General features: G+C 45.1%; 2 protein-coding genes across 3 annotated transcripts; both read right to left on the reverse strand.

Moving 5' to 3' along the window:
- Nucleotides 1-30,887: 30,887 nt before the first annotated feature.
- Nucleotides 30,888-165,100, reverse strand: CERS5 (ceramide synthase 5). 2 transcript variants are annotated; one of them, XM_068267276.1, is made up of 11 exons: nucleotides 164,791-165,100; nucleotides 104,779-104,884; nucleotides 82,861-82,991; nucleotides 81,431-81,488; nucleotides 56,180-56,230; nucleotides 55,060-55,152; nucleotides 48,144-48,272; nucleotides 44,979-45,085; nucleotides 42,328-42,484; nucleotides 42,072-42,101; nucleotides 30,888-31,606 (listed from the first exon to the last, which is right to left on the reverse strand). In XM_068267276.1, the coding sequence occupies exons 1-11, from the start codon at nucleotides 164,961-164,963 to the stop codon at nucleotides 31,460-31,462; spliced, it is 1,182 nt and encodes a 393-aa protein (XP_068123377.1). In that variant the 5' UTR covers nucleotides 164,964-165,100; the 3' UTR covers nucleotides 30,888-31,459. The 2 variants fall into 2 exon arrangements, with proteins under 2 accessions (XP_068123377.1, XP_068123376.1); XM_068267275.1 differs by lacking the exon at nucleotides 42,072-42,101 and having other exon boundaries at nucleotides 164,791-165,090.
- Nucleotides 165,101-204,832: 39,732 nt separating this feature from the next.
- COX14 (cytochrome c oxidase assembly factor COX14) lies at nucleotides 204,833-212,001 on the reverse strand. Its single transcript, XM_068267277.1, has 2 exons — nucleotides 211,918-212,001; nucleotides 204,833-205,203 (listed from the first exon to the last, which is right to left on the reverse strand). Exon 2 carries the CDS (start codon nucleotides 205,194-205,196, stop codon nucleotides 205,020-205,022), a length of 177 nt encoding a protein of 58 aa, XP_068123378.1. The 5' UTR covers nucleotides 205,197-205,203; nucleotides 211,918-212,001; the 3' UTR covers nucleotides 204,833-205,019.
- Between the last annotated feature and the right edge of the window lie 17,390 nt (nucleotides 212,002-229,391).

Below are 229,391 nucleotides of genomic sequence, written 5' to 3' on the forward strand. Positions count from 1 at the left end.
GATTTTCAGGGGGGGGGGGGGGGGGGGGGGTTGGGGGATTCCTGAAAGGTCTCCCTCAGCCACGCACAATACAGTAATAAAATATGGTGGGACATCATGCTGGGTACACATAATGCAATTTCCCATCTGACTGACAACAGAATTGGGAAGGAGTAGTTTGGATACAGATAATGACAGCTGACATTGCTAATGAGGGTGCACTCCCACAGCAGGGCACAGGGCTGTGCTCATACCTGACGCTGTTAAGTTCCCCAGAGCTGAGGGGGGGATTCTTGGCAGCTGTAATTCCCACCCTTCCCCCCTGGAATTTGCCTATCCTAAGGGTCCTTTTTCACTATCAGCATTTTGTGCTTTTCCTGGTGTAAGAGCACCACAATAACTCTGCGCTTCCACTGTGATCAGGCAGGTGTGTAATCACCAAAATGGGGGGGGAAGGCCCTTGGGGAGATTTGTGAATAGTGTGCCTTGGGGAGGTATTCCTTTAATATGAGTACATCCCCAGGCTGGCAAGCATTACGGAGGCTGGGTACCAACGACACTGCTGGGGGCACTTCAAACCACCACAACTGTGGGTCTCCTTTTAAAGTCTGTTATGGAACAAGCAGAAGTTAACCTGATGAGTTAAGTTTTACAATTGAGAAACAGCCTGGCTATTGTAGTTCTGAGCAGGGCAGAGGCGAGAGAAGCTCCAGCCTTAGGGTGCATTGTAGAAGGCACAACTCGCTCAACTATCATACCCTCAATTGTGTTTGAAGCAGAGAGAAATAAGAAAAGGAGATACATGGCAGTGACTAAGGTGTTGGGGGCCCTGGGGCACCTCTTATTCTAATAGCAATCCGTGTGTGACAACTGGGGTGGGAGGGAAGGAGGGGCGCACTTTGGTGTCTCAGCCTTGGGTGCTGGAGGACCTTGTCCCAGCTCTGGTTCTGAGATCCTCCTGCAAAACAAATCTGTTAAGGCACCCATCAATGCTTGATCACCTTAAAGAGAATCTGTACTCTGAAATTCTTACAATAAAAAGCATACCATTCTATTCATTATGTGCTCCTGGTCCCCTCTGTGCTGTTTCTGCCATTCTCTGCTGCAAACCTGGCTTGTAATTGCCAGTTTTAGGCAGTGTTTACAAACAAACTAACCAGCTTCTAATAGGCTCAGCTAAGCAGAGTGTGTTAGTCACACAGAGCCTGCAGGGGGTGTGTACAGCTTCTAGCTAATCACAAGCAGCCCTGCACATTCCAGTCTGACTGCCTCAGCCTGACTGTGCCGACTATAGAGAGAAGATTAGATCATATAACAGAGATAACACAGCTACTGTGCAATTAGGAAAAGCTGCAGTAAGCCAGACCACATTAGAAAAGGCATAGGAACTTATAGCATAGAAGAAATAAAGATAAACAATTTGTTACAGAGTCTCTTTAAACTGCTTTTAATGGTCAACCATATGCTGCCTAAAATATTTTAATCAGAGGGAAAGAGTTTTTACTTTGCTGAAAATGTAAAAAATAAAAGGTGAAGATGGGACTAAATCAAACATGGGCATAAACAATATTTGAAAAAAAATGCAAAAAGTATTTTTATTCAGAAAAACAGAGAATAATCATCAGTGTATCTAAAAGTAAGGCCCAGTGCACACCAAAACCGCTAGCAGATCCGCAATACGCTAGCGGTTTTGGGAGCTGATTTCAGAGCGATTCAAGGTATGTTTAGAGAGGTTTTCTAAACATACCTAGCGGTTTTGGGTGCGTTTTTTGTGTAGCAGATTACACATATTGTTACAGTAAAAGCTGTTACAGAACAGCTACTGTAACAAAAATGCCTGGCAAACCGCTCTGAACTAGCGTTTTTCAGAGCGGTTTGCGGTTTTCCTATACTTTACATTGAGGATGAAACGCTTCCGAAAACCGCAAACGCGCAGCAGGAGGCGTGTTTGCGGCTTGGCAAAAACCGCAAACCGCCGGTGTGCACCATCCCATTGCAATACATTAGACAAGCGTTTTTAGAGGCGGATGCGGCCGGCGGATCGCTCCAAAAACCGCTCGGTGTGCACTGGGCCTAAGAAAGAAATGAATTGGCTGTTTGTGGGAATATTAGCATTATGCAATCCACACAGTGTGAATCCAGACCACTTAAGTTGTGTGTGTAACCTGCAATGGACATGGCAAATCCATGCTAATACAAAGCCTGCATGGAGCGAGGTAAGGGTTTGTTCACACTACAAGAGCTTTTCTGAGCACTTCAGGATTTTAAAAGCTCTTGTTAATGTAATCCTATGTGGGTGTTCATACTGGAGCAATGTGATTTTGTAAAAATCCCCCATAGCATTGCATTAGCAAGAGCTTAATCTCTGGTGTTGTGGGAAACATGAAACAATTGTTCTTGCTCTTTGCAACTAATTGCATGTGCAGGAAATGGAAAATACCTGGGTTACATAAAAACTACTGTGTGAAAAAACAGATAATCTAGGATAGAAAGTAATGGAACTTGGTTAATTTCTGAAATGTATAGCTGGCAAAATTAAAAAGCTCAGAAAACAATTACAGCAAAAGTTTATTTTTTGTGTGTGCAAGTTTGTGACAGTGGAATTATATTGTGCATGAGCGCCACCTGGTGTTTGTACACACAAATCCCTTTCCAAGACCATATGACAAAAATGGATGTTGGGAAATTTTTTTTTTTTACTGTTCCAGGCCAAGACTGCAAAGGCTCTCATCCTCCCTATTCCTTTATCAGCAGCACATGAAAGCTGTAACAGCAGTGATTGGGGGTGGCTCCTCCCTCCATTCATCACTTTGGATACATCACATGTACTACAAAAATGTGTTATTGTAAAGAAAAGGCCTGTGAGGGAACAAGTGATGGCCAGGCTCCAGCAGACAGCGGCCCTGTTCTTTCATTGCTGGGTAATTGCATCGCCTTCATTACTTGGATAAACATAAGCAGCTGATCCATTTGTTTTCTGTCAGGAACAGAAGATTGTGTCTTTATTCAGTTTTCCTCATTATTTCATTCATGGCCTGAAAAGCTATTGCTTTCAAGACAGTCATTCATTTATGTTTGTAACTAGTTTACAGCTCCCTCATGGCCTGATTAACCTGCAGGTCACTCTGTATATGCTATTATCTGTAGTAGTGAATAGGGAGGGGCTTTTGAATTCCACGCAATTAAAATTTCCAATCGGAAATGGGCTTACCACAGAAAGATATTTTTAAAAAGGGGTGTGGCCATCTTAATTTTAACCCAATCACAGAACTCTGGCGTATTCGACCAGTCAGAGAATGCAACTTTTTTTCTGCTGTAATTTTAGACCAATCACAAGAGTAATTTTAGACCAATCACAAGACTGATTCTACTGAGTGTTTTTGAGTCTTCTGATTGGCCTGCTAGCTGCGTGTAATAAAAAATGTTTTTGCAAATCAGCCCAGCAGGGCCTGAAAAATCCTCCTGCGAGCTCGGGCTTACCGCCAGAGCGGTTAAAGCGGACCTGAATTCAGAATGTCCTCTCTGCTCTATAAGATATGCACAGCATAATAACCTTTAAGAAAAACATTTCTTTGTTACAGCTGATACAAATTATACAATAAATCTGCACTCATTCCTGATTTATGGAAGTACTCATATTAACATCCTATGTTTTCCTTCTGTCCTGTGCACAAGTTCAGGTCCACTTTAACAAAATGACTTTTCTCAGTAAGCAGATATTGGAAATCCACAGAATCTGTATTTTCAGCAATTGGAATTTCTGTGGAATCAGAAATCTGCATTTCTGACCATTCCTAGTGGTAAAGTAACAGCCCAGAGTCTCGGTCTTATTTTCTTGCCCTTTGCACTGTGGAAATGGTTGTGTTCTGCCCTTTAACCACTTCCCGACCGCCCACTACACAGGGGCGGCGGGGAAGTGGAGCCCTGCAGGACGGCCTCACCCACAGAGGCGGCGGTCCATTTAAGGGCATGGGCGGAGCGATCGCGTCATCCGTGACGCGATCCTCCGCCGGCGCCTGTCACCGTTCGCTCGCCGCAACATCCCGCCGGCTATACGGAAGCGCCGGCGGGATGTTAACCCCGCGATCGCCGCATACAAAGTGTATAATACACTTTGTAATGTTTACAAAGTGTATTATACATGCTGCCTCCTGCCCTGGTGGTCCCAGTGTCCGAGGGACCACCAGGGCAGGCTGCAGCCACCCTAGTCTGCACCCAAGCACACTGATTTCTCCCCCCCCTGCCCCAGATCGCCCACAGCACCCATCAGACCCCCCCCCTGCCCACCCCCCAGACCCCTGTTTGCACCCAATCACCCCCCTAATCACCCATCAATCACTCCCTGTCACTATCTGTCAACGCTATTTTTTTTTTATCCCCCCCCCCTGCTCCCTGCCCCCTCCTGATCACCCCCCACCCCTCAGATTCTCCCCAGACCCCCCCCCCCCAGACCACCCCCCCCTGTTTACTGTATGCATCTATCCCCCTGATCACCTGTCAATCACCTGTCAATCACCTGTCAATCACCCGTCAATCACCCATCAATCACCCGTCAATCACCCCCTGTCACTGCCACCCATCAATCAGCCCCTAACCTGCCCCTTGCGGGCAATCTGATCACCCCCCCACACCAATAGATCGCCCACAGATCCGACATCAGATCACCTCCCAAATCCATTGTTTACATCTATTCTCTCCTCTAAACACCCACTAATTACCCATCAATCACCCATCAATCACCCCCTATCACCACTTGTCACTTTTACCTATCAGATCAGACCCTAATCTGCCCCTTGCGGGCACCCAATCACCCGCCCACACGCTCAGATTGCCCTCTGACCCCCCCTTATCAATTCACCAGTGCATTAATTACATCTGTTCTTCCCTGTAATAACCCACTGATCACCTGTCAATCACCTGCCAATCACCTATCACCCATCAATCACCCCCTGTCACCCCCTGTCACTGCCACCCATCAATCAGCCCCTAACCTGCCCCTTGCGGGCAATCTGATCACCCACCCACACCATTAGATCGCCCGCAAACCCGCCGTCAGATTACCTCCCAAATGTATCGTTTACATCTGTTATCTTCTCTAAACACCCACTAATTACCCATCAATCACCCCCTATCACCACCTGTCACTGTTACCTATCAGATCAGACCCTAATCTGCCCCTTGCGGGCACCCAATCACCCGCCCACACGCTCAGATTGCCCTCTGACCCCCCCTTATCAATTCGCCAGTGCATTAATTACATCTGTCCTTCCCTGTAATAACCCACTGATCACCTGTCAATCACCTGCCAATCACCTATCACCCATCAATCACCCCCTGTCACTGCCACCCAACAATCAGCCCCTAACCTGCCCCTTGCGGGCAATCTGATCACCCACCCACACCAATAGATCGCCCGCAGATCCGACATCAGATCACCACCCAAGCGCAGTGTTTCCATCTATTCTCTCCTCTAAACACCCACTAATTACCCATCAATCACTCCCTATCACCACCTGTCACTGTTACCTATCAGATCAGACCCTAATCTGCCCCTTGCGGGCACCCAATCGCCCGCCTACACGCTCAGATTGCCCTCAGACCCCCCCTTATCAATTCGCCAGTGCAATATTTACATCTGTTCTCCCCTGTAATAACCCACTGATTACCTGTCAATCACCTATCAATCACCCATCAATCACCCCCTGTCACTGCCACCCATCAATCACCCCCTGTCACTGCCACCCATCAATCACCCCCTGTCACTGCCACCCATCAATCAGCCCCTAACCTGCCCCTTGCGGGCAAACTGATCACCCACCCACACCAATAGATCGCCCGCAGATCCGACATCAGATCACCACCCAAGCGCAGTGTTTCCATCTATTCTCTACCCTAAACACCCACTAATTACCCATCAATCACCCCCTGTCACTGCTACCTATCAGATTAGACCCCTATCTGCCCCTAGGGCACTCAATCACCCGCCCACACCCTCAGAATGCCCTCAGACCCCAGCCCTGATCACCTCGCCAGTGCATTGCTTGCATCCATTCCCCCCTCTAATCACACCTTGAGACACCCATCAATCACCTCCTGTCACCCCCTAGCACACCTACCCATCAGATCAGGCCCCAATTTGCCCCGTGTGGGCTCCTGATCACTCGGCCAAACCCTCAGACCCCCTTCCGATCACCTCCCCAGTGCATGGATTGCATCTATTTTCCCCTCTAACCACCCCCTGAGACACCCATCAATCACCTCCTGTCACCCCCCTAGCACTCCTATCCATCAGATCAGGCCTAATACAACCTGTCATCTAAAAGGCCACCCTGCTTATGACCGGTTCCACAAAATTCGCCCCCTCATAGACCACCTGTCATCAAAATTTGCAGATGCTTATACCCCTGAACAGTCATTTTGAGACATTTGGTTTCCAGACTACTCACGGTTTTGGGCCTGTAAAATGCCAGGGCGGTATAGGAACCCCACAAGTGACCCCATTTTAGAAAAAAAAGACACCCCAAGGTATTATGTTAGGTGTATGACGAGTTCATAGAAGATTTAATTTTTTGTCAAAAGTTAGCGGAAATTAATTTTTATTGGTTTTTTTTCACAAAGTGTCATTTTTCACTAACTTGTGACAAAAAATAAAATCTTCTATGAACTCGCCATACACCTAACGGAATACCTTGGGGTGTCTTCTTTCTAAAATGGGGTCACTTGTGGGGTTCCTATACTGCCCTGGCATTTTAGGGGCCCTAAACCGCGAGGAGTAGTCTAGAAAACAAATGCTTCAAAATGACCTGTGAATAGGACGTTGGGCCCCTTAGCGCACCTAGGCTGCAAAAAAGTGTCACACATGTGGTACCGCCGTACTCAGGAAAAGTAGTATAATGTGTTTTGGGGTGTATTTTTACACATACCCATGCTGGGTGGGAGAAATTTCTATGTAAATGGACAATTGTGTGTAAAAAAATCAAACAATTGTCATTTACAGAGATATTTCTCCCACTTAGCATGGGTATGTGTAAAAATACACCCCAAAACGCATTATACTACTTCTCCTGAGTACAGCGGTACCACATGTGTGGCACTTTTTTACACCCTAAGTACGCTAAGGGGCCCAAAGTCCAATGAGTACCTTTAGGATTTCACAGGTCATTTTGCGACATTTGGTTTCAAGACTACTCCTCACGGTTTAGGGCCCCTAAAATGCCAGGGCAGTATAGGAACCCCACAAATGACCCCATTCTAGAAAGAAGACACCCAAAGGTATTCCGTACGGAGTATGGTGAGTTCATAGAAGATTTTATTTTTTGTCACAAGTTAGCGGAAAATGACACTTTGTGAAAAAAAACTATTAAAATCAATTTCCGCTAACTTGTGACAAAAAAATAAAAACTTCTATGAACTCACCATACTCCTAACGGAATACCTTGGGGTGTCTTCTTTCTAAAATGGGGTCATTAGTGGGGTTCCTATACTGCCCTGGCATTTTAGGGGCCCTAAACCGTGAGGAGTAGTCTTGAAACAAAAATGACCTGTGAAATCCTAAAGGTACTCATTGGACTTTGGGCCCCTTAGTGCAGTTAGGGTGCAAAAAAGTGCCACACATGTGGTATCGCCGTACTCGGGAGAAGTAGTACAATGTGTTTTGGGGTGTATTTTTACACATACCCATGCTGGGTGGGAGAAATACCTCTGTAAATGACAATCTTTTGATTTTTTTTACACACAATTGTCCATTTACAGAGGTATTTCTCCCACCCAGCATGGGTATGTGTAAAAATACACCCCAAAACACATTGTACTACTTCTCCCGAGTATGGCGATACCACATGTGTGGCACTTTTTTGCACCCTAACTGCGCTAAAGGGCCCAAAGTCCAATGAGTACCTTTAGGATTTCACAGGTCATTTTGCGACATTTGGTTTCAAGACTACTCCTCACGGTTTAGGGCCCCTAAAATGCCAGGGCAGTATAGGAACCCCACAAATGACCCCATTTTAGAAAGAAGACACCCCAAGGTATTCCGTTAGGAGTATGGTGAGTTCATAGAAGATTTTATTTTTTGTCAAAAGTTAGCGGAAATTGATTTTAATTGTGTTTTTTCACAAAGTGTCATTTTCCGCTAACTTGTGACAAAAAATAAAATCTTCTATGAACTCGCCATACTACTAACGGAATACCTTGGGGTGTCTTCTTTCTAAAATGGGGTCATTTGTGGGGTTCCTATACTGCCCTGGCATTTTAGGGGCCCTAAACCGTGAGGAGTAGTCTTGAAACGAAATTTCTCAAAATGACCTGTGAAATCCTAAAGGTACTCATTGGACTTTGGGCCCTTTAGCGCAGTTAGGGTGCAAAAAAGTGCCACACATGTGGTATCGCCGTACTCAGGAGAAGTAGTATAATGTGTTTTGTGGTGTATTTTTACACATACCCATGCTGAGTGGGAGAAATATCTCTGTAAATGGACAATTGTGTGTAAAAAAAATTAACAAATTGTCATTTACAGAGATATTTCTCCCACCCAGCATGGGTATGTGTAAAAATACACCCCAAAACACATTATACTACTTCTCCTGAGTACGGCAATACCACATGTGTGGCACTTTTTTGCAGCCTAACTGCGCTAAGGGGTCCAAAGTCCAATGAGCACCTTTAGGCTTTACAGGGGTGCTTACAATTTAGCACCCCCCAAAATGTCAGGACAGTAAACACACCCCACAATTGATCCCATTTTGGAAAGTAGACCCTTCAAGGTATTCAGAGAGGGGCATGGTGAGTCCGTGGCAGATTTCATTTTTTTTTGTCGCAAGTTAGAAGAAATGGAAACTTTTTTTTTTTTTTTTTTTCCTCACAAAGTGTCATTTTCCGCTTACTTGTGACAAAAAATAATATCTTCTATGAACTCACTATGCCTCTCAGTGAATACTTTGGGATGTCTTCTTTCCAAAATGGGGTCATTTGGGGGGTATTTATACTATCCTGGAATTCTAGCCCCTCATGAAACATGACAGGGGGTCAGAAAAGTCAGAGATGCTTGAAAATGGGAAAATTCACTTTTGGCACCATAGTTTGTAAACGCTATAACTTTTACCCAAACCAATAAATATACACTGAATGGTTTTTTTTTTTATCAAAAACATGTTTGTCCACATTTTTCGCGCTGCATGTATACAGAAATTTTACTTTATTTGAAAACTGTCAGCACAGAAAGTTAAAAAAATCATTTTTTTGCCAAAATTCATGTCTTTTTTGATGAATATAATAAAAAGTAAAAATCGCAGGAGCAATCAAATAGCATCAAAAGAAAGCTTTATTAGTGACAAGAAAAGGAGCCAAAATTCATTTAGGTGGTAGGTTGTATGAGCGAGCAATAAACCGTGAAAGCTGCAGTGGTCTGAATGGAAAAAAAGTGGCCGGTCCTTAAGGGGGGTAAAGCCCTAGGTCCTCAAGTGGTTAATCATTTCTGGTCACTTCTCTGAAGTTGCCCATACATGCGTTTTAACAGATCAGTACAACTTAACACCCAAATTAATTTACCTCCATTTCTTCCCACTAATCTAGCATTCTTTTGGTGGTGTCTCATTGCTGCTGCAATTGCTTTTTTTTTTTATTAAAAAAATTGTAATTTTCTATAAAAAAAATAAAATCAGACATGCACTGTAAGAAACTGCTTACCACCCACTGCAGCTTGTCAGCCCATTACATACATATTTTAGTGGCTGGTAGTAGGTGAGAGTCCTTACACTTTACTGATCACTAGATGCCTGCAACTAGAATCTCACCATCACTGCTTGACATTAGAAGCTGTCTATCTGCCTAACCCTAGAACTAGGGTTGCTCAAATCCAGATCCAGGAGACACTCGGATAGTTTCTATCCGGATATCTCCCAGTAAACCTGTGCGGGTTGGGCAAGCTTACCTGTCTGATGTCCTCTTTGTCTGTCCCTGGCACCTCCTACGATGCGTTCCACGCGGCGGCCACGTGACTACAAACACTTCCGCCTTCCGGGTTGGAGGAAGGGTTTGTAGTCACGTGATGCGTGTGGACCGCATCGTAGGAGGTGCCAGGGACAGACTAAGAAGATGTCTGAGAAGTAAGCTTGACCCTCCCCCCCTCCCGCTCGCATAGGTTTACTGGGAGATATCCAGATAGCAACTATCTGGGTGCCTCCCGGATCTGGATTTGAGCAGCCCTACCTAGAACATGTCTGGTGGTACAAATCCTGCTTGGCTTTTCCTGAGAATATTGTGCTGGGTGAGAAAGGTAAGGACTTTCTTAGGCTCAGTGCACACCAAAACCGCTAATTGATCCTCAAAACGCTAGAGGTTTTTGAAGTAATTTTCTCAGCGACTCTAGGCATGTTTAGAGAGGTTTCCTAAACATGCCTAGCGGTTTCTGGAGCAGATTATATACAGTGGAGGAAATAAATATTTGACCCCTCACTGATTTTGTAAGTTTGTCCAATGACAAAGAAATGAAATCTCTCAGAACAGTATCATTTCAATGGTAGGTTTATTTTAACAGTGGCAGATAGCACATCAAAAGGAAAATCGAAAAAATAACCTTAACTTCTTGCCGACCGCGTCACGCCAGTAGGCGTGGCCGCGGCGGCAGCCCCAGGACTGCCTAACGCCAATTGGCGTAAAGTCCTGGGGCTCTGTTTTGCAGGAGATCGCGCGCAGGCTGCGCGCGCATCTCCTGCTTGGGGGGCGGAGCTCCGCCCCGCCTTCAGTCTCCGAGCGGCTATTGCCGCTCGGGAGACCGGTAGACGGCGTGATCGCCGTCTATTTACTTTGTGCAGCGCTGCGATCAGCAGCAGCGCTGCACTGGGGTCAGCCGTGTGACACGGCTGTCCCCATGGGGGACAAGAGAGCGATCGGCTCTCATAGGCAGAAGCCTATGACAGCCGATCGCCATATTTGGCCGGCTGTGAGGAGGGAGGGAAGGGAGTTAAAGAAACAGGGTTTTTTTTAAAAAAAACAACAAACAATAATATTTATTAAAAAAAAAATAAACATGGGGGGAGCGATCAGACCCCACCAACAGAGAGCTCTGTTGGTGGGGAGAAAAGGGGGGGGAATCACTTGTGTGCTGAGTTATGCGGCCCTGCAGCTTGGCCTTAAAGCTGCAGTGGCCATTTTAGCTAAAAAATGCCTGGTCACTAGGGGGGTTTAGCCCTGCAGTCCTCAAGAGGTTAAATAAAAGATAGCAACTGATTTGCATTTCATTGAGTGAAATAAGTTTTTGAACCCCTACCAACCATTAAGAGTTCTGGCTCCCACAGAGTGGTTAGACACTTCTACTCAATTAGTCACCCTCATTAAGGACACCTGTCTTAACTAGTCATCTGTATAAAAGACACCTGTCCACAGAATCAATCAATCAAGCAAGCAGACTCCAAACTCTCCAACATGGGAAAGACCAAAGAGCTGTCCAAGGATGTCAGAGACAAAATTGTAGACCTGCACAAGGCTGGAATGGGCTACAAAACCATTAGCAAGAAGCTGGGAGAGAAGGTGACAACTGTTGGTGCAATTGTTCGAAAATGGAAGGAGCACAAAATGACCATCAATCGACCTCGCTCTGGGGCTCCACGCAAGATCTCACCTCGTGGGGTGTCAATGGTTCTGAGAAAGGTGAAAAAGCATCCTAGAACTACATGGGAGGAGTTAGTGAATGACCTCAAATTAGCAGGGACCACAGTCACCAAGAAAACCATTGGAAACACATTACACCGCAATGGATTAAAATCCTGCAGGGCTCGCAAGGTCCCCCTGCTCAAGAAGGCACATGTGCAGGCCCGTCTGAAGTTTGCCAATGAACACCTGAATGATTCTGTGAGTGACTGGGAGAAGGTGCTGTGGTCTGATGAGACCAAAATAGAGCTCTTTGGCATTAACTCAACTCGCTGTGTTTGGAGGAAGAAAAATGCTGCCTATGACCCCCAAAACACCGTCCCCACCGTCAAGCATGGGGGTGGAAACATTTTGCTTTGGGGGTGTTTTTCTGCTAAGGGCACAGGACAACTTAATCGCATTAACGGGAAAATGGACGGAGCCATGTATCGTGAAATCTTGAACGACAACCTCCTTCCCTCTGCCAGGAAACTGAAAATGGGTCATGGATGGGTGTTACAGCACTACAATGACCCAAAACATACAGCAAAGGCAACAAAAGAGTGGCTCAAGAAGAAGCACATTAACCACTTGCCGACCGCGCACTCATACCGCGCGTCGGCAAAGTGTCAGCTGCAGGACCAGCGATGCAGTACTGCGTCGCCAGCTGCAGGCTGATTAATCAGGAAGCAGCCGCTCGCGCGAGCGGCTGCTTCCTGTCAAATCACGGCGGGGGGCTCCGTGAATAGCCTGCGGGCCACCGATGGCGGCTCGCAGGCTAAATGTAAACACAAGCGGAAATAATCCGCTTTGTTTACATTTGTACGGCGCTGCTGCGCAGCAGCGCCGTAAGGCAGATCGGCGATCCCCGGCCAATCAGCGGCCGGGGATCGCCGCCATGTGACAGGGGACGTCCTGTCACTGGCTGCACAGGACGGATAGCGTCCTGTGCAGCCTCGATCACCGGGGGGGCAGCAGGTAGGAGAGGGAGGGGGGAATTTCGCCGCGGAGGGGGGCTTTGAGGTGCCCCCCCAGCCAGCCACACGCAGGCAGAAGATATCAGACCCCCCCTGCACATCATCCCCATAGTGGGGAAAAAAGGGGGGCGATCTGATCTCTCTGCCTGCACCCTGATCTGTGCTGGGGGCTGTAGAGCCCACCCAGCACAGATCACTAAAAACAGCGCTGGTCCTTGGGGGGGGGGGGGGGGGGGGGGGTAAAGGGTGGGTCATCAAGTGGTTAAGGTCATGGAGTGGCCTAGTCAGTCTCCGGACCTTAATCCAATAGAAAACCTATGGCAGGAGCTCAAGCTCAGAGTTGCACAAAGACAGCCTCGAAACCTTAGGGATTTAGAGATGATCTGAAAAGAGGAGTGGACCAACATTCCTCCTAAAATGTGTGCAAACTTGGTCATCAATTACAAGAAACGTTTGACCTCTGTGCTTGCAAACAAGGGTTTTTCCACTAAGTATTAAGTCTTTTATTGTTAGAGGGTTCAAAAACTTATTTCACTCAATGTAATGCAAATCAGTTGCTATCTTTTATTTAAGGTTATTTTTTCGATTTTCCTTTTGATGTGCTATCTGCCACTGTTAAAATAAACCTACCATTGAAATGATACTGTTCTAAGACTTTTCATTTCTTTGTCATTGGACAAACTTACAAAATCAGTGAGGGGGTCAAATAATTATTTCCTCCACTGTATATATGGTTTTCAGAGCAGTTTGCCCTTTTCCTATACTTAACATTGAGGCAGAAATGCTTCTGCAAACCGCAAAAGTGCTGCAGGACCCACATTTGTGGTTTGCTAAAAACCTTCAAAAACCACTCGGTGTGCACCAGGCCTAATTCAAAATGCTGCTGGACAGTTTTCCCAGTGTGCTGCTCATACAGATCCCTCTGTATTTGGCTAGGTCTTAGCGATCTTCACTCTTGTAAATGGGAGTTGTAAGACCTTCATTTCAGTTTCCAGGCAGGGGCACCTCTAGCCATTTTGTCACTCCTGGCGAGAAAACCTGTGACGCACACCGCCCCCATAAAAATAATTGTAATGCAGCAGCGTTTCACCAGGAAATAACCGTAATGCGGTAATGTTTCACCAGAAAATAATTGTAGTGTGGCAGTGTTTCACCAGAAATTAAACTTATTGCGGCAGTGTTTCACCAGAAAATATATGTAAGGAAATGGGCACATAGGGAGGCACAGGGGTCAGAAAAAGGCATGAGGGCCAGAAGGAGGCACAAAAGGATTGAATGAGGCACACAGGGGGGACAGAGAGGCATAAAGTGGGGCAGGAGGCGGCAAAATAGGGACAGATTGAAAAAGGACAAAAGGAGGCACAGGGGGACTGAAAGAGGCACACGGGACAGAAGGAGGCATAATGGGGGGACAGAAAAAAAGCACCTGGGGGGCAGAAGTATGCAGAAAGGGGGACAGAAGATGGCAAAGAGGGATGTAAGGAGGCAGAGGGGGGACATAAAGAGCCACAGGGGCACAGAAGGCAAAAAGGGGCACAGAGAGATATAGGAAGGCACAGGGGACAGAGGTGGCACATGGAGACAGGAGGCACAAAGTGATACAGAAAGAGGCACAGGACAGAGGGAGGCAGAGTGGGACTGAAGGTCGTGCAGAGGTAGCACAAGAGGACAAATAAAGGTGAAGGAGGCATTGAAGAAGGCAGAGGTGGCACAGGGGGACTGAATGAGGCACAAAGGGAGACAGAAGGACAAACAGGGCGTCAGACATGGCACAAGGGACTGGAGGAGGCACAAGGAGACAGGAGGCAAAAAGGGGGGAAGAAGGATGCACAAGGCACAGAGGTGGCAGCTGCCTGCAATTTATGCTAAGCAGATGCAGCAGAAGCAAGTAATAGAACACCTGTGGGGGTGGGGCTTAGTTAGGGGCATGGTTTAATCTAGCAACATGGCGCCCCCAGGACCAATGGCAATCCAGGCAATGGCCTGTACTGCCTATGCCTAGAGGTGCCCCTGCTTCCAGGAAAGTACTCAGCAGACAGTGCCAGATTGAATTGTTTACATATTGCAGCTTATATTTCTGAGAAGCCATATTTGATTATTTTGCATTAGATTTTGTCTGTACCACTTTTTTTTTTCTATCACTGTCTACCCAGTACTAACAAATATAATTTGGGCCAATGCCAAGATTGCCAGAATTATTTACAAAACAATCTCAGATTGGGTAACAAATTGAGTTTTGTGGGCTCACCCACCCTCTGACTTATTCACATTGTATTTAAGACTATTTTCTACTGACCATCTTTACCACTACAGTGTTTCAAGTGTTTCTCCATAGCTTAGTACACTGCATTTCTTTTCTGAATGAAATACTAAGGCACACCACTAGATGGCGCCATGTATTCATAGTTTGAGATGTTTTTCCATGCATGTACCCATGTGGTGGGAGATGATAGAAATTCCCCAAATTTCAGAGAAGGAGAAAATATTTAGGCTACTACAGAAGAATCCCCTTATAGTAACTCCAAGGGACCTGGCCACATAGTTTATACTATAGCACAAGTGTTACTGCATCAGGGTTGGTTATAGTAAATTCAGTCCCCAGGTCCTGGCCATGCACCTGTATGAATATACAACCTATATCAGAGTTTACTATAAAAAGATTTTTCTGTATAGTATGTCAATGCCAAATCAAGAGGCACTACTAATGCCAGTGAAATCTTCATTTCAGTCATGTGCTACATGTAGAAGTTTGCTCTGAATTTAGAACTCAATAAGAGCTCGTTCACACCTAGGGTGTTTTGTGCATTTTTTTCAGCACCAGCGATTTTAAAAACTCACCCTAAAAACGGTTGGGCAATGAATCCCTATGGGATAGTTCATATCAGTGCGACTTGTCAGCTTTCCGCTCAGCAAAGTGCTACATGTTACATATTACATTTTTAGGGCTGGTGCACACCGAGCGGCTTTTTCAGCGTTTTCAGATCCGCTTGCGGCTGCGGATCCGCTTGGTCAATGTATCTCAATGGGGTGGTGCACACCAGAGCGGGAGGCGTATTGCAGAAAAGCATACTCCCGGGGTGAGGCATTTTTTGGATTGCGGAGGAGTTTCTGCCTCAATGTTAAGTATAGGAAAAACGCAAACCACTCTGAAAAACGCCAGTTCAGAGCGGTTTTGCAGGTGTTTTTGTTACAGTAGCTGTTCAGTAACAGCTTTACTGTAACAATACATGAAATCTACTACACCAAAAACGCTTCACAAAACCGCAAAATGCTAGCTGAAACGCTACAGAAAAATAAGAAAAAGCGTTTCAAAATCTGCTAGCATTTTGTGGATCTGTTAGCGGGTTTTGGTGTGCACTAGGCCTTAGAGTGATTTTGCTACAATGGAAGGTATAGGAAAACTCAAACCGCTCACAAAATTGTTTTGTGTGGCGATTGCATTCGCCCTTTTAAGAATAAATCTAATTTTTGAATTCACTAAGGTCAGTGTTCTCCCCAGAATTGTTCTCCAGCTGGGTGGCATGACAAAGTAGCCGGGTGGGGCGAGATGAGAGAATGCAGGGCTAGTGCTTCTCTGCACAACTCTGCTTAAAACAGAGGAGGTGGTGAGCCGATGACAGCCGAGTGGAGCACCCGGCTAAAACAGCCTGGGGAGAATACTGAAGGGGTTATAGATTTGACTGTTTATCGATGAAATGTTCAATAAATCTATAACACCTTAGTGCATTGAAAATTTGATTTTACTCATGAGGTAAATTACCAAATGTTTGATAAAACTTAGTGAATTGAGGCCATTGTATTTATTATTTTCCAGGTCAAATAGTTCACTTCCTGATTTGCGTCAGGAAGTAAAAAAAATAAACAAATCGCTTTGAAAAGCGCTGTACACAATTATAGCGTGCAGGTAAGCGCCCTGGGAAGAAGGGGGGGGGAGGGAATTACTAACAAAATCGCAAACCGCTGGCAATTTCGATTTTAGATATGAACAAAGCCTTAGTGGTGCCTGTTAACTTCCTTGCTGGTCTAATTCTCAGCACGGGGGATCGAATGTTACAAGCAGCTAGCAAAGTGCTAGCTGCATGTAACAAAAAAAAATATTATGCAAATCGGCCCAGCGGGGCCTGAGAAATCCTCCTGCGCAGGTTACCCCGAGCTGAGCTCGGGATAACTGGCAAGGAGGTTAATCACAGAATACCCAGATAGCTCATGGTGACCCAGAATCACTAGGAAAGTATAAAGTGCTATAATACCAAGAAGCCCTCTACTAAAGAGTAGGGTTTAATATAATTTATCTTCTTAACACAAGTATTTGCAATAATTCAACTTAAAGGGACACTTACGTCAAACAAAAAAATGAGTTTTACTCACCTAGGGCTTCCAATAGCCCTCTGCAGCTGTCCGGTACCCTCGCCGTCTCCCTCCGATCCGATCCTCCTGGCCCCGCTGGCAGCCACTTCTTGTTTCGATGACAGGAGCTGACAGGCTGGGGACGCGAGTAATTCTTCGCGTTCCCAGACACATTAGCACCCTCTATGCTGCTATATGGTATATGATATGCTATAGCAGCTTAGATGGCGCTATTGTGGCCAGGAACGTGAAGAATCACTCGTGTCCCCAGCCTGTCAGCTCCTGTCACCGAAACAGGAAGTGGCTGCTGGCGGGGCCAGGAGGATCGGAGGGAGACGGCGAGGGAACCGGACAGCTGCAGGGGGCTATTGGAAGCCCCAGGTGAGCTCCACCTTCAGTCTCCCAGCGGCGATTGCAGCTCAGAGACGGTTAGACAGCAAAACTGCCGTCTAGTATGTACAGCGCTGCGATCTAAAGCAGCGCTGTACTGGGGACAGCTGTGTGACAAGACAACCGATTGCTAGGATTGGCTGGCTGTGGGAGGGAGGGAAGGGTAAAACAATAAAAAAAAAAAAAACACAATTAGAAAAATAAAGAGCTAAATATTGATATAAAAAAATAAACATTGGGGGAGCAATCAGACCCTAACACAAAAAGCTCTGTTGTTGGGGGGAATCACTTGTGTGCCGAGTTGTGCGGCCCTGCAGCGAGCCTTTAACCTCTAGCTGACCGCGTCACGCCGATGGGCGTGGCAGCCCCAGGATCGCTTGAACGGCGATCGTCGTAAAGTCCTGGGGCTCTGTTTTGCAGGAGATTGCGTGCATCTCCTGCTCTTCAGTCTCCGAGCGGCGATTGCAGCGCTGTACCAGTAATTAGCCGGCAATTACGCTGTCTAACAGTCTCCCGAGCGGCAGTCTACAGCAGCGCTGTACTGGGGACAGCCGTGCGACAGTGCCGTCCGCTCCTGAGCCACAGATGTGATCGGCTGTCATAAGCTGAAGCCTATGACAGCTAATCACGGGGACTGGCTGGCGGGGGGAGGCAAAGGGTATACAATAGATGAAAAAAAAAAACCCCACACACTTTATTTAAAAAAAACAAACATACATACATCTGGGGGCGATTAGCCCCCACCAACAGAGCTCTGTTGGTGGGGGCAAATCACTAGTGTGCTGTGTCCTGTGGCCCTGCAGCTTGGCCTTAAAGCTGCAGTGGCCAATTTAATGAAAAAGTGCCTGGTCTTTAGGGCGGTTTAACACTGCAGTCAACCTCCTTGCCGGTTATCCCGAGCTCAGCTCGGGGTAACCTGCCGCGGAGGATTCCTCAGGCCCTGCTGGGCCGATTTGCATAATTTTTTTTTTTGTTACACGCAGCTAGCACTTTGCTAGCTGCGTGTAACTTACGATCGCCGCCGCTCCGCGCCGATTCACCGCAACCCGCCGCATCAGAGGGTGCCCCCCCCCCGAGACCCGTGCGCTGCCTGGCCAATCAGTGCCAGGCAGCGTCGAGGGGTGGTTCGGGACTCCCTCTGACGTCACGACGTCGATGACGTCATGGCGACGGGGGAAGCCCTCATGGAAATCCCGTTCATAACGGGATTTCCGGATGGGTATATGCGCCTGCGGCGATCGGCGCATTCGGGGGGACGCCGCAGGGAGGGGGGAAGCATGTAGCTAGCGCTAGGCTAGCTACATGCTAAACAAAAAAGAATAATGCAAAAAAAACACCCTCCCTGCCGTGCGCAGCAAATTTTTATAACGGCAGGGAGGTTATTAAAGAAAACCTGAACTGAAAATTAAGTCAAAATAAGCATACACAAGTCATACTTACCTTCCATGTAGTCTACTCCTCAGTGTCTTTCTCCTGTCCCGGGTCCTGTTTGTTCACTGTGATCAAGGGAATTTTCCGTCCTCCATTTTGAAAATGGTCAGTACCCATAACAGCTTTCTGGTCAGCACACAATTAAACTGTAACATTGCCCACTTGAGCCATAGGGAAACATGGACATTACCTGGTACATCAGTTTTCCTCTCAGCTATAACTGACAGCAACTGATATTTTACTGACAGCAACTGATATATTTCAGATCTGACAAAATAGTGTCAGAACTGGAAGGGATCACCATAAGAAGAAAACTGTGAGCTTCTAAGAGGAACTGATGGCAAGGTAACTATGTAATGTTCATTTGAAGTTACCTCATGAGTTTATTTTAAATATTTTTACTCAGTACAGGTTCTCTTTATAAGTGGTTAAGCCACAGACTAATCCCTAAATATTTAGTGTCAAAATAGTAAATATATTCTGCTAATTGGAGAAAAGAGCTTATTTAACCTGCTGGTGGTGATTGTGGAGGAAAGTCAGGCTTGAATGGTTCGAGGAAGATTTAATCTTGTCAGTATTCATAGAAAGCTGTAATGGGATGATCTGTAAATCCTGGAAGACACAGATTCCAAGAGAACAAAGACCAGAAGAACATATTGTCCGATCAACAAGATGCTGCAAGCTGTAGCGCCATCTCATCAGCAGTAATGATGTGGTTTTTTGTGACTGCCCTTTGCCTTAAAAAAAAAAAAATCAACTATTATGCATGCATGCATAGGATTACTATAGTCAGGTATAGTCCGTTATGCAGGAAGCTTAAACTGAAAATTAAGTCAAAATAAACATACAAACGTCATACGTACCTCCTGTGTAGTCTACTCACTCTCTTTATCCTCTCCCGCGTCCTGTTTGTCTACTGTGATTGATGGAATTCTCCGTCCTACATTTTAAAAATGACTATTACCCCATAACAGCTTCCTGGTCAGCACACTTAAACTAATATATCCCACTCGAGCCAAAGAGAACCATGGACTAATACTACCTTGCACATGAGATGTACGTTACAGCAGCTTATATATTTCAGTTCTGACACAATCTTGTCAGAACTAGAACGGATCGTTGTTAAGCACAATCTACACGATACAATTCTTTGTGCGATTTGATTACAAATCTATTTACAAGCCGATTAAATCTAACATGTCCGATCGAGATTCAATTCGATATGCCATTGCAAAACAATGGCAAATCGAATTGAATGGAATCCTGATTGGACGTGTAGGATTTAATTGGATCGTAAATAGAATCTTAATCGAATCACAAAGGGCTGGTGCACACCGAGCGGCTTTTTGGGCGTTTTCAGATCCGCTTGCGGCTGCGGATCTGCTTGGTCAATGTATCTCAATGGGGTGGTGCACACCAGAGCGGCAGGCGTTTTGCAGAAACGAAAAATGCCTGGGTGAGGCATTTTTTGGATTGCGGATGCGTTTCTGCCTCAATGTTAAGTATAGGAAAAACGCAAACCGCTCTGAAAAACGGCACTTCAGAGCGGTTTTGCAGGCGTTTTTGTTACAGAAGCTGTTCAGTAACAGCTTTACTGTAACAATATATGAAATCTACTATACTGAAAACCGCAGCAGCAATCCGCTAGCAAAACGCCTCATAAAAATAAAAAAAAGCGTTTAAAAATCTGCTAGCGTTTTGCGGATCTGCTAGCGGGTTTTGGTGTGCACCAGCCCAAAAAGAATCGTATCGTGTAGATGGGGCTTTCGAAGAAAATGGTGAGCTTCTGAGAGGTATCATCCTGATTTAAAACTTCTTGCTTTTACTGATGGCTAACACGGTACAATACCCTACTGCCACTACTGAAGTCAGTATGTAATAAGTTATTTGCAGGTGCACATCATGTGTTTAATTTAAATCATTTTACTTGGTTCAGGTTCACTCCAAGGCTGGGAACACACTTGTCAGTTTTCTGTGCGCATTTTGCTGCACATCATGTGTGTCTGTATGAGGGAACATGCAGCCCTTTTTTTTTTTTTTTTTTTTTTTTTTTTTTTTTTTTACAGACGCTAATGTAATTGTTAGGAAAAAAAAATGCACACAGTGCTGCACTGCTTGTCAGGTTTATTTCTGCATGGGAAAATCACACTCAAGTGTGCACTAGTTCATTGCTTGACATTGGTTCTCAGTTTTTAGTGTGCATTATCTGTACAGGAACAAAGGCAAGTTGTGCTCCCTGTAGAGGTTTCCAATCCACCACAACCACTCTGCTGCCAGCTGGGGCCCTCTTCACCTTGGCAGCCACATTGCACAGGCACCAGGGAGCTTGCGCCCTGCACTGTTCCCTAGCAGCGCTTTTCACCTGTACAATGCAGCCAAGCTCGTACATAGAGCAATTCATATGGAATATTGCTTAGATAGTCCCAGCCAAGAGTGTGTAGAGGAATAGGAAGATTGACTGTAGGCAGCCACATGGGTAACTTTCTTCCAATGTGCTCCATCTCACTATCACTCATATGCTTCCTCCTTCAAATTCAGAAGGAAGTTCCATGGGAGTGATGTGGAACGCAAGTGAATGCAAGTGGAGCGTATCTGCTATAAGTGGCGACATAGCCACGTTCACCCCACCTCTGACGCAGCCTGCAATTTGTACTTTGTATTTCGATTACGAGCAGCAGAGCTACGCATAGCTACGCATAGCTCAACTCTACTGAGCACAGCAACAAGACACACAAAAGTACTACTTCAGCAAGGTCTCTCCCAGGCAAAGATCTTAAAGCGGACCAAAACCAAACATTTTTCTTTAATTCAAAATATTTAGTTGCACCACTCTGACACATACAAAGATCAACACTCCTTCAAGCCTATGAGCATTTCAGTGCATGCTTTTCACCCTCCTCTTTGCATAACTAGGGTTATACAGGTGGCAGCCATTAGCAATGCCTCCTTTGCTGGACACCATCTACTCCACCAGTTTGCTGGATTTTTTGCCGGCAATATGAAAGGAAGGGAGGGGTTCCTCCAATAAATGTAAAATATTTTATATTTGTCATGCAGCTGAAAAAAGGCTGCTATTTTTTATTATAATTTAGAAAATAGATTTTATTTCTGAAATCTTGTATTTTTAGTTTGGGTCCACTTTAAAGTAGACTCGGAATTTCAAGATGTGCGGTTGAAAAAGCAAAAAGTAACAGGCAATGTTGAGGACCACGGATGAAGTCAAGTAAACAGTGTGACAGATGAAGACCGATCAAGCTTGCTTCTCTTCAATATCGGTAGACATCCAGAGAAACCATCAACTCAGCAGATGGGATCCGCAAGTTTCTCCCAGTTCTGTTTGAAGATGCCTAACTAAAACATGCCTTCAAGGAAGAATTGCTACATAAAAGCCATACCTTCAGCATAAAATAAAGCCAAGCAACTTACCTAAAAATATCTTCAACATACAGTGATTTGCAAAAGTATTCAACCCCCTTGAAGTTTTCCACATTTTGTCATATTACTGCCACAAACCTGAACCAATTTTATTGGAATTCCATGTGAAAGACCAATACAAAGTGGTGTACACGTGAGAAGTGGTACAAATATTTGTAAAAAATGTTTGGAATCATGTATAACTGCAAAGTGGGGTGTGCGTAATTATTCAGCCCCCTGAGTCAATACTTTGTAGAACCACCTTTTGCTGCAATTACAGTTGCCAATCTTTTAGGGTATGTCTCTACCAGCTTTGCACATCTAGAGACTGAAATCCTTGCCCATTCTTCTTTGCAAAACAGCTCCAGCTCAGTCAGATTAGATGGACAGCGTTTGTGAACAGCGGTTTTCAGATTTTGCCACAGATTCTCGATTGGATTTAGATCTGGACTTTGACTGGGCCATTCTAACACATGGATATGTTTTGTTTTAAACCATTCCATTGTTGCCCTGCCTTTATGCTTAGGGTCGTTGTTCTGCTGGAAGGTGAACCTCTGCCCCAGTCTCAAGTCTTTTGCAGACTCCAAGAGGTTTTCTTCCAAGATTGCCCTGTATTTGGCTCCATACATCTTCCCATCAACTCTGACCAGCTTCCCTGTCCCTGCTGAAGAGAAGCACCCCCAGAGCATGATGCTTACACCACCATATTGGACAGTGGGGATGGTGTGTTCTGAATGATGTGCAGTGCTAGTTTTCCGCCACACATAGCGTTTTGCATTTTGGCCAGAATTTTCCATTTTGGTCTCATCTGACCAGAGCACCTTCTTCAACATGTTTGCTGTGTCCCCCACATGGCTTGTGGCAAACTGCAAATGGTATTTCCTAATCTTTTCTGTTCAATATTGCTTTCTTCTTGCCACTCTTCCATAAAGGCCAACTTTGTGCATGAATAATAGTTGTCCTGTGGACAGATTCCCCCGCCTGAGCTGTAGATCTCTGCAGCTCATCCAGAGTCACCATGGGCCTCTTGACTGCATTTCTGATCAGCGCTCTTTTTGTTCGGCCTTTGAGTTTAGGTGGACGGCCTTGTCTTGGTCGGTTTACAGTTGTGCCATACTCCTTCCATTTCTGAATGATCGCTTGAACAGTGCTCCGTGGGATGTTCAAGGCCTTGGAAATTTTTGTAGCCTAAGCCTGCTTTAAATCTCTCAATAACTTTATCCCTGACCTGTCTGGTGTGTTCTTTGGACTTCATGGTGTTGTTGCTCCCAATATTCTCTTAGACAACCTCTGAGGCCGTCACAGAGCAACTGTATTTGTACTGACAGATTACATACAGGTTCACTCTATTTAGTCATTAGCACTCATCAGGCAATGTCTATGGGCAAATGACTGCACTCAGATCAAAGGGGCCGAATAATTATGCACACACCACTTTGCAGTTATTGATTTGTAAAAAATGTTTGGAATCATGTATGATTTTCGTTCCACTTCTGACATGTACACCACTTTGAATTGGTCTTTCACGTGGAATTCCAATAAAATTGATTCATGTTTGTGGCAGTAATGTGACAAAATGTGGAAAACTTCAAGGGGGCCGAATACTTTTGCAAGCCACTGTAAAAACAAAGTCAGGCAACTTACCTATGCATGAAAACATAAACGGGGGTGCAGAAAAATGGTACCAGGCACTCTAGACTGATGGCTCAAAAACTGAACTATTTAGTTGTAGCAGAAGGCAGTTTATTCCAAGGCTGTAGAGTCAATACCAAAATCGTCCGAATCCAACTCAGACTCATCAGTTTATGAAACCACTGATTCCAGATACCCCAAATTGCTCTGACTCCTTAGTCTAATACTTACCAGGGCTGTAGAGTTGGTACAAAAAGAATCCAATTCAGACTACCCACTTTATGAAACCATAGACCTCCAGGTACCCAAAAACTGCTCCGACTCCTCGGCCCTGGTTTATTCACTAAAGGGCTAGAGAGCTGCACAGTAAAGAGAGGGACATTTAAAAAAAAATCCTTCTCAGTCTGTGATAAAGGACAACCGAGGTGACATTAGACAGACGTGTATGTACAGTGCCAAGCACACAAATAACTAGGCTGTGTTCCTTTTTTTTTTTCTTTCTCTGCCTGAAAAAGTTAAAGATCATGTATGCAAGTGACAGTTTCTGCCCGGGTCGGACTGGGTCACTGATAAGTGATTACAGCCATAAAACACTTTTGTGTCAATAAATGGCTTCTGAGAGCAGAAAAGAGATTAAAAAAGGGTTAATAATTCATAGATTTGAGCTCTGACATAATTCAATAAAGGCATCATTCAGCTGAGACAATGAAACAGTAAAAACTAGATTTAAATATAAAATAAAACTGTGGGATATCTAAAAAGTCATTTTTAGGAGGAGGATATATACAATTGTGTTTCTCATCCATTTATTTTCAACTCAGATGTCCTTAAAGACACAATAGCATATTTATGATGTGTAATTTAGGTAAAGAGCATATTCTATCTAGATAATACTAGTTTGTTTTCTTCCTATTTATACAAATGTTAACTTCTCCAATTTGCCAGTTATTGTAAAGCCAAATGGATGCAGAGTAAATTAAAATTTATCATATGACTTTGAATTCAAAATAGCTGTTCAGTGCTGTCAGTGTAGCGATACAGTATTCAAAAATGTGAGTTTTGGTGAGTCATTCACCATTTCATCCTCTAGGTGGCGAACTGCATGCATTTTCTTTATGATGAATGAACGTGAGCAGGATGTGACCTCTAGTGGCCAAACGTGATAATGCAGCTGTGTATTCATCAGCATCTGTGCACATTGCAATCTACTGTATTTCTATACACATGGAAATATTTTCTAGTTTACCACAATCAGTGTGAATCCAGTTCTGTGGGATCATTTCTCCAAATAATTTCTAATTTTCACTGTTCAGCAATTATTATAAATAGGCCACTTCACATTCACAATCAGCTTCAAGGTCATTTAAAAAGATTTTTTTCAAAAGATTAATTGACATGAAACTTAACATGAGAGAAGAAGTTCCTCCTGAGTATAAGGGATTCCAGACAAGTTCCGAGGGTAGAACAAAAGCCAGCCATAGGTGGGGAGGGAGCATATAGAGCTGCATGGGACACAGGAAGATGGCTGCCGAAATGAGACGACAGTAAAGCCTGGACCTCTAGTGAGTGCAGAGCTACAAGGACAGGAAGATGGCTGCCAGGAATGTGGAGAGGCAACCATAGATACAAGCAGGCTTCCAATGCACACTAAGCATCACATACACAAGGGGAGGCAAGGGGGAGACATGGGGGGGGTCAGCTTATAGTAAAGTCACAGATTAGATTTAGGCGATAGTTGGGGGATCAGCCTACAAGTTATGCACGGTAAACCAATTTATATATGGGGGGGGGGGGGGGGTGGAGGGAGGGGGGAGAGAGAAGATGTCTACCGATTATATATGTAAGCTCAGCCTCATTACTCTGAAATGGTTGGTGCCACTGATCCCAAGGGCGACAGTTCAGGAGCAGAGTGCTGTACAGACACCTTGGCCTGTTATAGCAGAGCAACAGGTCTCTTGCTATGGGGAAGGAGGGAGGGAAATTGGGCTATTTCACTTACCTTTCAGCAAACAGGACTACTACATTCTGATATGACCCAGGCAAGGTTCACAAATCTTTGCCACCTGACAACAAATCAGGGCTGTGGAGTCGGAGTCGTGCAATTTTGGGTGCCTGGAGTCGGAGTCGGGAAAAAATGCACCGACTCCGACTCCTAATGAATTTGTAACTGTAATTAAAATAGAAAATATGATAAAATGCTCTATTTCTCAGATAATAGTCATTAAAAATAATGTATATATACAGTATATATACAGTAATAGCTGTGCTTAGTCCACAAAAATGAAATAAACCAATTAAAATTAGTTACTTGTGCTGCTTCAATAAAGCAGTCCCCGTATTTTTAAGGTCAGATATACATATCTGATTGTGACTGTATATATGACGTGTACACAGGAATCTCTTATATATACTAAATAACATCTATGCTGTAAGAATAAAGCCTGACGTGTAGCTGTGTCACTAATAGAGATGGTCAATGAGATGGAAATAATTCTGCACTGATGCTGATTTATGCAAATGTATGCACTCCCTTTGCTGATGAAATCAAATAATTTGATATGTTGTTAAAATTTGGTTTGATGACTACAAATTAAAGGGTACCTGAGATGGATGAAAAGTAACGTTTTATACATACCTGGGGCTTCCTCCAGCCCCCTTCAGGCTAATCAGTCCCTCGCTGTCCTCCTCCACCACCTGGATCTTCTGCTATGAGTCCTGGTAATTCAGCCAGTCAGCGCTGTCTGGCCGCATGCCGCTCCCACAGCCAGGAACATTCTGCACCTGCGCAATAGTGCTGCACAGGTGTAGTATGCTCCTGGCGGCGGAGTGTGTGCATGCGCACTACGCCTGACTGGCTCAAGTACCTGGACTCATAGCAGAAGATCCAGGTGGTGGAGGAGGACAACGAGGGACTGATTATCCTGAAGGCGGCTGGAGGAAGCCCCAGGTATGTATAAAACTTTAATTTCATCTGTCTCAGGTTTACTTTGTTACACAGTAGTACTATACTCTACATATGCACTCCCCACAGAGCTGCAGGGAATCCACTGAGAATGCTGTGCACATTGAACACAGAGGTGTTGTCTGTCACCCATAAACCTTGTTCAGATTGTGCATGAAGAATGTGTAATAGAGGAAGAATCTCCTCATTCCCCTGCAGAGTACCGGCACATCATTCTTACATGTACCCACACTTACATTGCCTAGGGCCTGATAGATGTTCTTTGTTCCGATTTGTACCTTTTACAAGTACTCTTACCAAGGACTAGTTTTAGTCTAAAGGGAATAAATATAGTAGTCTACATATCCTTCTCACTTCAGTTGTCTTGTAAAATTCCTAAGCGTTGGCAGTTAAGAGACGAATTTCATGTTACATACTTTTAATCAACAAAATTGTAATATGCAAATTAGAGGAGTCGGAGTCGGTGGAATCCTAAACCGAGGAGTCGGAGTCGGTGGATTTTTGGACCGACTCCACAGCCCTGCAACAAATAAAAACATCTAGGTCAATTTTGCTGGATTTTTTAGTTTTCCAGATTCAGGGAAACCTTAGGTAACCAATCCCAGTGTCCTCCGCAGGCTCTTTAAGCTAGGTGCTCCACCTGGCTGTCATCGGCTCGCCACCTCATCCTCCTCCTATGCTGTAAGCAGAGCTGCACCGGCCCTGCATTCCCCAGTCGCACCCCACCCAGCTACTTTTTCATGCCACCCGGCTGGGAAAACAAAATAAATAAATAAAAAAAAAAATCAGTGCATCTTTTTAGCGTACCCCAAATGATGAATGTGATTTTGTAATAAGTTTCCTATTCATTCAACTTTAAACTGTCAAGGATGGAAACTGCAGCAAGCGAAGAGGACAGCAGAGTAAAAGTGGACAGAATCACTACACAAATTATACTCGGGGTAACAGGATACTGTACTATAGGTAATCAATGCTATACAAATACATCCGATTTTATGCAAATGTATACAATTTCTTTGTGCAAATATATTCAGCTTAGAAATGGACCAATCAAGTCCCACCCGGGTTTAAATTGATTGGTCCGTTTTCAAGCTGCATATATTTGCATAAAAATGTGCATAAATTCTGAAGTATTTGCATATCAATATATCAAACATTTTCAAAGCGCTATAGCCAAAATTGCATATATTGCCATCAGAGTGCGCTCCACCCTAGGTTTGGCAAACCGTATAAAAAATTCTTATATTAAAAGTCCAGCGCACATCCATGCATATCACACCATAGAAAGTTCATTAGTGCTGTATGGGTTTTATCCTCCCTGGCAGTAACTTGGGCTAGCTGCCGCAGGGGATCACATGGCCCCGGGAGGTTTTTTTTTTTTTTTAATAAAAATGGTTGTATTTTGTTAAAGGGACTCCGAGCTCTGATTAAAAATAAAATTTGAACTTACCCGGGGCTTTCTCCATCCCAGCCCTGGTCGGGACGTCCCACGCCGGCCTCCTGGCTCTTCTCCCGGCGGCTGTCCGCATAGCGCGTACAGGCCGGTCCCCCGGGCGACACTGGCGAGTGTCGGGGCTTCTCCTTCCCTATACGTCACGAATGACGTCACACGCCGGCCGCCGCGCGTCATGACGGCGGCCGGTGTGACAGCACGGCGCATGCGCGATTAAACCGTCATGACGCGCGGTGGCCGGCGTGTGACGTCATTCGTGACGTATAGGGAAGGAGAAGCCCCGACACTCGCCAGTGTCGCCCGGGGGACCGGCCTGTACGCGCTATGCGGACAGCCGCCGGGAGAAGAGCCAGGAGGCCAGCGTGGGACATCCCGACCAGGGCTGGGATGGAGAAAGCCCCGGGTAAGTTCAAATTTTATTTTTAATCAGAGCTCGGAGTCCCTTTAAGCTAGCACTTGGCTAGCTAAAGATGTGGCCCAAGTCTCTTCGGTCCCCACCGACCCGTTATACGTACCCCCCAGGGATCCCGCGATTGTGCAGCCTACCAATCAGCTCCAGGCTTCGCTATGGGGAGGATCGGGACTGCGCATGACGTCATGTCCGATCGTCGCCATAGCGACGAGTGAAGCTCATTGGTGAAGCTGCAGCTCTCGCAGGATCGCGGACGGGTAAATATTGCCAGCGGCGATCGGGGGGTCAGAGAGAGGGGGTCAGAGGGGGGCTTGGGGCACATAGTTAGCTAGCCAAGTGCTAGCTAACAAATAAAAAAAAAACATTTAAAAAAAGAAAAAAACCCTCCTGTGGATGCATGTGCTTAAAAACAAGAAGAGAATAGAGAGCCCAATATGGTGCAGTATTGTCAGGTAAAATGAAGAGTTCAATACAATTTTATGTATATATACTCACAAACACGGGATATCCATAGGCAACCACTTTAAATGCAGGTGGGGAGCATTAGGACCTGACCCCACTCAGGTTAAGAAGTCTCTCTCTGTAGATAGTAGATGGGGATGCACCCCTCCACCCAGGGTGGACTAGAAGATCAGCAAAAACTCGGTATACAGAGGCGCCAGAGTAGAGTAAAACGTTTTAAAAAACGCTTTTGTAAGAGGGAGGTGAGTCCACCTTATCATCCCCCTCTCCTTTTATGTTGTTTTTAAAACATTTTACTCTACTCTGGCGCCTCTGTATACCGAGTTTTTGCTGATCTTCTGCGGATGCAGCCACTGAAACTGCGTACCACCAGGAGTGTTAACTACCATCTGTATGCAGATGACACCCAGATCTACCTCCACACCCCTGACATATCCACCACTACCATGGACAAGGTCTCCTCCTGCCTATCAGCCATCTCCTCCTGGATGTCCGCTAGGTTCCTGAAACCTAGACAAAACTGAATTTATGATCTTCCCACCCCGGCCATCCCTGAACATCCCAGATGTGCATGTCACTGTTAACCACACTACCATTCGCCCTACCACTCAAGCCCGCTGTCTGGGAGTCACCCTGGACTCCGCACTCTCCTTCACTCCCCACATCCAAAACCTTGCAAAGTCCTGCAACTTCCACCTTCGTAACATCTGCAAGATCGGCCCTTTCTTGACCTCTGCCACCACCAAACTCCTCATCCATGCCCTCGTATTTTCCCGCCTTGACTACTGCAATGCCCTTCTGTCTGGTCTCCCTATGACCCGAATAGCCCCGCTGCTGTCCATCATGAATGCGGCAGCCAGAATTATCCACTCCTCCTATCGCTCCACCACGGCAGCTTCCCTCCGTGAATCCCTCCACTGGCTTCCTATGCAGTCCAGAATCAGATTCAAGGAACTGTGTCTGACCTACAAATCTGTCCACAAAACCTGTCCAACCTACATTTCCGATCTTACTCAGAGGTACACACCTAGCCGCTCCTCCAATGAACTTTTCCTGATTGCCACCTGCATCACCCAGTCCCGTGCACTCCTCCAGGATTTCTCAATAGCTGCTCCAACACTATGGAACTCCCTACCTCCACCCATTAGGGCAGCCCCCCTCCAACATCTTCAAGAAGGCCCTCAAAACTCACCTTTTCACTCTGGCCTACCCCCCCCCCCCCCTCACAATTGCTCTAAACCCGCAGCTGAACTATGGTCCCCTACCTTTCGTGTCCCTACCTCTCCTTCTAGATTGTTAGCCTTTGGAGCAGGGTCCTCCTCCTTTTGTGTCCTACCTGATCATGCACCTCCATTACTGTGCACCCATGCTATGCATTTGAGCAAACTCAAATTGCCTAATCTCCATGCTCCCATCCAGTGACTGACTAAGCATTACCTTGTACTCATACTGTGCTGCGTGATCTGGTTCTTTTTGTATTCCTGTATTGTCATATTGCTGTATGTCACCCCTACATATAGTCTGTAACCTAAACTAATGTCCAGCGCTGCGTAATAGGTTGGCGCCTTATAAATACAATAAATAAACAATAGTTCTTAAAGCTTCTTTCATCACCAACATACATATAAAGATATCCTCCACCATAAGCACCCTTCTGTGATAAGACCTGTGATATCAATGATCATCCCTATACTGTACGGAGTATACATTCCTCTGCAGCTGTCACAACGGAGGAAGAACACTTCCGAGCTTAGTAACACTTCTGAGTTCTGGTGAATAATTGAGAATTCGGGTGTCTCCAGCTTTTTTGGGAATTTTTGAATTTTTATTTTTCTCACTTTTTTTTCACAGACGGAAGTAAACAATGATATCAAATATGACATTAAGGCGCACACTTCGGAGATTCCACACACAGCTTGTGATTGGTCGCCACCCTTGTACCTGGCACAACTGCGTGAAAGCTCTGGGCCACATCCCACCCTCTGCCGAGGACCAGTGTACAGCGATTGCCAAACAGCGGGCTGCATCGGTCCAAAACCCACAATCCTCGCCACAGCCTGTGCAAATGGCAGCCTCTGTTGCAGAGCGGATGAATGGAGCAAAGGGCGTTCAGCACATAGTCTATGAATGATGCAGATCTCCCAGATCAGACAGGGTTAGGGCAGCCAGTGCATATCAATCCAGATCCAACGTAGCAAAGTGTCCCGTACTGGCTGGCATTGTATGGGGCTGCCGTCCAGGGCGGGATGTGCCTCACCCTCCAGGGGTGGCTTCAGTTCACGACTGGCATACGTGAGGAATGACTTCGGATAAGTCTCATGATGTCTTTTACAAAAAAGGTGACATATGATGAAGTTTCTGGAGAGTCCGCTGGGCTATTCGTCCGCCCACTGGCCGTTTGCAGCATGGCCATTCACCCTGTTTGCCCCATTACTGGATGGGTTGTGGATTCCTTTGGTGTTTACTGCCGTTTCCTCCTCTTCGGAGCTGCTTTCTATGTCGCTGCGCTCATCTTTCAGTACCTGCAAGAAGGAAACAAAGCGATTATAGGTGGAGCTTTATACATGGCCATTACAAGTCAGCATAAGGGATTATTAGTAAGTTATTAGTCTTCACAGTGTACAAGTTAATTGCTTCTACAAACCGGAGTGCCACTTTGCTCATAAGAATAGACTTGTGTTCTACAGAAGCTCCCGGCTGCACTGTAGCACAGTAAACCTGATAACAGCACATCATTTATGCTAGCACTGCTCTCTGCAAGACAACTGAGGAGAGAGGGTGCGGGTCCGAGAGAGAGGAGACTGATCAGCACTGAAATGGCATGTGATGGGATACGCTGGCATTGCAATAAAGCTGTGCACTGAAGGAGGTTTGTGCAGGTGTATGGAACAGGACAACCATGCTGAAAACACACAGATAACAAGCCCAGCATACATTACTGAGCAGCATCCCAACAACCCAACGTTTATTCCATCTCCAATATCCTCTTATAGGTCAAATACTTGCCATGTATTTCTGGGCATTTCAGCTGTAAAGCCAGTCATACATGGGGGGACCGAGATAAAAAAGTGAGGGTTTTCAGGTCTACAATCAATAATACAGTGATGAAGCGTAACTTACAGTCAACGATTAATAAAGAAATATGACAAAATCGGTAAAAGTCCACGTCACGTCGATATACACCGATTGGCCTCATTCATGTTTTGCAGTCTATACAAGAACCGCTTCCTCAGAGGCAAGCAATTTGAGTTCAAAGGATGTGACATGAGGTTAAGATCATCATCAGAAAGTGTAACAGTTGTTTTTGTCTTACTAAAATGGTCTAAACCATTTTCTTCATTGAAAGTAAGCTTACAGTTACCTTCCTTTTAAGCAGTTTTTAGGCATCTCCAGTCACTAGCTCACTCAGAAATGTTAGATTTTATGGTATTTAAAATCGATATCTTTCTTTTCGAGAAGTGACCATACCTGTACCTCAAAAGCCAAGTGGGGACAGTATTGCCTCACATGTGATTACACTGGTTGCATCTTAGGCAACCAGAAGAGTGTGAGTACCCTTTCTTTAATTACTGGTACTTACACTAACTTAAAGGACAACAGAGGTGACATGTGACATGATGAGATAGACATTTCTATATACAGTGCCAAGCACACAAATAACTATGTTGTGTTCCTTTTTTTCCTTCTTGGCCTGAAAGACTTAAACATCAGGTATGCAAGTGATCGTTTCTGCCGGGTTTGGACCGGGTCAGACTATAGCATAATCCTCACTGATAAGTAATTACAGTCACAAAATACTTTCCTGTCAGTAAGTGGCTTCTGAGAGCAGGAAAGAGATAAATCGATAAGTCAATAATTCATAGATTTCAGCTCTGGCATACTTCAATAAAAGTGTCATTGAGCAGAGACAGTGAAAACTAGATTTAAATATGAAATAAAACTGGGGGATATCTAAAAAAGTAGTTTTAGGAGAAGGAGGATAGATGCAATTGTTTTTCTCATCAGTTTATGTTCACCTCAGATGTCCTTTAATACCAAAATACTACACCAGACTGGGCTCCTACTTTTTTGTTTCCACATATCAAGTGAGATGGGACTGCTCTACTGTGGCCACCCAGCATACAGCATGCTGCTAAGAGCACAGTGATCTGATAAGGAGCACTTTAATTAAACCAGCGTTTATGCAACTTACAGAACAGACTACACATGAAAACACAAGATGCAGTAGCCTGGATGACATCTTGCTGGAAATCATGCAAAGTAAAGGTGCCAATACACATCTCTATCACTCGGCATGTTAAGTCAGATGCTGAGCACCTAAGAAAGTTATTGCCATTGTTTAATACTGAGAATATGTGGCCTTCCCACCATAGTGGTCATCAGCCGTACGACCCGAAATACGCTTTGTGGAAAGGTGACAAACTTCAATCTCTGTAAACCTGGCCATACACACATCGATTTTACCAGTCGAATCTCAGCAGATTTAATCACTTTGATCAAACCTGCCAGAAATCTATTGCACAACATGTCACATTGATCAGAATTATGATTTATTTTTACTGAAAGCGATTGAAATTAGCGATCAGATGAAAAATCTAGATGGATTGGGGGAGGAGCAGAAGTAGCTTGATGGCCCATAGCTGCTGATCACTGGAGTTTAAATATGGAGGTGTTGAGTGGTAGGGAAACAATCCCTCCGATAATATTTAGTTTGGAGAGAGACTGATTAATGTGTTACCATTCAGTCCAAAGTGGGCAATTTCGAATGGGTATGGCCAGCTTCACTCAGAGTACCAATAATTGGAAAAGTCACGCTGCAAGCGCCAGCGTCACAGCAAAAACCGCAAAGCACAGCACACTGCAAGAAGCCAACTACTTTTGCAGCATTGCAATCAGGGCTGTGGAGTCGGTACAAAAATCGTCCAATTCTTAATTTTATGAAACCACCGACCCCAGGTACCCAAAACTGCTCCGACTCCACAGCCCAGATTGTAATACCACTACAAGAGCATTCAATAAAACAGGCCAGGCATCTTTGTGCACATCTAGCTCATTCCGATGAAGATGGGGAGCAGTTTGGACAGCTCCATCTCACCACAACATGAAAAAACTAAGGGAGCCTGCCAGCCATATTGTTTCAATATGTGCAGTGCACAAAACCATGAGCATTGCTAATTAAAGGACCACCATCACAAAAAAGTAGGCAGTTAAAATGTGACAGAACCGACAGGTTCTGGGCCAGTCCATCTCCTCATGGGGGATTTTCAGGGTTTTCTTTGTTTTCACCAGCATTTCCAGAACAGCACTTCAACTGCCAAAATAGTAAGATACCAGCCAGCCTCCTAAATCACTTGCACATTATTTTGTCAGTTAGATTTTGCAAATGCTGTTCAGTAAATGCTATTGAAAACAAACAAAACCCTGAGAAACCCCCATGAGGAGATGGACTGGCCCAAAACCAGTCGGTTCTGTCAGATTTTAACTGCTTACCTTTTTTTTTTTTTTTTTTTTGCGATAGTGGTCCTTTAATACAAATATATGTGCATGGGGGAGTCTGAATAAGTCATAATCACACCTGGCTTGAAGTATTTAAAGCAAACACTTAATTGTTTTCCCATATTGCAGACCTGGCTCGTAAGGCCAAAAACAGAGCAACATTTTGTCTATTAAACATTCATAAATTAAACATGCATACTCCTTTCCAATAATAATTAAGGCGGTTCCTTAGAGATCATTGCCTAGAACACAATGAAATGAACAAGCCAATATCTGTTAAACCTCCTCATCACAATGTATGTAGTAGTAATGACAACAGAGAGACAAAAGAGCTTCCAAAGAAATATGGGTGGATTGCACAACGCAGATGTTTTTACGCTTACTAATAAGATGCGTGTGACAACACCAGCCAATAGCACACATCCTGCAGGCCTTTCTCACTTCCAGGCACACAAGGACTGCTCACCATGTGGAGCCCATGCCTCTGACTGCATAAACAAACAGAAAACCCAACCAGCAAGACTTTCAGGAAGTACAGGAAGGTAGTCTAGGCAACAGAGCACATCTCAGAGTATGCAACAGTAACAAGAATCACTCTACTACCATCCAGACAGCAGGGCCAAATCACAAAGGCTTTCCTGTCATGTCTGACATGTAACCTAACCAGCAGCTAAATATACAGTAAAAGTTCCAACCAATATACTCCTATAAAAGGGCTACAAAATGCAGCCCTTTTGATTATTTAGGAATTGATTAAAGTTTTCTTTATGAAACTGTGTGTAGCTGGAGACACCTGAAGTTGAAGAAATATATAAGGATATATCAAGCAATATACACTGCAAAACCTTGCAGGTAACCTACCTTGTGGATGCCTCAGTCAGGAATAAAGGGAATATGGAGATGAGGATAAGATTCAAATAGTTTTTCATTTTTGCACTTAACACGTTTCATGGCAAGAGCTCCTTCCTCAGGTCAGTAACCGTGCCTCCTACTGGTGAGCATGTGAGCGTCGGCCGCCGTTAGGCTCACAGACTCCAGTCGGCGGCGCAGCTCTTGCTGTGAAATGTGTTGTCAATTGGAAAAATTAAAAGCCATTTGAATCTTATCCTAATCTCCATATTCCCTTCATTCCTGACTGAGGCATCCACAAGGTAGTGTACCGGCAAGGTTTCACAGTGTATATTGCTTGATATATCCTTATATATTTCTTCCACATCAGGTGCCTCCAACTACACACAATGCCTCGTATACCCCTATCTTAAGGGGGATTAGTCTGGGAAGAATTCCTAGAACAAAAATCCTTTTTAGTAGCAGCGACCACAATTACGCTTTCCAAGTGCCGAGTGGGGCAGTAATTTTCCCATATGCGATAATGAGTGGTTTCCTCAAGCAGCAACCAACCCTTGTGAGTATATCTATCACTACCTACTCTATTTATCCTGGCGATTTAACGATATTGCGCCACATTGGGCTCCCAGTCTGCTGTTTTCTCCACAAGTAGTCTTTGTGAAACTGGAGGTCTACAGTGCACTTGACTAATGATCGGGTACACACGATACAATTTTTATGACAGATCTGACAGATTTACAGTCAGATCGACTATTTCCAACAGGTCCGATCTGATTTGCCGCTCACTTCTATGGAAAAATCGATCGAAAATCAGATCAGACCTGTTGGAAATAATCGATCCAACAGTAATTCTGCCAGAAAACTGTATTGTGTGTACCCTAGCATAAGACAAGCCAGGATCGTCTCCTGATTCTATGCTGACTGCAGACCAGTCTGTGGGGGTGCAAAGGAAATGGCACAGTCTACACTAATACACTGCAGCAGAGGTGCCAGCACTTTTTCAGTCATTGATAATGATCCAGCAGGTAGAATCTACTTACAGATGTAAGCCACAACTGATTGCATATCATAGAGTCCTCCTCGGTGAGGCAAACAGAACAGTGCTTGACCAAACAGAGTCACAATATCATGCTTACAATATCACGCTCAGTGCCAGTCAAACATGTATGTAATCAGCAGCAAGCACATAATTGCTTCTAGATGTATGGCTCCCCACTTAGCAACATCATAATCCTCTACTGTACACTGCTGTGCAAAACGTCAGGACAGCGTATCGCACCAAGCTCATTCATGAGTATGATGCGTATATCTCTGAGGAGGGTGTGGCATACACCCAGAAGTCCTTTGTTATCTACGATCTACCCAATGGGCGCCCCTGAACTACAGTAATTGCACAAACTAATTCCCATGCTTAATTAATTACACCGAAACTCAGACTTGCACAAACATTTTTTTGGTTTTATTGGCCGCCATCCATTATGACAGCTTTTTTTAATTGAGCTTGATGTGATTCAAGAAACATGCTAAAGTGAACACAAATCGCTTACAAAATAAGACCTCATTCCATGTGTTTGCACTGAATTATCAATGCATATCATATGAAAGCCCATAAAAGTGATCCAAGATTTACGCACCCCTCTATCAAGCTGAAGCAAAGCTATATCAACTGACATAAAACTGGGTGATGCAATGTCAGAGAAAGTTTATGAATTTTGAAGGGACTGAACCCCAAAACCAGTTAAAGTGAACCAGGCACCATTTTTGGCACTCAAGGATTCTCAATGGCACATTAAAAATGCAATAAGAGTAAAATACACCTGCACACCAAAATGTATGTTGCATAAAGTATTTGTATTAAATATAAATAATCAAAAAGATTAACAATCACATGTAACAACAATATTGCACAAGCTGAGACAAACACTCAATATAGACAGTTTGTCTCAGCTTGTGCAATACTTTTTGTAACATACATTTTGGTGTGCAGGTGTATTTTACTCTTAAAGTGAACCGAGCATCATTTTTAACACCCAGGGCAGCTCTATACCAAATAAAAAATGCATTCTAAAAACGTGGTTTATTATTAAAAAAAACTTTAATTTTACCTCATTTTTTTACATCTAAGAGTTAAATTAGCCACTTTGTCCGACCGCAAAGGACCTGCGGTCCCTGAGCAGGAGATGGTGAAAACAGATAAGAAATTGCCTCTTTAGACTTAATTGACCACAAACAAACCCCCATTGTACTTCAAACAGAAAACATCAGTTACAGTTGAAGAATGTCACACCTAGCCTGGACAACAGCAGTTGTAAAACAGCAGGGGTTGAGCTTCTGAACAATGTCAGCCCTTGCAGCTATTTGAAGCCAAGAGCTGCTTGGATCCCTTTAATGTGTTGTAGGGGCTATTAGCCTTATTTATCATACCTAGCACCCAGTTACACTAATGGCATATGCTTGATTGTGGGTGTGCATACCATATTCTTACACAACATTAAAAATGCAAGCCAACAATGTGCCTCGTAAAAAAAGCTTACATTTAACCTTTTACATATAAAACTTAGAGGTTTTATTAGTCTACTTCAGCTGGTCTGCCTGACCACAGAGGTTTTATTGCACACATTAGCAAGAAGTACACAATACCCTTAATCAGCATAGGGGGTGGGTAATTAGGACAACTGCTTCAAAGAGTTTATCTACGAGGAAGGTGTGAAGATGGCATATTTGAATTCTGCGAATAAGGGCAGCTAAAGAGAGGTGGTGGGGGGGGGGGGGGGGGGGGAGGGGGAGGGGGTTTGAACACAGCAGCTCCTATAGTTATTAGAAACCAGGAAAAATTCCAGGGGCAAAAAAGCGAGCTTGGCTCCCTTTAACCAAGGACTAAAGTATAGTACTTGTTTCCAATATGGTACTAAGTAAACAAAACAATTTAATACTTTGTGACTCCGCATTATTGTGCCAATTGACTGCTTATCGCTAAGTGAATTGCATGGATTCCATACAGATGCAGGGGCAGCTGGATTCGCCACCGCTGAACAGAATGATAAAACTTGTCAGCACACAACAGTATGGTAGATGAACACAAGGATAGCTGGATTGCACAAGCGTGTTGCTGAAAGGCCTTCCTCACATAGAAACGTGCTTGAAATAAAAGAACCCTTTCCTTGTTAAGGTTTTGTGATATGGAGCTCCATTTCCATGCAACCATTTTATCAGCCTAGCAGACGCCAAATATGAGCACTGCACTTAGCTGTTAAACCACTGAATTTAACCAGCAACAATTCAAGCCCAACTAAATCGAGTCAAGAAAATTCTAATCGCAATTAGGAGGATAAGTAAATATAAACCGTGTACAAAAGCAATACCGGTTTCATGCACTAAGCGCTCGTTCACACACAGGGCGCTTTGCTTTTTTTTTTTTTTTTTTAAGCACCGGCGATAAAAAAAAACAAAAAAAAACGCCCTAAAATCGCTTGTGCAATGATTCCTTATGGGATAGTTCATATCAGTGCGTTTCATCAGCTTTCCGCTCAGCAAAGCACTGCCTGTACCATTTTTAGGGCGATTTTGCTACAATGAAAGGTATGGGAATAACGCAAAACACTCACAAAATCGTTTTGTACAGCGATTGCGTTCATGCTTTTAAGAATAAATACATTGTATTTATTCTTTTCGGGGTCAAAGAGTTCACTTCCTGACTTGCGTCAGTAAGTGATCAAACAAATGCGCCAGAAAGTGAAGAAAAGCGCTTTACCAAAAATTGAAGCGCGCAGGTAAGCGCTGGGAGATGAAAAAAAAAAAAAAAGCTCACAAAATCGACAATCGCTGCCGTCAGCGATTTCTATTTTAGATGTGAGCAAAGCCTAAATGTACTTGATAATGCAGTACAGCTTTCCTCCTCTTTTCTCTGGATACAGCTGCTGCGTGGATTAGTCAGGTGTCACCACGTGACACCCAAATTAGGGAGAGTTATAGATGCTACACTACATTCCCCAGAATAACTGTATTACAGTAAAAACCATGACTGACTTTGCAGGAAGTAGGTGAGAGCAACTGCAAGATTTCAGCTCTGCTAACAGGAAACAGGCAGGATATGTCTTTAAAAGGGAACCAGAGATGAACGATTCACACAAAATAAACATATCAGTTGATAGCTTGTAAAGAATAAATGCTCTACCCGATAATTTTGCCACTCTGGTGTGCCTTTTTGAGTGCTTTTTATCCATTATTGCTCCAGGAAATATCAAATATGGCCGCCGGCTCATATCCCTTTCTGCTTCCAGGTTATGAGGTGTTCTGGATGTGCTGTCTAGGCTATATGAGACAATAGACAAGCAGGGCTGCAGCTGCAGCATTTCTTCTGTGTTCTTTCAACTTCATATTCTGGTATGCTGTGTGGCTGCCTGTAGGAAGTGTCTCTCATAGTAATGAAACTGCATACAGTAGATAATAATGATGGCTGGCTGCACAGACAGAGCACACAGATCACACAGCCACACTTGTCTGTTAGACAGAGATCTTTCCTGCAGCAGCAGCCCCTCCCATGTCATCAGAGCTCTCAGTATGTAAAGCAGGACATCTGATCCAGGAGGGGGGGGGGGGGGGAAGGCTTGGGCTTGAAAAGACACCACAAAAGAGTGACTCAGCTATAATGATTCCAGGTCAAACCTCGACTGAATAGTCAGGGGATTCTTACCACAGTTGATAACAGATAGATTAGACTGAGAAGAATAAAACTAAAAGCAGGGCAGGTGTTTACTGTCATGTTCCCACTGATAAATGTAATAAAATACATGAGGGTGCTTCCTCTCTGGTTCTCTTTAAAGTACACCTGAACTAAAACAATAATGATTGCCTGACAGGCCTGCTGACCTCTTTGGCTGCAGTAGTGTCTGAATCACACACCTGAAACAATCATGTGGCTAATCCAGTCAGAAACATGTGACTGGCATGCTTGTTCAAGATCTAGAGCTGTAAGTATCAGAGGCAGAGGATCAGCAGGATTGCCAGGCAACTGGTATTGTTTGAATAGGTGTCCTTTAAGCCTGGGTGGATAGGTGCACATCCGCAGCAAGCACAGCTTCACAAATTTTTCGTTTAAAGTGGACCCAAATTAAAAATACAAGATTTCAGAAATAAAATCTATTTTCTAAATTATAATAATAAATAGCAGCCTTTTTGTGGTTGCATGATGACAAATATAAAATATTTTACATTTATTGTAGGAACTCCTCCCTTCCTTTCAAATTGCCGGACAAAATCCGGCAAACTGTGGTGTCCAGCAATGGAGGAATTGCTAATGGCTGCCCCCAGTATAACCCTAGTTATTAAAAGAGAAGGCTGAAAAGCATGCACTGAAATGCAAAGAGGTTCGAAGGAGTGTTTATTTATCTTTGTATGTGTCAGAGTGGTGCAACTAAATATGTTTAATTAAAAAAAATGTTTAGTTTGGGTCCGCTTTAAGAATTCATCAATTCTAAAGTTAATACTGATGATTTACAATGGTCAACATGATTGCTTTCTCTTGTTCAATATTAGGTAAATTAACCACTTCAGGACCTCAGGCCTATACCCCCCTAGTGACCAGGCCATTTTTCACAATACAGGGCTGTGAAGCTTTGTCAGCGTGCTGGGCAGCCCTACAACGAAGCACACAAATTAATTTTACCTCCATTTGTTGTCCTTAGTAGGACACTCTTTTGGAGGACTGATCACTGCTGCGATCTTTTTTTTTTTTCGTTAAAAATAGGAGGCTTTTCCCTCCCTTCTTCCTGTGCCGTTCTAAATCGCCATAGGACGGCGATCGGCTCTCTTCCTCGCCTCACATAGGCATCAGCCTACGAGAGGCCAAGCATTACGAGAAACTCTGAGGGACAGCCGAGCATCCCCTGTACAGTGCTGCAAGACATTGCAGCGCTGTACAAACGTAAACAAAGGGAATTTCTTTCCCCTTCCGGCTGAAAACAGTCTGCTAGCCACGATTGCCGCTAGCAGGCTGATCATAGAGCTGAGCTCCATGAAACAACAGGGAACGATCACGCATGCGCGAGTGCATTCCCTGGTTAACTGCAGCCCCAGGACTTGACGCCAATCTGCTTTAGGTGGCCCTGGAGCTGCCGCCGCATTCACGGCCATTGTGTTGCAGTCGTTAGGTAGTTAAGATCTAGAATCAGTAAAAGAAAAGAAAATAAGCATATAAAGATAATTTCCCTGTCTAAACGGATAACCTATGAATATTTTTAAATTCAACAATTGGCACAATGGCAGCCATTTTGTGCACTGAACCTGGGTAGCTTTCTAACTCACAACAGCAATTTGCTACTAAATGCTACAAAATGCTACTACAAATAACAGACAGGCACACTATAGATTACGGAATTCATAAAGAAAAGGCACATTTTTCTGCAAGATACTATGTGATGCTTGTTGTTAATAAGTTGGCAAGCATTAGAGAACAGGAGATGAGGTGATGAAGTGAGATGGCCCAGAGTCATCATGAATTGTGTTATCTGGCCATGCAGCTCAGTCTCATGGATCTGGGTTCTGCTAGCAGATGATGGCAGCAGTGAGCATGCAGGAGAGTAGAGGAGCAACAGGCAGGAAGAAGGAGTAAAAAACGTTGGAAGCAGCACAGAGAAAACTTACAGGCAAAGGGTGACACTTTCCAGTTCCAACCTGACACAGAGAAAAAGGAGGGAGAGAAAGAGTGAGGCAGGGAGTGCAAAGACAGAAGACTCCCATAACAAAGTCACCTGGTCAGGACAGAATGCAGGTAAATGAGGAATGCCATCATTAGATCTGGACACGTGAGGGAAGACGGCAGAGAAACATTCCTCATTGACTTACCCTCATATTCCCACAAGTAAGACAAGGATTGGAGAGAGAGAGGCCTGACACCTACCTTTCCCTTGGTCAGAGATCTGTAGGCTATTCGTATGATGAGACAGGACCAGATGACGTGGAGAACTTGCAATATTGACAGGAGACCATTAAAAAGCCACCAGGATGGGTACGGACCAATCAGCTCCCAGCTCTCAAAATATGTTGTATTCAAGATCCTGCAAGGAGTAAAATTCATTACTTCACATACAGCCCACACTCCTCTGCAAGTATACCAGGCCAGAAAATCACATACAAGAAAAACAAACATTTTCAATTGTGCTTTCACCTTATTATATATCTCTGTATTGCCAACTGGAAACTACACTGGCTTCTTGTCTAGTTTATTTGCTTTGGAGTGTACAAGTTATCAAATTGCTGTTTTATGCATATTTTAGATAAAATGTTTATACATTTTAACAAGTACTTCGAGTTCCTCCTTATGGGGGTTATTTTATTATACGGATGTAAAAGTCCAACTTCAGGAATTTATTTCTGTGCAGTCTCATGACCGGCTAATCCAAATCAACAGGAAGTTCAGATAAATGGCCCAGTTTTGAGCTGCATTAAACTTGCATGCAACAATAAGTATTTACATCTAATTAAAGTAAATGGGAACAGTCACCTACAAAAAAAAAAAAGTCAAGATACTTACCTAAGGAGAGGGAAGGCTGTGGGTCCTAATGAGCCTTCCCTTTCCTCTCCCGGTGCAGCTCAGGATACTCCGTTTGAATCCCCCGCCGCGGGGGACTTCGGGAGCAGAGTCCTCCTGAAGACAGGTGGCTGCATTCTGCGGTTGAGGTCGCTCTCTCATGCGCAGTATGGAGTGGTCCGTCTTGCACTCGTGCTCCCGAAGACTTCCGGAAGCCTCCTTTCGGCGGCAGAGATAGCAGCATTTGACCAAATTGGTAGAATGCTGCTACGGGGGATCCTGAGCGGGAACGGCACCGGGAGAGGAAAGAGAAGGCTCTATAGGACCCAGAGCCTTCCCTCTCCTAAAGGGGCCCATACACTCAGCCGATTTTCTGGCCGATCGATCGATCCATCGATTGCAAATCGGTTGGCCAATCGACCGATCGATGGCCGATTTCGATCGATTTTGATGGATTTCCATCGAACTGGCAGGGTGCAAAATTTAGGTCGATCTGATGAGATTGCTTTTCAGTTTGCATTGGCCTTAATGGAAATCTGATGGCAAAAAAATGCCATCAGATCGAATTTCAATAGATTTCAAACTGAAATCTATTGGAATTCTATCCTGGTAAAAAATGTTCTAAAAACGCATCAGATAGATCATCAGATGCATTTCTTATCTATCTGCTGCCAATCTGACGAGTGTATGGGCACCCTAGGCAAGTATCTGACTTTTTTTGAAGGCAACAGTTCCCATTTACTTTAACAATCTCTAATTGGGAAGAGCTAGAACCCCTGACATGATCATTTATTACTCACTGCCTCATCTAACCCCTGTGTCTACTCCTCACTGTCTCCACCCCACTAGCCTCTAGATTGTAATCTCACATCAAATGAACATCTATCAGTACGGGTGATGTTTTCCAACTACTAATCAATTGTGTGTATCTGTACTTGTCTCACTGGTTGTCCCGACTGTATAGTATGCTGAACTGCCCATGTAGGTATGCTCCCCATTGCTGTAGGTTTTGCTTGTTGTACAGCACTTTTTATCCAATCTTACCAAATCTATGTGGTAGAAGAGTAAACTGAGTGAATATATTGAATGGATACTATAGGCAGTCCCTTATATTACATAGAAATGGTGAGACTGGATGAAAAAGATTGCATCATTAGTGGCTCACCCTGAGCAGGTGATCAAAACAGAATTTACACTTACCTGGGGCTTCCTCCAGCCCACCGTAGGCCGCGAGCTCCCCCAGCGTCCTCCTGGCTCCTTCCCTGGTCCCGGCCCTGGCTCCGGTTACAGGACGACTTCGGCCTGAAGTCGTCAGGTCTGCTTCCAGCTTCCGTGGATTGTGGCATTACACCGGCTGGACACGTGTCAATATGCTGGCCAGCGTGAGAATCCTGTGCATGCGCAGCTCTCTAAGATTGAACCGCGCACGAGCAGGACTTTAAGCAGAACTCTTGCAGAGGATGTAATTTATGTTCATTTGTGGCCGCTTATTTCTACAAGGGCAAAAGTTTAAATCATCCCTGCCACACAGTCTCGCCCCCTTTGTGCTGCTGTGCCTGCTCACTCTGCAAGCAAAGCCTTCAGGAGCCAACCCCATGATTGCGGTGAGCCAATCACAGCAATCCCTGAGCACCCTTAAGGGTCCAGAGCTGTCCTGTCGAAAGTAGTTAATAATATGTCCAGTACTGAGCAGCTGTAGGCTGTATTTATGCTTTAGAAACTCTGCACTACATTTAATATGTGTAAGAAAAGAGCCAAATAAAAAGCTGCCTAGCTTGACATGTGACCAGGCCAAAAGTTTGATGATTTACACTTAAATGACCATACTTCCCCTTCCTGACTTGTATTTTCTAGCATGGGTGCCAGGCAGCGCACCACTGCTTAGGCCTGGGCACATCACAAGCTCTGAGCAGCAGCAGGGCGGAGCAAATGCACACAAATCAGCAAATCTCAGCATAAAATATCCTAGATTCATAAGCTGATAATAATAAATACAAAACAAAAAGCAGACTGTTTCTCACCATGTGGGAAAGATGACAAGTCGTGTGATGACAAACATCAGTCCAAACAACATGAAGAAGGTGTCACATAACCGCTGGTACTTTGCATAGTTGGCCATTTTTGCTGTCTTAAAGAGAAAGACAGTGTGATTTAGTTAGAACATATACAGGACACCTCATTTTATACTAGAATAAGATGGGCAAGATAATGTAATAATTATCTTCATGTAACCTAATTTACTAAAATCCATGAAACTAATTAAAACTTGAGTGTGAAGGGGGGTGCAACCATTTACAAACCTACATAAGCAGCAACAGCTGGGATTCACATACAACCAGGTCTGTCTGTGTGTCCCAGGGCTCATTGTTGGATTAATTAGTTGCCTGACCTGTTCAGGACCAAACAAAGCTCACATTCTTGTGCATGCGCAGTAAGGAGCATCCAGCTTTCAGGAGCACACGGGCTCCCGAAGATTCCTGAAGCGTCCTGCAGCAGTGGAAGTGAGCAGTCTCTGACCCATCAGTCTTAACCTCTTGACGACCAGCTAACGCCGATCGGCGTAAACTAGTCGTCTGCGGGTTACCATGGAAACTTTCCATGTCAGTTCACGGAGGGTGTCTCCGTGAACAGCTGGAGAGCCGCCGATCGCGGCTCGCCGGCAAAATGTAAACACGCGGGGAAGAAATCCCCGCTGTTTACATCATACGGCGCTGCTGTAGGGCCGGCAGATCGGCGATCCCCGGCCTCTGATTGGCCGGGGATCGCCGGCATCTGATAGGCGGAAGCCTATCCTTCAATGCGCAGGACGGAACTCCGTCCTGCGCATTACGGAGGGAGGGAGGTAAGGAGGCAGAGGGCGGAAATGGCTGCGGAGGGGGGCTTTGAGGAGCCCCCCCGCAAAACGCAGATGGCCGGCGGCGATCAGACCCCCCCCCTGCAGGACATCCCCCTAGTGGGGAAAAAGGGGGGGGGGGGGGGGGGAGTTTGATCGCCCTGGCATAATACTGATCTGTGCTGCGCGCTGGAGAGCCCACGCAGCACAGATCAGGCAAATCACCCCTGGTCGGCAAGTGGTTAGGTTTACATTCTGACTCCTCGATTATTTCTTTGATTTTATATTAACCTCCTTAGCGGTATGCCCGACACTGTCAGGCATACCGCTTCCTGGCCCCAGGAGTCCCCCATGTAAAATTAATGTGATCCAATGGCTGAAACCCCTTTAGCTAGCACTAGGATAGCTAGTACAAGTCCCAGGAACCCCCCGATCCCCGTATTAATACATCCCCCCCCTGGATCCAGCAATTGCGCAGCCTTCCTGCACAGCTTCGGTCTCTCTATGGAGAGGATCGGATTTGCGCATGACGTCGGCGACGTCATGTGCGATCCTTCCCATAGAGAAGACTGGAGCTGTACGGGGAGGCTGCGCCGGTAATGTATTAATGGGGGAGCGGCGGAGATCGGGGGGTGCCAGGCATTTATACTAGCTAGCCTAGTGCTAGCTATAGGGGTTTCAGCCATTGAAGCTCGGGGGGGGGGGGGCACTGGCGGGCACAAATTAGAAAAACCTAAGTGGCGTAACGCTCAGGAGGTTAAATAAAACCATATACAATCATATACTAATTTACATTACACAAACACAACAGGGGATTAAGGTTAGGCACACTAACCGTTTGATTGCGGCTGAACGGAGGGTTCCAGCCGACCGGCAAGGAACGCATTCATCTCTGGTTGGGGGGGGGGGGGGGTGTTAAGGTTAGGCACCACCAGGGGGGGTCTTAGGGTTAGGCACCACCAGAGGGGGAGGGGTTAAGGTTAGGCACCACCAGGGGGGGTCTTAGGGTCAAGCACCACAGGAGGGGGAGGGGTTAGGGTTAGGCACCACCGGGGGCTCTTAGGTTTAGGAACCACCAGGGGTCTCATAAGGTTACTGGTGCTGGTTTTACCAAACGTAAAAATAGGGGTTACAGTGGGGAACAGTAGAATATCCGTATTTAAAAATGCATTATGCAGCATACCTTTTGCACCCATTAAGCAATAACTTCTATATAATTTATATGACGCCCTTTTTGACATGAGCTTTTATTATATGCATACATTATGAAAATCTATTGTAAAATTGACTAATTAAATCTTGCAGTAAGAGCATTTCACTGGTCCATATTCAAGCTGCATAGATTTGCAGTGACATCAGCATATAAATTATTTTCATATTTCAAGTAAAGTAGAAAGTTGGCAGTGAGCCAAAACTTTGTACTTAACACCTTTTAGGCGCCCATGGCAAAGAAATATGGGGACACAAAAATGCCTATAGATCTCGGCTGCAGATGGAAGTAGTTCCATATTAAGAAGCTTTTAGATGTCCGTGGCATATGGATGCGAAAACACAGAACACCTCTAGACTTTGTCGGAAGTCATATTAGGGTTAATGTATGAGTAATATACATCTATCCGACAGTGTTTCTATGACAAACTGGAAGATGGGAGTGTGAAAGTTTTCTGCCAGTAAGACTTGTTCAGGTGTTGAAAAATAAGGATCAAGGATTCCAATCCTGTTTAGCAAACTACTCCTACAGTAACCAGAAGTTTCTGGACAAGCTCATGGGAGCCATACTGTAAGCTGTGAGTTTTGTAAATTCTCACTTTTTAAGTTGAAAAACTACGATATTAAAATATAACACAATATAACAGTAACGTGTAAAAGCAGAAATACAGGGTACATGCAATTTCTGCTAACAGTGGATACGTTTTACACTGAAATGATTTTTTAGATGATGGCAGCACCAAGGTGTCAAGTACTGTCATCTTAGCAAAGTCTTCAGACAGGTCATGTTACATGCTTATAGGACAACTGAGAGGGATATGGAGGCTGCCATATTTATTTCCTTTTAAGCAATACCAATTGCCTGGCTGTTCTGGAAAAACAATTTCAATAAAAAGTACAGTAACATATGGCGCGGAGGGATATTTGTTTTATTGATTAAAAAATAAAAATCAAGCTAGGCAGCTACTGAAGCAACACGTTATGTAAGCGGACATAAATTGCCAATTTCCTGATGAGGCAGAGGCCTCCACAAAAATCAGGAAATATCAGAGGATACTTTGAGATAAACTTTACAATAAGGATAATTGGGAAAGCACAGGAGGGAAGGCAGTGTTTTCCTCTATATAACAAACTCTGGCCTCACCTCCAGCAGGAAATCAGAAGCATCATGCAGGACCAGGACCAGCGTCCCCACACGCACCATGTTATTCACATAGGAAAACGAGATCAGACCAACTGTGGCCAAATGGTGGATGAACATGATTAGAAAATCCTGGAAGAAAAAAACAAAAAAAGAATGAATTACATAGACAAACAACACCATATTCTTATTAGGAATTGGGCTGAAGGTGACCAAACACTTCAACCTGTGGTAGATCAGAAAAGTGTTACCCCTTTTAACCTCTTTGCATGGTTAGATATTAGGCTATTCAGCCTTAATCTTGTCTGATGTTGATCTCACCACTGCAGCTGCTAGCTTTGTACTAGCGATGATCGTAAAGTTCTAATTTGGCTTACTGAAAATTTTGCAATCAAGATTATATGTAATTACGATTTCTAAACAGGGCTGTGAAGTCAGAGTTGAGGAGTCAGAGCAATTTGGGGTACCTGTCAGAGTCGGTGGTTTCAATAAACTGAGGAGTCGGATGATTTTTGAATCAAATCCACAGCCTTTGTAAAAATTAGACTAAGGAGTCGGAGCAATTTTGGGTACCTGGAGTCGGAAGTTTCATAAACTGGGGAGATGGATCATTTTTTTTTACCGACTCCACATCCTTGTTTCTAAATTATACGGATTTTGTATAATCTATTTGTATATTTCACATATATTTGCAAAATTATGACTGCGGCCGTCGTACACAGTTTCATTTATAATCTGCAAAAACATGTTTGCAACAGCACATGTGGAAAAAATAAAGAGAAACAAACATGTTTGCGCACACCAGAAACAAGTGAGAAGAGACCTTGTAATTTTTTAGAAGATTGATTTGATTCCATGAATAAAGAATGGTACCAAAACATCCACCAGTTTGGTGAAGAACAATGCCTTTTCCAGCATTATAAAGCAAGCATGCCATAAGGTCAAAGTAATAACTAAATGGCTCGGGAAAAAACATTGAAATTTTGGGTCCATGGCCAGGAAACTCCCCAGACCTTTTCCAATTGACAACTTGTGGGCAATTCTCACAAGACAGTGGACAAACAAAAACCCACAAATTTTGATAAACTCCAAACATGGATTATGAGAGAATGGATGCGGTCAGTCAGGATTTGGCCCAGAAGTTGATTGACAGCATGCCAGGGCAAATTGCAGAAATCTTAAAAAGAAGGGCCACCACTGAAAAAAATTGTCAATAAGAGTCATCAAAACTGATGAAATGCTTGCCGTTATACTTCAATACACCTCAGAAACAACTCACAAAAATATCTGAAAACACTGAAAGAGAACCCGAGGTGTGTTTAAAGACTTATCTGCATACAGAGGCTGGATTTGCCTATACAGCCCAGCCTCTGTTGCTATCCCAAACCCCACTAAGGTCCCCCTGCACTCTGCAATCCCTCATAAATCACAGCCGTGCTGTGAGGCTGTGTTTACATCTGTAGTGTCAGTCTCAGCTGCTCCCCCGCCTCCTGCATAGCTCCGGTCCCTGCCCCCGTCCCTTCCCTCCAATCAGCAGGGAGGAAAGGGATGCAGGCGGGGACTGGAGTTCTGCAGGAGGCGGGGAGAGCAGCAGACTGACACTATAGAGATAAACATAGCCAGCTCTGACAAGCTGTTTGTCAGCAGCGTGGCTGTGATTTATGAGGGATTGCAGAGTGCAGGGGGACCTTAGGGGGGTTTGGGATAGCAACAGAGGCTGGGCTGTATAGGCAGATCCAGTAGCTGTATGCAGATAATATTCTTCAAACCCACCTCGGGTTCTCTTGAAGCAGCAAAGTTTGTGATAACCAGTGTCTGTGACATTCTCAAAACTTTTGGCCATGACTGTACTATTTACAGTGATGTTTAATACGGGCCTTTATTATATAAGGGTGTTCTCCTTTATGGTGTTTGGTGGAGTTCATATTGCCACTGTTGAGGCCTATTTGACTGCTTCCAGGCCAGTCCTCCACTTGATCGGCAACTTTTTTGCTTGCTAATTAAGTTCCTTATTTCATATCCACTACTTTATTATTGCATTTTTTTTTTGCACAGTGGTTGGTGATATATAACTTTTTGTGAGGTCCACATCATATCTGCAGCTGATGCTACTGCAAAAAAACAAACAAAAAAAACCCCTTTGATTTTGTAGTTTTTCTTTAGTATGATAGTGCTATATGATCTTTTTCGTTTTTAGTCACTCTGGCTGGAGCATAAATGTGTAATGAGGGCTAGTTTACACTAGGGGCCTGATTCCCTAAACCGTGATAACTCATATCACAGCCATTTTCGCACGATTTTATGCAAATTGCAAATGCTGCAGTGAGAATTATCCCATAAAGATACATTAGTCCTAGTGCTTTGCTGAACACTGACGATCAGCAAAGCACTGAAAAGCTCCCGAGTCTGAACCATCCTCAACAGTGCTAATGACTTCAGCAATGACATTAATTTTCAGTGTCTTCACCCTTCATTAGAGAGTCAGATTTGCCAGTGCAGAGTGATGTGATCGGTTCCCCATGTGTTGCTGTAATATAACACTATGCTTTGGCATTGTGAAAGATGTACATTTCTGCAGCAGTGACAGGCTGGTCACACATCACACCATATGACTGTACAATCTGTCCAGTGTTACCAGTATCTATGTCATCAGACCAGGAAGAGTTTGGCATGGTTGTGATACTCTATAGGAAGTGGTTACAATGTACAATTACACAGAATGTAATTACATCCCTCCCTGGCGTTCAGTTTCTGCTGGACTTCCGTGCAAAAACTGCTTCAATTAATTTTACATTAACACTTACCCATATGTGTCAAGCAAGGGTCTAGTATACATTGATAGAATAAAAGTTTCAAAGTTAAAATCATGCCAAAAAATACATTTAATTCAAGTTTTCCTTTCTGTCTGGCCACCATTACTCTTCAAATATTTGGCAAAAAACATGCAGTTTGCCACACGCCTTTTTTTTGCATTGTAACTCACTCGTGTGCAAATTTTTGCATTCAGGTTTCCAGAGCATGCAAAAATTTGCTTACTAAAATTTGCTGGGTTCCCCGGGCTGGCGGCTGCGAGTGGAGTTGCAGCGTGGGACACGTCGGCTGCAAGGGGCTGAAAGAAGCTCCGGGTAACTATATAAGGGGGCAGCAGTATTTTGCTGGTGACTCCTTTAAATATTTAAAGTTAAGCCTGGCATCTTTACTGCTGGCAAAGTGAATCGCTGTAGAATGTCATTAGGGATAAAGACTTTTATGTGGTTTCAGTGTTGTATTCTACTGAATTGGCGGTTAAAAACAGAAAAAAAAAAATACTTGGCAGGGCTGTTGAGTTGGAGTGAGAGTCATGTTTGGGTACCTGGAGTCGGAAGATACATAAACTGAAAAGTTGGATGATTTTTGTACCCATCCAAAGTGCTGCAAGGGCTGTAGAGTCGGAACAATTTTGGGTACCTGGAGGCGATAGTTTCATAAACTGAGGAATCGGAGATGGAGTTAGAGGATTTCTGTACTGACACCACAGCCCTGCCAGGCAAGCAACATGCTTGGCTTAAAAGTAAATAAAACAATAATTTGAAGGTTTCCTCTTTTATGCATAGTATTGACATAGATAGCAAGACACAAACCTTCAGCAAAAATTGGATATGGACAAAATTTACAAGCAAACCACACTGTGGTAAACCAGTCTGTTTCTTACAGTGTACCAGAGATGAAGCACCCTCATGTATTTTACCATATATATCAGTGGGAACATTAGAGAAAAAACCTACCCTGCTCTGTTTCACTCTTCACTGCTCAGCCTGCCTGTTATCAGCCCTGATAAAATGCCAGACTGAGCATTCAGTCTGGCTTTGCTCAGGAATCATTATAGCCGAGTCTGTCTTCTCTGATGTCTTTTCAAGCCCAAGCGTGCCCCCTTCTAGCTCTGCTATAATGACTTAGCTATAATGATTACCGAGCAAAGCCAGACTGAATGCTCACTCAGGGATTTTATCAGGGCTAGTAACAAGCAGGCTGAACAGTGAAGGATGAAAAAGAGAGCAGGGTAGGGGTTTTCTCTAATGTTCCCACTGATATATATGGTAAAATACATGAGGGTGCTTCGACTCTGGTTCACTTTAAAGGATAACTGTAGTGAGAGGATTGTGGAGGCTGCTATATTTATATCATTTTAAATAATACCGGTTGCCTGGCAGTGCTGTTCATCTATTTGTCTGCAGTAGTGTCTGAATCACCCCAGAAACAAGCATGCAGCAAATCTTGTCAGATAGATCTGACAATGTCAGAAACACGTGATATGCTGCATGCTTGTTCAGGGTCTATGGCTACAAGTATAAAAGGCAGAGGGTCCGCTGGACAGCCAGGCAATGTGCATTGTGTAAAAGGAAATAAATATGGCAGCCTCCATATCCCTCCCAAGTCAGTTGTCTTTTAAAGTGAACCCAAGGTGAGGGTAATATGGTGGCTGTCATATTTATATCCTTTTGAACAGTACCAGTTGCCTGGCAGTCCTGCTGATCTTCTGGCATCAGTAGAGTCACAACCCTGAAACAAGCATGCGGCTAATCTAGTCAGACTTCAGTCAGAGCACCTGATCTGGATGCTTGTTCAGGGTGTATGGCTAAAAGTATTCGAGACAGAGGATCAGGGGGACAGTCAGGCAACTTACATTGTTTAAATAAAATAAATATGACAGCCTTCATATCCCTCTCCTCTCAGGTTCCCTTTAGGGAGGTCACGTTTGCTTGAAGAATGCCTTAAAGGTTTGCCTTAATTAGCATGGCACTGGGGGAGGAAAGAAACACACACTTCTTTAGGAGTTAATCACAGTCTCTCTTGACATTATAAAGGAGACTTCACAGCTGGTTAGGTAGCAATAACTTTATCTTACAATAACTTATCCAATACAAGTTATTTATAGGAGCATCATTACTGGTCTTTAGCTAGAAAACGCATCAGGAAGAATTACAAACCATTTTAATTAGATATGGTTTGATGTCAACTATGTGAGACAAGAAAGTAAAAACACTTCCTATTAACTCTGATGAGTACAGGAAATTCCTGCACAGAACAGCTCAGACTATCTGCATCTAACACAAACCAGGACTTGCATAGCATAACTGCATACAGCATGGCCAGGACATGCAGTCACTGTGTACTAAACAAAACCTCTGACCGGCTTCCAATCTATGACAACACAAGTGTCAATGTTGTGGGCATTTCCTGCTCTCCTCCATTACATTACAGGCCTCATTCAGAAGCAACAAAAATGTGCTTTCAGAATTATACTGCAAAAATGTTCCCCCTCAGAGAGCAAAAATCCAAATGCAGCCTTTTCTGCTTCCCAAAAGCTGTGATACAAATAACATCAGGGTGGGTGAGCCATGCCTTTGTGGTGACTGACAGCCCTCTCATTGGTTACTAGGTGCGTGTGGCTGGGGCAGAGATTTAAGGACAACACCACACCACGGTATCGCCACATCTCTGCCAGCGACAAGTGAGCTGATCAAATGCAAGAGGAATGGGGCAGTGTGAGCGAGCAGCAAGGGGTTGCACTCAATGTTGGACACTGTAATTCCCCCCAAAATTGCACTAACAATTGGCTTTAAAGGGCAACTTAAAGGACAACAGTAGTGAGAGGGATATGGATGTTGCCAAATGTATTTTATCTTAAACTATACCAGTTGCCTGGTTGTGCTTCTGATCTATCTGGCTACAATAGTGTCTGAATCACACCAGAAACAAGCATGCAGCTAATCTTGTCAGATCTGATAATAATGTCAGAAACACCTGATGTGCTGCATGCTTGTTCAGGGCCTATGGCTAAAAGTATAAAGCGCAATCTACGCGATACGATTCTTTGTAAGACTCGATTACGTTTCTATTTACGATCCAATTATATCCGACATGTCCGATCGGGATTAGATCCGATTTAATTCGCCACTGAAAAACAATGGCAAATCGAATTGAATCCTGATCGGACATGTCTGATTTAATCGGATCATAAATAGAATCGTAATCGAATCGTACTAAGAATCGTATCGTGTAGATGGGGCTTTAGAGCGAGATGATCAGTAGGACAGCCAGGAAACTGGTATTGCTTAAAAGGAAATAAACATGGTAGCCTTCACATACCTCTCGCTACAGTAGTCCTTTAAGTGAATTTTGTTTGTTATTTGTGGCACAATTTGGCTGCGTTTGCGATTTGTATTAAGTTTGTACACACATGCTGGGTCCATGAGCTGGCTTCAGGAGTATCACCCCATCCCATAGCACGTAATGTCATCATTTCTGTGCAAGGGGCGGGACTATGCGCCGGAAACTGGCATAGGAACCTGGCATAGAAGTGAAAACTTTATTCAAAATACACAAAGTGCACACACAATTACTTTTTAACAGTGATTCAAAAGCAATTTTGCAGCGCTCCTATACTTTGTATTGGAGAGCAACTGCTCCAAAAAAGCTGCAGAGCTCGCGATTGCTCTAACCACAATAGTTACTGTGGGATTGAGGCTATTTACTTCCATTAGCCTTACGCTCTTGGAATTAACAGCAATCACCTGCGATTACAAAAAGTGTGGATAAAAGCGCCATAATGGGTCATAGCGTTTAATCTACTTTTTTTTTTTTTGATGCAACTTGATTATTGAATCAAACGTGATAGATTAAAAATATCCCACAATGAATGACCTATGCAAGTGAATTTTCCACACATGCCTATGGTGGATCCATCAGGCAGCATTTCAATGCAATTAGTTTAGAATTATTCTAGGACAAGGCTAGTGGGCTGTAACATGTGACAAGCAGTAACGGTCAGTAATCACAAATCCTCACATGGGGTGTTCTAGTAGAGGGGATGTGCTGTGACGTTTCACCGTGTTCACATCATACATACAACGCAGAGAAGATGGGAAGGAGATCTTACCTTGCGTTTGATATCTGTAAACTGGGAGAACATTAAAGACCAGTAAAAGGCCAACTCCTGAATATAATAGTAATACATGCCCAACGTGAGCGTCTAAAGAAAAGAAAAAAGAAACACATGATTAGTATCTAGCCTACTGTTTACCAGGACAGTCTTACCCAACCAATACATTTACAAAGGGGATCATGTGACCACTATCATTTAATTGTATTTATAAAGCGACAACATTTTACGCAGCACTGGACAATAAACACATACAATGATACAAAGGATGACAGACAGAACAAGGGTATACAACATAGGACAAAGCTATATAAGGCAAACATTTTGGGCTGGTTAGGTAGGTCCAGTAATACAAGTACGAGGCTGTCATAGGAAAGCACACAATCATGTAGAATGCACTAGGGAAGGGAGGACCCTGCCAGAGGCTTACAATCTAAATCTAAGGGGGACCACTACCAGGTTGTACCTCCTTGCATAGGATTACTTACATAGGAGGTACAACCTGGTAGTGGTCCCACTTAGATTGTTCTGTCCTCAGCTCCAGGCATCTGTAGAAATATACAATGTGTGACCAATTCTGATATAGTAAACTACTTTTCCCGGTCCCTTGGAGTTTACTATAAAGGGATTCTGATAGACAGATAGATAGATAGAAGCCTTCATATACCTCTCACTTCAGGCAACTTAAGTGAGATGAATGTGGAGGTAGCCATTGTTTAAGTCTAGGGATCGTTCCCACGCTCAGATCGTTCCCACGCCGCCATCCTCAGTTGCCCACAGCTTCGGGAACCGGGTCCCGTAACTGCCGTCAGTCTACGTACGAGTAGCGAAACCCTCTACTTATCTCTCCAGCAGCTGCTGGAGAGATATGCAAAGAGCGCACTTCTCCTGCATAGACGGCAGCGACGGGACCCGGTTCCCGAAGCTGCGGGCAACGGAGGATGGCGGCGTGGGAACAATCTGAGCGGATGGGGCTAGAGGAAGCCCCCGGTATGTATAAATATTTTATAATATTTCAGCTCTGGTACACTATAAGAGTCAAAGTCTCCAGGAGATTTCTTCCAAATTGATATGCAATTCCCATCTTCTAAAACAATATTAAACATATCAACCATACCTGATAGGGGTAATTGTACCAGCATTGTCGTGTATCCCAAAACCATGGCGTCTGCAATACAAAAAAACAAGAATTACATTGGAAATATAAGCGGCGCACCAACCATTTTACATGCAGAAAGTAAACAATCACTACAGTTAGCAGTGAGCTCAGCTCGTGGTCCAACAAAAATGTCTGCTTCCATAGAGTTTGCAAGAAATGGTATTTTATCAATAGAATGTAAATGATAAAAAAGGGAGGTGGGTCTCCCAGTATAAGTAACACTTTGCCTGTGAATGAAGATGGCCAAAAAGAGGCCACATTTTCTGGTTTGCACCTCTCCACAGCAATCTGTACAATGTGCACAATGCACCCTTATGCCCACTTTCTGTGCATACTGCCCACTCCCCCTGCAGAGGGACTGCTGCCCCCCATCTGTGATCTTTAGGCAACTTTCACATGGGAGGCTAACGGCAGTGAATTCACCGTCAGTCAGCTGCTCTTGTGCACCGGCCAAGCGCTTGCATGTAAATATTTCTCACAGGGATGCATTGTTCCCCTCCTGCCAGAAGCTGCTACCTTGTCGCTGGACTTTAGCTGCAGAATGTGACCGTACAGTGCTCACACACCGCTTCCTTACCCACAGTATTAAAGGAGCGCATTTGTAAAAATAAATAAATAAATGTAAAATATATAACATATAAAATTTACATTTCTCCTAGAGAAAAATGCACTATAACTATTTTCCTATGTTGCTGTGACTTACGGTAAGTAGTAAAAAGCTGAAAGATCTGACACATTTTGGATTAGTCCATCTCAAAAAATGTAGGCCAACCTCCTTAATAAGTTGCAAACTATTCTGACAGTTGGACTGAGGCAACTGCAGATCTGTAAGTGCTTTTTAAAATAAACAAATGATAATCCTCCATTAGGAGATGGACTAGTCCAAAACATCAGATTTGTTAGATTTCCACAACTTACAGCATCTTAGGGAAAAAAGTAATTTATAGTGCATTGTACTCTGAGATGAATGTACAGTTAGTTATATTTATTTTCATTTTACATTTTTTGTGACAATTGTCCTTTAACCTGCCTGACGGTATAATTCATTACATTTTAGGGTCTAAAAAGTGGTACAAAGTTTTCATATGCTTTTCACACTAGGGGCGTTTTCCGCCTTTTTTCAAGCGCAGGCGATTTTCAAAAATCGCCCTCAAACCTCTTGTGCAAGGATTCCCTATGAGAGAGTTCACAGCTGAGCTGAGCATTTTGAGGGTTTTTTGCTATAATGGAAGGTACAGGAAAAAACGCTCACAAAAATCGCTTTCAGCAGTGACTGCAAGAGTTTTTAAGAATAAATACAATGTATATTTTCCAGGTCAAAGAGTTCACTTCCTGACTTGCGTCAGGGAGTGAATTACAAAATTGCTCTGAAAAAGAACTTAGAAAAGGGCTTTTTACAAAAACACAGTGCACAGTGGAGCGCTGGGAGGGGGAAAAAAACAAAAAACAGTGCATAAAAACGCAAAACATTTGCGATTTTAGGTGTGAATGGGTCCTTAGACCCCAAAAGGAGGAAAAATACATACTGCAGAAAGATCTGCAGCAGACCCTGAACAGGCTCGCCTCCCTGGGACTACCGCTTCCAATAACATTTTTCTTTTACTCCGAGCCTGACACGTGGTTACCGCCAAAAGGTTAAACACATGCGTAGCTTAACCACTTGAGGACCGCCCCCAGCCGATGGGCGGCGGCAAAGTCCGGGCCCAAACGACCGCAATACGCCCATCGGCGGGGGCGGCTGCGTGGGTGGCTATGCGGCGATCGCGTCATTCGTGACGCGATCAGCCGCCGGGGACTGGCTCCGCCCACCGCTCGTAGTAACCCGCCGGCCGTTCGGAAGCGCCGGCGGGTTACTAGCACCCGGATCGCCGCATGGAAATAGTATAATAGGCTTTGTAATGTATACAAAGCCTATTATACTGGCTGCCTCCTGCCCTGGTGGTCCCAGTGTCCGAGGGACCACCAGGGCAGGCTGCAGCCACCCTAGTCTGCACCCAAGCACACTGATTTCCCCCCCCCTGCCCCCTGATCACCCACAGCACCCCTCAGAGCCCCCCCTGCCCACCCCCCAGACCACTGTTTGCACCCAGTCACCCCCCTAATCACCCATCAATCACTCCCTGTCACAATCTGTCAACGCTATTTTTTTTTTATCCCCCCCCCCCTGCCCACTGCCCCCTCCTGATCACCCCCCCACCCCTCAGATTCTCCCCAGACCCCCCCCCCAGACCCTTCCCCCCGTGTACTGTATGTATCTATCCCCCCTGATCACCTGTCAATCACCCGTCAATCACCCGTCAATCACCCGTCAATCACCAGTCAATCACCCCCTGTCTCTGCTACCCATCAATCAGCCCCTAACCTGCCCCTTGCGGGCAATCTGATCACCCACCCACACCAATAGATCGCCCGCAGATCCGACATCAGATCACCTCCCAAATCCATTGTTTACATCTATTCTCTCCTCTAAACACCCACTAATTACCCATCAATCACCTATCAATCACCACCTGTCACTGTTACCCATCAGATTAGACCCTAATCTACCCCTTGCGGGCACCCAATCACCCGCCCACACGCTCAGATTGCCCTCAGACCCCCCTTTATCAATTCGCCAGTGCAATATTTACATCTGTTATTCCCTGTAATAACCCACTGATCTCCTGTCAATCACCTATCAATCACCCACTGTCACTGCCACCCATCAATCACCCCCTGTCACTGCCACCCATCAATCAGCCCCTAACCTGCCCCTTGCGGGCAATCTGATCACCCACCCACACCAATAGATCGCCCGCAGATCCGACATCAGATCACCTCCCAAATCCATTGTTTACATCTATTCTCTCCTCTAAACACCCACTAATTACCCATAAATCACCCCCTATCACCACCTGTCACGGTTACCCATCAGATTAGACCCTAATCTGCCCCTTGCGGGCACCCAATCACCCGCCCACACCTCAGAACGTCCTCAGACCCCAGCCCTGATCACCTCGCTAGTGCATTGCTTGCATCTATTTCCCCCCTCTAATCACACCTTGAGACACCCATCAATCACCTCCTGTCACCCCCTAGCACACCTACCCATCAGATCAGGCCCTAATTTGCCCCGTGTGGGCTCCTGATCACTCGGCCAAACCCTCAGGTCCCCCTCAGACCCCCTTCCGATCACCTCCCCAGTGCATTGATTGCATCTATTTTCCCCTCTAACCGCCCCCTGAGACACCCATCAATCACCTCCTGTCACCCCCTAGCACTCCTATCCATCAGATCAGGCCCAAAACATCCTGTCATCTAAGAGGCCACCCTGCTTATGACCGGTTCCACAAAATTTGCCCCCTCATAGACCACCTGTCATCAAAATTTGCAGATGCTTATACCCCTGATCAGTCATTTTGAGAAATTTGGTTTCCAGACTACTCACAGTTTTGGGCCCGTAAAATGCCAGGGCAGTATAGGAACCCCACAAGTGACCCCATTTTAGAAAGAAGACACCCCAAGGTATTCTGTTAGGTGTATGATGAGTTCATAGAAGATTTTATTTTTTGTCACAAGTTAGCGGAAATTGATATGTATTTTTTTTTTTTCACAAAGTGTCATTTTCCGCTAACTTGTGACAAAAAAAAAAATCTTCTATGAACTCACCATACTCCTAACAGAATACCTTGGGGTGTCTTCTTTCTAAAATGGGGTCACTTGTGGGGTTCCTATACTGCCCTGGCATTTAAGGGGCCCTAAACCGTGAGCAGTAGTCTAGAATCCAAAGGCCTCAAAATGACCTGTGAATAGGACGTTAGGACCCTTAGCGCACCTAGGTTGCAAAAAAGTGTCACACATGTGGTATCGCCGTACTCAGAAGAAGTAGTATATTGTGTTTTGGGGTGTATTTTTACACATACCCATGCTGGGTGGGAGAAATCTCTCTGTAAAAGGACAATTGTGTGTAAAAAAAAAATCAAACAATTGTCATTTACAGAGATATTTCTCCCACCCAGCATGGGTATGTGTAAAAATACACCCCAAAACACATTATACTACTTCTTCTGAGTACGGCGGTACCACATGTGTGGCACTTTTTTGCACCCTAAGTGCGCTAAGAGGCCCAAAGTCCAATGAGTACCTTTAGGATTTCACAGGTCATTTTGCGACATTTGGTTTCAAGACTACTCCTCACGGTTTAGGGCCCCTAAAATGCCAGGGCAGTATAGGAACCCCACAAATGACCCCATTTTAGAAAGAAGACACCCCAAGGTATTCCGTTAGGAGTATGGTGAGTTCATAGAAGATTTTATTTTTTGTCATAAGTTAGCGGAAAATGACACTTTGTGAAAAAAAACAATTAAAATCAATTTCCGCTAACTTGTGACAAAAAAAAAAAATCTTCTATGAACTCACCATCCTCCTAACGGAATACCTTGGGGTGTCTTCTTTCTAAAATGGGGTAATTTGTGGGGTTCCTATACTGTCCTGGCATTTTAGGGGCCCTAAACCGCGAGGAGTAGTCTTGAAACGAAATTTCTCAAAATGACCTGTGAAATCCTAAAGGTACTCATTGAACTTTGGGCCCCTTAGCGCAGTTAGGGTGCAAAAAAGTGCCACACATGTGGTATCGCCGTACTCAGGAGAAGTAGTATAATGTGTTTTGGGGTGTATTTTTCCACATACCCATGCTGAGTGGCAGAAATATCTCTATAAATAGACAATTGTGTGTAAAAAAAATAAAACAATTGTCATTTATGGAGATATTTCTCCCACCCAGCATGGGTATGTGTAAAAATACACCCCAAAACACATTATACTACTCCTGAGTACGGCAAAACCACATGTGTGGCACTTTTTTGCAGCCTAACTGCGCTAAGGGGCCAAAAGTCCAATGAGCATCTTTAGGCTTTACAGGGGTGCTTACAATTAGGCACCCCCTAAAATGCCAGGACAGTGAACACACCCCACAAATGACCCCATTTTGGAAAGTAGACACTTCAAGGTATTCAGAGAGGAGCATAGTGAGTCCGTGGCAGATTTCATTTTTTTTTGTTGCAAGTTAGAAGAAATGGAAACTTTTTTTTTTTTCTTTTTTTTGTCAGAAAGTGTCATTTTCCGCTAACTTGTGACAAAAAATAAAATCTTCTATGAACTCACCATGCCTCTCACTGAATACTTTGGGATGTCTTCTTTCCAAAATGGGGTCATTTGGGGGGTATTTGTACTATCCTGGAATTTTAGCCCCTCATGAAACCTGACAGGTGCGCAGAAAAGTCAGAGATGCTTGAAAATGGGAAAATTCACTTTTGGCACCATAGTTTGTAAACGCTATAACTTTTACCCAAACCAATAAATATACACTGAATGGGTTTTTTTTTATCAAAAACATGTTTGTCCACATTTTTCGCGCTGCATGTATACAGAAATTTTACTTTATTTGAAAAATGTCAGCACAGAAAGTTAAAAAAATCATTTTTTTGCCAAAATTCATGTCTTTTTTGATGAATATAATAAAAAGTAAAACTCGCAGCAGCAATCAAATAGCATCAAAAGAAAGCTGTATTAGTGACAAGAAAAGGAGGTAAAATTCATTTAGGTGGTAGGTTGTATGACCGAGCATTAAACCGTGAAAGCTGCAGTGGTCTGAATGGAGAAAAAGGCTCTGGTCCTTAAGGGGCGAAAAGACTGTGGTCCTGAAGTGGTTAAAGGGGTTTTGTGGATCTTTAAAAAAAAAAAAAAAAAAAAAAAAAAAAATGACACTTACCTGGGGCTTTTATCGGCCCCCTGCAGCCGTCATGTCCCGTGTCGTCCTCCTACGATCCTCCGTTCCCCACCGCCGGTCCCTGACAAATCCTCTGATGATACTGCGGCTGCTCGCCCGTGGCCATGCGCGTCCTCGCTCCCATGCATGTCTCCGGGAGCTTACTGCGCAGGCGCAGTAACAAGAAAACCTTGTACTGCGCCTGCACAGTAAGCTCCCGGAGACACGAGCGGGAGCGAGCACTTTTTGTCTAGTTACACAAATAATTGGACCGGGAGCAGCGGTGGGGAACGGAGAATCGTAGGAGGACGGCGCGGGACATGACAGCTGCAGGGGGCCGATAGTAGCCCCAGGTAAGTGTCAGTTTTTGTAAAGATTCACAGAATCCCTTTAATGGAGTTATCAGGCAAAAATAGCCCAAGTGGGCTTTACTCACCTGGGGCTTTCTCCAGTCCCTTGCAGCCGACTGTCCCACCACAACCACTCCGCTCCCCGCCGCTGTCCCGATCTCCGATGTCCGTATTTAGGCCAAACCGCGGGGTCGGCCTTACTGCGGCTGCGCGAAGCGCCGCTGTCAATCACGGCCACGTGAGCTGCAGCGAACTGTGCCTGAATATGGACACCGGAGACAGAGGCAGGGAGCGGAGCAGTCGGCTGCAAGGGGCTGGAAAAAGCCCCAGGTGAGTAAAGCCCATTTGGACCATTTTTGCCTGATAACGCCTTTAAGTTAAGGTCAGGCAAACCAATTTGTCAGTTAACAGACATTTTCAAGGAGACTAATTATACAAAATGTAACATTCATGGAAACGAAGTAACAGTAGAATGGGAATTTGTGAGAGAGATGACACATGTCTGACAAATGTGCCATTACAAACTCTCCCTCCTGGAGAAACTAGATACAAAACACTGCAGCTCAGACCAGCCAAGGCAAGCTCCCACAGTGACAATGTCAGGCAAGCTCCCACAGTGACAATGTCAGGCAAGCTCCCACAGTGACAATATCAGGCAAGCTCCCACAGTGACAATATCAGGCAAGCTCCCACAGTGACAATATCAGGCAAGCTCCCACAGTGACAATATCAGGCAAGCACCCACAGTGACAATATCAGGCAAGCACCCACAGTGACAATATCAGGCAAGCACCCACAGTGACAATATCAGGCAAGCTCCCACAGTGACAATGTCAGGCAAGCTCCCACAGTGACAATGTCAGGCAAGCTCCCACAGTGACAATGTCAGGCAAGCTCCCACAGTGACAATATCAGGCAAGCTCCCACAGTGACAATATCAGGCAAGCTCCCACAGTGACAATGTCAGGCAAGCTCCCACAGTGACAATGTCAGGCAAGCTCCCACAGTGACAATATCAGGCAAGCTCCCACAGTGACAATATCAGGCAAGCTCCCACAGTGACAATATCAGGCAAGCTCCCACAGTGACAATATCAGGCAAGCACCCACAGTGACAATATCAGGCAAGCTCCCACAGTGACAATATCAGGCAAGCTCCCACAGTGACAATATCAGGCAAGCACCCACAGTGACAATATCAGGCAAGCACCCACAGTGACAATATCAGGCAAGCTCCCACAGTGACAATGTCAGGCAAGCTCCCACAGTGACAATATCAGGCAAGCTCCCACAGTGACAATGTCAAGCAAGCTCCCACAGTGACAATATCAGGCAAGCACCCACAGTGACAATATAAGGCAAGCTCCCACAGTGACAAGGTCAAGCAAGCTCCCACAGTGACAATATCAGGCAAGCTCCCACAGTGACAATATCAGGCAAGCTCCCACAGTGACAATATCAGGCAAGCTCCCACAGTGACAATATCAGGCAAGCTCCCACAGTGACAATATCAGGCAAGCTCCCACAGTGACAATATCAGGCAAGCACCCACAGTGCCAATATCAGGCAAGCACCCACAGTGACAATATCAGGCAAGCTCCCACAGTGACAATATCAGGCAAGCTCCCACAGTGACAATATCAGGCAAGCTCCCACAGTGACAATGTCAGGCAAGCTCCCACAGTGACAATGTCAGGCAAGCTCCCACAGTGACAATATCACTCATGTGAAAAGGACAATCTGAACATGCTTTCCCTCCATAAAGAATCTGCTCTAGGAGGTCAGATGACTTCATAATCTATCAGTTTTGTCACATGCACTTCACAGATGCAAGGCCTGTTCACACAATTTATTTATTTATTTTATGTATTTATTTAAGTATTATAGCGCCGACATATTACGCAGCGCTGCACAGAGTATATTGTCTTGTCACTAACTGTCCCTCAGAGGCGCTCACAATCTAGTCCCTACCATAGTCATATGTATGTATCGTGTAGTGCATGTATGGTCTAGGGCCAATTTGGGGGGGGGGGGGGGGGGAAGCCAATTAACTGATCTGTATGTTTTTGGGATGTGGTAGAAAACAGAGTGCCTGGAGGAAACCCACGCAGATACGGGGAGAACATACAAACTGCTTGCAGATGTTGACCTGGCTGGGATTCGAACCGGGAACCCAGCGCTTGCAAGGCGAGAGCGCTAACCACTGTGCCACCGTGCTGCCCAATGGGGAAATGTATCAAGAAATACTGTACAACAAAATCTGGGACCAACTGAGTATTGTTCATGTACGACTGAGTAACAGATTTTACTGTTTCTGTCACACCCAACATCTACTCAACATTTATGTTAACTTTGGCAATGGCTTTGCAATGGAAATTTAGATGGAATGTGCAAACATTAACAAATGAGGTAGGAAACCCCTTTCTCAGCAGTAAGAATCATTACTTGGGATGTACTGAGGTTAAAGGGGAACTGAAGAGAGAGGTATATGGAGGCTGTCATGTTTATTTCCATTTAAGCAATCCCAGTTGCCTGGCAGCCCTGCTGATCCTCTGCCTCTAATACTATTAGCCATAGCCCCTGAACAAGCATTCACCAGATCAGGTGTTTCAGTGGTTCAGACTTTAAAGTCAGATCTGACAAGACTAGCTGCATGCTTGTTTCTGGTTTTATTCAGATACTACTGCAGAGAAATAGACCAGCAGGGCTGCCAGGCAACTGGTATTGATTAAAAGGAAATAAACATGACAGCCTCCATATATCTCTCTCTTCAGTTCCCCTTTAAAGCACTGTGAAAATTAGGTCTGATTTGTTGAAGTACAACATAGGGGGCAACTTATAAATGGGTCAGACCAACATTTCTGACTTGTAGCCTGTAAAATGTAGGTCCTACTCTCATACTTAACTCTTCTTGTAACCCCATTAACCCCACAGAGCCGTTCTGCCAGTAACTGGGGATATTACTGTGCAGCGGGTGTCCTCTCAGTTGCTAAACTCGCGCGTCCTGTTACTAAATGCACACACAGCGCATATAGTAGCCAGCTTCTAACCTGCCCCGATCGCAGTGTCCTTCCTTCTCTCCCCTGCAGATAGAGGTAGCCTGCCCCGATCGCAGTGTCCTTCCTCCTCTTCTCCCCTGCAGATAGAGGTAGCCTGCCCCGATCGCAGTGTCCTTCCTCCTCTCCCCTGCAGATAGAGGTAGCCTGCCCTGATCGCAGTGTCCTTCCTTCTCTCCCCTGCAGATAGAGGTAGCCTGCCCCGATCGCAGTGTCCTTCCTCCTCTTCTCCCCTGCAGATAGAGGTAGCCTGCCCCGATCGCAGTGTCCTTCCTCCTCTCCCCTGCAGATAGAGGTAGTCTGTCCCGATCACAGCATCCCTCCTCCTCTCCCCTGCAGATAGAGTTAGCCTGCCCCGATCGCAGCATCCCTCCTCTTCTCCCCTGCAGATAGAGGTAGCCTGCCCCGATCGCAGCATCCCTCCTCCTCTCCCCTGCAGATAGAGGGAGCCTGACCAGATTGCTGCTTCCCTCATCCTCCCCCTGTAGATAGAGGTAGCCTGACCCGATCGCTGCTTCCCTCGTCTTCCCCCTGCAGATAGAGGTAACCTGACCCGATCACTGCTTCCCTCGTCTTCCCCCTGCAAATAGAGGTAGCCTGACCCGATCGCTGCTTCCCTCGTCCTCTCCCCCTGTGGATAGAGTTAACCTAACCCGATGGCTGCTTCCCTCGTCCTCTCCCCTGTGGATAGAGGTAGCCTGACCTAATGGCTGCTTCCCTCGTCCTCTCCCCTGTGGATAGAGGTAGCCTGACCCGATCGCTGCTTCCCTCGTCTTCCCCCTGCAGATAGAGGTAGCCTGACCCGATGGCTGCTTCCCTTGTACTCCCCCCTGTGGATAGAGGTAGCATGCCTTGATCGCTGCTTCCCTCGTCTTCCCCCTGCACATAGAGGTAGCCTGACCCGATCGCCGCTTCCCTCGTTCTCTCCCCTGCAGATAGAGGTAACCTGACCCGATCGCCGCTTCCCTTGTCCTCTCCCCCTGCAGGTAGAGGTAACCTGACCTGATCGCCGCTTCCCTCGTCCTCTCCCCTGCAGGTAGAGGTAGCCTGTCCCGATCGCCGTTTCCCTCGTTCTCTCCCCTGCAGATAGAGGTAGCCTGTCCCGATCGCTGCTTCCCTCGTCCTCTCCCCCTGTGGATAGAGGTAACCTAACCCGATGGCTGCTTCACTCGTCCTCTCCCCCTGCAGATAGAGGTAGCCTGTCCCGATCGCTGCTTCCCTCGTCCTCTCCCAATATGGATAGAGGTAACCTAACCCGATGGCTGCTTCCCTCGTCCTCTCCCCTGTGGATAGAGGTAGCCTGACCCGATCGCGGCTTCCCCTGTCCTCTCCCCTGCAGATAGAGGTAGCCTGTCCCGATCGCTGCTTCCCTCGTTCTCTCCCCTCGAGTGAGAGGTAGCCTGACCCGATCGCTGCTCCCTTTTCTCCACCGGCTGCAGTGTTGCAATGTGGTGTCACCTCTGCCGGCAAACTGAAGTGCCAAAAACAATGCTCCCACGTCCAATGTTTTCCACATCACATTAGAGTGCAATGTCTTCCTCTGCTCTGAAGTGCAGATAGCACTGTTCTCTATGCACTGCGATTTCCTATGAACCCTCCTGGTCTCCATCTGATAGCGTCCTTGCAGAGAGAAGCCTAGCAGGAGAAGCTGATGCATGACTGTGTCAATTTTCACAAGCATTTGTGCAGATTGAAAATGGACTGATCCAATATTGCAGTGAAATTAGAATGGTCCATTTTCTATCTGCATCACTTTGCACAATCCATGAACTTGGAATACTTGCATCTCATTGACCATCCTCAATCTCCATCTGGGCTGCGTTTTTTTTAGCTGCAGAAGCGTTATTATAAAAACAAAAACATATTCTAGCTATGCTATTACACAACATAATTAAAACTGTGCCTGGAGGTGTGTTTTAATGAACACACACCTAAACTTACAGATTAGGCTTGATAAGAGATACCACGAAACACATTCACATGCAGATAGAAATCAGTTTCCCAGGACCAAATATTCATACATTGGGATGGTTCCATTGCTTTCACAACTGCCAGCTACATACATTAACTTCACAGCAGGCAACCAGAGGTTCTTCCTTGTATTTATATGGAACAGAGATGCTTTAATCACATCTCATCCAATCCCCAGACTGGCTCTGCATCCCAATACTCTCTATCACTCTACACTGTGTGCAGGACAGAAGGAAATACTTTACAAATATCCAACAAGTATGCACAGGCCATTCCCAGTGTTTACTTCTACATTATGTACAAAAACTAGGTTTCACATCTGGTTGTAGTTTAAAGCCCAACTTCAAATAGAATAACTAGCTTTGGATAGCTTGCGAAAGGGTTAGATCGGGGCTACACAAATCCCAGGAAACAGGTTGCAAAAAAAGTTTTTATTTACTTGTTAATGGAGCTACCGCAGCGCCTAAAAATGTCCTGCTGGCGCTAACTGGACAGATTGGCACCTTAATTTGACCAACCCTGGGTTAGACTCTATGGGGCTCTTTTTCTTCCTTCCCTTTCTGTTCCTGAGACCACCACAGCTTTAATATGAACCCTGGGTGTCATGGGGACAGTAATAAAATCCTAAATGTGGCCACAAACGATACAATTCTTTGGATGATCAAGTGATCAGAAACAATTGTCCAGACTCACAAATAGCAGAATAGCTGCTATCCAATTTGATCAGATTAATGGAATCGAATTGAAAACCAGATCAATGTTACGATCAAAATGAAGAATTGATTGTCCAAAGAATCATATTGTTAATGGCCATCTTAATCGTTATTCTAATTCTTTATTTTACACGCACACAACCCCCCCCCCCCCAAAAAAAAACAGTCTACTTATTGGAAATAATAATCAATCAAAATAAGGGAAATGAAGTCACATAGTTAAAGGGCAACTGAAGTGAGAAGAACATCGGGGCTGCCATATTTATTTCCTTTTAAACAATACCAGTTGCCTGGCAGCCCTGCTGATCTATTTGGCTGCAGTAGTGTCTGAATCGCACCAGAAACCAGCATGCAGCTAATCTTGTCAGATCCGACAATAAAGGTCAGAAACACCTGATCGGCTGCATGCTTGTTCAGGGTCTATGGCAAAAAGTATTAGAGGCAGAGGACCAGCAGGACAGCCAGGCAACTGCTATTGCTTAGAAGGAAATAAATATGGCAGCCTCCATATCCCTCTTTCTTCAGTTGTCCTTTTTCACACCATGTAAAATAATCCAAACGCACTAGCACACATTAACACACTACCCATTCAACTCAATGGGCATGTTAACAGCATTTCCTGTTCAGGAAATGCTGTTGAAAACAAAGAAAACCTTGAGAATCCACCATAAAGAGATGGACTGTCAGCTCTGTCAGATTTTAACTGCCTACTTTTTTCGTGATAGTGGCCCTTTAAGATATCTCCACCACTAGAAATTGTGTCTGTAGACTGTTTACTTACCGTCACAACGAGCTATGAATAGTGTATATGGCCTTTCAATGCAAATCCTCAGCAATGGTGGGGAAGAGGAGTAGCAAGTACATCTCTGCATCTCCACTGCTGTGAGAGGCTCATTAAAAGTATGAATGTACTGTATACATTTAATTACACCTGATAAACTGTATATATATATATGTGTGCTTCAAACAGTCTTTACATACTGTAGGTCTCCATGAGGTATGCATATCTTTATGGGTACAAGCACTGCAGGCAATCCCTAATTAGATTCCTCAGCCATTACCAGTATTTATAAAACTTCCTGATGACAGGTCACAGAAATCCAGATCAAATGAGTAGAGAATGTGGACTGGGGCACAAGAACACAATTCTTAACATTTTTACCACTGAATCTTTTAATGGGAACATCCAAGCCTTTACATATGGGGTGAAAGTAAAAAACAAAAAAAAACGAAACACTGGAACGTTTTAAACTAAATTTCACACTATGACAAAGTAAATTCCAGAGAAAAGCTGCAGTCACCTGATTGCTGGGACTGACTGCTCTCCCTAGATTCCAAGTATGTGTCTACTGTGGGCATTACTACTTTGTGCCCAGTTAAAGCCCATAACCCAGCAAGCAAGGTTGGCTCGTGCCCCCAGAAGCTGGTGCAGCTAGGAGAGCCTGCCAAAAGCCAGCCACTGCAGGTGGGAGAGCCTGCCAAAAGCCAGCCACTGCAGGTGGGAGAGCCTGCCAAAAGCCAGCCACTGCAGATGGGAGAGCCTGCCAAAAGCCAGCCACTGCAGGTGGGAGAGCCTGCCAAAAGCCAGCCACTGCAGGTGGGAGAGCCTGCCAAAAGCCAGCCACTGCAGGTGGGAGAGCCTGCCAAAAGCCAGCCACTGCAGGTGGGAGAGCCTGCCAAAAGCCAGCCACTGCAGGTGGGAGAGCCTGCCAAAAGCCAGGCACTGCAGGTGGGAGAGCCTGCCAAAAGCCAGCCACTGCAGGTGGGAGAGCCTGCCAAAAGCCAGCCACTGCAGGTGGGAGAGCCTGCCAAAAGCCAGCCACTGCAGGTGGGAGAGCCTGCCAAAAGCCAGCCACTGCAGGTGGGAGAGCCTGCCAAAAGCCAGCCACTGCAGATGGGAGAGCCTGCCAAAAGCCAGCCACTGCAGGTGGGAGAGCCTGCCAAAAGCCAGCCACTGCAGGTGGGAGAGCCTGCCAAAAGCCAGCCACTGCAGGTGGGAGAGCCTGCCAAAAGCCAGCCACTGCAGGTGGGAGAGCCTGCCAAAAGCCAGCCACTGCAGGTGGGAGAGCCTGCCAAAAGCCAGCCACTGCAGGTGGGAGAGCCTGCCAAAAGCCAGCCACTGCAGGTGGGAGAGCCTGCCAAAAGCCAGCCACTGCAGGTGGGAGAGCCTGCCAAAAGCCAGCCACTGCAGGTGGGAGAGCCTGCCAAAAGCCAGCCACTGCAGGTGGGAGAGCCTGCTAAAAGCCAGCCACTGCAGATGGGAGAGCCTGCTAAAAGCCAGCCACTGCAGATGGGAGAGCCTGCTAAAAGCCAGCCACTGCAGATGGGAGAGCCTGCCAAAAGCCAGCCACTGCAGGTGGGAGAGCCTGCCAAAAGCCAGCCACTGCAGGTGGGAGAGCCTGCCAAAAGCCAGCCACTGCAGGTGGGAGAGCCTGCCAAAAGCCAGCCACTGCAGGTGGGAGAGCCTGCCAAAAGCCAGCCACTGCAGGTGGGAGAGCCTGCCAAAAGCCAGCCACTGCAGATGGGAGAGCCTGCTAAAAGCCAGCCACTGCAGATGGGAGAGCCTGCTAAAAGCCAGCCACTGCAGATGGGAGAGCCTGCTAAAAGCCAGCCACTGCAGATGGGAGAGCCTGCCAAAAGCCAGCCACTGCAGGTGGGAGAGCCTGCCAAAAGCCAGCCACTGCAGGTGGGAGAGCCTGCCAAAAGCCAGCCACTGCAGGTGGGAGAGCCTGCCAAAAGCCAGCCACTGCAGGTGGGAGAGAGCCTGCCAAAAGCCAGCCACTGCAGGTGGGAGAGAGCCTGCCAAAAGTCAGCCACTGCAGGTGGGAGAGAGCCTGCCAAAAGTCAGCCACTGCAGGTGGGAGAGAGCCTGCCAAAAGTCAGCCACTGCAGGTGGGAGAGCCTGCCAAAAGCCAGCCACTGCAGGTGGGAGAGCCTGCCAAAAGCCAGCCACTGCAGGTGGGAGAGCCTGCCAAAAGCCAGCCACTGCAGGTGGGAGAGCCTGCCAAAAGCCAGCCACTGCAGGTGGGAGAGCCTGCCAAAAGCCAGCCACTGCAGGTGGGAGAGCCTGCCAAAAGCCAGCCACTGCAGGTGGGAGAGCCTGCCAAAAGCCAGCCACTGCAGGTGGGAGAGCCTGCCAAAAGCCAGCCACTGCAGGTGGGAGAGCCTGCCAAAAGCCAGCCACTGCAGGTGGGAGAGCCTGCCAAAAGCCAGCCACTGCAGGTGGGAGAGCCTGCTAAAAGCCAGCCACTGCAGATGGGAGAGCCTGCTAAAAGCCAGCCACTGCAGATGGGAGAGCCTGCCAAAAGCCAGGCACTGCAGGTGGGAGAGCCTGCCAAAAGCCAGCCACTGCAGATGGGAGAGCCTGCCAAAAGCCAGCCACTGCAGGTGGGAGAGCCTGCCAAAAGCCAGCCACTGCAGGTGGGAGAGCCTGCCAAAAGCCAGCCACTGCAGGTGGGAGAGCCTGCCAAAAGCCAGCCACTGCAGGTGGGAGAGCCTGCCAAAAGCCAGCCACTGCAGGTGGGAGAGCCTGCCAAAAGCCAGCCACTGCAGGTGGGAGAGCCTGCCAAAAGCCAGCCACTGCAGGTGGGAGAGCCTGCCAAAAGCCAGCCACTGCAGGTGGGAGAGCCTGCCAAAAGCCAGCCACTGCAGGTGGGAGAGCCTGCCAAAAGCCAGCCACTGCAGGTGGGAGAGCCTGCCAAAAGCCAGCCACTGCAGGTGGGAGAGCCTGCTAAAAGCCAGCCACTGCAGATGGGAGAGCCTGCTAAAAGCCAGCCACTGCAGATGGGAGAGCCTGCCAAAAGCCAGCCACTGCAGGTGGGAGAGCCTGCCAAAAGCCAGCCACTGCAGGTGGGAGAGCCTGCCAAAAGCCAGCCACTGCAGGTGGGAGAGCCTGCCAAAAAGCCAGCCACTGCAGGTGGGAGAGCCTGCCAAAAAGCCAGCCACTGCAGGTGGGAGAGCCTGCCAAAAGCCAGGCACTGCAGGTGGGAGAGCCTGCCAAAAGCCAGCCACTGCAGATGGGAGAGCCTGCCAAAAGCCAGCCACTGCAGGTGGGAGAGCCTGCCAAAAGCCAGCTACTGCAGGTGGGAGAGCCTGCCAAAAGCCAGCCACTGCAGGTGGGAGAGCCTGCCAAAAGCCAGCCACTGCAGATGGGAGAGCCTGCCAAAAGCATATGTGACTGTGCAGAGGGGGTTAACTCAGAGTACTTGCACATCACTCATATGTACCCACAGTTACATTGCGTAGGGCCTGGTAGATGTTCTTTGTTCCTGTCTGTACCTTCTACAAGTACTCTTACCAAGGACTAGTTTTAGGCCTCGTTCACATCTATGCAGCGCAGATGGCCGTGCGATTGGAACGCAACACGTACGATCGCACACCATCTGCCCTGCTACCCGCTGCACTGCTGATCCCATTCATTGACAGTGAATGGGTCAGCTCTGCGCTTGCGGGCAGAATGCATGCAGCAGTACTCAAGCGCATTGTACTGCTGCGTGGCGCAATTGATGTGAATGGCAGAAGGGCTGTCTATACCCTTCTGCCGTTCTTGCATGTTACCACGTCACACGCGCTTCCAAAAGCGCACGGAATTGCGTATGATGTGAACGAGGCCTAAGTCTATGACTAAAAGTATTAGAGGCAGAAGATCAGCTGGATAGCCAGGTAACTGGTATTGTTAACTGGCTATCCAGGGAATAAATATGGCAGCCTCTATATCCCTCTCAGTTCAGTTGTCTTAAAATTCCTAAGCGTTGGCATTTAAGAGATGCATTTTATGTTGCATACTTTCAATGAACAAGATTATATGCAAATTAGAGGAGTCGGAGTCTAAGTCGGTGGAATCCTAACCTGAGGAGGAGTGGGAGGATTTTTGTACCGACTCCACAGCCCAGATTCTTTTCTCTTTCATGTAACGCAGCTTGCTACAGAAGAATCAGGATACAGTACTATAATATAAACACACTAGCCTTTCTGATCTCTGAATTTCTACACACCCTCCTAGCAGGACTAGCAGAACTAGTTAATATTTGATGACATTTAGGGGTGGCATTAGAATGACAACATTGCTAGATTAGCAGGCAGGAAGCATCTGCACTTTGAACTTGGCAAGGGATAATGCTGCGAAAAAACTGTATCTCCTCTATTCCGGCTGGCTATTTTGCCAGCAAGGGAATTACACATTGTTTAGCTTATTTTAATCAAACTCTGCAAAAGTTGCCAAATTCCATGGACTGTCAAAACACAGACTTCATTTCTGAATACACTGGGGAGTTGGGATGGGGGGGGGGGAGAAATCCCTCGCTAGACTTCACAGCTGAACTCAATATGAAGCTTTCAACAACTCTTACTGTGTCTTTAGAGTATTTAATAATAAAAAGATCAATCCATTACATGTTGGCTACTTATGAACACCTTTCTGGGGCTCGGGCATGAAGAGGAGTACAAAGAAAACTAAGGCAAGACTGGAGCAGGAGCCCAGAGCAAACTATCAGGTTTCGGTCACCAAACCGAGATTGTACTTATACAGTGGTGTGAAAAACTATTTGCCCCCTTCCTGATTTCTTATTCTTTTGCATGTTTGTCACACTTAAATGTTTCTGCTCATCAAAAACCGTTAACTATTAATTAGTCAAAGATAACATAATTGAACACAAAATGCAGTTTTAAATGATGGTTTTTATTATTTAGTGAGAAAAATAACTCAAAACCTACATGGCCCTGTGTGAAAAAGAAATTGCCCCTGAACCTAATAACTGGTTGGGCCACCCTTCGCAGCAATAACTGCAATCAAGCGTTTGCAATAACTTGCAACGAGTCTTTTACAGAGCTCTGAAGGAATTTTGGCCCACTCATCTTTGCAGAATTGTTGTAATTCAGCTTTATTTGAGGGTTTTCTAGCATGAATCGCATTTTTAAGGTCATGCCACAACATCTCAATAGGATTCAGGTCAGGACTTTGATTAGGCCACTCCAAAGTCTTCATTTTGTTTTTCTTCAGCCATTCAGAGGTGGATTTGCTGGTGTGTTTTGGGTCACTGTCCTGCTGCAGCACCCAAGATCGCTTCAGCTTGAGTTGACAAACAGATGGCTGGACATTCTCCTTCAGGAATTTTTGGTAGACAGTAGAATTCATGGTTCCATCCATCACAGCAAGCCTTCCAGGTCCTGAAGCAGCAAAACAACCCCAGACCATCACACTACCACCACCATATTTTACTGTTGGTATGACGATCTTTTGCTGAAATGCTGTGTTACTTCTACGCCTGATGTAACGGGACACGCACCTTCCAAAAAGTTCAACTTTTGTCTCGTCGGTCCACAAGGTATTTTCCCAAAAGTGTTGGCAATCAGTGAGATGGTTTTTTTAGCAAAATTGAGATGAGCCTTAACGTTCTTTTTGCTTAAAAGTGGTTTGCGCCTTGGATACCTGCCATGCAGACCGTTTTTGCCCAGTCTCTTTCTTATGGTGGAGTCATGAACAATGACCTTAATTGAGGCAAGTGAGGCCTGCAGTTCTTTAGATGTTGTCCTGGGGTCCTTTGTGGCCTCTTACATGTTTTCTCTGCACTCTTGGGGTAATTTTGGTCGGCCAGCCACTCCTGGGAAGGTTCATCACTGTTCTATGTTTTTGCCATTTGTGGATAATGGCTCTCACTGTGGTTCGCTGGTGTCCCAAAGCTTTAGAAATGGCTTTTTAACCTTTACCAGACTGATAGATCTTAATTACAGTACTTTGTTCTCATTTGTTCCTGAATTTCTTTGGATCTTGGCATGATGTCTAGCTTTTGAGGTGCTTTTGGTCTACTGCTCTGTGTCAGATAGCTCCTATTTAAGTGATTTCTTGATTGAAACAGGTGTGGCAGTAATCAGGCCTGGGGGTGACTACAGAAATTGAACTCAGGTGTGATAAACCATAGTTAAGTTATTTTTTAACAAAGGGGGCAATCACTTTTTCACACAGGGCCATGTAGATTTGGAGGTTTTTTTTCTCACTAAATAATAAAAACCATCATGTAAAACTGCATTTTGTGTTCAATTATGTTATCTTTGACTAATAGTTAACAGTTTTTGATGAGCAGAAACATTTAAGTGTGACAAACATGCAAAAGAATAAGAAATCAGGAAGGGGGCAAATAGTTTTTCACACCACTGTATGTGGCTCTGAAAAACTGCCTCACTTTTACTCCCGTTTTCATTGCACAGATACTGATAAAGCTACTCCAAATGTCTATTGCTCTCTGTACCTAGTTTGGTCAGTTGGATTTGCTCATATATTTTTATATTTAATACGTAAAAGGGTAGTCCAGAAAGTAAGGCCCATTTACTTTTAACTGCCTCACAAGGAAATCTGTATAATTTAATTTGCTTCTGGCAGGCTGTGCTTGAATGATACAACCATGATGTATTGACTATTGATTTCATATGAACCCGTCCTTCTGTATGAGCTTACTATGAGCTTTGAAACTCATGCAACTGAAACCCTCATGTGCCTTATGTTGCTATATAGAAATTGCATCTGTCAGGTCTTTTCTCTCCTGCACCGCTTGTCACCTGACTGAAGAAAGCTAGTAGCTGCTTGTTCATTAGCACTGACATGAAGCACCCACCCCACAAATCACTTCAACCCATAGGTGAGGAGTGTGATGCTACTACAGTACAAAAAGTGCATTGTAAGCCTTGTAAAAAGAATATCATAAATGCTTAAATAAAGGAGGTGATTAAGTGGAGTAATAATCAGAAGATAGGGTGTCTAAAATAAAATATACAAAAGGTTTCCTTAAAGAGAACCAGAGACGAAGCACCCTCATGTATTTTATTACATTTATCAGTGGGAACATGACAGTAAACACCTACCCTGCTTTTAGTTTTATTCTTCTCAGTCTAATCTATCTTATCAACTGTGATAAGAATCCACCGACTATTCAGTCGAGGTTTGACCTGGAATCATTATAGCTGAGTCACTCTTTTGTGAAGTCTTTTCAAGCCCAAGCCTTCCCCCTCCTGGCTCAAATTTCATGCTTTACATACTGAGAGCTGTGATGATATGGGAGGGGCTGATGCTGCAGGAAAAATCTCTGTCTAAGGGCTGGTTCAGACGGACGCTTGCGGAGCGTTTACCGCAAGCGTTCGGACCGTCGCGGTAAACGCTCCCATTCAAGTGAATGAGAGCGTTTACACCAAGCTTTTGCGCGCTTTTACCCGAACGCGGCGTTCGGGTCCCGATTTTCGCGAGCGTTCGGGCTGCCCCTGGAAGCAACATGTAGCTTCCAGGGAGCGGCCAACCGCGACGGCTAATGTTCCCCTACGGGAAAAAAAAACCGCAACAGCATCACGACGCGACCGAAGGCTACTGAAAGCCTGACCGCTCAGCCGCCGCAACGCCCCCAGACGCGACGCTACGCAGACGTCCGTCTGAACCAGCCCTAATGCTGGATACACACGGTGCGTTCGTGCACTCGATTCGTTTATTTCCAACATGTCCGATTTGGATTTCGATGGATCGTTAGGTCGATTCGCATGCAAAGTATGCCGAATCGACCTAACGATCCATCGAAATCCAAATCGGGCATGTTGGAAATAAACGAATCGACGGGAAAATCGAGTGCACGAACGCACCGTGTGTATCCAGCATAACAGACAAGTGTGGCTGTGTGATCTGTGTGCTCTGTGTGTGCAGCCTGTCATTATTATCTACTGTATGCAGTTTCATTACTATGAGAGACACTTCCTACAGGCAGCCACAAAGCATACCAGAATATGAAGTTGAAAGCACACAGATGAAAGCCTACAGCAGCCCTTCTTGTCTATAGTCTCATATAGCCTATACAGCACATCCAGAACACCTCATAACCTGGAACAGAAGGAATATGAGCCGGCAGCCATATTGGATATTTCCTGGAGGAGTAATGGATAAAAAGCACTCAAAAAGGCACACCAGAGTGGCGAAATTATCGGGTAGAGCATTTATTCTTTACAAGCTATCAACTGATATGTTTATTTTGTGTGAATCGTTCATCTCTGGTTCCCTTTAACGAAAGAGGATGGTGGTGGGGGTTAGGGGTGTTTGAAAGAGAGAAAGCCCACTGGTATTTATTATTGTGCAAATTCTAATAACTAAAAAGCAGACGTGAACGGTTATAAACATGAAAAGAGAAAACAAAAAACTTCATTCAGGCCTAGTTCACATTATAAAATTGCTAGCGCAATCGCTAAGTGCTTTGGTGAGCGCTTTTCAAAGCAATTTTCCAGGCGATTTTTTTTTTGATTAGCGTTTTTCTCCAGCGCTTTTGGTTGGCGTTTAGCTTAGGATTTTCCTATACCTTGCATTAAAGCGCAAATGCTCAGGTAATGGTACAGGACCCATGTTTGCGATTGCAAGGAAAGCTCATTGCTCATGTGAGCTTACATGTAAGGTCATTGCTCAAGCACTTTTATAACGCTTTTTAAAATCACCAGTTCACAGTTCATTGATCATCTCTACCTAGTACATTGAGAAGTCAAAAGTTGTCACACATCCTGGTTTACCCCCTCACCTGACTATAGTGCACAGCAGAAGACTTGACTGCACATTCTCTACACAAAAGGGTAGGGAAAGAGAAAGTGACGCAAACCTGAAACTACCTGAATAAGGAGGTTGCCAACATTACTTCCTTTATAAAGGAATAAAAAAAAACCCCACCAATTTACACTTAACACTTGCGTCAAGCATGCCACCAGTGAAGTCAACGGTTACGGAAGAGCTGTGGTTTCCTAGAAGGTGTCTCACACATTGCTGAGCCTCCTTGGATTAGATTTACTTTAGATAATAAAGTATGGCAAAACCAGTAAAAAAAGGGGCCACCTTCAAAGTGAAACTCCTGACAAAATGTGAATACCTGTTGTACCCGTGTACCAGTAAAGTTAAATGAAAATATTTATGTGCCTTGTTCCTCTGTTCTCTTGTACATTCCTGTTATAGCTGCTGTGTTTCTACACTTCCTATTTTGACATGACAGTGGCAATCGAATACAGAGAATTTTTCCCTTCTGTCCTCACAGCATGACCTGCAGAAATACTAAGTAACACCAAGCATTTAAAGAGGAACTCCAGTGAAAATAATGTAGTAAAAAAAGCGCTTCATTTTTTACCATAATTATGTATAAATGATTTAGTCAGTGTTTGCTCATTGTAAAATCTTTCCTCTCCCCGATTTACATTCTGACATTACATGGTGACATTTTTACTGTGGGCAGGTTATGTAGCTGCTCCTAGCTGTTTTGGCTGTTAGAGACAGCTGTAAACAGCTAATTCCTGTCTGTGAACATTGTTACATTGTGGCAGTTTGCCCAGAGTACCGCGGTACTCAGAGCTTCTTGTGGGAGGGGTTTCAGCACAAAATCAGTCATACAGCTCCCACTGATGGTCTGTTTGTTAAAAGCATTATATTTCTCATGTAAAAGGTGGTATCAGCTACTGATTGGGATAAAGTTCAATTCTAGGTTGGAGTTTCTCTTTAAGAGCCGCCAGTTAATTGGAAGTGTAGTCATGTGACAGAGCAATGAGGGCTGAAGGCAGTATGGACCCCTCCCAGTGTAGGGGAATTATGGGGTCATCGGGGCTATTAAAATCTATTTTCTAACCGAGAAGAAACAGGGACACCTGTTGCGCTATAGCTGCAGTATAGCAGCCGAGCAATGCGTCTGCACAGTGTCCGTTCACAGGCTTGGTTTCTTATTGCTGCTTGTCACCCTTTTGGAAAGATTCCCCCAACTACTATCTGTCACCAGGGCCGGAGCCACCATAGGATAAAAATGGGCAATTGCCCCAGGGCCCCAGAGCCTGTAGGGGCCCCCAAAGTGTCCCTCCCCCATCTTAACTGTTGCTCCCCAGGGACTATACAGAGTCTGTTGAGTTGGGAGGTGATTGGGGGAGGGTCAGCAGCCAGCTCAGGGGCCCAGGAGGGAAATTTGGCTGCAACAAAGGGCCTCTAATGACGCTTTTTGGTCGGGGCGTGTCTGTCGGGGGACCCCCAGGCTAATTTTGCCCTAGGGCCCAATTGTTACTTGAACCGGCCGTCTGTCACCAGTGACGAAAATATCGGAAATCAATTGCAGACTAAAGCCTTGGACCCACTAGAGCGCTTTTTGAGCTCCAATAGCTGGCGCTTTCAAAAACTCTTTTGCTGATGTAAGTCTATGGTATTAATCTCACTGAAGCTACTGCGATTAGGGCTAATCACAATCGCAGGACATGCAGCATTTTGTGAAGTTTGGTCTTCAATACAAAGTATAACTAGCTGGAAAACACACCGGTAAACGCTTACACAAAGCAATAGCAATTGAGATAGCGCTTTGCGATTTGTAGTTGGCCTCTGGCCTAAAGGCCCATACACACGTCGGATTTGCGCGGACAGGTCGTTTGAACGTTCCGTCGTTCGCACGTTTCCGCATGAAATCCGGCGTGTGTACAGACTATCGTTCGGGAGATAAGACTGGTTACCAGCGATCCGCCCGGCGGATCGTTGGTAACCAGTCTTATCTCCCGAACGATAGTCTGTACACACGCCGGATTTCATGCGGAAACGTGCGAACGACGGAACGTTCAAACGACCCGTCGTTCGCGCAAATCCGACGTGTGTATGGGCCTTAAGACAGCAAGAGAAAAACCTAAAAGCAATCCAAACCCTTTACCACACTACTAAAATGTTATGTTTGCTGTGGTATTCGCCTTTTAAAAGACCGCTATCGGGAAAATTGTAAAATACGTGTAAATGTATACAAATAAAACGTAGGTTTCTTTCAGAGTAAAATGAGCAATAAATTACTTTTCTGCTATGTTGCACTCACTTACAGTAATAAGGCTGCATTTCCACTTGTGCGGTGCGGAATCGCCGGGAAATCACCGCAGACGAAATCGCATGCGGATGCGATTTTGCATGCGTTTTTACCGCGATTTCGCATGCTATTCCGCATGGGGTGGTAGGTGGGCGATTTTAACCATGTCACTGCCTGTGTAAATTAACATTACCTCCTATGCGAAATCGCGGGGAAAAATGCATGCCAAAACCGCATTCGATTTCCCTATTAGATACATTGTATGCGATTCGCTTAGCGGCGTGCGGGGAGCGAATTCTGACGGCTCTGCCGTGCAGATTTTCCCCGCACACAAAAACGCTCCGCACAACGCACAAGTGGAAATAGGCCCATCCACTTGTATTGGCTGTGCGAATCTGCATGCGGACAACGCATGCTTTCGCTATAGTGGAAATGAGCCCTAAGTATTAGAAATCTCACAGATCCAACAGGTTTTGGACTAGCCCATCTTCTCATGGGGGATTCTCAGCAAGGCTTTAATTCTTTGTAAAGACATTCCCTGAAAAGGATTTATACACTGATGCTGGCCAGCCTCCCTGCTCACTTTTTTGGCAGTTGGACAAAGCAACTGCCATTCACTAAGTGCTTTTGAAAATAAACAAAACCTTGAGAATCCCCTATGAGGAGATAGGCTAGTCCAAAACCTGTCGATTCTGTCAGATTTCTACTACGGGCTATAAGTGATAGCAATATAGGAGAAAAGTAATTTATGGCTCATTGTGTTCTGGAAGAAACATACTTATTTGTATGTGTTTACATGTATTTGAAATTTTATGATTTGCCATAGTGGTCCTTTATAGATAGCGTTAACTAACCATCACCAGTAAGTCCACAGTGATAACAAAAAAAAATATAGATCCTCAAAATGGGCAGAAACTGCAATAAAGACTAGAGACTCTCTTAGGCCAGGTTCACACTTAGCAGAATCGCATGAGTTTTCCCCATAGCACATAGTGGAAAATAGGGGCGATTCTGCTAAGCGTGACCCTGGCCTTAGCCTTTTCTACCGCAAAAGTTTTTTTGTCTAGCGCTTTCTTTCTTTATTCAACAAAGAGTAGCATTTAATTTTCAAAAGAGACCCTATAGCTACAGTGCACAATCAACAAATGGTCATTTCAACATAAAAGTAAATAATCATTGGTGAAAATGCTTAGAAGACTGTTACTTCCTTGTTATGAAATCGGAGGCATACAGAGTTTGTACAACCCACAATGCAGTGCTCAGTGCCTGACAAGCTGTCCAGAGAAAATGTGGAAGCAGGGGAGTATGTTTTTGGCAGGCAGCGGCTATGCTGGGTGTGTAGTTACACAAGATCAGTTTGTTTGCTTCAATGGCACAGAATGAGAGTAAATACTGCAATACAACAGCATGCTCCAGCATCTCATGTCACCTACGTAAACGTGCAAAGAATTTTGATGTACGCAGGAGTCACAAGCCAATAAGAATACATTTACAGTGAAAGCAAGAATAAGGCCGTTTCAGCATCAACTGAAGAAAATAAATGAATACAGGACTTACTCACCGACCAGAGAAACCATATTCCATAGGAAAAAATATATAAGTAAAATATAAACCTCCACCTAAAAGGAAAGAAAATAGTGATATTAGCCACAGTTGGGCAAGCTGTAGAATTGTAACTTTGGGAATAGAGAGACATCACAACTGTTTATTGTCACTATTTTTCAGAAAAGAAAAATATAAAAAGTATACAATATTTACAATTGATTACTTTATACAATACGTAAAGGAAGAACACAGGGCAACAAACTGATGCTTGTGTCTATGGTAGCAACACAACGCTTCTCAATATATAAAACAGTGGGAAAAACCAGCAAACCTAAGCTTTTTTTTTCCGTGCTGGAAAGAACTCTTTGGATGTAAACCAGATCACTGATTTACATAGGCTGTCAGATTCAATGCATGTCTGCGGAAAAATAAATAAATAAAAAAAAAAAAAAAATCAAGCTGACAGTGTGAAGGAGTCCTAGCTCTAGAACTCATATGCTGGTGCAGTGCCATAATGATTTGTCCAATCATCAGGATTTATTAATAAACATAGTCTCCGTTTAACAAAACGAGATGGGCACTGTAGGTGCTTTCTTATCCTGAATCAGACCATAAGACAAAACATACAAGGGATGCCAAGCAAATTAGCACAGCTGGTTAATAGCCCAGATCTACTTTGGACTATAGGGTTGATTGGCTTGCCAAACCCATGACCTGCCATAGACTGCTACTACCTGCAGTGAGGGGGGTTATGCAAATGTCTTAAAGTGAAGCAGAGGTGAGAGCGATATGGAGGCTGCCATATTTATTTCCTTTTAAGCAATACCAGTTGCCTGGCTATCCTGTTGATCCTCTGCCCCTAACACCTTTAGCCATAAACCATGAACAAGCATGCAGCAGATCAGGCGTTTCTGACATTACTCAGATCTGACAAGATTAGCTGCATGCTTGTTTCTGGTGTTATTCAGATACTACTGCAGCCAAACAGACCAGCAGGGCTGCCAGGCAACTGGAATTGTTTAAAAGGAAATACATATGGCAGCCTCCATATCCTTCTCACCTCAGCTTCACTTAAAGTTAAGCCCCGTACACATGCTTGATTAAAGTCTGCTGAGGTGGCAGGTAAACCACTTCAGCCAATAAGTCGCCGTGTGCAGAGGAGCCCCAGATCGCCCAGCAATCCGCCTGGTGGATCAACTTCGCCAAGTGGCGGACCCTGCCCACCGCCTCCTCGCAGTACAACAAGGTGGGCTGTCGGCTGTACAGCCTACTCTGTACAGCCTCAGCCAAGTGGTGTCGCCCGAAGGATCGGGTTCTGATCCCAGTCGGGCGACATCAATCCAGTGAAGGCAACAATGACCAAAAAAAAACCCAGATGTGCTGAAAGTTACAATATACAAATACCTCATTAAAAAGACCAGCGCATAGTCATACAGTCCTACTTACATGCTCTCAGAAAATTTTGTTACTAAGCTCGGCTTATCCTGATTCCGCCTTTGTCTGAACCACCTCTGGATCTTGCGTGCCTCCCAGTCCAACTGTTTTGACAGCCCCTCGAGGTGCTTTCCATCTGGACACTAAACAACACATAATGAAAGATTTCAAACAATACATATTAACCACCTCACAGTCATAGAATTTAAAGAGGAACTGCCGCGAAAATCTTAAAATTTAAAACACATACAAATAAGAACTATATTTCTCCCAGAGTAAAATGAGCCATAAATTACTTCTCTATGTTGCTGTCACTTACAGTAGGTAGAACAAATCTGACATTACCGACAGGTTTTGGGCTAGTCCATCTCTCCATAGGGGATCCTCAGCATGGCCTAGTCTTTATAAAGATACTCCCTGAAAAAAAGATTAAAACAAAGATGTTGGCCAGCCTCCCTGCTCGCTGTACACTATTTTGGCAGTTGGACGGAGCAACTGCCATTCACTAAGTGCTTTTAAAAATAAAGAAAACCCTGAGAACCCCCCTATGAGAAGATGGGCTAGGCCAAAATCTGTCGGTAATGACAGATTTCTCCATCTTATTGTAAGTGACAGGAACATAGGAGAAAAGTAATTTATGGCTCATTTTACTCTGGGAGAAATGTACTTCTTATTTGTATGTGTTTTGAATTTTAAGATTTTCACGACAGTTCCTCTTTATACACCACCTTTATAACAACCCTGAACAAGAGAATCCCATATGGGCAGCATGGTGGTGTAGTGGATAGCACCCTCGCCTTTCAGCGCTGGGTCCCTGGTTCACATCGCAGCCAGGGCACTATCTGGATGGGGTCTCCCCGTGTCTGTGTGGGTTTCCTCTTCCCACATCCCAAAAACATACAGAGAAGCTAATTGTCTTCCTCTAAAATTTGCCCAAGACAACGCTGGAAATAGGATTAGATTGTGAGCTCCTCTGAGGGACAGCTAGTGACAACACTTTATACTGTGTAAAGCACTGCAGAAGATGTCAGCACTGTATAAATACCACGGAGGGTAGGAAACTCAGACCTTTCTAGCTTCAACATTGTACACAGCTTGGGTTCAGTGATGGTGAATTCAACTTCAGGAATGAAATTTCAACTGTTGTGAAACATTCATTCTTTCACCTAAGAAATATTGCAAAAATTAAGCACCTCATTATTTCAGAGGATCTTCTAATCCTTGTTTACGCCATCATATCACAGCTGGACTATTGCAATGCTCTCAATGTAGGCCTTCCAAATAAAGACCTACACTGCCTGCAGGAAGTACAGAATGCTGCCGCAAGACTTAACAAGCCAACCCTGCCATTGCCACATAACACTAATCTTTGGCTCACTACACTGGATACCCATAAAATGGAGAATCCTTTTCAAAAGTGGCATGCTAAACATTGAAATCCCTCTACGGTGGCTGGATGGTGTAATGGTTAAGGGCTCTGCCTCTGACACAGGAGACCAGGGTTCGAATCTCAGCTCTGCCTGTTCAGTAAGCCAGTCAGTAAGTTCAGTAGGAGACCTTAGGCAAGTCTCCCTAACACTGCTACTGCCTATAGAGCGCATCCTAGTGGCTGCAGCTCTGGCGCTTTGAGTCTGCCAGGAGAAAAGCGCGATATAAAATGTAATTTGTCTTGTCTTGTATACAAGCTAGGCCCCAGACATCTTAAAGTGGTATAAAACCCAGCATTTCTTCTTTGCTCTAAAAGAATATTTACAGCGTATAATACACTACCACAATTTTGTTTTAGCAGAACAGCATTCAAAGGGTTAAAACACAGGACTAAAGGTGCCCATACATCTAGCGATGTACGGGCAGATTTGACGAAGAGACAAATCTCTCTTATTGAATCTGATAAGAGAGATATGTCAGCTGCCCATACACCACAGGCCGATTCCCGATCAATTTCAAGATGAAATCGATCCGGAATCGGTCTTTTGTGCCACATCCGCCACTGTGCCTTACCTCCCTAATGTATACATTACCTCTCCGCGTCCTCCTCTGGCTTCCGGGATTCCATCTACATACATACATACATACATACATACATACATACATGCGCACCTCAAGTGGTCTCCTAGTAAGGGCGCGCGCCCTCACTAGGAGACCACACGGGGCGCGTGTGTATGCAGAAAGATCCGTATTCGAACTGGTGATAACATTTTGTGTTTACTTAATTGTAGCAGAGAGGAATGTAAACATTCCCTGACTGTGCAGAAACTTCTTCTAATGTGTCCAGAACTGATACACTGCTCAGAAATAATTACTGGGTACATTACAATATAAATACACCCGTTATAAATAAAATGCAATGGCAGCTTTCAGAGCAAATAAAAAAACTGTACTTTGGGAACTTGTAATGTCTAAATTAATAATAATATTTGTGCACAAAAGCAAATATGATAACTGTATGGGATATAAAAAGTAGGAGAACATTTTTATTGAATATTATGTCAGAGTTTAATACCTCTAAGGATTTGTTGAAACGGTGTCACATCTTCCACAACTTCAGATCAAAAGGATCTAATAACAGGCGCATGCACGGCGCGACCGAGATGGCCGCTTGAGAGAGGAGCTCCAGCCCACGCCGCCATAGCCCGAGCCGCCGTACGCTTCCACTCCGCAATTATAAAGCGGCTCCCACCGGGATCCCCACCGGAACATCCCCTGCAGCAGATGCCACCAAAAGCGCCGCTCAAATCCATCCCACAGAGCGGCAAGATGGACCGTTACCTCCGCCCTGCAGGCCTCCAAGATGGCGCCGACAACGTGAGTCACACAGACCCTCCTCCCAGCCCAGAAACTCAGGCTGTCATGCCCGCAGACACCACTCCGATCACAGCCTCAATGCTGGAATCAGCTCTAGACAGGCACTATCGTGCCATGCATGAATCACTGCAGCAGCTTATGATCACAGCGCTGCAGGACATAAAAACTGATCTGGCAGGGCTGGGAGACCGCACTAATGTCTTGGAGGGGAAGGTAGACACCCTAGCACATAAACAAGCTGATCTTGAGGAAGAACAGCAGATTATTCTATCAGACCTCAAATCGCTCCGCACAGCCCAAGAAGACTCTGAGAACAGAGAAAGACGACAAAACCTGAGAATAAAGGGAGTCTCCATGACCATAAAACCTGACCAAATTGTACCACATCTTACTGAATTCTTTAAATCTGTGGCCCCAGATATCCCCGATGAACTATGGAGACTTGACAGAGCTCATAGATCGCTGAGTGAACGCCCATCATCTGCTCAGAGACCTAAGGACATCATCACCAGGCTCCATTATTATGAAGCTAAAGAGGCCGTGCTTCAAGCTCTCAGGAAATCCCCCTCAATCACTTTCAAAGGAGACGATATCCATGTTTATAATGACTTATCTTTAATAACTTTGGCAAAAAGGAGGGCTTTCAAACCCATCACACAACTACTTAGAGACTCCCACATTCCATACAAATGGGGATTTCCCTTCCGCCTCATAGTGATCAGAAACGGAATGACCTTTTCCATTTCAGATTTTGATAACGCTCCTATGTTCCTTAGGCAACTGGGCCTGAAGATGCCCCCGCCTCTACCAAACCCAAACAGATCACCTACTATCTCTTCTCCGCCGAGAAAAGTGCGTCATATCGCAGAATGGGCTAGAACGCCCGTTAGAAGCCTCACCTATCAACAAGGGTCAAAAGACATGGAAGCTCAGTCGACCTGATCAATATGACTGCCCCTATTTAGGGTCCAATTACCTTTGATCCTCTCATAAGACACTTAGATAATTGTTCCATATCTTTTGCTTGATCTCCGCTAATTATAGCCTAAAAACCTGCCTCCTCACTAAACACCTCTCCCCTTCCCCCCAACTCATGTTCTCAGATGTTATAGTACACAGTTTATAAATTCTCTCTCTTATTATTGATCCCGGGATAAAATGTCAGTATGCCGGCTCCAGGCTCTCGAGCGCTTACTTTGGGGTGCCAGCATCTGCCTCCGGAGAATCATGCCCAGGCAGTCCAGGCTTCTTGAAGGTCTGAACTTCTCTGGGATGACCTCACTCAGACAACCGATTTTGGTTGCCACAAATTGTAGCCTCATTTTTTGCAGAGGCTCTAAATCCTCTAATGCTGTTAAGATGTTATTTGTTTTTATGTGCTTGTTATACTTGTTTTGTCCTAGGAATACGATATATATACTTCCCCCTAATTCCCCCTGGATACAGTGTTCGACCTCTCGCCCCTTAAGTAACCATTTCAATCCAAAGGGCTATGGTTAAGCTTCTAACATTGAATGCAAAGGGTCTAAATATACCCCAGAAGAGACAATACCTCCTCCGAGACCTTAAAGGGACTCCGAGCAGTGCAGAAACTATGGAAAGATGCATATCATTTTAAAGCTCTCTTTCTCCTCTTTCCAATGATATATAAATCACAGCCCTACGCCTTTTAGTTTTCGCTATTTTTGCGATTGAAATTGCCGCGGCCACGATTTCAATCGCGAAAATAAAGAAAACTAACTACGGCAACGATTTAGGTGTCGCCAGAAAGAGGAGAATGAGAGCTTTAAAATGATATCCATCTTTCCATAGTTACATTGTATTACACAGGCCGACTTTTTCTGCTGAATGGAGCTGCTGACACTGGGGAAAGTGTCGTCCTGTGTAATACAATATAACTATGGCTTGATGGATATCATTTTAAAGCTCTCTTTCTCCTCTTTCTGGCGACACCTAAATCGTCGCTCTACGCCTTTTAGTTTTCTTTATTTTCGCGATTGAAATCGTGGCCGCGGCAATTTCAATCGCGGAAATAGCGAAAACTAAAAGGCGTAGGGCGGTGATTTATATATCATTGGAAAGAGGAGAAAGAGAGCTTTAAAATGATATGCATCTTTCCATAGTTTCTGCACTGCTCGGAGTCCCTTTAAGAGAATGGACATAGATATTGCTATGCTCCAAGAGACCCGCCTCCGGGAAGGTGACTCAATCCGATTAGGAAATAGACTCTACTCTGGGTTATATCTAGCTTCAGGACCAAATAAAAAAGCAGGGGTTGCAATCATACATAAAAACTCCCTCCCACTGCAAATAAACAAGACTATAAAAGACCCTAAAGGACACTACCTAATCCTAACAGGTACGCTGGCTGGAAAGCCAATCACCCTGGCCAATGTTTATGTTCCTAATCACCAACAAGCGCCCTTCCTCTCCCTTTTTTTAACAAAACTCCATAAAATTGCCACGGGCACTCTCCTATTGGGAGGTGATTTCAACTTAACATTCTCTTCCTCCAAGGATCGTAGCTCCCCCACCTCAACATCCTCAGCTGCCACACATAATCGCAACTCTCGCGAGTTCAGAAGGTTAATGAGAAAGTATAGACTACTTGATATATGGAGAATTAACAACCCCACTTCAACGGAATATACTTTCTACTCCCCCCCTCACGCTTCACACTCAAGATTAGATTACTTTTTCTCTGAAGCTACCCTAATCCCTTTGATAAAAAAGTCTGAAATTCATCCGGTAGCATGGTCGGATCACCATAGTGTATCCTTGGACCTAGAATGGCTACACAAACCGCATAAGCCTCTTCACTGGAGACTGAATGAGACTCTCCTCCAGGACAAATCTTTTACCTCTGAACTCGCTAGAGACCTGCAATCATTTTTCCAAACTAACACTGACTCAGTTTCATCCTACGGCATTCTATGGGAATCACACAAGGCCTATATCAGGGGCCTTTTTATAGCAGAGGGATCCAGAAAAAAGAAACTATCCTCCCAAAAACTAACATCACTTCACACAGCCCTATCCGCAGCTCAAAACACGTATAAATCCAACCCAACCCAAAACCACTTTCTCCAAGTACAACAACTTAAACAAAATATTCGCTCCCTACAATCCGCCCAAATTGAAAAAAGCCTCCGCTGGACCAAGCAACTTTTCTATGAGAGAGGGAACAAACCACACACAATTCTAGCCAGAAAACTAAACCCTAAAAACTCCCAACATTTAATCTACTCCATGAAAGATTCAACAGGTCACATACAGTATAACCCTCAAACAATTGCCCAAATTTTTACGGACTATTACGAACAGTTATACAATTTACCCGATCACAACAAAGACCCCACCTTTTTATCCCAAGTTGACTCCTTCTTGGCTCCTCTAAACTTACCCTTGCTCACTGACCCTCAACGTGCCATACTTAACTCCCCTATAACCACAACAGAACTAGCTGAGGTCATTAAATCACTTCCCTCCTCTAAATCCCCAGGACCCGACGGACTACCCTACTCTTACTATAAAAAATTCCAACATATCTTACTCCCCCACCTAGCCTCCTTAGCCTCTAAAATAATGGAAGGACATATTCCCCCCCCCCCCCCTCGATGCTAGCTTCCCTCCTCACGGTAATCCCTAAGGATGGAAAAGACCCCCAGCTACCCCAAAGCTACAGACCAATATCCCTACTAAACTCTGATCTAAAGATAATAACTAAAGCCCTCGCCAACCGTTTAAACCCAATACTCACAACTTTAATAAACAATGACCAGGTAGGCTTCATCCTGGGGCGCCAAGCTGGAGACAACACCAGGAAAGCAATAGACCTTATTTCAATAATGAATAGAGGAGGAAAACCCTCACTTCTCTTAAGTTTAGACGCGGAAAAAGCCTTTGATCGGCTCTCCTGGCCTTTTCTCTTCAAAGTGCTCCAGCATCAAGGTTTTACTGGACCTTTTATCACTCTTTTAAAATTCCTATACTCCTCCCCCACATCCAAGGTTAAACTACCCTCTGCTTCACCCTTGCCATTTAACATAAAAAATGGAACTAGGCAGGGCTGCCCCCTATCTCCCCTTCTATTCGCAATAAGCATCGAGCCCTTAGCCAGTGCCATCAGACTCAACAAAAACATCCTAGGAATAAAACACGGAGGCTATGAACATAAAATCTCGCTATTTGCCGATGACATCTTACTTTCCCTAGCCAACCCTACAACTTCTCTCCCAGCTCTACACTCTACAATATCCACATATGAAAAAATATCTGGGTTCAAACTGAACAAAGACAAAACAGAAGCTTTACCAATTAAAATTCCCCCAGGGATATTACTTGCTCTAAAATCCCATTACCCTTACAACTGGAGGACCCAAACCTTAAAATATTTAGGGATTAACTTAACCACCTCATATTCTTCTATATACAAACACAATTTCCCATCTTTGATTCAGAAAATCCTTCAAGATCTACATAAATGGACAGCTTACAAAATTTCGTGGATAGGGAGAATATACTCATTGAAAATGAATATACTACCACGTATACTGTATCTATTTGAGACCCTCCCAGTCCAGGTCCCCTCAGTTCAACTGTCCAAGTTACAATCTGCCTTCCTCAAATTTGTTTGGAATCACAAGCGCCCAAGAGTCTCAAAAGAGGTCCTTCTTTCCTCTAGGGAACAAGGAGGCCTGGGCCTACCTCACCTAAAATACTATTATCAGGCAGCACATCTACGACAGCTAACTGAATGGACTGACTACAGAGTTTTCTCCAAATGGGCAATAATAGAAGCTACGGAAGTCTCTCCACTATCTTTAGCTTCTTTCATATGGGTTGATAATCCCCCAAAACTACTACACTAATCCCAACCATTCCCTTTACCCTCAAAATATGGAAAACTACTGCGCAAAACGCAAGACTAAAATCTCATCCATCCCCCCTATTCCCCATATTAGGAAACTCTTTTTTTCCCCCCGGGAACCGATCCTACTTTTATTGCCCGATGGTACCAACTGGGTTTCTTCAACCTCAGGAACTGGGTAGATCCGGCTTCTGACAAACTACTTACACCATCTGCCATTCAGGAAAAAAAAATCTCTCCTACCCAACACTCTTCGAATTAAACCAAATCTACCACTTCTTGCAGAGCCTCACCAAGGGATCATCCTCCCTATCCTCATACACGGCTTATGAAAGGTTATGTATGCATAGGGGACATCAAAAAGGCCTAATCTCCCAAATATACTCCCTACTACAAACAAAATCAGGCTCTATGGATGTTTCCCATCCTTATATGAAAAAATGGGAAAATGCCCTATCAACTACCATAGACAAGGCAGACTGGGAAGATATTTGGGAGAATGCTAAACACTCCTCTATTTGTACTCAAATTAAAGAAAACATATATAAAATATTGTTTAGATGGTATCGGACCCCCGAAGTCCTCTCTAAAATATACCCCCAGGTTCCTGACATATGCTGGAGAGGATGTTCTCTTACAGGCTCCCTGGAACACATTTTCTGGTCCTGTCCGGTAATTGTCCCATTATGGGAAGAAGTCCAACAACTGATTCTGTCAATCCTAGATGTTTCAATCCCAGTAGATCCAATCATTATGTTGTTGGGAAAGCCCACCCCTGGCGTGAGCAAATTCGCCAAACGACTGATTAATCATATATTAACTGCAACTAGGCTTTCGATTGCCTCAGCCTGGAAAAGTATAGCTCCTCCTAACATATCAGAAGTTAAAATTAAAATCAACTGGATCAAATCCATGGAACAAATGACGGCAACACTCAGAGGCACGGAGGAACTCTACCATAAAGTCTGGGGACCATGGTTACTCAACTCACCAGACTATATGCCTCCTTAATCTTTCCAGACAAGTTCCCCCCTCCTCTATAAATCATGGGAAATAGACCCCTTGCATCAACTCTCTTTAGTGACCTTCTTCCCTTACATATAATACTTTGGGCTGAGATGGACGAACACTGTATACCAGTATTCTCTCTTCCTCCCCCCCCCCCCCCCTCACCCTTCCCTCTCCTCCCCCAGATCCTACTTCTCTCCCAATACCAACTTCTTTAGTCTCTTCTTAACCTACCTAAGAACTTGCTAAACAATAAGTGAACCCAAATCCACTCTAGCCCTATACCCACAGGATATTTCAACTACAAAAGATGTCTCATCCTCAGAACATATTCACTTACAGGATAAGACACTCTTCACTCTCGGACGAAAATCCAACTTACTTTCAGATCTACATCTGGACATTGATTCCTCAGGAACACTCCCTTTTGCTTTTTCTCATAATTTTTTTTCTTTTTCTTTCTCTTTTCTCTTATTCAGAAAATATGTTGGAGTCTGACAAGCTCAGACTGAAGAAGTTGTTATATAACTGCTTGATAAATACGAATGTCCTCTGTCGGACAACCTGTACTGTACCAACTGATCTATGTCTATGGCTAATTACCAATAATTGTTAATAAAAATAGAGTTACAAAAAAAAAAAAAGGATCTAATAACTTGACCAGCCCCAGAGTCCAACTAAAAACCTTTGGAGACAGAGCTTTCTGTCATGCCCAATACCCTTTGGAATGCCTTGCCAAACTTAACGCTGTATTCACAGTGGGATGTAGCGTTTCAATGCAACGTTAGAGTCGCAACGTGTCTGCGTTAAGGGGTAACGCACTGCAAGCAGCGAGTTACCACAACGCAACATTTTTTTTAACAAGACTAATGTCCCACTGTGAACGGCCCATAGGATTAGCATTGCAGTGCGGTAAGCTGCGTTATAAGACTTTATAGGGTAATGAGCTGGTGTAATTTGAGCTGACAGCTGTCAGCCGACTTTTCCAAATTCTGAGCCAATATGTAAACACAGGAGCTTAACACTTTCTGTGCTCCCAGGATAACAGGAAGTAACCACGCTGCAGAATCTCAGTAGCAGTTCTGTAAGCTGTACCAAAGAATTTTTTTTTTTGTAAAGGTTATGCATCTCATCTCAGAGCAGAATGCAGGAGGTGGGGGAGCGATGGGGAATGGGCGGAGATGCACAACTGGGCAGAGCTTCCCAGTGACAGATGGGGAAGGGACGTTAGAATACCTCCCATGTGGACGTTTTGCAGGAGTGTCTATCCTGCAAGAGACATCCCTACCCCTTAAGATTGCCAACAAGCTACACGTTGACAATTTTAGAGGATAACAGCGGGGCACAAGGGTGGGCAGAGAGCGGCACAGTGGACACAGAGGCAGGTCATGGACTGGGGACATGCCTCTGTGTCCCATCTGCCTCCTCTGCGCCACCTCGGGTACACTTTAAGGAAAAAAGGTGCTTGTGGTTACTGGCAACTACTTTTCCTGAACTCCATTACACCCACAAAAGACTTGACAAAACAAGTTTATAGAATTACTATTTAAAATGCCTATTTTATAGTACCCAGATACATTTGTTCTAAGCAGATAACTCCAGGCAATATATGTTCTCAGTAAATCTGCACCTGTAGAAACACAGGAAGTGCCGCCTTTGTCAGCAAAATCAGCATTCTGGTCCTGTGATAGATCACTGGGCTGTGGCTGATAAAAGCTCTTTTGGGGAGATCTGGAAGGCGCACACAGATTTTATGTGGAAATCGATTGAAAATCTAGGTGTAATGTGTGGCAGGAATCGAGCTGATAGATCCCTTTCTGACCAGATTATGATCTGAGAAGGATCTATCTGTTGGCCATATTGACCAGTGTATGTAGACACACATACAATTTTCACAACAGGCAACCTTCTATTAAAGGGGCACTATGGTGAAAAATTGTAAAATTTAAAATATGTGCAAACAGTATGTTTTTTCCGGAGTAAAATGAGCTCTAAATTACTTTTCTCCTATGTTGCTGTCACTTACAGTAGGTAGTGAAAATCTGACAGAAACAACAGGTTTTGGACTATCCATCTCTTCACAGGAGATTCTCAGCAAGGCTTTTATTCTGTATAAAGATATTCCATAAAAATGATTTAAATAATGATGCTGGCCAGCTTCCCTGCTGGCTACACAGTTTTTTTGGCAGTTGGACGGAGCAAATCCCCCATGAAGAGATGGACTAGTCCAAAAACGCCCAACCTCCCCCAACTGTTTGCACGCTTTTTATTTTTATTTTTTTGCAGTTGGGCAGAGCAACTGCCATTCACTAAGTGCTTTTGAAAATAAAGAAATCCCTGAGAATCCCCCCTTAAAGAGAATCTGTACTCTGAAATTCTTACAATAAAAAGCATACCATTCTATTCATTATGTGCTCCTGGTCCCCTCTGTGCTGTTTCTGCCATTCTCTGCTGCAAACCTGGCTTGTAATTGCCAGTTTTAGGCAGTGTTTACAAACAAACTAACCAGCTTCTAATAGGCTCAGCTAAGCAGAGTGTGTTAGTCACACAGAGCCTGCAGGGGGTGTGTACAGCTTCTAGCTAATCACAAGCAGCCCTGCACATTCCAGTCTGACTGCCTCAGCCTGACTGTGCCGACTATAGAGAGAAGATTAGATCATATAACAGAGATAACACAGCTACTGTGCAATTAGGAAAAGCTGCAGTAAGCCAGACCACATTAGAAAAGGCATAGGAACTTATAGCATAGAAGAAATAAAGATAAACAATTTGTTACAGAGTCTCTTTAAGGAGCTGGGATAATCCAAAACCTGTCAGTTCTGTCAGATTTCTGCTGCCTACTGTAAGTGACAGCAACATAGAAGAAAAGTAATTTATAGCTCATTGTACTCTGGAAAAAAACATACTTATCTGTATAGGTTTGCGAATATTTAAAAATTTTTTTGCCATAGTGCCTCTATAAATATTTCTGGCGTACTATCATGTTAGGGCCATTTTCCACTGCTGCAGAGTCCACAGAGTTCCCCTGCAAGCAATTAGAGCAGGGAAACTCTTCCTGTTGCGCCAAGAGCTTGGCCATCCAAATTCCACAGCATGCTACAATTTACTGCAGCAAACACCTGAATCCCTATAGAAGTGCATGGCAGGGCTACAGGGAATCAGATCTGTACTCGCATCTCTGCAAGTGCCGATGTGTGTCCTGCAAGTCTCACGCAGGCCCAGTGGAAACCAGCCCTTATGCTAGGAACACACGTTTCCTTTTTGTGGTAGAATCTTTCCGATTGATGCCTTCGATAAATTCCATCATATCCGATTCTCCGCTCGATTGCTTTCCGCTCGATTTCTCATAGAAGTGAATGGAAAAAAAGATAAGAAAAATGAGCGGAAGATAAGAGAATAGAGCAGAGAATAGAATGGTAAATCGATCGCGCAGAGAACTGACTGTAAAAAAGTATCGCGTGTTCCCAGCATTAGACATATTGAACTACTTTACAGCAGGGGCACTTCAACAAGTCCTGTAAGGAATCACTTTGGATTTCTGACTTTTGCATAACTAGGATTCCTGCTGGCAGAAGATGACAGCTGATCGATTTTGTTTCTCAGAGATGCCCTTTAAACTGTAAGATAAATATGTTCAAAGTGCAGTGTGATAAACTCTCTCTTAATCCCATGATTTGTTATCTCTGTGCCCTATGGCACCATTCATTTCACACAGCGTATATGTCTGGTCTGCAGAATGTAGTGTTGTAAACAAATCGCCTGCTGGAGTCTGTACCCTGCAACCTGGCAACCTACTGCCAGCACTGCAAGGGATGGAAGGCATCCAAGCAATACCTGTGAAGACCATTGTCTCCAGGGTGTTGCCTCAGATCCCATTTAGTCTGGAGTAGAGTATTTTTTTTAACGCAACTGAACAGTACTTTATTGTTTTATCACAAGTGGAATGAGGAGTGGCTGCACCAGAACTTTGCACGAGGCTTATCAGATTATGGACGTGCCGATGAACTAACCAACAACTTGTGTAATTAAACAGCCTGTTGATCATCAGCAGGTTTCACATGTGTTTAGCCCAGTGTATAGTTCTGGTTCAGCCTCTTCTAATTCCCCCTCTTAGGGCTCAGACACACTACAAGTGCTTTTCTGAGCGCTTTTTGCCCATCAGAGCTTTCTGAGAGCTTTTTAACCTGCTGAGCGGTCTGGACGAGCTCAGCTCGTCCAACACCGCCAGAGGCTGCCGCTCAGGCCCTGCTGGGCCGATTTTCGTAAAATAAAAAGCAGCACACGCAGCCGGCACTTTGCCAGCCGCGTGTGCTGCCTGATCGCCGCCGCAAGCAGCGGCGAAAGAGGGTCCCCCCAGCCGCCTGAGCCCAGCGTAGCCGGAACAAAAAGTTCCGGCCAGCGCTAAGGGCTGGATCGGAGGCGGCTGACGTCAGGACGTCGGCTGACGTCGATGACGTCACTCCGCTCGTCGCTATGGCGACGATCTAAGCAAAACAAGGAAGGCCGCTCATTGCGGCCTTCCTTGTTTATTCTGGGCGCCGGAGGCGATCAGAAGAACGCCTCCGGAGCGCCCTCTAGTGGGCTTTCATGCAGCCAACTTTCAGTTGGCTGCATGAAATAGTTTTTTTTTATTTAAAAAAAACCCTCCCGCAGCCACCCTGGCGATTTAATCAGAACGCCAGGGTGGTTAAAAAACGCTCCCATTGACTTACTGTATATACTCGCGTATAAGCCTAATTTTTCAGCAATAAACCTGTACTGGGAGAACATCTGGCTACTGTAGAGGGGGCTATATTGGGGAGGAGACTTATACACAAGTCAATCACTTTTTTCCTGGTTTCTGAGGGAAAAAGTGGGTATCTCAGCTTATACACAGGTCAGCTTATATGTGAGTATATACTGTACATTAAAATCGCAGTAATATCTTGTGATTTTACCGCAATCTTTTTTTCCCATGATTTTAATGTAAATCAATGGGAACGAATTTTAAAAAGCTCTCTGAAAGCTCTGATGGCCAAAAAACCGCTTAGGGCTCTTTCACATCAGACAACGCGAACAGGAGCCGTTCTCCTGCACGCGTTGTCTGCCTGCGGCGTGTCGTCGGGTATCTGCGGTGCGACGCAATCAGCGGCGGTAGCTGGTAATTAAACCCGACGGAAAACGCCGGCTCGCGGGTGCGTTGGAGGAAAAACTGCGTCCGGGTGCGTCGGAACCGCAACGCATCGAAACGCAGCGTCGAGTGTGAAAGGTAAAATGAAAGTCTATGGACTTTCATCTTACCTTGGTTAACGCAAACGGCTTCCGTTTGCGTTAACGCAGAAAGTCTGCCCTAATGTGAAAGAGCCCTTATAGTGTGCCTGAGCCCTTAGAGAAAATATTTTCGAATGGGTCTTGGTGGAGATATATGACAGTGCCCATTCTCCTCCTGCTTTAGGCTCATCACAGCACCACTGGAGGTATGAGAGGACAAGAAAGTGTCATTAGGTTTCATGCTCAAACGCATAGGTCTCCACCACAGGGAGAGCAAATGAGTCAGACCTGTTCCAACACAGCTGTATACTTCTGCTGCACAAAGGTTAATAGGAATTTAACCACTTTACCTCCCGCGGTACGGATTTTTCCGTCCCTTTTTCCACTCTGTCACCACCAAGGGATGGAGAAATCCGTACCTGACGCCGCTCCCGCCGCTGTCCGCGCTCCCGTTTGCTCGTCCACGCGCCCCCACCCTCGTGCACGCCGCCGCCCGCCCGGAGATCAATGAACGGGAAAAACCTTTCCCGTTCGTTGATCGCAGCCCCCCGCAATCATCAGCTACTTCTACGAGAAGCAGTGCGATCATTGTGGAAAAAAAGTTGCCCAGCCTCCCTGAACTTCCTGCAAGCGTACTTCCTGTACGCTTGCAGGTCGCATAAACAAAAACTCACTGTGGCCAAATCGTAAAACTACACCCTAAAGCATTTTTTCATATACAAATACATTAAACATTAAAAATTCTCTCATTACCTCCCACACTCCCCAATTTATTTTTTTTGTAATTTAAAAATATATATATATATATACAATTAAAAAAAAAAATACATAAATAGTTACCTTAGGGACTGAACTTTTTAAATATTTATGTCAAGAGGGTATAACACTGTTACCTTATAAACTATGGGCTTGTAATTAGGGATGGACGCAAAACTGAAAAAAATGCACCTTTATTTCCAAATAAAATATTGGCACCAAACATTGTGATAGGGACATAATTTAAACGGTTTTATAACTGGGACAAATGGGCAAATAAATGTCATGGGTTTTAATTACAGTAGCATGCATTATTTAGCATCCCATTAAAACACATTTAGAATAAAATAATTCTTGGCATTATGTCCCACCTAAAGAAAGCCTAATTGGTGGCGAAAAAAAACAAGACATAGTTCATTTCATTGTGAGAAGTAATGATAAAGTTATAGACGAATTAATGGAAGGAGCGCTGAAAGGTGAAAATTGCTCTGGTGCTCAAGGGGTAAAACCCCTCAGTGGTGAAGTGGTTAAAGAAGCATGTTCCTGGCCCTGATCACCTTCTCACTGCCCAGAGGAAAAAGCAAGGCAGTCTACCAGCACCTAGGTACCCCTGCCCTCAAATTGCTCCTTAAAGAGAATCTGTATTGTTAAAAATCGCACAAAAGTAAACATACCAGTGCGTTAGGGGACATCTCCTATTCCCTTCTGTCACAATTTCGCTGCTCCCCGCCGCATTAAAAGTAGTCAAAAACAGTTTTAAAAAGTTTGTTTATAAACAAACAAAATGGCCACCAAAACCGGAAGTAGGTTGATGTACAGTATGTCCACACAGAAAATACATCCATACACAAGCAGGCTGTATACAGCCTTCCTTTTGAACCTCAAGAGATCATTTGTGTTTACCTTCTGTCCCCCTGCAGCTCTCATCCACTGAATACTAGTGACAGGCTGATCATTTTTTCCTGCAGACAGCTCTGCCCGGTGTCTGTAATTCCTCAGTATGTGACAGCCCAGCTCCTTTCACAGCCTAACACAGGACGATTTATCAAGCTTGTAAAAGGCAGCTCTCTTCTCTCACTGACAAGAGAGCAGAGGCTGCGTAATGTAAATAGCACACACAGGAGTGTGTATAGAGGGGGCATGGGGGGAGGGGCGTGCATAACAGATCAACAACACTGAAGAATTGGCAGCCTTCCAGACACCGGGCGACAAATCCGACAGGGGAAAGATACGTTGATTTATTACAGAGATGGTGATAGTAGAAAGTGCTGCAGTAAGCCAGATCACATTAGAATAGGTTTAGGAACTTGTAGGATAGTAGAAAAAAAGATGAAATTTTTGTTACAGAGTTTTTTTTAAAGAGACCCTGTACTAAAAAAAAAAAAAATCCCGTGTTGCATTTCATAGTGGAAAAGAGCCCTAAAGGGGGCTTAGATGCTTTCCTTGCATTGAAAGACATCCATGGCTATAAATACTAGATAGGCCCAGTGGCGATGATCCAGGGATTTTATCTGATTGCCATCTGGGGTTGGGAAGGAATTTTTTCCCTTTTGGGGCTAATTGAACCATGCCTTGTAAGGGTTTTTCACCTTCCTCTGGATCAACAGGGATATGTGAGGGAGCACGCTGGTGTTGTACTTTGTTCTCTGGTTGAACTCGATGGACGTATGTCTTTATTCAACCCAAATTACTATGCAACTTACTATGTAAGTGATGTGCTCAAGCATCCAAATCGTTTAGCCCTGCCAAGCACGGCTACAGAGATTCGGGTACATGGTGCAGAAAAAAAATTGAAGCATGCCATCCTGAATCATAATGACAAGCAATGTGGATGGCAAGCATTTGCCTTAAAGAGTAACTGTTAGCCCCCAAATTGAAATTTAAAACACTATTGCAATGTTTTATTTATTATATAAGTGAGCCAAAAAGCCAATGTACAAGTTAAAAATCAATCTAATTTTGTTACTATCTAACCTTTTCCCCCAGCTCCGGACGCAAGCCACATATCAGATACTGTAGCATGCAGAGCATGCCTATGTCTGGCCGACCCCCCTCTCCCCCCCCAGGACCAGGTGCCAATATATTCTCCCCACCGCAGCTGACCGCTCTGACACGGAGAGAGAGCGGCAGCACTTCCAGAGCAGCACCGCAGAGCAGCCAGCGCCGTGCATCTCTCTCACATGTGATTCTCTCACATGTGACTCGGCGGCGGCTGCTCTGCGGTGCTGCTCTGGAAGTGCTGCCGCTCTCTCTCCGTGTCAGAGCGGTCAGCTGCGGTGGGGAGAATATATTGGCACCTGGTCCTGGGGGGGAGAGGGGGGTCGGCCAGACATAGGCATGCTCTGCATGCTACAGTATCTGATATGCGGCTTGCGTCCGGAGCTGGGGGAAAAGGTTAGATAGTAACAAAATTAGATTGATTTTTAACTTGTACATTGGCTTTTTGGCTCACTTATATAATAAATAAAACATTGCAATAGTGTTTTAAATTTCAATTTGGGGGCTAACAGTTACTCTTTAATAGGCAGCGTTTCCCTGTGCGACTCGCCTGTGGGTGAAACGCTGCAGATTCAGCCCTTGTGGAAATAGGTCCTTGCTCTTGCTGAATCAATGGATGAAATGGCTGCTGGGAAAAAAACCAAAACATTTCAGACAGATTTTGTGTCTGGAATGAGGCAGAACGTTTTCCCAGTTGTGGTGGTCTGGCTCTATTATAGCGCCACTCTCCAGGTAGATTAACCACCTGAGCGGTCTGGACGAGCTCAGCTCGTCCAACACCGCCGGAGGCTGCCGCTCAGGCCCTGCTGGGCCGATTTACATCAAATAAAAAGCAGCACACGCAGCCGGCACTTTGCCAGCCGCGTGTGCTGCCTGATCGCCGCCGCTCTGCGGCGATCCGCCGCGAGCAGCGGCGAAAGAGGGTCCCCCCAGCCGCCTGAGCCCAGCGTAGCCGGAACAAAAAGTTCCGGCCAGCGCTAAGGGCTGGATCGGAGGCGGCTGACGTCAGGACGTCGGCTGACGTCGATGACGTCACTCCGCTCGTCGCTATGGCGACGATATAAGCAAAACAAGGAAGGCCGCTCATTGCGGCCTTCCTTGTTTATTCTGGGCGCCGGAGGCGATCGGAAGATCGCCTCCGGAGCGCCCTCTAGTGGGCTTTCATGCAGCCAACTTTCAGTTGGCTGCATGAAATAGTTTTTTTTTTATTTAAAAAAAACCCTCCCGCAGCCACCCTGGCGATTTAATCAGAACGCCAAGGTGGTTAAGGAGCAGAGCATCTCTGTCGTAATAAACCTGTTGTATTCTGCTCATTTCACTTTCTTTGTCCTGTGATAGCCGTTTCCATGTTTGAGTATTTGTAGCATCAAAAGTACTATATCAATAACTACATACGCAGTAGCAAGAACTTCCCAAAGTACTGTATGCTTATAAGCCTAATTTTTCAACACAAAAAATGTGCTGAAAAGTTACTCCTTTGGCTTATAAGCGAGTCAGTGGAGCAGGTTTTGTTAGTGGCTCCCTGCTCCCCATCCCCTCTGAAACATGATGTGCAGAGTGCGCTGCTCAGGACTATTTTGTGCTAATAATTGCCTGACTCCACCATCACCTTAACCACTTGCCGACCGCCTTAAGCCGATGGGCGGCAGCAAGGGCTGGGCCCAAACGACCGCAATACGCCCATCGGCGGCGGGGAGCATGGTTATGCGGCGATCGCGTGACGCGATCTGCCGCTGGCGCTCTTACCCGCCGTACGGAAGTGGTGGCGGGAAATTAACTCCTTGATCGCCGCATACAAATGTATAATACGCTTTGTAATGTATACAAAGCGTATTATACAGGCTGCCTCCTGCCCTGGTAGTCACAGTGATCGAGGGACCACCAGGGCAGGCTGCAGCCCTCCATGTCTGCACCCAAACACACTGATTGTGCCCCCCAGGCCTCTGATCGCCCACAGCACCCCTCAGACCCCCCCCCCCAGACCCCTGTTTGCACCCAATCACCCCCCTAATCACCCATTAATTACTCCCTGTCACTATCAGTGCTATTTTATAGATTAGGTTCTAAACTGCCCCCTGGGGGCTCCTGATCACCCCCACACCCTCAGATCCTCCCCAGACCCCCCCCCCCCCAGACCCACTCCCGTGTACTGTATACATCTATCCTCCCCTGTACTCACCCATTGATCACCTGTCAATCACCCATCAATCACCCCCTGTCACTGCCACCCATCAGATCAGACCCTAACCTGCCTCTTACGGGCACCCAATTACCCACCCACACCATCAGCTCGCCCGCAGACCCACCCTCAGATCACCTCCAAAGTGCATTGTTTACATCTGTTCTCCCCTCTAAATCACCCACTGATCACCCATCAATCACCCCCTGTCACTGCTAACCATCAGATCAGACACTAATGTGCCCCTTGGGCACCCAATTACCCGCCCACACCCTCAGAACGCCCTCAGACCTCCCCCCCTGTGTACTGTATACATCCATTCTCCCCTGTAATCACCCACTAATCACCTGTCCATCACCCATAAATCACCACCTGTCACTGCCACCCATCAGATCAGACCCTAACCTGCCTCTTGCGGGCATCTGATCACCCACCCACACCGTCAGATCGCCCGCAGACCCACCCTCAGATAACCTCAAAAGTGCATTGTTTACATCTGTTCTCCCCTCTAAATCGCCCAATCACCCCGTCACCACCTTTCACTGCTACCCATCAGATCAGAGCCTAATCTGCCCCTTGGGTACCCAATCACCGGCCCACACCCTCAGAACGCCCTCAGACCCCCCCCCCCCCCCGTATACATCTATTCTCCCCTGTAAAATCACCCACTGATCACCTGTCAATCACCCATCAATCACCCCCTGTCACTGCCACCCATCAGATCAGATCCTAACCTGCCCCTTGGGCAACCAAACACCCGCCCAAACCCTCAGAATGCCCTCAGATCCCAGCCCTGATCACCTCGCCAGTGCATTGCTTGCATCTATTCTCCCCTCTAATCACACCCTGATCGCCTACCAATCACCCCGTCACTGCTACCCATCAGATCAGACCCCAAACTGCCCCCTGTGGGAACCCAAACACCCGCCCACACCCTCAGACCCCGCCTGAACACCTCTCCAGTGCATTATTTACACCTGTTCTCCCCTCTAATCACCCCCTGAGACACCCATTAATCACCTCCTGTCACCCCCCTAGCACTCCTATCCATCAGATCAGGCCCTAATCTGCCCCCTGCGGGCATCTGATCACCCGGCCAAACCCTCACCCGCCCCACCGCAGTGACCCCATTTTAGAAAGAAGACACCCCAAGGTATTCCGTTAGGTGTATGATGAGTTCATAGAAGATTTTATTTTTTGTCACAAGTTAGTGGAAAATGACACTGTGAAAAAAAAAACAATAAAAATCAATTTATGCTAACGTGTGACAAAAAATAAAATCTTCTATGAACTCACCATACACCTAACGGAATACCTTGGGGTGTATTCTTTCTAAAATGGGGTCACTTGTGGGGTTCCTATACCGGGGCACATGTCAGTTAAATCATGTGTGTATGATGATCTGCAGATCTCATAGACTATCATTGCAATTTGCAGGAATGGATTTTTGGCAGGAACAGATCTTTTGCAGACACTGATCTTTTGTGTCTGTACAGCATCTTTGTGTGCAGCATCTTGCAAAGATTTGTCTGATGGGGAGTTCAGCTCCATAGAACAGACTGTGTAGAGTATGGCTCTTATACTACATGAAGGGTGGTAAGATTGGTCTGTGATCTTTCATTTTCCAAAGACTATAGTCTGATGTGTGTATGAGCCTTAAGCTGCAGGAGATGCCTCAGGAAAAGTGGATTCCGGTTACACTTAAAGCAGACCATGAACTCAGAACTTCCTCTCTGCTCTAAAAGATAAGCAACAGCATAACCACCTTTAAGGCCTCTTGCACACTGCAAGCAATTCAGATTCAGATTCCGCTTTTTAATCAGTTTTTACACCCGATTCAGATTCCGATTTGCAGTGTGCAGGGAGCAAACTGCAAATCGGAATCGGAAGTAAAAACCGATTAAAAAGCGGAATCTGAATCTGAGTCGCTTGCAGTGTGCAAGAGGCCTAAAGCAGATCTGAGATGAAAAACTTAACTATAACAAGTAACTTGTCTATATAGCTTATCTAAAGTTTAGATATCTTACACAGCATATCTAGCTACAAGCAGCTTCAAAAGTTTAAGATTTTTTATTTCTGTGCTACGAGGGCAGCCATGTTCTGTTTGTCACATTGTCACAGGCTGAGGGCTGGAGATGCTATCAGCTTGCCTGTGTGTAAATTCAGTCTCCTCTCCTCCCCTCTGCCTCTGAAATCAATGGCTAGTATCCTCCTCCTCCTGCCCAGACTGAGCTCCCATAAGCCCTACAGTGCCAAGGCACAAAAGGAGCTGTGGGTGAGGCTTGTTTATTTTACAGGGAAAGAGGTGTTACAGGGAAAGAGGGGTTACAGGGAAAGAGTATTAAAACAAAAAATTTGGCTTGAGGAATGCCCTATAAACCATATGAAAGGAACACAATTATGCAATGAGTAAAAAAGTTCATCTCGGATCCACTTTAACCACTTCACCCCAAAGTGCTATTTTCACCTTTCAGTGCTCATCCCTTTCATTTGCCAATAGCTTAATCATTACTAATCCCAATGAAATGATCTATATCTTGTTTTTGTGTTCATGGAAGCAGACATTGTTAACATTTGCATCTACAAATGAGCTCTCTACCGTGGCAGTCAGCTGACACAGTTAAGGAATCAAATTACAACTTGTGATTAGTCACAGATGAGGGGGAATTAGTCAGGCTAAACTCTCGAAATACATACAGGGTGCATTTCCCTCAGTTTTCCTTCTGTGCAGTAAAAGAGTTCAGGTCCACTTTAAAAAGTTGTTTATAGTGCGATGAATTATATTGTGGACCGATATAATAAATAAAAAAAAGAATTATGAACTTATGAATTGTAAGTGCAATTGACTTTACGATAAGATTAAAGGTTTTGTTTTGTCAGGGAGGAGTTTGCACTGACTAAACTGATTAGGAGATCTGCCCAACTTAAAATCCCTAGTGAATGACTTGTGTTGTAAGGATTTAGATCCTCAGGCGCATAGTTACCAAACGACGCACCAGCTTTGTATGGTAAAAATGTGCAAAAATGAAGGACAGAACTACACAGGTCAGTATGAGGAACTCACCTTTGTGATTGAAATAAAGACTTTTTCTAGGATGGCGTTGGGTTGTGCTCTGCGTGGCCCATTCCCTTGGAGCCCTAGCCGAAGGGCACATGGCTTCGCTATAAACCTGTAAAAGATTGGAATATAGTCAGACACAAACACATAACTAGAAAATGTCATACCACAAATATAAATTCCATTTAAGCATAATCTCAAAAGGACAAATGAATGTTGAAATCAGCACCCTCTAAGCATCAGTCTAGATTTGAACACCTCACAAGGCTTGTCATTCTGTCTGACAGAAGTGAAACTTAAGCAAGGGCCGGGGAACAACAATTAGTAAAATGCTCGTTGCCCAGTGTGCATCTGCACAGAAGTGTGGGTTGGTGGGTTTTGCTAGTAAAAGCATCATTACAAGTGCTCATCTGTACGAGCCTACAAGTCATTTCTGAACACAGGCCTAAGGTGCTCTATTGTCTGTGCCCTGACTGGGAAAACGATGCTGATAAGATTCAGCACTATACTCTGCCATCTGCACTGAGAAATCATTCAAATCTGTTGAGAGTACAAGTTGTATACAGACAGATAATAGCTGTCCACTGATCTTTTAGGTTAAAGTGTACCTGAGGCTGTTCTCAACATTAAAAAAAAAAAAAAAAAAAAAAGTGCCACAGAGGCAGGTTCCCATCTGAAGGACATGCCTCTGTATGCCCGCCAAGCCGTTCTTAGCTCCCTCTATGCTGCACCAGCCAAACCCTCCCCCAATCTGCTGGTTGGCAGATTAATGGGGAAGGGGTGGCCTTGCAGGAGAGAACCTCATGCGTGACACCCCTTCCTCTGCCTCTCCCCAGCCCCTTCCATGTCAATCAGTGCTCGGTGAGTCTCGGAGGAGAGCACAAAGCTGCATTTTCAGTGCCATGACCCCAGGTGCCATAGAAACGAAACTGAATGAAATCTAGCAAATAGGAGCGGAAGGGAGACAAAGCAATGGACATTACCTGATACAGCCACCCTTCCAATTTTTTTTCATTACTTTATCAACCAGCTTAGGTTCTTTTTAAGTTCACAATGGTGTGTTGCTTTGGACAATATAATCGCATCATTTCTGGCCACAAGATGGCGCTTTACACTATCATGGATTAACAAAAAGAGTTTGAATTTTTTACTACACATTTTACTTTCGTATGAATGAACATGGCTCCTAATTAGAATCATGTTTATTCATATACAGGCATATACAGGCACCTTGATTGGTAAACAGGAACGTGTTCCCTGAGCCAATCTTCCAGAGGAACAAGCGGCAGGAGCGATTGCGCGCCTACCGGTACATCTAGTTTGAGTTAACTAGTTAAAATAGGGATAAACTTATTGTGAATCACACACCAATGCAATTTTTTCTTTGGCCCATAGTCTTACATTATGTGCGATTTCACATGTGTTTTCTGCTATATGGAAAAAACATGCTAGAATCAAACAAATGTAGTCCCAGCTTCAATGTGACTGAGGAAAGATTTATAAAAGGTCACACTTAGGCAAAAGCCAGGAGAGCGGCCTTGCTTCACGGCGCAAGTAGTTATGCGAGTTACCATAGCAATGCTCCTGTTACCCATATGCCCTAGGTCGTGCTAACTGTGTAAGGCATGGTACACTGCTGGCGCCACTATTGGTAATATTGCTGTTTTCTGGGAGTACACGGCAGCTTTACCGTTGCTATGTGAATCTAGGCCCCTCATTCCCTCTTAGGGCCTGAGCATACTAGTGCTCTTCTGTACGCTTTTTATCAGCACACCAACAGACTAAGCATTTCTCAAAAGCGGAAAGAAGCGCACTAGTGAGTTCAGGCCCTATCTGGTCCTCTTCCTTCTCTACAGGAATTAATAGGCACCTCAGTTAGGGCTCGTTTCCATTCAACACAAAGCCGTGCAGCTCTGTGTTGTGCGTCACTACCGGTGGGGAAGGGCATGGAGCTTGCAAACCCATTCATTATACTGAATGAGATCATGGCCGCAACCACCCTGAAATGCAGGCAACCATGTGCTGTGATTCAGTGGTGAATCGCAGTGCATGAATGGAAACAGCAGACAGTGCAGTCTATGCACTGTCTTCCATCCCTGCGACCGCGTTTCCATAAGCTCGCCTGAAAGCGCGCCATGGGGCAACGAGCCCTTAGGCTGATAGGCATGGCCATAAGTGAATCATCAGCTGCAATGTATGCAGCTTGGTACCGAGACAATAAAACACAACATGAAGTGCATCTAACTAGCCATATACCAATCTGCATTAACTCTGCAAGCAAACCAGAATTATCATCCTATTGTCCAGCTCTACAAGACAGATAAATGTGGAGATGTCCTTTATTAAGTCAGAATTCTACAGACAAGCAAACGGGCATAAACTGCAGCCCATGTGATGGTTTACCAGTTACCATTGTACAGCTTGCAGCTCATGTTCTGGGATCAGTAGACACCCGGGGATATTGTTCTAGTGTTTGTGCTTATTTCTCATGTTTGTGTGGTCTCCATTGGCTGATCAGGTTTCCTCCCACAGGACAAGACAAGCTAGTAAGTTAATTACTTTCCGTATACTACTATCTCAATGTTATGAAAAAAGGAAACTGAAGCTGGGAGATTTTTAGGAGCATTGCCACCTGGGTTCTGGCATCCTCGCTAATAAAGGGTTTTCAAAACTTTGCAACAATGATAATCTGAAGCACAGGGACACTACAAAAATTCCATAAAGCCCAATAAAAACAACATGGGTCCAGTGTCATACTAATCTAAAACACTCCACGGGACTATTACATTAATAAAAAGCCTAAAATTAAAGTGCAGCTGAACAGCAGCGCTTGTTACACCGCGGGTGTGTGCGCTGGACTTGCCGCTGGTAATACACAACAGAGACAAACAGTATGTTGTGTCTGAGCACGGCTGCGACCATGCTCAGATGTGACTCCACGGGGTGGGGGTGTGGCCTGTCCAGCGGCAGTACTGAGGGCTAACAAGCGCCTCGCTGGTGCACAAGAGCAGCAGACGGGCAGCGATTTCACCACTTTCAGCTGCTTGTACGAAAGAAGCCTTGCGCAGCTTGCGTCCTGGCAATCTGGAAAGAGTCATTTTGACGATTGCAACTGAATGAAAACTACAGTTTCCCAAACTATGACCACAGTTCTTTGCAGTCAATCAGAAATGGAAGCTGAAAAGCACAGAATCAACATGGAATCTAACATTTATTTCCCTTTCAAGTGGATGCAAGAAACTTACTCATTGCATAATTGTGTTCCTTTCATACAGTTTATACAGCATTCCTCAAGCCAAATACTTTTTTGTTTTAATGCTCTAATTCCCTATAAACTAAACAAGCCTCGCCCACAGCTTTTCAGAGTGCCCTGGCATTTTCAGACAGTAGCAAGGCTTATGGGAGGTCAGTCTGGGCAGAAGGAGGGGGAGGTGTTACTAGCCAGATATTTCAGAGGCAGAGGGGAGGAGGGAGGAGAATTAGGGGGAATTAGGTTTTCACAGGCTGAGGGCTGGAGATGCAGATCAGCTTGCATGTGTGTAATATTTACAAACAGAACATGGCCGCTGTCATATCAGAGGAAGAAATAATCATATTCTGTTGAATCTAATTGCAGCTATATTTGCTGTGTAAACTATCTAAACTTTAGATTATGTGTTTTCCTACTTTTTATTATCCATACAGTCATATTTACTTTGTGCACTTGTAATATGGGCCATTTACAAAATTACAAGTTCCCAAAGTAGAGTTACCTGCTCTGAAAGCTGCCGTTGCATTTTATTGCATATACAATACAATAACATTTCTATAGCGCTTTTCTCCCATAGGACTCAAAGCGCTTATCTGCTGTATTTTTATACTACAAGGTATCTAGTGATCATTTTTTGTTTTTTTCTGCTTGGCTGCAAATTAAAGTGTACCAGAGCTGAGTAAAAGATAGGTTTTATACATACCAGCCCCATAAGCTCAGACCACTCCCACGCCGTCATCCTCCACCGTCTGCAGCTCCGGTACCGGGTCCCGTCACTTCAGCCAGTCGGGGCCAGTCTGATGCAAGAGAAGTGCGCTCTTTGTGCATCTCCCCAGCAGTCACTGGAGAGATACTTAGAGGGCGCACTTCTCCTGCGTAGACTGGCCCTTACTGGCTGAAGTGACGGGACCCGGTGCAGGATTTGCAGACAGCAGCATGGGAGCGATCCGAGCGGATGGGGCTGGAGGAAGCCCTAGGTATGTGTAAAACTTTTACTTAGCTCTGGTTCTCTTTAAGGCATGTGCACATGCTAGGTTAAAGTCATCCTATAACGACCGTCTCAGCTGATAATCTGGCATGTGTACAGTGGCTCCTGACTAGCAAGCAACCCGCCAGGCAGATAAACTCAAGCGATGACTGATACCTTTCTTATTGCGGCTTGCCCCGGGCCTCCACCTCCCTGCATAGCAACAGAACACGTTGTCAGCTGTACAGCTGACTCTGCATCTGTACAGCATTGGCCCAGTGATGTCGCCTGAGGGATCGGGTCCCGATCCCCACTGGGCGACATCAGTCATGAGTGTGTACAGGCTTTGAGTTTCAGCACTTCTGGGAATGTTTATCAACGGTGGGTGAGACCTAACTGTAAACAAAAGACAATGTAATCTCCACCTCCGCATCCGGATATAAGCTTCACACTGAAGAAGAAGAAGTGCTGTGTTTAACAGTTTGAATGCTGTTCTGCTACCATTTTCTTTCTCGTAGTAGGTTTTATGGTGTAAAACATGTACGTTGTCATTTATTTTCAATGGAGGATCTGAAACGTGGGAGGAAGCAATGGCAAGTATATTTTTAAAAAAATGAATTCTCCCTACTTGTAGTCTTATAGAAGTGTAAATCTAACTACACAAAAAAATTGAGGTAACTCAATTCCAGTTATGACCGAAAAAAAACTTGTTATACACAAAAACTGAGCCCTTTCAGGATACATATAACCCTCAGAACATGGCTTTTTCATAAGTGAGTGCTACAAGTCAACCATTCACACTGCATCCTCCACCTCACATTATAGCATCACCTTCAGCCTCTCAAGAACAAGCCAGCCAGTTCCCATCCATTAAAGAGAAGGGAGGAGTCTGCAAAACATGTTGCCTGTAGTGTTTCTGATTAAAAAAAAAAAAAAAATACCTTCAAACATTGCTGTTAGTTTATTTCAACTCAGTGGGGCCCCTTAAGGACAAGAGCCTTTTTTATTTTTTTCCTTTGTGATCACTGTGATTGGCTCACAGGGGGTCAAAAGTCCTTAGACAGCTAAATTTAGTGCCAGAGTGGACGCATGATTGTCCCCCGTGTGACTGAGCCGGTATAGTAAAAACACCTCATCTGGCTTAAAGAGAACCCGAGGTGGGTTTGAAGAATATTATCTGCATACAGAGGCTGGATCTGCCTATACAGCCCAGCCTCTGTTGCTAACCCAAACCCCCCTAAGGTCCCCCTGCACTCTGCAATCCCTTATAAATCACAGCCACGCTGCTGACAAACAGCTTGTCAGAGCTGGCTGTGTTTATCTCTATAGTGTCAGTCTGCTGCTCTCCCCGCCTCCTGCAGAACTCCAGTCCCCGCCTGCATCCCCCCCCCCCCCCGCTGATTGGAGGGAAGGGACGGGGCAGGGACCGGAGCTATGCAGGAGGTGGGGGAGCAGCTGAGACTGACACTACAGATGTAAACACAGCCTCACAACACAGCTGTGATTTATGAGGGATTGCTTAGTGCAGGGGGACCTTAGTGGGGTTTGGGGTAGCAACAGAGGCTGGGCTGTATAGGCAGATCCAGCCTCTGTATGCAGATAACATTCTTTAAACACACCTCGGGTTCTCTTTAAGCAATCATAATTGTGGCATAGATTTTACTATGGGAGGTGTCCGAAGCAGTTAAGGTAAGCCCACTAGTCTCCTCCCACCCTTTTATGTGCTCACTCCCACAGGGACAGTACCAGCATAGTAACAAGTTCAGAGGTATCTATTTTGCCATGTTTTTGTTTTTTTAGAGCATAACCACCTGGATCCTAGGATCATCCATGTCACGACTGGAAACAAAGTAGTTTTCCCCACAAGTGCATCACTGAATCAGTATCAGGATACACTATATAGGGCTCCTGGTGACTATATGTTTGTTTGTTTTCTATTTCTGGAAGGCACATCATGACCTCCGGAACCTCCCTAAAATTCCCAACCATTGCTTGTACTAGCAGTAGATGGGAGTCCAGTGGACAAAAAAACAAACTGGTAGGCTCTACCAGCAGGATGGATGTGAATCCTGGTTATATATTGTACATTAAAAAGGTGGGATGATATGGACTTCGCATGACTGGCCACACAAAGCCTGTAGTAATGTGTGGCTCTATAGCGTATCCATGTACTGTGTATTTGTGGAAGCTTATACAGTGGTGGAGCACCTAATGAGAAGGGTGTGCAGGTCAGAACTCTGTATAATTCAGCAAAGCTGCATTAATTCCTGGATTGTACAAGCATTTCAATGATAAGAGTTTACTTCTTTATAACCACCAGGGGTGAGGTCTCCATATTAGTGTAATGTATTCTCTAACAAGCCCAACCCTGTCATTTTCATTTCAAGTAACTCTGGAGTAACTCTGGAGAAGAAAAAAAAAATGAAAGAACCTGTGCTACGGGAATGGAGGACTTCCTCTCTTCCAATCACATTGCAGAGTTGGGAATTACAAATATTTGTCAACTTTACACCAACTAAACTTAACAGTGTACAATCCATGAACTTCACTGCTACAGACTACAGACTAGCCCAACCAAGCAGAGACGCATACAGCAACTGAACAGATCACAGCCTGGTCGTGAGTTTGTATTTATTATACCATGAACGTGATAAAGATATCTTCCCCAGATCTTTTGCAAAACTTTGAATGACAAAGGCCGTTTAATGGGAGGACTCTTACCTATCTCATAACAAGGTTGTACAGTAATCAGGCTTACAGCTGCATTGACCAGAATGTGGAGGCTGCCATCTTGATTTCCTTTTAAACAATACCAGTTTCCTGGCAGTCCTGCAGATGTTTGGCTGCAGTAGTGTGAGTAACACCAGGAACAAGCATGCAGCTAAGCTTGTCAGATCTGACAATAATGTCAAAGTCATAAACACCTGATCTACTTATTTGTCTATGTTTGCACATATTTTACATTTTACAAATTTTTTGCCGTAGTGCCCCTTTAATACGATTAACATAAGGAGTGTTACATATTACTTATCTAATGAGGAATAAATGTATTAATATACTTTTAAGATGTTGTCATTTGTATGTCTGCTGTCTAGTGGAGTGAAACTCCATATGTATGAGTCAACTGCCAGGCAGCTCCTTCCCAGCAGGGGGACATGCAAGTGCCACAGTTAGCTGATCCTGAATGCTACATGTAGCAATCAGGATGAGACAATGACAAATATTCGATGGCGGTATATGATCCAGTTGGCGGCTGTCCATTCACTTGGACTGCACTTAGACGATTGTCACAGCTGTTAATGCTATGGAGATTGCGCAAAAGGTGGATCAGCGCATCACCAGGCCGCCTCCGAATGGCCTCCAATCAGAGCAATTTTCAATTTTACTTGGTGGCGCACCCAGGCTATGCATATGCATAGGTTAGGATTTAGTTAGTGTTAGGTCCCCTCCCATCAAGGATGACTTCTCCGCAGTGGGAGGGACGAGTATTTAACAAGTTGTATGCAAGCTGTTACAGGAAACTAACATCCTCCAGTGGTAGACAGGTCATGTGTATGCTCAGTGTGTATTATATCCCACAAGAGGGGGTTGCACTCTCTTGCAGGTAGGCACGTATCTGTTTTTAAGTAGCGCTGTTCATTTCCTTGCCACAGTTTAATGCTATGGAGATGTCCGTGTGAACCGGCCCTTATGCCTCGTACACACACTAATTGGTTCTTGCCCAAGGCTATTTCTACAGATAGCCTAGTGCGTGCGCGCGCACGCAACGGCCGCAATCCTTCACCTGGATCATCTCAGCCAGAGTCAGGCCCAGGGCATTGCTCTTCTACTTACCATCCAATGTGCACAGCGCATCATCCCTCCTCCCCACTCCCCAGCAGCAGGGCTGTGGAGTTGGTACAAAAATAATCACACTCCTGTTTGTGAAACTACCTACTCAGACTTCAGGTACCCAAAATGGCTCAGACTCCTCGACTCGGACTCTTTAGTCTAATCAGGGCTGTGGAGTCGGTACAAAAATCTTACGGCTCCAACTCCTCAGCTTATGAAACCACGACTCCAACTCCGACTCCGGGTACCCAAAATGGCTCCAACTCCGACTCCACAGCCCTGAGCCGAATACTAACCAAGGCTGTAGATTTGGTACAAAAACCATCCGACTGACTCCCCCGTTTATGAAACAGACTCCAACTCCGACTCCAGGTACCCAAAATTACTCTGACTCCAACTCCACTGCCCTGCCAGCAACATAATGTGTCGCTAGCCTATAGGCTAGTGACACATCTGATTAGCATTCTGCTGCAGGTGGCAGTGCTAATGCCTGGGTGCGCACCTTAACATGACTTATTCTGAGACAGTAAGTCACGATTTGTATTTGAGCCCAGAGCTTTCATTCTCAAGAGTAATGTTCTGATGACAGGATAACTTCTACACAGAGTCAATTCCTCTTACAAGATTCTGCCATTCCAGCATGTGTAAAATATATCAGGGCTGTGGAGTCGGTCCAAAAATCCACCGACTCCGACTCCTCAGTTTAGGATTCCACCGACTCAGACTCCTCTAATTTGCATATTACAATTTTGTTGATTAAAAGTATGTAACATGAAAATTTGTCTCTTAACTGCCAACGCTTAGGAATTTTACAAGACAACTGAAGTGAGAAGGATATGTAGACTACTATATTTATTCCCTTTAGACTAAAACGAGTCCTTGGTAAGAGTACTTGTAAAAGGTACAAACCGGAACAAAGAACATCTATCAGGCCCTAGGCAATGTAACCGTGGGTACATGTAAGAGTGATGTGCAGGTACTCTGCAGGGGAATGAGGAGATTCTTCCTCTATTACACATTCTTCATGCACAATCTGAACAAGGTTTATGGGTGACAGACAACACCTCTGTGTTCAATGTGCACAGCATTCTCAGTGGATTCCCTGCAGCTCTGTGGGGAGTGCATATGTAGAGTATAGTACTACTGTGTAACAAAGTAAACCCGAGACAGATGAAATTAAAGTTTTATACATACCTGGGGCTTCCTCCAGCCACCTTCAGGATAATCAGTCCCTCGTTGTCCTCCTCCACCACCTGGATCTTCTGCTATGAGTCCAGGTACTTGAGCCAGTCGGGCGTAGTGCGCATGCATACACTCCGCCGCCAGGAGCATACTACACCTGTGCAGCACTATTGCGCAGGTGCAGAATGTTCCTGGCTGTGGGAGCGGCATGCGGCCGGACAGCGCTGACCGGCTGAATTACCAGGACTCATATCAGAAGATCCGGGTGGTGGAGGACAGCGAGGGACTGATTAGCCTGAAGGGGGCTGGAGGAAGCCCCAGGTATGTATAAAACTTTACTTTTCATCCGTCTCAGGTACCCTTTCATTTGTAGTCACCAAACCAAATTTTAACAACATATCAAATTATTTGATTTCATTAGCAAAGGGAGTGCATACATTTGCATAAATCAGCATCAATGCAGAATTATTTCCATCTCATTGATCATCTCTATTAGTGACACAGCTACACATCAGGCGTTATACTTACAGCATAGATGTTATTTAGTATATATAAGAGATTCCTGTGTACACATCATATATACTGTACAGTCACAATCAGATATGTATATCTGACCTTAAACATACGGGGACTGCTTTATTGAAGCAGCACAAGTAACTAATTTTGATTGGTTTATTTCATTTTTGTGGACTAAGCACAGCTATTACTGTATATATACTGTATATATACATTATTTTTAATGACTATTATCTGAGAAATAGAACATTTTATCATATTTTCTATTTTAATTACAGTTACAAATTCATTAGGAGTCGGAGTCTGTGCATTTTTTCCCGACTCCGACTCCAGGCACCCAAAATTGCCCGACTCCACGACTCCGACTCCACAGCCCTGGAATATAGGACACTTGGAATCTGGTTGGTTGCTTCACAGTTCCTCCACCTCACTTCTACAAGCTTTTTATTACGTATAAGAAATGTTCCGGTCAATGACCTCATACACTGATGTACTTGCATTTTGAATGAGTGCTTTCTATGGAATTCAGACTAAACACTCACAGCCATTTCAGTGCACTCATGTGTGCTGGCCATATGTCTCGTGTATCTGTATGCAAAGCGGTATATCTTTACAAGTCAACCTTTCACTAATGAGACACGACTGACTTGAGCACAATGAGCAGTGACATAAAAAGGAATGGAAAACCTATCCCTTTCACCAACAAGGATCAGGATAAAGACTGAGCCCCACAGCAGAAATAGCAGTAGTTCCAGTATGGTGCTCCACACACAGAGATGTAAAATTAAAAAGTGAGCGTGTGCACAGTTTCATCCATTTATCTTGTCAGCAAAATGAATGTTCAAGAAACTAAACTATGCAACGTAAGGTCATCTGTAATGTGGCATGAGAGTCCTTAAAGTGGACCTGAACTCTTGCACAGGACAGAAGGAAAACAGAAAAATGCACCCTGTATGTTTTTAGAGAGCCCGGCATGGGCAAATTTGGCCCTCCAGCTGTTAAGGAACTACAAGTCCCACAATGCACTGCAGGAGTCTGACAGCCACAGTCATGACTCAAAGGCAAATGCATTGTGGAACTTGTAGTTCTGTAACAGCTGTAGGGCCGAGTTTGCCCATGCCTGGCTTAGCCTGTTTAAAGCGGATCCGAGATGAAAAACTAACTATAACAAGTAACTTGTCTATATATCTTATCTAAAGTTTATAAGTTTACAAAGCAAATCTAGCTGCAAACAGCTTTAATAGAATATGATTATTTCTTCCTGTGATACAATGACAGCAGCCATATTGTTTGTAGACATTACACAGAGGCAGGCTTATCTGTATCTTGATCACTTATGGTAGGTACACACCATACAATTTTCTGTTAGATTTTTTCTTAGATTTACCTGCCAGATAGATTTACCTACAACATGGAAAAAAGCTAACAGAAGAATCTAACAGAAAATTGTATGGTTTGTACCTACCATTAGCCTGTAAAAAAAAAACCTAATCCCCCCCCCCCCCCCCCCCCCCCTGCCTCTGAAATCAATGGCTAGTAACACCTCCTCCTCCTACTGCCCAGACTGAGCTCCCATGAGCCCTTGCTACTGCCAAGGCTCTCTGAAAACCTGTGGGCATGGTTTATTTAGTTTATAGGGAATTAGAGTATTAAAACAGAAACAAAACAGTATTTGGCTTGTGGAATGCCCTATAAACAATAGGAAAGTAACACAATTATGCAATGAGTAAAAGTTCACCTCGGATCCACTTTAATTCCCCCTCAGTGATTAACCACAACTTGTAATTTGATCTCTCCCGTGTCACATGACTGCCACGGCAGAGATGGCAGATAAGCTCATTTGTAAGCACAGGCTGTTAACAATATGTCTGCTTCCGTGAAAGCAGGAAGTAGAAATAGTGGAGATTTAGTTCAGGATTTGTATCAGCTGTAATGCTGGGCATACACGACAGTAAACTCCCCTTATCAATCGAGCCGCTGATGGCTCGATTGATAATATCCCACAGGTCCGATGACCTGCCGGATAGATTTCCCGCTCGATCCCCGCCGGCGGACAATAGCGGGGAATCGAGCGGCTGATAAGGAGCGCTGGCGGGGTTGAGTGGGAATCCATCCAGCGGCTAACCGGCTGCTGGATCTACCCGTGTATGCCCAGCATAAAGAAATGTTTTTCTTTAAAGGTTATTATGCTGTTGCATATCTTATATACCAGAGAGTAAGTTCTGAGTTCATGTCCACTTTAACTTACAGTCATATTAATCAGGTAAAATTGTCCCGTTTTTAAGCTAATGAGCCCTGCCAATCCTAGTAAGCAAGCTAGCCTTCCCTGAGGGTATGCCAGTGTTGTGAGCAGCATCATTAACTAAAGGCTTGAGATGCATGAAGTGCAGGTGCATCACTTGCTAACAAGCCAGACGACTCGGGTGCCTGCATCCACCTCACCTGCTCCTGAAGGTTCCGAAAGTTATGTGATCCAGAACAACTGTTCCTACTGGCAACTAGGTGTTGAATTGGATTCAGATAGCCTATCTGTTAATTTCAATGGAGTGGCTGTCTATGCTTTACTGTAAAGTAGTCCCAGCGGCTATGAAGGCTAGTGGCAGATGGGAAAACAAAGGAAGACCTGGCCCTCTAATTTAAACAGCCTCTCGTACCTGCAGGTGTGAGCGATACAGGATCAGGTACTGGGGTGCCCATGGGGACAGAAAGTGATATTTTAATAACTACACTTTATAAAGGCACTTGTCCTTTAAATGATCTGTAAGCTTGCAGAATACCAGACCATACACGTTTGTTATTATTTGAATTTATGGGCTTCAGACACCTCCTGTAGTCCATGAATTTAGTAACCCTAGTTTCCAACCACGACAATAACTTCCTTCTCACTTGCAACATTGAGGCTTTGCTGACATTATAAATCGCAAGCACTGAGCACTTTTGTTAGTAATTTTATAGGCTTTTTTTTGTGCAATTAGCATTTTTGGCAAACGATTTTGTAAACGCTTTTGGTGTGTGATTTGCAATTTTCTGTGTGCAGACTATAGGAAGTGAAGTGCCCTCTTTAACCTGGAACTGAATGTATTGTAAAGTAATTTTTCTTGAAAAACGCTTACAGAATTGCTTTTCCAAGTGCATACCTTCCATTGAAGCGTAAACGCTCAGAAAATAGTGCAGGATCCGAATTTGCGATCGGAAAAAAAATAACGTATCGCTTATGTGAGAACACTCACATTGGAATTCATTATACAAGCGCTTTTAAAAAACGCTAAATGCTTAAAAAAAAGCTCAAAGCGCTCATAGGCTTTCATTCATAAAGCATTACCACATGCGGTAATGCAGAAAACTGCTGATTTTACCGAGCACTTAGCAAAATGTCAATTCATAAAAGCAGTTACTACATGAAAAGCTGAACCTCTTGAGTTCTTGCTTCTAAGATGTGTATTTTACATCAGAAAGCATGGCATGTGTAAAATTCCTTGAAGTTCTTCTACACTGTGGCAATTAAATAGATTAAGAAATACTAATAGACAGATACAGAGCAGATTCAGGGCAAGCACAGGCAGTATAACAAAGGATGCACATCTGGAGGGAAGTTGGGGATGCCTCTTATTGTAATGCTGTCTCTGAGAACAGGAAAGTAACAATGTTACCTACAGTTGGGCTTCAGCAAAACACCGCATTTCTATCGCAGCTATTAAGGGCCCTTTTCCACTAGCAATCGCAATCACAAACGCCAGCGATTGCAATTTTTCATTAATTGTGTTATGCGATTGTGATTTTTTATTTGCATTGCACTATCCCTCTTAAAATCGCTCCAGAAAGCGATTGCGATTTTCAAATTGAATCACTATAGTGAAAAATACTTCTCATGATTTCCATGATAAAGTAGCAACCCTAGTGATTTAAAAATCACTAGGGATTTGCGATTATGCGATTCAGCTGTGCAGTGGAAAAAGGCCCAAAATGTTTATGAATTAGTACACAAAAGTCTAAAATACCAAATGCGGTATTTCCTGACCAGATTTTTGTACCGCACATGCTTTTATGAATGATAGCCATAGTGTGTACAAGCCCTTAGGTCTACTGCCCACTACTAGAGTGCTTTTAGTCGCACTTAGGAAATTCAAAAGCATTAGGCTAATGACAGTTAATGCATGAGAACCCACAGGAGCAAATGGGATTATGGAAAATTGAAACTGTGGGTCCTGCAGCATTTACAGTCCAGTAAAAGAAGATACAGGCACTGCAAAATTGCTCTGCAATTGCTGTGTAAAAGCGACTTTGCAGCAATTTCACTGACCTAACAAAAACATTTTGCAAGAAAGCACAACCCCCCCAAAAAAAAAAAAGATTCTAATAGTGCCGGAAATCGCTGTACAAAACTCTAGCAAAATGCTGAGTGATTGCAATTTGTAAATAGGCACCCGGCCTAACTCAGTTGGCAAGATAATGATACTATAACCATTACACTAAAAAAGGAACTTTATTACAGGACAATTACGGTATCTGAATTAATGCTTTTATAGCAACTGTGCCCAACAAAGCTAACCTTTTGCAACTGAGCTGGAATTTGCAGATTATAAGCAACACTTTCCAACTTGGATAAAAAAAAAATGCTACAAATGTAAAATGTATCTAGGAATATCCAGAGCTAGTCATATTGCTTTTATTTTATATTCACGTACTACTGAGACAGTTGCCCATATTTGTCACTCAAACAATATGTCAAACAATGTGTTCCCTGTTCGTTCCTCAGAATGCAAATTTCAGTAAATGAATAATGGTAACCAATGACACGTGGTGCTGGTCTGCAAACAAGAACTAAAACCTCAGCCACGCGCTGAATGGAGATAACAAGAAAACAAAGTCAGACTGCTGCCAGTAACCTCAGTACAAAAACCTACGTTTTGAACTTAGTATGAATGTTTTCCTATGGTTCCTTCAGGCTGTAGCCCAACGTATATTCTCCCAAGTGCCTATGTATACTAATTTCATGTGTTCTCTGACTTGATATGAATAAATAATGCAGGCAAGGTGCCTGAAGCCGTACTTCTCAACCACAATGGACAGAATATTCACTTCCTGTCTGAATCAGGACTGAGTCAGCCACTTACATACCTGATATTTAACTCTTTCAGGCAGAGAAAGAAAAAAAGGAACACAGCATAGTTATCTGTGTGCTAGGCACTGTGCATACACATGTCTATCTCATTATGTCACATTTCAGTTGTGGTATCCTTTAAGGGTGTTGCCTTTAATGTAGGGTTGGAGGTCTTGACCAGGGTTCAAATTCTGACTTAAGGCCGGCTCACACTTTAAAAAAAAAAAAAAAACGTATCTGTAAGATAGGTTTTTAAAGCTCTGCAGAAACGCTGGAGGCGGATCCTATGTTAAAAATAAAACCCGCTTCCACTCGTGCAGAAACACGGATCGCATACGGATCCGTGTTGAACAGAACGAAAACGTAGCAGAGAGTCCGGATTTGACACCTTTTCCCGGACTGGACGGGAAATCGTGTCCAATGCAAGCCTATGAGACCGGACACTGTCCACTCTTACTAGTCGCCTGTTTCAGTCCCACCCCATCGCAATGTCATACTCATGCGTCCCGCCGTCCATCACCGCTGCTCGGTCCATTCTGAATAGCCTTTGAGGCCGACAGAAGCACGGGGATTCGCCACTGGGCTGCAATAGAACAATGGGAATCCTCAGCAACAGAGAGAATTCTCATGGGTTCATGTTGAACCAATGAAAACTCTCCCTGTTGCTAGGCTGAATTGGCCTGTTGCAGCCTATAGAGAGCCATGCTTCTGCTGGCCTGCAGGCTGTGGAATAGACTAAGAGGCGAGACAGGTGACTGGCTATGCATCCGCACCAACACGATCGACATACAGACGTGGAACGTGCCCTACCATTCAGATCAGATCCATGTCAAACGGATCAGTTCTTCAGAAAACCAGATCCATTTGACACGGATCTGATCTGGAACCTGACAAGTGTGGAGTGGCCCTAAAGCCAGTAGGTATAACAGGAATGAGTCTTTGGGCAAGGCTCCCTAATGCTCCTGGTCGCCTGTGGAGACCACCCTAAGTGGCTGCAGCCCTAAAGCGCTTTGAGCCCGCCAGGAGAAAAGCACAATATAAAGGTTGTGGCTTGTCTAATGTTTATCGATTCTAACATTATGGAGAACATCACACACTCAAAACATACTTTTATCTAAAAATCTTGTAATGTGCTAGCTGGTCTATAATGAAATGTAAATGTATTAATGAAACAAAGCTTCCTGAGGAAAAAGCAATTAAGAGGTTTATCAGTAGGAAGGGAAACAATCAGCTAATGTATTGCAGCTTCCATGACTTTACAGTGAATACAGAAAACCGCTGACCTATACTGAATAACCTGGTGGAAATAGCATGCAGTGCTCCATAGCACCATGAACCCTCTGATTGCCATTGACAAGATAGACCTCTGCAAGGCTGTGCCCGTGGTTGTTCGCCATTGCTGAGCCCCAACTCATCAAGGTTGCCAAAGGGTTAAAATAAGCTTATAGTGCCATAAGCTGCTGCAAACAAGATTTAGAAGTCAGGGTTGTATGAAGTGATGATATTCACCCCTCTCCTTTCTTTGTTACAGCTTTTACAAATCCTGCAATACATTTGCAGTGCATCTACTTCCTGCATTCATGAAAAAAAGACATAGGGTTAACATCCTGTGTTTATAAAATAGCTGCTCTGCCATGGCAGCCAGCTGACTTAGCTGAGATTAAATTACAGTTATTAGTCATAGATGAGGGGGAAATTAGACAAGCTAAACTATCTAAATACATATAGGGTGCATTTTTCTATGCTTTCCTTCTGTCCTGCGCAGGAGTTCAGGTCCACTTTAAAAGGGGAATGTCTACTTGGCTTTTTATTCAATTATTACTAATGAACTTCCATCATAAAAGTAAAACATATCTAAACTTGATTTTGTTCACAATCCATGTCAGGCTAAAATGAGCCAGCGCTCACTATGTATTACAAACAGAACAACAAGAAAATACTATTACAAGGCTGCGCCCTGTCACATGTAAGATGGGGTTTTGGAGGCCAAGCAGTAGTTATCTGCAATTGACAATTGGCGTATCTTTGTGATGTGACGTGACTGGCATCAGCATTATACAATTAGTAGAAGCAAAAATGCTCTCTCTAATTTAATACATACACAGGCTGCAGTTCAGAAAACAACAAACATCAGTGTGCATAATTCTCATCTTGGGGATGTGCCTGAAGAGTGCATCACAGCCAACATCTCCCCTCCCCTTCCCCAGAGGCTCCGAAGAGAGGAATTAAAAGAAATACACTGCTCATACATAAATGGGAGGCGTGCTTCTAATATCACACTTCATCTGATGCCATAGAAGACCTACTACCGTTACTTAAAGAGACACTGAAGCGAAAAAAAAAAATATGATATAGTGAATTGGTTGTGTACTATGAATAATTACTAGAAGATTAGCAGCAAAGAAAATATTCTCATACTTTTATTTTCAGGTATATAGTGTTTTTTCTAACATTGCATCATTCTATAATATGTGCAGATTACACAAAACTCAGCATTCAAAATGAGTCTTTCAGAGCAGTCTGTGAAGTAATGAACTCTCCTCTGGCAGAGAAAAAGTAAACAGTTCACTTACAGTTGAGATAATAAAAGTCAGATAACAGCCCTCTCCACGACTACCTTAGTCAGAGAGCTTAATAGCTTTTTTGCATAGAGATAATAACTGGAGTTTCTCAACTCTTCCTGTACTGGAAACAATTACACTGATGTATCTGATCTTAATGTTTTATTTCTTAGCTGTGCTACACATACAAATCATAATATCTTTTTTTCTGCTTCAGTGTCTCTTTAAAGGACAACTGAAGTGAGTGGCATATGGGAGCTGCCATATTTATTTCCTTTTAAAGTGCAACTGTCGGGCATAAAATCAATTCTTTATTTTTATCTGGTAAACAAGTAACAAGGATGCTAACCAGGGAATCCAAAATGTAAAAATCACTATTACTCTCTTGTTGATAAACAATCATTCCCCAGTTTGCCTGACTCTTATTTGGTACATTGCTGCACAAAGGAAGTAGCAGGGCATGATGTGGTGTCCTTTTTGCTTCTTTACTTTCCTCTCAGACTTAACTAATGCAGCCTGATTGGCTAAAGCCTCTTCTCCCACACCTCTGTTCCTCTCTGATTGGCCAATATTTCTCATGATGAGACAATGCACTTTCTATTGCAGAGCTGGGTGGGAGTGCCTGAAGACTGGGAGGAGGGCAGGCAATGCATACACAATCAGGCAGAGTAAGAGAAAAAATGACATCAGGATTGGCTTCAAGATAGACACAGTTAAAATGGAGAATAAGAAGAAGGATTTTCTCTTTTTTTACTATAGAAAAATCACTAAAACCAAAACGTGGACACTGCAATACATATGTTATGCAAGTAGAGTAAGTATTTATCTACTTATATATGTGTTTCTTTCTGAGATAGTATGGCTAACAGCTCCTCTTTATGAACCAATAGTTGCCTGGCAGTCCTGCTGATCCTCTGCTTCTAATTCTTTTACCCATGGACCCTGAACAAGCATGCAGCAGATGTGATTCAGACACTACTGCACCCAAATAGACCAGCAGGTCTGCCAGGCAACTGGTATTGTTTAAAAGGAGATACATATGGCAGCATCCATATTCTTCTCACTACAGTTGTCCTTTAACTACCCAACGACCACGTCACGCGAATGGGCGTGACCGCGGCAGCAGCCCCAGGAGCCCATGACAGCCGATCGAGTTATTGGCTGGGGGGGGGGGGGGGGAGGGAGGGTTTTCAGGAGGGGGGGGGTAAATACTACATTTTATTTTAAAAAAAAATAAACAATGGGGCGGGGCAATCAGATCCCACCAACAGAGAGCTCTGTTGGTGGGGAGAAACCGGGGGTGGGGGGGGGGTGGGGGGAATCGCTTGTGTGCTGTGTTGTGTGGCCTTGCAGCGAGCCCTTAAAGCTGCAGTGGGGAATTTAGTGAAAATTGTCCTGGGGTGGTGGGGGGAGGTTAACACTGCAGTCCTCAAGAGGTTAAAGGGGAACTGAAGAGAGAGGTATATGGAGGCTGTCCTGTTTATTTCCTTTTAATTAATACCAGTTGCCTGGCAGCCCTGCTGGTCTATTTATCTGCAGTAGTATCTGATTAAAACCAGAAACAAGCATGCAGCTAGTCTTGTCAGATCAGACTTATAAGTCGGAACCACTGAAACACCTGATCTGCTGCATGCTTGTTCAGGGGCTATGGCTAATAGTATTAGAGGCAGAGGATCAGCAGGGCTGCCAGGCAACTGGTATTATCTAAAAGGAAATAAACATGACAGCCTCCATATACCTCTCTCTTCAGTTCCCCTTTAAAGCAAGTCTGAAGCCAACAATAAAAAAAAAAAAAAAAATACCTAAGGAGAGGGAAGGCTCTCGGTCCTATAGAGCCTCCCTGTTCCTCTCCTGGTCCCCTCATTCCCCCGCAGGCTTCTCCTGCAGCAGGAAGCTGCAACGGTCTTTGGGAGCCCGAGTGCTCCCGAAAATGGGTGGCTCTGTACTGCGCTTGAGCATGCGAGTGCTCCCGAAGCCCAAGCGCAGTGGAAGAGAGTAGTCTCCGACTCATGGGTCAGAGACTGATAACAGGGGAGCCAACGAACGAACGAGGAGAGGAGGAGAGGAACGGGAAGGTTCTATAGGACCCAGAGCCTTCCACCTCTAAGTATCTGTATTTTCTGTATTTTTTTTTTTGGCTTCAGACTCCAGGCGACAGTATTGTCAGAACACCATCAGAAACAAGCATGCAGCTAATCTGCTAATCTTGTCAGATCTGACAATAGAAACACCTGATCTGCATGCTTGTTCTGGGTCTATAGGTGCGTACACACGCACTACCGCCGGCAACGACGGGTCCGCCGGACCCTCCCTTTGGGCGGACGTTCAGCCGACAGTAGCACATGTGTACGCGCTGTCGGCGGACTGATAAGGCCGTTTTTGAACGATCCGCTCAGCGGATTGTTCAGAAACAGCCTTATCAGTCCGCCGACAGCGCATCGTTCAGAAACAGCCTTATCAGTCCGCCGACAGCGCATACACATGCGCCACTGTCGGCTGAAAGTCCGCCTAGCGGGAAGGTCTGAGAGACCAGTCGTTGGCGGCCGTAGTGCGTGTGTACGCACCTCAAGGCTAAAACCATTAGAGGCAGATGATCAGCAGGATAGCCAGGCAACTGGTATTAAAGAAATAAATATGACGGACTCCATATCTTGCTCGCTTCAGGTGTCCTTTAAGTTGTGGTGACAACTGGAACAAGATGCTAAGGGGAGGGGGACAGAAACCAGAAACCATGACCATGAGACAGTCATGTAATATTTAGAAATGGGAGGAAAATCTAAAACGGAATATTATTACATCACATATTTCATTGATGATGTAGCAACAACATAGATGCTCCATTAATGATAGGGGATGCAAATGATGAACTTACATAGACGATTAGCCCAAACCAGGACGGAGGATGTGAGGAAGACCATTCCCAACCCAGGAACCTGCATCCAGGGTTTCCCTGCACTTAGTAAAGAGGATGCTTGGGGGGGGAGAGAAAAGACATACAACATAGTACTGGTGGCTATGTGCAACATCCCAAATGTAATACATATTGCACACCCTGACTGTGCAAGCCAACCATATGGCTCAGCAGACCGTAATTATTATAATTTGACAAGCCATTAATAAGTAGATGATGCAGTAGTTGTGTGCCAGATTCTGCACCAGAGCAAAGTATTTAATATCTACTAGGGAGACTATGATGATGGCAAGGACTTACTTTATATTTTTAAATAAAACTTGCCACTACCTTCAATAAAAACATAAGCCTGCAGTGCTAAGGTTGCTAGATAACATAGGCTTCAATTCATCAAAGGCTGTCTGATAACAAAAAGCAAGTGCAAGTCGTTATATCGCATTCGGTATTTTAGACTTGTGTGTACTAATTCATCAATATTTTCACATGTATGGTAGATGTTCGGTAAGTTACTTGAAGTGTCTCTGTGTTGTTACCCTGTTCCCTGCAGTGAGGGTATTACAACAGAAGAGAGGAATCCCCAACATCCCTTTAGATGTGAATGTTATACTGATGCTGCTTGCTCTGAGTCTGCTCTTAATCTGTCCCATTAGTCTTAACATGCTATTTACTTGCCACAGCTTAGATGAACTGCCAAGAAACATTACACATGCCCTGCTTAGGTGATTTTCCCCAGCAGTTCCCACTAGCATATCTGCATTTTCAATCAGGCACTCAAAGGATTACACTACCAAAGGGTGCCTGGAAAACATATTTTGTCATTTTCTCTCTGCTTGCTGCCTGGGTGGTCTAAAAGCTCCTTCCACCCAAGAAGTCTGTCAACCCATCAGCGGCACTTGCAGGAGACAGGGGCTCTTTCTATTTGCTCCCGGCTCCTGTTAATCATGGGGACATCTACACAGAAGGCATTCGAAGCTGGTTACCGACAGAGGAGAGCTGGAGGTAATCACCAAATGTGTTACCGAATGCTGTAACATTGATGAATTGACATTTACTGACATGTGTTAAGGTATTTACAGCACAAGTCAGTAATTTATCTCACTGCTCGGTAATTTCAGCTTTTCATGCGGTAACTGCTTTGATGAACTGACATTGGCCTCAATTCACTAAGCTCATCTCCTGTCTTTAATAACGTTTCTAGAGTTATCACCATGGTGATGAGGCATGTCGTATTCAGGAAACATTTTACCTCATGCAAAAATAAAATTAACTCTTCTGTCTAAGTTAACTGTTCAATCCTTAAAATAACTCCAGAGTTAAAGACAGGCTGTTTATTAACTGCGTGTGAAAATAACCACAGAGCAGGTAACTTAAGGAATGAAGAGATAAGACAACTCTCTCACTGTGTGGAGGCAAGTTTTCTCTTGCCTTATCTCCAGCATGATCTTAGTGAATTGAGGCCATTTTCCTAAGAGCTCGGTAAAGTCAGCTGTTTTCAGCATTACCGAAGGAGGTAATGCTTGATGAATTGAAGCCATAGTGGTGCTTTTTCTTAAAGAGAATCTGTATTGTTAAAATCGCACAAAAGTAAACATACCAGTGCGTTAGGGGACATCTCCTATTACCCTCTGTCACAATTTCACCGCTCCCCGCCGCATTAAAAGTAGTCAAAACCAGTTTTAAAAAGTTTGTTTATAAACAAACAAAATGGCCACCAAAACAGGAAGTAGGTTGATGTACAGCATGTCCACACATAGAAAATACATCCATACACAAGCAGGCTGTATACAGCCTTACTTCTGAATCTCAAGAGATCACTTGTGTGTGTTTACCTTCTGTCCCCAGCTTCTCTCATGCACTGAACATTACAGGCTTCCTGCAGACAGCTCTGCCTATGTCCTTAATTCCTTAGTATGTGACAGACCAGCTCCTTTCACAGCCTCCAGAGGAGGATTTTTATCCAGCTCTCTTCTATCACTGATAAGATAGCAGAGAAGCTGCTGGCTTATGTAAGTAAAACACACACTGGAGTGTGCATAGAGGAACAGTTCAACACTGAAGAACTTGGCAGCCTTCCAGACACAGGCCGACAAGTCTGACAGGGGAAAGATACATTGATTTATTACAGAGATGGTTATAGTAGAAAGAGCTGCAGCAAGCCAGATCACATTAGAATAGGTTTAGGAACTTGTAGGATGGTAGAAAAAATGTTGTAATTTTTGTTACAGAGTCACTTTAAAGCTACGTAAATACGTTGGTTTTTAACTTGGCCCACAGTGCATGATAAAAGACAGTTTCGTCCGAGAATCGAGACTCAAACCAGCGTGTGTACAGCATGCCAGATCTTTAGAGATGCCCAAAACATGATCAAATTGTTCTCCCTGTTCCCTCACCTGTGGGTATCCGTTGTCATGCCGTTCTCAAGCCGCCCCCCTTAGCACCATAGCAACGGATGCATCGCTAGCTTGAAGGCTGATGAAGCATCTGTACAGCATCAGCACTGCTCTGTCACCTAAGTGATAGTGTACTGATCCCTGCTAGGCGATGGCGGTGGTTACTCAGTTGGTCATGTGACTCTCCTAGGAGGTTCAGCAGCTTACAAGTTGTTCCTGACAATAGTATGTTAGTTTGGCTATAATCTGTGGGATATGGCATGCTGGATTTTTAGCAGATGTCAGGCGGCCGCTGTACATTCACTGAAGTCGCTTGCCTGAGGTGGTCTTTATCAGCCGCGTGTGCGTAGCTTAAACTGGCAAAAGCTAAAATGATGGAACTTCTAATTCCTGCCTGTTCATGTGATCACTGTTCACCACTCCTTTGTGTGTCCTCTGACAATGCTCACCTCTTCTGCTTTTGAAAAGCGGTTATGCAATGCGCCATTGTGAAGCCTCAGCCATAAGGAATAGCAAATATTAGTTAATCCATTCAGGGTACAAAGCAAATAAAACATACACCTGCTGTGTTAACACGTATAACTAAACAAGGGATGAAAGTACACAGACTGGCAGTTACGTTTTCCAGAAATGTAGCTTCCATGGATCTGTGTAATACATCCGCTTACTAATGAACCATTCATCCTATCTGCCATAGTGTACTTGTCTGTAGTGCAACGGGTATAGGCACAGCAGCTCCCAAGCAGCTTTGATTTTTAGTCCATTTAACAGCAACTTAAAGAATATTTTTTTTCCTGATGATTTTTAATCAGCAGGAAATGTATATACTATTAACTTTAACTGAAACATACACCTGCATTCACAGAAAATAGAACAGCCTAATCCGAAATGCAAATCCTGCAATTGTTGAGCCAGTTGTACCCATATAGGGCCTATGCACTCTTGGCCTAGTTCCTGTACAGCACTCTCCAGTGAGTCACAAAAATGGCAGTACAACTTATGTGGTCAGTTCATTATAAACTAAATCCTGAAATAGTTATCTTAGAATTACTGTACCTATATAGAGTAAGGGCCCTTTTCAACCAGCGCTGGCTGAATCGAAAAGTCGCAAACCGCTAGCGATTTTACAATCGCTACGGTTTGCTTTTTAACATAGGAATCGCGGTAGGTCATTTCCACTACCGCGATTCGTTTTTTTCAGAAACGCGAGGCGGAGCGATATTTGCCGCGATTTTGCTATGCAGTGCATAGCAAAATCGCGGCCGCAAACGTCGGGGAATCGCCGGTAATTGCGATTCAGCAATCGCTAGCGTTCAGCGTGAACGCTAGCGACTGCTAGTGGAAAAGGGCCCTTACAGATTGCTCAGCAAGCTCATGGTGAACCAGAACTAGAGACCTGTGCCTATTGTCCCCAATTACTATGCATTTATCACTGAACTTAGAAAGGCTGAGGAAATGCTTGCAATAATGCAAAAAACGGTAATCATTCTTCATAGTTTCAGGATTATAGCACACAAAGATGATACTTGGATCTCTGCTTATCAGTGTGCACTGCTCCATTGACAAAGGAGGGACTTGCGATCATGATCAGACATGGTTTCCATTAAGTCAGATTACTAACAAGTAGTTGGCAGAAGCCTTTGCACAACCGATCATTTCGGTTAACCATCTTAACTTCAGGTCTCCATCTCTGATATGTGGCACATACGTATGAAATCGCTGCCGGGAGACTCGGACACAGGATACAGCTGGTATATGGCTGATCCTGCTGCTGCACAAGTCTCGGCGGCGTGAATTACTATTCCCCCTCTAGGTCCACGTGGCTGGTAGGGAATGATGTAATTCTGTTTCCAGCTATTGGAGGGCGAAAGTGTTTTAAAGGGAAGGTTCAAGCAAAAAAAAAAAATGAGTTTCACTTACTTGGGGCTTCTACCAGCCCCATGTAGCCATCCTGTGCCCTCGTAGTCACTCACTGCTGCTCCAGTCCCCTGCTGGCAGCTTTCTGACCTCGGAGGTCAGGGCCACATTGCATAAATTTTTACGCATTCTAGCTAGTGCAGGAACAAAAATGTACGCGTTGCACCACTAACGCGTAAAAATGTATGTGTTAATGTTCCTGCACTAGCGGGAATGTGTAAAAATGTACGCAATTCGGCCCTGACCTCCGAGGTCAGAAAGCTGCCAGCGGGGGACTGGAGCAGCAGTGAGTGACTACGAGGGCACAGGATGGCTGCATGGGGCTGGTAGAAGCCCCAGGTAAGTGAAACTCATTTTTTTTTTTGCTTGGACCTTCCCTTTAACCATTTAATGGCAAGCAAACGTATTAAAACGTCATGCTTTAGCCTATTAATGGCAACATGACGTTTTAATGCGTCGCGCGTTCCCGCCGCCGCTCCGCACGTGTCCGCGCCGATACCTCCGCCATTACAGTCAGGTTTCCGTGCTATGTGATTGGGGAAGAGGACCGAGCGGTCCTCTACCCAATCGCAGTGCCTGGAGTGAACGGACGTAACCGCGAACGGCGGCTACGTCCATTCACAAAAACAGGAAATTGTTACAGGTTTAATAAAGTGTAAAAAAAAAAAAAAGTGATCACTTCCTATTACGGAGAGTGTTCACTAGCGCCATCTTATGGCCAAAAAGTATATTACACATACATGCACATACATACCGTAATATGAACATACACAGTAGTAATAAATTAATACATTACACTTCCAACCCCCCCCCCCCCCCCCCCCCCCCCCCAAAAAAAAAAAACCCTTGTAAAAAAAAAAAAAAAAAAATCAGCTTCAAATAAATAAATAGTTGCCTTAGGGACTCAGCTTTTTTCAATCTAGATTTTATGTGGGAAAATTTATTTTACTTTATTACATAGGGGCTTGTAATTATGGCCAGAACAAAAAAAAAAAAAAAAAAAACAACACAGAAAAATAACACCTATATTTCAAATATTATATTGTCGCCATACATTGTGATAGGGACATAATTTTAACGGTTTAATAATCAGGACAACTGGGCAAAATAAAATGAGTTGGTTTTATCCACTGGAGAATGTTTAATTTTAAAACTATAATGGCTGAAATCTGAGAAATAATGATTTTTTTTCCATTATTTTTGTATTTTTCCCATTAAAACGCATTTAGAATAAAAAATTCTTAGCAAATGTACTACCCTATATTCCACCTCAATCTTCCTCCTCGGGAAATTCCTCGGCACCCTCAAGTTTTTATGTCTACATTAGCGCACTTAATATTAATGGCTGCCCGAAAGGTGATTCTCAATAAATAGATCTACCCTAGTGCTCCTACAGTGTGGGATGTTAAGGAGGAACTTATTCATTTATTCAGAATAAATCGGTTGGATGCCCTGACGCATAAAGATAAAAAACCAAATTCTTCTTTAAAAACGTGGAGACAGTTTATATTGAAATCCTTTACCAAGAAAGAACGAGATCGTATCCCCTTCCAAAGACACGAAGTGGTATTTAACAGAGCAATTAATGGGCACATTGGGGAGACTAGAGGTGACATAGGAATAGTCCTACCAGTTAAAGGAAAATCGGAGATGACAGGGGAGGGCAGGGAGGGATTGGGGTTGAAAGAATTTTGGCCAAAATGCTGTTTGTGTCCTAACCAAAAGGGACGTAGTACAAAATGACAAGTCAATATATTTTATTTTGCAACAAGTGTACTGTGTCAGCACAATAAGGAAGCGAGATTATGGTATCCTGTATTTTTCATTTGAAGTTTGATATTTCTGTTCTTCTGTAAAAAAAAAAAAGCTTTCAGCATTGTTTGGCCAAGGAAAATTTCAAATAAAGTTTGTTGTAAAAAAAAAAAAAAAAAATGTACTACCCACAGAAAGCTTAACTGGTGGCGAAAAAAACGAGGTATAAATCATTTTCTTGTGAGAAGTTGTAATAAAGTTATTAGGGAATAAAAGGGAGGAGCACTGACCGGTGAAAATTGCTCTGGTCCGTTAGGGTAAAAACCCTTGGGGGTGAACTGGTTAAAAGTAACTTCAGCTCCTTCTGACGGCGCCGAAGTTGCTCACTATGTGCCGCTATAGCCGTAATTCCCATTATGGTCTATGGCGGTGCCGGCTGCGCCTTAATCTCCTGTGCTGTTATTACAGTGCTTGTCTCAGGTTGTGTAGTACACAGCCAAACTGTCTTACCTGCAAGTCTATCCATAACACAGACAGTAAGCAATGTTCAATAGATCCTAGTTAGTGAGAGCAGCCTGTGCTGCTGAATTATGTTGAATCCGACAGGGAAGAAAAAAAAATCGACAAGTATATGGGCACCTTAAGAGTGCGTACACACATCCAATGTTACCCACTTCCATGTAGTACGAGCTTTCGCCTACACAAATCTGTTCATAGTATTAAAAATCTGTTGGCCCTCATACTGCATGGAAATGGTAAAATTGGCAATAAAAATGGGTGTGTATACGCATCCTAAAGGGAGCATAGCCTATCAACTCCCCTTTCTGATTAGTCAGACATCCATCACATCAATGGACTAAAGGTGGCCATACACACGCATAGATTGCCACTTAAAGGACAGATGCGAGGTAAAGAAAAAATAAATAGGATCTACTTACCTGGGGCTGTCTCCAGCCACTGGCAGCCTATCTGTTCCTCGTCGCAGCTCTGATGTCCAGGGATTCCCTTTGTTGCAGATGGCGACCTTGGCCTTGCCGCTCACGTGGCCTGGAACGTTCTGCGCAGTACTTCTGCCCACAGAGATAAGAGATAGGGGAGCGATGATGATGTGCCGGCGACGAGCCAGAGGCTTCAAATACAGGAAGCTACAAGTGATGTCACTTCCTGTATTTGAATTCCATGGCAGGTCACTGCACATTACTCCCCTCTCTCTCATTCCTGTGGGCTGCCGTTAATCTTGAGGTCTGACTGACTATACGGGCGGGCAGCGCAGCTGGAACAAGGGGCGGCTATGCAGAGGGAGACCCGCTCTGTGCAAACATGCAGAGGGCAGCGCATATCAGCACTTGGCAGAGATGAACTGTGTGGGCATGTGGGCGGGCCTTAGATAGCACCTGGGCGGGGATTCAAAACAGCCGGGCTGGCCCCCCCACCTAATTAGTCCTGGGGAGAACACTGTGCTGAAGAAAGCCACAGGTAAGTAGATCCTGTTTTTGTTTACCTCGCACCTGACCTGTCCTTTAAATGTGGCAAACAGATCGATTATCAGTAGATTTTGAGCATCAAATTTATTGAAAATCTATTGCACCGCAGCATTGTACTGTTTAGATGTAGTTTAATGCTATGCCATGGATCTGCCGTCTCTGACCTATATGTTCCGTGTGGCAATTAATGCTGATCAATTTTTGCGAAAAGCGATTGAGGTTACAATTGAGGTGTCACATTCCCAGCAAATTCAGAGTGAAAATCAACATGTGTATGGGCTGCTTAAAAAGGGAGGCTTAAAAAGTCAAAAGTGGAGGGACTTCCTTCAAGCACTTTCAGCAGCAGTCCTCCTGATCCTGGCAATAGTTCTAACACAAGAAAATGCTTTGTCATGCAGGCTGCGTTGCAGGTAGCCTCTGGTTATTTACTTCATCACACGGTTTATTTTGCCCAATTTTACCTTAGGGTCACTTTACAGATATAAAACAAAAAGGTTATTCTACAGCACAGTAAAACAAACCCAAAGCTCACACCATACACTTGTTTTGTTGCACTGTTTGCCAAGAAATTAAGTTTAATAACACACAACTGATCCTTTTTAAGAGAATGCCTGCTTGCCTGCATCCATCAAAATCAGCAAGGTGTAAGCTTAAAAAGGGACTGAATAGTAAAAAAATAAAAATAAAAAAAAATAAACCAACCCTTGCAGCCTTCCTGCCCCGCGCTGGTCCTCCCCGATCCTCCGTTCTCCCGCCGCCAGCTAGTTTTGTTACAGATGATGGGGCGCCTGCGCGCGCGCCCCGCGTATCTTCACGTTCCTGCCCAAAATAGCATCCTGCTCTATTAGCACAGGACGCCATTGCGGGCGGGAATGCAAAGATATATATGTGTGGCTCGGGGTGCGCAGGCACAGTAGCCAGTACAACTGTAACGAAACTAGCTGGCAGCGGGAGAGCTAAGGATCGTGAGGAACCGGAGTGGGACAGGAAGGCTGCAAGGGCTGACAGAAGCCCCAGGTAAGTGAAATACTTTCACTAAGGCTAAGTTCACACTACCTGCATTGAGCTGTGTTGCCGCATGTGTACACACTGCCCATACTCTGTCCACGTTCACATCTCTGCGTTGTAAAGGACCATGTTACCCTACTGCACTTTCTATATTGTTTCTGGATAATTAAATGCTTAACACAAGAAGGTGTGCAGGCACGTTTTCGTAAGATCAAAATCGATAAGGCACCTGGCACTGATTGGTATGGCATCCACCCCAGGGTGGTAAATGGATCTCAGGTCCAAAAATAATACAAACAACAAACTAACCTAGGCTGCTCCCGAGATTTTATCTGTATGCAGTCCTAATCACTAAATCAGTTTGTGAGGCTAAATCAGGACTATGGGATACAGTTTTGGGCATCATACTACAGGATCTTCCTGTTCTAGAGCAGGTGCAGAAGTCAGGGCTGTGGAGTCAGTACAAAAATCATCCGACTCCAACTCAGACTCCTCAGTTTATGAAACCACTGACTCCAACTCCGAGAACTCCAAATTGCTCTCCACAGCCCTGGCAGAAGTGCAGCTACATTAAGCAGAGAGATGGAAAGTCTCAAAAAGAAAACTTGGGACAAATGGGGCTTATTTAGCTTGAAAAAAAAAAAAAAAAAGCCAGCTAGTACAGGAGAGCAGCTGACCAGCGGTGAATTCTCTGCTGATCAGCTACCTATCTGAAAGCTGTATAAATCTACATTAGATAAATATCTGAACCCTACTTGAATTGACCAATGAAGCTTTTGATCAGTTTTCGGTAAGCAACTGCACATGATTGGCCACCAACGGCAACAAAGGATCGGTTGTGATTCATCCGGTTTGATTTTTTTTGACCAACGATCGTACATTAAAAGGGAGTGTGTACAGTTAAACAGGATAGTATAACAATTGCACACACCACAGTCAACTGTTCATAATCGCTCATGTTTGTACAGTTATCGGTCGTTTCAGTTAATAGCAGCTCAGAAGTCACTTCTGCATTATCGGTCAATTACTTTTTTCTTGAATCGTTCATGTCATACAGGTCAGTCGTTTAAGAACGTTAACCTTCGCCGATCGATCATTGGTCAACGTTCATTTTAGTCTGAGGTGTGTATGTACCTTTAATGCAATGCCGACACTTGTTGCAATATGAGAGTGCTTTCAAATTTACGGAGATTCGTATGCGTGATGCGATTTTATACTGCCGACCATCCGTTTATTTCCTTGCAAGTGAAATCCCAAAAGTGGGACCGCAGCTTTAAGGAGATCCATGGCTATAATTACTGAGGGTTGCTCCAGAGATTTTATCTGATTGCCAGATCGAGCCGGGAAGAGATTTTGCCATTTTAAGGCGAATGCTGGGTACCCACGTTACATTTTTTTCGTGCGATTTTGCGACCCGATCCTTTTTTTCGGCGCGATTCCGCACTCTATTCTCTTATCTTCAGTCATTTTTCTTATCTTTTTCCATTCACCGCTATGGAGCAATATCGGACATGACTGATTTTATCTATCTGATCCATCTATCGCACGGAAAATCGTAACGTGTGTACCCAGTATAACAGGCCCATGGCTTGAAAGGTTTTTGGGTTTTTTGCCTTCCTCTGGATTAGCTGGGATATGTGCATATGTAGGACCAGGTTTTACAAATTATTTTTCTGGTTGAATTTAGAAGGATGTCTCTTTTTTCAAACAAACAAACCATGTATGAAACTGTGTGTGAAATACAGCAATTAATTTTGCTATGAAAATAGCATGTGCGTTGAAACATGTAGAGAGTGCATTGGATTTAACCCGCATTGTCGCACAGGTCTTGGAGCTCAGTCTATATTCAGTTTTATCTTAGTCCTTGTCTTAGGTATACAAGTGAATAGGAAATGGCGGTCAGACTGAGCTGGAACTCAATACAAAGGTATTAAAATTATTTGAATAAAAGGGACTTCGCACTGCAGTTGACCTAATGTTAAACTGCAATGGAACTCAAGATAAACTGTTGTCAAACTGAACTCAAAGGTTTTTGTACAGTAGCCATATAACCTGTCAGCTGAGAACAATCTTTTCAAGATATGTAATAGACTGCTAGCCATAATAAGGAATAGCGATAAGGTTCAAGAGGCTAATTTTACAGGAATTGGAATTTGCTGTGGCTAAACCAGACCTTTGTAATAGTTAATCAATATCGGGAGCAGCTGAATATTTGAAGCCTCATACCCATGCTCAGATCATCCTCGGCTAAAACCCCATACACATAAGAGAACGGCTTCTGGCTTCCTCAATGGGCATAGCGCTTACACATTCATACTACACCATCCAATCAAGTCCCAGGGCGGGAGGGGAACAGCAGAAACGAACAAAGCATGACGCAGTGAGTTACAGTGAAGGGGGCGGCATACTGCTTGTAAGGAAATGAGGGTGGTTACGGAGTCACCATCGCCCTTGCACCTGAATAACAAATTAAATACAAGGCTTAGGCAAAGAGCAGTTTACCGACCCCAACCCGAGCTAGAGCTACACTGGAGCAATTGGCTGAATGCTACAGTGCACCCATCTCAAATGCTGATTTTATTATAGAGACATCAGTCCCAGTCAATTTGTAAATTGAAAGATCTATATATGCACAAAGTATTAGGGAGCCACAGTATCTGGAATAGGGTTCTGTCAACTCTGCCCATACACAAACACAAAGCTCGGGCTACACACTTGCAATTTGATGGGCTGCTGGTGGCAGGAAGCCCCCAAAACCATAACCAATATCTAAAAATAAAGGTTCCAGAGATTAAAGGATGCCGCACAATGAGACAACCCCAACACAGACGTACATGGCACAATGTCAGATAAGATGCACTACACAGGCAGGAAATGTGAATAACTCATCTGTTCATTCAAATCAGGTGGCACACAAGCCTGAAGCCCGTATATATATATACACACCTGGAAGCTCTGCGCAAAAGAAGGCGGTCATAACTGCTGCCTCTAATGGTAGGATGGATACGATCAAGGCCAATGTATATGCCCAGGGCTGTGGAGTCGGTACAAAAATCTTCTGACTCCGAGGTTTATGAAACCACGATTCCGACTCTAACTCCGACTCCCCAAAATGGCTCAGAGTGACTCCTTGACTCCGACTCCTTAGTCTAATACTTAACAGGGCTGTGGAGTTTGTACAAATCAACTACTCCGACTCCGGGTGCCCAAAATTGCCCCGACTCCGACTCCTCAACTTTCCCCATTGCGGTGAACAAGCGCTAGACGCGCGAAACGGACGTCCGCAGGGGGATCTAGACCTGGCGCCCACCACATCCGCATTGCATCCGACCAAATGCTGACTGTAAGTGATTTCAATTATCTACTAACCTAATAAATATTCTGAATCGCAGTGCTGGCCTTACCTTGCCTCCCTCCTTCATACAAGATTGCAGTCTGCCATTAAGCCTATGCACGCCTTTCTACAGGATATACACTTACATCTAATACAACGTATTCAGGTCCAGTCCACATCTCCTGCTGCTACCTTGAAGAGTGCTGGAATTCTGCTTTTCTTGCTTTGAACTAATACTTAACAGGGCTGTGGATTTTGTGCAAAAATCAACCGACTCCGACTCCTCAGTTTATGAAATCAACGACTCCGACTCCAACTCCGACTCGGGGTGCCCAAAATTGCCCCGACTCCAACTCCACAGCCCTGTATATGTCCCCATGGTACTACCAACATGGCACTGGGTGAAGTGCCTGGCAACAGGAGATTGCAGAAAATCTTCAAAGTTATTAATATGTTCAGAAAGCCATTTTTACTAGGAAACCATGTGGAGTGTATGCAGAGGAGGAATCCCGGAAGCCAGCGTGGGACAAGCGGAGGTCGCCGAAAGGTAATGTATACACTTCAGACAGGGCACCGGGGGGACATTGACATTAGGGGACAGTGTCGGGGTGGCGAGGCGGACGTATATGGCACACAAGGCCAATTCCCGAGAGATTTCATGCTGAAATTGATCGGGAATCGGCCTGTGGTGTATGGGCAGCCGACAGATCTCTCTATAATCAGATTCAATTAGAGGGAGATTTGTCTCTTGGTGGAATCTGCACATACATCGCTAGATGTATGGCTACCTTTAGATAAACACCTCAGCGAGAGATGCTCAGCAGCAGGAAGTAGATAGCATACACCTGCAATGCAATGTTAACTGGCATCAATTCTTCATTTAGGTTTACTTCATCTTCAACCATTCAGAAACAGAGGATCCTTTCATATGGGTACATAGACTGACAAATGGCGCCAACGGTAGCTCTGAATTAATAGAAATAAAGAAAAGCTAAGTGAAGGATTGGTGTTGCCAGCTGATAGTAATCTCTAACTTAGAGAGCTTAAGGATCACTTATTCACTCCCACCCTGCTGAGTAAAGCAGTAAATGGAAGTTCCTACATGGGAGCTGGCAAAGTGCCTGCTCACCCTATATACACTATGCATGAGAAGCTTGCCTGCACTAGCCTCATCTCCTGTCCAAGCCAATGAATGCTGTCTGTGCACTCTCATGGGAGCTGAGGACACTGCAGCTGGGTTGCTCTTAAAGGGAGCCTAAAGCTAACAAAATTGTCAGTTTAACTTACCTAATAGGGGCTTCTTCCAGCTTCCTCTTACATAGGCCTTCTGTTCCATACGCAGCAGTCCTTTTTCCATGTTGTAACCCATAAACATTACAGCCCAACACCACCATATACATGTCTTTTCCAAGAGTAGCCCATCGCTGGCCAACATTTCCGTATTCCAGGTGCAAGTGTTCAGCAGCCCCTCTTTCATGTGCATTATTAACCCTAGGAAAAGGCTTATGTAGCCTCTGCAAAAAAAAAAAAAAAAAAAAAAAAACAGTTTCTAAAGAATAACTGTGCAGGAGGTGCATTTGTGCACAAACTACTGCTCTACAGGATACACTTTGGTGAAAAAAAAAATAAAAATTGGAAGCTGCAGTGAGAAACCGTTTGTTGCTTACGTAGCTGTCCCCCCTCCTACAAATATCAGTGGGTGGGAACATAAGAAGAAATATTCATCATTCCTTTTACCAGAAGGCACTGCGACAATATAACCTGAATGCCTCATAAAGACATCACAGTATCATGTGCCAAAAGAAACAGTCCAATGTTATCTGTAGCAAAGCACTTGCTGCATTACTGCGGCTCATTGCATTTAGAGTCCATACTCTATTCTGCCAAGTTTTTTTTGTTCACAAAGTCCCAGATCGTGAACAAGTGCTTTTGAACTGGGCATGTAGGAGTTCCAAACCACACTTGCTCAGTGAAAGGAAGAGCTTCCATTGTGCACAAGTGCTTCCTTATACTATGCATGGACGGTTCGGAATGTGGGCATGCCCACTGTTTATGTGTTGTGCACAGCCACAGGTGCTGTCTGCCAAGAGCATTCAACTGCCAGGGCAATCAAGGATTGAGAATAGTAGAGACTGCGAAGGCAACCACTATGTACTTAAATATTTAATTTTCCTTCAGGTGCTCTCTAATTGTTTAACTCGTTACTCCAATATTGTACCCGTGTTTCCCTGAAAATAAGACACTGTCATATTAACATTTTTTCCTTCAAAAGATGTGCTAGGGCTTCTTTTTATTTCCGGGGAGGTCTTTTGTGGGGGTGGCCAGAACACACAGTGTATATAGAGTCTGACTCCACCCCCCCACCACTTATGTAGCCAGATTCCCTGCCCGCTTTACCTACTCTGCTCCCCGCAAAATAAGCCCTAGCGACAATGAGACCTGCGTAAACAGAGATCACTTCCTGTGCAGGGCAGCGCACTTACTGGACACATTTGTCGCCTTTATCACGTCACTGCTAATCTGCGGTGTGAATTATGCTGGGCATAAGCAGCAGGGGGATCCAGACTTTCTTCAGGAGGGGGCCAGGAGTAGGAGCAGAGGAAGTAAACTGGGAAGGTGGGGGGGGGGGGGGGGGAGGGGGAGGAGGTCTGCTGCTTAGGGCTTATTTTAAGGGGAGGGCTTATATTTCGAGCATACTCTAAATATATGCTACGGCTTATGTCACAGAAGAGCCGTGAGAAAAGAACGCAATTGCAATCGGTTTGCTGCACCGATTGTCGTTGCGTTGCCAGATCTGGATTGTCTGTCTGTGGATCCTAGGCAGTCAAACCTGGGGTCTCTCCTTCTCTCAGCAGAGGAATAGCATTAACTTAGGTGCAGGATGACTGTTGATTTGCTAGTGAACTAGGAACAAACGCTTGTGTCCAAGAGGCTAGTGTTTATTTTTAATTACCTGAGGACAAAGGGTCTGCACTCTGGCAGAACCTCAGATAGGTGTCAATTGCTTCCACCATTTGGTGAGCCCAGCAAAGGGAGCAGCACAGCATGAGGCCAGACGGCCTGACTCCGTCAGCAGCAGAGAGAAAATGAATGCTGTATATGATTTTTTGCACCTTTACAGAATATAGTATGTAGGATAATTATGAGAGTTGCATCATTGAGTTTGTGTCGTCTTGCGGAATCTTTCGAGACCAGCCTTGGGGGGCCAGGGGTACTCTACAACCAAGTTATTAAACTCCTCAGGAACGGGATCCTCTGCCCTAATCAAGTCTGATGTCATAGGAATTATCATAATCTGAGGATTATTAATCTGTTATCAGCGCAAATGTGGCATTTATCGGTTTTGAGTTATAACGCTTTATAAGTTTAAACCTAAATCTCTCTCCAAGGACTTGAACTGTGATTGGTTTGTAATTCAGAGGGGGCAGGCATTGCCACACCCCCGAACCAGGTTCATCAAAAGCACATTGCCAGCAGGCGGACTTCTTGGGAACATGCTGCAGCTTTGAGGAACAGTGGCGGCCATCTTGTCTGAACTTTGCGCCTGAACTGAAACAAAGGAACTTTACGAGTTTTCCCAGAAAGGACATATTTCCACGAACTTTAAGTATCCGTATTTTGTTCCCTTTTATTTTTTATACTGTGCTATTTGTCTCTATAATTGTTGATTTTAACGATTTTCTGTATATAGATTATTTATATTGCATATTTAATAAACAACGCTAACATCCTTTATTTGTTCAGCTACCCTATTATTCAGCCGTACAAACTGAACCCTGGTTTCTGAAGAGTCGCTACTATTGTTGATAGCTAGATAAAATGGTGTGTTTAACCGTTTTCTATTTGCAGGTCTAGAGTCAGGCAGTCAGTGGGTTCCTTTGTCCCATGGTAACAGAGGTGGTGGCAGTTATACCCTGAAATAGTGTGCAATTTGTATTACCGTAACTCACAGGCTCCCGTCTAGTCGGGCTGCTGCCAAAATCCCAGCGGTTTCTGTGCACCGATTGCGACCACAGATTGCATGGCCTGTGTGCTGAAACCGATTGGGAGGCATTGTGCAGTCCGGCCACTAGGGGGCCTGTGACAGCGTATTTTCACGGGAGGTCTTAAATTTGGGGAGAAACAGTATGTAACCTCCCTAGCGTTCTGGATGAGCTGAGCTCGTCCAGACACACTAGAGGGCACCGCTCAGGCCCCGCTGGGCCGATTTGAATAATTTTTTTTTAAAAAACACGCAGCAAGCACTTTGCTTGCTGTGTGTCCTACCCAATCGCCGCCGATACCCGACGCGAAAGAGGGCCACCCCCCGCAGACCCCGTGCGCAGCCTGGCCAATCGCCGCCAGGTTGCGCTTTGGGGTGGATCGGGAGTCCCTGTGACATCAATGACGTTGATAACGTCACTCCATTCGCCGCCATGGCGACGGGGGAAAGCCCTCAAGGAAATCCCGTACAGAACGGGCTTTCCTTATGGGCGTGATCGCCGGAGGCAATCGGAAGGGTGGGAGGGAATGAGCAGGAAGGGGAGAATCATGTAGCTAGCGCTAGGCTAGCTACATAATGTAAAAAAAAATTAAATAAAATCGGGTGAAAAAACCCTCCCGCGGCCGTACAGCCGAGGGAGTCAGAACGCCCAGCAGGTTAAAGGCCTTTAAAATAAAACTGAAATGAGGTCTAAAAGAAATGTAAAATCCTGTGTCCCTTTAACACTCTACTTTGCAAAAAGGTTAATAAAAAGGTACCATATAGCTACTAGTGCCATGACTCCCAGTTATAATGTGGAAATCAAGACAGACCCGCTTTATTCAAAACCCTCAAACCTAGCATGTGGCGAGTTCCCAATTACCACTGCAGTAGACTAATGAATGAATGGACATTCCTGATCATTAAGCAAGGCACATGCTGCCAGTATAGAAGATAACAGCACTGCTTTGTGCACATTCATTTTTATTTCAGACATCCTGAAATTCTCTGCATCCCAAATAACTAGAAGCTGACCATATCCTGAGGCTGCAAATCAGGCACAGCCCGACACACCCACCTCAATGTTCCAAGGCTGGGCAGAAGCTGCTCTCTGGAATGCAGCGTTCAGTTTGCATGAAACAATGTTTGTTTCTCATTTATTGGAAACCTAAACCAATTCTTTCCTGTAAATTTATGTAATTACATATCATTTATAAGTAAAAGTAGCCACTTACTGCCGTGTCTGCAGTTTTTGTTTTGCCCCCCGTCCTCTGTTTTTGCCTCCGTGGTTCCCCCTTGGCGTTTCTCATCGACTGGCCAGTAACTGACTTTCGTCAAGACCTTCCTGGGTCTTTGCGTCAATGCCTCTTTTCTTTCCAAGCACATGCACGGCTTGTTTTCTTGTGCACACGTCACGTGTGTGCATGCATGCGCTCACGTGTTCAACTAGCCGTCCCCCTTCTCAATTACGTGAATGCGCACGCGGTTCCCTGCAAGGCCGCGTGCCCAATATGAAGACACTCGTGCACTAAAGTTGAAGAGTGCAAGAGCGGGGAAAAGGAGCTTCCCGCTTTGTCAACTGCTCTGCGCTAGAAAGCAGTGCGGCTGCGGCGCAATATTTAATGACGTATGAAAATGAAAAGCTCGGCCACACTGCAGCTAGAGACTGACAATCGGCAAAAACATGCTAAATAGATATTAAAAAAAATGGAATGCAAACTGGAAAGGTATTTTCTTCAACAACTTCATTTTGGTTTAGGTTTCCTTTAAGGGAGACAACACTTTTCTGTGACTGTACATTTCTCCTGCACAGTGGGCCTCATACTCTGAGCACGGGCTCCTTTCCATTATGTACAGCCCAGTACAGGATACCACATCACTCTCAATGAACACATGCAGGAACATCACACGCTACATAGAAAATTATGCCTGCCATCCATAATGTTGCGCTATCACACTGCTGAAGACACTAGTCAGTGTGTGGAATGGTGCACCACAGCTCAAGTGAATGGGTAGTGCGGTATGCCTGCATTAAACAAATGTTAACATCCTAAACAGGCACTCAAGACATTTAAGTGCTTTGCACTGCAAAGCACTGCATGAATGACTGCAAGAATGTGTGCCATCCTTTCTACACAGATGCTGTCTCCATAGCAATAAGAGTAAATTGAATCTGCAGGAAAAATTTACAGCAACCAGTTTAATTTAAAGTGAATGGTAACCGCATTTAAAAAAAATGAGACAGATACTTACCCAAGGAGAGGGAAGGCTCTGGGTCCTATAGAGCCTTCCGGCTCCTCTCCTGATCCCGTCGTTCCAGTGCTTGCTCGCCCGGTAGCAGTATTTGACTAAATTAGTCAAATACTGCTTTACCTGGACGAAGGAGGCTTCAGAAGTCTTCAGGGAGCCCGAGTGCTCCTGAAGAAGGGCGGCCCTGTACTGCGCCTGTGCAAGCACGCTCTCTTGCACGCTCACGCCTGTGCTGTATGGAGCCGCACATCTTTGGGAGGACACGGCTCCCGAAGACTTCCAAATACCCTTTCGACGGGGGATTGAAACAGGGGGGGAGCCAGCACAGGATAGGGAGCACCGAGAGAGGAGACAGAAGGCTCTATGTGACCCAGAGCCTTCCCTCTCCTTAGGTAAGGATTTGCTTCATTTTTTTTTTAAATGCGGTTCCCATTCACTTTAAAGCAAACCCAAGGTGGTGAAATAACAAAATAAAAAAAAAAAAAATAAAAAAAAAAAAAAAAAGGTAGATACTTGCCTGAGAAGAGAAGCCTCTGGATTCTGCACAACCCCACCCCCACTGGCCAGGACCCTCTTTTAGTTTGCAGCTGCGATACCATTCATGCACGAGCGTGGTTATACTGCACATGCACGTTACAGTTAAGGCTTACTACGAAGGCAAAGCCACAAGTCGGATATGTTCAGCAGGGCTGTGGAGTTGAAGTCAGTGCAATTTTTGGGTATCTGGGGTCAGAATCATAAAAAATGTTGCGACTCCTAATAAATTTAAACTGCAATTAAAAAGAAAACTATAATAATGGTCTATTTCTCATATAATTGTCATCACAAACAGCTTGTATATACAGTAATTGTAGTGCTTAGTCTACAAAAATGAAATAAACCAATTAATTGTGCTGCATCAATAAAGCAGTCACAGACGGCCAACAGTGTCAGCTTCCTGGTCAGGAGCTTTGTTTTGTTTCCAAAATCAGATACCATCTTAATAAAGCTTTAAAATTCCTAAAACTGAGGAGTCAGAGTTAAGGTATCAATCTAAGGAGTCGTAAGCAACATAATCTACTAAGGAGTCGGAGTTAAGGAGTCGGAGTTGAGGAGTCGGAGGTAACAATCTGAGGAGTCGGAAGTATCAATCTAAGGAGGTGGAGTTAAGTCAAGGTAACATAATTTGAAGAGTCGAAATAGGGTGATTTTGTACAGACTCCACAGCCCGGATGTTCAGAGGGTCCATGTGCGGCAACGGTGGGGACACGGAAAACCTCCCGACTATCCAGAGGCCTTCCTTTACCTAGGTACGTAATTAACTTTTTTCCCCGTCACCTCTGGTTCACTTTCAAGACAACACAAGATACCTGCAAGCTTTTCTCTGTAAACACATCAAACCCTTATGCCAGATTTTTAGACATGCTGATAGCACTATGCTGCTGTAGGTCGAAAGTCGAGGAGGCGGAGCAATTTTGGGTACCTAGAGTCGGAGGTTTCAATAAACTGAGGAGTCTGATGATTATTGAACCAAATCCATAGTCTTTAAAATTAAAAACATTTAGGGCCCGTTTCCACTAGAGCGAATCTGCATGCGTTGTCTGCATGCGGATTCGCACAGCCAATACAAGTGGATGGCCCGGTTTCCACTTATCAGTTTTTTCCTGCGTTTTTCTGTGCAGGATTTTTCTGCACGGTAGAGCCTGCAGAATTCGCCTGCGTGAGGAATGCAGGTGATTCGCAGGCTATGTATTTGATAGGGAAAACGCACGTGCGTTTTTTGCCGCGATTTCGCATGAAAACTAATGTAAATTGAACCAGGCAGTGACATGGTTAAATTCGCATACACCCTGCCTATGCGAAATCGCGGCAAAAACGCACGCGGAATCTCATCAGCATGCGATTTCGTCAGCGGTGGAATCCCAGCGATTCGCACCGCACTAGTGGAAACGAGCCCTTAGACTAAGGAGTCAAATCAAATTTTGGGTACCTGGAGTCAGAGTCGGTGGTTTCATAAACTGAGGAGTCGGGTGATTTTTGTACTCCACAGCTCTGGCCATATCAGTGGGGTGTCTTAGCAGCTACATTATTATAACAAATATCTAAAACATAACAAAAACACCAACATACACCCAACATGAAGCACATTTGATATTTATAGCTTAATACAAATATCATTTAGCTTTACAATGGCGCCACAGTCCAACCGGCACAACATTTACTAGCGATTACTGCTTATCAGCATTTGTACTCACCAGAGCGCATGTAAGTAAGTAGACAAGATATCTCCAGCAAGTACAGGGTGAAACATAAGACAGCGGATTGTAAGCAAATCCTTCATAAGATACCTGACTGTAACTAAGCCATAAGCTCTAACGATTGTACTGCTCTCAGGGGACTACAAGTGTCATCAAAAACTGCTCAATCAAAACATGTGCTGGATGTGTAATTATATTTCAAGCAACACATGTTTAGATAGGATAATTCAGGTGACCCTGATATTTGCGAGAACTGTCAAAGATTTCAAAAAAATAAATAAATAAAAAACTTATTGGCATGTATCAGTTACAAGGAACAGCCTTCAGAACGATCAGTCTTTGTTTGGCAAACCACCTTGTCATATGCTTATGGGAATTGGGTTACTGAGGTTACTGACACTTGCCTCAGAGACTGCTTCTCAATTACTGACAGTTGCCCCATATGTCAGATCTTTACTAGCTTTTCTTGTATCTGCAGCAATAACAGGCAACTGGCTCCTTTTCACAGATGGTTTATCTTATAAACATCCATCATTGCCAGCAGATCTGTGGAAGGTGTGGAGATCACATGCAGTTCTGCTGAGGAAACAGGACTGGATGTAGATATAGGTTTAGGAGAAGTTTCACTTGCTATCCTACCTTAATACAATGCTCTACTTCAACTGTTGTATTATTCCTGTTCTGTTGTATTGCTCTTGTTCTGTTGTACTACTCGTTTTGCTGTATTAAGCCCAATCTACACTATACGATTCGATTACGATTCGACATGTCTGATCAGGATTCGATTCAATTCGATTCGCCATTGTTTTGCAATGGCAAATCAAATTGAATCGAATCCCTATCGGACATGTTGGATTTAATCGGATCGTAAATAGAATCGTAATCGAATCGTACAAAGAATCGCATCGTGTAGATTGGGCTTTACTCGTCTGTTGTACTCTGTGCCAAAGTGCCAAATCCAATTCCGGGCACGGCCTAAATGTGCTTGGCGAAATAATTGAATTCTGCATCTGATACAACAGCATGTGAACAAAGTGAAGTGTATGCAGAACACCGAGAAACCCCAATACGTCTACACCAAATTCCCCACTTGTAAACTTACTGAAAACATTCTTTGCATTTAAGTGCAATATTCAAGCATAGTTGACCTTTTTCTGTGGCCATTTTTTGTTTTTATAACTACCTATGGTCAGGGCTGAGTCAGTACAAAAATCATCTGACTCTGACTCAGTTTCTGAAACCCCTTACTCCAGGTACCCAAAAACTGCTCCGACTCCACAGCCCTGCCTATGGGTTAAGATCTTACAGGAAATTACGTAAGCAGAATATGTAACACAGGACTTATTGGTAGTAAAAAGGGTTTACTGAAAAGAGCCACAATGGTGTCTTATGCTGGGCATACACGGTGAGATTTATGCGCCGGATCGAGCCGCTGGCTCAATCCCGGCGCATCCCCGCCGGCGCCTGGATCGATCCCTGCTCGTCCTCACGGGCGCTCCTTATCTTCCGCTCGTTTTCTTCCCATTGTCCACCCGCGGGTATCGAGCAGGGAATCGAGCTCCTCGCTGATCGGACCTGTCGGAAATTATCAATCGAGCCATCAGCGGCATTGATTTTCAGCAGACAGTCCGGCGTGTGTACAGTCTGTCGGCAGACTGATACAGCTGTTTCTGAGTCGCTCAGAAACAGCCGTATCAGTCTGCAGACAGACTGTACACACGCCAGACTGTCGCTGTAACGCCCATCCAGCGGGAGGCGACGACGGACCCATCGTTGCCTGAAGTCCGGCGTGTGTACAGACCTTAAGGGCCAAGTGGTCTAGCTGGACAACATCACAGGAAGAATAAAGCCTTGTACACATGCTACAGCAGCCTTTATCAACCTGTATACCCAGGAGGAACCTTGCAAATAACTTTTGGATCTCAAGGAACCCTGCAAACTTTTTAATCTCGAGGAACCCCTGTATCTATTTTTCCAGAGGCATGGTCTTTAAAATAAAGCAAGGCTGTTAATTTCACTACCTACTATTACACTGCCACTCATTATACTGTGCTCATTATTACTCTGTCCCCCAATTTAGTGCTTCTTTTTACAGTACCTCCTTTTATAATGTGCTCGATTATACTTCTTCTACGATGGGGGAAAATGCCAAGGAACCCCTGCAGAGTCCTGAAGGAACCCTGGTTGAGAAAGCCTGTGCTAGAGGCATCTCGTCTGTTTGGGGCTGTCTCTGTTGATAATGTAGTGCTGGATCATCTTAGTCAAGCCCATTATTATTTTCATTACCACTTCTGACATGCCTTAACTCCTCCATTCCAAAAGCGACTTGTCTGTACAGTCCTCAGACCAAAGCTGTCACGTGAGACTTTGAATACGGATCCCTGCGGACATCGGTAATTGTGCATGTGTCATAAGCCACAAAATCCCACGTGCAAAAACATCTTCCCCAAAAGCAGTTCAGAGGGGCTTCAGTGTCTTCTCATGGGTAGATCTTTTACAGTTTTCCACATTTCCATTTCATAAAATTTTTGGGGGACCTAACCAAAATGAAGCTTTACCTAGCAACACCTTCAGCAGCAGTCAGAGCCCACCAACAGAAAGCTCTGTTGGTGTCCAGAAAAAGGGGGGGGGGTTGTGTGCCAAGTTGTATGGCTGTCCAGCACACTGTTAAAGCTGCAGTGTGCCAAATTGCAAAAATAGCCTGGTCACTAGAGGGTGTAAGCCTGTGGTACTTAAGTTGTTAATGACCTGTCTGTATCACTGTTTCATGTTGTAATGTCTCCTTTACTTATTGTACAGCTCTGCGTAAGCAGCGCTTCACAAATAAAGTTAATAAAAACCCTTTAGCATCTAGCATCTCAAATATCAATTAGAAGGCTCAGATCTGCAGTTGCTGTAAGGTTAACGTTTATTTCCAAACAGCAATATGGTGGTCACCACAAAAAGCCAGCAGTTTGTAAAGGTCTGTATAGAAAGGTGAGACTGGGCCAATCAAATAAGTGAGATCAAAAGGAAGTTTAGTTCAGGTTTACTTCAACAATAGGTAAAGCAGGAGAGGTAAAAACTTTGAAACTGTGCTGCCTTAATTTGCTTATATCTGCAGGTGAGGGTAGAGGAACTGCAAGAATGTAGTCTTAGCCAATTTATTCTGCATTTGACACCTTTCAGGAAGCCAGAGCTCAACCTCCCAGTTCATATACAGGGCAAAACAGGCTGCCAATAGAGCCACTGCCCTATGTTAGAATGCTAACAAGCACACACAACTAAAGGATAAAAACTTGCTCAAAATGTTCCCATTGTGTCAGCTGGCTGAGTCCTCTGGCCCTCTGACATGATCAACAAGATGCTACTAACAGAAAATCCTGATGCTCTATGAGAGAGTTCATATCAGAGCGGTTTGTTTGCGATCCACTTTGAAAAGCGGTGCTTGGGCCATTTTTTTTTAGGAGATTTGCCTCAATGGAAGGTATAGGAAAAACGCAAAACGCTCACAAAATCGCTTTGGAAAGCGATTGCGTGAGCAGTTTGTTTTTTCAAAATATACATTGTATTTATTTTTTCCTGATCAAAAGACGGAAACAAAAACAAGCGAACGCGCAGAAAATCGCCGGAAAATGCTTTAAAAAGAAACGTGGAAAAAAAAGCCGCAGACAGACACGGGAGCCGAACCCAATGTGAACAAGGCCTAAGAGCCATATGGCAAATGAACACTCCCTTTTGCTTTGTCAGAGAGGTCAGCTAAGGGCATTTACACAATCTCATATATTTACATTGGGGTCTGCACACCCACATAATTCTCATACATCAAGCAGTATACAATATCACTAAGGCTTGGGTGCAGTGTAATATAACAAATACACAATAAAAAGTACACACACAAGCACATTTTTGTATGCAATACTTATATTAATGCTCAGAAAAAGGTATCAAAAACACATGTACAGAAACACCAGTACGGAATACATATGTATACAGCATAATGTCATATAGTGGTAATAGAGCCTTCAAATAATAGAACAAGAAGTCCCAGTATACTATGTATAGGCAAAATCAGAGAGGGAGGAGATATAGTAGTCCAAAATTGCAATACTGTTTTGAGGCAACAAAGGCCTCTTGATCACAGGCAAGCAAGTCCATGTAGTGCGATAGCAGCAAGGCAACTGAAGCTGAAGTGCAGAGCGGCGTCCTCACTGTGCTGTATCCGGATCACGTTACGAATACTCTCTAATGCTCCCTAATTGGCCCATTAGCACCGGGGCCGGACCTTGTGACGCATGCGCTCCAGCGGCAATTGCCGCTGTGCGCATGACGTCACTTCCGCTTTAGTCAACCTGCACGATGCGGAAGTCTCCATTAGTAGCAGACAATTGCCAATCAAAGTGTGAACAACATCTCTGTACGGGGGCGGGCGCAGCGTTGTCCTTGAAACCTAGTGATCCTATTCTGGTGCAAGATGCAGTGCTGTCCTGGGCCAAATCTGTCAATAAAGATATAAAGACACCTGTCTCCTCATGAACAGACTAGAGGCTGATGTGTCTTCACCTTCCTGCATCTGCCCTAGAACCAACATTATAAAAACTCAAGGGTTCCCAAGCAGCAGTTTATGGCTCACTAAGTCACATGCTTTCTATTATGGGGGGGGGGGGGGGGGGGGGGAGTATGCAGGCTGTATCAGTCTTTACAGTTATGTACAGTACAAGGTAAACTCTCTGGAGACTGTGAGCAGTGCTTTTTAACATGTGACCTCCACCAATGGGATGAGATGTAACAATGTTAAAGCTGTGCCAGAAAACAATGTCAGTCAGCATGTTGCTATTTAGATGGAATATTCCTGCACATTTCCCATAATCTAATGTTTAGGTCACGACAGATAAGGTGCCCTAATTTGATAACTAAACTTGATATGGGATGTGAACATAATAACTGCAGAGGCCCAGCCTACCAAATAATTCATTTCAAGGTGAGCTTGTTGCACAGAATACCTCAGGTAAGGACAGAATCCAAGGCATTCGGCAAATGACTACAGTACCTGACTTTCTAATAAGAATGTCCTTCACAAACGAGGAGCAGACTATGACTGCACAATAAAGGAAGCTGCTGGTTTATTTCAAAGAGAAAAGATTGTGTTAGGGCTTGTTTCCACTATAGCGGTGCCTGCATGCGGATTCGCATAGTCAATACAAGTGGATGGGATTGTTTCCACTTGTGCGTCGTGCGGGTGCGTTTTGGCGTGCGGGGGAAATCTGCACGGCAGGGCCGTCAGATTTCGCGTGCGGCAGGGATGCGGGCGAATCGCCCGCAATGCTTTTAATAGGGAAATCGCATGCGGCTTAGTCATGCGGATTTCCCTGCGATTTTGCATGTAAAGCAATGGAGCTTTACACAGGCAGTGACATGGTTAAATTCGCCTGGCTCCTTGCCATGCGAAATCGCGGGGCAATCCGCATGCGGAAACGCATCCGCATGCGATTTCATCCGCGGTGGAATCCAGGCGATTCCGCACCACAACAGTGGAAACAAGCCCTTAGGCTCTGGATAGGACTTATGAAGTAGATGGCTGTGCTTCTTACAAGCATACAACTATTTTCCATTGATCCTTTGCCCTTTACATACTATGCAAACAATAGCGTAACAGCTGCAACCACCTAGAACTGGTGTTGTCTTTTACGAAGAGGCTGTTCAAGGCTTGTGGGTAAACATTGCCTGTAATCTACAAACTCAAGTGTTCCTGGTCAAATCTTTTTCTTTCTTGGTAAAGATCCAATGCTAGGTACACACGATTAGATTTTCTGTCAGATTCACTGCTGATCGATTATTTCCAACATGTCCCATCTGATTTCCTAACGACTTTCCTTTCACTTCTATAGAAAAATCGCTCAGAGATCTGATCAGACACGTTGGAAATAATTGATCTGGCAGTAAATCTGCCAGAAAATCTCATTGTGCGTCTGCTGCCTTAAAGGGACACTTAAGTCAAACAAAAAAAATGAGTTTTACTCACCTGGGGCTTCCAATAGCCCCCTGCAGCTGTCCGGTGCCCTCGCCGTCTCCCTCCGATCCTCCTGGCCCCGCTGGCAGTCACTTCCTGTTTCGGTGACAGGAGCTGACAGGCTGGGGACGCGAGTGATTCTTCACGTTCCTGGCCACAATAGCGCCATCTATGCTGCTATAGCATATATCATATACCATATAGCAGCATAGAGGGTGCTAATGTGTCTGGGAACGCAAAGAATCCCTCGCGTCCCCAGCCTGTCAGCTCCTGTCACCGAAACAGGAAGTGACTGCCGGTGGGGCCAGGAGGATCGGAGGGAGACGGCGAGGGCACCAGACAGCTGCAGGGGGCTATTGGAAGCCCTAGGTGAGTAAAACTCATTTTTTTTGTTTGACTTAAGTGTCCCTTTAAGGTGTCACATGTACTCACCCTACCCATACCTGATCAAAGCTCTGTTATCCTGCTATTCACGTAAATTAATCGAAAAAGCCTAAGCTCATGCATATTTTCTGTAATTGCATAAAAATAAATACAAATGTACTAAAAGATAGTGCAATAACACTTTGGTTTCGCAACATAAAGCTGGCTGCAAGCAGTCAGCAGACGCTAGGAGAGATGGTCAACAAGATGCAGAGAATTCAGACTTGGGGGGGCCCTCCTGTGCCATTTGGATCCTGCACAATTCCCCCTGGAAAGTTCTCAAGCCTGGGGCACTCTGCACATGCGCAGCCTGGCCCTGCATGCGCTCCCATCACCAGGGAGGGTTTACATCTACGTCCATGGAAACGACTAGTGTTCCATAGCCATGTTTATAATGTGCACTGTCCACAATTCTAGTCACATGCAGCGTGCATTAATTTGCTGCATGCAGCAAGGTTTATCTTGCTTGCAGGAACTGCATTAGATGTGGACCAGCCCACTGAGCAACATGAATGGACACATCTGGTGCGGTTCTGCATTCGTGGACACTGTGTACGATCCCTCCAAGTGCGATTCCTGCAGAAGGTGGCCTAAATCAGGTCATTCATCTTGACACACACCATTCACAAACACCACCACAGCTTTCCCCTGTCTACCCTCCTGGGAAGCCTCAATTCTCAATCAGCCCTTGTACATTTGAATTATTAATAAGAATAAGAAGCTCCATTTAAAGCTTTCTGTGAAGATAAATCTTAACTTGCAATTATCCTTCAACTAATGTTTCAGAAACACAGCTGTAATGTCACGCCAGCACTAAAAGCACTTCTGCAATCCAATTTCAACTGGCTGCCTTTGTGTTGCATTTTCATTTTGAAAAACGCATTCTTGTTCACTTCGATTAGAATTGTGGCAAAATCCCCACATTCGATTTTTTTTTTTTCCAAGTGAATGAGAATTACTTTTTCAAAAGGCAAAGCTGCATAATTGCAATGTACAGCCAAAGGAAATCTGGCCTAAACTAAAGAGTGTCACTTACCTGGGGCTTCTACCAGCCCCATGCAGCCATCCTGTGCCCTCTTAGGTCACTCACTGTTGTCTTCCCCCCCCCCCCCAGCTACTTACGTTTTTGCCAACCTCGGGGTTGGCGGGCCACATTGCGTACATTTTTACGCTTTCCCGCTGGTGCAGGAACATTAACACATACGTTTTTATGCGTTAGTAGTGCAACGCGTACAATTGTTATGCGTTGCCTACTAACGCGTAAAAATGTATGTGTTAATGTTCCTGCACCAGCAGGAATGCGTAAAAATGTACGCAATGCGGAAAAGACGAAACTAGCTGGCAGCGGGGGAATAGAGCAGCAGTGAGTAGCCACGAGGGCACAGGATGACTGCATGGGGCTGGTAGAAGCTCCAGGTAAGTGAAACTTTTTTTTTTTGCCTGAGGTTTCCTTTAATGATCAGGCTTGCCGGATCCTGTACAATAATAAATAAATAAAAAAAAAAAAATCGACACCCAAGTCCACTGGTTTCCTCCTTACTAAAACAACAGAAATCACGTTGTCAATACCAGTGATGTCTTCTCTCCTCCCTTCTTCACAGGAGCAAAATGTCACTTGGATGTTGCCAAGGAACTTATCTGCACAGTATTTGGGCCCTTTTGGGATTAGTTTGATGCACTCTGTCCTCATTCAAACTAGTGCGCTTCTGTCCACTTTTCAGCAACATGTATCAATCTGTAACATTGATGCGCTGATAAAAAGCGGCCATAGTGTGAATGAGGCCTGAGAGGGGGTGGCAGGATATGTGTTTATAATCTTTCGATAGGTTTGATGCAACAAATGTTTGCTCTATACATGTAAAGCAGTTGGCTGATGGTGTAATGGTTAAGGGCTCTGCCTCTGACACAGGAGACCAGGATTCGAATCTCGGCTCTGCCTGTTCAGTAAGCCAGCACTAATTCAGTAGGAGACCTTTGGCAAGTCTCCCTTACACTGCTACTGCCAATAGAGCGCGCCCTAGTGGCTGCTGCTCTGCTCTGGTGCTTTGAGTCCGCAAGGAGAAAAGCGCAATATAAATGTTATTTGTCTTGTCTTGTCTAATAGGGCCATAATTAGGACTTATACAAATTCTGGGGTACCTCAACGCGGTGTTATGCAAGACAATGTATTCTTTTGTAACAAAGACCCCCAGCTTTTGAGCCCACTTTTGCACGCACTGTTGATAGGCAGTGAAATGTCTATCAAACTCTCACAACTGCTCACTGCTGCCTGGTACCTGCTTGTTGCTGCCTGGTAACTGCTTGCTGAGCACACAGCTCAAAAGTCCATGGTAAGGAGGCCTAACTTAGCTAATGATAGCAGTAGTTTCTAGATGATAGATTAGGATGAAAGGATTTGCATGCGAGTGTGCACATGTTAACAGACACTGCATTATTGGGGCCCTGCAGAATTCGATTCTGATGGAAACTTAACTCTGGTCTCTGGTCCCTGATCTGTATCATCAGAATTTTAAGCAACCTTCTTCCCAGCCCTGAGGAGTCTTATGGGAGGAAGCTGTAGGGGTGAGAGAGCACAAAGAGGCAAACCTGTACCTGCTTGTGTCCAAGGAGGGGGCCACTTCCCTGTATGACTGGCAGGATAGAGGCCTCTACCTGAACATGAGCAGGTAGTTTTGTTTTTCTTAAAACTGTTCCTTCATCCTTACGGGCAACTTCCTTCTGTCACAAAGGCATCAAGAGCAACCATGTCTCAGCCAGACAAAAATGACCCTTCCATTTCAATCTGCAGCTAGCATTTTTTTTAATTTAAGATGAGCTAGATATTGCTTTTTGCAATTATTCCAAGAGTACATTGTGTACAGAAAATTCCCAAGTTCCTTAATTTTGTTGGTTTCACAATTGACATGGTCATGAATCATGCACTTCAATTGGGCCCACTGGATGCAGAATTTCTGTGTAAGATCACCTCTATTTCACGACTTCCTCTCATTTTCATATCCCTCTTATGAGATATCTTATGAGTTTCATCTTATCTCTGAAACTCTTCCTCACCTTGTCTACCACTCTCTGAACCTGAAAACCTTTAACCACGTCCTTAAAACACTTCTTCAGACAAGTGTGCAATTGTGGTCTCTGTTTAAACAAATATGCACATCTGCACTAAGGCTGCTTACACACTAAGACGTTACAGGCGCACGTTAGTGCGCCTGTAACGCTCCCCCAACGCACAGCAATGTAACACAAGTGGGCTGTTCACACAGCCCACGATGAGTTACATGTAACGCTGCACGTTCTGCCGTTCTGTCGAAAGTGCAACATGCTATGGCGTTACAGCGGCTTAAGCCGCGTTAGACTGTTTGCACATGCTCAGTGGGGGGCGGAGAGGAGGCGGGGAGATGCAGCTACAGTAGCCGCGCACATGGCTACTTAATATTCACTGCACTGGCGGCCGCTGATTGGCCGGCGGGATCACGTGATGCGGAGTGTCTCGCTCTGCATCACGTGGTCCCGCCGGCCAATCAGCACCACTCTGGGAGACCTTATACGGATAGAGCCGCCTAACGCGGCTCACTCTACCATCCTCTCCCGCACCACCATACGTTGCGTTAGGTGCACGTTATGCGACCTTAACGTAGCACCTAACGCAACGTCTTGGTGTGCAAGTAGCCTAAATGTTGCTGCCTCATTCACTGGCCCCTTCATAATCTTGCCTAGTGTCCCTACCCCACTACCCTCTACATTGTACACTCATAAGGGCATGGTCTTTTTCTAGTGTTTCTTGCTTCTGAGATAAATAATTGTCTTCCAAGTGAGCTGGCTATAAGTACAGAACCAAACATGAGGTAAGCATGCTGCAGTGAAAAATTCAAAATGACATATCTGTCCTGTAAGAAATTCAGATACTCTTTAAGCCTGGTTCAGAAGTTTAGATAGCATTTTGACACTTGTACACAAGTGATTACATCACTGACTGGCATACGTGACTAAGCATCAATATCAGTTTCTGACTAGAGCAGAGGGGAAAGGAACAGGAGGCTGAGCTACAAAAAGGAGAATACGACAGCGATCACCTAAAGAAAAATGTAATGCAGCTAATTGCTATTTTCCCCGGAAGTTTTAAGGGTTAAAAGGAACCTGAAAGAAGAGCCGCATGGAGGCTGACACTTTATTTCCCTTTAAAATATAACATCTGCCTGGCTGATATGCTTTCATGGCCTGAATCACAACTGGAGTTGGCATACTGCCAGTGGAGCCAGACATGAGTCAGGTCACAGGTCTGCAGCAAACATGCAAAAAGGGTGCCGGGCAATTTGGGTGCAGGGTGAAGCCAGAAAAAGGCTCACCCTGCTGTGGCAAATTCCCCAGCGGCGTTAATTACTATTCCCCCTATAAAGTGCTGGAGGTAAGACCCATTTCGGCTTCCAGCTACTGCTGGTACCCGAATTCCACTGTTTTTTACCATAATTTTGGCTCAGTCTTTTGCCAGCGTCCAAATTATTAACTGTGCAACGCTATAGCCATAATTCACATTACAGCCCATGGCGGGTCCAAATGTCCTCAGCCACGCTGCGCCCTTTTTCCCTGACTCGGTTACTAATTTAGAGAGCATTAAAAGGTGAAGGGATCAGACTGATAGCCGATCAAGCAGCATTTCTGAAGAAGAAATAAAGCTGTCATCTACCATGATCATTCCCTGTGTCCTTTTATGCTGGGTAGACATGATGCAATTTCCAGTCAGATTGAGAGGTAATTTGACAGGAAGTTGCATCGTATATGTACATGTCCAAGTAACTGCTCCTGCTCGATAACGGGATTGATTTTTCCAATGATAATTTGTCAAAATCAATCCCGTTACCAATCGGGAGACGATCAGACATGTCAGGAATCATCGGTTCAATTCCGTCGAACGGAAAGGAAGTTGTATCATGTGTTCACAGCATTACAAAGTAATTTTCTTTACCTTACATGTCACCGCCAGTGTGTTCTCAAATATTTCCAGGAGGGCATAAAAAGAACCCGGGTGAAGCAACACTGACAGGGGTTGAACTCTACATTGTTTCACTGAAACTGACAGGGGCCCCTGCTGTGTTCTGCACCGAAATACACTGACTAGGGTAACAATAACTGCTTACATGTTCTCGCATATTGGCTCTTACTCCACAATACCTGCATATTCTGAATGGAGCCGCTTCTTACCTCGCTTCCCATGATCTACTGTTTAGTCATGGAAGATGCTATTGTAGGCTGGGGACAATGGGTGGCAGATATTGTGATGGGGAGAAGGTGAAGACAGGACCTCAGGGCTCTGGCATATTCCCAAACTACTGAGCTTTCCTGGAGGGAGCGAGGATGTGGTAGCATTGGCTTTTATCACATGCCCATGGTGGCTCTGTATTACTGATGTGGGTCCCAGCATCCTCCCTCCATAAGGGAGAGGGAGGAGGAAAAGCCTGTCCGCTGTCATGTTAGGGTTAGGTAAATAAAGTTTATACAGTATTTTTCTTTTCATCTTGACTGGTAGCACTAAAGGTGTATATACACCAGACGATGTATGGGCAGATCAACAGAGACAGCTCTCTCTGACTGAATCCGATTAGAGAGAGATCTGCTGGATGCCCATACACTGCAGGCCGATCAATTTCGGCAGGAACTAACTCGGGAATCAGCCTTGTGACATCGCATCTGCTCCCTCACATATCCCCGTTGATCCAGAGGAAGGTGAAAAAACCCTTACAAGGCATGGTCCAATTAGCCCCAAAAGGGAAAAATTCCTTCCCGACTCCAGAGGGCAATCAGATAAAATCCCTGGATCAACATCATTAGGCATTACCTAGTAATTGTAACCATGGATGTCTTTCAACGCAAGGAAAGCATCTAAGCCCCTTTTAAATGCAGGTATAGAGTTTGCCCTAACGACTTCCTGTGGCAATGCATTCCACATCTTAATCACTCTTACTGTAAAAGAACCCTTTCCTAAATAAATGGCTAAAACGTTTTTCCTCCATGCACAGATCATGTCCTCTAGTCCTTTGAGAAGGCCTAGGGACAAAAAGCTCATCCGCCAAGCTATTATATTGCCCTCTGATTTATTTATACATGTTAATTAGATCCCATCTAAGGCTTCTTTTCTCTAGACTAAATAAACCCAGTTTAGTGGTAGTGGTAAAAAATTACCAGTTCCAAATTCTGGGTAAAGTGCACACAATCAAGTATGATACACAAGGGAAGAGGGCCCTGCCAAAGGCTTACAATCTAGAGGGAGGGGCTGGTGACACAAAAGGAGGGGTGCATCAAGAAGTTATTGGCAGAAAGGATTAGGGTAGTGTTTCTTGGTAAGTGAGACCTTCCATCCCACATATCAATTTTGTTGCTCGTCTCTGCACCTGCTCCAAAACTGCAATATCTTTTTTGTAATGTGGTGCCCAGAACTGAATTCCATATTCCAGATGTGGCCTTAATAGAGAGTTAAACAGGGGCAATATTATGCTAGCATCTCAAGTTTTTATTTCCCTTTTAATGCACCCCAAAATTTTGTCAGCTTTAGCTGCAGCAGCTTGGCATTGAGTATGATTATTTAACTTGTTGTCGATGAGTACTCCTAAAGGTGCGTACACACATGCGACTATAGTCGTTTGAAACGATCGTTCCCCGATCATTTCAAACGACGATCGTTTGAAAAAAAAAGCAGCTAACGACTATTAAGTCTAACGACGGATGAGCTAGATCGTTCAAAAGGAACTATCTAGCTTGGCGGATTTTTCCCAACGACGATCGTTTGCAAAAGTAGCACATCGTTGGAAACGGTCGTTCGTACTAGGCTTGACATGCGCATTTCACTATTTCTCCATGGAACTTTTCATTTTTATGCGCAAGCGCAATAGTTGCTTTATGTGATGTAACGTTCGTTTTAACAATCAGATCGTTACACACCTTTTAAAACTAACTTTGGTCGTTCTTTCTTCAATTAAAACCTTGTTCGTCGTTCATAACGAACGATCGTTGTCGCATGTGTGTACGTAGCATAACTCCTTCTCCAGGTTTGATGTCCCCAACTGTATCCCATTTATTTTGTATGGTTCTAGACCATTGGTACGACCAAAATGCATGACTTTACATTTTTCAACATTGAATTTCATCTGCCATGTATGTGCCCATATAGCCATCCTATCCAGATCCTGTTGCAATATGACACTATCTTCCTGAGAGTTGATGATTCTGCACAATTTTGCATAGTCTGCAAAAATAGCAACATTGCTCACTATTGCATCTACTAGGTCATTAATAAATAAATTGAAGAGCACTGGACCCAGAACAGACCCCTGTGGTACCCCACTGCTAACAGTCTCCCATTTTGAGTATGATCCATTGACCACAACTCTCTGTTTTCTGTCCATTAGCCAGTTCCCTATCAGTTCAGCAACTCTCTCTGTCCCATGCAATGTCTTTACAGTGGAGGAAATAATTATTTGACCCCTCACTGATTTTGTAAGTTTGTCCAATGACAAAGAAATGAAAAGTCTCAGAACAGTTTCATTTCAATGGTAGGTTTATTTTAACAGTGGCAGATAGCACAACAAAAGGAAAATCGAAAAAATAACCTTAAATAAAAGATAGCAACTGATTTGCATTTCATTGAGTGAAATAAGTTTTTGAACCCCTACCAACCATTAAGAGTTCTGGCTCCCACAGAGTGGTTAGACACTTCTACTCAATTAGTCACCCTCATTAAGGACACCTGTCTTAACTAGTCACCTGTATAAAAGACACCTGTCCACAGAATCAATCAATCAAGCAGACTCCAAACTCTCCAACATGGGAAAGACCAAAGAGCTGTCCAAGGATGTCAGAGACAAAATTGTAGACCTGCACAAGGCTGGAATGGGCTACAAAACCATTAGCAAGAAGCTGGGAGAGAAGGTGACAACTGTTGGTGCGATTGTTCGAAAATGGAAGGAGCACAAAATGACCATCAATCAACCTCGCTAGATCTTACCTCGTGGGGTGTCAATGGTTCTGAGAAAGGTGAAAAAGCATCCTAGAACTACACGGGAGGAGTTAGTGAATGACCTCAAATTAGCAGGGACCACAGTCACCAAGAAAACCATTGGAAACACATTACACCGCAATGGATTAAAATCCTGCAGGGCTCGCAAGGTCCCCCTGCTCAAGAAGGCACATGTGCAGGCCCGTCTGAAGTTTGCCAATGAACACCTTAATGATTCTGTGAGTGACTGGGAGAAGGTGCTGTGGTCTGATGAGACCAAAATACAGCTCTTTGGCATTAACTCAACTCGCTGTGTTTGGAGGAAGAAAAATGCTGCCTATGACCCCCAAAACACCGTCCCCACTGTCAAGCATGGGGGTGGAAACATTTTGCTCTGGGGGTGTTTTTCTGCTAAGGGCACAGGACAACTTAATCGCATTAACGGGAAAATAGACGGAGCCATGTATCATGAAATCCTGAACGGCAACCTCCTTCCCTCTGCCAGGAAACTGAAAATGGGTCGTGGATGGGTGTTCCAGCACGACAATGACCCAAAACATACAGCAAAGGCAACAAAGGAGTGGCACAAGAAGAAGCACATTAAGGTCATGGAGTGACCTAGTCAGTCTCCGGACCTTAATCCAATAGAAAACCTATGGAGGGAGCTCAAGCTCAGAGTTGCACAGAGACTGCCTCGAAACCTTAGGGATTTAGAGATGATCTGCAAAGAGGAGTGGACCAACATTCCTCCTAAAATGTGTGCAAACTTGGTCATCAATTACAAGAAACGTTTGACCTCTGTGCTTGCAAACAAGGGTTTTTCCACTAAGTATTAAGTCTTTTATTGTTAGAGGGTTCAAAAACTTATTTCACTCAATGAAATGCAAATCAGTTGCTATCTTTTATTTAAGGTTATTTTTTCGATTTTCCTTTTGATGTGCTATCTGCCACTGTTAAAATAAACCTACCATTGAAATGATACTGTTCTGAGACTTTTCATTTCTTTGTCATTGGACAAACTTACAAAATCAGTGAGGGGTCAAATAATTATTTCCTCCACTGTATGCTTACATAGCAAAATAAAAAGTGATCCAGCCTATTATATGTAAGTGTAAGATGCACAGCCACATGCAGCACAGGAAGGGGGGAGCATGATATAACAGTAGCTAAAAGGTGTAAATGACAGGATGTTGTCAAAAGGTCAAAGTGTGATCCATGCCATAAACAGTAGAGGCATAGATTAGTGCGTCAGAAAGAAAAAAAAAATACCATCACAGAGGTGAGCTTTGTATGCAGAACGCATATCATAAAGGGTTTAGAAGTATCACAAAAAGGGAGTAAGCAATAGGGGATGTTATAAAAAAAGGATTCTCAGGGTACATTTCACAAAATCATTGCCACAAAATGGGGTACACATCCTCATGATCTGTGCCACAGGAATGTACAGACAGAGGATCTGTACCATTAACAGTGTCAAGGGATGTAAAGGTAGAAGGGTATGTACGATGCTCAGTGCCATAAGGATGTAGAGGCAGAGGGGTACGTACCTTAACCAGTATTACACTAAAGTACAGGCAAAGAGGTACATATGAACCACGATCAATGCCAGAGTAATGCACAGGCAGAGAGGTATTTTACAGTAATCGGTGCCAGAGGTATGTACAAGTAAGAGTGGCATGTACAGTGGTCATTGCCAGTGCAATGTACAGGCAGAGGGGCATGTACAGTGATCAATGTCTTAGCAATGTACAAGCAGAGAGGTATGTACAGTGATCAGTGCCAGAGGGATGTACGGGCAAGTGAGGCATGCACACAGTTCAAGGTCTTATCAATGTACAGGTAGAGAGGTATGTACCCGTAATCAGTGCCAGATTGATGCATAGGAAAGTACAGTGATCATTGCCTCAGCAATGTACAGTGATCAGTGTCAGAGGGATGTACAGACAAGAGAGGAATGTACAGTGATCATTGCGAAAGAAATACACAGGTATAAAGGTATACACAGTAATCAGTGCCTCAGCAAAGTACAGACAGAGATTTATGTATAGGGATCAGTGCCAGAAAAATATAACCAGCAGAGATGTATAGTGATCAGTGCCAGAGAAATGCACAGGCAAGTAAGGCACGTGCAAGGACCACTGTCTTAGCACAGGCAGAGAGGCACGTGCAAGGACCACTGTCTTGGCACAGGCAGAGGCGCACGTGCAAGGACCACTGTCTTGGCACAGGCAGAGAGGCACGTGCAAGGACCACTGTCTTGGCACAGGCAGAGAGGCACGTGCAATGACCACTGTCTTGGCACAGGCAGAGAGGCACGTGCAATGATCACTGTCTTGGCACAGGCAGAGAGGCACGTGCAATGATCACTGTCTTGGCACAGGCAGAGAGGCACGTGCAATGATCACTGTCTTGGCACAGGCAGAGAGGCACGTGCAATGATCACTGTCTTGGCACAGGCAGAGAGGCACGTGCAATGATCACTGTCTTGGCACAGGCAGAGAGGCACGTACAATGATCACTGTCTTGGCACAGGCAGAGGCGCACGTGCAAGGACCACTGTCTTGGCACAGGCAGAGGCGCACGTGCAAGGACCACTGTCTTGGCACAGGCAGAGGCGCACGTGCAAGGACCACTGTCTTAGCACAGGCAGAGGCGCACGTGCAAGGACCACTGTCTTAGCACAGGCAGAGGCGCACGTGCAAGGACCACTGTCTTAGCACAGGCAGAGGCGCACGTGCAAGGACCACTGTCTTAGCACAGGCAGAGGCGCACGTGCAAGGACCACTGTCTTAGCACAGGCAGAGGCGCACGTGCAAGGACCACTGTCTTAGCACAGGCAGAGGCGCACGTGCAAGGACCACTGTCTTAGCACAGGCAGAGGCGCACGTGCAAGGACCACTGTCTTAGCACAGGCAGAGGCGCACGTGCAAGGACCACTGTCTTAGCACAGGCAGAGGCGCACGTGCAAGGACCACTGTCTTAGCACAGGCAGAGGCGCACGTGCAAGGACCACTGTCTTAGCACAGGCAGAGGCGCACGTGCAAGGACCACTGTCTTAGCACAGGCAGAGGCGCACGTGCAAGGACCACTGTCTTAGCACAGGCAGAGGCGCACGTGCAAGGACCACTGTCTTAGCACAGGCAGAGGCGCACGTGCAAGGACCACTGTCTTAGCACAGGCAGAGGCGCACGTGCAAGGACCACTGTCTTAGCACAGGCAGAGAGGCACGTGCAAGGACCACTGTCTTAGCACAGGCAGAGAGGCACGTGCAAGGACCACTGTCTTGGCACAGGCAGAGAGGCACGTGCAAGGACCACTGTCTTGGCACAGGCAGAGAGGCACGTGCAAGGACCACTGTCTTGGCACAGGCAGAGAGGCACGTGCAAGGACCACTGTCTTGGCACAGGCAGAGAGGCACGTGCAAGGACCACTGTCTTGGCACAGGCAGAGAGGCACGTGCAAGGACCACTGTCTTGGCACAGGCAGAGAGGCACGTGCAATGACCACTGTCTTGGCACAGGCAGAGAGGCACGTGCAATGACCACTGTCTTGGCACAGGCAGAGAGGCACGTGCAATGACCACTGTCTTGGCACAGGCAGAGAGGCACGTGCAATGACCACTGTCTTGGCACAGGCAGAGAGGCACGTGCAATGACCACTGTCTTGGCACAGGCAGAGAGGCACGTGCAATGACCACTGTCTTGGCACAGGCAGAGAGGCACATGCAATGACCACTGTCTTGGCACAGGCAGAGAGGCACGTGCAATGACCACTGTCTTGGCACAGGCAGAGAGGCACGTGCAATGACCACTGTCTTGGCACAGGCAGAGAGGCACGTGCAATGATCACTGTCTTGGCACAGGCAGAGAGGCACGTGCAATGATCACTGTCTTGGCACAGGCAGAGAGGCACGTACAATGATCACTGTCTTAGCACAGGCAGAGAGGCACGTACAATGATCACTGTCTTAGCACAGGCAGAGAGGCACGTACAATGATCACTGTCTTAGCACAGGCAGAGAGGCACGTACAATGATCACTGTCTTGGCACAGGCAGAGAGGCACGTACAATGATCACTGTCTTGGCACAGGCAGAGAGGCACGTACAATGATCACTGTCTTGGCACAGGCAGAGAGGCACGTACAATGATCACTGTCTTGGCACAGGCAGAGAGGCATGTACAATGATCACTGTCTTGGTACAGGCAGAGAGGCATGTACAATGATCACTGTCTTGGTACAGGCAGAGAGGCATGTACAATGATCACTGTCTTGGTACAGGCAGAGAGGCATGTACAATGATCACTGTCTTGGTACAGGCAGAGAGGTATGTACAATCATCACTGTCTTAGCACAGGCAGAGAGGCATGTGCAATGATCACTGTCTTGGTACAGGCAGAGAGGCACGTACAATGATCACTGTCTTGGTACAGGCAGAGAGGCATGTACAATGATCACTGTCTTGGTACAGGCAGAGAGGCACGTGCAATGATCACTGTCTTAGCACAGGCAGAGAGGCATGTACAATGATCATCGTCTTAGTACAGGCAGAGAGGTATGCACAGGCAGAAGAGTATGTGACATGCTTATTGTCAATGTGTTGTCTAGGTAGAGCTGCATGTATTGTCGTCTAAAGAGGGATGTACAGGAAAGTGGGTGTATTTCCTGATCACTGTCAGATGAGAGATGTTCAGAATCAGTGGTCTATAGTGTGATCATCAGTGACATAAATAAAATGTATTATGATGGCTGCTGTCACTGGATGTGCAGGCAGAGGGGGTGTACTGTGATCAGAGTGGAAGCATGCATGACAGAGGATGTTCCCTCATTATCCGTGACTCTGGGGACTAGTACAGACAAAAGGCTCATACATTCTGATCGGCGTGAATGGCAGCTCCATAAACATATATGTATAGATACACTGAGTGGGGTCACGAGGGGGTGTCAGGTCACGTGACAGCGGCGCCTCACCTCTCGAACAGCAACCTGAGAACGAATATCCCGAAGGCAGTGGGGAAGGCGTAGAGGAGGTGGCCGGCCCGCGGGTACTGCTCCCCGCTCTCCGTATCCGCGAGGTCCGCCCAGGTGACATTCTGCGGTAACCAGAATCGCTCGTTCCAGAACCAGGCCGACAGGGCGGACATCTTCCCGCGGACAGCAGCACGGGGGATGGCGGCTCCCCTCTCTCAGCTCTCACACGGAAACTAGGCGGGACTGACAGAGCTCTCCACACGTCCCCGCCTCTAACCCAGACCGCACCCGGAATATCTCCCCCCACCCACCGCCATGTTACTACACCATACTGAGCGCCAGGCGTGTCACTGTGCCCAGCCCTGCCCCCTCCGTGTTACTAAACTATACTGAGCGCCAGGCTTGTCACTGTGCCCAGCCCCCTCCGTGTTACTAAACCATACTGCTCGCCAGGCGTCCCCAGCCCCGCCCCACACTGCTCGCCAGGCGTGTCACTGTGCCCAGCCCCGCCCCCTTCGTGCTATGACAGAGCGCTCTACCCCTCAGATCATTATCGTGCCGCCCTCTGCCCCGCCCCTCCAGATCACTATCCTGTGCTGTTCCATGCACCTATCGTGAGGTGTTCCGCCCCCATTTGCCATAGAGATGTGCTTTCAGAGGGACAGTCCCTTTTTGGGAGCCCTGTCCCTCTGTCACTTTTTCCACCTCATTTGTCCCTCTTTCAGGACTTTGTCCATCTTTATATATAAATATATATATATATATATATATATATATATATATATATATATATATATATATATATATAATTATTTTTATTATTTTTTTTTATTTATATAGCGCCAACATCTTCCGTAGCGCTGTACATAGTACAAACAAATAATGGGGAACAAATATACATAAGAAATACAAGACACTGTACAGTCATGACATTGAATAGAGTAAATACAGATGCATACATAGTTGATATGTAGTTGGTACATATAACATATGTTAAAATTACAGCAGTATGAGAACACTAGGAGGAGGTCCCTGCCCTTGCGAGCTTACAATCTAGAGGGTAGTGGGGAGGAAACAAAGGGGAAGGAAACACATGGATTAGTGGGTGAGCCAGTGTGCCTTCAGTGCTGCCTATAGCAAATTATAGGCTTGTCTGAACAGGTGTGTTTTCAGAGTACGTTTGAAGGTTTCCAGACTCGTGGCATGACGAACCGGTTGAGGGAGAGAGTTCCAAAGGAGAGGGACCGCCCGTGAGAAGTCTTGGATGCGAGAGTGAGAGGAGGTGACTAGGCTGGAGGACAAAAGGGTCTCCTGTGAGGAACGGAGGGTCCGAGCGGGGAGGTATCTGGAGATTAAAGAGGAAATGTATGGAGGCGATAGCTTGTGTAGAGCTTTGTATGCAAGTGTGAGAAGTTTAAACTGGATCCTTTGGGCAACTGGTAACCAATGGAGGGATTGGCAGAGAGGGGCTGCCTCAGAGGATCTAGAAGAGAGGTGGATGAGACGGGCCGCAGAGTTTAGTAGGGATTGGAGAGGTGCCAATCTGCTTTTTGGTAGACCACAGAGTAGGGTGTTGCAGTAGTCAAGACGGGAGATGATTAGGGCATGCACAAGCATTTTAGTTGCTTCTTGTGAAAGGAAGGGACGGATTCTGGAAATGTTTTTGAGATGGAAGTAGCAGGAGGTAGTTAAAGTGTTAATATGTGGTTTAAAGGAGAGCTCAGAGTCCAGAGTTACCCCTAGGCAACGAGCTTTGGGGGTTGATGCTATTAGGGTGTTCTCTACATTGATTGTGACAGTGGGAGGTGGAACAGAGAGCGAAGGTGGAAATATTACAATCTCCGTTTTGCTCATATTGAGTTTAAGGAAGCGGGATGACATAAATGTAGATACAGCGGATAGACATTTGGGGACTTATGATAGTAGTGTAGAGAGGTCTGGGGCAGAACAATAAATTTGGGTGTCATCAGCATAGAGGTGGTATTGAAACCCAAAAGAGCTTATTATCTGTCCCAGGCCATGGGTGTAAATGGAAAAGAGGAGGGGTCCGAGGACGGACCCTTGTGGTACTCCCACAGACAGTGGGCGTGGAGAGGAGTTGGTATTGGCATAGGAGACCATGAAAGAACGTCCAGACAGGTAAGAGTTGAGCCAGGAGTGTGCTAAGCCCTTGATTCCCAGTGTTGAGAGGGTTTGGAGAAGCAGGGTATGATCAACAGTGTCGAAGGCAGAGGACAGATCTAGGAGTATTAGTACCGAAAATCTGCCTTTGGCTTTAGCAACTAGGAGGTCATTGGCAACCTTAGTGAGAACGGTTTCCGTAGATTGTTGAGGGCGGAAGCCAGACTGGAAGGGGTCCAACAGGGAATTAGCAGAGAGAAAGTTAGACAACTCTGAGTAAATGTGGTGTTCCAGCAGTTTGGAGGCAAAGGGAAGGAGAGAGACTGGGCGGTAATTAGAAAGGGCAGTAGAGTCTAAAGAGGGTTTTTTGATTAGTGGCGTTATGATAGCTTGTTTAAATGAAGAAGGGAAAATGCCAGTTGAGATGGAAAGGTTAAACAGTGTTGTTAAAGCAGGAATGAGGGGGGAGGAGAGCTGGGGGATAAGATGAGAGGGAATAGGGTCTGAGGCGCATGTAGTAAGATGAGCTTTAGAGATTAGTGAAGAAAGATGCTGTTCAGTTAAGGCAGAGAAGGTTGTTAGCAGGGAGGGGGTTTGAGTGGGTGAGTGGTTATGTGGAGAGGGATAGTTAATAGTAGGGGAGCTGCCGGGCAGAGAGGAAAAAGGAAGAGGTGATTGGACCGGTGAAGAGGGTTGCTTTTGAAAGCTGTTCTGTAGCGTTTCAATTTTGCTCACAAAATATGCTGCAAAGTCCTCTGCAGACAAGCTTGTGGTTGTAGGGGGAGGCGGGGGGTGGAGAAGAGAGTTGAAGGTGTTAAAAAGTTGTTTAAGGGTTATGGGATTGTGAAGAAATAAGTATAGAGAAGTATGACTGCTTTGCAAGTGAGAGAGCGTCCCTGAGCTGGAGCAGCGTGTTTTTATAGTGGGCAAAGTCATCTGCGTTAGTATATTTCTATACTAAAATGTGTTTAATTGACTCTAAACTTTATTCCCATCCTTTACATTGATATGTTACTAGTTTTAAAATGTTAATATGAAGGAAAATTAACCAGGATAGAAAGGACTAGCGTGGTTTGAATTATAAAACAACATATTTTTCTTATGAAATCTTTATGGTATGCTAGGGGCGTGGTCGGGGGTGTGACATGGGCGTGGCTTAAGTGTCCCTTTTTCTCATCTCAAAAAGTTGGGAGGTATGGGTGATCCGGATAGTTGCTATCCGGATTTCACCCAGTAATGCTGTGCGGGCTGGGAAAGCTTACCTGTCTGATGTCTTCTTCGGTCTGTCCCTCGGCGCCTCCCACTATGCGGTCCACGTGCGTCACGTGATACAAACACTTCCTCCTTCAACCCAGAAGGAGGAAGTGTTTGTAATCACGTGACTGCCGCTTGGAGCGCATCGTGGGAGGCTCCGAGGGACGGACCAAAGAAGACGTCAGACAGGTAAGCTTGACCCCTCCCCCGCCCAGCATTACTGGGTGAAATCCGGATAGCAACTATCCGGATCACCCGAATATGAGCCCATGGCTGTTTGTGGGAATAAGGGAAGGGTACCGACAAAATAACCTACCCGTCAAATCTGCCTACATTCACTTTCAAACGTATAGCAGGAACCGGCCTTAGGTTTCACAGCACCCTGAGCGAAACCTGACTTTGGTGCCCACCTCTTCATCCTCTTCGCAAGCACGTGCGCACATATAAACACACCTTAGGCTCATATGCAAGTCACCTTTTATCCTGAGTTATCTCCTAGGACAGTGGTTCCCAACTTTTTTGAAGTCATAACACATCATGCCAAACACTCATATCTCTCTAACACATCACATACAGTATGTATAATAGAAAAATACTAATAATAACCACAAAATGGATGGAAAGAGTGCATTATCCTGAATAGATTTAAAAATAAAGGCTAGAACCTTTCAGGAATATTAATAGAAACAATCAGTGGGAAAGTTAGCCCCCCCCCCCCCCCCCCCAATTTGGAATCAGAATCAGAATCAATTTATTTTATTTTCGCCAAGTAAGTTTGCACCTACAAGGAATTTGTCTTGGCAGTTGCTTAACAAACACAAACAAAAACAATACAAGGACAGACAGTGTGAATATTACAAGTTAAGGACGTTATAAGTATAGTGGCAGTAAGCAATGTGAGAATTGTTCATGTTTAGTTCTGTGCTGATTACTTTCAGTCCTAGCAGCTCTAACGTGGTTCAGCATTAAGTATGGCTACCGCTTGAGGAAAAAAACTGTTTCTGTGTCTAGAGGTTTTGGTAGCGATTGACCGGAATCTTACTCCTGAAGGCATGCGCTGGAAGATGGAGTGAGCTGGGTGAGAGGGGTCAGAGGCAATTTTGGTTGCTCTCTTTCTGCACCTGCTAGTGTAAAGATCCTGCAGGGAAGGTAAGCTACAGCCAATTATCCTTTCCGCTGATCGGATGATGCGCTGCAGCCTCCCCTTTTCTAATGCTGAGCAGGAGCCGAACCATACAGTCATAGATGATGTTATGGTGGATTCGATGATTGCAGTGTAGAACTGCACCATTAGATTTTGAGGTAGGCCAAACTTTTTCAGCTGCCATAGATGGTACATTCTCTGTTGTGCTTTCTTGACAATAGTGGCAGTGTTGTTGTCCCATTTTAAGTCGTTTGAGATCGTGGACCCAAAAAACTTGAATGACTCTACTTGGGTTATTGTGGATCCATTTATGGTTAAGGGGAGGTGCTGGAGGGGGAGATCTCCTAAAGTCTATTATCATCTCCATAGTTTTGAGAGCATTTAGTTCCAAGTTGTTGCTGCTGCACCAGGAGGCAAGCTGTCCCACCACATGCCTGTATGCATACTCATCCCCGTTTTGAATGAGACCAACAACTGTTGTGTCGTCTGCAAACTTCAGAACCTTAACAGATGGATCTGTGGAGGTGCAGTCATTGGTGTAAAGTGAGTACAGCAGTGGGGAAAGCACACAGCCCTGGGGTGCACCAGTACTGACTGGGGGGGGGGGAGGTAGCATTTGCCACATGTGAAATGCAAATGACAGCACAGCACTGACAATTTGCACCACGCATTATAGCCACGGTGCATCCCCCCCAAAACAAGCCCTCAGACTCAGTATAGGTAAGTACGTAGCCAGGTATAGGTGCCCCCAGTATAGGATCTCATGTGTAGGTGCCCTCAAATTAGGTAGCCAAGCATAGGTGCCCCCAGTATAGGAAGTCAAGTGTAGGTCTCTCCCCATAGGTAGCCAGGCATAGGTGGTACCTCCAGTATAGGTAGCCAGGTGTTGGTGCCCTCCTTCAGTATAGGTAGACAGCTATAGGTGCCCCCAGTATAGGAAGTCAGGTGTAGGTTCCCTCTGTATAGGTAGCCAGGAATAGGTGCCCCAGTTTAGGAAGTCAGGTGTAGGTGCCCTCTGCATAGGTAACAAGGCATAGGTGGCTCCAGTATAATAAGTCAGGTGTAGGTGCCCTCAGTGTAGGTAGCCAAGCATAGGTTCACCCAGTATAGGAACTCAGGTGTAGGTGCATCATTATAGGTAGCTAAGCATAGGTGACCCCAGTATAGGAAGTCAGGTGTAGGACATAGTGCATGTGCTGGCGGCAGATCACTCACCATCTCCACATGTTCCAGCACTGACATCACTCTTCTCTCCTCGCCTCTGTTCCATCCCATCTGTAGTTAGAGCAGGGCTATAAGAAAATGTCCGCATTTGTGAACATCGGCGGCCATTTTCTTGTAGCCCTGCTCTAAATACAGACAGAGCGTTGCTGCGGAGGCCGGGAGGGACAGAGCGGGGCGGCGAGGGGCAACACTGCGGTGATCTGCGACACTGTGCTGTGCACGTCCGCCCTTGGAAGCCGACGCCCTGAGCGAATGCTCTGGTCCCTCAGGTCAAAGGCCGGCTATGAAGGGAAGGGTATATGGGATTGGGGTATACAGCCCATAAGGGTGTGGAGCAGCCTCTCTCAACCTATTTTGGGCCGAGGAACCCTAAAAAATGTTTTCGAATCTCAGGGAACCCAGGGGCAAACCCAGGATTTTCAAGGGGGGGGGGGATTCCTGAAAGGTCTTCCTCAGCCACGCACATTACAGTATAATAATATGGTAGGACATCATGCTGGGTACACATAGTGCGAGTGCGGCTGCGCAGCTCTAGGGCCTCCCTCTCCGATCCACACTACGTAGCGTGGATCGGGGAGGGAGGCCCTAGAGCTGCGCAACCGCACTCGCGTCGGTGCGGACTGCGCAGCCGCGGCCTCCTTTGGCGGCCATATTTGAGGAGGCAGGAGAGCCCGACCCGGGCTGTGGGGTCGGGGTCCGGCCGGGGGGAGGATAAGCAGCGGGGACACGGCGGAGCTGCGCGGATGGCGTCCTCCGTGCCTTCAAACTTCATCCAGGTACAGACCTTTTTTTAGTGATTTGGGCTCGTAAGTCCTTAAAGTTCCCCAGAGCTGCTCCATGCTCTGTATCATGCTGCTGCTCCATCCAAAGTCAACTGTAGCTGGGAAAGAAAGGGGGCAGTGCTGTGAGCGGGAGGATACCTGCAGATATTCTGGTGTCTCAACTTGTGCCTGTCCCCAGACACTGCACTGGCCCTGGTCTGAGGGGGAATTCTGGGCAGCTGTAATCCCCCCTGCGTTTGCCTATGGAACCCCTGCATGAAAATGATGCCGAGAAATATCGCCATTTTGATTACAAACTTAAATTTTCACGAATTAGCATTCTATCACCCAGGGGCGCCGCGAGGCATAAAGCAAACCAAGCGGCTGCTTGGGGCCTCAAGATCGTAGGGGCCTCGGCGGCTCAGTGACGTCGGCGTGACGTCACTCTGTTTTCCCGCAGCCCCGCGGGGCTGGCAGAGCGGAGCAGGGCAGCAGGGCTACGGTAAGATGGCCGCCGCCGAAGCCCTGCTCTGGAGACTATTTGTCTCCAGTACAGGGCTTCGGGTGGCCATCTTTCCGTAGCCCTGCATTTGATTCAATCAGCGCGGGAGATTGGAGGAGGGAGGGAGCTCCGTGGGAACTGCGCGCCTGAGGAGCCGGCCACCGGCCAGGAGAGGAGACGGGGAGAGAAGACTTCTGCCAGTGCCAGGTGAATAAATTCTTTTCTTTTTGCAGCCCTTATCTGCTGAAAATGGGCCCTAATTGCATTTGATATCTGCTGAACTGTGCCCTAATTGCGTTTGATTTCTGCTGAACTGTGCCCTAATTGTGTTTGATTTCTGCTGAACTGTGCCCTAATTGCATTTGATTTCTGCTGAAAATGTGGCCCTAATTGCGTTTGACTTCTGCTGAACTGTGCCCTAATTGCGTTTGATTTCTGCTGAACTGTGCCCTAATTGCATTTGATTTCTGCTGAAAATGTGGTCCTAATTGCGTTTGATTTCTGCTGAACTGTGCCCTAATTGCGTTTGATTTCTGCTGAACTGTGCCCTAATTGCGTTTGATTTCTGCTGAACTGTGCCCTAATTGCATTTGATTTCTGCTGAAAATGTGGCCCTAATTGCGTTTGATTTCTGCTGAACTGTGCCCTAATTGCGTTTGATTTCTGCTGAACTGTGCCCTAATTGCATTTGATTTCTGCTGAAAATGTGGCCCTAATTGCGTTTGATTTCTGCTGAACTGTGCCCTAATTGCGTTTGATTTCTGCTGAAAATGTGCCCTAATTGCGTTTGATTTCTGCTGAAAATGGGCCCAAATTGCGTTTGATTTCTGCTGAAATGTGGCCCAAATTGTGTTTGATTTCTGCTGAATTGTGGCCCAAATTGCGTTTGTTTTCTGTTGAAATGTTGCACAAATTGCATTTGTTTTCTGCTGAAATGTGGCCCAAATTGCATTTGTTTTCTGTTGAAATGTTGCACAAATTGCGTTTGTTTTCTGCAGAAATGTTGCACAAATTGCGTTTTTATTTTCTGGTGTCTGGGGTAACTGTTGCTGCATTTATTATTTAATGGTCATAGTTGGCTATATTTGCTGTGCTACGGTTAAGCTCCGCCCATACAATGTCAATCCGCCCTCCCGCTCCACCCACATGTCATGGCCACGCCCACTTATGCGGGATAGCCACACCCATAGGGCCGCTTACTACAGTCCGCTTGGGGCCACAAAAACCTTAGCTGCACCCCTGCTATCACCACTAATATCATGTATAAACAATGTTGCACATATACATTGCACCAATCTACTACCATAGCAAATGCAGTAATCATCTCACATAATAAATGCATTAATCACCCCCCCATACAATGTGTCAATCACCCCACATGTAAATTGCACCAATCAACTACCATAGCACACACATAAAATTTAGCAATTACCCCATATAAAATGCAATAGTAGGCATATATGCAGTGCATTCATCCCACATAAAAAAAAATCAATGGTGTCATCGATACTAACCAGTATAGGTAGGCAGGAATAAGGGCCCCCAGTATAGATAACTAGGCATAGGTGTTCCCAGTATAGGTAGGCAGGAATAGGGGCCTCCAGTACAGGTAACTAGGCATAGGTGTTCTCAGTATAGGTAGGCAGGAATAGGGGCCTCCAGTACAGGTAACCAGGCCTAGGTGTTCCCAGTATAGGCAGGAATAGAGACCTCCAGTATAGGTAACTAGGTATAGGTGTTCCCAGTATAGGTAGGCAGGAATAGGGGACTCCAGTATAGGTAACTAGGCATAGGTGTTCCCTGGGTAGGCAGGAATAGGGGCCTCCAGTACAGGTAACCAGGCATAGGTGTTCCCATCATAGGCAGAAATAGGGGCCTCCAGTATAGGTAACGAGGCATAGATGTTCCTAGTATAGGCAGGAATAGGGGCTTCCAGTACAGGTAACTAGGCATATGTGTTCCCATCATAGGCAGAAATAGGGGCCTCCAGTATAGGTAACTAGGCATAGGTATTCCCAGTATAGGCAGGAAATGGGGGCCTCCAGTACAGGTAACTAGGCATAGGTGTTCCCAGATTAGGCAGGAATAGGGGCCTCCAGTACAGGTAACTAGGCATAGGTGTTCCCAGATTAGGCAGGAATAGGGGCCTCCAGTACAGGTAACTAGGCATAGGTGTTCCCTGGGTAGGCAGGAATAGGGGCCTCCAGAATAGGTATAGGCAGGCATAGGTAACCCCAGTAAAGTTGCTCCCAGTCTCCTTGCTCCTGCACGGGATTCCAGTGGCCAGCTATCACCCCCCTGCATGCTGACACGCTTCCCCTCCGGCACGAACATAAAGAACATACTCACCACCAGCTGCCTCTGTCATCTCTTCATCCTCGATCTCAGCTTCGTCCTGGATCCCACTGCCTACAGTCCACGGGGTAGCTGTGTCCTCGTGTCAGCCATGGTCGCTCTCTCACGCAACCTTGAAGGGTGCAAAAACCGCCCAATGAGAGAGCAGACTCTGCTTTCTCATTGGATGGTTTTCGCAGCCTTCAATGCGTAGATTAATGCGCCCCGTATTGAATCAATCCGCCAGCCACATCAGAAGACTAGTGGGACTATTTTGTCCCATGAAAGGCGAAAGTGGGACCAGTTTGTCTTACAGAAAAGGCGAACTGCCGGGGAACCCCTGAGGGATCCTCATAGAACCCCGGTTGAAGAACGCTGGTGTGGAGGATATAATAGACAGTATGGGCAGCTGGGATATATTGTCCATAGGGGTGAGGAGGGTATAGGGGGCAGCATAAGGAGTATACAGTCCATGGGGTATCATGTTCCTCTCAGTTGGTGGCAGGTAGTAACATATCGGGCAGCTATTTGCACTGTTGTTTTCCTTCCCCTCAGTACGAAGTAGCCTTTCTTCTCCTCATCTGTGGAGATGAAATCTGGGGTGTAAGCGGATATTCTCTGGAAGTGGGCAGTCCTCACAGGTGTGTATTTTCTGCAGTGTAGCAGGAAGTGGTTCTCATTCTCTAGTGCCTCCTGGTCACACTGCCTACACAGTATCTCCCTTTGGGGGCAACTATGCTATACTGGGGGCGACTATACTAGCTATACTGGGGGCAACTATACTACCTACACTGGGGGCAACTATACTAATACGGGGAAAGTATACTAGCTATACTGGGGGTGAATATACTACCTACACTGGGGGCAACTATACTAGTTATACTGGGGGCAACTATACTAATGCTGGGGCAACTACACTACCTACACTGGGGGCAACTATACTAGCTATACTGGGGCAACTATACTAGCTATACTGGGGCAACTATACTAACTATACTGGGGGAAACTATACTAGCTATACTGGGGGCAACTATGCTCTCTCTGCCTTTCTGATGTCCTTTTCTGCTGTCTCTCTCTCTCTCTCTCTCTCTCTCTCTCTCTCTCTCTCTCTCTGCCTTTCTGCTGTCTCTTTCTTTCTGCTGTCTCTTTCTCTCTGCCTTTCTGCTGTCTCTCTCTGCCTCTCAACTCTCTCTCTGTTGGCTTTCTCTCTCTGTCTTTCTGCTCTCTCTCTCTCTCTCTGCCTTTCTGCTTGCTCTCTCTCTCTCTCTCTCTCTCTCTCTCTCTCTCTCTCTCTCTCTCTGCCTTTCTGCTCTCTCTCTCTGCCTTTCTGCTCTCTCTCTCTCTCTCTGCCTTTCTGCTCTCTCTATCTGCCTTTCGGTGCTCTCTCTCTGCTTTTCTGCTGTCTCTCTTTCCGCTCTCTCTCTGCATCTATTCTGTCTCTCTCTCTGCCTTTCTGCTCTCTCTCTCTCCCTTTCTGTGCCCTCTCTCCTCTCTCTCTCTCTCTCTCTGCCTCTCTGCCGCCTCTATCTACATTTCTGCCGTCTTTCTCTCTGCCTTTCTGCTGTCTCTCTCTCTCTCTCTCTCTCTCTTCTCTCTCTCTCTCTGTCTTTCTGCTGTCTCTCTCTCTCTCACTGCCTTTCTGCTGTCTCTCTCTCTCTCTCTGCCTTTCTGCTGTCTCTCTCTCTTTCTGCTGTCTCTCTCTCTTTCTGCTTTTCTGCTCTCTCTATCTCTCTCTCTCTCTCTCTCTCTGCCTTTCTGCTGTCTCTCTCTCTCTGCCTTTCTGCTCTCTCACTCTCTGCCTTTCTGCTCGCACTCTTTCTCTCTCTCTCTCTGCCTTTCTGCTGTCTCTTTCCAAATCCAAATCCAAATCCAAAAAAGCTTTATTGGCAGGACCAAATACATTTAGCATTGCCAAAGCAAAATAGAACATTAACGTGGGGGGGGGGGGGGGGGATTGTGGGAATAAGGGAAGGACATGGGTATACAGTCCATAGGAGGATGTACGGGATGGTATGGGGGGGATGGGGTATATAGTCCATAGGGGAGGGGGGTATAGGCATACAGTCCATAGGGGAGGGGAGTATGGGGTTATACAGTCCATGTGTTATCATGTTCCTCTCAGTTGGTGGCAGGCCGTGACATATCTGGCAGCTATTTGCACAGTTTCTTCCTCTTCCCCCAGTATGATATAGAGTTTCCTCTCCTCATCTGTGGAGGTGAAATCTGCAATGTGGGCGGAGAGTCTTTGGAAATGGGCGGTCCTCAACGGTGTATATTTGCTGCAGTGTAGCAGGAAGTGGGCCTCATCCTCCAGGACCCCCTGATCACATTGCCGGCACAGTCTCTCCTCCCTGGGCTTCCATGTCTGTCTGTGTCGTCCTGTCTCTATCTCCAGGTTGTGGGCACTCAGACGGTACAGGCTCAAGGCCTGTCTATCTTTGTGGTGGTGTAGCCTCTCCAGATATGGGGCCATTGTGTACTCCCTCTGTAGTGATTGGTAGATAGTGAGTTTCTGGGAGTTCTTTATGTCACTTCTCCATTCCTCTATGTATCGGTCCTTGCAGCTTTCTATCATTCCTTTTATTTGGGCTTTTGTCAGCCTGTGTTGGTGGTCTTGGCTGGGCTGGCTCTTGACGTTTTGTTTCAGAGAGCGTGGTATGGCCTCCCCACCCTGGCTCAGTGAGGCTTTATGGTGGTAAGTGCTGGGGTTGCTGCTCTGTATATGCGCCCAATATGAGAGCGCCCTCTGCTGGATAGTCAGCCATAGTGGGAATCTGCCTAGCTCTGCCCGGCAAGCTGAGTTCGAAGTGCTGCGATGGACTTGGAGAAGATACTTGCAGAACTCTAGATGGAAGATTTCTGTTGGGCTGGAGTCCCATTTTGATTGGTCAGGGTAGGTGACCGGGCCCCATACCTCACTGCTATAGAGCAGGATTGGGGTGATGATGCTGTTGAATATCTTTACCCAGACTCTCACCGGTGGTTTTAGGTGGTAAAGTTGCCTTCTGATGGCATAAAACGTTCTGCAGGCTTTTTCCTTCAGGGCCTCTACTGCTGGTTTAAAGCTCCCAGTTTGGTTAATTTCCAGCCCCAGGTAGGTGTAACTGTTTGTGGTCTCCAGTGGGCAGCCATTTAATATAAATGAGGAGGTGGGCATTTTTAGATTTTTTCTCTGGAACACCATCACTTTTGTCTTCTTTGGGTTGATGGGCAGTGCCCATGTGGTGCAGAAACTCTCCAGTACTGCCAGGCTGTCCTGTAGGCCCCTTTCTGTTGGGGAGAGCAGCAGGAGATCATCTGCATACAGCAGGAACTTCACCTCGTGGTCATGCAAGAGGAGGCCTGGTGCTGGGGAGGATTCCAGGGCTACAGCCAGTTGGTTAATAAATATGTTAAAGAGCGTTGGGCTCAAACTGCAGCCCTGCCTGACTCCTCGACCCTGCTTGAAGAACGCGCTTCTCTTCCCGTCCACTTTCACACTGCATTGGTTCCCAGTATATGAACTCTTGATGACATCATAGATTCTACCTCCTATTCCGCTCTCTAGGAGTTTTAGGAAAAGGCCTGGGTGCCACACCGAGTCAAACGCCTTCTTAAAATCCACAAAGCAAGCGTGTATTTTGCCACGTGAGCTGTGGACATGAGCCTTGATAAGGCTGTGCAGTGTGTAGATGTGGTCGGTTGTGCGGTGGTTTGGCATGAACCCAGCTTGGCTTTTGCTGAGTACGTCCTGCTGTGTGAGGAAGGAGAGGATCCTTTTATTGATGATGCTGTTAAACAGTTTCCCCAGTGTACTGCTGACACAGATTCCTCTGTAGTTTGCTGGATCATATCTGTCCCCATTCTTGTAGATGGGTGTTATGAGGCCTTCACTCCAGGCCTGAGGAAAGGAGCCCGCACTCAGGATAAGGTTGAAAAGTCTTGCGAGTGCCTCATGTATGTCCGGGGGGCTGTATTTGATCATCTCTGGCAGGATGCCATCGGTACCGCTAGCCTTCTTACATTTTATCAGCTTTGTTCTTTCTCTTATTTCCTCCATCGTGATTTCTCTCTCTCTTTCTGCTGTCTCTCTCTCTTTCTGCCTTTCTGCTGTCTCTTTCTCTCTCTTGCTCTCTCTCTCTGCCTCCCTACTGTCCCTCTCTGCTGTCCTTCTCTGCCTTTCTGCTCTCTCTCTCTCTTTGCCTCTCAGCAGTCACTCTTCCTCTCAGCTCTGTCTCTCTGCAGTGCAGTCTCCATTTGAAAAAACCCTGCCACAGATGTATTTACGAGGGGGGGTGGAGGTTTAACTTGACTGAATGAATTACAGCCAATCAGGTAACCCTAAGACCCCCCCCAATACCGCATGATTAAGACAGAGCCTGGCATGACAATTAAGACAGAGCCTGCCATGACAATTAAGACAGAGACGGACATGACAGGCTCTATCTTTTACACTGGAGGTACACTTTACCTGGAAGCCACCAGTTTAGTTTGCCATTTGCAAACACCTGACTATTTCTTCTGTAACACAGTACACCCTGCAATTATGTATTGATCTGAGACAGAACTATGCACTTTGAATTCTAGTAAAGACTTTACAAATTTTATTGTACTGTATTTTTGTAGCCACTGCCATAGAGACGTGATAAGGAACATTGTAGCCAAAAAGCTAGGGAGACTTTATGACTTTTACAGAGGTAGAGTGTTTAAGGCTTAGATTATACTGATCCCTTAGCTGGTGTTCACACCAGGTGTGATAACAACCTTAAAGGACATCCAAGGTGAAAATAAACTGAGAAAAACAATTGTATCCATCCTCCTTCTCCTAAAAATAACTTTTTTTTTTAGATATCCCAGTTTTATTTTTATATTTAAATCTAGTTTTTAAGTTTTTACTGTTTCATTGTCTCTGCTCAATGTCACATTCATTAAGGCTGGTTTCACAGTGGGACGTTAAAGTCCCACGTTACAGCAGCCATGTAACGCAGCCTAACTCACAGCACTGTAAAATCAATGTGCTGTTCACAGTGCACACGTTGAGTTACATAGTAATGCAGCACGTTTAAACAAAGTGCTGCATGCTGTACGTTATACTCGGCTAAGCCACGTTAGACTATTTGCACATGCTCAGTGATCTCCTCCTCCTCTGCAGCCAGCCACATGGCTAATTAATATTCACTGCACTGTGGTGACTCGTGGTGGGACTGTAGTGTTGTCCAGATCATGAAGGAATCGTTAATTTGATCCGGATATTTTTTGTGAGTCGAATCATCCGGATCATCACAATAAAAGATTCGGTTCACAGTGGATGTCTGTCTGGAAGAAACAGTAACATACAGAATGTACAGTGCAGGGAAAGTCCTGTCCTGCTAGTCATTTCACCCCCAGTCTGCTTCCCTAGTAAAATGATTCAAATGATTCAGGTTAAAAGATCCGGATCTTTTCAATGATCCGATTCGAATGATCCCAATCCTTAAAAAGATCCGGACTTCCCATCACTATCCTGGAGCGGCTGCTTTGAGAGCCGCATAACGCGGCTCAACCTGACGTCCAACTTCAACACCACCACGCGTTGTGTTAGGGGAACGTTATGCGACCTTAACGGCCCCTAAAACGCAACGTCTTGGTGGGAAAGTATCCTGAAGGATGCTAGAGCTCAAATCGATTAATTATTGACCCTTTTTATCTCTTTCCTGCTTTCAGAAGCCATTATTTCTTTATTTCTTTATTTCTTTATTGTATTTATAAAGCGCCAACATATTACGCAGCGCTGGGCAATAAATAGGGATACATACAATATGTAGGGGTGACATACAGCAAAATGACAATACCTGAATACAAGAAAGATCAGATCATGCAGCACAGTATGAGTACAAGGTAATGCTTAGTCAGTCACTGGATGGAGCATGGAGATTAGGCAAGTTAGGTTCACTCAGATGCCTAGCATGGGTGCACAGTAATGGAGGTGCAAGATCAGGTTGGACACAAAAGGAGGAGGACCCTGCCCAAAGGCTTACAATCTAAAGGGAGAGAGGTAGGAGACCAGAGTTCAGCTGTGGGTTTAGAGCACTTGTGAGGGGTAATAGGCCAGATTGAAAAGGTGAGTTTTGAGGGCTTTCTTGAAGATGATGAAGGAGGGGGCTGCCCTAATGGGTGGAGGTAGGGAGTTCCATAGTGTTGGAGCAGCTCTTGAGAAGTCCTGGAGGCGTGCATGGGACTGGGTGATGCAGGGGAAGCGGTTAGGCGAAGTTCATTGGAAGAGCGGAGTGAGCGGCTAGGTGTGTACCTCTGAGTAAGATCGGGAATGTAGGTTGGACAGGATTTGTGGACAGATTTGTAGGTCAGACACAGTCTCTTGAATCTGATTCTGGACTGGATAGGAAGCCAGTGGAGGGATTTACTGACAGTAGAGTGTTTTATGGCTGTAATTACTAATCAGTGAGGGTTATGCTATAGTCTGACCCAGTCCTGACCCGGACAGAAACTGACCCTTGCATACCTGATTTTTAGCTCTTTCAGGCAGAGAAAGAAAATAAGGAACACAGTCTAGTTATGTGTGTGCTAGGCACTGTACATACACATGTCTGTCTCATCAAGTCACATGTCACCTAGGTTGCCCTTTAAAAATTTGGAACTATTCTGCCAATGGAAACCTGGGTTTCATTGACATGTTTACTTGTATGGTATGCCAGTAACTGAAGGTTTGTCTTTGAAGCTGTGTCTTTTACTGCACAGCTATTGTTAGCAGCTGTCACACCTGCAAGGGACGTCATGGTAACATGGAGAAGTCTCTGGAGATGTGGCTTGCAAAAGAGGCCCTTATATACCTATTAAAAAACACAAGTTTCTGACAAACAATTAAATACCATTCTATGAGGTATTCATGTGACATCACCCTCCAATTCCTATTCGCTTTGTCACCATTCAGCCCTCAGACCCTGAGAGAATTCTGAAGGCATCCAGCACTGTAGGCAAAGTAACCATTTGGATTGGTTGGTTAGTCCACACACAATACAATTTCAATTGTACGTACAATCAATGCAATCTTCAATCTTGTTCAGAGATCGTTTAAGCTGCCAACGCTTCTCATTTGAGTGTGAGAAGACGCTATGCTAACTCTCTAGCTAGTCCTGTAGGCAAAAGGTTTATTTCAGCAACCTCTCTAGATATAACTACTGTATATCCTATGTAATAAAACCCTAACTGTCCCTGCGTCATCCTCCCTGTCCCTGCGCCTGTGTATTTTGACTACTGCGCATGTGTAGTCGTTGGGACAGGAGGAGGACTGGGACGGGGGTGCGGTGGAGGGCAGGAGGTGGGTGCGCGTGTGCATGCGCAAAAGCCTTACTTTTGTGCGAATGGCAAATCTGTCCCAATTTATATAATGCAGAACAAGTAATATATTGCAATATATTTTCTATTAACAGGTAAATAGGAACAGTTGTATCCCTGCTGGTAATGTAATGAAATGTTTGTATGTACTTAACTTTATTGTATCTCCTATCTTATGTTATGAAATAAGAACACTAGTTAATGGGGATCCTGAGAGGTTCTTATACCTAAATTATTCATTCTTATGATATATTTAAGTTTATAGGGCACATATACACTCCTTATTGTCCCCACTCATAATGCAGTGTTATTAGTTAGAAAGTCAGTTTTGTGGTGTCACTGTTAGATTCTTCAAGTGCCCAAGTAGTCACTTTATTGCCACATGTGAACACAGTCCGCATCCAAATCATATTAGAAACCAGGGGCATAGCAATAGGGGGTGCAGAGGTAGCGACCGAATCGGGGCCCTTGGGCCAGAGGGGCCCCGAGTGGCCCTCCCTCAACTGCAGTATTAGCTCTCTATTGGTCCTGTGCTCATAATAATCACTTCTACAGATACTTTGAATAGTAGTAATCATTAACAAACTGTTCCCCATCCCCTTCTTGCACCTCTGACACTGTAGTTGCCATTGGCAGGTTTTGGTGCGCCGTATCAATTGGTATGTATAGAGTGCTTGGGGGGCCCCATTGTAAAACTTGCATCGGGGCCCACAGCTCCTTAGCTACGCCACTGTTAGAAACTTATTTTAGGCTACATTTACAGTGGGGCATTGTGGTATGGTGGACTTTACAGGGAGTGCAGAATTATTAGGCAAATGAGTATTTTGACCACATCATCTTCTTTATGCATGTTGTCTTACTCCAAGCTGTATAGGCTCGAAAGCCTACTACCAATTAAGCATATTAGGTGATGTGCGTCTCTGTAATGATTAGGCAACTTCCTTTCCTTTGGCAAAATGGGTCAAAAGAAGGACTTGACAGGCTCAGAAAAGTCAAAAATTGTGAGATATCTTGCAAAGGGATGCAACACTCTTAAAATTGCAAAGCTTCTGAAGCGTGATCATCGAACAATCAAGCGTTTCATTCAAAATAGTCAACAGGGTCGCAAGAAGCGTGTGGAAAAGCCAAGGCGCAAAATAACTGCCCATGAACTGAGAAAAGTCAAGCGTGCAGCTGCCAAGATGCCACTTGCCACCAGTTTGGCCATATTTCAGAGCTGCAACATCACTGGAGTGCCCAAAAGCACAAGGTGTGCAATACTCAGAGACATTGCCAAGGTAAGAAAGGTTGAAAGACGACCACCACTGAACAAGACACACAAGCTGAAACGTCAAGACTGGGCCAAGACTGATTTTTCTAAGGTTTTATGGACTGATGAAATGAGAGTGAGTCTTGATGGGCCAGATGGATGGGCCCGTGGCTGGATTGGTAAAGGGCAGAGAGCTCCAGTCCGACTCAGACGCCAGCAAGGTGGAGGTGGAGTACTGGTTTGGGCTGGTATCATCAAAGATGAGCTTGTGGGGCCTTTTCGGGTTGAGGATGGAGTCAAGCTCAACTCCCAATCCTACTGCCAGTTTCTGGAAGACACCTTCTTCAAGCAGTGGTACAAGAAGAAGTCTGCATCCTTCAAGAAAAACATGATTTCCATGCAGGACAATGTTCCATCACACGCGTCCAAGTACTCCACAGCGTGGCTGGCAAGAAAGGGTATAAAAGAAGAAAAACTAATGATATGGCCTCCTTGTTTACCTGATCTGAACCCCATTGAGAACCTGTGGTCCATCATAAAATGTGAGATTTACAAGGAGGGAAAACAGTACACCTCTCTGAACAGTGTCTGGGAGGCTGTGGTTGCTGCTGCACGCAATGTTGATGGTGAACAGATCAAAACACTGACAGAATCCATGGATGGCATGCTTTTGAGTGTCCTTGCAAAGAAAGGTGGCTATATTGGTCACTGATTTGTTTTTGTTTTGTTTTTAATGCCAGAAATGCATATTTGTGAATGTTAAGATGTTATATTGGTTTCACTGGTAAAAATAAATAATTGAACTGGGTATATATTTGTTTTTTGTTAAAGTGAATGTTTACCGATTCTAAAAACAAAAAGTCGGATACTCACCTAAGGAGAGGGAAGGCTCGGTCCTAATGAGCCTTCCCTCTCCTCTCCCGGTGCCCGGTCCCGCGCAGGATCCCCCGTGGCAGTATTCGACCAGTTCGGTCAAATAGTGCCACTTCCGCATGCCTTCGGGAGCTTTCGGAAGCCTTCGGGAGCACTCGGGCTCCCGATGACGCGGCCGCTCCATACTACGCATGCGCGAGCGCCCTCTATGACGCGCTCGCGCGTACGTAGTATGGAGCGGCCCGTCTTCGGAAGCCCGAGTGCTCCCGAAGCCTTCCGAAGTCCCTGGGGCGGCGGACGCGAACGGAGGAGCCAGCGCAGCACTGAGGGCACCGGGAGAGGAGAGGGAAGGCTCATTAGGACCGAGCCTTCCCTCTCCTTAGGTGAGTATCCGACTTTTTGTTTTTAGAAACGGTACCCATTGGCTTTAAGTTGCCTAATAATTATGCACAGTAATAGTCACCTGCACACACAGATATCCCTCTAAAATAGCTAAAACTAAAAACAAACTAAAAACTACTTTTAAAAATATTCAGCTTTGATATTAATGAGTTTTTTGGGCTCATTGAGAACATGGTTGTTGTTCAATAATAAAATTATTCCTCAAAAATACCACTTGCCTAATAATTCTGCACTCCCTGTATAAACGCATTGCTAACACAATGCAATTATACTGTAATGATACATTCACATCGACGCATTAGCAGTGCCATGCGGCGGATCCGTTTACATAATGCGTGACATGCCGTATGTTATCATATAACATGTGCGTTAACAGTTGCAGTGAAGTATATTTTGTATGTACTGTTTGCTTCACTGTATGCATTGCATCTCACACATGAAATAATGCATGATGCAACTTTTCTCCTCCGTTGCATTGCGATCCTATTTTTACAGAACCTAGCCTAACCACTACTGCTGTATATGTAGTAGTATTGAATTTTTCCATGCATCATGTGAATACAGTAGAATTTCATTATAGTAAACCTCTGGTTATAGTAAACTCAGTCCTCAGGTCTCAGCAAATGCATCTGTATAAATATACAATGTATGACCAATTCTGATATAGTAAACTTCTGATATAGTAAACTACTTTTCCTGGCCCCTTGGAGTCTACTATAAAGGGATTCTACTGTATCAGTTTTCTGCCACTTAGCATTAGTGCTATAGGTAAATCATGATCACTACAACTACTACTAAGTAGAGATGGCCCGAATGGTTCGCCGGTGAACGGTTCCAAGCGAACTTCTGGGGGAGAACCGCAAACTTTACCGGAAGTTCGATTCGCCACTATAGTGCACCATTAGGGTCAACTTTGACCCTCTACATCACAGTCAGCACATTGTAGCCAATCAGGCTACACTCCCTCCTGGAGCCACTCCCCCCCCCTTATAAAAGGCAGGCATCGCCGGCCATTTTACTCACTCGTGTGCCTGCAGTAAATAGAGAAGGGACAGCTGCTGCAGACTCTCTCCTAGGGAAAGATTAGTTAGGCTCTTGTAGGCTTCTTAGCTTGCTCATTGCTGATTCTTATTGCTAAAGTAGCACCCCACAACAGCTCTTTTGAGAGCTAATCTTGTTCTTGTGATCAATTTTTTTTTCTGTGTGTCCCACTGACACTTGTGTTGCATAGAGAGCCTTGATAATTCATACTGTGTGTGCCACTGCCAGGCCCAGCACATTCAGTGACTACCTGTGTGTGTGACAGATGCACATTATCCATCACTGCATATACCTACCTGTTGATCAATGTGCACCCACCCACCTACGTGAGCGCACGCAGTGTCACTGTGGCTGTCCGCTACCTGTCTGTGTTTGACAGGTGCACATTGTAATACCCATTGCTGCATATACCTACCTGTTGTTCACAGTGCACCCACCTACCTATGTGAGTTGAGCGCACACAGTGTCACTGTGCCTGTCCGCTACCTGTCTGTGTGTGACAGGTGCACATTGTAATACCCATTACTGCATATACCTACCTACCTGTTGTTCACAGTGCACCCACCTACCTACATGAGCTGAGCGCACGCAGTGTCACTGTGCCTGTCCGCTACCGGTCTGTGTGTGACAGGTGCACATTGTAATACCCATTACTGCATATACCTACCTGTTGTGTTCAGTGCACCCACCTCATCACTGCATATACTTACCTGTTGTGTTCAGTGCACCCACATACCTACGTGAGTGCACGCAGTGTGAAATACCACTCCGTGCATACCTGTTAACTGCACCTGTGTGTTTGCACATTGTATTAGTCAAGTCAGTGCATACCTTTCACTTCACCCCCCCCCCCCCGATATGGACAAAACTGACAAAACAGGTAGAGGCAGAGGTAGAGGCAGACCCAGTGGAAGGCCACCCGGCAGGTCTGTGCGAGGTCATGCTGATGTGATTTTGTGCGGCCCTGGACCAAAGTACAGTGCTCAGAAGAAGGGATGTCCCATCAACTCCCAAGATTGTCAGGACGTGGTTGACTAATTAACACAGAACACCTCATCTTCCGCATCTTCCGCAGCCACCAGCGCTACTCCAAGTATCACATCCGCTACATTTGACAGTTCACAGGAGTTATTTGGTGGGGAAATCACTGATGCACAGCCATTATTGTTACAACCAGATGAAGGCGCTAAGCAAGTTACACCACCTCATATGTCTGAGTTACGTGACACTATGGATGTAACGTGTGCAGAGGGGGATGATGAAGTACCTGCTGTTGGTGCAGTTTTGGAGGTGTCTGAGGCAAACGAAGCTGGGCAGGATGATTATGATGATGACAATGATACAGATGCCACGTATGTTCCCAATAGAGGAGATGAACAGGGGGACAGTTCAGAGGGGGAGTCAGAGAGGAGTAGGAGGAGACGAGTTGCTGAAAGAAGCAGGGGGAGCTCAATGTCAGAAACAGCTGGTGGCAGTGTCCGGCGGCATGTATCGCCACCTATGTACAGCCAGCCAACATGCCCTTCAACGTCAGCTGCTGATGCTACCATAGTGTCATCACCCCAGGGGGCTCAGCGGTTTGGAAATTTTTTAGTGTGTCTGCCTCAGATAGGAGCAATGCCATCTGTTCTCTCTACCTCCAAAAATTGACCCACGTAGGGACATGTGTCTTACAAAGGCACATGGAGAAAAGGCACAAACTGCAATGGGAAGAGCACCTGAGCAAAAGCAGCACACAAAAGAAAAGCCACCCTCCTTCTACTCTTCCTCCTTCAGGTGCATCATCTTCAGCCGCTTTCTCCCTTGCACCTTCACAGCCACCCTCCTCCACTCCGCCTCTGCCCTTGAGTGGTTCCTGCTCCTCTGCCCACAGCAGCCAGGTGTCCATGAAGGAAATCTTTGAGCGGAAGAAGCCAATTTCTGACAGTCACCCCCTTGCCCGGCGTCTGACAGCTGGCTTGGCGGAACTGTTAGCTCGCCAGCTGTTACCATACCAGCTGGTGGACTCTGAGGCCTTCCGTAAATTTGTGGCCATTGGGACACCGCAGTGGAAGATACCAGGCCGCAATTATTTCTCTAAAAAGGCAATACCCAAACCGTGAAGTGGAGAGGCAAGTGGTGTCATCTCTGGGACACAGCGTTGGGTCAAGGGTCAAGGGTCCACCTGACCACGGATGCCTGGTCTGCCTGGTCTGCCTGGTCTGCCAAGCACGGTCAGGGCCGCTACATTACTTACTCAGCCCATCGGGTCAACCTGGTGACCGATGGCAAGCAGGGTGTACGTGGCTCTGCAGCGGACCAACTTGTGACACCTCCACGGCTTGCAGGCAGGCCTCCTGCCACCTCCTCTTCTTCTCCTCCTGCTACATACTCTTCGCTATCATCCTCCTCCTCCTCCTTGGTTGAATGGCAGTTCAACTCTACTGGTGCTGCGATCTCCTCTCCAGCTACACAGCCCCATCTCCTCAGTAGTGATGGGCCGAACCTCCGATTTTAGGTTTCCGAACCGGGTTCACGAACTTCCGTGGAAGGTTCGGTTCGCGAAAAAGTTTGCGAACCGCAATAGACTTCAATGGGGAGGCGAACTTTGAAAAATAGAAAAAATTATGCTGGCCACAAAAGTGATGGAAAAGATGTTTCAAGGGGTCTAACACCTGGAGGGGGGCATGGCGGAGTGGGATACACGCCAAAAGTCCCGGGGAAAAATCTGGATGTGACGCAAAACAGCGTTTTAAGGGCAGAAATCACATTGAATGCTAAATTGCAGGCCTAACGTGCTTTAAAACATCTTGCATGTGTATACATCAATCAGGTAGTGCAATTAGAGTACTGCTTCACACTGACGCACCAAACTAACTGTAACGCACTGCAAGTTACCAGCTGTTTGTGTAGTGATGGCCATGCTGGACTACTGCGCAACATGGCGAGATTGCTCTTCCTCACTCAGTGATAATAGCTGGCGAGCTAATAGTTCCGCCACACCAGCTGTCAGATGCCGGGCAAGAGGGTGACTGGCCGAAATTGGCTTCTTCCGCTCAAAGACTTCCTTTACGGACACCTGGCTACTGCTGTGGGCAGAGGAGCAGGAACCGCTCAAGGGCAGAGGCGGTGTGAAGGAGGGTGGCTGTGAAGGTTCAAGGGAGAAAGCGGATGAAGACGATGCACCTGAAGGAGGAAGAGGAGAAGGAGGGTGGCTTGTCTTTTGAGGGGTGCTGCTTTTCCTCAGGTGTTCTTCCCATAGCTGTGTGTGCCTTTTCTCCAGGTGCCTTCGTAAGGCACTTGTCCCTATGTGAGTGTTGGCCTTTCCACGGCTCAATTTTTGGAGGCAGAGAGAACAGATGGCTTTGCTCCTATCTGAGGCACACACGTTAAAATATTTCCAAACCGCTGAGCCCCCGTGGGGTGATGGCACTACGGTGGCATCAACAGCTGTCCCTGAAGGGCATGTTGGCTGGCTGGCCCTAGCTGGTGATACATGGCGCCGGACACTGCCCCCAGCTGTTTCTGAGGACAAGCTCCCTCTGCTTCAATCATGGAGTCGTCTCCTCCTACTCCTCTCTGGCTCCCCCTCTGAACTGTCCCCCTGGTCATCTCCTCTATTGGGAACATACGTGGCATCCGTATTATCGTCATCATAATCCTCCTGCCCAGCTTCGCTTTCCTCAGACAACTCCACAACTGCACCAACTTCAGGTGGGTCATCATGCCCCTCCTCACACGTTACGTCCATACTATCGCCACCTAACTCAGACGTATGAGGTGGTGTACCTGCGCCTTCTTCTTGTTGTTGCAGTAGTGGCTGTGAATCAGTGATTTTACCACCACCACCACCAAATAACTCCTGCGAAGTGTCAAATGCTGCGGATGTGGTGCTTGTTGTAGCGCTGGTGGCTGCGGGAGATGAGGTGTTCTGTGTTAAATACTCAAGCACGTCCTCACAATTTTGGGAAGTGATGGCACGTGCCTTCTTCTGAGCACTGTACTTTGGGCCAGGTCCGCACGAAATCACAGCAACACCACCTCGCACAGACCTGCCAGTGCCAGGTGGCCTTCCTCTGGGTCTGCCTCTACCTCTTCCTCTACCTGGTTTGTCCATTTTGTCCATCTCGGGGGGAAGCTAGGTATATGCAGTGAGGTGAGTTCACTCAACCCAAAGGTAGTTATATATGCAGTGAGGTGAGTTCACTGAACACAACAGGTAGTTAGATGCAGTCAGCTGAGTTCACTCAACACAAAGGTAGTTATATGCAGTGAGGTGAGTAAACTCAACAGAAAAGGTAGATATGCAGTGAGGTGAGTTCACTCAACTTAAAAGGTAGGTATATGCAGTGAGGCAAGTTCACTCAACACAAAAGGTAGTTATGTGCAGCGAGGTGGGTTCACTCAACACAAACGTAGGTGTATGCAGTGATGAGGTGGGTTAACTAAACACAACAGGTACTAGTAGTAGGTAAATGCAGTACTGGGTGGGTAGTACAATGTGCAGCTCCCTGTCACACACACAGGTAGTCACTGAATGTGCTGCTGTATGCTGGTGGGCTGCTGGCAGTGGGACACACACATTATGAATTAGCAATGCTGTCTAAGCAACACAAGTGTCTCACACACACAGGTAGTCACTGAATGTGCTGCTGCTGCTGCTGCAGGCAGTGGGACACACAGTATGAATTAGCAATGCTGTCTAAACAACACAAGTGTCAGTTTCAAACACAGAAAAAAAAATTGATCACACGAGCAGGATGAGCTCGGAAAAGAGCTGTTCTGGTGCGCTATTATAGCAATAAGATTCAGCTAGGAGCAAGCTAAGAAGGTAAGAGCCTGACTAATCTGTCCCTAGGAGAACAAGTCTGCAGCAGCTGTCCCTAGTCTGTCTCTAGCAGGCACACGAGTGAGGCTAATGGCCGCCGGAGCCTGCCTTATATAAGGGGGGGGGGGGGGGTTCCAGGGCTTAGTATAGCCGAATTGGCTACAATGCGCCTGCTGACTGTGATGCAGAGGGTCAAAGTTGACCCTCACAGAGCATTATGGGGTGAATCGAACTTCCGAGAAAGTTCGCCTTCGCCGGCGAAGGCGAACCACCCGAGGTTCGCCGGCGAACCGTTCGGCCCACCTCTACTCCTCAGGGCCTATGCTGCATGCCAGGTACGACGGTGTCACGCCATTTTAGACTTGTCTTGCCTCAAAGCGGAGAGCCACACTGGACCAGCTCTTCTGGCTGCTCTTAACAAACAGGTGGATCAGTGGCTGACCCCGCACCAGCTGGAGATCGGCAACGTGGTGTGTGACAACGGCAGCAATCTCATTTCCGCTTTGAATTTGGGAAAGCTGACACATGTACCCTGCATGGCACATGTGCTGAATCTAGTCATTTAAAGATTTGTGTCAAAGTACCCAGGCTTAGAGGACGTCCTGAAGCAGACCAGGAAGTTGTGTGGGCATTTCAGGCGGTCTTACACGGCCATGGCATGCTTTGTGGACATTCAGCGGAGAAACAACTTGTCGGTGAGACGCTCGATATGTGATAGCCCGACTCGCTGGAATTCGACCCTGGTCATGTTTTCTCGCCTGCTAGAACAGGAGAAAGCCGTCACCCAGTACCTGTACAATTACAGTAAAAGGACACAATCTGGGGAGATGGGGATGTTCTGGCCCAACAACTGGACACTGATGTGAAATGCATGCAGGCTCATGCGCTGTTTGAGGAGGTGACCAACCTGGTGAGTCGCAGTGAAGGCACCATCAGCGACTTGATCCCGTACGCTTACTTCCTGGAGCGTGCCGTGCATAGAGTGGTGGATCAAGCTTTGTGCAGATGGCGTCTTTCATGCTGTCCAGCCTGTTGAGGGACCCCCGTATAAAAAAACTCAAGGGTAATGAGCTGTACTGGGTGGCCACGCTACTAGACCCTCAGTATAGGCACAAAGTGGCGGATATGTTACCAACTCACCAGTAGGCAGAAAGGATGCAGTACATGGAGAACAAGCTGGCAACTATGCTTTACAATGCGTTTAAGGGTGATGTCACAGCACAACGCAATAAAGGTACCACTGCCAGTAATCCTTCTACCATGTCCACGCAGGCAAGGACAGGACGCTCCAGCGATCTAATGGTGATGTCGGACATGCGGACATTCTAATGGTGATGCCGGACATGCGGACACGCCTCAACTCAGCGCTTCTGGATCCACCAATGCCTGGACCGGCAGGTAGCCGACTACCTGGCTTTAAGTGTGGATGTAGACACTGTGAGCAGCGATGAACCCTTGGACTACTGGGTGCGCAGGCTTGACCTATGGCCAGAGCTGTCCCAATTTGCCATCCAACTTCTGTCTTGCCCTGCCTCAAGCGTCCTGTCAGAAAGGACCTTCAGCGCAGCTGGAGGCATTGTCACTGAGAAGAGAAGTCGCCTAAGTCACAAAAGTGTTCAGTACCTACCTCACCTTTATCAAAATGAATGAGTCATGGATCCCAGAGGGCTACTGCTCACCTGAAGACTAAGTCAGTCCCCACTCACAACATCTCTCCCCGAACACGCTGAAATCAGCGCATGGAGATTTTTGCGCAGCCGGCGCCACCATAGGCCGTAATAGGAATTACGGCTATAGCAGCGCACAGGGAGTAACTTCGGCGCCGTCAGAAGACGGAGCTGAAGTTACTTTTAAAACATAATAATTCGGCTTCCAGCAAGCCGAATTATTTCATTCCCCACTATCCATTGCGGCCTGGAGGGGGAATAGAATTTAATAGGGCAGGGACTTGTACGCTCTCTGCCTGCACGCTGTGTGATTGGCTGCCTGCCCCAAGACTAGGTCGCTCCCCACACAGCACCTCTGCCCACAGGCCGCTTGATTGCCTTGTTCTCCACCACCAACAGGGTCCAGGACTCCAGACAGATTTCTGAATTTTTAAGGCCGCTGCTAGCAGCGGCCGCTATAATGATTTTTCTGGTGCGTGTACATGCCTGCCTAATTTTTCTGGCTGCAGTGCAGCTGCAACAACAAAACAAAAGGCATGTACATGTGCCCATTCCCCTTTGTGATCATTACCTTTGGTGCAGTGAAGGGGCTTGCGTATCACAATGAAGCAATGACCGCCGGCTATATGAGGTCGTTGCTTCATTGTGGACAGCCCAAATTTGATCAGCTGGACAGTCACTGTTCTGTCATTCAGCTACCTCAGCCCGGCGACCATATGGGCTGGAAAGCCACCATCACCTGCACTCTCATCATGGTGCGCACCAGTCCAGCACGGCCGTCACTACACAAACAGCTGTTTGCAGTCTCTGCATACCTTTCACTGCATCTTTGACTGCACATTGTATTATACCTAGCAGACAGTGCATACCTTTTACTTGAATGGATGGCAGACTTGCCCTCCATAACAGATTCTCGTTACAGGTAGTACAGTCTATCAGTGTCATATACAGCAGGTGTAACGATTGGTGTCAGTAAGTAACAGAATTCTGATTATTAGGTGATCTGCAGTATCACCTATAATGCAGATATATACCTGATTATATGATGGTCTGCAGAATCACCAATAATACAAGTATACAACCAGCTAATGTGATAGCAAGGTTTAAGTGCTTGGTGCAACAGTAGTACTGATAGGTTAGCTATGCCACACCAGTGGAGCTGGTGGGCACTAACAGTACAAAACCCCTCACCAGAGACTAGGGCCCTCTGGTGAGAGTAGAGTGGTCAGACTAAACTAGTTGGCAACAGACTGGCAGATACAGTACAAAGTCAGAAGACAAAGGCAAGAAGGTTTTAACAGGCAGAGTCAGCAACAAGATCAGATGGGCAGAAGTGCAGAATCACTGAGAGTAAGAATAGTCAGAACGAGCAAGAGTCATACACAGATAATACAATATTCAATTATGATTATGGCTATAAAACAATCCTATCACTGTGTGAAATCCCCGGTTTCCTCCTGGATCAAAGCACACCGGATCTATCTAAGGTCTAAACGCTAACACAAAGTATTCGCAACAGCAGACGAGTTGCGAGTGATTCAGGGAAGCTTAAGAAGCAGAGGAGACCCCTCCGACACGCCCTCTCTCATCAACCAATGAGGAGCGGCGAGCGTCTCCTCTGACGTCAGCCGACCAGCCGGTCAGCTGACGCACCTCCTCCCTGCATAAAGGTTTCGTCTGTGCGCGCACGGCCGCACGCACGCGACATTGCAACCCTATGTGCTGCTGACAAATCCGTCCTCGGTGTGCTAGACGCCCGAGGACCGGACAGATCGCTAGGCAGGGAGATGGAGGCAGCTGCGGTGGTATCGCTGTTCACCGCAGCTGTCTCTTCCGTGTTTGTTACAGTAGGGCCTCGAAAGTCCTCCTGTATTGTTATTTTTGGTCACTACCTCGGGACGTGCATGCCATGCCTGCTGCCTTCCTTGGATGTGTGGTAGCCGTTTCTGCTCCTTTGCCCACAGCGTGCTTGCTGCCTTCCTTGGATGTGTGGTGGTGGTAACCGTTTCTTAGGCTCCCACTCCGGACTGGAATCGAACCGGGATTCCCCGGCCATTACCAGTGGTCACTCACAATGGCAGACTTGCCCTACATAAAAGATTCTCGTTGCAGGTACTGAACAGCAAGCAGAACAAGTATTTAAAAAAATAGATGTAAGCTTTAACAATGGTAGAGCAAGAACCATTGAAAGTTGATAAGGCAGTCAGACATTACCTGACATCACTGAGTGAGGAAGAGCAATCTCGCCATGGTGCGCACCAGTCCAGCACGGCCGTCACTACGCAAACAGCTGTTTGCGGTGCGTTACACAGTGAGTTTGGTGTGTCAGTGTGAAGCAGTACTCCAATTACACTCCCTGATTAATGTATATGTTACGGCCAGAACCCGAAGTTTGGCCAGAACTAGAAGTGGCCGGCCACTTCGGGTTCTGGCCGGCCAATGTGCGAACTGGCCGCTGCGCTGCGGCCAATGTGAGAAATGCAACAATTCCTGTAAAGTTAATGGGATGTTGTGGCCGCAGCGCAGCGGGCAAATGTATCACACATCTTACTTTATTCAATGACATTAAGCCGACCGGCTTTTTCCCCGCTTTCTCTCTTCCTCTCGCCTCTCTCTCCTCCCCTCGCCTCTCTCTCTTCCTTCTCTTATGGGCAGCCGGGCGGGGACACGCGTGTCCAGGAGAGTCGTTCGTCGCGGCAGGAGAGCAGAGCGGGGAGGCTGCAGACATCGCTTCTGCCAGCACCCGCTCTGCAAGAACGGCAGGATTCCCCTGCCGCGACGAATGACTCCGGAGGGACACGCGTGTCCCCGCCCGGCTGCCCATAAGAGAAGAAGAGAGAGAGGCGGGGGAGGAGAGAGAGGCGGGGGGGAGGAGAGAGGCAGAGAAAAAGCCGGGCGGCTTAATGTCATTGAATAAAGTAAGATGTGTGATACATTTGCCCGCTGCGCTGCGGCCACAACATCACATTAACCTTACAGGAATTGTTGCATTTCTCACATTGGCCGCAGCGCAGCGGCCAGTTCGCACATTGGCCGGCCAGAACCCGAAGTGGCCGGCCACTTCTAGTTCTGGCCAAACTTCGGGTTCTGGCCGTAACATATACACATGCAAGATGTTTTAAAGCACTTTAGGCCTGCAATTTAGCATTCAATGTGATTTCTGCCCCTACAACTCTGCTTTGCGTCGTTTCCGGATTTTTCCCCGGGACTTTTGGTGTCTATCCCACTCCGCCATGCCCCCCTCCAGGTGTTAAGGTGGCCACTAATGATCCAATCTTTTTCATCCAATCTTACCATTTATATGTAATATAAGGTAACTGCCTGAAGTATCCATTCAGTATATTCACTCAATTTACCCTTATACTACATAGATTTGGTAAGATTGGATGAAAAAGATTGGATCGTTAGTGGCCACCATTAGACCCCTTGAAACATCTTTTCCATCACTTTTGTGGCCAGAATAAATGTTTCTAGTTTTCAAAGTTCGCCATTGAAGTTTATTGCGGTTCGTGAAAATCGAACGTTTGGCGGAGGTTCGCGAACCGAAAATTGGAGGTTCGGGCCATCTCTACTACTAAGTCATTACATAATGTGGACCCTGGATACATGAAAGAAATGTTGCAGCTGCGTAGCAATCTCTGCAATCTCACATCCACAGGTTCTAATAATTTAGTCATACCCAGAGTCCACCTGGAAACTTTTGGTCCCAGAGCCTTCTGTCATGCTGCTCATACAATATGGAACTCCTTACCTTAGCAGATCAGGAAAGCTCCATCTCTGGACGTGTTTAAATCCTGAAAACCCACCTTTTCAGTCTGGCATTTGCAGAAATATAATTTTCGTTGTGTTAATACTTCATCCTACTACCAATTACTGAATCTGAGAGAGCCTAAGTGCTTTGAGTCCTATGGGAGAAAAGCGCTATAGAAATTTTATTGTTGTTATTGTTCCCAGCATTGCAGCTCGTAATAGCCCAGTACTCTATTCCCATCTTTATCAACTGACTGGAGATCTAATCCACCTATTGGATGGAAATAGCAGTGGAGCTCAGAAATTGCCACTGATATCTGTAAGGTCTTGTTTACTACTGCACTAATATGAAGTGGTGAAAAATTGCACGATCTCTGGTGCCGAACACAGTGATTCCAGCGCTGGAGATTTGGGCGCAGCCGGCGCCACCATAGGACATAATAGGAATTACGGCTATAGCGGTGCACAGGGATTAACTTCGGCACCAAAGAAGATGGAGCTGAAGTTACTTTTAAAACAATAATTCGGCTTCCAGCAATTGCTGGAAGCCAAATGATTTCATTCCCCACCATCCATGGCGGCCTGAAGGGGAAATAGTATTTTACACGGCCGGGAACTTGTGCAGCAGCAGGATCAGTGATATACCGGCTGTATCCGTGCCCAAGTCTCCCGCACCGATTCTTCTCGTACGTTCTGGTGCTGGAGACCCTTGTCCCAGCACTGGTGATTATTTCTGGGAATGGGAATTGGAGGGGAGAAGTGATTCTGCCTGATTATGTGTTGGGGAGGGGGGTGTCAATAAAAAATAGTGCACAATTTTCTCTACCCCAAATTCCCCCTCTCAGCTACTTTTTCATGCCACCCAGCTGGAAAAAAATTCCGGGGAGAACACTGTAATCTGTAAAGCGCTGCAAAATGTGAGCATATATATAAATACCATACAAAATAATAATAGCTGTGCCCAAACCTTGTTTTTTAGTATATGCTAGTGCTGTTCTCACCACTAGGTGGCAACTCTGCATTGATGTATTGGAGTAATTTGTAATATGTTAGTAAATTATTTTGTTTTTTTTTATAATACGTTCATTATGTGGCATGTCCTCAACAGCTTGAGATGGACTAAGGGCTCGTTTCCACTATCGCGAATCCGCATGCATCCAACGCATGCGGATTCGCACATGTAATGCAAGTGGATGGGCCTGTTTCCACTGTAGCATTGTTGAGGTGCGTTTTTTTCAGCGGTGAAAAAACGCACAAAAGAGCCGCAGAATTCGCCTGCGAGTGGAATGCATGCGAATCGCAGGCAATGTATTTAATAGGGAAATCGCATGCGTTTTTCTTACGCGATTACGCGTGCGATTCCGCATAGGAACCAAAGTAAATTAACACAGGCAGTGACATGGTTAAAAAAGCATATAGCCTAACCTATGCATGCGTAATCGCATAAAATAACACATAAAAAAACGCACCTGCATGCGATTTCATCAGCGGTGGAATCCAGGCGATTCCGCACCGCAATAGTGGAAACGAGCCCTAAATCACGGGAGTTCGCGGTAGATTCTTGTACTAATTCAGAGCAACAATAATACATACATATCAACTAATCAGTGATGTTGTTTGGGCTACGTAACCAAGTGACTCTTGTTGTCAAGGGAATGGCAGTTTCTCATTCAGTAAAGGGAATGATGTTCCTATTAAAAGGACCACTATAAAGAACAAATTTAAGTTAAAATCTGACAGAAGCGACAGGTTTTGGAATAGTCCATCTTCTCATGGGGGATTCTCAGGGTTTTTGTTTGCAAAAGCATTTCCTGAACAGTTGCTAAAATTAACTGGCAATATAGTAAGACTAGTTGACCTAAGCTCTTTTAAAAACGGGCTCTAGGTCTTTTCACGCTGCCACCGCCAGTCAGTGCACATGCGCGCACCTGTTCGCCCGGCTCCCTGGCCCCGTCCTCCTGTCCCAACGGCTGCCTGTCCTGCACATGCGCAGTACCGCAACACACGGACACAGGGACAGGAGGACACAGGGATAGGATACCAGCCAGCCTCCCTACTCAACTGCACACTATTTTGGCAGTTTAATAATAACTGAAATACTGCTGTTTCAAGCTACAGAGCAGCAAAGCGTTCCACTGCTAGGAAAACAATACATTTTATTGATTCAGGTGATTTCTCACTACAGATAGATTTGCTGATGAGACATGAGTAATACTTTAAAAAAAAAAAAAGCAACAAAACAGAAAAATTCTCTCCTTTTGTGAAAACTTTCTACAGGAAATAAATGAGACAAAAATGTACTTATGAGTGTAGGTAGTCACAAATTTTAGACAACCAGTTTAGATATGTGGAAACGGGCCATCTGCTGTCAGTTTTGTCCTTTGTCTGCAGTTACTTGCTACAAATGAGCAAGAAATGTCTCGCAGTGGCTTCAATGCATTGCTCAAAAAGAGGTTCTCGGTTAAAGAACTAGATAACTGTGCACTGGTCTACTTTAGGGGACCCAACAGGAATCCCCATACATAAACGGCTACTTCCTGCTCTTGGCAAATTTACTATATTTGGTTGGTAACACAGATTTGTAAGAAATTGGGGAATGGGGGAAACACACAAAAATTGCACACAAAACCTTTCGGGCTTCAGGAATGGTGCTCGCCATGGATACCGCCTCCGCTCGCACGTTACTAAACCTATTTGGCTGGTGGCGTGGATAGTAATGCTTGCTGGGTCCCCTATTTCTTACAAATGGTTACCGTTTGTCTGTGGGGATTCTAGTTGGTTTCCTACAAAGTAGACTAGCTCCAATAACTGTAGAAGAGGCAGCCTATTGTGATAAGGTTTTACAGAAGGATGCCAACCTCTGCTAGTGATGATTGTAATCAGCTCATTAGGATTTCGCAAAATTTCATGTACATTTTCGCAATTATGCCTATACATTATTACGATTTCTAAATTAAATTGATTTCGCTTAGTCATTCGTAATTTTTGCGCAATTTCATGCCGGCTTTAGCAGTGAATAGCAAAGCTCCCATACATGCCATTGACACCGAAATTGCTATTACTATTATTATTATTATTTATTGTATTTATAAAGCGCCAACATTTTACGCAGCGCTGGACAATAAATATATACAATGATACAAGGATGACATACATAGGGTTATACACATAGAACAAAGTTATACATGCAAATTGTACAAAATACATGATCATGCAATATGGGCTGGTTAGGTAGGCCCAGTAATACAAGTACAGGCTGTCATAGGACAGGAGTACATGATCCTGTAGATTACACTAGGGAGTGGAGGACCCTGCCAGAGGCTTACAATCTAAAGGGAGGGGTGGAAACACTAGGGGGGGCTGTTAAATATTCCTTAGAGAGTTACTGTGTGGTAGGAGGTGGGTAGGCCATCATAAAGAGGTGGGTTTTGAGGGCTTGCTTGAATGTGTTGAAAGATCTGCATAAAGGTGGTAATTGAAGCCCAGGGAGGCGATAAGCTTGCCAATTGAGGAAGCGTATATGGAGAAAAGAAGGGGGCCTAGAACAGAGCCCTGGGGGACCCCAACTGTGAGGGGGGCAGGGGTTGAGGAGGAGCCATTGAAGGAAGTGGTGAAGGAGCGATTGGATAGGTAGGAGCAGATCCAGGCCAAGGCAAGACCATGGATGCCCATGGACTGTAGTGATTGGAGGAGGAGGGAGTGGTCAACAGTGTCAAATGCTGCAGAGAGGTCAAGGAGGAGCAGGATGGAATAACAGCCTTTGGCCCTGGCAAGGGTAAGGTCGTTGACCACCTTGGCGAGGGCTGTTTCAGTTGAGTGTGCAGGTCGGCATCCAGACTGTAGGGGGTCAAGTAGGTACATATGTTGATTGATTTTCTCAAAAACTACAAGGTCTTTTTGAAAAATTATTTTTTTTTATCTTGTACCCAATATACTCCTAAACACATGTAGCAATTTTGGTAGCAATAGCATATGTTGGGTCTTTGCTATTTACTGCTAAATTAAGCACAAAATTATGCAAAATGTCGCTAAAAAGTACGAAATATTACTATTACATACGAAATTAAGATTTTCTCTGAAATTTCGCATTACGATTACGATGCGAAATTTCGGCCCACCACCACTGACTTCTGCTTGGTGGTCACTGACAGGAGAGCTAGGTACACATATAAGATTGCTGTTGCTCGCAGGGATCCTCTCAGGAACGAGTGCTGTAAAGGCTTAAAGGGAAGGTTCAGGAACTGTTAACAAAAAATAAAAATCCGCATCCACTTACCTGGGGCTTCCTCCAGCCCGTGGCAGGCAGGAGGTGCCCTCGGCGCCGCTCCGCAGGCTCCCGGTGGCCGACCCGACCTGGCCAGGCCGGCGGCCAGGTCGGGCTCCTTCCGTGTTCTAAAATGCGCCTCACGGCGGCGCGCTGACGTCATCGGACGTCCTCCGGGCTTTACTGCGCAGGCTCAGTAGTTCTGAGCCTGCGCAGTAAAGCCCGGAGGACATCCGATGACGTCAGCGCGCAGCCGTGAGGCGCATTTTGGAACGCGGAAGGAGCCCGACCTGGCCGCCGGCCTGGCCAGGTCGGGTCGGCCACCGGAGACTATCGGGAGCCTGCGGAGCGGCGCCGAGGGCACCTCCTGCCTGCCACGGGCTGGAGGAAGCCCCAGGTAAGTGGATGCGGTGACCAGGCTATGTTTTTCAAAATAGGGCTCTGCATCTTTTTTTTTTTTTTTTTTTTTTTTTTCATAAAACGTTTATTGAAAAGTCAAGTTGGACATATACAGCAGAATTAGCTATTGCAAGCTATATCTTATACAGAAAAAGAGTAGCATTAACATGTGTTTTCTTCACTTATTATTGTTGCGAATAAACAAGCTGTAGAGGTATGAGATATATATGTTATAATGGAACAACAAAAAAATATATATATATCATGCACTTATTTCAGTTTGTCGTTCCATAGAATGCAAGGAGGAGTATTGCAACCTCTCCTCATTCCTGGAAGAGACAATTGTGAGCTTATTGAACAGAGGGCTAAAATTAGCCCCAATAAGCTATAAGGATGTATTTTTTTTTTTTTTTTTTTTAATGTACCGTGCATTCCTTGGCGTATCAGCCATCAGATTGTTCAGTATTCTGCGCATGGATCACCTCAACGTGCAACACTCTTAACTTTGTTCAGGGCTCTGCATCTTTAATGGCTTGCTGCAGAGCCACACAACGGTGCACACAAATGAATCCTCCCCCCTTTTCTGCTCACCAACGGAGCCTTCTGACATACATATTATATCATACGTTTTTTTTTTTCCTCGCTTCAGTGTCACTTGAAGGCTAGTGATGTGTCTGTTGCTATGGAAAGGAGGGCTAACAAACGGCGCATGACGATGCAGCGTTGAGTGGGCATGGTGATGAGAACAATACAATCCAGGGTCATTCAGGAGTAAATGAATGATGTCAAGCGCAAATCACAGTATTCTGAATCAGCTTCAGTTCTTAATATGTAGTCAATGATTCTTCAATGCAATGGGATGAGTATCCACTAACACCAGGACACCCTTTGGGGAACAAACTCACCAAAGACAGATGACCACCGTTAGATAAGTCAACAATGCTTTATCACCGGGGTCCTCTGTGTCATCAGGGTCCCAGTCCCTTGTGCCTCTTTAAGGGTTTGTGAAATCCTATTAGGACACAGAGGCACATTCTGTATACAATAACCTGCCTCTGTGTCCCTTCATTGTTCCTCCAGAAGGCTCTGCTGTCCCCCATTGTCACTAGCCTGCTGTTTACCTTCAGGCTGCCACTCGTCGCCGCTCCCCCGCCTTTCCCTCTTCACTCCTCACTTCCATAAGCTTCCTCCAATCGGCTTACAGAGGCGGGGAGGGAAGGGACAGAGGTAGGGAGCCGCGCTATACAGGAGGCGGGGGAGCAGCGGTGAGTGGCAGCCAGAAGGGAAACAGCAGACTAGTGACAGTCTGCCTGTTGCTAGACTGGAGGTTTCCATAATGGGGGACAGCAGAGGCCGGGCGGTGCCTGAGGGCACACTGTAAGGACACAGAGGCTGGTGAGTGTATGCAGAATGTGCCTCTGTGTCCTAATATTGATATCACAAACCCACCTCGGGTTCTCTTTAAAGGGTGCGCACACACATGGTTGGCCAGTTTTTCCACCTCCATAAAGTATGGGAACTTACCTACACAATCTATCCACAGTATTCAAAATCTGTTGGCCCACATACTATGGGGAGGTGGTCAAATTGGCCAATCATTGGCTCTTTTGGGCAGGGTGCGGCACTCTATAAGGTATGTGTTTGTAAATCGTTATCTTAATTATGTATTTCACACCCATTATTCATTGTGCAATGCTGCATAATATCTTGACACTTAGTAAAGCATGATAACATCAATAATAAATCAATGAATGCAAACATAAGCCGGTTAAAAAAGTTTGTAACAAATGTTTTCATCAATCATAAAAAAGGTCATAAAAACACGTTAGCTGCCTGTCCTGATCATGTTTTTACAGCTCCTCACCATCGGAAACAATTCTGAAAGAGAATAAAAGCAGGCTTCAGACATATTGAGGTGATGTCTATAGGTGTAGCTTACATCTGCAATTAGTGGCGTGTTTCCTGGAAGGAAAGAGATCCTTCACATGGGATCGATCACTTGATCATAATCATGGGTTTCAGAAGACATACTACCATTCGGCAATACAGCATAATCTCATTATAGTAAACTCCAAGGGACTGGGAAAAGCGGTTTACTAGGGCCCAGTATGCCCTGGTATATTTTCTGCTGCAAAGAACTAACTGCGCAGGCATAGAACTACTGCGCCTGCGCAGTACAGTCCGGATGACGTCAGCGCAACTCCGTGAGCCGCACGCTGAAGTGCAGTAGGCATCTTGTACCAGAGGGGACCCTGGGGCCACCAGCAGGGGAGCGGATCTGCGGCGAGGGCACAGGGCGGCTGCCAGGGCTGGAGGAGGCCCAAGGTAAGTAGATTTTTGTTTTTTAATCACCTCAGACCTGCCCTTTAAGTATACTTTAGGGCTGCATACCCAGGCGGGACAAACTGCTGGTACAGTATCCAGGGCTCCTTAAAAATTGCAGCAGTCACTGAAAAAGGCAACCACTTGCTTCCTGTGAGTGGCTCCAATACCTCCGTGAGCGGGACTTGCAGCACGTGTCCTGGAAAACTTTCTGCTCATACTCATGTCAATCATAAAGCCTCTCTTCAAAATGCAGCCAATCACGATACCTCTGTGAACGGGACTTAAAACTCTCCTCTTCACTCTCCTTAGTTTTGCAGCGAGACGGCCTGCTCTGATCTGTACCATTAGTTAGAACTAATGGTGCATATAGTCAGCCCAGTGACTTTTGAACTCTGGATATACAATGTCTCCCCATCACCTGGAGTCTGTTGTTTGTTATATTTTAGGAAACAGGTGATCTTATCTATTTAGCTAGAATGCCTGTGAAAGCCTCCTTAAGTGGCAATTAAGGCATCTAATTACATTTATTTATGTTTGCAAAAGAATGTTTCTCCTCTGTATCTCCAATTTATATAAGCTGCGTTTTTTAAAATCTTGTCAGTATATGCAGGAACTAAGTCTGATGAAGGCTTATTATTAGCCGAACGCCTACTTTTTATTTATCTCTAACTTAGCCAATACATGGTATCATCCTGATTCAAAACTTTTTGCTTTTACCCTCGTTACCGTATTTGTTGGATGATAAGACACTCCTGAATATGTCACACCTAGGTTTAGAGGACAGCAAAAACAGAAAAATAAACTAAACCTGGTGTGACCATGATGCAGGGGCATCTTATGAATCTCCCCCCCCCAATTATTGTCCCCCTTGTACCTTGTGGCCCTTTCTCCTGTGTCTTCCTGTCCCAGTGTCCTTTGTCCTCCCCTATCCTCTGTACCCCTGTGTCCTCTGCCCTACAGTGTCCCTGTGTTGTCTGGTGTGCCCATTCCCTCCAGTGTCTCTGTCCCCCACCCCATCCGGTGTTGCTGTCTTCCATTCCCTGTCCCCACTGGTGTCCTCTGCTCGTTATATACGAACATAAGGTGAAGGCTGCTGTTACCTGGAAATTTCTTCAGGCTACGGAAGTAGCCGCACAGCTTTTGAAAAGATCAACAAATCAGGCGGGGGGCACTGCCCCAGATCGCCAATCACAGCCACGCACTGCTCCCTTCTTGCTTAACAGGAGCCGATGGTCTTAAAGGGAACCTAAACTGTGAGGGCTCGTTTCCACTATTGCGGTGCGGAATCACCTGGATTCCACCGCTGATGAAATCGCATGCGGATGCGATTCCCCATGCGTTTTTTGCCGCGAATTCGCATAGGTGAGGGTATATGCGATTTTAATCATGTCACTGCCTGTGTGAATTTACAAAAACGCATGGGGAAACCGCATGCGATTTCCCTATTAAATACATTGCTTGCGATTCGCATGCATTCCACTCGCAGGCGAATTCAGCGGCTCTTTTGTGCGTTTTTTCACCGCTGAAAAAAAACGCACCTCAACAATGCTACAGTGGAAACAGGCCCATCCACTTGCATTACATGTGCGAATCCGCATGCGTTGCACGCATGCGGAATCGCGACAGTGGAAACAAGCCCTGAGGGATATGTATTTTTCCTTTTAAACAATACCAGTTGCCTGGCAGCCCTGCTGATCTCTTTAGGTGCAGTAGTGGCTGAATCACACACCTGAAACAAGCATGCAGCTAATCCAGCCTGACTTCAGTCAGAGCACCTGATCTGCATGCTTGTTAAAGGGCTGTGGCTAAAAGTATTAGAGACACAGGATCAACAGGACAGCCAGGGAACTGGTATTATTTTAAAAGGAAAAATCCACATCCTTCTCAGTTTAGGTTCCCTTTGAGGGCGGAACCATGGTTCCATCATTAGGGCCAATCACTGCACTCCCTCAGTAGCAGGCTTTAAATCTGTGGAGCGCTTTCCATGACTTTAGTTTATTTTAATCAATCAATCTGTTTTTTAGCATTATTTATGTTTTCCAGCAGCTTCAAGCCATCGAGCACAAGTGGATAAACTGGCCCTCTGGGCTAGTGCAAAAATTGAGCTCACAGCAACCAATCAGTATCTTGATCCGGACATGTTCTCAATTTTTGTATCCGTTTTGCACCATTTCTCTTTGCACTGATTTTGAAAAACGTAGACCACAGTTTTTAGGTTAGGCCACCATCAGCAATAGTTGCAAATTTACCGTCTGCACACTACTTTGAAGCAAAGGAAGCTATGCTCATACACTTTAGGGCCCAGGATTTAAAGGAGAAAGGAGGTGCCGACAGGAGTGGTCAATTGTTTGCTTCCTTGCTAGTGTGAGTAGCGTAGGGACCTTTTTGAACGGGAGAGAACCGCAATGCTGGTGAAAGGGTTCAGTACAGAATGCTTTTGCATGCAAATCATTTTGGAAGTGAATATCCTCCAGTAGTGCAATCAAATAGAACATGCATTTAAATTGTTTTTATCCTTACTAGCTTTCCAGTTGTGAGTGTTTGTGTGCAGAGGGTTAATGATTATTTGCACACTACTTTAGTCTGGTAAGCTGAACCTCAAGCCGAACACTGATGAACACAAATGCATTTATTTGTACAAAATAAAATTTGACATGAAGAGAGCTGAAAAATGTGAAAGGTAAGGTCTGAAAGAGCTTCACAATCAACCAAATGTTATGGGAGAGCTCACTGGTACGGCAAGCGCAATATTACTTCATAAGGAAAGGAAGTTTGTCCCGTTCGACCAATGAGCGTTTCATTTAGTCTTTAACAATTGCTTCTGTCTGGTTCTCTGCCGCTGCTTTCAGCTGCCACCGGCGCTCAAAGTATCTGTAGACACGCAAACTACACAAATATCCTCCATACACCGTCAGCAGTATCATGGAGCCAGAGAATGCCTTGTACCCAACATCGGCAATGCGCTTGCCGGAAACCATCTTTAACCTAGAAGAGAAGAAAAAATGTTGCTGAATAGACAAGCAAGAGTGTAAGGAGAAAAACTGCCTATTGTACCTCAAAATGACTTGCATTACATTTTCTAAGCCAGTAGTAACTACTACAGAATGATGCGACAAACAGTTTTCACTGAAGGTCTAACATGATATTGTTGGACCTAAGTGGACCTGAACTCAGAACTCCTCTCTGCTCTAAAAGATGCACAACATCATAATAACTTAAGAAAAAAAACATATATTTATTACAACTGATACAAATCCTAAAATAAATTTGCACAGTTTCTACTTCCTGATTCATGGAAGCAGATATATTGTTTACAGCCTGTGCTTTCGAATGGGTTTATCTGCCATAGGCAGTCATGTGACACAGGGAAGATCAATTATAACGTGTGATTAGACACAAATGAGGGGGAATTAAGCAGGCTAAACTCTCTAAATACATTCAGGGTGCATTTCTCTACATTTTCCTTCTGTCCTGAGCAAGAGTTCAGGTCCACTTTAAAGATAAAATGTGGGGTCATTACTAATGACCTCTTCACATAATACTGTATTCAATTTTCCCTCCTAAAATATCCCCCCTCCGATTACCTTCTGAGGTAATGTAACCCCTCCCCTCCTCTCTCTACCCCTACGGTGCTCCTGGTTTCAAAATTGCAAGTGCTCCTGGGGTCCTCTCCAAGAATAACTAATACAGAAAAAAATGCATACCTTTTGTATTTTTGGGGTTGTGTTTTTAAGATAAAGGTAACCCTGTTATCAGAATTTTTCACCAATAAGTGAGGTTTATCAATTACTGTTGTACTTTCTATTTATATTGCTGTGGGTGCATTGTCTGTATCATTATGTACCCCTTGTTTGTTTTTCTACTTTGTACAGCGCTACGGAATATGCTGGCGCTTTATAAATCAATAATAATAATACAGTAGAATCCCTTTATAGTAAACTCCAGGGGACCAGGGAAAGTAGTTTACTATATAAGAATTGGTTATATATTGTATATTTATACAGATACATTTGCTGGGACCTAAGGAATGAGTTAACTATATCCAGAGGTTTACTATATCAGAGTTTACTATAGCAAGAGTCTACTGTACAGTAAATACATATAGCCATTAATATGGATAATGGCCTTGCCATGAAGAATATCATATATCAGCATAGCATAGTGAGCAGCCCATGCCAATTCGAACCACAACCAGAAAGCAAGCCCAATGTATCTGACAAGAGGTAAATGATTCTCTGTGGAGGTGGAGTGACTGGCACCTTACCCTGAAAACTGCACAGGTCCTTTTACATTGGCAGACTAAACCCACAAGAGCCCGCAAAAGCAATAAAAGTCTATGGAGACTTTCATATTTACTGCGGCCCCTTGCGTGGCGCCGCAAGTGCCCGATCGACGCATAGCTAGTAGCGCGTTACCGCTGGACTTCTGCGATGGTAGAAGTAATGTAAGTCAATAGGCAACGCATACTTTTCAAAAAAAAGTTGGAGGCGCAGCTGCAATACCAATGATGGAAAACTTTGGGAATCCCAGTGACGTACTTCCTGTCCAGCAGGAGCGCATGTGCAACAAATGCGACTTGGACATAGTACTGGACCGTCCAGCAGGGGACAGGAGCGACCCGGGAGACGGTGAGGGATGGAGCGGCCTCAGGGGGGCTGGAGGAAGCCCCAGGTAAGTATAAAACCTGAGACCCTAATTCATCTCAGGTTCCCATTAAAGTACACCTGAAGTGAGAGGGATATGGAGGCGGACATTAATTTCCTTTTAAACAATGCAAATTGCCTGGCTGTCCTGCTGATCCTCTGCCTCTAATAGTTTTAGGCCTCTTTCACAGTGCGACGTTAAAGTCGCATGTTAGAAAATGTTTCAACGCAGACTAACGCACAGCAATACTAAGTCTGTGCGACATTCACAGTGCACACGTTGCGTTTGTGTGTAACATGTAGCGTTATTAGAAAGTCCTACATGCTGTGCGTTATACACGTTATTAGCTACGCATACTTTTCATTGCCTGTATGCTCTACTGTATGCAACGATATCAGAGCATTAAGTTGCGTTGCGACTTTTTTGGGGCGTTGTATTGTAATTTGAGTTGTGACTTTAACGATGCATCAAACCGCAACGTCCTACTGTGAAAGAGGCCTTAGCCATAGACCTTAAACAAGCATTTTAGGGATTAGCAACATGCTTGTTTCAGTGTGTGATTCAGGCAATATTGCAGCCAAAGTGATCAGAAGGACTGCAAGGCAACTGGAAAAAACAAAAAAAAACTAACAGACTCCATATGACTCTCACCCCTCAGTGTCTAGACAGGAAGTGATAGAGATCCTTACAGTCAGGAAGACACAACCGCAATTAAAGTCCAAGAGATGATCAAATGCTTTACCGCACTATTCAAAACTACAATATACATTTTCCTGGAATCTGCCTTTCATAGTCTAGAGATTAGATAATATTCCAATGATACCAAATTATGGAAAGGAATTTATTTTTCTTTAGCTAAAGCCATGCGTAGGACAACTGAAGTCAGAGGGATTTGGAAGATGCCATATTTCCTTTTAAAGAGACAGTAAAGCGGGGAAAAAAATATGATATAATGAACTGGTTGTGTAGTACGGATAATTACTAGAACATTAGTGGCAAAGAAAATATTCTCATATTTTTATTTTCAGTCTTATCGTTTTTTTTTTATAACATTGCATCATTCTCTAATATTTTCCGTTTACACAGCATACTAAAATGATTTTACATAGCAAGCTATTGAAATTTTGAACTGTCCTCTGCTGAGAAAAAAAAACAATACAGTGCCAAACACTTGAGACAACAAGCTTCAGAAGACAGAGCTCTCTGTAACTTTGAAAGTCATGGAGCTCAATGGTTCTTTTGCATAGATAACAACTGGAGTTTCTTAACTCTTCCTGTACTGGATACAATATTAGACTTATGTCTCTGCTCCTAATGTTTTATTTCTTAGCTGTACTACACATCCAAATCATTATATCATAATTTTTTTTCCGCTTCACTGTCTCTTTAAGCAATACCAGTTGCCTGGCAGCCCTGCTGATCATCTGCCTCTAATACTTTTAGCCATAGAACCCAAACAAGCATATGCAGATCTGGTGTTTCTTATTGTCAGATCTGACTAGATTAGCCACATGCTTGTTTCTGGTGTAAATCATACACTACTGCAGCCAAATAGATCAGCAGGACAGCCAGACAACTGGTATTGTTTGAAAGGAGATACATATGACAGCTTAATTTTTCTTTTAATGTTTAATAAGCCTGATGAATTTTTATGTTAATCTGATTTTTTTTTTATGGCAACTATGGTTTGCTACACAGTATATTTTTTGTGAAAATAACCACCCCTATTTGTTCACCATCTTACTTCAGGCCAGTAGATTAGCGAGAATCTTCTTTAATAGATTAGCATCGGGATTAGATAGTGAGATACCACACGCCCTGAGATGGCATTTTTCTATAATGAGGGATTACTGTACTACTTTCTCAACAAACCAGCAAGATGGAACGTTTATAAACCCACAGCGACCAATCAGAATATGCCCCAACAGAAGTGAATTAAGAGTCATTAAGAGTAACAGCATCCTAAAGTGATGCGACAACACAAACAAAATCCTCAATCCTCAAATGTAAGCAAAAGCATAAATATAAAGCACACACACATATAAATAACCACACTTCAAAAAACCCGCTGAAAGGAAACTTGAATGGAGAGAAATATGGACAGTACAACAGCTTGAGTCCTCTGAAAACAAAAAAAATTGTATGTTTAAATGATGAACCTTATTTTATTACTTAACGCGGTAGATTACAATAAAAGGTTTTTGAGACAGATCTGGGCTCTGTCAGGCATGGTGCCCAACAAAAAGACCTAACTAGCCCACAAGCTGGTTATTACCAGTATAATACACTCCATTAGCCATTAAAAGGGATCATTTAACCCAGACGTGGACAAGTCAAAATGGGATTCTGGAGCCAGCTTCGGAATCCCATTTTGGAAAACAGAAATGTTATGTTAAGCACAGCTAGCTGACTTTCTATGCACAAAGTGACATCATAAAAATCCTTACTTATCTTCAGCAGGCTGTGTCAGCAAAGGGGCTAGTTACATACTCGCCTAAAGCCCAATCTACATGATACGATTCTTTGTACGATTCGATTACGATTCTATTTACGATCCGATTAAATCCAACATGTCCAATAGGGATTCGATTAGATTCAATTCGATTTTCCATTGCAAAACAATGGCAAATCGAATTGAATCGAATCCTGATCGGACATGTCGGATTTAATCCGATCGTAAATAGAATCTTAATCGTATCGTGTAGATGGGGCTTAAGAAGAGAAAAGCTCTGGATCTCTTAGAGCCTTCGCAGTCCACTGTGCGCCCCCTTATTCCACCGTCGGCTCTCCTTTCAAATTTCCTGCCGGCTGCACCTTTGGGTCTCTGAGTACTTCTGAGCAGCTCCATAGTGTGCACGTGCAAATCTGCAACCACCCGAGGAGACCTGAAAGCTTCCTTGACATTTAACTGTACCTGAACTCTTGCACAGGACAAAAAGAAAACAAAGAATGCACCCTGTATGTATTTAGAGAGTTTAGCCTGTCTAATTTCTGCTCATCTGTAACTAATCACTAATCACAACTGTAATTTGATCTCTCCCTTGTGTCACATGAGTGCCATGGCAGATAAGCTTATTTGAAAGCACATGTTAACAATATGTCTGCTTCCATGAATCAGGAAGTAGAAACTGTGCAGATTCATTTTAGGATTTGTATCAGCTGTACCAAATAATTTTTTTGTTTTAATATTATTATGCTGTTGCTTATCTTGTAGAGCAGAGAGGACATTCTGCTTTAACCGCTTGCTGACCGCGTCACGCCGATGGGCGTGGCGGCAGCCCCAGGACCGCCTAATGCCGATCGGCGTAAGGTCCTTGGGGCGGGTATTGCAGGAGATCGCGATCGCGCATCTCCGCATAAATGGCAGAGCTCCACTCCGCCTTCAGTCTCCCAGCGGCGATCTAAGGCAGCGCTGTACTGGGGACAGCCATGTAACACGGCTGTCCCCTCCAGAGGCAGGGAAGTGATCGGCTGTCATAGGCTGAAGCCTGATTGGCTGGCGGGGAGAGGGAGAATTAAAATTAATAATAAAATAGTAACAAGTAGTAAAATAAACAAATAAATATTTATTTAAAAAAATAAAAAAACACCTGGTGTGCGATCAGACTCCACCAACAGAGAGCTCTGTTGGTGGGGAGAAAAGGGGGTGGGGTGTTAATCACTTATGTGCTGAGTTGTGCGGCCCTGCAGGGAGGCCTTAAAGCTGCAGTGGTCCAATTTCAGAAAAATGGCCTGGTCTTTAGGGGGGTTTAACACTGCGGTCCTCAAGTGGTTAAGAGCCGGTTCACACTGGCATTAAAAACTGTTCATTTAGCGGAACTAAATGGACTGGATCTAAATGGATGAGAACAGATCCTGTGTTAATCACAACGGATGGATGCAACGTTAATCACATTGCTCTATTTAGCCGGACTGCAAGTCTGTAGTAACCAAGATTTTTCCAGATTGACAGATGTCTTGCATTGATTGCACGCTAACGGAATGTAGGGTCACGGATGGAAAACTGATCCGTTTGACGGATCCATTTTTGATCTGTGCAGTGTGAAGTTGAACTCCACCAGTACAAAAATGTATGTAAAAAATGTTTTTTTCTCTATATAAATCATTTTGAAACTGAATATCATTAAATATTAACTTTCAATTTTGGTGTGTGGCCGTTACATCTTTAGGAAACTTGCTGGAAACCATGGCAACTTTTTGTACACTCAAAGGTCACCTCTCTTTGTTTTCCATATTTCATAACCAGCACAAAGCAGGAAGTACACTTTACTGCATTATTTTTTTTCACTTTTACAGCTTCACTGAGTTTAATGCTATGACACATTCTTTCCACTGGCAGGAGGAACCCTACACATCAATAGGAATGTTGGGACTCCATATGCAGTTAGGAATAATCACTCCCATCTCAGAACCAGCATCTCTTCCGAAACCTCTCAACCTTCAAGCGCACCCATAAAACACTCTGTTTCTGATTAGCACAGGATCTAACCTAGAAGATTCTGCTATCAGCCTCTGGACAAGCTGCGGTTGCTAGTCTACTTTAGGGGACCCAGCCGGAAAACTCATAGGGAAATTCAGCTAATGTGATTCGGTGGACGGCATCCTCTAAAACTCCTAGGTTTCCACAGCACAGCACCCTCTTACAGCTTTGTGCTGTAAGAGGGTGCTGTGGTTAAAATGAGGACAGTCAGCCAGACAACTGGTATTGTTTAAAAGGAAATAAATATGGCAGCTTCCATAGGTCTCACACCTTGGGCTTCTTTTAAAAATGTCATGTCACTAAAGTACTATATAAAAAAAAAAATCATTTCAGCATCACAAGCTTTATTCGTTTTGCATCAACTTGCTTTCAAAAGCAATCACCCTTTTCCTGGTTCAGCACAGCACAATAATGCAATGCACATTGCTCAGCACATTTCCCAGCAAGTGACAGCAGAGACAGGAGCTGTGGAACTGCAAGTCCCAGCATGCCCTGCCAGCTACACGCCGCATGGGCAGACAGCTGTCATTTTCTGTTATGATAAGGCCCCGCAGAGACACAATCATCGACCTTACCTGTGACTCTCACTCCTCTATTATTGTACTTCCTGCAGGAAAGACGTAATACCTCCCAAACACCAGCGTGACTACAGCCTGTCTGTTTACCACTAGAGTCTCTATGGTGGGAGGCGGAACACGTGGGTAGCTGTGATGTAATGTTTGGTGGAAGTGAAGTGCTGCTCTCCTCTCTTGATACTATACACTGTACAGTATACACAAACTGTTAGCAGGGAAAGGGGAGAAAGAGCAGAATTTTTTAATCTCATTTTTCATATTTGAAAAGATTCTGTTGTGCTGGTGGTTCTATTTTTTGATACATAATGAATCCTCCCCACAGAGAAGTTATAAAGTTATACTGTAGGTAGATCCAGGGTCCTGAGTTCTACCGAAGAAATATAAAAATCAACTTGCAAGTTTTTCTCCCCCCTCTGTTTTACTTTGCAATAACATGGCTTAAAGGAGTCATCAGGCAAACTATAGTAAAATGAGTGGTACTTACCGGGGGCTTCCTCCAGCTCCAAGCTCCCAGGATGTCCCTCGCCGCAGCCGTTCGTCGCAGGTCCGTCCCGGTCCCCGGCGATGACGTCAGAGCGACCTCCAGGTCACTCTGTACTGGGCCTACGTGAGCGGCGCTGTGAATCACCGCCACATGGGCCGGAGCGGAGTGCGCAGGCGCAGTAGTTCTGCGCTTGCGCAGTCTGCTCCGGCCCACGTGGCGGTGATTGACAGCTCCGCTCACGCAGGCCCAGTACAGAGGAAGCTCCCGGTAAATACCACTCATTTTACTATAGTTTGCCTGATGACTCCTTTAAAGCAGAACTGAAGATTGCTATAAAAACAAACAGTTTCACTTACCCGGGGCTCTCCCAAGCCCCCTGTAGCTGTCCTGTCCCGCGCAGGTCCTGCACAATCTTCCGTTCTCACGCTGCGGTGCAGTTCAGTTATTGCCAACTTGTAAGTCAACGGCAACTGCGCACCAGGGGCCACGTGTATCTTTCTTTGCGTTACCATCCTGCAGTGGACGGTAACCTGAAGAAAGATACACGATTTCCACCTAATCTTACTAAAAGATTGATTTGTTTTCTGAAAAGAAAGAATTCCTGCCATACACTGCACATCAATTTCCGATAGATTTCAGCGGGGAATCTATGAAAATCGATGGAACCGCAGCATTGCAATGCAAAGCTATGGAACCTCGATCTACCAATGCTCTTGCACTGCCCCGATCAAATTTTCCATTCTATCCAACTTTTTTTTTCTGTCGATCTCTGGCCAAAAATTGATTGATCTGACATTTTCAGGAATGAATTTCCAGCAGATTAATCAAATCTGCAGGGGAAAAAAAGGGAAAATTGGTGAGTGTATGGGCATCTTTAGTGGGGATTGAAGAAGAACTTTCTGGTCCCTTTTGAACAAAAATGCAAGTTTTAAGTTTATCTCAACTTCTGACTGGAAATGATGAATGTAACTATATAGCTCATGAGTCAGCACCACCAGTACATAATAGGTTATACATAAGAAACCAGCATTAAGGCAGTAACAGACCACTGTTTCAAAATGTTATTCCTTTATCAAGCTGCAATACACTGAGCCAGAATGGCGCACTCATTTATATACACCAAACCTTGAGGTGTCCAACCAATCGACACCTTAGACCCCTCCCAATAGGTGGAGTCTGCTAATTAGGGATAGTCTGAGATGCTGTGATTGGTTGGACACCTCAGGGTTTGGTGTATATGAATGAGTGAGCCATTCTGGCTCAGTGTATTGCAGCTTGAGAAAGGAGTAACACCCTGAACCTGTGGTCTGGCTCTGCCTTAATGTGTGCCGACTCATGAGCTATAGTTACATTGTTGGTTTCTTTGGGATATGAGGATTGAGTCTTGGCAAACCATCTTATATATCTGGCCATCTGGGTGCTCCAGAACTCTTAACTGCCATTGCATTACATCCTGCTTTTTGATTGCACCATGGCTACATCGGATGGAGCTTCTGTGAAGAACAATTTTTCTTATACTGTAGAACAGGCCAACGAGATCATAGCTGCCGTTGAAGGTAGAGCGGTCTTCCTATGGGAACCTCTGCAGAAGGAATTGGAGAATGTCAGGAAGAGCCGGATTAACCTGGATATACACGCCAAGACTCTGGCTGAATACTGTCGGTCTGGGAAGATACCTCGCAGAGTTAGATCTCAAGTCGCACCTCTAATGTTTCTCAGTGACAACCAGTTTTGTTCCACATGGGAAAAGATATGGAATAAGGCATCCCTGGATTCCATGCTCTTGACGATTGTACGCATCCAACAGGAGCTACCTTTATTGGATGCTAAAATTTCTAAACTGGAAAAAAAAATTAAATGTTTGATGGATGAGGAGGACTTTAACAAATTTCTTGATGAGTTAAACAAGAAACTTGATGATTTTACCAAATCTGTGGAAGCCACCAAAAGAGCCACGTTTATTCGTGATACATCTGACTACAATGGTGGATATGTGTATTTGTGGCAAAAACAAGTATTTCCTAGACTTATAAACAGAAAACCTAGGCAATCTAAGAAGTGTCCAACAGGCTATCTGACTGACACCCCTGGTGGCGAATCTTCCTCAACCAACAGTGCTGTCACCTCTAGAGATAACTCCCCAAACTACAGGGGAAGAGAAGATGTGGGGACTGCCTGTTCAAACAATAGCAAAACCGCCAAGAGCTCCATAACCCTACGACAGAGGAGGAAGTGATCCAAAAAGAATTGGGGCTTAACCTCACTGGCAGTTTGATTCTTTCCTGATTGCAATGCAGTAATTTTTTTTTTGTCATGTATCTTAAGACCCTAAAAGCAGGGGGAAAAAAATCATACTGCAGAGAGATTTCCTGCAGCCCCTGCATATTACTCATCTCCCTGGGATCCAGCACTGCAATTCTTCCTCCTGTCCTCCGGGTGCTGTTTTACCCGTGATGAGATCGCCGTCTGTCATGTGACAAACAGCAATTCCACCCGAGGGATCGAGAGCCTCTGGGGACAGGAAGAAGACTGGCTGCAAGCGTCCAGATCCCTGGGGAGGTGAGTAACAAACACCACCTTGCTGCATTCTTACACCTCCTGGGGTTCACCCCGAGCCAGGCTCGTTATCACTGCTCACAGCATTTATTATTTTTTCACCTCTTACTACACTTTCTCATGAGGAGAGGCATGTTTTCAATTATGGTGTATCTTTCGCTCTGATTCATTTGCCTAACTTCTTCAAATTTGATATTGAATTGTTTTGCTTTTTTTTAAAAGTAAAATAAAAAAAAATGAGCAATTTGCATTATACATCTTTAGAGAGGAGCTATGATGATGATACTATGATGATTGCTTTATATTTAAAGGACATCAGAGGAGAGCCAGTTGCCTAAAGCTTTAAGCCTAGTACACACATTCAATTTTGATTGACCAATTTTACCACCTTCATGTAGTATAAAGGTCAACAGATGCTGAATACTAGGAGCAGATTGTGTAGGTAAACCCTCATACTATATGAAGGTGGTAAAATTGGTCATTGATTGGTCAATAATAATTGAAAGTGTGTACCAGGCTTACTTACCTGGGGCTTCTTCCAGCCCCTAGAAGTCTCTCTGGTCCCAGACTGTAGTTCCGTCGCTCACCTCAGATGTCCTTTAACTACCTAATGCCAATTGGCGTCAGGTCCTAGAGCTGGCTACTGAAGGAGAAAGCGCGCACCCGCTCGGGAGACTGTTAGACGGCGTGATCGCCGTCTATTTACAGTGCAGCTCTGCGATCAGCAGCAGGGCTGCACTGGGACAGTCGTGTGACACGGCTGTCCCCCTGGGGGACAAGAGAGTGATTGGCTCTCATAGGCAGAAGCCTATGACAGCTGATCGCATGATTGGCCAGCTGGGGCGAGAGAGGAGATTTCTGAAAAAAAGCCAAAGACAAAATTAGTAAAAAAAAAAAAAAAAAGAACCTAAATATTCATTAAAAAAAATAAACACAAGGGGAGCGATCAGGGAGAAGGGGGGGGGGGGGGGGGGGGGGAAATCACTCATGTGCTGTGTTGTGCGGCCCTGCAGCTTGGCCTTAAAGCTGCAGTGGCCAATTATTAAAACAGGAGCCTGGTCTTTAGGGGGGTTTACCACTGTGGTCCTCAAGTGGTTAAAGGACAACTGAGGTGAGTAGAATATGGAGGCTGCCATATTTAAATCCTTTTAAACCATACCAGTTGCCAGGCAGCCCTGCTGATCTATTTGGCTGGGGTGGTGTCTAAATCAAACACCAGAAACAAGCATGCAGCTAATCTCGTCCGATCTGACAATGTCAGAAACCCCTTATCTGCTGCATGCTTGTTCAGGGTCTATGGATACAAGTATTAGAGGCAAAGGATCAGCAGGGCAGCCAGCCATCGGGTATTGCTTAAAAGGAAATGAATATGACAGCCTCCATGTCCCTCTCACTTCAGTTGTCCTTTAAACAACTCGGGGAAACAAGAATGACACAGGAAACACATCTGGTGGTAAGTGCTTAGGAGAATTGCTAGGAGCACCAAACATTATTTAAAGTACATTGTACATTATGCACCAGGACGTACGGGCAGTGTTGCCAACTCATCCCTTTAATTACTGACACATCTAAGTTATACAGGTTCTGGGGCTATTTGCACATAATCAGTGCTTTAACTGCATCTACTTAGCCACAAAACCTGTATAATATGTGTCAGTAATTAAAGGGATGAGTTGGCAACACTGCGTACGGGGGTTATGGCTTAACTACTATTCGGCAAGGGAGGGATATTAAAGTGAGCCCGAGGTGAGAGTGATATGGAGGCTGCCATATTGATTTCATTTTAAACAATACCAGTTCCCTGGCAGTCCAGCTGATCTTTCTGGTCAGTAGAGTTTAAATCACTCACCTGAAACAAGCATGCAGCCAATCATGTCACATTTGTCATAGACCTCTGATCTGCATGCTGCTTCAGGGTCTATGGCTTCAAGTATTAGAGGCAGAATATCAGCAGGACAGCCAGGCAATGTGCATTATTTATAAGGAAATAAACATGTCAGCCTCCATATCCTTCTCACTTCGGGATCACTTTAAAGAAAACATGTAATGTAAAAAAGTGCTCCCTGGGGGTACTTGCCTCGGGAGGGGGAAGCCTCTGGATCCTATTGAGGCTTCCCCCGTCCCACAGTGGTCTCGCTAGGCCCCTCCGAATAGCGGGCATGTAAATATTTACCTTCCTGGCTCCAGCGCAGTAGAAGCTCTCGGCTCGGGATCAGTCGGAAACAGCCGATCCCTGCGCCATAGAGCAGACCCTACTGGGATCGTCTGTTTGTGCCTTGGCCCATCAGAGCCGGGGAGGGTAAATATTGCAAGCACTACTTTGCCTATGCCACAGCACAACAAATTGTCGGCTGTGGTTTTGGAGGGGCCCAGCGCAGGGCCGCCATCAGAAATTTTGGGGCCCCACACACATCATCAGGCCTGGGCCCACCCACTGGTTGCTGTGCCCGCCCACTAGCCAACCCATGTCCGTGCGCGAAGTGTGCTGCACCGAAAAACGTGCATGGATTCGACACTGAAGAAAGCAGCATGCACAGCATGTGGTGGCAAAAAGTGGGCGTGACCATGACATGTGTGGGTGGAGCAAAATACTAGCAAAATACAGGTAGTCCCTGGTGACTACAAATGAGATAGGGACTTGTAGGTCCATTCTTATCCTTTATCTGTTCTCTTTTGTCCCCCTCTTTTCTTCCTGTGCCTCTTTTGTTCCCCTCTGTCTCACCTCACCTCAGTTTGTGCCTCTTGTGTCCCTCTGTGTGATCTCATGTTCCCATCTCATCTCTTGTCTCCCTGTGCCTCTTTTATCCCCCTGTGTTACGTCTTGTCCCCTTCTGTCTCAGCTCTTGCCCCTGCCCTAGCCAGCTACAGGTGCCCCCAGTATAGGTAGCCAGGTATAGGTTCCCCCAGTATAAGTTGCCAGCTATAGGTGGTGCCCGGGTAATGGTAGCCTGGCATAGTTGCCCTCAGTATAGGTAGCCTGGTATGGGTGGTGCACCAGTATAGGTTAGCCAGGTACAGGTGCCTCCAGTATAGGTAGCAAGCTATAGGCGTCCCAGTATAAGTATTGGCTACTTATACTTGGCGTATAGGTGGTGTCCCAGTATAGGTAACCAGGTACAGGTGGTGCCCTCAGTAAAGGTAGCCAAGTATAGGTGGTGCCACAGTATAGGTAGCCAGGTATAGGTAATGCCCCAGTATAGGTAGCTAGGCATAGGTGGTTCCAGCCCCAGTATAGGTAGCCTGTAGCCAGATACGAGAGTGCCCCAGTATAGAAAGTCTGCTGTAGCGGGCTCACTCATCTGCTCCCCACGTTCAAGCGCTTATGTCACTCTCCTCTCAGTGCTGGACCGAGGTGTGCTGGTTAGTGAGCCACATACCCGCAGCCAGCACATACAGATCTTCCAGTGTTTTGGGGGGCCTAGGGCCCCCAGAAGCCGTGGGCCCCTCACTGCAGTGTCAGTTGTCCCCCCCCCCCCCCCCCCCGATGGCTGCCCTGGCCCAGCGAGACCACTGTGGGATGGAGGAGGACGGGAAAGCCTCGATAGGATCCCCCTCCCAAGGAAATTACCAACCCCCCCCCCCCTCCCGGGCCAATTTTTTACATTTTAAAAAAGGGGTTTTTTTTATTGCTTGAAAATAACACTAAGGCCTCACTTCACTGAGCTTCATCAAACACTTTATCAAACGTTTGATAATTTACCTCATGGGTAAAATCTAATTTTGAATTCAGTAAGGTGTTATATATTTATCGAATGTTTTATCGATAAAACGTTAAATCTATAACACCTTAGTGAATTCAAAATTAGATTTTACACATGAGGTAAATTATCAAACGTTTGATAGAGTGTTTGATAAAGCTTAGTGAAATTGAGGCCTAAAGCCTTGTACTTAAAATGCTAGCTTGATTAATAGTGGCAACAAAAAGGCCAATTTTTCAAAAATGGATTAGTCCACATCCTAGTCCAATGGCCAATGTCAAAGATGAGCTTCTCAAACTATTCTTACTGGAAAAACACACTGCTAGACAAAGAAAAAAGATCGAACAAGTTCTTTAAGGTATGGCGACACTTTATTCAGCATACCTTTCATCAACAGGATATAGACAATCTGATGGAAAACTTCAAATACTCAACATGGTACGGTACACACTAACTTTTGGATACCTTGGGAAGGCTACAAATTTCAGGGACCCCAAATGTGTAAAACTCCGTCTCCTCTTCAAACTAAATACCTAGCGACTTTTTATTCTCTGGGTGTATGCAGAAATAGACTCTATGATCATTAGATGTTGTTTTTTCCTGTGTGTAGGGTGGAGAGACCAAGGGAGGGCAGGATTTTAGAAGGGGGTGGGGAGAAGAGTTTGGGTTGTTGTAAGAAATCTTCGCAACCATACTGGTAAACAACAATTTCAGTCTTAATATTATTATACTGTTAGGCCCCATTCACACGAGTGTTTTGCCGGGCGATTTTGGCAAAACGCTCAAACGCTAGCACTTTTTAAAGTGCTAGTGTAATAAAACCCTATGGGCCCGTTCTCACTTGGGCAATTTGCGTTAATCGCCGGTGATTAATGCAAATCGCCAAACGCGTAGCCTGCACCATTTTCAGGCGATTTCCCAGCAATCTCGGGAAAATCGCTGCAGTGTCCAGTGATTTTTTTTTTTTTTTTTTTCCCCCCCCGAGTGAAATCGCGGAAAAATCACTCCCGCAAAACAATGGCGGTAATCACCGGCATTTTGCGCTTTTAAGTGTGAATGGGTCCTAAGATAACTAATTCATGGTTGTGGTGCCTAAGAGCTGGGCATAGGCCACGCTGTGTGAAACTGTCAAAATACATTGAAAATGTTCAATAAAACACTTTGAAAATAAAAATGCTAGCTTGTTCTCGACCATGGCAGCTGGTAAGTAGAGGTGATGAGGTGCAAATATTTCTGTTTATGTAAATTTATGTAAATATTTAGCTTGAAAATGGACCAATCAAGTCCCAATAAGGTTTAAATTGATTGGTCCAATTTCAAGCTGCATATACATTTGCATAAACATAGAAATGTTTGCAAATCATTGATCATCCCTACTGGTCAGGACTAGGGATGATCAATGAGATGCAAATTCTTAAATTATGCAAATTTTTATGGAAATGTATGCAGTTTGAAAATGGACCAATCAATTTAAACCAAGGTTTTTTTCAAGCTGCATATATTTGCATAAGAATGTGCATACATTTGCATAAACTCAGAATTTGCATATCTGATCATCCCTAGTCAGGACCATCTCTGCTCACAATCTAGTATGTGTACAGTGGGCCAAATGTTTCCTGGTATATCTGGATGATCTCAGCTGAGCACAAGCCAATCAAATGTTCTCCTCATGCTCTGCCTTGCACCACAAAGTTGTCCCGCCTCTCCCCTCCATAGTAACAAAACGTGTCATTAGGCAATCTGCATTGAACTGTCACGTGAGCATTCTAGATCTTTAAAAAAAAAAACCTTGGATAAACCTACACACGTTTAGTTTATCCAAGGCTGCCCCAACCGTTTCATCTTCCCCTTTATCTCCAGGAAAATAAAGCTCCACAGAAATAAGGAATTTTGAAGTATGTATTAGGAAGGGAACACACTAAGCAGCATTTTGCTGCGTTTGTGCATTTTTATGCGTTTGCGTTTTTTCCACACGTGTTTTCCTTGGGTTTTGCGTGTGTTTTAATGTGTTTGCAGTGCACATATATAAATCTCATATGCGTTTTGCAAGCGTTTTTAATGCATTAACAGGAAGCGGAAATACATAAAACTTGTTTATTTAAAAAAAAATGCATACAAAATGCAATCACTATTGACTGTGCGTTTTTGAAAAATATGCAACAAAACCAGCGTTTTTAGTTTTAACTATTTTTATTGAAATTTCAAATATACGTACAAAGATCTGATATGTTACATACTGCTGTTATTGATATTGGTATCCAGGAGGAAGTTGCCTTAGAAAGTCTATTTGAATGCTATATTTCCATACCTTACAATTGTACATATCAGAAGCAGACATTTGTTTAGATATAACTCTATTATCCTAAAATATAAAAAAACAAAAGATTAACAAAAAAAATAACTATAAACCGCATAAGTATGTACCTATAAATGTTAGAATGAGGCTGATGGTGCTTCTATAATGAGTGAAAGGCTTTCCCTTCTGGATGACTTCCCTTGTGGTGCCCGTGGTGTTCCCATGAACTCTTATCAGCCAGATTGGCTCTTAGTAATTGTGCTAATTTAAACATGGGGAGAGGATTTTATTTATTTATAATATGATTAAGTCTTCTTTATGATGTGGTCTGGAGTCTCTATTCCTAATGCACCACTCCATGGAGAGATTGTAATTTGTATAATGAATAAGCTTGTGCATGGGCGGTGCGTAAGGGGTACCCCATGATGCCAAGATCATTTGTTTAGCTGAGCATAGTAGGTGTATAATTTTAAATCTCATTACTAGGAAATGTATCTATGCCCTGGTGTAGTATAACTAAATCAGGCTGCAAGTTGGAGCACATCCCCGTGTTAAGGTGGGTACACACATCAGATAAGTCTTTGGAAAATGAAAGATCACAGACCAATTTTACCCCCTTCCATGTAGTATGAGAGACATACTCTGCACAGTCTATTCTATGGAGCTGAACTCTCCATCAGATAAAAATCTTTGCAAGATGCTGCACACAAAGATGCTGCACACATGCAACAGATCAGTATCTGCAAAAGATCTGTTCCTGCAAAATGCATTCAAAGTCTATGATAACTGCAGATCTCATACACACCTTGTTTAACGGACATTCATCTGAAGATCAGAGATCCACCAGGATGGATCCTCAGACCTGCAGATAATTGTCTGATCTGCAGATGACTGTCCATTAAACAAGGTGTGTATGCGATCTGCAGATATCATAGACTTTAAATGGATTTTGCAGGAATGGATCTTTTACAGGAACTGATCTTTTGCAGATACTGATCTCTTGCATGAGTACAACATCTTTGGGCTCTATTCTCAAAGACTTCCCGCATGCGGTAAAGTACATGCGGGAAGTTTGCGACCAAAACACCGTCAAGTTGACATTTTCAAAATGTTCCGCATGTTTTTTCCGCATGTGGGAAAAGTGCGGTAAAAGTGCGGTATTCATGCGGAATAATTTCTGCAAAAGTCGGTATTTTCCGCAATAAAAAATCAATTCTCAAAAATGTTCAGGCGCATAATTTTGTCGTTAATTAACGATTTTTTTTTTTTATTTTTTTTTTATTATCACCTACAAGTAGTAGGTGATATATTCCGCATCCCATTGACTTTAATGAAGTCTGGAGGCTAATGCTTCATACACACTTGAGATAAAAGTCTTTGGAAAATGAAAGATCACAGACCAATTTTACCCCCTTCCATGTAGTATGAGAGCCATACTCTACACAGTCTATTCTATGGAGCTGAACTCCCCATCAGATAAAATCTTTGCAGGATGCTGCACACACAGATGCTGTACAGACACAAAAGATCATTATCTGCAAAAGATCTGTTCCTGCAAAAGATCCATTCCATGCAAAATGCATTATAGTCTATAAGATCTGCAGATCATCATACACACTTGGTTTAACAGACAATCATCTGCAGATCATCTGCAGATCAGATTCAACAGGGTGGATTTTCAGATCTGCAGATGATTGCCAGATATGCAGATGAAGTCTGTTAAACCAAGTGTGTATGATGATCTGCAGATCTCATAGACTATAATGCATTTTGCATGGAATGGATCTTTTGCAGGAACAGATCTTTTGCAGATAATGATCTTTTGAGTGTGTACGGGCATCTGTGTGTGCAGCATCCTGCAAAGATTTTATTTGTTGGGGAGTGCAGCTCCATAGAATAGACTGTGTAGGTATGGCTCTCATACTACATGGAATGGGGTAAAATAGGTCTGTGATCTTTCATTTTCCAAAGACTGTTATCTCAAGTGTGTATGAAGCATTAAGGGCTGTGCTTGCTGGAATTTAATTTTTTTTTTTTAAACACTTTTTTCATGCGACCTTTTTTACCGCATGATTCCCGCATGAATAATAGCTGTTTCCGCATCTTTTTTCCAGCATGCGGAAAACATGCGGAAAATATTAGTGAATGTGGAAAAAATGCGGGGTTTACCGCTGGCTGAAATATAGCGGTAACATTTTGCGGAACTTTTGGCTCTTTGAGAATAGAGCCCACTGTGTCCAGCATCTTGCAAAGATTTTTATCTGATGGGGAGTTCAGCTCCATAGAATAGACTGTGTAGAGCAGTGTTTCTCAACATTTTATTGGGATGTACCCCTTTTAAAACCCTGTACTTACCAAGTACCCCCTAGCATAGTAAACATTATAGCAAGTACCCCTTGACAAATATATATTTAAGCATAGTACATTATAATTGGTTCTAAACAATTTCCAAGCATTTACTATTGCTTTTAATTAGCTACAATACTAATTTGGTGTTGTTTAAATAAGATTTATCATTTTCTATGGCTCTAAAGTTGTTATTCTTGGATAGGTATATCAAGCCCGAGTACCCCCTGGAACCATCAAAAGTACTCCCTGGGGTACGCGTACCACACGTTGAGAACCTATGGTGTAGAGTATGTCTCTCATACTACATGGAAGGGGGTAAATTGGTCTGTGATCTTGCATTTTCCAAAGACTTATCTGATGTGTACCCACCTTTAGATTTAAGTAATAGTTCCACATACTTCCAAAATGGGCCTAGTGTGGGACATTCCCAAAGTATATGGAGAAGCAGGCACGTGCAGAGGGGGGTGCTCTGGGTGCCCAGGCACCCCCCTTTTCAAAATCTTCAAAAAAGGCCTCTCTGGCCACGCAAAAGAAGCCCTGCCCCCAACTGAGATAAGCCCCGCCCACCCTCGGGAAGCCCCACTTCCCCCTGGGCCACTTTGATATGAAGTGTGGCTATTCCATCAGCTGCACCCACAATGACCTCTACCTCCCCCAAGCACCCACAGTGACTTTCCTTTCCTCCAGCACTCATACTGAGTCTGACCTCTACCTTCCACAGAACCCACAGTTACTTCTCCCCCTCACCCCAGTACCCACAGTGAGTGACCTACCCTTCCCCCAGCACCCACACTGACCTCTACCTTCCCCAGCACCCACACTGACCTCTACCTTCCCCAGCACCCACACTGACCTCTACCTTCCCCAGCTACCACACTGACCTCTACCTCCCTTAGCAGCAACTATGCCATTCATAGCCGCAACCACAGTGACCTCCCACCCCCTGCACCCACAGCAATCCCACCAGTATCCAGTTTGGAGTAAAGAGGTGCCATACAGGAATCCTAGTGTAACCAGCCCCACAGCTGTGTGGGAGCAGGTAAGATAGTGTCTCTCTCTGACAGCAATGACCTCTCCCTCCCCCAGCATTCAGTTACCTCTCCTTCCCCCAGCACCCACACTGACCCCTCCCTCCTCCAGCACACACATTGACTTTTCCCTCCCTCCAGCAGCACCCTTCCTGTCTCCAGCAGCATCCACAGTGACCTCCTCCAGCACCTAAACTGACCTCTCCCTCCCCCAGCACCCCCAATGACTTTCCCTTCCTGCAACACCAACACTGACCGCTACTTCTCCCAACATCCACCCCTCCCCCCATAACTGGCACCTAGTACTCACACTCACATGACCTCAAGTACCTGCACCCAGGCCTGACATTGCACCCAGTACTCACCTGCACACAGCCTCTACATGGCACCCATTATCTGCACTAAACAACCCAAAATATCTGTATTCAAAACCAATGTGACGCCCAAGGCCACCCATAGCCAGCACCCTGTACAGTATTCACACCCATGTCACATCCAGTACCTGCACTAGGCACCCACATGACATCTAGTACATGCACCCAGTTCTCACATGGCACTAAGTACTTGCAATCAAAACCCGCATGACACTCGATACCCACCCATAGCCAGAACCCACATGACACTCGGTACTCACACCCAGAACCCGCATGGCACCCAGCATCCACATGACATGGATGGAGGAGGAGCGCGTTGCAAGGACCCTATTTTAAATTTGAGCACCCCCCACTTGACCCTCTGCACGGCCCTGTGGAGAACATTTGCTTTCTTGTGATGGCATCTCCAACAAATTGCCTTATCAGGATCTGAAAATTTTGAGTTTATCAGGTGTATAATACCAGTTAAGAATTTTTGTTGTTGTTGCGTTTCCCAATGATTGATGAAAACCAGCGTTTTTAAAGGACAACTGAAGGGAGTAGGATATGGAGGCTGCCATATTTATTTACTTTTAAGCAATACCAGCTGTCTGGCTGTCCTGCTGATTCTCTGCCTCTAATACTTTTAGCCGTAGACCCTGAACAAGCATGCAGGTGTTTCTGACATTTTCAGATCTGATGGGATTAGCTGCATGCTTGTTTCTGGTGTTATTTAGACACTACTGCATCCAAATAGATCAGCAGGGCTGCCATGAAACTAGTATTGTTTAACCACTTGAGGACCACAGTCTTTTCGCCCCTTAAGGACCAGAGCCTTTTTCTCCATTCAGACCACTGCAGCTTTCACGGTTTATTGCTCAGTCATACAACCTACCACCTAAATGAATTTTACCTTCTTTTCTTGTCACTAATACAGCTTTCTTTTGGTGCTATTTGATTGCTGCTGCGAGTTTTACTTTTTATTATATTCATCAAAAAAGACATGAATTTTGTAAAAAAAATGACTTTTTTTAACTTTCTGTGCTGACATTTTTCAAATAAAGTAAAATTTCCTATACATTTGAGCACGAAAGTTATTCTGCTACATGTCTTTGATAAAAAAAAAAAAAAAAAAACATTCAGTGTATATTTATTGGATTGGGTAAAAGTTATAGCGTTTACAAACTATGGTGCTAAAAGTGAATTTTCCCATTATTACTGTCCTGGCATTTTGGGGGGTGCCTAATTGTAAGCACCCCTGTAAAGCCTAAAGATGCTCATTGGACTTTGGGCCCCTTAGCGCAGTTAGGCTGCAAAAAGTGCCAAAGTGACTATTGCCGTACTCAGGAGAAGTAGTATAATGTGTTTTGGGGTGTATTTTTACACATACCCATGCTGGGTGGGAGAAATATCTCCGTAAATGACAATTTAATTTTTTTTACACACAATTGTCTATTTATAGAGATATTTCTCCCACTCAGCATGGGTATGTGTAAAAATACACCCCAAAACACATTATACTACTTCTCCTGAGTACGGCGATACCACATGTGTGGCACTTTTTTGCACCCTAACTGCGCTAAGGGGCCCAAAGTCCAATGAGTACCTTTAGGATTTCACAGGTCATTTTGAGAAATTTGGTTTCAAGACTACTCCTCACGGTTTAGGGCCCCTAAAATGCCAGGACAGTATAGGAACCCTACAAATTACCCCATTTTAGAAAGCAGACACCCCAAGGTATTCCGTTAGGAGTATGGTGAGTTCATAGAAGATTTTATTTTTTTGTTACAAGTTAGCGGAAATTGATTTTAATTGTTTTTTTTCACAAAGTGTCATTTTCCGCTAACTTGTGACAAAAAACAAAATCTTTCTAAAATCTTTAGAAATCAGTGTGCTTGGGTGCAGACTAGGGTGGCTGCAGCCTGCCCTGGTGGTCACTGGGACCACCAGGGCAGGAGGCAGCCAGTATAATAGGCTTTGTATACATTACAAAGCCTATTATACATTGTTTCAGCGGCGATCGGGGTGCTAGTAACCCGCCGGCGCTTCCGAACGGCCGGCGGGTTACAGCGAACGGGGGGCGGAGCCAGTCCCCGGCGGCTGATCGCGTCACGAATGACGCGATCGCCGCATAGCCACTCCCGCAGCCGCCCCCGCCGATGGGCGTATTGCGGTCGTTTGGGCCCGGACTTTGCCGCCGCCCATCGGCTGGGGGCGGTCCTTAAGTGGTTAGAAGGAAATAAATATGGCAGCATCCATAGCTCTCACTTCAGTTGTCCTTTAAAACCGCACATTGCTGAACGCAAGTATATGCGTTTTTTCATGCAGCCCAATGACAACGCTAGAGTTTCTGCCTAGTGTGTTCCCTGCCTCATGCCTCATCTGAAATCCTTGAATTTTATTAGTAAAATCAACATAGAAAAATCAGCGTAAGTCTTTCTAGTGTCTCTAAATATAAACCAACTCATATGAACATTTTAGAATGGGCAAAATGAAAACCTCAAGATTCTGTAAACTTTAAGGGCTCTTTCACAGTGAGACATTAAAGTCGCATGTTATAAAATACTTTAACACAGAGAAGCGCACAGCAATGCATAGTCTGTGTGACATTCACAGTGCACACGGTGCGTTAGCGTGTAATGTGTAGCATTATTAAAAAGTGCTGAATGCTGTGCGTTTAGCAAAGAATCTGCTGCGTTACTTGTATTGCACATGCTCAGTATTTCATATCACTAGCGCTTAGAAAAGGCTGCTAGTGGTTTTGAGCCCTTAGGCCTTGTTCGCATTATAAATCGCAAGCGGAGCAATTTATTGAGCATTTTTAAAAGCGCTTTTAGCTTAGAAAAGCGCTTTTCAAAGCACTTTTGCTCAGCGATTGAGATTTTCACTTCCTGACGTTAGTCAGGAAGTGAACTCTTTAAACCCAGAAAAGAATAAATACTATGTATTTATTCTTAAAAGCGCTCGAGAAATCGCTATACAAAGAGCTTTTTCAAGCATTAAGCAATTTCCCTGAACCTTCCATTATAGCAAAAGCGCTCAGGAAATGGTACATGTAGCGCGTTTGCGATTTCAATGAAAATCGAAACACTTACATGTGAACACTCTCATATGGAATCATTGCAGAAGCACTTTTGGGGCAATTTCTAAAATCGCCAGCGCTAAAAGAAAAAACCAAAAAAAACCCCAAATGCTCATAGTGTGAACAAGCCCATGTGTGCTCACACTTTAGAAATGGGATTTTATAAAAAATCCCCCTTGGCATTGCATTAGCAAGATATTTGAACCTTCTTACGACTGCATCATGCTGACTGGCGTGAACGCAGCGGCAGCCCCAGGACCGCAAGTCCTGGGGGCATGTTTCCCCACTTGAATGACGGATCTCCGCCCCGTTATCAGTCTCCCATCGGTGATCGCCGCTAAGAGACTGTTAGACGGCAGCACCGTTTATTTACATGGTACAGCGCGGCGATCTACTGCAGCGCTGTACTGGGGACAGGGTTACGAGAGTTGATCACTGTGATTAGCTGGAAGGGAGGGATTGTGAAGATAAATCATTTTTATTTTAAAAAAGAAAAGAAAAAAAACACACTGCCTGCAGCAGCGATCCGAGCCCACCAACAGAAACCTTTGTTGGTGGGCAGAAAAGGGGGAGGGATCAATTTGTGTGCTTGGTAGCGGCGCTGCAGCAAGCCATTAAAGCTGCAGAGCTAATAAAGAATTGGAGGCTAAAGCCTGTGGTCCTTAAAGGGAACCTAAACTGAAGATATGGATTTTTCCTTTTTAAAATAATACCATTTGCCTGACTCTCCTGCTGATCCCGTGTCTAATTCTTTCAGCCACAGCCCCTGAACAAGCATGCAGATTAGGTGCGCTGACTGAAGTCAGACTGGATTAGCTGCATGCTTGTTTCAGGTGTGTAATCCACTTACTACTGCAGCCATATAGATAAGCAGGACTGCCAGGCAACTGGTATTGTTTAACAGAAAACATCCACATCCCTCTCAGTTTAGGTTCCCTTTAAGAGGTTAAAATCTCTAGTGTTTAAAAAGCTCTTGTAGCATGAACGAGCCCTTAGGGCCCATTCACATTTCGGCAAACCGCTCGCACTAGCGCTTTTGAAAGCGCTAGTGTAATTAAACCCTATGGGCCCGTTCTTACTTGGGCGATTTGCAGCGAAACCGCTGGTGTACACCATACCATTGAAATACATTAGCCAAGCGTTTTCACAGGCGGAAGCGGTTTGCAGAACACTTCAAAAACCGCTCAGTGTGTACCAGGCCTCAGTAAGGTTGGGGATTAGAGGAATTAGATAAAATGGATTAGGGCAAATTACAGGTCCAACTAAATAATTTAAAACTTACCTAACAATTAGGGAAATATATACAAATTTTCTTCTAAAATAACTACCCGAAATTCAGTTTCTCCAATGAACTTTATCTATCGTAAAAAATGTCTCTCTAAACCAGCTGTGCCCAACCTACGGCCCACTGGCCATTTGTCACCCGCGAAGACTACTTTTGTGGCACGCGGAGGTGTTCTGAGGCGGAAGATCGGGGATTGTTAGAGACTTTCAACCATTGGTTGCTGCAGAAACCACCCTCCAATAGGTATCAGCCTTATTCCTATTGGCGGGAGGCACCTGCAGCAACCAATGGGCAAGAGTCTATAACAGCGCTACTGCAGAGAATTCGAGTGCTCTGTGTAAAC

The sequence above is a fragment of the Hyperolius riggenbachi genome, chromosome 2 (assembly GCF_040937935.1).
Source record: "Hyperolius riggenbachi isolate aHypRig1 chromosome 2, aHypRig1.pri, whole genome shotgun sequence".
NCBI lineage: Eukaryota > Metazoa > Chordata > Amphibia > Anura > Hyperoliidae > Hyperolius > Hyperolius riggenbachi.

Coding starts and splice junctions, on each gene's coding strand:
- COX14 (XM_068267277.1), bottom strand. CDS start 205,196: ATGGTTTCCGGCAAGCGCATTGCCGATGTTGGGTACAAGGCATTCTCT.
- CERS5 (XM_068267276.1), bottom strand. CDS start 164,963: ATGTCCGCCCTGTCGGCCTGGTTCTGGAACGAGCGATTCTGGTTACCG. Junction 56,231..81,430: donor GAATATGGTTTCTCTGGTCG/GTGAGTAAGTCC, acceptor TTTGTATTGCAG/ACGCCATGGTTTTGGGATAC. Junction 31,607..42,071: donor GAAAGTGTCACCCTTTGCCT/GTAAGTTTTCTC, acceptor TCCTTCTTGCAG/GTACTGAAAGATGAGCGCAG.